We start from the raw sequence: 288,358 nt of genomic DNA, 5'->3' as shown, positions 1-288,358 counted from the left end.
TGTTGGCAAAGTAATGTCTCAGCTTTTGAATATGCTGTCTAGGTTGGTTATAGCCTTTCTTTCAAGGAGCAAGAGTCTTTTTATTTCATCGCTGCAGTTTCCATCTGCAGTGATTTTGTAGCCACCAAAAATAAAGTCTGACACTGTTTCTCCATCTATTTGCCATGAAGTGATGGGACCAGATGCCATGATCTTAGTTTTCTGAATGTTGAGCTTTAAGCCAACTTTTTCACTCTCTTTCATTTTCATCAAGAGGTTCTTTAGTTCTCCTTTACTTTCTGCCATAAGAGTGGTGTCATCTGCATATCTGAGGTTATTGATATTTCTCCCGGCAATCTTGATTCCAGCTTGTGCTTCTACCAGCCCAGTGTTTCTCATGATGTACTCTGCGTATAAGTTAAAAAGCATGGTGACAATATACAGCCTTGGCAAGCTCCTTTTACTATTTAGAACCAGTCTATTGTTCTATGTCCAGTTCTGTTGTTTCCTGACCTGCACAGATTTCTCAAGAGGCAGGTCAGGTGGTCTGGTATTCCCATTTCTTTCAGAATTTTCCACAGTTCATTGTGAGCCACATAGTCAAAGGCTTTGGAGCAGTCAAAGGCTTTGAAGCAGAAATAGATGATTTTCTGGAACTCTCTTGCTTTTTCGGTGATCCAGCAGGTGTTGGCAATTTGATCTCTGGTTCTTCTGCCTTTTTTAAAACAAACTTGAACATCTGGAAGTTCATGGTTCACATATTGTTGAAGCCTGGCTTGGAGAATTTTGTACATTACTTTGCTAGCATGTGAGATGAGTGCAATAGTTTGAGCATTCTTTGGCACTGACTTTCTTAGGGATTGGAATGAAAACTGACCTTTTCCAGTCCCATGGCCACTGCTGAGTTTTCCAAATGTGCTGGCATATTGAGTGCAGCACTTTCACAGCATCATCTTTCAGAATTTGAAATAGCTCCACTGGAATTCCATCACTTAAGTATAAACCTAACAAAATATTTGTAAGATCTATATAAGAAAATATGGTACTGTAGTTTTTTATGAAAAAATTAAAAAATAAATAAATAAATGGAGAAATATTCCATGTTCATGGAATACTTAATATTGTCAGGATGTCAGATCTTCCCAACTTGATTTATGGATTCAGTGTGATCCACAATCAAAATCCCAGCAAATTATTTTATGGATATTAGCAAACTAATTCTGAAGTTTATATGGAGAGGCAGAAGACCCAGAATAGTAATACAAAACTGAAGGAGAAAAATTAAATCGGAGAGAACTTTCACTACCCTTGCTATAAAGCTACAGTAAAAAAAAAAAAAAGTGATATTGATGAAATAATAGACATAGATCAATAGAACAGAGTAGAGGGCTCAGAAATAGATCCCCATAATAGTCAACTTATATTTGACCAAGGAGGAAAGGCACTACAATGGAGCCAAAATAGTCTCTTCAACAAATGGTGCTAAAACAACTGGGCATCCACATGCAAAAAAATTAATCTAGATACACACATTAAACCCTTCACAAAAATTAACTCAAAAATGGATAGCAGATAGACCTAAATGTAAAATGCAAAGATATAAATCTCCTAGAAAAAATATAGGCTAAAACCTATATGATCCTGTGTATGGTGATATCTTTTTAGATTCAACACCAAAGACATGCTCAATGGAATAATTGATAAGCTTAACTTAGTTAAATTGTAAAACTTCTGCTCTATGAAAGACAATATCAAGAAGAGAAGACAAGACATAGTAGGGAGAAAATATTTGCAAAAGACACATCTGATAAAAGCAATTAATCAAAAAATTCTTAAAGCTCAACAATAAGAGAACAGACAAACCGATTTAAAAATGAATCAAACACCTTAACAGACATCTCAATGAAGAAGATGACAAATAAGCATATGAAAAGATGCTCCACACATGTCATCATGGAAATGCAAATTAAAGCTAGACACCACCACACACCTATTAGAATAGCTGTAGAAATCCAGAACATTGACAACACCAAATGGCAAAGATGTGAAGTAAAAGGAACTCTCATTTATTGCTAATGGTACAGCCACTTGGGCAGAATGTTTGGAGGTTTCTTATAAAACTAAACCTACTCTTACATATGGTCTAGCAATCATGCTCCTTGGTATTTACCTCAAGTAGCTGAAAACTTACATTCACCTAAAACCATGCACGTTGATATTTATAGAAGTTTATTCATAATTGTGAAAACTGGGAAGCAACCAAGGTATCCTTTGGTAGATAAATGGATAAACTGTGATATGTCTAGATATTGGAATATTGCTGGTGCTGCTGCTGCTGCTGCTGCTGCTAAGTCGCTTCAGTCGTGTCTGACTCTGTGCGACCCCACAGACGGCAGCCCACCAGGCCCCCCCCGTCCCTGAGATTCTCCAGGCAAGAATACTGGAGTGGGTTGCCATTCCTTCTCCAATGCATGAAAGTGAAAAGAGAAAGTGAAGTCGCTCAGTCGTGTCTGACCCTTAGCGACCCCATGGACTGCAGCCCAACTAGGTTCCTCCATCCACAGGATTTTCCAGGCAAGAGTACTGGAGTGGGTTGCCACTGCCTTCTCCAATTGGAATATTACTTAATGCTAAAAAGATAAGAGTTAATTGAGATATAAAAAGACACAGAGAAATCTTAAATACATATTACTAAGTGAAAGAAGCCAATCTAAGAAAGCAACACACTGTGTTATTCAAACTACGTGACATTCTGGAAAAGGCAAAGCACTGGAGACAGTAAAAAAGGTCGGTGGTTGCAGAGGGGGTGAGGGGAGAGGTGAGTGAGGAGAACAGGTGAGAAGCAGAGCACAGAGGACTTTTCAGGGTAGTGAAAACACTCTGTATAGTATAATGATGGATATATGTAATGATATATTTGTCCAAACCCATAGAATATACAACACAAGAGTGAATCCTAAGGTAAACCCTAAGGGCTTTGGAGGTCATGTAGGTTCATCCTTGGTAAGAAACATAGCATTCTGGTGAGTGATGCTGATAATGGGAGAGACTATGCATGTATGTGGCAGGAAGTTTACAAGAAATCTGTGCACCTTCCTTTCAAGTTTATTATAAACCTAAAATTTCTCTAAAATATAACGGTACTTTTTTACTGTGCCACATGCATGTGGGGTCTCAGTTCCCCAGCCAGGGATTGAACCTGTGCCCCCTGCATTGGCAGCGCAGAGTCTTAACCACTGGACCACCAGGGACATCCCTAAAAAAATAAAATTTTAAAGTTAGAAACAAAGAATTCTGGAAATGGATGATGGTGATGATTACACAATGATGTGAATATACTTAATACTGCTGAAATATATATACATTTAAAAATGCTTTAGATGGTTAAGTTTTACATTATATGTATTTTACCGCATTGAAAAAAATTCTAGGAGGAGGATTGGTCCTAAGGAACTCATTGATTATTACTGGAAATGGAAGTCATGAACTCAAATTTATACTTAATACCTGCTCTGTGCCAAGAATGATGTCATGTGTTTTGCATTATTACTTCACATAATTAGTAATGATTTAAGTAAGAGCTACTTGTCTATTTGGGAAGCAGTCACTGAGCACTTTTAACACAGGCATTGTGCTATGATCTCAACAGCTAACAACCCTAGCTCGGTCCATGCCTGGAAAGGCTAACAGGTCCAGGTTTTAGTGCAGGATGCTGACTCCTCCCAGCACAAAATGGGAAGAACAGAAGAGGAGGATCTACTTCTGGGCCCTTCCAGTCCTGTTAAACATTTACATACATTATATGTATGATCCCCCAGCAATCTCAAAGTTTGGAACTATTATCTGCATTTTACAAAGAATGACCTTGAATCTCAGATCTAATTTACCTAAGATTATACAACTGCTAAGTTAAGTGGTAGAGCTGAAATGCAAAGACCAAGTTTATTAACAAAGCCTATGTCATCTACATATATGAATTCTGTTGATCAAATTGTTCTGTGGATCAAGCTGCCTCAAGACAAAATTTTCCCATTGGGCTTCCCAGGTGGCTCACTGGTAAAGAATCTGCCTGCCAATGCAGGAGTGCCAATGCAGTCATCTCACACACTAGCAAAGTAATGCTCAAAATTCTCCAAGCCAGCCTTCAACAACACGTGAACTGTGAACTTCTAGATGTTCAAGGTGGATTTAGAAAAGGCAGAGGAACCAGAGATCAATTGCCAACATCCCTTGGATCATCAAGAAAGCAAGAGAGTTCTAGAAAAACATCTATTTCTTTTTTTATTGACTATACCAAAGCCTTTGACTGTGTAGGTCACAACGAACTATGGAAAATTCTCCAAGAGATGGAAATACCAAACCACCTGACCTGCCTCCTAAGAAATCTGTATGCAGGTCAGGAAGCAACAGTTAGGACTGGACATGGAACAACAGACTGGTTCCAAATAGGGAAAGGAGTTCGCCAAGGCTGTATATTGTCAACCTGCTTATTTAACTTATATGCAGAATACATCATGTGAAATGCCAGGCTGGATAAAGCACAAGCTAGAATCAAGATTTCCAGGAGAAATTTCAATAACCTCAGATATGCAGATGACACCACCCTTACGGCAGAAAGTGAAGAGGAACTAAAGAACCTCTTGATGAAAGTGAAAGAAGAGAGTGAAAAAGTTGACTTAAAACTCAACATTCAGAAAACGAAGATCATGGCATCTGGTCCCATCACTTCCTGGGAAATAGATGGGGAAACAGTGGAAACAGTGTCAGACTTTATTTTGGGGGCTCCAGATCTATTGCAGATGGTGACTGCAGCCATGAAATTAAGACACTTGCTCCTTGGAAGAAAAGCTATGACCAGCCTAGACAGCACATTAAGAATCAGAGACATTACTTTGCCAACAAAGGTCCGTCTAGTCAAGGCTACAGTTTTTCCAGCAGTCATGTATGGTTGTGAGAGTTGGACTATAAAGAAAGCTGAGTGCCAAAGAATTGATGCTTTTGAACTGTGTTGTTGGAGAAGACTCTTGAGAGTCCCTTGAACTGCAAGGAGATCCAACCAGTCCATCCTACAGGAGATCAGTCCTGAGTGTTCATTGGAAGGACTGATGCTGAAGCTGAAACTCCAATACTTTGTCCACCTCACGCGAAGAGTTGACTCATTGGAAAAGACTCTGATGCTGGGAGGGGTTGGGGGCAGGAGGAGAAGGGGACGACAGAGGATGAGATGGCTGAATGGCATCACCGACTCGATGGACATGAGTTTGAGTAAGCTCCGGGAGTTGATGATGGACTGGGAGGCCTAGTGTGCTGCAATTCATGGGGTTACAAAGAGTTGGACACAATTGAGCTACTGAACTGAACTGAATGCAGGAGACCCAGGTTCAGTCCCTGGGTTGGGAAGATCCCCCGGAGAAGGGAATGGTAACACACTCCAGTGTTCTTACCTGGAGAATTCCATGAACAGAGGAGCCTGACGGGTTATAGTCCATGGGATTGCACAGTCCATGGGATCACAAAGAGTCAGACATGATTTAGCAATTAAACAACAACAAAGGTAAGAAAACAATAAAGACAATTTGGTGACTTATCTATTAAAAATACTTTATTCCATTCATAAGCTATTCTATATACTGTAATTTGTCCCCTTTTACCTTTTAGAACTACATGTTTTATTTTTCTCTTATGAACTGATGGCGATAATAAATGGGAGTTGTCGCTCTCTTTTAGGGTCCTAATAACCAAACTTTATTCCGATATTTGGAAAATCCTGCACTTTACAGAGCTCAGTAGGAACCTCCGCCTACCTCCAGCCCTGGAAGCTCACTTCCCCATCTTCCTTGTAGTGAGGAAACAAGCCCCTGAACTTTGCTTCATGAAATGTAAGTTCACACCAGTCTTTGAACCGGAAGAGCATTATTGAAGCAAGGACTGCCCAGCATCAGCAGAGGCTGTATCTGCTTCCAGCCACGTGTCAGTTCTTGGACCTCCCTGCCGCAGCACTGGTGATCTGCGTGGTTAAGCTATGGCATCTACTCCTTAAAGGGGCTGCAGGGGCTCTGGGGTCTTCGTCACATCACAGAGTTGAACAATGTTCTCAATAACTTGGCTCTAAGAATCTAGCCCTCCTTGTGATTCTGTGAACCACACAGAACTCTCATCATAAATTCTTTCCTCCTTAAGCCAGACAGAATTAGCTTCTATTGCTTGCAGCTAAGAATCCTTGCTGTGCGAGTAGTTATTTGTTTGTTCTAATACACATTTCTGACAACCTAAAAGGGAGCGCATTAAGCAGTTCCCCCAATATTTGAAAAAAACATCAGTTTATGGCACAAAAAATATTTAGGGATCACCCTTATATACAATAAATTCTAAGCTGTGCATTCAAAGCATTATCTAATGAACAGTGAAAACAACTGAAACAGAATTGATATCATCTTGGACTTACAGTGACTAAGCAGAACTCTGGATAACCATATGGTCTACATTAGTCAGTTGTTAATATGGCCAAAGTAACCAGACTGACTTAATAAACAAACCAGATTGACTATGTGTCTACATAATTGCTTTCTCAGCTGCTGTGAAATGTTTGATCCAGTTAACAATATAGATCAGTTTCTCTTTTTTAAAGGTTAAAATAGCATGTAACTAATTAACTAATTACTGTATTGATTTATTATATTTACTTACTGAGTACAGCTACGGGGTTTTCACTAAGCCAGATGCCTGGCATGCAGCAAAGATGCAAAGCTTATGATCTCAATTATCAACCATTCTTTCCATCTCCTCTGCAACCATCAGTAGTGGCCAACCACTATGACTTTTCATCTGGGCTTTTGTATTGCTCCCTGGCTAACTTCCTCTTTTTCTGCTCTTGTTCTCCTGAAATCCATTTTCCATTAATGAACAAGGGCATTCTTTAACAACTTTAATTGGGTCATATTATTGCTCTGCTATAAATTCTTGCAAAAAATTTCCAATATCCTTAGCTTTAAGTCCAAAGTTCCTAACACAACAAGGAAAGATCCATGTCATCAGGTTACGCATGCACACACGCCACGTCGCTTCAGTCATGTCTGACTCTTTCGACCCCATGGACTGGAGCCGTGGAATTCTTCTGGCAAGAATGCTGGAGTGGGTTGCCATGCCCTCCTCCAGGCGATCTTCCCGACCCAGGGATCGAATCCATGTCTCTTGCAGCTCCTGCATTGCAGGCAGATTCTTTACCGCTGAGCCACCAGGGAAGTCCCGTGATCAGATTTTATTTCTAACATAAATTCACTCCTGCCACCTGCACCCTGCCACAATGTCCCAAACATACTGTCCTCTCAGTTCCTAAGGTGCTTTCATCTCTTCCTGACTCAAAGTCTTTAAACATATGGTTCCTTGTGCCTGGAATATTTTTTCTCCCCCTGTTCACCCGGCTAGCCCCTACTTAGGCTGCTTATTTCAGATTTCACTTCCTCAGGGACAGCTTCTTTGACTGCTCAGCTTAAGACAGACCACTGATTTACTCTCTCAGTACATCTGAAAGCTTTCTTTCATAGCTTTGATGACAGCCTGTAGCTCTATATTTACATGTTGTTTATGAGTTTAATGTCTGTTTCCTCCACAGTAGTCTGTAAGCTTTAAGAAGACGGGGACCATGTCTGTCTTGTTCACCACCTGGCATCCAACAAAGCATGTTGTATGGACTCCTTAAACATCTGTTGAATGAATGAATTAGCAGATGAATCTCAGGCTTATATAATATAATAAAGCATGTAAAAAATGTTGTCCTGGACAGGAAGTGCTGGAAATTACAGAAAAAAAGGGAACTCAGAGGAGCATGGAAAACTAAGGAAAGACTTCTGGGGGAGGTGGCCCTTCAGGGAGACCCCAGAGGATGGGTAAGATGTGAATAGCCTCTGAAGAGACCTGTGGGGAGAAGCTTCATTTCTCAAGGAAAAGGAAAATCCAGAAGTGTGGCCACTTGGCAGGAGAGAGTGAGGGGTCCACCTGGGTGTCACCTGGCTCTGGAGCTCATTCTTGGATGGCAGTGAGCTTCCAAGTGCAGGGTGAAGCTATGAAGCAACTTCTTATGAACCCCATCTCTTGAGCAGACACATTCATGCAGTGAAATTACTCAGGACACAGACTACCAGGCAGGTGGTGAGGGCACAGTGGCAGATGCTGCAGGCTGGTTTCCTCGGTTCCATGCCGACACCTGACAGGAGTGTGCTTGCCTCAGGCCAGAGCCTAGGAAAGCTAAGACGACACGCCCAGGCTCCCCTGATCTAGAGACTCCCAGCAGATGGCCCCAGCCAGATTTGGGAGGAAGTGACATGATGATGCAGAAGAAGCCACACTTTGCTGATCTTTGCAAGCACTATTGTCAAAGCACTTGCTTCTTTGTGGCAGCTATAGCAAAGATCCTAGAGTCCGGTCACTAGCTTCCTGGACATTGAAGGCATAGTGCAGAAGGTCCCTTTTGCTCATGCAGATTGTGGCCAACATACAGTGGTTCCAGGGTGAAAACTCTTGGAGAACATGATTTGGAGAATCTCCCTTAACTCATACAAGGTTCAAAAGTCACTTTAGAATGCAAAGACGTGTCAATTCAGTCATTTAAAATATTCACCAGGGACTTCCCTGGTGGTCCAGTGGTTAAGAATTGTCCAGGTCCGCTCACCTGCCAGTGCAAGGGATACAGGTTTGACCCCTGGTCCGGTAAGGTCCCACATGCCTCTGGGCAACTAAACCTGAGATGCACAACTATTGAGCCCACCGGCCAAAACTCCTGAAGCCAGCGTATCCTAGCGCTCAGGCTCTGCAATAAGAGCAGCCGGGCAGTGAGAAGACCGCATGCCGCAAATGAAGAGCAGCCGCCACCCCAGACACAGCTTGAGAGACCCTTGTGCAGCAGTGAAGACCCAGGGCAGCCAAATTAATTAATCAATTAATTAAAAAATATAGTGTCCTCTAAATGTGATTTAAAGTCAACAAAGCCAGGTCCTGCTGTGGGCTGGCCACTTGCAGGGGACTCCATATGCGGCCCTTCTTTCTTTCCTTGTTCTTCTTTATCCAGTTTGTTTTTCAGTTCACGATCTCTTTGGAGAGTGGAGATTACAGAGGCTAGACAGGAAGGGGGAGAGGAGAGTTCTCATTTGACCAGCACTTTAAAACACGGCTTCACACTTTCTGCATCTGGCCGATGTTTCAAGTTTACTTGCTGTTGGAGGTTCTTTACAGACCTTGACATCACAGTAGTTGTTGACCTGCGGTTTCTCCTATCTGGGCAAACGTGCTATTTCTGCAACTCCTTCCTCTGCAAACTCTAGGGAATGGTGATCCACCTCAGTATCATTTCTATTAAGGTCTCTTTGTTCCTCTGCTGATCCTAATGATCCTAAAGCATCAAAGGTGGTTCTCCCCCTGACTCTCAAGTTCACATAGCCCACATCCCAGCCACAGGAAGCATTCATACATTTCCTATCCCCCGAACACTGTGAGTGCAGGTCTATCATAGCATAGCAGCAACCCTTCTCTCTGCCGCCTGCACAGTTTGCCAGCCCATCTCCAGCCTTTGGATTTCCAGGAGGAGTCAAGCAATAGCCATACTGATTCTGTAACTGCAGGGGAAACAGTAACCTACCCAAATGAGTCCCTTGAGCCCCTCCTAGTCTGTGTTAGGTATTGACAAAAAAGAAAGAAAGAAAGAAAAAACCCACACAACTTATTTATTCTGAGACCTTACTGAGGACTGTACTCGGGGAATAAGCTTTCAGTCAGATCTGAGGACCTACTCCAATGAGGTTAGGGAGAGAAGCCAGGAAATATAGGAGTTTTTGCAGGAAAAAAAAAAATGCAGTTGAACATCAAAAGATTACTTCTAACCACAAAAACAGATATCTCAAGTTAATAATTTTAGTGCTTTTCTAAGTATAGGGAAATTCAAGAGCCTAGGCTCACTGAAATTATTCTTTTGATATGCATCTTAACTATCTAGGGATAATATGCATTTTTCTCCATCGGAATTCTCTCCAGGGCACACCATGGGGTGGGGGCTGATATCCCAGCAAAGGTTGACAGCTTGATGTCAGGCAACATTCTTTGTTAACTGAAGTGCAGGTGACACTCTTTCGACCCAGAGAAGGAGACACTCTTCCCCCTTAGGGACTCATGACACACGAGCATCTCTTAAAAAATCCTTCACACTAAATCCCCTCTCAATATCAACCCTCTAACCATTTAAGTCCTTGATAGGAGTGACTCATCTAATCAGTTCGCTGCCGCTTCTGCCACCTACATTAACATTTCTGCAGAGTAATTAGTTTTGCAACTCATGATTGTATTGTTGCCTTGGTTGATAATGCATTTTTAACATCTTTTGCACCAGAGTTCATCTCTCCCCTCCTCTAACTTCTTCCACTCCTAGAACATTGCTTTCAGGGGTTTGGGGAGAGGCATTCATCCCTTCATCCCATCTCTAGTTCCTGACATGGATCTTGGTTAGTATAATTCAATCAATATTTTTACCCTTCTATCAATGATTGAATTAGGAACTAAGGTTTGCGCTAATCGGGAAAATATTCTGGTCTTATTATCTCAGGTTAAGCTTACATCCTAAATTAGCCCAGTTTTATCAAAAGACAAAGAGTTTCCCTCTCTATTTCACCTGCTTGGTATGAGAAAGGAAGTGTGTTGTGGTAGTTGCTACTGGCAGCCTTGTTGTGATCATGAGGAAAAACATCCTGAGGACAATACCAACCTGTGGAAGAGGGGAAGCTGAGACTTGGAGCCCTTATCATGATATGGCTGGGATTGCTCTCCTTTTAGACTTCTTGTTCCAAGAGAAAATAAGTGTCCTTATTATTGACATTTTAGCCAGTTTGAGTTAGAGTTTTTGTTAACAACAAAAGTTAGTGATCTTCTATAGATTCCCTGTTTCAGATCATGAGTGCTAAACCTGTGGAAATGGAAACATACGGTGATGGAAAACAATAATTAGAATAGCAAAGGTCACTTGTTTCTTCCAAGTGACTTTCAAGAGCTGAAGGACTGCTCCATACTTGGGGAAAGAGGAAGACATAAAAGAAGTGCCACAGAGGCAAACACTCCACAGAAACTAAGAGACAAAAGCATTTGAAAGTAACTTCTGAAATAATTTTCCATTATAGCTCCAACTTTAATGTCCCAATTGTCTGCACCCTGTTAGCAGCACCTGGGCAATTAAAATTACTTGAGATAATTGCTTCAGATGTATTGCAGAAACCCACTATGCTGATTATTTCCTTCCTAACAAAATAGTTAAAACCTATATTTTATTAATTTATGAGACAAGTATTTTGAAAAATGCAAATGTATTTTCTAGAAAGATACCAAATCCACACATGAACTTATAAACTTCATTTTTAATTAAATAAATGTCTTTATGGGAAATTGCTGTTTCCAGCCAACAAGGCTCTTTAGTTAACCATTTTGTTTTTATTCTATTAGAGTATCCAGTTCTATCCTTTTGGTAAATTACCTATGCACTCTGTATTTCTGGGAAGCTCAGGATGTCTGTGTGAGTATTTTGATGTGCTCAATGTGAATAAATATGATCAGGCTATAAGCAATGCCACTTTGTGGCACTCTGGCTACCTATAGCAGTAATGATAAAAATAGACAGGAATGAGACACTTAGGATAGCATCATCTGTATTACGGTTAGAGAAATGATCAATAGCCTCCTGAAAGTTTCTTGTCTCTTCCCCCTCCACCACTTTAGTTCAGACTTTGATTATCTTGCTGGATTACTACAAAGCCACTGAAGCGGTATCATTTTAATCTCCTGCCTTTCCTGTCTCCGGTCCAGTCTTCACACTGTTTCCAGATACATCCTACAGGTACACAGCTCCCATCACATCACTGTCTCACTCAAGAGCCTTTAGGGACCCTTTACCACCAGCCAAAATCAATGGTATTCAGGGCCCTGTTGTTTAAGGGCTTAGTTCTAATGTGACCCGAATACGTTTTGCAAACTTTTCTCCATATCTTTGGCTTCATGCCCTGTATGACATAACCCACTGGACTGTTTGCTGTTTCCCAGTTAGACTTCCTGCTTCCACCTCTCTGAGCCTCAGCTGTGATCCTTCTCCTGTGATGACTGTTGTCTTAGTTCATTTGGGATGCTGCAACAAAAGTATCATAGACTGGGTGGCTTCAACAACAAACTTTGATTTCTCACAGTTCTGAAGTCTGAGAAGTCCTCGATCAAAGCACTGGCAGACTTGGTGTCTGGTAAGGACCCACTTCCAATTACAGACAGCTGTCTTCCTGCTCTGTTCTCACACGGGCTTCCCAGGGGGCGCCAGTGCAGGAGATACAAGAGATGCTGTTTCGATCCCTGGGTTGGGAAGATCCCTGGAGGAGGAAATGGCAACCCACTCCAGTATTCTTCTTGGTGAATCCCATGGACAGCAGAGTCTGACAGGGTACAGTCCATGGGGTCACACAGAGTCAGACTCAACTGAAGCCACTTAGTACAAACCCACACGGGTAGTACTTTAGCAAGACTGTGTGAGAAGAGAAGTCCATCAGTGTTGGAGAAAGTTGAGAGTCTACAGTGTGGGGCAGATGAGGGCAAGGGACCTCAGAGGCAAGGATGGTAGGAGAGGTGATAAGTATCTGGGTCAGAGAGCTCCAAAGGGCCATAGCAGCTTGGGATTTTTTAAATGTATTTATTTCTAACTGGAGGATAATTGCTTTATCCCATTACTTCCCATCACTTCATGGCAAATAGATGGGGAAACAATGGAAATTGTGATAGACTTTATTTTCTTGGGCTCCAAAATCACTGCGGAGAGTGACTGCAGCCATGAAATTAAAAGACAAGCCTTGCTCCTTGGAAGAAAAGCTATGACAAACCTAGACAGTGCATTAAAAAGCAGAGACATCACTTTACCAATTAAGGTCCATAGAGTAAAAGCTATGGCTTTTCCAGTAGTCATGTGTGGATGTGAGAGTTGGACTATAATGAAGGCTGAGTGCCAAAGAATTGATGCTTTTGAACTGTGGTGTTAGAGAAGACTTTTGAGAGTCTCTTGGACTGCAAGGAGATCAAATCAGTCAATCCTAAAGGGAATCAACCCTGAATATTCATCAAAGGACTGTTGCTGAAGCTGAAACTCCAATCCTTTGGCCACCTTATGCAAAGAACTGTCTTACTGGAAAAGACCCTCATGCTGGGAAAGATTGAAGGTAGGAAGAGAAGGGGATGACAGAAGATGAGATGGTTGGATGGCATCACTGACTTTATAACAGACGTGAGTTTGAGCAAACTCCAGGAGATAGTGAAGGACAGGGAAGCCTGGCATGCTGCCATCCATGGAGTCACAAAGAATCGGACACGATTGAGCGACTGAACAAGGAACAACAAAAATCGCTTTACAATGTTGTACTGGTTGTATTTGTTTACATGTTGATTTGTTGGTCAACATGAATCAGCCCCAGGTACACATATGCTCCCTCCCTCTTGAGCCTCCTCCTACCTCTAACCTTATCCTGCCCCTCTAGGTCGTTGCAGACCACCAGGTTGAGCTCCCTATGTTATACAGAGACTTCCCATTAGCCATCCATTTTACATATGGTAATGCATGTATTTCAATGCTTCTCTCTCAGTTCTTCCTGCGCTCTCTCCTGCTGTAGCTTGTGATCTTATAACCACTGGGCTCTAGCTTATCATGACACCAGATGTTGGGTTAGGTATCACAGGGTATACAAAGCAATCAGGTTTTAAAAGGCTATAAACCTGCTTGGTGGTGGTTTAGTCACTAAGTCATGTCCGACTCTTGCAACCCCATGGACTAGCCTGCCTCCTCGGCCCATGGCATTTCCCAGGCAAGAATACTGGAGTGAGTTGCCATTTCCTTCTCCAGGGGGTCTTCCCGACCCAGGGATCAAACCTGGATCTCCTGCATTGCAGGCAGATTCTTTACTGACTGAGCTACAAGGGAAACCCAAAAATCTGCTTACTGGGGCTATTTTTTAAATAACTGGGTGTATAAAATTTTGAGTGTGATGCTAATAAGCTTTTTAACTAATAGATCTCAACCTGCAGTGAAGTGATAAACACCCCATGGGTCAATACACTAGGACCATCTTTTATAACATGTTTATATAATTCATTTTCATTTATATAACATACGCAGCAATAGCAAGCCATCAGTGCTACAGCAACCATTTAAAACTGAAATTAAGTATGAAATATTCACATTAGGAAGTATCCAGCAAATGACAATATGAAACTGATTTGATTAGCGATGACAGTAGTTGGGAATGGCGAACGGAAGTCCCACTGTGTTTTCCCTTAGAGGGAGCTCATTACTTAGCTCTCTCCCTTTTCTCCCAAATAAACCCGTGGGAACTCTCCAGAGTTCAACCCAAGACGCCCATATTAAGGTGTTGTTCCGTATGATGGAGCGCAGGTATCCAACGCTATGGTACACAAATGATGTCCCGTCGTGGCTGCTGTGTAAGCTGTTTTCATGAAAGGACTTCCCTTCCCAATGAAAGAGATGAAAATGTTAGATAAAATTCTTCCATGGGGTGATGGAATCACAATTCAAAATGTCTAACAATTATGTTATTCCCCCAAAGCGTACATCTTTTTTGAGGGGGATGTGTTTTAATACAGAAAGCTCCTACAGTTTGGACTCATTTTCTACAGTTTTGAGTTGCTAAATACTTCAATTATCTGCATGTAAGTCTACAAGCACAATTAAAGACTCCTGCTCCTTAGAAGGAAAGCTATGATAAAGCAAGACAGTGTTTTAAAAAGCAGAGACATCACTTTGCCAACAAAGGTCCATATAGTGAAAGCTATGGTTTTTCCAGTAGTCATATACGGATGTGAGAGTTGAACCATAATGAAGGCTGAGCACCAAAGAATGGATGCTTTCAAATCGTGGTGCTGGAGAAGACTCTTGAGAGTCCCTTGGACAGCAAGGAGATCAAACTAGTACATCCTAAAGAAAATCAACCTTGAATACTCATTGGAAGGGCTGTAGCTGAAGTTCTAGTAGTTTGGCCACCTGATTTGAAGAGCTGACTCATTGGAAAAGACCCTGATGCTGGGAAAGATTGAAGGCAGGAGGAGAAAGGGACAGCAGAGGATTAGATGGTTGGATGGCATCACTGACTCAATGGACATGAACTTGAGCAAACTCTGGGAGACAGTAGAGGAGGAGCCTGACATGCTACCGTCCATGGGGTCGCAAATAGTTGGACAGGATTTAAAGGCTGAACAACAACAGCAACCACAAGCACAAACAAAAATTATTTAAAAACTGAGAAGTTAGCATATTAGAATTTCACAAGTCCCTTAAGAAGTTTATGAGAAATGAGTCATAAATATAAGATTTTAATTACTGCTTAAAACTCCCTGTGATGTTTCCTAAGTTAGCTTGAAGAGATAGTTTAATAATGTGACCTTTGAATCTCATTTTTTATTCAACAAATATTTACTGAGTACTTGCCATGTGTCGGGCACTGAGACAGGAAATGGGGGCCGGGCAGTAAACAAGTTCAGCGCGATTGCTGCCCTGGTGGTGTGGGGAACGATGCAGTGGACATAAAGCTGCCCAAAACATTTGCCCCTGAAAGTGAAGGTTCTGAAAAGGTGAGACAAAACTAAGGACTTCTTCTGTTTTATTTCCTTCTCGTCTGGGCTTCCCTGAGGCTAGAACTGATTGACTCTAGCTGTAGATCCTGCTGGAGCGAAAGTGCTTTTTTTTCTTTTTTTGAAAAAGGGAACTGACGGCTGTGGTAGTGTGTCGGTGGTCTGGGGACTTGAGGTTAAGCTGCGATTTGCTTCGTTGAGTCCCTGATCAACCCCAAGAAGCCCAGTTCATAGAACCGACACTCTGGCTTTTCAAAATATTCACTTGACCTTGAAACCATTCTTGTGAATGTCATGCAGCTAGCAAATAATAATGTATTTGAACAAAATGTTTGCATCAGTGACTCCAAATTGACACAAGCTCTGTAGGTTGCCTAAGACGAGAAACCTCTCAAAAGCTCGTTTTATTTAGCGCCTGCAGGGTTTTGTGATTCTCTGTGCTAAAGATGACAAGCAGCGTGTTAATTACAGAACTGATATCCTTCAATTTACTCTTTCCTCACTACTTGCAATATTCTTCTTTCTCCCCCAATTCCCATCCCCACTTCTGCCATTCCCCCCCAAAAAAAACCTGCAAATGAAAGGTCTCACAGTCCTCATGTGAATAATTTGGGGGCTGAAACAGTTCTCCTCATCAACCACTTTACAGCACAGTCAAACTGTATGCCCTGTTATGTTAAATCCTGATCTTTTTAACACAAGAAAAAATCATTTTGATAAAGGTTAATGCCTCCTTAATATTTATACACTTGAATCATGTTGAAAATGCATTTTGAAATTCTGAAATCTTGAATTAATATGACAAGGTGCAGAGACTGTGCGACACCGCTTGTGATTCATTAGCACATACTTTACAATGTATTAGCATCAAATGCGGAAGGCTGTCATGGTCCTGGCAAGCCTGTGAGTTTCATCCTGGTTTAGTCTCAAGCACTTTAAGGTTTTGACACTGAGGTCCAGAGACAATTCCAAATGCTTCTTCCAGATCAGGAATAAATTAATTTATCCAGCAACCTGCTAGGTATAATATATGAGCCTGAGAAACATGAAACCATCCAGCATATGTTTGTCTAGCTGAGAGCAGATTTTGAGCACCAGGCTGCCATAACGGGAATGAACTGTGACAGGAACCTGGTAAATTGGAGACTGCATCTGCTGCTTTGCACCTGGCTTGTGTCTTCCTCACAAAGTGAGTCTGCAAATGATTAACAGTCCCAACGACTCATATCATTTTGAAACAGAGCCTGGATAACCAAATGTCTCAGTGGTAAAGAATCTGCCTGCAAAGGAGGAGATGCAGGTTCGATCCCTGAGTGGGAGAAGATCCCCTGGAGAAGAAAATGGCAACTCCCTCCACTGGCACCTGAGTCATCAAGTTGTGTTCTAGGCAGCAGGTTGATGCAAGGAGTCCAAGAAGGTAGAGTGTGCACTCCACTCAGTTCCATTTTTGTCTTGTCCAAAGTGACCTCATTTGTCCACACATAGCTACAAAACAGACTGTAAAATGTATATTTGAGTGGCAGCAGTGTATCCTGCTAAAAGTCAGCATGATACTCCTTCAGTTCAGTTCAGTTCAGTCACTCAGTCGTGTCCGACTCTTTGCGACCCCATGAATCACAGCACACCAGGCCTCCCTGTCCATCATCACCTCCCAGAGTTCACTCAGACTCATGTCCATAGATTCAGTGATGCCATCCAACCATCTCATCCTCTGTCGTCCCCTTCTCCTCCTGCCCCCAATCCTTCCCAGCATCAGAGTCTTTTCCAATGAGTCAACTCTTCACATGAGGTGGCCAAAGTACTGGAGTTTCAGCTTTAGCATCATTCCTTCCGAAGAACACCCAGGACTGATCTCATTCAGAATGGACTGGTTGGGTCTCCTTGCACTCCAAGGGACTCTCAAGAGTCTTCTCCAACACCACAGTTCAAAAGCATCAATTCTTCGGTGCTCAGCTTTCTTCACAGTCCAACTCTCGTCTCCATACATGACCACTGGAAAAATCAAAGCCTTGACTAGACGGACCTTTGTTGGCATAGTAATGTCTCTGCTTTTGAATATGCTGTCTAGGTTGGTCATAACTTTTCTTCCAAAGAGTAAGCATCTTTTAATTTCATGGCTGCAATCACCATCTGCAGTGATTTTGGAGCCCCCAAAAATAAAGTCTGACACTGTTTCCACTGTTTCCCCATCTATTTCCTATGAAGTGATGGGACCGGATGCCATGATCTTCGTTTTCTGAATATTGAGCTTTAAGCCAACTTTTTCACTCTCCTCTTTCACTTTCATCAAGAGGCTTTTTAGTTCCTCTTCACTTTCTGCCATAAAGGTGGTGTCATCTGCATATCTGAGGTTATTGATATTTCTCCCAGCAATCTTGATTCCAGCTTTTACTTCTTCCAGCCCAGCGTTTCTCATGATGTACTCTGCTAGAATGGGATAAAAAGTGCTTTGGGAAACGACTTGTAGTGCTGACCCAGGCCTCTAGGGGGTGTAGCAATGTGACAGGGACGGAGCTGAGTGCAGACTCCTGTCATTGCTAAAGGGAGTAAGCAAGAACAGGTTGACTTGTGCAAGCAACAATGATCACAACGACAAGCCCACACTCATGCATTCACTAGTACATTTGCTTTTTCCATAAAGATCTGTACACGTGCACATGTGTGTACATACATGTACACACACATACTTACATGCACACACTACACAATGGATCAAAAATATTGTACACAGTTCCAAGTAGGTTGGTCACAGAGATTAATAATAAACATGAAGCAATCCTGTCAATTCCAAAATCCAGATGATTCAGCTTTCTTTTTAATAATAGTAAAACCAGAAACAGCTTCAGAAATAGTTTTTAGCATAAACTCCAGACTGTATTCCTTACAAAGGTTTTCAAGACCAAGGGAACACTGAATATTCTACTATGCCAAAGGGTTTTGAGGGGTTTGGAAATTTTTAAGAGCTAAGATTTCAATATTTGAGGTAATAGCCAACTAAGGATAGCCATTAAATCACTGTTTTAGACACTGTGTGTATCTGTCAGTCAGAGACTGGTTTTCAGACTCCCAAGAGAACAGGTCATTAAAATAAATAGTCCAGTGGGTTCTTAGCATCAGCAAAGAACTAACTTATGAAATCTATGACACCATTAAATTTCCATCTGCTCCAGGAGTTGTTGATGATACACTTGAGGTTTTTGCTGTTTTTCAGTTCCTAAGTCGCGTCCAAATCATTCTGCAGCTCTGTGGACTGTAGCCCACCCAGCTCTTCTGTCCATGAGATTTCCCAAGCAAGAACATACTCCACTGGTCCCATGAGGCCTATGCCGCTAGGAAGTACTCTCCTCACTTTAAATACATGCTCAGATGTGTCTGACTCTTTGTGACCCCATGGACTATAACTCGCCAGGCTCCTCTGCCCATGGGATTTCCCAGACAAAAGAATGCGGGAGCGGGTTGCCATTTCCTACTCCAGGGGATCTTCCTGACCCAGGGACTGAACCCTCATCTCTTACATCTCCTGCATTGGTGGGTGTTTTGCTTACCAGTAGTGCCACCTGCAGAGCCGAGACGAGCAACCCCACGTTCAAGCAGCAGTGGCTGCACGGACGCAGGAGGGCCTAGAGGTCACATTCAAGGTTCACATTCAAGGTCAGGAGGGGTGGTGGTGAGGAGATACTCCTCGTCCAAGGTAAGAGAAATCAAAGTAAGATGGTAGGTGTTGCAAGAGGGCATCTGAGGGCAGACACACTGAAACCATATTCACAGAAAACTAGTCAATCTAATCACACTAGGACCACAGCCTTGTCTAACTCCATGAAACTAAGCCATGCACTGTGGGGCACCCAAGATGGGCGGGTGATGGTGGAGAGGTCAGACAGAATGTGGTCCACTGGAGAAGGGAATGGCAAAACACTTCAGTATTCTTGCCTTGAGAACCCCATGAACAGTATGAAAAGGCAAAATGATAGGATACTGAAAGAGGAACTCCCCAGGTCAGTAGGTGCCCAATATGCTACTGGAGATCAGAGGAGTAATAACTCCAGAAAGAATGAAGGGATGGAGCCAAAGCAAAAACAATACCCAGCTGTGGATGTGACTGGTGATAGAAGCAAGATCCAATGCTGTAAAGAGCAATATTGCATACGAACCTGGAATATCAGGTCCATGAATCAAGGCAAATTGGAAGTGGTCAAACAAGAGATGGCAAGTGTGAACGTTGACATTCTAGGAATCAGCGAACTAAAATGGACTGGAATGGGTGAATTTAACTCAGATGACCATTATATCTACTACTGTGGGCAGGAATCCCTCAGAAGAAATGGAGTAGCCATCATGGTCAACAAAAGAATCTGAAATGCAGTACTTGGATGCAATCTCAAAAACGACAGAATGATCTCTGTTCATTTCCAAGGCAAACCATTCAGTATCACAGTAATCCAAGTCTATGTCCCAACCAGTAATGCTAAAGAAGCTGAGGTTGAATGGTTCTATGAGGACCTACAAGACCTTTTAGAAAGAACATCTGAAAAAGATGTCCTTTTCATTATAGGGGACTGGAATGCAAAAGTAGGAAGTCAAGAAACACCTGGAGTAACCAGCAAATTGGGCCTTGGAATACAAAATGAAGCAGGGCAAAGGCTAATAGAGTTTTGCCAAGAAAACACACTGGTCATAGCAAACACACTCTTCCCAGAACACAAGAGAAGACTCTACATATGGACATCAGCAGATGGTCAACATTGAAATCAGATTGATTATATTCTTTGCAGCCAAAGATGGAGAAGCTCTATACAATCTGCAAAAACAAGACCAGGAGCTGACTGTGGCTCAGATCATGAACTCCTTATTGCCAAATTCAGACTCAAATTGAAGAAAGTAGGGAAAGCTACTAGACCATTCAGGTATGACCTAAATAAAATCCCTTATGATTATACAGTGGAAGTGAGAAATAGATTTAAGGGACTAGATCTGATAGATAGAGTGCCTGATGAACTATGGACAGAAGTTCCTGACATTGTACAGGAGACGGAGATCAAGACCATCTCCATGGAAAATAAATGCAAAAAAGCAAAATGGCTGTCTGGGGAGACCTTACAAATAGCTGTGAAAAGAAGAGAAGTGAAAAGCAAAGGAGAAAAGGGAAGATATAAGCATCTGAATGCAGAGGTCCAAAGTATAGCAAGAAGAGATAAGAAAGCCCTTCTCAGTGATCAATGCAAAGAAATAGAGGAAAACAATAGAATGGGAAAGACTAGAGATCTCTTCAAGAAAATTAGAGATATTAAGGGAAAATTTCATGCAAAGATGGGCTCGATAAAGAACAGAAATGGTACGGACCTAACAGAAGCAGAAGATATTAAGAAGAGGTGGCAAGAATACACGGAAGAACTGTACAAAAAAGATCTTCACAACCAAGATAATCACGATGGTGTGATCACTCACCTGGAGCCAGACATCCTGAAATGTGAAGTCAAGTAGGCCTTAGAAAGCATCACTACGAACAAAACTAGAGGAGGTGATGGAATTCCAGTTGAGCTATTTCAAATCCTGAAAGATGATGCTCTGAAAGTGCTACACTCAATATGCCAGCAAATTTGGAAAACTCAGCAGGGGCCACAAGACTGGAAAAGGTCAGTTTTCATTCCAATCCCAAAGAAAGGCAATGCCAAAGAATGCTCAAACTACCGCACACTTGCACTCATCTCACAGGCTAGTAAAGTAATGCTCAAAATTCTCCAAGCCAAGCTTCAGCAATACATGAATCGTGAACTTCCAGATGTTCAGCTGGTTTTAGAGAAGGCAGAGAAACCAGAGATCAAATTGCCAACATCTGCTGGATCATCGAAAAAGCAAGAGAGTTCCAGAAAAACATCTATTTCTGCTTTATTAACTATGCCAAGGCCTTTGACTGTATGGATCACAAACAACTGTGGAAAATTCTGAAAGAGATGGGAATACCAGACCACCTGACCTGCCTCCTGAGAAACCTATATGCAGGTCAGGAGGCAACACTTAGAACTGGACATGGAACAGCAGACTGGTTCCAATAGGAAAAGGAGTATGTCAAGGCTGTATATTGTCACCCTGCTTATTTAACTTCTATGCAGAGTACATCACGAGAAACGCTGCACTAGAAGAAACACAAGCTGGAATCAAGATTGCTGGGAGAAATTCAATAACCTCAGATATGCAGATGACACCACCCTTATGGCAGAAAGTGAAGAGGATCTGAAAAGCCTCTTGAGGAAAGTAAAAGAGGAGAGTGAAAAAGTTGGCTTAAAGCTCAACATTTAGAAAATGAAGATCATGGCATCCGGTCCCATCACTTCATGGGAAATAGATGGGGAAACAGTGGGAACAGTGTCAGACTTTATTTTTGGGGGCTCCAAAATCACTGCAGATGGTGATTGCAGCCATGAAATTAAAAGATGCTTACTCTTTGGAAGAAAAGTTATGACCAACCTAGACAGCATATTCAAAAGCAGAGACATTACTATGCCAACAAAGGTCTGTCTAGTCAAGGCTTTGATTTTTCCATTGGTCATGTATGGATGCGAGTGTTGGACTGTGAAGAAATCTGAGAGCTGAAGAACTGATGCTTTTGAACTGTGGTGTTGGAGAAGACTCTTGAGAGTCCCTTGGACTGCAAGGAGATCTAACCAGTCCATTCTGAAGGAGATCAGCCCTGGGATTTCTTTGGAAGGAATGATGCTAAAGCTGAAGCTCCAGTACTTTGGCCACCTCATGTGAAGTGTTGACTCACTGGAAAAGAATTTGATGATGGGAGGGATTGGGGGCAGGAGCAAAATGGGACGACAGAGGATGACATGGCTGGATGGCATCACTGACTCAATGGACGAGTTTGAGTGAACTCCGGAGTTGGTGATGGACAGGGAGGCCTGGCGTGCTGGGATTCATGGGGTCGCAAAGAGTCGGACACGACTGAGCAACTGAACTGAACTGAGTGCCACCTGGGAATCCCATTCCATTTTAAGTAATCTAATCCCTATTGCTAGTTGCCTAGATTACAAATCATCAATGCTTTAAAAGTCATATTAGAATTTTATAGCCTACTGTTTATTTTTTAATGCTTTATCTTTTTCATCTTGAGTATTTTGGGGGTAAAAATGGAGTAGGAGTATAAATAAGCACACTTTGTATTTAATTACCAGTCCATTCTGAAGGAGATCAACACTGGGATTTCTTTGGAAGGACTGATGCTGAAGCTGAAACTCCAGTACTTTGGCCACCTCATGCAAAGAGTTGACTCATTGGAAAAGACTCTGATGCTGGGAAGGATTGGGGGCAGGAGGAGAAGGGGAAGACCCAGGATGAGATGGCTGGATGTCATCACAGACTCAATGGACGTGAGTCTGAGTGAACTCCGGGAGATGGTGATGGACACGGAGGCCTGGCGTGCTGTGATTCATGGGGTCGCAAGAGTCGGACACGACTGAGCGATTGAACTGAACTGATAATGGCTACTGAGTGTTTAGCATCTTATAGTGGCAACTTCGCTCTGCCAAGCACGGTGGTATGTACTTTCCATGCTTTGTCCTATTTAATTATTTTTTTGCCATAACCCATTTGTTTGTATTGTGTTCAAACTCCTTTAGTTGTAAATGATAGGAACAGAGTCAAATTAGTTTAAGCAAAAGAAATTTCCTGGCTCAATCAGCCAAGAGATCTGAAGGTGGTGGTTCAGCTGGATCTGGGGCTCTAACGTGCCATCAAGGTGCTATTTCCACCCCATCTGTAACCTCATCTTTGTCCCTGTCCTTACCTCCCACTCTGACCCTATCCCTACTGCCACTGTGTTCCCACCCCCAACACTACTCCTCTCCTCACTTGTGTCTCTATACTCACCTCTATCTTGATCCTTATTTATCTTCCTGTCCTACCTCTGAGCTCCCCAGGTGGCACAGCGGTAAAGACTCTGCCTGCCAATGCAGAAGACATGAATTCCCTGGGTTGGGAAGATCTCCTAGAGGAGGAAATGGCCACCCACTCCAGTATTCCTGCCTAGAAGGTTCCATGGACAGAGGCGTCTGGCCGGCTGCAGCCCACGAGGTCACAATGAGTTGGGCAGGAATGGGCGTGCACACACGCCCCATCCTTTTCTCTAGCTCTCTCTCCAGAAGCCTCTCTTTCTAGAGCAATCATGGTGGGCACTGAAGACTTCCTGTCTTCCCCACATTGAGTCTATCGATGTGGGGAAGACAGGAAGGATCTTCCCCACAGCTTTTTGGATAAACTCCCAGGGAGTTTTCTGATTGGTTGCCTTGGATGTTATGCCTCTCCTGATGTTGGGATTGGTTAGTGAAATGGGTAATGTGGTTGGCCACACCTAGGTCATATCCTCCCATGTAAATCGGGCAGAATGGATTCAGCCTTTATTGAACTAACCACATGGAGTGAGTGTCCCTTCAGGAGAGAAGGGTTCCAAAAGAAGGGGGGAAATGCCTGGTAGGCAAAAACGGAGGTTTCTCTTCTCTCCTTCAGTTCAGTTCAGTCGCTAGGTCGTGTCCGACTCTTTGCGACCCCATGAATTGCAGCACGCCAGGCCTCCCTGTCCATCACCATCCCCGGAGTTCACTCAGACTCAGGTCCATCGAGTATGTGATGCCATCCAGCCATCTCATCCTCTGTCGTCCCCTTCTCCCCCTGCCCCCAATCCCTCCCAGCATCACAGTCTTCTCCAATAAGTCAACACTTCGCATGAGGTGGCCAAAGTACTGGAGCTTCAGCTTTAGCATCATTCCTTCCAAAGAAATCCCAGGGCTGATCTCCTTCAGAATGGACTGGTTGGATCTCCTTGCAGTCCAAGGGACTCTCAAGAGTCTTCTCCAACACCACAGTTCAAAAGCAAAAATTCTTCAGGGCTCAGCCTTCTTCACAGTCCAACTCTCACATCCATAGATGACTATTGGAAAAACCATAGCCTTGACTAGACGGACCTTAGTCAGCAAAGAAATGTCTCTGCTTTTGAATATGCTATCTAGGTTGGTCATAACTTTTCTTCCAAGGAGTAAGCATCTTTTAATCTCATGGCTGCAATCACCATCTGCAGTGATTTTGGAGCCCAAATAAATAAAGTCTGACACTGTTCCCACTATTTCCCCATCTATTTCCCATGAAGTGATGGGACCGGATGCCATGATCTTAGTTTTCTGAATGTTGAGCTTTAACCCAACTTTTTCACTCTCCTCTTTCACTTTCATCAAGAGGCTTTTTAGATCCTCTTCACTTTCTGCCATAAGGGTGGTGTCATCTGCATATCTGAGGTTATTGATATTTCTCCCGGCAATCTTGATTCCAGCTTGTGTTTCTTCCAGTCCAGCATTTCTCATGATGTACTCTGCATGTAAGATAAATAAGCAGGGTGACAATATACAGCCTTGACGTACTCCTTTTCCTGTTTGGAACCAGTCTGTTGTTCCATGTCCGGTTCTAACTGTTACTTCCTAACCTGCATACAGATTTCTCAAGAGGTAGGTCAGGTGGTCTGGTATTCCCATCTCTTTCAGAATTTTCCACAGTTTATTGTGATCTACACAGTCAAAGGCTTTGGCATAGTCAATAAAGCAGAAATAGATATTTCTCTGGAACTCTCTTGCTTTTTTGATGATCCAGCGGATGTTGGCAATTTGATCTCTGGTTCCTCTGCCTTTTCTAAAACCAGCTTGAACGTCAGGGAGTTCACAGTTCACATATTGCTGAAGCTTGGCTTGGAGAATTTTGAACATTGCTTTACTAGCATGTGAGATGAGTGCAAGTGTGAGATAGTTTGAGCATTCTTTGGCATTTCCTTTCTTTGGGACTGGAATGAAAACTGACCTTTTCCAGTCTTGTGGCCCCTGCTGAGTTTTCCAAATTTGCTGGCATATTGAGTGCAGCACTTTCAGAGCATCATCTTTCAGGATTTGAAATAGCTCAACTGGAATTCCATCACCTCCACTAGCTTTGTTCGTAGTGATGCTTTTTAAGGCCCACTTGACTTCACCTTCCAAGATGCCTGGCTCTAGATTAGTGATCACATGATCATGATTATGTGGGTCGTGAAGATCTTTTTTGTACAGTTCTTCCGTGTATTCTTGCCACCTCTTCTTAATATCTTCTGCTTCTGTTAGGTCCATACCATTTCTGTCCTTTATCGAGCCCATCCTTGCATGAAATGTTCCCTTGGTATCTCTAATTTTCTTGAAGAGATCTCTAGTCTTTCCCATTCTGTTCTTTTCCTCTATTTCTTTGCATTGATTGCTGAGGAGGGCTTTCTTATCTCTTCTTGCTATTCTTTGAAACTCTGCATTCAGATGCTTATATCTTTCCTTTTCTCCTTTGCTTTTCACTTCTCTTCTTTTCACAGCTATTTGTAAGGCCTCCCCAGACAGCCGTTTTGCTTTTTTGCATTTCTTTTCCACAGGGATGGTCTTGATCCCTGTCTCTGGTACAATGTCACGAACCTCATTCCATAGTTCATCAGGCACTCTATCTATCAGATCTAGTCCCTTAAATCTATTTCTCACTTCCACTGTATAATCATAAGGGATTTGATTTAGGTCATACCTGAATGGTCTAGTGGTTTTCCCTACTTTCTTCAATTTCAGTCTGAATTTGGTAATAAGGAGTTCATGATCTGAGCCACAGTCAGCTCCTGGTCTTGTTTTTGTTGACTGTATAGAGCTTCTCCATCTTTGGCTGCAAAGAATATAATCAGTCTGATTTCAATGTTGACCATCTGCTGATGTCCGTGTGTAGAGTCTTCTCTTGTGTTGTTGGAAGAGTGTGTTTGCTATGACCAGTGCATTTTCTTGGCAAAACTCTATTAGTCTTTGCCCTGCTAAGCAAATTGAGCTCAGGGAGATTACTTCATTTTCCTACAGACGCATGGGAAGTAATAGAACTGGGATTTAAATCCAGTTCTGTCTGACTCTAGAGTCTTTGCCTTCTGACCACTCTGCTGAATTATGTTCCTTTATACAGTAATGAAACATAAACACTAGACCTTCAAAATTTAACAGATGATAAATCAGAAATGAAGAAAAGTAGTTAATTTGCCCAAATTTGTGAGATACAGCTAAGGCTGTGACTTGATTGCACATCCTCCATGCCCTACCAAACCAAGTCTCCTTATCAAAAAAGGATACTATTCCGTTCCACACATTGTCTCCAAACAACTAAAAACATATATGAGTCACTTTCTGCCTTGAGGGAGTTTAGTTTTCATTTCTCTTGAAGCTTTGTTCTTTCTGTAGATAATTCTAATAAAAGATACTTTATACTCAGCTTCTCACTAAACTCACCTTTTTCTCACTAAATGTAATTATAGCAACCTTAAAACTACTCAAAGGGATTCCTGTGTGAACTCTACTTGTCTTGAACTCTGAAAAGAAGAGACATTACTTTGCCAACAAAGGTCTATTGAGTCAAAGCTATGGTTTTTCCAGCAGTCATGTATGGATGTGAGAGGTGGACTATAAAGAAAGCTGAGCACTGAACAATTGATGCTTTTGAACTGTGGTTTTGAAGAAGACTCCTGAGAGTCCCTTGGACTGCAAGGAGATCCAATCAGTCGATCCTCAGTCAGTTCAGGCACTCAGTTGTGTCCAGTTCTTTGTGACCCCATGAATCGCAGCACACCAGGCCTCCCTGTCCATCATCAACTCCCGGAGTTTACCCAAACGCATGTCCATTGATTCGGTGATGTCATCCAGCCATCTCATTCTCTGTCATCCCCTTCTCCTCCTGCCCTCAGTCCCTCGCAGCATCAGAGTCTTTTCCAATGAGTCAACTCTTTGCATGAGGTGGCCAAAGTACTGGAGTTTCAGCCTCAGCATCAGTCCTTCCAATGAACACTCAGGATTGGTCTTCTTTAGGATGGACTGGTTGGATCTCTTTGCAGTCCAAGAGACTCTCAAGTCTCTTCTCCAACACCACAGTTCAAAAGCATGAATTCTTTGGTGCTCAGCTTTCTGCACAGTCCAACTCTCACATCCATACATGACTACTAGAAAAACCATAGCCTTGACTAGATGGACCTTTGTTGGCAAAGTAATGTCTCTGCTTTTGAATATGCCATCTAGGTTGGTCATAACTTTCCTTCCAAGGAGTAAGAGTCTTTTAATTTCATGGCTGCAGTCACCATCTGCAGTGATTTTTGGAGCCCAGAAAAATGAAGTCTGACACGGTTTCCACTGTTTCCCCTTCTATTTCCCATGCAGTGATGGGACCGGATGCCATGATCTTCGTTTTCTGAATGTTGAGCTTTCAGCCAACTTTTTCACTCTTCTCTTTCACTTTCATCAGAGGCTTTTTAGTTCCTCTTCACTTACTGCTATAAGGGTAGTGTCATCTGCATATTTGAGGTTACTGATATTTCTCCCTGCAATCTTGATTCCAGCTTGTGCTTCTTCCAGCCCAGTGTTTCTCATGATGTACTCTGCATATAATTTAAATAAGCTGGGTGACAATATACAGCCTTGATGTACTCCTTTTCCTATTTGGAACCAGTCTGTTGTTCCATGTCCAGTTCTAACTGTTGCTTCCTGACCTGCATATAAGTTTCTCAGGAGACAGGTCAGGTGGTCTGGTATTCCCATCTGTCTCAGAATTGTGATCTACATAGTTAAAGGCTTTGGCATAGTCAATAAAGCAGAAATAGATGTTTTTCTTGAACTCTCTTGCTTTCTCCATGATCCAGCAGATGTTGGCAATTTGATCTCTGGTTCCTCTGCCTTTTCTCAAACCAGCTTGAACATCTGGAATTTCATGGTTCACATACTGCTGAAGCCTGGCTTGGAGAATTTTGAGCATTGCTTTACTAGCATGTGAGATGAGTACAATTGTGTGGTAGTTTGAGCATTCTTTGGCATTGCCTTTCTTTGGGATTGGAATGAAAACTGACCTTTTCCAGTCCTGTGGCCACTGCTGAGTTTTCCAAATTTGCTGGCATACTGAGTGCAGCACTTTCACAGCATCATCTTTCAGGATTTGAAATAACTCAACTGGAATTCCATCATCTCCACTAGCTTTGTTTGTAGTGATGCTTTCTAAGGCTCACTTGACTTCACATTCCAGGATGTCTGGCTGTAGGTGAGTGATCACACCATCGTGATTATCTGGGTCGTGAAGGCCTTTTTTGTACAGCTCTTCTATGTATTCTTGCCACCTCTTCTTAATATCTTCTGCTTCTCTTAGGTCCCTACCTTTTCTGTCCTTTATTGAGCCCATCTTTGCATGAAATGTTCCCTTGGTATCTCTAATTTTCTTGAAGAGATCTCTCTAGTCTTTCCCATTCTGTTTCTCTCTTTTTTTGCATTGATAGCTGGGGAAGGCTTTCTTATCTCTCCTTGCTATTCTTTGGAACCCTGCACTCAGATGCTTATCTTTCCTTTTCTCCTTTGCTTCTCTTCTTTTCACAGCTATTTGTAAAGCCTCCTCAGACAGCCATTTTGCTTTTTTGCATTTCTTTTCCATGGGGATGCTCTTGAGCCCAGTCTCCTGTACAAATTCACGAACCTCATTCCATAGTTCATCAGGCGCTCTATCAGATCTAGCCCCTTAAATCTATTTGTCACTTCCACTGTATAATCATAAGGGGTTTTATTTAGGTCATACATGCATGGCCTAGTGGTTCTCCCTACTTTGTTCAATTTCAGTCTGAATTTGGCAATAAGGAGTTCATGATCTGAGCCACAGTCAGTTCCTGGTCTTGTTTTTGCTGACTGTATAGAGCTTCTCCATCTTTGGCTGCAAAGAATATAATCAATCTGATTTCGGTGTTGACCATCTGATGATGTCCATGTGTAGAGTCTTCTCTTGTGTTGTTGGAAGAGGGTGTTTGCTATGACCAATGCATTCTCTTGGCAAAACTCTGTTAGCCTTTGCCCTGCTCCATTCCATACTCCAAGGCCAAATTTGCTGGTTACTCCAGGTGTTTCTTGACTTCCTACTTTTGCATTCCAGTCCCCTATAATGAAAGGACATCTTTTTTAGGTGTTTGTTCTAAAAGGTCTTGTAGGTCTTCATAGAACCATTCAACTTCAGCTTCTTCAGCGTTACTGGTTGGGGCATAGACTTGGATTACTGTGATATTGAATGGTTTGTCACAGAAACACAGATATCATTCTGTCTTTTTTGAGACTGCATGCAAGTACCGCATTTCGGACTCTTTTGTTGACCATGATGGCTACTCCATTTCTTCTAAGGGATTCCTGCCCACAGTAGTAGCTATAATGGTCATCTGAGTTAAATTCACCCATTCCAGTCCATTTTAGTTCGCTGATTCCTAGAATGTCAACGTTCACACTTGCCATCTCTTGTTTGACCACTTCCAATTTGCCTTGATTCATGGACTTGACATTCCAGGTTCCTATGCAATATTGCTCTTTACAGCATTGGATCTTGCTTCTATCACCAGTCACATCCACAGCTGGGTATTGTTTTTGCTTTGGCTCCATCCCTTCATTCTTTCTGGAGTTATTTCTCTGCTGATCTCCAGTAGCATATTGGGCACTTACTGACCTGGGGAGTTCCTTTTTCAGTCCTATCATTTTGCCTTTTCATACTGTTCATGGGGTTCTCAAGGCAAGCATACTGAAACAGTTTGCCATTCCCTTCTCCAGTGGACCACATTCTGTCAGACCTCTCCACCATGACCCTCCCGTCTTGGGTGCCCCACACAGCATGGCTTAGTTTCATGGAGTTAGACAAGGCTGTGGTCCTAGTGTGATTAGATTGACTAGTTTTCTGTGATTATGGTTTCAGTGTGTCTGCCTTCAGATGCCCTCTCACAACACCTACCATCTTACTTGGGTTTCTCTTACCTTGGACGTGAGGTATCTCTTCACGGCTGCTCCAGCAAAGCGCAGCCGCTGACCCTTACCTTGGATGAGTCGCCCCTCCTGATCTTGATCATGGTGTAGCTCCTCTTGGCCCTCCTGAGCCCATGCAGCCACCACTCTTTGGATGTGGGGTTGCTCTTCTAGCCACCGCACCTGACCTCAGACATGGGGTAGCTACTCTCAGCCACCGCCAAGATCATCCTAAAGGAAATCAGTTCTGAATATTAATTGAAAGGATTGATTCTGAAGCTGAAACTCCTAGGAAGAACTGACTCAAATGAAAAGACCCTGATGCTGAGAAAGATTGAAGGCAGGAGGAGAAAGGGATGACAGAGGAGGAGATGGACATGAGTTTGAGTAAGCTCCGTGAGTTGGTTATGGACAGGGAAGCCTGGTATGCTGCAGTCTATGGGGCTTCAAAGAGTCAGACATGACTGAGCAACTGAACTGAACTGATATATATATGAAAAGATATATGCACCCCTGTATTTATTGCAGGGCTTCCCTGAAGTGGCTCAGTGGTAAAGAATCAGTCTGCCAATGCAGGAGTCATAGGTTTGATCCCTGGGTCAGGAAAATCTCCTGGAGAAGGAAATGGCAACCCACTCCAGTGTTCTTGCCTGGGAAATTACATGGACGGAGGAGCCTGGTGAGCAGCAGCCCATGGTTTCACAAAAGTGTTGGACATGACTCGGTGACTAAATGACAGTATTCACCGCAGCATTATTTACAAGAGCCAAGATATGGAAGCAACTGAAATGCCCATGGATAGATGAACAGACAAAGAAACCTTACACACACACATACATATACAATTGACTATTTCTCAGCAGGAAGAAAAGAATAAAATTTTTCCATTTGTGACAACATAGAGGCAATTAGAGGTATTATGCTAAGTGTAGTGAGTCAGATAAAGACAAATATTTTCTAATTTCACCTATATGTGGAATCTAAAATGCAAAACAAATGCGCAAATGAAACAGAAATGGACCTGCATATACAAAAACAAATAGGTGGTTGCCAGTAGGAAGGGATTGAAGAGCTGTTCACCCTAAAGCTCTTTCGGAAGTGATTATTTTTCATATACTTCTCTCTACATAAAGCAGTAGTACAAACTCTAGAAACTGTAGGGAGGGGTATTAGATCTCTAATTAGTTCTAACTTTTTCTACTTGCCTGAAAAGGTTGGAAATAAATCCAGTTAAACATTTTCTTTAATGCAGGAGATTTTAACAGATGCTGTGCTTGATGGATTTAAGTATGCTTCTTGAATCTTGTACTGAAACTCAAATTCATTATAGAGCAAAGAATCCTACCTCTGTAGTCATAGGAATGAAAGAAAGGAGGAAAGAAAACCATGATGAAAGAGGGACAATAAGTCCTTGCAAATGAAGGTTACAAACTGTCCAGGTAATTCTAGTATTCTCTTTTTCTATCACAAAGCATTTCTGTTCTCTTCCTTTTAATAATTCCTTTTCTGAAGGTGCTCAAACCTCATTAAATTGTCATGTTGTCATGGTAGCTTCATCTCCAAATGTGAATTAACTACATGTTGACTCAAAATGACATGGTTTTCTTATAAAATGCTACGCCACTGCTGCTAGTGAAGCGATTAAGCTCCTTTGAAAACTCTCAGGTAATAAAAGTCTATTAATCATAGTGCTATAAAATTTCAAAGTATATCTTCATGTTAATGTTCAGAAACCTAAATGACTTCTATCAGCTGTAGCAATTTCACTGGAATAATAGAGTCCTATAGTGCTGACTTGTATTCTTTAATTAAGGTATTTGTCAAGATTAGGTGTACCAGGATATAAGTTTTAAAACTGTGTACCATAAAACGTATTCTGGGTTTTGCTTTCACTCAAGTCCAGAATGCAAATTTAGGCCTATACCAGGGTTTGCTTTCACTCAAGTTCAGAACGCAAGTTTAGGCCTATACCAGACTGAGCATTTCCTCTTAGGCCAAGAATGGCAAAGAGTTTTCAGCTGAAGACCTGAGTCCAATATACATGGAAATAGGTATTGGGAAGGACTATGAGTCTGTTTCCAGGTCTAGAGGGAATGAGAGCTCTTATTAGTTAGTGATTCTCCTATAGACAGAAAAAGGAGAGGAGACACTGTGGTACAGTGCCTTTATACTCTCCAAAAGATAGTTCTTTATTGTCTTTTGCTCTCTTTTGTTTCGTTTTAATTTTTATCAAACTTATGTAGCTGTATAGCTAGAAAGTCAAATAGTCATGGTTAAAAAGCCCAAGAGGACAAAGTCTTATAATGAAAAACAGTAGTTTCCTGATCAACCCCTTGCCATCCTTGATTTTCACTCCCAGAGGGAACCATCTGAGGTTCTTTAGCTGTTCTTTAGCCTCTGTAGTTCTGAGTGTGGTTATGTAATTGCAAGCCACAGACTAACTCCAGATGTTGCTTAGCTCACAGGGATGCTAAACTTCCAGGAATGATGCTTAAACCACACAGCAGCCTGCCCTGAAGAAAGAAAGACTTTCCCCCACCACACGCTCCACAGATGCCAGTTCCACCCTGGAACTCAGTCTTGGGGCCACCCTCCCAAGCCGGCTGACTCCGCCACAGCCCTCACCAGCCAATCCTTCCTGTATGGGACCAGCTTCCTCAAGTCACACACTTCTAGGTCAAAATCTCATGTGAGTGAGTTGGCTGGCAGAGCCCAGGTCACATGTGTCTGTGCTAGCTGCAAAGAACACTGGAGGAGACTTTGAGAGTTTATTTTGGGGATACAGAGTTCATATGGAAGTAAATTCCCCAAATAAAAGAATATGCTGTTCAAAAGGACCTGCACAGCATGAAAAGAAATGGCAAATGTCAACCACAGCTTGCTTGCTTTCTTTTTTGGAAGACTAAGTCAGGAAAGATTTTTTTTTTAGATTTATTTTTTTTTTTGGCTTTGATGGATCTCTGTTGCTGCACAGGGGCTTTCTCTACACATGGTAAGTGGGGGCTTCTCACTGCAGTGGCCTCTCTCTTTGCAGAGCATGGGCTCTAGGCACATGAGCTTCATTTCCCCTTAACATGTGGAATCTTACTGCAGTAGGGATCGAACCTGTGTCCTCGGCACTGGCCGGCAGTTACTTAACCACTGAACCACCAAGGCAGCCCCTATCACAGCTTTCTAATGCACAAGTTGATTCTACTATTTATTCATTTTATATTTTAGATAATTTCTAGGCTTTCCCCACCTGTTGAAGATACATCATAATTCCCATGGACACCACTCAGACTCCTCCTTCATCTACCCATAACTTTAGTTATATCATATTTTAAAATAGATCAGTATTTGTCCACATGGACATTATTTTTATCTTAGCCAAATACGTTCTTATATTTTTCCTTATATAATGTTATGTTTTCCCTGGAATTAATAGTTAAACATTTTCATTTGGTATCTTTCTATATGTATGCACGCATGCTAAGTCACTTCAGTCATGTCCGACAGTTTGTTACCCTATGGACTGTAGCCCTGGGGGCTCCTCTGTCCCTGGGATTCTCCAGGCAAGAGTACTGGAGTGGGTTGCCATGCCCTCCCCCAGGGGATCTTCCTGACCCAGGGATCAAACCTCTGTCTCTTGCATTGGCAGGCAGTTCTTTACCACTGAGCCACCTGGGAAGCCCCACCTTCCTGTATACCTACCATGAATGCATTCTAAACTTTATTCCAAAATTGTAATTTCCTTTTTTTAATTAATTAATTTTAAAATTTTAATTGGAGGCTAATTACTTTACAATATTGTGGTGGTTTTTTGGCACACAGTGACATGAATCAGCCACAGGTGTACATGTGGCCCCCCATCCCGAACCCCCCTCCCTCCTCCCTCCCCATCCCATCCCTCAGGGTCATCCCAGTGCACCAGCTGTGAGTGCCCTGTTTCATGCATCAAACTTGGACTGGTGATCTATCCCACCTATGGTAATATACATGTTTCAATGCTATTCTCTCAAATCATCCCCCTCTCGCCTTCTCTGAGTCCAAAAGTCTGTTTTTTACATCTGTGTCTCTTTTGCTATCTTGCATATAGGGTCATCATTACCATCTTTCTAAATTCCATATATGTGTGTTAATATACTGTACTGGTGTTTTTCTTTCTGACTTACTTCACTCTGTATAATAAGCTCCAGTTTCATCTACCTCATTAGAACGTACTCAAACGTGTGCTCTTAAATAGCTGAATAATATTCCACTGTGTACATGTACCACAGCTTTCTTATCCATTCATCTGCCAATGGACATCTAGGCTGCTTCCATGTCCTGGCTATTGTAAACAGTGCTGCGATGAACATTGGGGTCCACGTGTCTCTTTCAATCCTGGTTTCCTTGGTGTGTATGCCCAGCAGTGGGATTGCTGGGTCATAAGGCAGTTCTATTTCCAGTTTTTTAAGGAATCTCCACACTGTTCTCCATAGTGGCTGTACTAGTTTGCATTCCCACCAACAGTGTAAGAGGGTTCCCTTTTCTCCACACCCTCTCCAGCATTTATTGCTTGTAGACTTTTGATAGCAGCCAGTCTGACCGGCGTGAGATGGTACCTCATTGTGGTTTTGATTCGCATTTCTCTGATAATGAGCGATGTTGAGCATCTTTTCATGTGTTTGTTAGCCATCTGTATGTCTTCTTTGGAACTGTAATTTTTTGTATCATATTTTAAAATATCTAAGAGGTCTATTTTGTTTTCTAAATGTTCTTTTTATAATGTTTATGTGCATATGTCATGGATGTAATGCAAGGATGTATTCACCCCTGAAGATAATTGCAGGGTTTTTTTTTTTTCTGCTACCTATGTTGTTTCATCTGTGCTACCTTTTTCTATTTGTTTTAGTCTCTCTGATGTTTAAAGTTTTTTCCCAAATCTCTTGTCATTTTTATTTTACTCATATTTAAGAAAGAAGCCTTAAAATTGTGAGAGAAAGAGTCAGTTTATTAAAGACTGGGCTTCACTGGAGGATAATTGAGTAGAATACAGCATTTCATTAGGTATCTCCCAAGTGGAAATAGTTTATTTTTCTCATTTTCATCTTTGGTTGATCGCTTATAATTATACCTCTTTTTCAACGTAATATGTAAAACTCAGTCCTCTTCAGTCTACTAGGCTCATTTCAAACCATCTACTATCCCTCTGTATGCATCATCAACATTTTGATCTGTAGGATTCTAGAAATCTTTATGTTTATACATACATATGCAAGATTAGCTGTTTACTTCTCCCCAAATAATCATGTTATACATATCATTGCTGTGCGTGTGTGCGTACTAGGTGTCTTCAGTTGTGTCCTACTCTTTGTGACCCTATGGACTGTAGCCCACCAGGCTCCTCTGTCCATGGGATTCTCCAGGCAAGAATATTGGAGTTACCATTTCCTCCTTTGGGGGATCTTCTTGGCCCACGGGTTGAACTCGTGTCTCCTATGTTGGCAGGTGGATTCTCTACCACTGAGCCACCTGGGAAACCCAATCTCATGAGAGACCCTGAGCCAAAGCCACCCAGTAAGTTGCTTCCTGATTCTTGATCTGCAGCAACTGTGATGGAATAAATGGTTGTGATAAGCTGCTTACGTTAAGGAGTAATTTGTTACACAGCAGTTAATAACTGATACTGATTTTGATACCTGGAAGTAGGGTGCTACCATAATAAGTACCTACAAATGTGGAAATGACTTTGAAACTGGGTAGCAGGTAAAGGCTATAGGGGCTTTGAGGAAGAGTGTCAGAAATTGTTAATAGAAGCTTGGTTGTGATAGAGAGGCTGTGGTGAGATCTTAAAGAAGAGAGGGCAAACTAGGGAAACTGGATAAAAGGAGATCCTTAATTCACGATGGCAGAAAGTTTAGTGGGCGTCCCCTGTGGTGATGTGAAAAGTAGAGAATATACCTGATGGGTCAGGTGGGCCAGCTCAGTACATGTCCAGGTGCTGACAGTGTCCCCTGGTTTCCTCTTGCTGGTGGCAATAACATGTGAGAGGTGGGATGGGGTGGGAGATGAAAGGGCAGTTCAGGAGGGAGGGGACATGTGTGTACCTGTGGCTGACTCATGTTGACGTATGGCAGGAAGCAGCACAATATTGTAAGGCAATTATCTTCCAATTAAAAAAAAATAGGATCTATTCAAACTAAAAAGCTTTGCACAGCAAAAGAAAAGAAAAGAAAAGAAACCAACAAAACAAAAAGGCAACCTAATGAATGGGAAAAGATATTTGCAAATAACATGTCCAATAAGAAGTTAATATCCAAAATATATAAAGAACTCATACAACTCAGTATCAAGAAAACAAGCAACCTGATTTTAAAAATGAGAAGACCTGAATAGACATTTTTCCAAAGAAGAAATATAGAAGGCCAACACATGAATAAATATTAAATATCAACATCCCTAATAATCAAACAAATGCAAATGAAAACCACAAGGATAGCTCACCTAAAACCCATCAGAACGGCTATTGTGAAAGATAACTAGTGTTGGTGCGGATATGGAGAAAAGGGAACCAGTTTATGCTGTGTGTTTTCACTAATATGTGGAATCTAATAAAAGAAACAAAGAAATATAACAAAACAGAAACAGGCTCACAGATACAGAGAAGAAACTTGTGATTACCAACGGAAGATGGGTGGGAGAGGGCCAAAAAAGGTAAATGGGATTAAGAGGTACAAACTGCCAGCTATAAAATAAATAAGTCATAGGATGTTGTGAAGAGAACAGGGAATATAGTCAATATTTTATAACAAATTTGTATGGTTTTATAATCTATAAAAATATTGAATTAGTATTATCACTATGCTGCTAAGTCACTTCAGTCATGTCCAACTCTGTGTGACCCCAGAGAAGGCAGCCCACCAGGCTTCCCCGTCCCTGGGAATCTCCAGGCAAGAACACTGGAGTGGGTTGCCATTTCCTTCTCCAATGCATGAAAGTAAAAAGTGAAAGTGAAGTTGCTCAGTCATGTCTGACTCTTAGTGACCCCATGGACTGCAGCCTACCAGGCTCCCCCGTCCATGGATTTTCCAGGCAAGAGTACTGGAGTGGGGTGCCATTGCCTTATCACTATGTTGTACACCTAAAACTAATGTAAGTCAGTAATACTTCAATAAATTAAGAAAAACGGGGGGGGGGGGCGGGGGGGAATGAGAGGAAAGAGATAAACCAAAGGAAGGATTGTTAAATATGAAGAAGCCAGGATTGGGTGGTTTAAAAAATTTCCAATTTTTCCAGATGGCACATAAAACAAGAAACAGATTTGCAGCAAAGATCAATTCCAGGCCACTGGCAAGAAAGCCAGGTCTAGAGATAAGGCCAAGTATAGCTGTAAAATACCATATGCCCTCAGAAAGAGCTAAGATGGGGCCTCAGAGAACTGCTCAAACAACAGCGCTTTAAAGAAACTTAGGATACTGTCCCATAGCTCAGCAGAAGCTCGAGGTAGAGAAGAATTTACCTTGAAGAGATTTCTGGGTATGGCTTTTCCCTAATGAAGTGAACCCTGATAAAATTCATAGAAGGCCCACAAAGTTTCTGAAAGTAATTATAATTATAGAAATAACAGCAACTGAAGGAAATAGATAGTACACAATGAAAACAGGCATCTGGAATTACTAAATTTTACTGGGAAAACTACACAGTTCTAAAATAGGTTCACTTTTAAGAGAAAGAAAGAATGAATCAGAAAAGAAAAAAGAATGAATCACAAAAGGAGACCAAGAACCCAGAGGTGGGTGGAAGCCAAGAGCGATGGAAAATCATTCCCGAGCAGGAGTAGGAATGTATTTGAATCAAGAAACCTAACATGTAGCTGAATGGATTCAGAATTGCTATAGAACAGTGACTACTTTGGGCATTCCATTTTTCCTCTTTTAGAATGTCTAGAGTGGTTATCCTGTGCCTGTCCCCTATACACGTGCGTGTGTGTGTGTGTATGTGGTTGGCCAAAAAGTTCATACTTAAGGAATGACACCTGAGAAGTTGAAGCCTCACCTGGATCTGATTAAGTTGATATGTTTTTGGGCTTTAAGCTGATGCTGTAAATGGTTGAAACAGGGTTGGTGGGGGAGTGTTGAAAGGGAATGAGCATATTTTCGATGTGAAAGTATTTTTAATCTGTAGCCAGAAAACAAGTTAAACAGTTGTAAAAATAAGTCTAAAAATCATCCAACACCCTTCCCTCCAAAAATCCACTAACAAGCCTAATTCACTTTCCCTTGAGCTTAGACTGGATTTGGTAACTCGGCACTAAGGAATAGAATGATATAGAAGCCATGATGTGTGATCTCCAAGACTAGTTCATAAAAGGCACTGCAGCTTCCTTCTTGCTCTCTTTTAGACCATTTTCCCTGAGCAAAGCCAGCCTCCATGCCACGAGGATGCTCAAGCAAGTCCCAGGAAAGGTCGTATAGTCCATGTAGAGACTGACTGAGATTCTCTGCCAATAAACATAAGTGAGTCATCTTGGAAGCAGAGGAGTTCAGTCAAGCTTTCAAAGACTCCAGTCCTGGTCAACATCTTGACTGTAATTTTCTGAGAAACCCTGAGCCAAAACTGCCCAACTAAGCCAAAAACCAAATTCATGACCCTTAAAGAAATGTGAGATAATAGATATTTGTTATTTTCAGGTAATAATTTGGGGGATAATTTGTTACATGGCAATATATACCTAATACAGGCATAAGCTATTCTGTTGCTTCCCCCTACCCTTTTTGCTATTATAAACAATGCTACAACAAAATCTCTTTGTGTGTATATCCTTATGTCCTCATGATATTATTTTTGTAGGATAAATACTAAATATTGGAACTTCAGGCTTGTACATTTTAAATTTAGGTAGATTTTATCAAATTGGCTCCCCAAATAATTGCAATAATTTATACCCAGTGTATGAGAGTTCTCTTTATCTTTTCCAATTCTGTTATTAGTCTTTCTAATTTTTCTCAATCTTTTGGATAGTTTTATTAACTTGTATTCTTTTTTGGTGAGGATGAGCATCTTTCTGTATACTTATTATTTGGAAAAAGCACCTTTCTTATTTCAGATGAATTTTTCTTTGCATGCTCCTATCCCTTGATCTGTCTTCTTCCACAATACCTGGCACACAGTTTACACTACATAGATGTGCTGTTTTTAAATGGATGGTTGATGGAACAGTAAATGAAACTCTGATGCAGTCTTTTTTAACCCCATGGGACTGACTTTTAATTGGGAAAAATTATCTTAGCAACCAATTAATTTATTGTTCCCTTTACCTTTATCAATATTTAATTATCATTCAAGTGTTCTCTAAGCTCTTTATTTTAACTTGTTCAAGCTAATTTGCCTCTAAAAATATACTTTTCCACTCTGAATATTTAAAACTTAGCAGGATAGTTATATAACAATAATATTATTAAAATAGAAACAACAATATAATGATGCTGATTCCAATATTTTTGGTACCTACTGAGTGACAGCCCTGTAACTATTGTTATTTACCACTACAGAAATGGGGAAACTAACATTCAAATGAGATTAAATACGTCAGCTATGGTCATACAGCTATTAAATGAGTTGGGATTCAAACTCTTGTCTGTCTGAATTCAAAGTCAATCTTCTTTCTAAACTCTCAGCTGAATTTCTCAGATATAAAATCATTTGTATAGTTGTATTCTCATATTGTATGTCCAAAGATAAAGGAGGGCTGAAGAAAAGAATTCCACAATTTTAAATGATGAACACTGAAATTATACTTTTCCCTTCCTGAAGGGGAAAATTCTCTTTTAAGAACAATGAATTTTTCTTTTCTTCATTGTTAACAAACTAATTCAGCCATTAATGGGTAAGTGACTTCAGTTCAGTTCAGTTCAGTCGCTCAGTCGTGTCCAACTCTTTGCCACCCAATGAATCGCAGCACGCCAGGCCTCCCTGTCCATCACCAACTCCCAGAGTTCACTCAAACTCATGTCCATCGAGTCAGTGATGCCATCCAGCCATCTCATCCTCTGTCGTCCCCTTCTCCTCCTGCCCCCAATTCCTCCCAGCATCAGAGTCCTTTCCAATGAGTCAACTCTTTGCATGAGGTGGCCAAAGTACTGGAGTTTCAGCTTTAGCATCATTTCTTCCAAAGAATACCCAGGGCTGATCTCCTTCAGAATGGACTGGTTGGATCTCCTTGCAGTCCAAGGGACTCTCAAGAGTCTTCTCCAACACCACAGTTCAAAAGCATCAACTCTTCGGCACTCAGCTTTCTTCACAGTCCAACTCTCACATCCATACATGACCACTGGAAAAACCATAGCCTTGACTAGATGGACCTTTGTTGGCAAAGTAATGTCTCTGCTTTTGAATATGCTATCTAGGTTGGTCATAACTTTCCTTCCAAGGAGTAAGCGTCTTTTGATTTCATGGCTGCAATCACCACCTGAAGTGATTTTGGAGCCCAGAAAAATAAAGTCTGACACTGTTTCCACTGTTTCCCCATCTATTTCCCATGAAGTGTTGGCTTAGACTCAGTTAAAGTGAGAAACATAATTGAAACGTTTATAACGATGAAAGAGAAAAAAAGAAAATGTGCCTTCTTCTCACAAAGATCATCAGTCTCTATCATCTAAGGATTTACGGCAGGCTGAGAAAATTCTCTCAGTCAGTTTAGAAATAGAGAACTGCATAATGAATTTCAACACAACACCAGGATAATGGGATTGATGGCTTCTTTACAAAGCAATTCACAAAATTTCAGTGATAATTTGGTTTTCTGGATGCTGAGCTTGGAGAAGGAAATGGCAACCCACACCAGGTTGGGTTTTTCTTGCCTGAAAAATCCCATGGACAGAGGAAACTGGAGGGCTACAATCCAAAGGGTCACAAAGAGTCGGACACAACTCAGTGATTAAGCACACACGAAGGCGAGTATATTTATCAGATAACATTCCAAAATGTTCCATCAGAGTGATGCAAATGTATTTCCTAGAGATGGTCACTCCCCAGGTTGCCAAAAATTGTTTTCCTAACAAGCCTTCTGTAGAATCAAGTGCTGTAGAATGCAAGCAGGTGCGGGTACGTGACTCTGTGCGCAAGGGCACTGGGAATTAGGTTTCATGGTACATGTTTCTCTGCTGCCTTTCCTGAGACATATCTAAGAGGTTTCATCCTTTTTGTCAGGAAAAAGAAAAGAGAAAATGTTTTAGCTTTCTTTTTTCCTATTGAATGCGGCAAACTCATGCTCTCTCAATGCTGAACTCAGATGTCTCCTGGAATAGCGTTTTATTATAGGCATAACAACTCATATTTGGTGGCAACAGTGGCACAGCTAACATGCTTTATACCAGGAACAAAAAGAGGCATAATGGTGGCAACCTGATGAGTAGTCTTGCAACACAAGCCTAAGAAATGCGGGCACCAGGAGTCGTTTTTCTTCAACCTGCGTGCTGTTTCACATGCTCATTGAAGGGTGATACTAAAATAGATGAAACACTGGTATTTCTCTAAACAGGTGCTGCAGTCTCGCATGGTGATGACAGAATGTTTATTCATTAAAATTTGTTTCTTCATGTTAACTCAGTTTAATTCAGCCAACTGCCCATTAACCACTGTTTATAGGATAACTAGGAAACATGACACTCAGAAATATACAGAAAGTCATTCTCAATTCATAGAAGTCATTTCAATAAAATTAAATAAAAACAATTGAATTTCCTAATATAAAATCCTGTGTTCTAAATATATTTTAAAGACATATTCTCTTATTTTATAAATGGCTATTGTATTCTTTAATTTCTCACTCACAACACTCTTTATAGCAGATGTGGACTGATACTGAAGCATTATTTATTTAAGCCATCCATCATTTTTACCTTTTCTGTTTCTAAAATTAAAGAGCTGAAGAAACATAAATAACATTTATATATAATGATATATGAAAAAACTTAATGTAAAAATGACTTTCATTTCAGGCAGCATGTTTGATTAGGTATACTGAACAATACTCCTTATCAAAACAAAATATCACATAAAATATAAATATATTGTTGAATTGGAAAGACAGAATGGAATGAGTAGATTTATAAACCCAAGCAAAAACAAGACCTCTAACAAGGGAGTGAATGCTAAAAGCAGCTTTGCCCTACGTGTTTCTTCTTCCAGTAGAACAGCTATGGGCCGAAGAACAATGGGATATAAGCCCAGCACCAGTTAAGGTAAGGATTCCTTTAGAAGACCTCTGCATTAAACTGGGATCCCCAAAAGCTGTTCTCACAATAGAAGTAAATGAGAGACAGAAAGTGAACCTTAATGCATATAAATTTTTAAAAAGTGATTTAGAAGGTTAAAGGATCCCAGGATGGAATGCAGAATGTAAACAAAAGCACATAAGTGTATCACAAATGTATGAAGAGATAAGAGGAGAAGGCACTGCTCTATCTTTGAATGTGAATAGAATCTGTAAAGACAAAGGGTAAAATTAACTGTCATAAGTAAAGTACACTAAGTCCATAAAGTTAACTGTCATAAGCACTGTACAGTAATAGATAAAGTTGCTTTTCAGAGGGTACAAGCTAACACTTTTAATACTGTCATACCTATATACTAATGCAGTTGGATAATTAAGTAAATATAAGTTGGATAGTGGCAGCCGGTTTTTTTCCTGTTGGAGTAGATGTTTACACATAAGCAAGGGGAGCAGGTCAGAATGATCCACCTGAGTAATAGATTAGGGCTGGTGATTACAAGGCGAACTCACATTTAGCATAATAAAGAAACAAATGGTTACATAGAGAAATATTTATAGATACTTATAGATACAGAGGCTTCCCTGGTGGCTCAGACAGTAAAGCGTCTGCCTGCAATGCAGAGACCCAGGTTCGATTCCTGGGTTGGGACGTTCCCTGGGACATGTCATAATGTCAGAAAGTAATGAAGTGCTCCAAAACAAAGTTGACTAAAGCCCACAATGATGAGGGTATGTCAAAGGGACACAGAAGTTAACTGAAAGAATTCTGAATTTGAGAAAATAAATAAACAAAATAGCTTTGGATTATAGTTTAAAGCATAAAATAAATATCCATGAGTCCATACTGATATAAATAAGTGGGTGAGATGGGATTCAAACCTTCCATGCAGAAGAATTTCAAATAACTTATATAGCTACTCTGCCCTTAAGGAGGTGCTGGAGCAAAGCTCCTGGCTCCTTAAGTGCGGATTGTACACCATGACTTCCACAAAAAGAGAACAGAATGGGAAAGGAGAGAAGAGTAGCTTTACAGGGAAAACCTGCCACTGTCTCAACCAGATGACCAACAGCAACTTCCGCAGCCATAAGCTGTACTGATAGTATGTACCTGATACCACGTCATGAAAATGGCGGTTTACTTCTGTGATCTTCTTCCCTCAAACCCATGAACTCAGTCTAAGGCATGAGAAAAACACAAGGCAAATACCAGCTGAAGGATATTCTACAAAATACCTGACCAGCACTTCTCAAAATTGTCTAGATCATCAAAAACAAGGAAATTCTTAGACAGTGTCATAGCCAAGAGATGCCTAAGGAGACATGATAACTAAAGGTAATGTGTTATCCCGGATGAGATGTTGCAACAGGAAGAAAAAAGATGTTAGGTAAAAACTAAGGAAATCTGAGTAAAGAACAAACTGTAGCTAACAATAATATATCAGTGTTTGTTTACTAACTGCAACATATGGACCATACTAATATAAGATGTCAATAATAAGGGCTACTGTGTGTGGGGTATATGGAAACTCTCCATATTATCTTCACAATTTTCATGTAAATCTAAAACTATTCTAAAATAAAAGACATTTATTTTTGAAGTCACAAAAATGGAACAGCAGAACACATACCTGTCTCAAGTTTGACCCTGATTGAAGGAAAATTCTCTCTCTGGAAGTCTGTATCATAAGTTATCCCTATACTTCTTTTTCATTCATTCATAGTACCTGTATTGTCTGGAAAATCTCCTGTCAAAAATTTAATTTAAGGTAATTTTGGATTGGTTATGCCCTAAGGCAACTCTCAAAAACAAATGCAAATCTTCTGGAAGAATTTTACCTCAATTCTACCCTTGGAAGAAAAGTTATGACCAACCTAGACAGCATATTAAAAAGCAGGGACATTACTTGGCTGACAAAGGTCTGTCTAGTCAAGGCTATGGTTTTTCCAGTGGTCATGTGTGGATGTGAGAGTTGGACTATAAAGATATGTGAGCAACAAAGAACTGATGCTTTGACCTGTGGTATTGGAGGAGATTCTTGAGAGTCCCTTGGACTGCAAGGAGATCCAAGCAATCTAAACTAAAGGAAAACAGTCCTGAATATTCATTGGAAGGATTGATCCTGAAGCTGAAACTCTAATCCTTTGGCCACCTGATGTAAAGAACTGACTTATTTGAAAAGACCATGATGCTGGGAAAGATTAAAGGTGGGAGGAGAAGGGGACAACAGAGGATGAGATGGTTGGATGGCATCACCGGGTTGATGGACATGAGTTTGAGCAAACTGTGTGAGTTGGTGATGGACAGGGAAGCCTGGTGTGCATGGGGTTGCAAAGAGTCTGACATACCTGACTGACTGAACTGAACTGAACTGAACTATGCTCAAAGATGTCTCAGAAATAAATTCCCCTCCAAATTATCTTAGAGTAAAAAACCATAAAACACATGAGAAAATAAGATAATATGATAAGATTAATAGCTCCCAAAATTTCAGAGATTGAAATTACAAGACACAAAATAGGAAATGACTATGATTAGTCACAATAGAAAATGACTAAAATGAAAAGAGAAGCCTTAATAATTTATCAAAGAAATTGAAGTTATAAAAAATGACAAAGATGATTTGTGAAAAAACCAAATTAACTTTTCTATAATTTCAAATTCAACAAATACTTCTTGAGTGCCCACTATATGCAAAGGCGTGTAGTAGATACTTTCATATATATTAGCAAGTTTAATTTTCAAAACAATAAATAATTATCTTAATAAGTAAAAATGTTATAAACCATCATAAAATATCTTCCAATATTTTGTGTTTTCCTTACTTCTTGAAAATTTCTTCTGATCTATTTTCCATTTCACAAATTCTCTCTGTATCTATATTGAATTTAATGTTACACACTATTTCTATGTTCTTAAATTTCATTTTTGTTTTTAGTTTTAGAATTTCTATTTGATTCTTTTTCAAAAATGCTAAGTCACTTTTTACATTGAGTGTTCCCTACAGATTTTTTCAATCTTATTATTTCTTTAAACATATTATCCATATTTTTGAAATCTCTGTCAGATTCCAATATATAAAGCTTCTGTGGTCCTATTTCTGTAGTCATTACTTTCTATTGGTTTTCCCTAATGGTATATTGCTTCATGGTTCTAGATTATATTTCAGTGTGTTCTGATCATTGTATTTGAGAAGTTCTCCTTAGGAAGATTTTGAGGACTAAATGATTTTAATCTTCAGCAGAGAAAATTTTTGCTTCCTTCCTCCAGGTATCTTAATCTACCAGCCCAGCACTGCCTCATCCATGCATAAAGACTGAGATTGTCCTGAATTACCTTGGTGATCCAAACATGGGCTGCAAGTCAGTGAGAGGACTGATTTATCTCCACATCACTATTTTCCTGAGAACAAAGCTTTATGGGGTTCCAGCTTAAGGCAGAGGTATTTATTGAATCCTTATCTGGCATGAGCCCAGGCTTTGTATTTTGGCCCCTTTGCTTTGCAAGATTACCAGAAATGCTGCTTAGTTTTGTGGCTATTCCTCCAGAGCGTTAAATGCCTTCCAAGCAAAAGCAACATAGAGGTCAGGGCTTGCTTCTGTAGATTCTTGCCTTTTCTAGATTTTAACCCAATCAGGTCAGTTCAGTCGTGTTCAACTCATTTAGACCCCCTGGACTGCAGCACGCCAGGCTTCCTTGTCCATCACCAACTCCCGGGGCTTGCCCAAACTCATGTCCATCAACCGGTGATGCCATCCAACCATCTCATCCTCTGTCGTCCCCTTCTCCTCCTGCCTTCAATCTTTCCCAGCATCAGGGGCTTTTCCAGTGAGTCAGTTCTTCACATCAGGTGGCCAAAGTACTGGAGCTTCACCTTCCGGATCAGTCTTCCAATGAATATTCAGGACTGATTTCCTTAAGGATGGACTGGTTGGAGCTCCTTGCTGTCCAAGGGACTCTCAAGAGTCTTCTCCAACACCACAGTTCAAAAGCATCATTTCTTCGGCGCTCAGCTTTCTTTATAGTTCAACTCTCACATCCATACACGAATACTAGAAAAACCATAGTCTTGACTAGACAAACCTTTGGCAAAGTAATGTCTCTGCTTTTTAATACGCTGTCTAGGTTGGTCATAACTTTTCTTCCAAGGAGTAAGCGTTTTTTAATTTCATGGCTGCAGTCACCATCTGCAGTGATTTTGGGAGCCCAAAAAAATAGTCTGTCACTGTTTCCCCTGTTTCTCCATCTATTTGCCAGGAAGTGATGGGACTGGATGCCATGATCTTAGTTTTCTGAATGGTGAGCTTTAAAGCCAACTTTTTCACTCTCCTCTTTCACTTTCATCAATAGGCTCTTCAATTCTTCTTCACTTTCTGCCATAAGGGTGGTGTCATCTACATATCTGAGGTTGTTGATATTTCTCCCGGCAATCTTGATTACAGCTTGTGCTTCCTCCAGCCCAGCATTTCACAATAAGCAGGGTGACAATATGCAGCCGTGACGTACTCCTTTCTCTATTTGGGACCAGTCTGTTGCTCCATGTCCAGTTCTAACTGTTTTTTCTTGACCTGCATACAGATTTCTCAAGAGGCAAGTCAGGTGGTCCGGTATTTCCATCTCTTTAAGAATTTTCCAGAGTTTGTTCTGATCCACAAGGTCAAAGGCTATAACAAAGTCACTAAAGCAGAAATAGATGTTCTTCTGGAACTCTCTTGCTTTTTCAGTGATCCAGTGGATGTTGGCAATTTGATCTCTGGTTCCTCTGCCTTTACTAAATCCAGCTTGAATATCTGGAAGTTCTCGTTTCATGTATTGCTAAAGCCTGGCTTGGAGAATTTTGAGCATCACTTTGCTAGCATGTGAGATGAGTGCAATTGTGCGGTAGTTTGAGCATTCTTTGGCATTGCCTTTCTTTGGGATTGGAATGAAAACTGACCTTTTCCAGTCCTGTGGCCACTGCTGAGTTTTCCAAATTTGCTGGCATATTGAGTGCAGCACTTTCACAGCATCATCTTTCAGGATTTGAAATAGCTCAACTGGAATTCCATCACCTCCGCTAACTTTGTTTGTAGTGATGCTTCCTAAGGCCCACTTGACTTTGCATTCTAGGATGTCTGGTTCTATGCAAGTGATCACATCATTGTGGTTATCTAGTTATCTATTAAGATCTTTTTTTGCATAGTTCTTCTGTGTATTCTTGCCCCCTCTTCTTAATCTCTTCTGCTTCTGTTAGGTCCAGACCATTTCTGTCCTTTATTGTTGCCATCTTTGCATGAAATATTCCCTTGGTACCTCTAATTTTCTTGAAGAGATCTTTAGTCTTTCCCATTCTATTGCTTTCCTCTATTTCTTTGCATGATCTATTTCTATGCAAAGAAATAGAGTAAAACACTATTTAACCCAATAGTTTCTCACTATTGTGTTAGTTCAGGACCTGAAAGGCTTTAGGAGCTCTTGGAAAGAGTTAGTCTCTGGTTCCAAATTTGTTTTTCCCACTGGGAACTTGTCACTTCAGTATTAACCCTGCCATGCTTGATTCTGGGAAATAAGCTATTTCATCCACGAAACTTTAATCCAAGACTATACAGAATCTTTGGTTCCCCTTAATATCCAAGATGGGGCTTCCAGCTGCACTATCCAGCTGGTGCGGTGGTAAAGAATCTGCCTGCCAATGCAGGAGACACAAGAGACATAAGTTCAGTCCCGGAGTTGGGAAGATCCCCTGGAGAAGGAAATGGCAATCATTGCCAGTATTCTTGCCTGGAGAATCCCATGGATGGAGGAGCCTGGTGGGCTACAGTCCATGGGGTCACTCACATGACTGAAGTGAGTGAACACAGCACTTACAATATCCAAGAGAAGATGATGCTTTCACAACTACAAAGTAAAAATCTATGGACCTCTAAGAAGGAAAAGTATAATGAAAAAACATGATACCCATTTTCTAGAGAATTCAGTTTTGTTTAGTGAACCTAAAATGAGTTTTGGTGTTCCTAATTTCCATGAGGAGGATACGCATCCATGGGCCCCTGGCCAGGTGATAGTAAGAAGTAAAGCCCTCCCCTCAAATCTGAATTTTCTAAATTGTCTTTGGAAAAGCAGCCCGAATGGACTGTGAGTCATGATGTAGTCAAATGCTTCACCCTGCCTGGGTAGGGGGCCCAGTTATGCTTTTCTTTAACCCTTTCCCATCAAAGAGAAGGTTAATAAGGATTTTGAGGGAGGAGACTCTCATAGTCCCTTTCAAATCATACCCAAATTACTTAGAATCCTTTTCATTGTATGACCCTTCACACTTAACAAAAGGCTTTATTACATTGACCAAGCACCCAAATTTCAGGCCTATGCTGTCCAGTATGGTAGCCACCAGCCATATGTTGCTATTGAGCAGTTGAATATGACTCTATGAACTAATTGTGCTGAAAGTATAAACTACAGGCCAGATTTTGAAGAATTGGTATAGAAAAAAAGAATGTAAACTATCTCAATTTTTTATGCTAACTGTATGTTGAAAACATATTTTGGATATATTGGGTTAAATAAACTATTAAAATTAACTTCACTAGTTTACTTTTTAAATTTGACTACTAGAATTAAATTACATAGGTGAATAGGTGGTGCATATTATATTTCTGTGGGACAATGCTATCTCTAGGGTGGTGTTGGTTCTAAAGACTGAATCTCCTTTTCCTGAATGGCTATTTTCTCAACTGGAATATGCATTGAACCATCTCCAGAGAACTCCCTCAACCTGCTTCTACTTACAGAAGTAGAAACATACAATAAGGAAAAAACCTGAATTCCAATCTCTATTTTTGTCTTTGGGCTTCCCAGACGGCACAATGGTAAAGAATCCACCTACCAGTGCAGGAAACACAAGAAATGTAGATTCAATCCCTGGGTCAGGAAGTTCTCCTGGAGAAGGAAATGGCAACCCACTCCAATATTCTTGCCTGGAGAATTCCATGGACAGAGGAGTCTGGCAAGCTAAGGTCCATAAGGTCGCAAAGAGTTAGACATGACTGAAGCAACTGAGCACACACACCCACATTACACATTTTGCATGAAAATTGTGTTAATGAAGGATTATCCATTTTTAAAGTTCAGTCTATGGCAATTTTATTCCGTAGACTATCCCTTGATCCTCTCCTCATCCTTTTCAAAACAGTTTCACCTGAAAAGATATAAGAAAGGTACATTTCTGGGTAAATTCAAGTTTTTGAAGTTCTTAACAGAAGCAGAAAAGAGGTGGCAAGAATACACGGAAGAACTGTACAAAAAAGATCTTCATGATGATGTGATCATTCATCTAGAGCCAGACATCCTGGAATGTGAAGTCAAGTGAGCCTTAGAAAGCATCACTATGAACAAAGCTAGTGGAGGTGATGGAATTCCAGTTGAACTATTTCAAATCCTGAAAGATGATGCTGTGAAAGTGCTGCACTCAATATGCCAGCAAATTTGGAAAACTCAGCAGTGGCCACAGGACTGGAAAAGGTCAGTTTTCATTCCAATCCCAAAGAAAGGCAACACCAAAGAATGCTCAAACTACCGCATAATTGCACTCATCTCACATGCTAGTAAAGTAATGCTCAAAATTCTCCAAGCCAGGCTTCAGCAATACATGAACCGTGAACTTCCTGATGTTCAAGCTGGTTTGAGAAAAGGCAGAGGAACCAGAGATCAAATTGCCAACATCCGCTGGATCATGGAAAAAGCAGGAGAGTTCCAGAAAAACATCTATTTCTGCTTTATTGACTATGCCAAAGCCTTTGACTGTGTGGATCACAAGAAACTGTGGAAAATTCTGAAGGAGATGGGAATACCAGACCTCCTGACCTGCCCCTTGAGAAACCTGTATGCAGGTCAGGAAGCAACAGTTAGAACTGGACATGGAACAACAGACTGGTTCCAAATAGGAAAAGGTGTACGTCAAGGCTGTATATTGTCACCCTGCTTATTTAACTTATATGCAGAGTACATCATGAGAAACCCTGGAGTGAAAGAAACACAAGCTGGAATCAAGATTGCCAGGAGAAATATCAATAACCTCAGATATGCAGATGACACCACCCTTATGGCAGAAAGCGAAGAGGAGCTAAAAAGACTCTTGATGAACGTGAAAGAGGAGAGTGAAAAAGTTGGCTTAAAGCTCAACATGCAGAAAACTAAGATCATGGCATCCGGTCCCATCACTTCATGGGAAATAGATGGGGAAACAGTGGAAACAGTGTCAGACTTTATTTTTTCGGGCTATAAAATCACCGCAGATGGTGACTGCAGCCATGAAATTAAAAGACGCTTACTCCTTGGAAGGAAAGTTATGACCAACCTAGATAGCATATTCAAAAGCAGAGACATTACTTTGTCAACTAAGGTCCGTCTAGTCAAGGCTATGGTTTTTCCTGTGGTCATGTATGGATGTGAGAGTTTGGACTGTGAAGAAGGCTGAGCGCCAAAGAACTGATGCTTTTGAACTGTGGTGTTGGAGAAGACTCTTGAGAGTCCCTTGGACTGCAAGGAGATCCAACCAGTCCATTCTGAAGGAGATTAGCCCTGGGATTTCTTTGGAAGGAATGATGCTGAAGCTGAAGCTCCAGTAGTTTGGCCACCTCATGCGAAGAGTTGACTCATTGGAAAGGACTCTGATGCTGGGAGGGATTGGGGGCAGGAGGAGAAGGGGACCACCGAGGATGGGACGGCTGGATGGCATCACGGACTCGATGGACATGAGTCTGAGTGAACTCCGGGAGATGGTGATGGACAGGGCGTGCTGCGATTCATGGGGTCGCAAAGAGTCGGACACGACTGAGCGACTGAACTGAACTGAACTTGATAGCAGGGAGTCATGGAGTGGTGGGGAAAGGAGTGCACTTTAAGATCTTTGCACTTTAAGCCTTAAGTCTCACCTTAAAATGAAAACTTTATTCCTGTTAAATTGAATAGGGTATTTCTAAACTATATTGAAATTTTCTTAGACTCTATCATAGTATGTGAACTCTCATATACCTATGCTTTGCAAGTCCTGCTCACATTCATTCTTTCTTGTGAACATATGGCTTTAAACACATCTACAGTTACCTATGCAAGAGTCTGACTGCTAAAGAAACCCACTCCACCTTAATTTTTGCATAGAGTTTGAAGAGCACTGAACTTGAAGTAAGATGATCTTGATTCATAAATTAGCTGCACTTGAACTGAACCAGATGCATCTTCTTGGACATTTTTTTTTATTATTCTAAGCCTTAGGTTCCTAATCTGCTAAAAGGAACTATAATAACACCTGTTACACATGTGTCACGTGGTACACCTGAGCAGATAAGGAAACAATGATCCTAAAAATACTTACCAATGGTAAAAAATTACAGTGTGAGTGATATTAAACATCCTGAAACTTCATTAAATTTCATTCCTAGTTTTATTTTCCCCTTCCTTGGGTCAGAATAAAACATTGACCTGTTCAGTTTAGACAAGAATAGAGAATATGACTAAGATTTACAGAATAATGGAACGTTTCAAGTTAACATAAAATGATCACTTTCTTCATTCAATCATAATGAAAGCTATGAAACACTTTATTAGAATTAATAACCTGAGTTACCCTACACAGTTCATTTATGAAGCTCAATTTGTCAAGAAACAGCAAATGGTTGTTTTGAAATTGAGGTGGAATTGGATGGAGGAATTTGGGTCAGTATTAAATTAATGTTATTTTAATATTTAATAATTATTAAAATATTGGGCGCAGTGGTAAAGGATCTACCTGCCAGTGCAGGAGATGAGGGTTCGATCCCTGAGTTGCCAGGTTTCCTGGAGGAGGAACTGGCAACCCACTCCAGTGTTCTTGCCTGGGAAATCCCGTGCAAGAGGAGCCTGGCAGGCTATAGTCCATGGGGTTGTAAAAGAGTGGGACACAACTTAGCAACTAAACAACAACAATATTAAAGTAGCCAATTAATGTTAATATTATGAAAGTGGAGTGCAAATAAAACTTTAAGGATTAGAGATTAATCAACTGAAAGAACTGGGAAGGAATTCTGTCCTTAAAATAGATGCTAGAATACTTTTTAAACACAAAATTTAATTGCTTAAAATATCACTCATGCTAAATCAGTGGGAAAAAAATGTGTATATTGCACTCATCTCACATGCTAGTAAAGTAATGCTCAAAATTCTCCAAGCCAGGCTTCAGCAATATGTGAACCGTGAGCTCCCTGATGTTCAAGCTGGTTTTAGAAAAGGCAGAGGAACCAGAGATCAAATTGCCAACATTCGCTGGATCATGGAAAAAGCAAGAGAGTTCCAGAAAAACATCTATTTCTGCTTTAGTGACTCTGCCAAAGCCTTTGACTGTGTGGATTACAGTAAACTGTGGAAAATACTGAGAGAGATGGGAACACCAGACCACCTGACCTGCCTCTTGAGAAATCTGTATGCAGGTCAGGAAGCAACAGTTAGAACTGGTCATGGAACAACAGACTGGTTCCAAATAGGAAAAGGAGTACGTCAAGGCTGATATTGTCACCCTGCTTATTTAACTTATATGCAGAGTACATCATGAGAAACGCTGGACTGGAAGAAGCACAAGCTGGAATCAAGATTACTGGGAGAAATATCAATAACCTCAGATATGCAGATGACACCACCCTTATGGCAGAAAGTGAAGAGGATCTTAAAAGCCTCTTGATGAAAGTGAAAGAGGAGAGTGAAAAAGTTGGCTTAAAGCTCAACATTCAGAAAACGAAGATCATGGCATCCGGTCCCATCACTTCATGGGAAATAGATGGGGAAACAGGGGAAACAGTGGAAACAGTGTCAGATTTTATTTTTGGGGGCTCCAAAATCACTGCAGATGGTGACTGCAGCCATGAAATTAAAAGACGCTTACTCCTTGGAAGGAAAGTTATGACCAACCTAGATAGCATATTCAAAAGCAGAGACATTACTTTGATGACTAAGCTCCATCTAGTCAAGGCTATGGTTTTTCCAATAGTCATCTATGGATGTGAGAGTTGGACTGTGAAGAAATCTGAGCACTGAAGAATTGATGCTTTTGAACTGTGGTGTTGGAGAAGACTCTTGAGAGTCCCTTGGACTGCAAGGAGATCCAATCAGTCCATTCTGAAGGAGATCAACCCTGGGATTTCTTTGGAAGGAATGATGCTAAAGCTGAAGCTCCAGTACTTTGGACACCTCATGCAGAGTTGACTCACTGGAAAGACTCTGATGCTGGGAGGGATTGGGGGCAGGAGGAGAAGGGGACAACAGAGAATGACATGGCTGGATGGCATCACTGACTTGATGGACGTGAGTCTGAGTGAACTCTGGGAGTTGGTGATGGACAGGAAGGCCTGGCGTGCTGGGATTCATGAGGTCGCAAAGAGTCGGACACGACTGAGCCACTGAACTGAACTGAACTGTGTGTATATGTATGTACAGTGTATGTGTGTATTCTTTCCTATCATTTCTTCGACATCAGAACCATGCAACAGAGCTTCTGCTGTCAACTTTAAAAAATAATCAGAACCTAAAAGTTGAGAGTTATGTTTTATTTGGTGAGAATTTTTAGGACCTCAAGCCTGGATGACAGCATCTTAAATGAACATCAAGAGATACTGTTGTTTTTGTTGCTAAGTCAAGTCTGACTCTTTTGTGATTCCATGGACTGTAGCCTGCCAGTCTCCTCTGTCCATGGGATTTCCCAGGCAAGTATCCTGGAGTAGGTTACCATTTCCTCATCTTTCCCACCCAGGGATCAAAGGAGTCTCTTATGTCTCCTGCATTGGCGGGCAGATTATTTACCACTGAGCCACCAGGGAAGCCCCCATCAAGAGATTATTGTTAATGAAATGAAACCATATCTCCCAAGTTAAGGAATTTAGTGCTTTCCTATATATGGGAAGATGTAACAGTCTGGGTTCACTGAACTCATTTCTTTCATATGCATCTCAGGTATCTGGGCCCAGTATCCTGTGTGTGTGTGTGTGTGTGTGTGTGTGTGTGTGGTTTTCTTTTTTTTTTTTTTTTTGCTCAGTGCTCATCTTAGGGAGTGGTTGCAGCCTAATGGCTGCAGTATTACATGTATTGTTTTCCTTCCTGGTTGCCTTTATGGCTCAGAAATTCACATGTTCACGACTGTGACATCCTTGAATGATTGGTTTCTCAAGTCATCACTTATTCTCAGAATCTAGTGAACAAAAGAATTTAGAATCAATCACTCAGAGTTCTGTTTGGGTTACCCCACTAGGAGCTATTTCCTTCTCCCTAAAAGGGAGGTGACATTGTCTACTCTGGCTTATTGGAAGTTGTTGGAGGGACCAATGTGCTCCACTGGAAAGACAGATGCAGTTGCTTCTGTTAGAGCGACCAGAGTAGCTGAGCACTGAGCAATGCAGTTCAAGTAAATCCAGCTCTTCCCAGCCGGAGGACACTTCGGCGACTAGAAAGGCAACTCTCTGTCCTAAGTCTATTTTCGGTCATCTCAAAAGCGGTTAAGAGGGGGGAAGAGAAGTGAAGTGAAAGTCGCTCAGTCGTGTCCAAGTCTTTGCGACCCCACGGACTGTAACGTCCATGGAATTCTCCAGGACAGAATACTGGAATGGGTAGCTGTTCCTTCCTCTCAGGGATGGAACCTGGGTTCTTTACCAGCTGAGCCGCAAGGGAAGCTCAAGGGGGTGAGGGGGCAGGCGAGAGGCCAGAGGGATTTAAGGAGCTTGGATGCAGAACCCTCCTGCCCGCAGCTGTTTAAACTTTGCTCCTCTGATCCTTGGTTCATTCATTCATCCGACAAGCCCTCCCTGTGCTCCTGTCGGGTACCGGACACTTGGCTCGGCCGTGCGGCCCACGGAGAGGAAAGGACCGAGAGGGCGACCCCGGGAAGCCCCGCGGCTACTGAGCCAGCCGCCTTCCCCTCCCCTCCTCTTCCCCTCCCCTCCCCCTCCCCGTCCCGCTCCCCTCTCCTCCCCTCCCCTCCCTCCCCTTCCCGTTCCCCTCCCCTCCCCTCCCCTTCCTCCCCTCCCCTCCCCTTCCTCCCCTCCCTCTCCCCTTCTCCCCATCCCCCTCTCCTCCCCTCCCCTCCCCGCCCCCGCGCCCCTCCCCTCCCCCCGCGCCCCTCCCCTCCCCCCACGCCCCTCCCCTCCCCCCGCGCCCCTCCCCTCCCCCCGCGCCCCTCCCCCGCCTTGCGGCTGTGCGCGGCCGCGTCTCCATGGCAACCGCGGGCAGCGGGCCGAGGCGGGCCCGGCGGCGGGTGCGGGCCCTCGCGGCTGCCAGAGGCCCAGGCGCTGCCACTCGAGGGGCCTCAGACCCGGAGAGCGCGGCGCGGCGCAGGTAATCGCCCGAGAGCCCGGCCCGTCCCAGCTTGTCCCGGGGCCCTAACGGGCTGGCCGGGCTTGGGGTGGGCACGCGGGCGCGGGGCGGGTGGAGACAGGCTCGGTCCGACCTTGCGAGTTCAGGACAGATTCGCTCTAAATTGGAAGGTGATTCTAGGTGTGTGACTTTGGGCGAGTCACCTGGCTCGTCTGTCCTGACTTTCCCTGATGTTAAAGTGAAGGATTTCAGAACCTAGAAAATCAACTCATTCACCTGAACGTACTGGTCGAGTTTCTGTTCCCATTTCTACTCCTTGCCCTTGCGCTCCCTCGCAGTTTTGGATCTCTCTTAAATTCCTTTCAGGGTGGCTTAAGCCTGCAAGATTTCTCTTTCTACCGCCTTGAATGCGGTTTAACTTTCATTCAGAGAAGTTGAAGTGCATTTCAATACTTGACTATTTATCCTCATAGGTTATGTTTTAATTTAAACTTTGTTGCTGGGGAAAACTTTGTTCTTTCACTTTAGGCAAGTACTAACATCCTTATTTTGTTAAAAGGGTGAGCAGTGCCTACAAAGCCCCTGAGGAACTGGAAGATTTCAGTCTATGAGTAGTTCTTAACCTTTTTGTCCTAAACCTCATGGTATACTCACTGTAACCAAACCCAGGCAGGGGCAGTAAACAACGGCAAACCTTTAGAAGACCTGGGCTTCCCTGGTGGCTCAGAAGTTAAAGCGTCTGCCTGGAATGCGGGAGACCTGGGTTCGATCCCTGGGTTGGGAAGATCCCCTGGAGGAGGCTGCAACCCACTCCAGTACTCTTGCCTGGAGAATCCCATGGAGGGAGGAGCCTGGTAGGCTACAGTCCATGACCCGCAAAGACTCGGACACGACTGAGCGACTTCACTCACTTCACTTAGAGGACCCACAAGGAAGGAAATCTTGAGTACGTTCCCCTGAGAGTGGTCTGGAGCAGGAATTGGTTTTACTCACCTCATGTGCTGGCTCTTTGCAGAGTACCTGGCACCAAGCTGTTGTTCAGTAGGTAGTAAATGAATGTTCATCTCAGTCAGTAGGATCTATTTCAACTCACCACTAAGCCAGTGTCATAAATACATGTGACACACACACCCACACACACGTGTGCAAGTTTCTACATTTTGTTGGAACCAATACTCAGAAAAACTCATAGAACAACATGGTTTGCCAGTAGCAAAATTTTCTTGTTTTAGAGGTTAATAATGTAAGCACTTAAGGAATCTAGATCATTTTTCCCCCTCACAGGTTTAAAAATCAAGAAATACAAACCAGATGCAGCAGTTTCTTGACATGGAGAACCAAACCCATAATACATTGGGGTAAGTGCTGAGACATTTCTTTTTAATGAGTTGGTGCTTAACAATGCCAAAATCTCCCTGATGGCATGTGAATTTGGAAATTTAGTATTAATGGAGGATGTAGCAATTATTTTTGGTGAGGAGGTTGAGAGAAATTCAAGTGACTTTAATTAAGAATCTATAGTTTTAGTCTTTCCAGTTTTGACTATGGATCTGCACTAAGAAATCACTATTTTCCATCTTTTAGTGAATTTTTTCAGTGTTTCAGGGTGATGGATACCCACATGGGCCTCACATGCTCTTGCATGTCCACAATGCAACAGCTTCTGGCTGACTTGCTCCTTTTCTGCTGTACTGAGTGTCCAGGCACCCTCTAGGCTTGCCCTTGACAAAGTGAAAATGAAAGTCGCTCAGTCATGTCTGACTCTTTGTGACTCCATGGAATTCTCCAGGTCAGAATACTGGAGTGGGTAGCCTTTCCCCTCTCCAGGGGTTCTTTCTAGCCCAGGGATTGAACCCAGGTCTCCCGCATTGCAGTCAGATTCTTTATCAGCTGAGCCACAAGGGAAGTTTCCTTTTGAAACTGGACTCAAAACTTAAGCACAGCTTCCAGACAGATTTGTGTGTGTGTTGGTCACTCAGTTGTGTTGGACTCTGTGATCTCATGGGGCAGGCTCCTCTGTCCACAGGATTCTCCAGGCAAGAATACTCGAGTGGGTTATCATGCCCTTCTCCAGGGGATCTTCCCAACCCAGGGACTGAAGCTGGGTCTTCTGCATCGCAGGCAAATTCTTTACCAACTAAGCCACCAGGAAGCTCCTCAAAACTGCAGCATGAGCTGGGTATTTTCTCAAAAGTTTCAGGAAGCAATAAGGAAGAGAGTTTGTATGACATCTGCCATTGTAAAAAAGTAAATTCTTTTTGACAAATGTCTGTCCTGACCCCTTCCTTGCCACCAGCATCATAAAGGTTCCTCTTTCTACTGTTTCATTAGCCAATTGACCACTGGTTGAGCCCCCAGAACTTGGAGGGTGGAGGGGAGCAGAGAAAGTGAGGGTGGGATCGTGGTTACTGTATGCTTAATATCGACTGTGACCACAACACTAGTCAAACCACTTCACGTATCTCACTTTCAGTTATTCTGCTCAGACCGTGACTTTGACATCAGGCTAAAGCAAAGCTGCACAAGTCTGGATAATAAGCTATACCTTATAAGCTTCTACAGCATACTCCTCCTCAGAACAGCCCTCATTCTACAGCTAGTAGAATTGAGTGTATTAGAGGTTGGTATGCTCTAACTTCTTGTTGACAAAGAGACCCCCAAATATGGGGGTTTAAAAATGACTGAAGGGTATTTCTGTTTCACATACAAAGTCAGAGATGAACAGACCGGGGCTGGTAGGGCAGCTCTGCCCACCTCACTACATGATTTCCAACTCTGGGCCCAAAATGATTGCTTTAGGTCCCATCATCATGACCGTGCTCCTGCCAGAGGGAAGAGGGAAGAGCAGGAGGAGAGAGGAAGACCGGTCCTCCTAGAAGTATGACCTGGAAGTGGCAAGCCTCACTTCTGTTCACTTCCCATTGGCCAGAGCGTAGCCCTGGGCAAGACCTAGCTGCAAGGAAGGCTGAGAAATGTCGTCTCTAACTGGGCAGCTGTGTAGTCAGTTAAAGTTTAGAGGAACTGTAATGAAAGGAGTGAGAGATAGCAACCCACTCCAGTATTCTTCCCTAGAAAATTCCATGCACAGAGGAACCTGGCAGGCTGTAGTCCATGGGGCTGCAAAGAGCTGAACAGTACTGAGCAACTGAGCACGCGCACACACAGTGAAAGGAAGAAGAATGGATATTAGTGGACAACTAGCAGCCTCCGTCCCACTGAATTTAGAAAGGTAGAAAGAAAGAGAACTAAAGCAGGAACTTGCCCTAGAATACGCAGCTGGGTTACTGGAGGAGGTAGGATTTGATTTCAGATAAGTCCGGCTCCAATCCCAGCCTTCCTCGCTGCACTGTAAATGGATGGTAGAAAGACGTGGAGAGTGGCCTGCCTGGTGTCCGTAGCACAGCCAGACTAGGATTCTGGCTTGAGAGGGGGTAGACCTCTGGTATGACAATGGCACTGAAGACTAAGATACAGACCGAAGGTCTTAAACCTCGGGCTGGGTATCAGAGAGCACTTCACTCCTGTAAATCTGAGGCCGTGGAGACTGCTGTTTCTCATCATTCATTCTTTTGGGAAAAGGTATGGAAGATTGACCATATGCCAGGCACAACACTAAGCTCTCTGACTCATACAAAGGCCTTTAAGGAACTCAAAACTTAGTAGGAAACCATAGAGCTTGTTTGGGTACAGTGTAGTTGCAAACCAGAAGTGAATGAGAATTACTGCAGGTTTCCATGTGGAAGCCACAGCTCACCACAACAGACACGGGAGCACACCTTCTTGAGCATGGTCTCCAAAGGATGGAGAACCAGGTTGGCTTTGCCTCTGTCCCGTGCACTACTGAGAAATATGTAAAAATTTAGATCTTGAAGATAATGAAACCTCATTCATCAGGGATGTAGTATGTGCATATCAGATGGCGTCGCCTACATAACAGTAGGTGTTTCATGGGGCAACCTTCATTTGACATCTATCTAAAGTCTATGATGAGCCAGTCACTGGTCTAAGCACCAGGAAGACAGTGGTGAACAAGGCAGAGAATACTCCTTCAAGGGCTTTGTACGTTAGTGGGAGATATAAACATGTTTCATGTGGCGATAGGAGGAAGAATAAGCAGGCTGAGGACGAAGGAGTGGCCTGTGAATGGGGTGCTCACACACGGATTCCCGGGTAAGGTGGTGTTCGAGCAGAGCTTTATGTCTGTGAGAAGAAAGTTCCCAACAGGAGGAACAGAAAATGCAGAGGCCTCAAGTGGGAGCTTTTACACAGAGCATTTATGACATGGGTGAGCCATTCTTCTCTGACATCTGGCTTATAACAGGGTTTGGTTTTTGTTTATCCAAGATTTCCTCCCAGATATAGGTGTTTGTACCATAATAATCAACTTGAACGCCTTCTAAATGAAATGATCACATTTGAGTAAGTTTGCTCATTTTGTTTTTTGAGTGGTGTGCCCAGAACATAAATAATTATAGAATGAGTAAAAAATCTGCTTTTTATAAGAGAACCATGTCTACATTCTTCTTTTTTTCTATTATTCCTGAATTTCTACTCTTGTTACTTCGTCATTTTATGTTTTATTTTACTTATCTTTCTCTGATTTCTGAGTTCAAAATATGATTCAGTTATTTTCATGATTTCTGGATTTCATGATTTCTTTGAATAATATAAGCATTTAAAGCTGGAGTTCCTCTTGGGCTCAGCTTTGCTGCAGGCCATAGGATTAATGTACCCACTCTCAAATTGTCTATTATTTCAACTTTGACTTCCTCTTTGACTCAGTAGATATTTGGGAGATGTAATTTCCAGATATAACTTCAGGTTTTAATTATTTTTTTATTCATTGCTTTTTAAACCCCCTACATCTATGGTCATAGAATATGACCTGTATGATATTTTGGTTTCATAAAGATTATTCTTATGATTTGTTGTGTGAGCAACTTTCATAAATGTCCTTTAGGCATTGAAAGCAAATATATATTCTCTTTTGCTTAAGAAAAAAGGTTTTAAAAGTTTTACATATATAATCAAACTGTTTAATTATTATGTTCAAATTGTGTGCCTTTCAAATTCATTATTACCTTTTTGTGTATTTGAGCTGTCACATTTGAAGAAAGATCTTTACTGTAATTGTGATTTTTGTCCAATTCTTCTTGTATTTCAGATAGTTTTTATTTTATGTATTTCCGTATTTTGTTGCTCAATATATTGAGGTTCACGGATGTTATATCTTCTAGGTATATTGTGTGATTTAGCCATATAGAATATCTCACAAATATGAGTGACTGGTTTCTATTTGAATTTTACTTTTTTGTTGCTGATATTGCCGTCTGTTTTCTTAACTTGCGTTAGCCTGTAATAGCCTTGTTCATCCCTTTTATAAAGGAAAAAATTCAGTCTTTTCCTCCGTTTGTAGGGAAAACCTGTGTCTTTCTTCCCTGTGTGCCTCCTTTACCTTCACAGAAACACTTCACGCCTGACACTTGTGGTCACCATATATGTGGAGGTTTCTGATCCAGCCAAGCAATTCTCTGGAACACAAGCTGGGAGTCCTACAATTCAGCTCAATTCTGACACTGTCTGTGCAGAAATATCACCAGACCCAGCAGGCTGAGGGCTTGATCCTACAAGACTTCCTGCCACCCTCTTCAAACTCCAGTTGCAAGTCCAGGTTGTCACCTGTGCTTCTGACCAAACAGTTATAGATAACCCCCTCCTTGGATAGGATTAATTTGCTAGAGTAGCTCACATAACTCGGGGAAACACTTAACCTTTAAAATCGTACTTTCATCCAGTTTATTTAAAGGGTACAGATGAGCATCCAGATGGAAAGGGTGCATAGGATAAGGTACGTGGAAAGGGGTATACTGCTGTCCCAGCACCTCCACCTGCTCACAGACCCAAGAGCTCACTAAACCCGTTCAGTTCAGTCCCTCAGTTGTGTCTGACTCTTTGTGACCCCATGGACTGCAGCACACTAGGCTTGCCTGTCCATCACCAACTCCTGTAGCTTGCTCAAACTCATGTCCATGGAGTCAGTGATGCCAACCATCTCATCCTCTCAACCCCCTCTCCTCCTGCCTTCAGTCTTTCCCAGCATCAGGGTCTTTTCCAATGAGTCAACTCTTCACATCAGGTGGCCAAAGTATTGGAGTTTCAGCTTCAGCATCAGCCCTTCCAATGAGTATTCAGGACTGATTCCTTTAGAATGGACTGGTTGGATCTCCTTCCAGTCCAAGGGACTCTCAAGAGTCTTCTCTAACACCACAGTTCAAAAGCATCAATTCTTCAGTACTCAACCTTCTTTATAGTCCAACTGTTACATCCGTACATGACTACTGGAAAAACCTTAGCTTTGACTAGATGGACCTTTGTTAGCAAAGAAATGTCTCAGCTTTTTAATATGCTGTCTAGGTTGGTCATAGCTTTTCTTCCAATGAGTAAGCGTCTTTTAATTTCATGGCTGCAGTCACCATCTACAGTGATTTTGGAGCCCCCCAAAATAAAGTCTGTCACTGTTTCCACTGTTTCCCCATCTATTTCCCATGAAGTGATGGGACCAGATGCTGTGATCTTCATTTTTTGAATGTTGAGTTTTAAGCCAACATTTTCACTCTCCTCTTTCACTTTTATCAAGAGGCTCTTTAGTTCCTCATTGCTTTCTGCCAGAAGGGTGGTGTCATCTGCATATCTGAGGTTATTGATATTTCTCCCAGCTGTCTTGATTCCAGCTTGTGCTTCATCCAGCCTGGTATTTCTCATGATATATCCTGCATATAAGTTAAATAAACAGGGTGACAATATACAGCCTTGACGTACTCCTTTCCCAATTTGGAACCAGTCCACTGCCCTGTACAAGAGAGCGGGGCAGGGAGAGGTGGGACTGGAAATCCCAAGCCTCTCATAATGACTCGGTCTTTCAGGTGGCCAGCCGCAAGCCGGGAATCACCTAGGAGCCTGCCCAGAGTTGCCTCGTCAGATCAAAAGAAACTCCTGTCACCCAGAAAATTACTCAGGTGTCAAGAGCCAAGGCCTGAGACCAGTATGAGAGCAAAAGTTGCCCCTAGCGTTCTTATCACTTAGGAAGCTGCAATGGTTTTAGGAGCTCTGTGGCGGAACCAGGTATAGAGACTAATATATACTTTCTGTTATCTCATGGCCTCATTTTCAGTCATTTGTAAAATATCATATGTGTCTCTTGTAAGTAGCATATAGTTAGATTAATGCATGTATACCCCTCAGTTGGAAGGTCTTTGCAATTAAAGAGGATTTTATTTTTTTTAATTTATTTAATTGGAGGCTAATTGCTTTACAATATTGTAGTGGTTTTTGCCATATATTGACATGAATCAGACATGGATGTACATGTGTTCCCCATCCTGAGTCCCTCTCCCACCTCCCTCCCCATTAAAGAGAGGGTTTTATAATCATTAATATATTAACATTGAATCCGTTTTGCTTTTCCAATATTCACTAGTCTTATCTAGTTTTCTTCTTATTCTCTTACAAGTTCTATATCCTATTTTACACATTGTTAATTTACAGTTTTTACAAACATTTAAAGTTGGATTCCTCTTCTGGCTTCCCGAATTTTAACTGTAACTTCGGCCTCTCTCAACCCTGGTAAGACTTCACCTTTAGTACTGTTTTTGCTTCTGCATTTGCTTATTCCACCTACAAGAAATAATCTGGATTTCTAGTCCTGATGACTATTGACTTGTATATAAATGATTACATATAGGATAATGTTAATTATTTTATTCCTCTTTTAAGAATTCTCTTTAGCAGCTATACATTTGATTGCATTGATTATTATTTTATAGAATCTTCCTTGTTCTCAATTTAAACTTTTTAAAATTCATTTTTAATTTGACTGAAGTACTTCCTTAGGTAGTCTTTTAATAGAAATGACCAGAGGTGGTATACCCCTTGAGTTTTTTCATGTCCAGATGTCTGCTTGTTCCTCTCATACAGGAACTCTGTAAGAGTTATTAGTCCCATGGCCTTGAAGTGTGAAGTGTTACATGGAAAGTCCAATACCAGTCTCATTCTCTCTCAGGTTTTTTTTGTTTTTTCCTTTCTTTCTTTCTTTTTTAGCATCTTGAGAATTATGGGATTTATGTTTATCCTTGGAATCTACAAATTTACCAGGATAACTTTCTTGGTATAGATCCATTTCAATCCCTTCAAAGCATTTGGTGAGCACTTTTATTATTAAAGATTCAAAGCTTTTCAGCACAGTGAATTTTTCTTCTGTTTCTTTGGTTAATGATTCTCCCCATCTTGTTTCATTCTCATCTCCTAGAACACCTATATCTTTTTCCTTTTTTTCATAATTTCCATCTTCATTTTATCTTTCGCTGTACATTCTGGAGGAATTTCTTCCATTTTCTCATTTTTATTTCAGCAATTTTTTTTTTTAAATTGCTTCTCTTGCGATTTTGAGTATTGACAACAATGTTTTTGTTTCCAATATTTTTTTGTATGTTTATTTCATTGTTCCTTTTACGTAGTAAATTGCTTTTCTTTATTAATATAATACACTATTGACTCATTAAAAATACAAGTAGAAGTATTTGAAATGATCTCTTGCTTCTTATACTAACTCCTTTATAGTCAGTCATTCTGTGGGCATAGCTCTTTACATCTTTCAATTTGTCACTTTCCAAACCCCAACTGCTCCACAGCCCAGCCTTTCGCCCAACCTCTGCTACTCTCAAAGAGAAATCAATTAGGTTTTCCCAAGAAATCAGCCCACCAATTACAGTGCAGCTACAACTTCCTGAGGGCTCAGCACAACCACATCCAATGTGCTGTGTAGTCTAATATATTTGAGATTATTAAATCTCGTGTTTAATAAACTTATCTCTGAAGGTAATTTCTAGATAGGAATTCTACAAATGTATTGAGCAATGCTAAGGTCAATAAAAACACATACGTAGAGTCTCCAAATGTCTGAATTTTGGAGTGACGTTTTGAAAAATGTCATTTCCTTGTATAAGTGAATGCACATATGATGGATATTTTTCTTTAAAATACCTTTTCTAACTGAAAAACACTTATCTAGATTTTCCCTTTACTTAGTTATTCATGTATGTAATTTAAAAAACCATTTTGTTATCACTGTTACCAAAAAAGAAAAAATGCAGTCCCCTGTTCCTGCCCCAGTTTTCCACTCCCCAGAGGCAACCACTTTCAGTTCTTTTGGCTGACTCTTTTGATATTTATTCCATATCTCTAAATAACAACCTTAAGTTGCTACTTCTTGATATTTCAGTTTCGATCATAATCTGTTGACATCCACAATACTTATTTTTCATAATCTTACCTGCTGCGTGTGTGAACATGGGCACATGTGCGAACATGGGCACATGTGCACATACAGACACACACTCACTTCCCTTTCCTCCATTCTCCGGGGTCGCTACGAGTCTGACATGACTGAGTGACTTCACTTTCAAACACTGGAGAAGGAAATGGCAACCCACTCCAGTGTTCTTGCCTGGAGAATCCCAGGGATAGCAGAGCCTGGTGGGCTGCTGTCTGTGGGGTTGCAGACTCGGACACGACTGAAGCGACTTCACTTTCATGCATTGGAAAAGGAAATGGCAACCCACTCCAGTGTTCTTGCCTGGAGAATCCCAGGGACGGGGGAGCCTGGTGGGCTGCTGTCTGTAGGGTCACACAGAGTCGGACACGACTGAAGCAACTTAGCAGCAGCAGCAGCTTTGTAAATACTCTTCACCTCTGAGCCATATATCACAGTATACCATGATTGCTTTTCCTTTCTTGCACATTTTGTTTTTTCCTGGAGATAATACTTCTAGTATCTTAATTATAAAATTTTTTGAACTTTTCCCCTTTCTGTGTAATTTTCTTCAAATAATGTCTTTCCACTTGTATAAGACCTCGCTGTGTGAACCGCTTTCATCAGATGTCTGTGATCTCTGACTGCTTGCTTCTATTTAAGAATAATGGCATCAAAAGCTGACAAGAAGCCCCAGTGTACATGAGCAGGGCTTGTTGACCAGGGTCTTTGCTGTCTGGTCATTAGGCTAGTCTCTCTGTCTCAGGCTGCTCAGTTTCCAGAGAACATGATTCTAAATTCTTCTGCTTACAGGGTGTAAGTAGGGCAGCCAGCATTCACCCCTGACTTCCAGAAATACTTAATAGGTTGCTTCTTGGTTTTCTCCAGTACCAGCTCCTTTGTTTTGTCCTTGTAGGTCTAACCTTTTAGGTTAAAAATATTCTTTTGCTTTATTTTAGTAGGATTTGGGAAGGAAGCAAAATTTGTTTGTTCCTCCATCTTCAATCAAGAGTCTCATTTTCTCTACTGAATCATTTATTTCTTTTTACTCTGTGACTTATATCTTATTCATTGATCTTGTTCATAGAATCTTGTCAAATCCTTTCTAAAAATCTAGGTGCTACACGACTTACCAAAATTTTTTATCTGCTGTGAAAGTCGTATTTTCACAGACCAAGGCAGATGAATATTAAAGCACGTTCTCACATCAGAGTTCAGAAAAACCCTTCAAAGGATTGTTCTTCTATGTGAACAACTTTCTAAACCTTCAGAGTGTCCTTTCCCTCTGAGAAATATTCATAATCACAACTTTACTTGCCTGTTTCCTATGAGTCAAATACAGTTTTAATTAGTTTGTAAAAATTCTAATATTAGTCAGTATATACTTGTAGTTGAGTAAATTGTAATGTATTATTTTTGCATTCTGAAAATTCTTTCTAATTTGATTGACTCTTGTGGTATCTTATTCTCCCTCCATCATACTTTATTTCCCACAAAATGCACATATTCCTTTCCAGAGTAATCATATTTGACAAGTTCTTGTTCCTTATTTCTCTGAAGAAGCAAAGCAAAGTGGTGAAAAAGTGAAAGTGTTAATCAATCAGTCATGTCTGATTCTTTGCGACTCCATGAACTGTAACCTGCCAGGCTCCTCTGTCCATGGGATTCTCCAGGCAAGAATACTGGAATGGGTAACCATCTCCTCCAGGGGATCTTCCCAACCCAGGGATCGAACCCTGGTCTCCTGATGTCAGGCGGATTCTTTACAGTCTGAGCCGCCAGGGAAGCCCAACCTAGAATAAAATTTTGATATATCAGAGTTTGAAGTTAGATCCTGAAATGTTAGCACAGTGGTAAGTGATTGTAAGAATTCAGTGAGTGGTTTTGAAAGGAGAGGAAAACACTTCAGAAGGGGAGGGAAGGAAGGCGATAGAGGGAGGAAGGAAAGGGAGGGGAGAGAAAGATTCGTCTGAAAGACTTGTTAAGCTCCTGTTAAGGCAAAGGTTAAAAATTACCTCTCTGTGAGACAGTACTTTTTATAGGACAGTGTTTACAAAACGTTAATTGTATTAGTTACAAGTTACATTTTTTTTAAAAAAAAAAGGACGAAGCCATGATATGTGTAAACCCAGGCGTAGCTATCAGGACCTGGGCACACTCAGCCTGACCTGACATTCCAGGCATTCAGTGACCTGGCACTTTGGAATGCTTGCGAACCTCTTGTCAGGGAATTGGTGAAACAGAGAGGTGCCAGAACATGAAGGGGGTGGAGACAGAAGCTTGTCAGTTCTCTTCCCTGGTGGGGGTGTAGGGGGAGGAAGCGGTTTCATTAGACAGCATTCATGTAAAAGCTATGCGCAAAAAGAGCTTAACAGAGCCAGCTGCCTTATAGAATCATGCAGGGAAATGGCTTCCAGTTTTTTTCTAATAAAAGAGAAATAAATGCAAATATCTTATGCTAATCTTATTGTTTTCAAGTTATATACTACTTTTAAAAAGTTCAAGAATATGAAAAATGGGTGGATCAGCAAAATAGCTGACTCGTAAGGACAGCCGGTCAGAGTACGGTTGTGGTCTGTCCCCATCAGGCGAGAAGCTGCAGAGTGTGGTGCTGTGACCCCGGAGCCCTGGATGCCCACATTGGATCTCAGCTCGTGGACAGTCCCAGGGGACATCTACATCGTCGTACACACTCACAGTGGCAAGGAACAGCAGGGCCCTCTGAGGGGTGAATGGTAACAAGGCCGCCCGCCTTCTGCAGTGTCCCTGGGGCCATGGAGGCACCCTGCCGTCTGCTGTGCTGGTGTTGGCCCCTGGCCAGGGGGCCGCCTGAATCCCACCACCTAGCAGGGACGCGAGTCCCGTCCCCAAGTAGCAGCAGAGGTGCAGGCAGGGGCGTGGGGTTCCCTGCCTGGCAGTGATGAGGTAGTACCCACTCCTCTGCCGGAGCCTTCTCAGGAAAGGCGTTAAACACAGCATTCAAATAAGACCCAGAGTCTTAGAACACAGTACACAAACACATTAGGGGTTTTATCTTTCTGGAGGTTGGCAGTTCACAGCTATGCTGTGGCTGTAGGGTACCATCAGGGATTTGTGCAGCTCACGATGGAGCAGGGGGACAGATGATCACCCATCAAAGAGGATATATTCTATCAGGGGGTGGTGATGACTGCTCTGAGGAAAGGTTCTGCAGGTTATGGGGCTAGAGAGTTACAAAGTAAACCTGGTAAGGTGACATTTGAAGAGAACTGTCTTTGTACGGACATCCTGGGGGTGGCCTTCCAGACAGAGGGAATAGCAAAAGCAAAGGTTCTGGGGCAGGAGCATGCTTAGTCTTTTGAAGGAACAACAACAACAAAAAGGCCAGCGTGTTTAGAGGAGGGAGCCAGGAGGAACATCAGAGAGGCAAATAGGCCTTTGCAGACCTGGTAAAGACTTTAGATTTCACTGTGTGGGATGGGAAGTCCTTGGAAGACTTTGACTAAAGCAGTGACATTTTCTGACTTAATGTTTTGAAAGGCTCGCTCTGGTTGCTATGTGAAGACTAGGCTGTTGCAAAGCAAGGGCAGGAAAAAAAGACAAGTTGGACTAACTCAGTGGGAGATGGCAGTGATTTGGATCAGGTTGGTAGAAATAGTGACAAATGGGGAGATTGTGACAGAAGAGCTGATAATATTTAGAAATCATAGACTGGATATGGGGTGAGCAGGAAGGAAATGAGATAGTGGACTTCTGGCCCATCAATTGGAATAATAAGATTGTCATTTATTAAAATAAGGGAGACGAGAAAATGCAAGCTTGGTTGGAGATGCCTGTTACATATCCAAGTGAAGCTCAGATAATTAGCTGTATGTGCAGGTCTAGATGTATCTTCCCGCTTTATTACCCCCAGTGTGTGGCTTTATTGTTTGGCATCACCTTATGATTGCAAGACGGTTGACCCGCCTCCAGCCGCACATCTGCCTCGAGGAAGGGAGCAGAGGAAGGGCGGTGAGTAAATGCAGAAGAGTACTGCCAGCATTTAATTTGAAGCTCCTACAGAAGCCAAAGCTCTGAAATAAAGATGTGGATACAAGCTGTTTATTTGGGAGATGAAAGTATGGACTATTAGTTTCCTGTGACTGCTGTATCATAAACTTGGTGGTTTAAAACAATCAAAACTTATTCAGTCGCAGTTCTGTGGTCCAAAGATCTGAAGTCAGTATCACTGGGCTAAAATCATGGTGTCAACAGGACTACATTCCCTCTGAGTGCTCTAGGGAGAATCTGTTCCTTGCTTCTTCAAGCTTCGGGTAACTGCCGGCATTCCTTAGCTTGTGGCTACATCACTCTGATCCTTGAGGCCAGCACCTCCACCTCTCTCTCGGGTTCATCTTCATGTCCCCTTCTCTTGGGTGTGTCAGATTTCCCTCTGCCTCTTTCTTAGGGCCCACCAGATAATATAGGATAATCTCCCCATCTCAAGACACTTAATTTAGACAAATAACTTTCTTCCAAATAAAATAACATTTATAGGTTTCAGGGATTCAGATCTGATATCTTTGGGGGCCATTTTTCAGCCTATCACCTACAGGATTGAGGAACTGAAACCAGGAAGGGCAAGTTATCAAACCAAGTTATGGCTGAGGGTGACTGGGGCAAAACCTGATGGGGAAATTCTGAAACACTGTATAAGGCACACCCCTTAGAGTTATTCCATCCAAGAAGCAGGTGAGAGATTATACACCAGTAGCCAACAGTTATTGGTTGAAGGTTGCTCCCAGAAGGGCTTCAATTCCCCATCACTTCTGACCTGTCTATCACACAGGAGTCAAAGAGGAAGAGAACCACTCAGGCAAAGAAATGCAGGTTCTGTCCGCTGGAAATCAGGCTTAGTGCCCGGAAGTGGTGAGCATGAGAGATGTGTGGAACATCAACAGCAACTGCTGTGGCCTCTTTCAACAGCTTCGTGATAACTTCCACTTAGATTTCATAGGCCAGCTTTTGTTACATGGCCAAGCACAGCTTCAGGGGAAACTGGGAAATGTAGCCATATCCTCAGCCAGACATAGTTCCATGCTGAATAGCACACTGGAGCTCTGCTAGCATGGAGGAAAGGGAGGAGGGAGGTTGAGGAGACAGCCAGCCACATAGGCGATAAAGGATGGAGACAGACACGTGGTAAGGATGACTCAGACTAGGGTTTTATCACTGCATATGGTGAGAAGTGGTCAGGATTTAGAATACTGGAGGCAGTGCCGATGAAACTGTTGTTCTGGAGTTTGAGGAAAACACAAATCCAGGATCATGAAGGGTTTTTATCTGGAGCAACTGTAGCAGTGGTGTCAATTAAAGAGATGGATGGACTGGAGTGGGAGCAGGTTTGTGGCACAAGGAGTCTCTCACTCTGTTTTGAACTTGTAAAGACTGAGATGTGTATAGATACCCTGTGGGAATGTCAGTGTTGACTAGGTATTTGGATAGAGAAGCCCAGAGTTCAGCAGCTCTGCGGATACTAATTAGGAAGTTATCGGAACAAGCTGGCACTCAAGTTTCATTAGAAATTTCCACTATTTAGGAAACAATGTATTTCTTAGTTTTCTAGCATTGGAAAAAACAGATTTTATCAGTGTTTGCCTAATACTCTACTTTTAAGATCTAGTGAAATAGCTGGCTGTAGTTGTAATAGAAAAAGAGTAAAATGACTGTCCTCATATGTACTAACTCTATAGTCTTTTATTAAATAGGCCTTTTGGCAGGAGGGAATTTTAATTAACTTAGAGATTGGCTTATGGATTCCAGGCTAAGGTTATTGGTGGAAATCAATAATTAAATGTTTAAGTAATCAAAAAAAGTACCAAGGGTAATTTTAGATTTTGAAAATGGGATAACTGTATACTTTAGATACAAATTAGATTTGGAGTTTATTCTTTTTCAGTGGCTTAATAAGATGTCTAGATATACTTTAATTTCAGCCTCTCCCATAGGCTTAAGAAAAGAAATATAAAAAACAAAAAGGAATCTAAGCTAATGCATGTGTAAGCGTTTATTTACTATTAATTGTACCATATGTTTCTATGTATTAACATGAAATTGTTTTTCAGATAATTATTTAAACTTTTAGGTGATTATAGAGATCACTCTGAAGAAAGAGGGTTATTGCTTGCTAACATTTCACTGTCTGTTTACCTCATTTGATCTGTGAACCAAGATGTTACTTAGAAAGTGAATAATTATAGAGAAGTTTCAAGAAAAACTTTATCTGTAATGAAGGCTTTTTAACAGAACTTCCATTCTCTTTAGAACTTAAAAATGAGAATTAGACTTCTTAAAAACATTGATAGAGACTTGAAAGTTGTGACATTGCATTTTATTTCTATAAACTTCTTTCTTTGATTATTATGATGAAGGCTTTAGGATAAAGCCATTATAGGTACATTTAGGCATGCTTTATTGGAATAGGGGATATATACTTCCTCCACATCCTAACACTAAGCTTATCACAAATGAGAGTGAAGAATGGACTGAATATGAGCCCCCACCTTGGGTATACAGTAAAAATAGGCACTGCAACGCCTCTACGTCAGCAAACCTCATGGTGACAATAAATTATATTTTTTGGACCACAAAAAAAGTGCTTGAGAAAAAGTTACTTTAACTATAATTTAATAATTAATTTGGACCAAGGGCAACCATGAAGCTATGGCCTGAAAATCATGAGGTGATAAATTTTTCCTTTACTGTTTGAGGAGGGACGGTTGGCTAAAGGACAGACTGAGAGCACAGACACGTCTGTGAAAATGGGTTCCGGGAGCTCTCCTGGAGCCTCTCCCTCGGGCTCTAATCATGTTTCTGCAGTGCAGTGTGTGATGTTCACGTGGGGTCTGTGAGCCACCAGAGGAGAGCTAAACTCTATGTTTGTCATTATTTTTACCCATTTCTCCTAGCCTCTGGCAGCCATGAGTCTGTTATCTGTATCTATGAACCCGATTTTTTATATATATATCTACATTCCTGGGTCAGGAAGATCCGCTGGAGAAGGGATAGCTACCCACTCCAGTGTTCTTGGGCTTCCCTGGTGGCTCAGCTGGTAAAGAATCTGCCTGCAATGCAGGAGACCTGGGTTCGATCCCTGGGTTGAGAAGATCCCCTGGAGAAGGGAATGGCTACCCATTCCAGTATTCTGGCCTGGAGAATTCCATGGACTGTATAGTCCATGGGGCCACAAGGAGTTGGACCTGACTGTCTTACACTTTCATTTTCATATCTGTATCTTAGATTCCACATATAAGAGAGTATATATGGGATTTCTCTTCCAGTGCCTGACTTATTTCACTTAACATAATACCCTCAAGTTTCATTCAGGTTGTTGTAAATGACAGGATATCATTCTTTTTTGTGACTGAGTAATATTCCATGTGTGTATGTATGTGAACACACACACATGTATACACATGCATACCTCATTTTCTTTATCTGTCTATCCACCAATGGACATTTAGGTTTTTCCATAATTTGGCTATTGCAAATAATGTTTTCATGAACATGAGGATGTGTGTATCTTTTCAATTTAGTATTGTCATTTTCCTCAGATAAATGGCCAGAAATAGAATTGCTAAATTGTATGATAGTTCTATTTCTAATTTTTTGAGGAAACCTCATACTGTCTTCTGTAGAAACTGTACCAGTTTACATTTCCACCAGCAGTATGCCAGGGTTCTTTTTTCCATATCCTTGTCAGTACTTTTTATTTCTAGTCTTTTGGATAGTAGCCATTCTAGCACATGCGGTGATAATCTCATTATGTTTTTAATTTGCATTATGTTTAATGATTAATGATGTACAGCATCTTTTCATGTGTCTTTTGGGCATCTGTATGTCTTTTTTTGGAAAAGTGTCTATTCAGATCTTCTCATTTTTTAATCACTTTTTGTGTATTAAGTTGTCTGAGTTCTTGATTTATTTTGAGTATTTGCAAGTATTTCCTCCCTTTTTCTTTTGTTGATTTCCTTTGCAATACAGAAACTTTCTAGTTTGTTGTAGCCCCACTTGTTTATTTTTGCATTTGGTGTGAGATTCCAAAAATCATCATCAAGGCATATGTCAAGGAGCTTTACCACCTATGTTTTCTTTTAGGAATTTTATGGTTTCAGGTGTTACACCCAAGTCTTTAATTCATTTTAAGTTGATTTTTGTTCATGGTGTTACAGTGTTGGTCCAGTTTCAATCTTTTGCATGTGGCTTTCCAATTTTCCCAACACCATTTATTGAAAAGACTGTTCTTTCCCCATTCTTTGACCATATATATGTGGGTTTATTTCTGGGCTCTCTATTTTATTCCATTGATCTGTGTGTCTGCTTTCCTGTGAATATCATACTGCTTAAATTATTATTGCTTGTAACATAGTTTGAAATTTGAGAGTATGATACCTTCAACTTTATTCTTTCTCAAGACTGATTTAGCTATTTAAGGGGTCTCTTATGGTTCTATATAAATTTTAGGATTATTTGTCCTATTTATGTGAAAAATTCCATAGGTATGGGGATTTTGATAGGGATTGCATTACATCTGTAGATTGATTTGGGTGGTATGGCCATTTTAACAATATTCATCCTTCCAATTTGTGAGCATGGGATATCTGTCCATTTATTTGTATTTTTTTCAATTTCTTTAATATTTTATAGTTTAAAATATACAGATCTTCCACCTCCTTGATAAACTTATTGCTAGGTATTTTCTTCTTTTTGATGTAATCATAAATGGAATTGTTTACTTCTCTTTCTAATATTTCATTATTAGTTTATTTAAATAAGCAAGTTCTTGTGTATTGATGTTGTATCCTGCAACTTTACCAAATTTGTTAGTTTTTGATGTAGTCTTTAGGGTTTTATATATATATATATATATATATATATAATATATATACACACACATAAACATATTATGTCATATGAATATAGTAATAGTTTTACTTCTTCTTTTCCAATTTGGATGCCTTTTATTTCTCTTTCTTGCCTAATTGCTCTGGCTAGGACTTCCATTCCTGATCTTAGAGGAAAATATTTCAGTTTTTCACCTTTGAGTATGATGTAGGCTTATCATATGTGGCCTTTACTACGTTGAAGTACTTTTGTATGTTCCCTCTATACCCACTTTGTTGAGGGATTTTTTTCATAAATGGATGTTGAATTTTGTCAAATGCTGTCAAATGCTTTTTCTGCATCTGTCGATTGAGATGATCACATGATTTTTGTCCTTTATTTTGTCTATGTGACATGTCACAATGACTGGTCTGTGGCTATTGAACCATCCTTGCATCTCGCTGATCACAGTGTATGCCTGTTGAATTTAATGTTTTGTTGAGGATTTTTGCATCTGCATTCACCAGGTAATTTTCTTTTCTTGTGGCATTCTTACCTGGTTTCAGTATCAGGGTAATGCTGGCTTCATAAATGAGTTTGGAAGAGTTCCATCCTTTTTTTTTTTTTTTTAAGAGTTTGAGAATGATGGTATTCTTTGACTGTTTGGTAAATGTCACCAGTGAAGCAGTCTGGTTCCAGAGTCTTGTTTGTTGGGAGGTTTTGGATTACTGATCCAGTCTCCTTATTAGCAGTCAGTCTGTTTAGCTTCTTTATTTCATTATGATTCAGTCTTGGTAGATTGTATGTTTCTAGGAATTTATCTATTTCATCTAGGTTGTCCAATTTGCTAATTTATAATTGTTCATAGTAGTCTCTTATGATCTATTTATTTCTGTATAATATCTGTTATTGGGCTTCTCTTGTGGCTCAGCTGGGAAAGAATCTGACTGCAACATGGGAGAGCTGAGTTCGATCCCTAAGTTGGGAAGATCCCCTGGAGAAGGGAAAGGCTACCCAGTCCAGTATTCTGGCCTGGAGAACTCCATGGACTGTATAGTCCATGGGGTCGCAAAGAGTTGGACACGACAGCGACTTTCACTCACTTCACTTCACAACATCTGTTGTAATAGCTCCTCTTTCATTTCTGATTTTATTTGAGTCCCTCTCCTTTTTGTTGGTGAATCTAGCTAGAGGTTTGCCAATTTTATTTATCTTTTCAAAGAACCAGCTCTTAGTTTCATTGATCTTACTTACTTACTGTCTTTTAACCCTTATTTTACTTATTTCTGCTCTAATCTTTTTATTTTATTTCTTCTAGTTTTTTTTTCTCTATTTCCTTGAGGTGTAAAGTTATTTATTTGAGCCTTTTTGTTTCTTGAAGCTAAGTATTTATCACAGTAAACTTCCTTCTTAGAACTACTTTTTGCTGCATCCCATATAGTTTGGTGTGTTACATAATCCATTTTTGTTTGTCTCAAGGTAATTTTTTTTAAAATTTTTCTTTTTATGTCTTCTTTGAACCTTTGACTGTCCAGTAGCATCTTGTATAGTATAATGTCCACATATTTGTGAATTTTCCAGTTTTCCTTGTGTAATAAATTTTGAGCTTTTCATACCACAGAAAAGCTGCTTGATGTGATTTCAGTCTCTTTAAATGTAGTGAGCTTGTTCTGTGGCCTAACATATAATATAGCTTGGGAAATATTGAGCAGGATACATTTCTATTGCTTTTGGATTGAGTGTTTTGTAAATATTTGTGATCTCAAATGTTGTTAAAGGCTGATGTGTTTTAGGTGATTATCTGTCCTGTGTATCTGTTGATATAAATGTAGAGTATTGTAGTCTCCTGCTGTTATTGCTATCAATTTCCCCTTTAGGGCTGTTGATATTTGCTTTAGTTAGATGCTCCTCTGTTGGCTGTGTAAATATTTACAAACATTACGTCTGCTTGTTGGGTTGATGTCTTTATCATTATATAATGCCCTCCTTTGTCTCTTGTTACAGTCTTTGTTTTAAAGTCTATTTTGTCTGATAAAAATACAGCTATTCCAACTTTTTTTTTTTGTAGTTCCTATTTGCATGAGATCTCTTTTTCCATCCCTTCACTCTCAGTCCATGTGTGTCCTTACATCCAAAGTGAGTCTCTTGTAGGCAGCGTGTAGATGGGTCTTATTTTCTTATCTATTCATCCACTCTGTGTCTTTTTTTCTTCACTCTGTGTCTTTGGATTAGAGAATTTAGTCCATTTGCATTTAAAGTAATTATTGATAGCTGTGCATATACTGTCATTTTGTTAATAGTTTTCTGGCTGTTTTTGTGTTTCCTGTCTGTTCCTTTCTTCTTCTTTTGCTCTTTTCCTTTTTTGCTTTGATGACTTTCTTTCAGTTCAGTTCAGTAGCTCAGTCGTGTCTGACTCTTTGCGACTCCGTGAACTGCAGCACACCAGGCCTCCCTGTCCATCACCAACTCCCAGAGTTCACTCAAACTCATGTCTATCAAGTCAGTGATGCCATCCAGCTATGTCATCCTCTGTCGTCCCCTTCTCCTCCTGCCCTCAATCCCTCCCAGCATCAGAGTCTTCTCCAATGAGTCAACTCTTTGCATGAGGTGGCCAAAGTACTGGAGCTTCAGCTTTAGCATCATTCCTTCCGAAGAACACCCAGGACTGATCTCCTTCAGAATGGACTGGTTGGATCTCCTTGCAGTCCAAGGGACTCTTAAGAGTCTTCTCCAACACCACAGTTCAAAAACATCAATTCTTCGGCGCTCAGCTTTCTTCACAGTCCAACTCTCACATCCATAGATGACTATTGGAAAAACCATAGCCTTGACTAGACGGACCTTTGTTGGCAAAGTGATGTGTCTGCTTTTGAATATGCCATCTAGGTTTAGCGGTATGCTTATATTTCTTTACCTTTTATGTATTTACTATAGTTTTTTTGCTTTGTGGTTACCATGAGGTTTGCATATTAACAATTTATATATGTAACAGTTGATATAAAGTTGTAAATAACTTAAGTTTGATACCACTGTAAAGCTTAACCTTCATACTCTTCCCTCTGCATTTCATGTTTTTGATGTCACAGTTCACATTTTTTCATCTTGTCTATCCATTAATTATAAAATCATATTTTTATGGTTTGTGTTTTTAAATCTTCATACTAGCTTTATAAGTGATTAACCCACTACCTTTACTATATATTTACCTTTCCAGTGAGATTTATTATTTCAAATGTGTACTTGTTAGTGATCAGTACCCTTTCTTTTCAGCTTAAAGAATTTCCTTTAACATTTCCTGTCAGGTCAGTTTAGTGGTGATGAATTCCTTTAGCTTTTCTGGAAAACTCTGTATCTTTTATGAATGATAACTCTGCCAGTTAGTTTTCTTATTGAAAATTTTTTCCTTCACTACTTTGAATATATTGTGCCATTATATATTTAGTACAGCTAAATAATAGTAATCTACCTAAGACAAATAATATGTTAATACAGTTTAAAAATGAGTTTTATTGCAACATTTTTGAAAAATTAAAACCCGATAAGATTGCCCATCAGATTTTTGGAAACTCATTTTCTTAGGCTCATCCGTGGTGCATGAGGCAGTCTCCTCTTTATTCTTTCTTATGCTTCCTTTCCCCTCTTCCCTTTCTCCATGGTGACTTCTATGTTTGTCTTTTAAGCCAAATCCCCTCTTCTCTCTCCCAAGCTAAAAATCCATTTCTGTCAGATATCTCTCATGTCCTGAACTAAGCTCTCTCTTTTTAAAAATAAACAACCTGATATCCACTTCTGCTTTCCCAATTGTTGATGGATGGACTAGCCCTACATTTCAGTTTGCCTAGAACTGTCACTGTTTGTATCTCTTGTCCTGAAATAATAATTAATAGCTACCCTTTCACTTTTAAAATTATCCTGGGTTAATTATCCTGGGTTAATAACAAATCATATGTCACCATAGCTATCTGTCTGATTAAGTTCTGCCTTTTAAGAACCAGCCCCTCAGCCACTGTTAAAGGACTCTGGAGTGACAGGCATGTCCATGAGTCCTACCCCAGCTCCTGTTTCTCTGAGTGCCTCTCTCCACATCCATCCCCCTGCCGTTCCTCCCTGACACACTTGCCCCACTTCCTCCGTTTATATCATCAGCTTTCTATTTTGCTCTCCATCTCCAAGTAATGATGTCCTGATTGTTTAACTCTAGGCTCCTCAGACTGGTATGTTACCCTACAAGTCTCAGTGTGCCCCTTCCTTTCTGGCTTAATGCATTTAGACCTCTAGCCTTTCTCAGAATCTGGCACTTGTGAATTTCTCCCGCTGATAAACCCAATAGTTAGGGCAAGGGTTTACCTCTCTTATGTAGTGTATTGGACACAATCCACCCAGCCTCCAGTGCTGAAAGGCTTAGAGAAATGTCTTCTTTCCTGCTTCAGCTCCTCAGCCAGCTTTTACAGGGCTGAGCTAAGGCCCGCTTTGCGGGGCACTGTGAAGGCCCACGAGAAGAAGCCCAGCAGAGTAATTAGCGTAGTGTCAGCGTTTAGCTAAGAAAGAAATGAAGATGCAGGTGTCAGTGTCCGGATAATGAAGGAGGCTGAACTGAGTCTTTTGCCTTTTATTTTAAAGTTCACTAGATTTAGGAGCAAATATTGGTACTGAGGGGGCTTCCCTGGTGGCTCAATGGTAACAAATCCGCCTGCAATGCCGGAGACGTCCTGCAATGAGGGTGACAGGGGTCTGATCCCTGGGTGGGGAAGATCCCCTAAAGAAGGAAGTAACAACCCACTCCAGTATTCATGCCTGGGAAATCCCATGGACAGAGGAGCCTGATGGGCTACAGTCCATGGGGTCGCCAGAGTTGGACACGACTTAGCGGCTAACCAGCACCAAAGGGCATGTACTTGATGCCTTTGTTACCAATGCAGAACCTGGTGTCTGTCCTAGAGTTGCTGAATCTGATCAGTGGGGGTGTGATAGACAGTTCTCTCCAATCTGTGCAAGGTATGCAAACACCAAGTGGGTAGTTGAGCTAGATGACTTGTCAAAGTCCTCCCACCCTGAAGTCTAATATTCTTACTTTTGTATAGCATAGTCATACCCAGGAAATAAGCCCTCCATTCATTTATTTCACAGTATTGGTTGAGTGGCTCATAGCAATGCCTCGTTCTTCTTTGGGCCTGTGTTTCCTTCCTGAACACAGGAAGGCTCGCTCTTGAGTGCCTGGGAGATAGTAATGGAGAACACTTGTTTGTTGACTCAGAGATTCACTGAGCACCTGCCATGTACTGCGGCACTGTGCTCAGCTGGGTGACGTGTTGATGAGCAAGACTGACAGAGCCCCTTCCCTTCAGAATTTACACCAGCAGAAAAAATAAACCAATTGTGTTTACAGTAAAGCTGATACATGTTGTTATGAGAAAGAAAATGGGGTGAAAACCATTCTTTTTGTTCTGTTGTTTTTCCCCGCATCAGAATTCCAATTAAAATCCAGTCAGGTTATTCATAGACGAAATAGTAATTCCTCTCCTCAGACTGGTTTTAGGTTTTAAGTCAAAACTGAGAGCCTTTGGGCCTTAGCCCAGGAATAGTGGACGACTTCAGGATTCATTTTTGTACTTAAAACCGCTCTGGTGTCACAACTGGAATGAAGGCTGTTGAATAAGCCAGTCGAAGGGACATCCCTTGTTCAGGTTGACTCTGGGTATTTTAGAAAGGGATTCTAGAAGTTCTGAGTCCTTTGAGTTCATGTACCTATTTCAAACCTTATCACAACAGAGCTCATTGGTACTACATTTGTCAAGGAAGTTTTTATTCAAAACATGAAGATGTTGTTAATGTAGACCATGCAGTAACTGCAATAGTAACAAAATAAGTCCACCAACCCTGCTGCCAGTGATCCTTACCACCCCCATCCCCAACACTTTAATAGAGAAAATGAACAATGTCAACTTTGCACGTTACATTACAAACAAAACCATAACTAAACAGAGAGAGGAAGAAGGAAAAACCCCTGTCTTTTGCTATGGATACAGGAAAGCACTTAATTTAGAAGCAGCTGTCTAGGATCTAGTTCTGGCTCTTCCATTAATCAGTGTGTGACTTCAGTGGGTCTGGGCTTCAGTTTTTTTTAAATGCTAAATGATCCTTAATTAGCCCTAAAATTCTCATTCAGTGAAAGTAGATGGAGGAAATGGTGTCATTTTACACTTACCTCTCCTGGCTTCCTCTCAGCTACAAATACATCAGAAACCCCATCACCACTGAACAGATGGATAATGAAGCAACTTGCTTCTCTAACCTGGACGTTTGTGCGTGCCTTAAGCTGAAGCCTGGGACCTCAATGTCTACCTGCTTATCTGAACTGAATGAGTGAACTGACACCAGGTCCTTGGGGAGTGCTGCGCTTCTCGAAGGAGAGCCCTGCCCCGGGAGCACTCACAACTCAGCAACTCTCAGCCTCCATAATGCTAGTTTGCACCAAGGGTCCTGTTTCAAACACCATAGACCTTCCTAGGACCAACTGTTCCTACTTTTCTGGCTAATATCTGCAGTCTAAAATCTTATGTTACTCTGCCCACATCTGCTCAATCAGCTTTCTTCCAGCAGACATCACCGGCCAGATGGCATCAGGCTTCTGTCCTGAAGGAGCAGCAGTGTAGCCCAGGTGCCTGTGAACCTGGTCCTGCCTCGCCTGGGTCTGTTCCTCAGCCCCTGGCAGGCCCTGTGAAGCCCCAGTTAGCCTGCCATCAGACCTGCTCAGGTTATGATAAGCATATAGGCATATGTACATGTACATGTAAGAGGATGGAATTATCTTTTAAATATTTATGTGTTTGTTTTTGGCTGCATTAGGTCTTAGTTGCACCATGAGGTCTCAGTAGTTGTGATTCGTGGGCTAGGTAGCCCTGCTGTATGTGAGATCTTAGTTCCCAGACCAGGGATTGAACTCGCATCCCCTGCATTGCAAGATGGATTCTTAACCACTGGACCACAAGCAAATTCCCTGGGATTATTTGTTATAATTAGAATTTTCCTCAAATTAACCCACTCTAAAATTTATTATTTTTCAGTTCAGTTCAGTTCAGTCACTCAGTCGTGTCCAACTCTTTGCGACCCCATGAATCACAGCACGCCAGGCCTCCTTATCCATCACCAACTCCTGGAGTTCACCCAAATTCATGTGCATCGAGTCGGTGATGCCATCCAGCCATCTCATCCTCTGTCGTCCCCTTCTCCTCCTGCCCCCAATCCCTCCCAACATCAGTGAGTCAATTCTTCGCATGAGGTGGCCAAAGTATTGGAGTTTCAGCCTCAGCATCAGTCCTTCCAATGAACACCCAGGACTGGTCTCTTTTAGAATGGACTGGTTGGATCTCCTTGCAGTCCAAGGGACTCTCAAGAGTCTTCTCCAACACCACAGTTCAAAAGCATCAATTCTTCAAATTAACTTTATTTACTGTGGCCTTATTTCTGATGTAATCCACGTGATACATAGGAAGAAAAATGCAGATTATAACTGTATATATAATATATATAACTGTATATATAATATAATGCATTATATTATGGCACAGCTGTACTTTTTAAAATGCCAGTGAAAAGTATATACTCTGTTAGCTCTGAAATTAGCTTTTAGTTTTAATTTAAAATGTTAGCCTCTAGTTTTCAGAATTCTTCCTATTTAAATAATTGAAAATTTTGAGAAAATAATGATCAAGATATTCAAAGCAAAATCGTAAGTTTTCCTGTTCTCACATTTCAGTCTTTTAAAATATATTTCACTCTTCTACAATTGCCAGAGCTTCTCCTTGTGAGGCAGAACTCCAGGAATTGATGGAGCAAATTGACATCATGGTAAACAACAAAAAATTGGACTGGGAAAGGAAGATGCGGGCTCTGGAGACACGATTAGATCTTCGGGATCAAGAGTTGGCAAATGCACAGACGTGTCTGGAACAGAAAGGTCAAGAGGTACTGCGGAGCTGTGTTTCTAAATTGTGCATTCCTCAGACTGTTATAAATAGTGCTAGTTCCATCAGAATGTATTTTTCATTACACATATTTTGTATAGGCATCAGCAATAGCTTGAAATGCCCTGAAATTCTGTCACAATGTGCTAAATGTATGTGTTCTATCAACTAAGTGGCAAGCAGAGCCTAAACCTATAGTAATTTGTCGATGCAGACAGACAGAGTCCAGTAGATGCCATCTAGGAAAGTAAACATTTGACATGTATGTGAAATACTGTTTTCAAGCAAGGATGTCAGTGCTTTTGTTGCTACAGAAACAAAGTAGCCATCAGAGCTGTGCCTTTGGAGCAGACAGAGTTCGGGATCATTTGCCTTTTCTCATCTTCTAGAAAAGTCTTGACTAAAAGAAGTGACAGATAAAGCCTTGATTGTAGGTCAAGAAAGAAGAGAGTTCAGTGAGAGGGGTATATGTGTGCCTGGGTGTCCACATGGCTCAGTGATACAGAACCTGCCTGCCAACGCACGAGACACAAGAGACGCAGGTTTGATCCCTGGGCTGGGAGGATCCCCTGGAATAGAAAATGGCAACCCACTCCAGTATTCTTGCCTAGAGAATCCCATGGACAGAGGAGCCTGGCGGGCTACATACAGTCCATAGAGTTGCAAAGAGTCAGACCTGGCTGAGTGATTGAGCACGTGTACCACCCAGGAGGAGCGTCCTGGTCCCAGGGAGCCCGCTTGCAGCCAAGCTGGTGAAGCTGGAGGGATGTCTGAGTGCTCTCGCGCCTGCTGCGGAGTTCAGCAAAGTCATACGCTTCACCTGACATGGACTTTCATGTCTGTGAATTTTCTTTGGGACCAGGCATAAGGCAGGTTTACTGATCATATGCTAATAACAAACATCAACAGTCAACTTGTTCCACAGCTGTTTTTCTACCTCTGCTGGACTCAGTGGAACTTAACTTCTTATCTTGGTTAACTATGTTGTTGTTTGGCCCAGTTAATGTGGTTATCAGTAGAGGCAGGTCATGAGACTGCACATGCAAGGGGCTACTTTCTGACTTTTCGTCCTGTCACAAGCCAGATGTGCAAACAGAACCCTCACATGCTGTTTAAGCAGACAAATTCTGTAAGCCAAATCCCTATGAACTCCTCTTAGACATTTTTTTCTTTTTATACTTTTTACTCTGCTGGGTCTTTTTTGCTGCTCCGGGGCTATTTCTAGCTGTGGTGAACAGGGGCTACTCTTGGCTGCACCGGCTTCTCATTGCGGTGTCTGCTCCTGTTGCAGGGCACAGCCCCTAGCCCATGGGCTTCAGTAACTGCAGCATGAGGCTCTGCAGTTGCTCATTGCGGTGTCTGCTCCTGTTGCAGGGCACAGCCCCTAGGCCCACGGGCTTTAGTAATTGCAGCAGCCTGGGGTCTCGAGTATGGGCTCGGTAGTTGTGGCCCAGGGGTTTAGTTGCTCTGCAGCACGTGGAATTTTTCCAGACCAGGAGTCGAACCCATGTTCTCTGCATTGGCTGGTGGATTCTTACCCACCGCACCACCAGGGAAGTCCTATTTTTCTCTTCAATTTGTTAGTTTTTATTTTTTAAAAAAGGTAACAATTATTCCATAACACCACTAAAACCGAGCTCCCGTTGAAGGCAGCAGAGCCTAAAATAAAGGCTGAAATGTGTTGGCAGGGTTTCTGCCCAAGAGTGATGACATAACTCTCCCAAAAAGACAATGCGAAGTAGATTTTAAATCTTGCTTTAATGTGCCAGTAAGAAGGCTCGACATCCATACCATACTGTCCTAAAGTGTACCCAGTGGAATAGCCCTAGCAGCATCTGGTTTTTGTGAATTTAATTATTAATAACTATTCTAAGATTTTGTCAGGCAAAATTTAGAAAAATTAAATTTTATTCTTAATGCAGGTGGGGTTACTTCGACAGAAGTTGGACAGTTTGGAAAAATGTAACTTAGCAATGACTCAAAATTATGAAGGACAACTACAAACCCTGAAAGCTCAAGTAAGGAAACTCATTACAATTTAATATCATGTTTTGATATGTGTTTTGACCTATAAAATTGTGTTAATTTTGTTAAAGAGCCTCTTGATGAAAGTGAAAGAGGAGAGTGAAAAAGTTGGCCTAAAGCTCAACATTCAGAAAATGAAGATCATGGCATCTGGTCCCATCACTTCATGGGAAATAGATGGGGAAACAGTGGAAACAGTGTCAGACTTTATTTTTTTGGGCCCCAAAATCACTGCAGATAGTGATTGCAGCCATGAAAATAAAAGATGCTTACTCCTTGGAAGGAAAGTTATGACCAACCTAGATAGCATATTGAAAAGCAGAGACATTACTTTGCCAACAAAGATCTGTCTAGTCAAGGCTATGGTTTTTCCAGGTCATGTATGGATGTGAGAGTTGGACTGTGAAGAAAGCTGAGCACCAAAGAAGTGATGCTTTTGAACTGTGGTGTTGGAGAAGACTCTTGCGAGTCCCTTGGACTGCAAGGAGATCCAACCAGTCCATTCTAAAGGAGATCAGTCCTGGGTGTTCTTTGGAAGGACTGATGCTGAGGCTGAAACTCCAGTACTTTGGCCACCTCATGCGAAGAGTTGACTAATTAGAAAAGACTCTGATGCTGGGAGGGATTGAGGGTAGGAGGAGAAGGGGACGACAGAGGATGAGACGGCTGGATGGCATCACCGACTCGATGGACATGAGTTTGAGTGAACTCCGGGAGTTGATGATGGACAGGGAGGCCTGGTGTGCTGGGATTCATGGGGGCACAAAGAGTTGGATATGACTGAGCGACTGAAATGAACTGAACTGAACTGATGTCATTTTTTCTAACCAGAAAATGATACCTTGTGGCAAATGTGCTTTTGTTGCTGCTAGTTTACTCTACTGCTTCCTTCTTTGAAATTATTCATTTATTCATTCTCTCAACATTATTTTCCTAAAATACCTTAAGGATATGTTTTATCACATTTTGCCTTAAAAAACTCTGGCAAAACTTTCTTTTGAAATTGCTTCCTTTTTAAAAATGGTGTGTTTTCTTTTCCTTCTAAAATTATTAAACTATAATTATATTATATGCATTTGAGATTTATTCTTCTGGAAAGGTATAGTCAATGTACTTTCCCCTATTCCTCCTGCTAAATGCAACTAGAAATCCTGGATGTTATTTATAAAACAGTGTAAGACTGAGAAGTGGAGAGGAAAGACAGACCAACTAGGACCTTGGGTCCCAAGGCAAACATGTTGTTGAGTTCCTGGAATTTCTTTTTGCCTCTTATATCGTAGACTGGATAACAGAGAAGCCAGCAGGCCTGACTCTCCAGTGGGCACAAACAAACCAAAAGAGGAAGAAAGCCTCTTCCTTGCAACTGAAAGACCTGAAGAAAGACAGCCTACAAAGATTAAACGCTTTTTGATAATAACTGCTGACTGTAGCCAAAGGGCACAGAAAAAGACCATAGCTGCAAACCCACTTCACCAGCAGGGACCCAGTAGACAGCCTCGGCTCCGCCCTCGCCTTCTGTAATGAGGTAGTCCAGGCCCCAGCCTCCGGGGAGTCGGAGCAGACTGAGTGGAAACGCAGCCCGTGGTGTCAGGGCGGCCGTAGCAGAACCTGGGCTTCCCTGCGCCTCTGCTGGTGGTGTGGCGTCCTTCTCTCTGCATTGGCATCTGGGGAAGCCTAACAAGGGTCTGGATACTCACCGCCTCTGTGGTAACCGGGCTCCTTCCCTCACCACAGTACCGTTGAAGGCCATGCGAGAAGCAGTCATGTGGCATCTGTGCCCCTTCGCTCAGCGTGGTGCCAGTGGAAGATATGCGGGTCCTGAGCTCCCACTCCCACTCAGCAGTAACGAGGAACACCGACCTCCTCCCAGTTACCAGCTGAGGCCAAGTGAAGACCTAGACTTTCACTACCACAAGGCAGCAATGAGGCGCCATTGCACATTTCCCTGCTGGAGCATTGTCAGAAGAGGACTGCTAAAACACAGGATTTCTATAAACTCTGGAGTCACATCACAATACCCCAAAGTGGTTTCAGTTTAAAAAAACTCACTCATCATAGCAAAAACAAGGAAGATCTCAACTTGAATGAGAAAAGTCAATTAAGAAACACCAACAATGAGTTGATATAGATGTTAGAATTACCTGACAAGGAGTTTAAAGTAGCTGTTATAAAAATGCTTCAATGAGCCATTACAAACATGCTTGAAACAAATTAAATTAGAATGTTTTAGCAAACAAAACTATAAAGAACAAGCAGCTAGGAATTTTATAACTTAAAAATACAATAACCAAACTAAAAAATTCAATAGATGGGTTCAAAACCAGAATAGAGACGATAGAAGACATACACAATGAGTGAACTTGAACGTAGCACAATAGAAATTACCCAATCTGAACAGCATGTTAAAAAGCAACCAAGACAACCTAGACAGCACGTTGAAAAGCAGAAGCATTACTTTACCAACAAATGTCTGTCTAGTCAAGGCTATGGTTTTTCCAGTAGTCATGTATGAATGTGAAAGTTGGACTACAAAGAAAGCTGAGCACTGAAGAATTGATGCTTTTGAACTGTGGTGTTGGAGAAGACTCTTGTAAGTCCCTTGGACTGCAAGGAGATCCGACCAACCCATCCTAAAGGAAATTAACCCTGAATATTCATTGGAAGGACTGATACTGCAGCTGAAGCTCCAGTACTTTGGCCACCTGATGCAAAGAGCTGACTCATTGGAGAAGACGCTGATGCTGGGAAAGACTGCGGGCAAGAGGAGAAGGGGGCAACAGAGGCTGCGATGGTTGGACGGCATCACTGACTCAATGGACATGAGTCTGAGCAAACCCCAGGAGACAGTGAGAGACAGGGAAGCCGGGCGTGCTGCCGCCCGTGGGGCCGCAAAGAGCCGGACACGACTTAGCGACTGGACAGCAGCAAAGAGGTTTTGTTACCAATAGGTCTGCCCTAAAAGAATAGCTAAAGGAATTTCTCCTTGGAAAAAGGAAATGATAAGAAAAAATTGGGAAAGTGAGAGCATGGATAAATGCAGTAGATTTTACTTCTCTTGAGTTTTCTAAATTTCTTTACAACTGAAGCAAAAATTATGATGATAAAGTGGTTCTTCATGTATACTGAGAAAATAATTAAGACAGTGATGTCAGAAATGGGTCTTGGCAAAGAGAACTAAGATTCTAAACTTCACTTGAACTGGTAAAATGTCAATACCAGTAGACTGTAATAAGCTATGTATGTATAATCTTATACCTAGAGCAATAAGTAAAAAAAGCTAAACAAATAAATACATTCAAAAATACTATAGATACATCAAAATGACATTCTAAAAAATGTTCAAAGAACCCAGAGGAAGATAGGAAAGCTAAAACAGATAAACCAACAACTAGGCAACAAACATGAAACAAAGTCAGGCTTAAACGCTAATATAACAATAATTACATTAAATAAAAATGGTCTGAATATACTAGTTAAAAGAGATTTGCGGAGTAAATAAAAGATATATCACTCAACTGTATGCTTTGTTCTAGGAACTCACTTCAAATATAACTGTGTATGTAAGTTGAAAGTAAAAAGATAGAAAAAAATACAAAAAATATACCCTGCAAATACTAATCAAAAGAAAGCAGAAGTAGTCCAAAAATAATTCAGTGGAAAAGGAATAGTCTTTTCAACAAACAGTGACAGGACAATTGGATATCCACACGAAAAAGAACTAGATTGGGCCCTTACCTAAACCATAGACAAAAAATAACACAAAATGAATCAAAGACCTAAATGTAAAAACTAGATCTGTAAAACTCTTAGAAGAAAACATAGGAGTAAATCCTCATGGTTTTGGATTAGGGACAGTTTCTTAGATTTAGTACTAAAAGTACAAGAAAAATTAGATAAACTTGATTTCATCAAAATTTTAACAACCTTTGTGCTTCAAAACACACCACCACCAACAACAACAACAAAAAGACAACTCACAAAGTGGGAGAAAACATTTGAAAATCATATATTTAATAAGGTACTCATATCTAGAATTTTTAAAAAAACTGTTAGTAGTCAATAGTAAAAAGACAAATGACCAAGTTTTAAAATGGGCATAGGTATAAATAGGCATTTCTCCAAAGGAGATGTATAAATGGCGAAATAAGCATGTGAAAAAGTGCTAAACGTCATTAGTCATCAGGGAAATGCAAATCAAAACCATAATGAGATATCCCTTCACACCTGCTAATTGCTGTAGTCAAATGATGGCTAAAAGCAAGCATTGGTAAGGATATGGAGAAACTGGAGCCCTATACATCACCACTGAAAAGGGGAACATGGTGCAGCCACTTTGGAAAACTGTCTGGCAGTTCATTAAAAAGTTAAACTTACAGTTTCTACACTTCGGTTTCTAGTTTCAGCTATTCTACTCCTAGGTATATATAACCAAGAGAAATAAAAACCTACATCCACACAAAATCTTCTACACAAATGTTCATAGCAGCATTTCCCCATAATACTGAAAAAGTGGAAACAATCTACATGTCCATCAACTGATGAATGAATAAACAAAACATGGTATATCCATGCAATGAAGTATTGTTCAGCCATTAAAAGGAATGAAATATTGACCCAAGCTACAGCATGGATGAACCTTAAAAGCATTATGCTTTTAGGAAACCAGACACGAAGGATTGCATATTGTATGATTCCATTATATGAAATGATCAGAATAGGTAAATCTATAGAAACAGAGATTAGTTGTTACTAGGGCCTTGAAGAAGGAGGAACTGTGTGAAAGTGAAGTTGCTCAGCCGTGTCCGACTCTTTGCGACCCCATGGACTGTAACCTACCACGCTCCTCTCTCCATGGGATTCTCCAGGCAAGAGTACTGGAGTGGGTTGCCATTTCCTTCTCCAGGGGATCTTCCTGACCCAGGGATCGAACCTGGGTCTCCTGTATTCCAGGCAGACGCGTTAAGCTCTGAGATGTGTAGTCACTGTTAATACATACAGGGTTTCTTTTGGAGATGATGAAAGTATTCTGAAATTAGATAGTGTGATGGTTACCCAACTGAATATCCTAAAAACCAATGAAGTAATACTCTAAATTTTATGGTAGGTGAATTGTATCTCAATTTTAAAAACTGTGTGAGAAAGAAAAAGGAAGCAGAAATGACTACATTACTGTCAGATATAAAATAGACACAATTGTTCATAGCTTTCTTTGTAATAGTAAAAAACTGGAAACAACCAAAAATATCTCAATATGTGAATGGTCAAACAAACTGTGGTTACATCTATACCATGGTATAATACTGAGCAATAAAAAGGAGTGAACTATTGATACATTGATCACATACTGTACTGACATCAATTTCCTGAGTCTGACACTGTACAAAATTCAATAAGATGTAAATATTGGGGGAAACTGGGTAGAGAGAACCCAGAATCTCTCTGTAATATCTTTGCATTCTTGTGAATCTATACTTATTTCAAAAGAAAAAAGAAAAACAAATTTTGTGAAGTTATTTAGAAATTTCCTAACAGATGTTGACAGACCATGCTGCTTTTAATCTATTATTTGAAGGCAGAACAAGAGAAAAAAATTACAGTCTAAGTTATAACAAGAATTACTGATAAGAGAAAGATTATATCAAGCTTTATATTTAATTTTATTTAAACTTACATCAACATAAGTATGTTTGTATTTTTTCTGTTAAGTCCTCCATTTCCTTAAAAGAAGTGTAAGTTGGTCATTTTATAGACTGAGTTACTGAAATTAAAATTGTGAACACAAGATGGCACTAAATAAAAGTAAGAAAAAAAACTTGGTTGTTTTAAATTGTGAGCTTTTCTATATATGGTTAAGATAAAACTGAACAAAACATTTTATCAAGTGAACTGTTGTTAAACTGTGCAGTCAATGAAGTTCCAAATTTACTTGAAAGCTGAATTGTGTTCAGCTTCAACAATTTAGTTTTAATAACTGGTTCTATCTTCTCTAATTGGAACATTTAAGCTTTACTTCATTTCCTAATCATGACTTAAATTTTGAAAGAGGTATGCAAGAGAACTATCATGAAATCAAGTTAGAAATAACCAATAGTAAAATGTTAGCATTCTCTATTATTTACAGTTTTCCAAACTAACTAATAGCTTTGAAAAACTGAGATTACACCAGATGAAACAAAATAAATTTCGACGAAAAGAAGTACCACACCTCAAAGAAGAAATGCCCTTTGAACTGAACAATTTGAACCAGAAATTAGAGGTAAGCTCTATTGTGTTAGTTTATCTCTATATGTATTAAGATTGGTTTTTGTCGTTGTTGTTGAGGGCTATTTGTCTCCAGAATGCACAGTGGCGTGTACCACTGTGGTAACAAAGCACCATTAGAAACCTGCTTTCCATTGAAGATATTTTCTTAGTGCACCTTCCTTCAGGCACTTAGTGAATTAAAACATCACTTTGATTTATACATCTTTTATACATATCAGCGTTTTGGAGAGCAAAAAATTGTTCAAAGAAACTGCAGCTGTTGAGTGAAATTGAAGGACATCCCTGGGGTCAGTTAAAGTGAGTGTCTAATAAATCTTTTAATGGCTATTTAACTGTAGGTGCTTAAGTCCTGATGAGGACTCATAGCAATTTCAGAACACAGCTTGAAGTTTCAGGATCTTTTCTTTAAAGAGGTAGTATCACTCTAATACAGTGACCCTGTGTCACCCAGAACTCCTAAAATCTCAGTCCCTGAAAAGGTTAACCATGTCATAGAAACACTTATTTCAATCCCCTTAACTTTCTAACCTTGGAAAAAATAAATACGCTATTTTTCCTCTTTGTGCCCTTGTGCATTCCTGCTACTGGCCACGTAACAGCAGATAGAGTCTACTGTGGGTTCCTTTTCTAACCTTAGCTAAATTCCCACTGTGGCTCATTATTGTTTTCTAATTGACCTCAAATTGACCCCTGTCATGTTATTCCACTCATTTTTTCCCCCTCCACTGTTCTCAAGCCCTAAACAATGGTTTCTCCCCACAGCCAGCCAGTGATTTCATTTTTTTCTGCTTTGTTCATAGTTAATGGCTCTCTATGTCCCTGATAGCTCAGCTGGTAAAGAATCTGCCTGCAGTGCAGGAGACCCCAGTTCAGTTCCTGGGTCAGGAAGATCCACTGGAGAAGGGATAGGCTATCCACTCCAATATTCTTGGACTCCCTGGTGGCTCAGATGGTAAAGAATCAACCTGCAGTGCAGGAGACCTGGGTTCAGTCCCTGGGTTGGGAAGATCCCCTGGAGAAGGGAAGAGCCACCCACTCCAGTATTTTGGCCTGGAGAATTCCATGGGCCTGCAGAGTCGGACACGACTGAGCAACTTTGACTTCACTGACTGTGCGTCTCAATCACCCAGGTAGAAACCTCTTAGGAATCTTTGATCTGTTCCTTTCTTACTCCTATTCCAGCCCAGATTTGCCCCTTTTCTGTATCTAATGCCTCTTATCTCTGTCTTCCTCCTAACTGCCATTGTCCTGTTTTATACTTCTTTGTCTTTGTCATCTAACTCTTCAATTAACAGCCCTTCTCAAACTTTTCCTCCAAAATATTTTTCAGAGCAGGAAAAAAAAAAAAAAAAAAAAAAACTGGAACCACAGCCCTAAAACTAGCCTATTGCAAGAATTTTGTTGAAAATTTTAGTTTTTAAATTCCTGTAAATTTTATATTGTACTACTTAAGGAACATACATTTTTTAAAATATAAAATTACTGCCACTAAGTAAGGATGACCCTCTAGGAAAATGCACTGTGTATAACTTCCTGCCTCTTACAATGGTGTAACTAGACTGATATTTAGAATATTCTGGTCTCACAGAAAATGCCCACAGATTGTGATATAATATACATAGGCTTTCACTGAAAATGCTGTTAAATCACTGACTCTTCATTTGATTGACTTCTCATGGGGATTAGTGGGAGAACTACTTTCATATAAATTGTTCAAACAGTGTGCACATTTTACATTTAGAGATCTAAATATGTAAAATGTACCTCTGAAATTATAGTGAAAATTAGTAGCAAATATGTGATATATTTGTATTTATACAAAAATTTTTTAAGCATAATATGTCAATATAGTTTCATCTATATCATAAAGGAAACACTTCATGTACCTGTCTTTGTTTAGAGGCAGCTGAAAAATTAATGTGTAGGAGATGGACTGTTCTAGTTTTAGCCTACATCTAAGAATGTTTCTCCTTTGGGACAAACATTTAATACATTGGTACAGTGTTTGAACAGTGGGAAACAGCTTGCTCCAGTGAAAGAACTTGACAGTTTACAACTTAAAATAGGGCCTGACTGTCTCTCTTATTTGCCCTGTGACCTTTGGACAAGCTGATGACCTCACGGAGATTACATTTTTCACAATAAATGGGGGCTAAGATTATCTTATAAGTGACATTGTGGTTATGGAAGAGGAAAATATGTTTGTGTATGTGTGTTTAGATGCTCTCTGAAGCATCTGGGGTAGAAACACATGAGGTCTGAAAGTTGCCTTAAAATACTTCAGTGAAAAAGGCAGAGATGAGATACAAATGGTCTGATTTGACAGGAGTTAAACTGGGTGAAGGGTACATAGGAGTTTGTTTTACTATCTGCTTTTATATAAGTAAGAAAATTTTCATAAGAAAAAGTTAAAACTATCTTACAAATGAAGGTTCATAGAGTCCCTGACCTGTAGTAATCACTAAAGAAGTGTTCATTCTACCTTTCAAGATTTAGTAGAGGGACTAAAATATATATTTAACAATGCAACTTCTGCTATAAACTGATTTTAATGCCTCTGATCCACTCTCAATGACACGACTGAGCAACTGAACTGAACTGAACTGATAATCCACCTTGTATTGATTTGAAATGTTAACCTATTTTTTAAATTAGTTTTGTAAAATTGTCACTATTTCTGAAGACCTTGTTTTCATGTACCTTATTTAAAACTGTCAAATGTCAGAATCAAAGTCAGTTACTTTAAATGAACTGTCTCCATTTATCTTAATACATATAGTCTATTTATCAGGGTATTATTACACATTTAAAACAGAGTCTATCTATATTTCTCCAACTTTATTCAGTTCCTTTCAGTTCAGTTGCTCAGTCGTGTCCAACTATTTGCGACCCCATGAATCACAGCACGCCAGGCCTCCCTGTCCATCACCAACTCCTGGAGTTCACTCAGACTCATGTCCATCAAGTCAGTGATGCCGTCCAGCCATCTCATCCTCTGTCATCCCCTTCTCCTGCCCCCAACCCCTCCCAACATTAGAGTCTTTTCCAATGAGTCAACTCTTCACATGAGGTGGCTGAAGTACTGGAATTTCAGCTTCAGCATCATTACTTCCAAAGAAATCCCGGGGCTGATCTCCTTCAGAATGGACTGGTTGGATCTCCTTGCAGTCCAAGAGACTCTTAAGAGTTTTCTCCAACACCACAGTTCAAAAGCATCAATTCTTCAGCACTCAGCTTTCTTTATAGTCCAACTCTCACATCCATACATGACCAGTGGAAAAACCATAGCCTTGACTAGACAGAACTTAGTCGGCAAAGTAATGTCTCTGCTTTTGAATATGCTATCTAGGTTGGTCATAGCTTTTCTTCCAAGGAGTGAGCGTCTTTCAATTTCATGGCTGCAGTCACCATCTGCAGTGATTTTGGAGCCCAAAAAATAAAGTCTGACACTGTTTCCGCTGTTTCCCCATCTATTTCCCATGAAGTGATGGGACCAGATGCCATGATCTTTGTTTCCAACTTTATTATCACCACTCAATTTCAGGTCACTTCTAATTACTATAAAGGCCTACTAATTTAGTACTGAAGTCTTCCCTCAGTGATTATTTGGAAGCTTGTGGATTTATAAAATGAAGATTTCCCACAAAATTCTTTAAAATCATTACTCTGTAGAAAATGTGAAATGCCGTATTCTCATTTTAAACAAGATATAGCTTTCATTCTCTCTATTAGTCTATTTATTTTCCTGCATAGCCAATCCAGTCATTTCAGCCGTCTTTGAAATACCACCAATCTCTCAAAATAGTTCAAGTGAACTATTTTCCAATTTGATGTATTATTGGAAATGGCTGAGATAATGGTGGCATCATCTGAATGACTTTTTTGTAGCACTGTTATTGTACTAATACTGTACCGGTACATTTCCCTACTTGATTATGTGCATGTGTGCTCAGGCGTGTCTGACTCTTTGTGACCCCAGAGACTGTAGCCCTCCAGGCTCCTCTCTCCATGGGATTCTCCAGACAAGACTACTGGAGTAGGTTGCCAGCGCCCTCCTCCAGGGAATCTTCCTGACCTAGGGACCAAACCTGCATCTCCTGGGTCTCCTGTATCGGCAGGCAGATTCTCTACCACTGAGCCACCTGGGAAGCCTTCGGTCCTTGTTTTGTTTTGTTTTTTTCTTTCAAAAATTTGTTTCTTTTAAACATGTATTATTTTTAAATCCTCCTCTTTCCACAGTACCTGCTGGACACTAGATGCTTAATGCTACTGAACTGATGATTGGAAACATCAATATGTTCATGCCATGTATCTATATTCAGTAATATCTCATATGGACTCAGTAGCTATAGAGTTTTTTTCCAGCTGTGTTATTTTCTTTGCAAAATTTAGTGAGAAATGTTTACATTTCTGGAAATACTAATACTGTGCTTTTCTGTGTACATTCAAGAAATGTAAGTGGTGACTGGCACTTTGTCAGCCACTGTGAGCTATACAAAAGTAGTGATATCTGTAGTACTTAGTCTTAAGTTGCTTACAGCCTGGACAGAAAGAGAAGATATAATGGCCAGCTGTAGGCAAAACAGAGAAAGTGAAAGTTGCTCAGTTGTGTCCAACTCTTTGCAACCCCATGGACCATACAGTCCATGGAATTCACCAGACAAGAATCCTGGAGTGGATAGCCGTTCCCTTCTCCAGGGGATCTTCCCAACCCAGGGACTGAACCCACGTCTCCCACATTGCAGGCTGATTCTTTACCAGCTGAGCCACCAGGGAAGCCTGAAGCTGTGAAGTTTTCTTCAGGGTCCCCAAAGCCACATCCCTTTGTCTTGTAAATCTGTGAACAGATAATCTTTCTCCATGAAGACACAACTTGAGCAAAAGCATGAAGAACTGAGTGTCACTTCTTTCCCAGCTCAGCCCAGTTGGTTCCGCCTAAGTAATGCTTATAATTATCCAGGCCAGGCTTCAGCAATACATGAACCGTGAGCTTCCAGATGTTCAAGCTGGTTTTAGAAAAGGCAGAGGAACCAGAGATCAAATTGCCAACATCCGCTGGATCATCGAAAAAGCAAGAGAGTTCCAGAAAAACATCTATTTCTGCTTTAGTGACTATGCCAAAATCTTTGATTGTGTGGATCATAATAAACTGTGGAAAATTCTTCAAGAGATGGGAATACCAGACCACCTGACCTGCCTCTTGAGAAACCTGTATGCAGGTCAGGAAGCAACAGTTAGAACTGGACATGGAACAACAGACTGGTTCCAAATAGGAAAAAGAGTACGTCAAGGCTATATATTGTCAGCCTGCTTATTTAACTTATATGCAGGGTACATCATGAGAAACGCTGGGCTGAAAGAAGCACAGGTTGGAATCAAGATTGCCGGGAGAAATATCAATAACCTCAGATATGCATATGACACCACCCTTAAGGCAGAAAGTGAGGAAGAACTAAAGAGCCTCTTGATGAAAGTGAAAGAGGGGAGTGAAGAAGTTGGCTTAAAGCTCAACATTCAGAAAATGAAGATCATGGCATCCAGTCCCATCACTTCATGGCAAATAGATGGAGGAAACAGTGGAAACAGTGACAGACTTTATTTTGGGGGGCTCCTAAATCACTGCAGATGGTGATTGCAGCCATGAAATTAAAAGACGCTTACTCCTTGGAAGAAAAGTTATAACCAACCTAGACAGCATATTGAAAAAGCAGAGACATTACTTTGCCAACAAAGGTCGTCTAATCAAGGCTATGGCTTTTCCAGTGGTCACGTATGGATGTGAGAGTTGGACTATAAAGAAAGCTGAGTGCTGAAGAATTGATGCTTTTGAACTGTGGTGTTGGAGAAGACTCTTGAGAGTCCCTTGAACTGCAAGGAGATCCAACCAGTCCATTCTAAAGGAGATCAGTCCTGAGTGTTCATTGGAAGGACTGATGCTGAAGCTGAAACTCCAGTACTTTGGCCACCTGATGTGAAGAGCTGACTCATTTGAAAAGACCCTGATGCTGGGAATGTTTGAGGGCAGGAGGAGAAGGGGATGACAGAGGATGAGATGGTTGGATGACATCACCAACTCAATGGACGTGGGTTTGGGTGGACTCCAGGAGTTGGTGATGGACAGGGAGGCCTGCCATGCTGTGGTTCATGGGTTACAAAGAGTCAGACACGACTGAGCAACTGAACTGAAATGAAGGGAGGCCTGAGACGGTGCCTCCATTTTTGAGAACGGATTGCTCTTGGCTTCCCCTGAAAGGCACAGCGGACAAAGTCACTGAATTAGCCCAAGCCCCACCCCTCACACACAAGGCAGCAGGTTGGTTGACTGAGTATAAAGAAAGGAAAAAAACCTTCTGGTGTCAGCTTAGGAAATACAAGGAAGTAATGGTTGATGCAAAGAATTGTTTGAAACTCCATTATTAGTAACAAGTATTTGTTACAAGAAAAAATTTAACAAAATCCTTATTTTTTAAAAAAATGCAGATTAAGTTCCATACTTTTTTCTCAGAACAAAGGTGCAAATGAAAGGTCTTATTTGTTGTGTTTTAAAATGAATCATTTTTGAGCTTCTATTTCTCTCTCTATTAAAGGAATTTAGAGCAAAGTCAAGAGAATGGGACAAGCAAGAGATACTGTATCAGACTCATCTGGTATCTTTAGATGCTCAACAAAAAATATTATCTGAGAAGTGTAATCAATTTCAGGTACGTTTTCTAATACTGTCTAATACTAAATTAGAATAAATTAGAGGTTAAACATTGTTAGTCTTTTCACCGTTCAGCATGTAACCTTTCTCCAGATAGAAATGCCAGGCAACGGAAAATAACCAGAGTAGGTCCAAGACTAGGTAGTATGAAATATCCTTAATGACTTTTTATGTCCCAGAAGGTGGTGCTATTAAAAGTCTCCATTGTTATTATGCCATTATATAGCATGTTTTGCATGCCTGTGGGCAAGTCATTTAATTTAAAGAAGGCTTGGTCCCTGCCCCCTAGTACTTTGCAGTCTAGACACAGAGATAATACAGGTACAGGTCGACAAATAATTAATGACAAGTAAATGGAAAGAATTCAAATCCTTTTAGAGGTAACAGGAATAAGAGAAAAATTTGAACTGAGATAGTCAGGAAACATCCTCCAGCAGGGGTGGAACGAGGCGTGGACCTTGAGAAGGGAGGTATTTTGAGACAGGAGAGAATGTATTGGGGTAGTGGAAATAACAAGAGCAAAGTCACTGGGGCATGAGAACAGAAGGCGAGTTTGTGGAATGGTGGAGTGGGCTGGCTGGATGGAGGGCGCCTGGGGCTGATGCGGGTGGTAAGGAGCCAGAAGCTTACCTAGGCAGTTGGAAAGTTTATTCACGCCAGTAAGCCAAAATCACTGCAGATGGTGATTGCAGCCATTAAATTAAAAGACGCTTACTCCTTGAAAGGAAAGTTATGACCAACCTAGACAGCATAGTGAAAAGCAGAGACATTACTTTGCCAACAAAGGTCCGTCTAGTCAAGGCTGTTTTTTCCAATGGTCATGTATGGATGTGAGAGTTGGACTGTGAAGAAGGCCGAGCGCCAAAGAATTGATGCTTTTGAACTGTGGTGTTGGAGAAGACTCTTGAGAGTCCTTTGGACTGCAAGGAGATCCAACCAGTCCATTCTGAAGATCAGCCCTGGGATTTCTTTGGAGGGAATGATGCTGAAGCTGAAACTCCAGTACTTTGGCCACCTCATGCGAAGAGTTGACTCATTGAAAAGACTCTGATGCTGGGAGGGATTGGGGGCAGGAGGAGAAGGGGACGACCGAGGATGAGATGGCTGGATGGCATCACTGACTCGATGGACATGAATCTGAGTGAACTCCGGGAGTTGGTGATGGACAGGGAGGCCTCAGTTCAGTTCAGTCGCTCAGTCGTGTCCGACTATTTGCGACCCCATGCATCGCAGCACGCCAGGCCTCCCTGTCCATCACCAATTCCCGGAGTTCACTCAGATTCACGTCCATCGAGTCGGTGATGCCATCCAGCCATCTCATCCTCTGTCATCCCCTTCTCCTCCTGCCCCCAATCTCTCCCAGCATCAGAGTCTTTTCCAATGAGTCAAATCTTCACATCAAGTGGCCAAAGTACTGGAGTTTCAGCTTCAGCATCATTCCTTCCAAAGAAATCCCAGGGCTGATCTCCTTCAGAATGGACTGGTTGGATCTCCTTGCAGTCCAAGGGACTCTCAAGAGTCTTTTCCAACACCACAGTTCAAAAGCATCAATTCTTCGGTGCTCATCTTTCTTTATAGTCCAACTCTCACATCCATACATGACCACCGGGAAAACCATAGCCTTGACTAGACGGACCTTTGTTGGCAAAGTAATGTCTCTGCTTTTGAATATGCTATCTAGGTTGGTCATAACTTTCCTTCCAAGGAATAAGCGTCTTTTAATTTCATGGCTGCAATCACCATCTGCAGTGATTTAGGAGCCCCCCAAAATAAAGTCAGCCACTGTTTCCACTGTTTCCTCCATCTATTTGCCATGAAGTGATGGGGCTGGATGCCATGATCTTCATTTTCTGAATGTTGAGCTTTAAGCCAACTTTTTCACTCTCCTCTTTCACTTTCATCAAGAGGCTTTTTAGCTCCTCTTCACTTTCTGCCATAAGGGTGGTGTCATCTTCATATCTGAGGTTATTGATATTTCTCCTGGCAATCTTGATTCCAGCTTGTGGTTCTTCCTGCGCAGCGTTTCTCATGATGTACTCTGCATATAAGTTAAATAAGCCGGTGACTATATACAGCCTTGACATACTCTTTTTCCTATTTGGAACCAGTCTGTTGTTCCATATCCAGTTCTAACTGTTGCTTCCTGACCTGCATACAGGTTTCTCAAGAGGCAGGTCAGGTGCTCTGGTATTCCTGGCGTGCTGCAATTCATGGGATCGCAAAGAGTCAGACATGACTGAGTGACTGAACTGAACTGAAGTGAAGACACTGTTTTGTTTGTTTCGTATATACTTCCTTTTCATTCTTTCTTTAAGTTACTTCAATATGTTATACATGTTCCCTGAATTCAACACCACAAAATAATCTGACAAAATTGCTAACCTCATCCTCTACTCCATTCCTATCCATTTAATACAAACACTGTAAACAACTAGGTGTTTATCTTCACATAATTTTTCTTTTGTTTGGTCACATATGAAAATCTGTTTGCATGGAAATTATATATGTTTCTTTTTAAAAATTTGCTTTTTTACTTAATAAGCTATGCATAGCCTTTTGAGTCACTGCTTAATTATATTTCATAGTATTTGGTATATATATGTGTGTATATATATATATCATATACACCATAGTATATAGTAGATATACCATAATTCTTTCAAACATTTCTTTATTAATGAACACTCAGGTTGTTCCCAGTTTTCTGCTGTTACACAGTATTGTAACAAGTGTCCTTGTATAAACATCTGTAATACCAGTACTCTCATTTCATTAAATAAAAATCTTAGAAGTGTTTGTTGAGCCAAAGGGTATGTTCATTCAAATTTATAATAAATATTATCAAATGTTTTATTAAAAAAAGTATAGCAATTTACATTTCATGAACAGTCAAAGACTATTCCTGTCTTGCCAACATGGAATATCAGTCTTTTGATTTTTACCAACTTGAGATGCTGATAGTTATGTTGGCTTGATTTGCTTTATGTTTCTCTGGCTGCATGTGAGGTCGAGCATCTCTTCACGTGTTTCTTAGCCTTTTTCATTTCCTGTTCTGTGAATTTCCTGTGCACAAACTTTGCCCACTTTTCTTTTCTGATCTTTGTCTTTTTCTTATGATGTGTAGTTTTTGTGCTTTGGGAATTACATGTGTTGTTATATGTGTTGACACCTTTTTTCTACAATCCAGATTTGTTTGTTTATTTTTGGTCATAGAGACATTTTCAACTATTGCATAATTAAATCCATAGTTTTTTCCCATTTTTCATATCTTCTGTATTTTATTTTTTGCTGAATAAGCATTTCCTACTCAAAGCCCTCTACCCTACTCTGCATCTTTGCTCTGAGATTATAGAAATATGACTTCTCTTTATGCCATCTGAAATTGAGGTTTTAGAATAAATAGAAGTCTGAATTATGAAGGACAGAGCTTCATTATCTAATAATATATTTAAAGATTTTTTCCAAATTTTTTCTGTCACTGTTGAACTTTATATATAAGCTTAGATATTCCCCACTTCACTGACAGAGGTTTCAAATTTCTCAGAAACAGGCACAAAGTTACCACACACAGCTAAATGGTAAGAAACAGAGCATAGAAGACAGCAGCCCTGAAATTCCGCGGCTGGTATGTGAACCGGATTCCACTTGTGAAACCAGTGAAAGAGATGAATTCATTATTGAAAAATTAAAATCAGCTGTGAGTGAAATAGCACTAAGCAGGAATAAATTACAAGATGAAAATCAGAAGCTCTTACAAGAACTGAAAATGTACCAAAGACAGTGCCAGGTAAAGATTTATTTATTTTTCAACTGATACTGCCGTTGAGTTATACAAATGATGATTCAACAGGTATATGGATTAGAAAGCTAATTTTTTTATTACACATGTAAATTCAGTTCACATTTCCTCTTAATAAGTAATTCCTACTTGGTGAGTGAATTTAGTGATCCTGTGAGTACTGTGCCCCGCTAGGTGCTCTTGGGACCTTCAGCAATGCAGTAGTGACTACCCGCGCAGTGGGACAGGGATCTCTCACAGACCTCTGTTCCTAAACGCCGTGCCTCTTTAGCCACTGCACACCCTCTGAACCCAGTGTTCGTTCTCTGACCCTTGTGCCTCTGACTCTCAGGAAACCATAAGGGTTTGACCCTCTAATCACCTCGGTGAAAGGCATGCAGATCGTTCCCTGTGATTTATCACTGTTAGGTTTATCATAATGGTTTACCAAATAGTAGCCCAGAGTTTTGTTTTTTTAGGTGACTCCGTATTAATAGATATGATCAATGGTTTTTCCAAGGATTAATTTTTTTAACTCAAATATATTTCTTTTTTTTTTTTTTGGTCTCTCTCTTGGAACCACTAAGAAGGTTATGTAGCATTCGTTAAAATTCTTCATCACCAACTTCTTGCCTAAGTGTGTACTTGATATTCATGGCTTTCCCAGTCACTTGAGACTTCAATGGTTTTCTCTCCCAGTCTCCGTCAGACCTCCCTCCTGCAAATCTTCGGCCTCTTTCTACCGATTCCTCAGTTCCTCGGTGTCAGCCCATTTCTGAGTCTCTCTTCCTCCCCAGGTGGTGATCGCGGCCCCAGGTCACCACCTGAGTGCTTCTCTAAGATACTCCGCCTCAGGCTCTTCTTCCAGGGCCATTTCTCAGTGTTGGGTCAGCTGCCTCCCTCCTCCTGCCGCGCTGTGAGATGACACTCTGTGAGATGACACGTGGGCCTCATCCTTGCCCTTCTTTCTCTACATCCATCTTCTGTCAGATCACAGACTCCCAGCTTCTCCTGCCCTGTGGCATTTCTCAGAGAAGCTCCCCACCCCTAACTCCAGCTCCATTGGAGAAGGGGTGTTATTCTAATGCACGGGAGAAAGATGTAAACAAGCAAGCCAAGCTAAACCACAAATACTAAATGCTGAGGAACTCATACAGTTTCTAGAAACAGAAAAGACATTGATGCTGTTTTCTCTGGCTTCTCTAGAAGGTGAATGAGACGAGCACTTCCTCTTCTGGTCTAGGGCTCGTCTGGTGTTCAGCTCACCATCAGCCCCGCAGTGCTGGGTTTGCGGTTCATGCAGTTCTCACGGGCTTCCCTTCACCTCGGGGCCTGCTTCCCCTTCATCTCCCAGGATAGGAGCCACTGGTCACACTTCTGGCCCTGCATTAAAGGCAACTTATATTTACATCTTTGTAGCTGTCTTTGTCAGAGAAGGCAATGGCACCCCACTTTAATACTCTTGCCTGGAAAATCCCATGAATGGAGGAGCCTGTGGGCTATAGTCCATGAGGTCGCTAGGAGTCAGACACGACTGAGTGACTTCACTTTTACTTTTCACTTTCATGCACTGGAGGAGGAAATGGCAACCCACTCCAGTGTTCTTGCCTTGAGAATCCCAGGGATGGGGGAGCCTGATGGGCTGCCGTCTATAGGGTCGCCCAGAGTTGGACATGACTGAAGTGACTTAGCAGCAGCAGCAGCAGCTGTCTTTGTACTGGTTGGATCCTGCACCAGAGACACAGTCAATAAATGAAATGGTTTTTCTGGGTATTACCTGAATATTCTCCCCTTGTTTCAGGTTATCCTGCTCAGACTGAGGACTTCTCTTTGCCCCTTCTTGAGGTGTTTTTGGCTCTGGTCCCTAGGAATCTGTTTTCTACTCTGACCTATTTTGTTCTGTTTTCATTGGTTTGCCTGAAACATATTTCTTCCATAGCTCTAGTTATGAAGCTTGGTTCTACCTTTTAGTGAGATCCTGATTCTTTAAGAACATTAATTCCTTTTAATCTCCCCCAAAAGAGTTCTTTTTGGACTTATTACAGCCCAAGAACATTGTCTTTTATAGATGGAGATTCAGCTTTTGGTTCTTGGCTCACATGTGGAATAGTAATCTCTATTCTTGCCCAGTATTCTAGGAAGAGGTTCTGTTCCCCTTTCATGGCAGCGTGACTGACTTTCTCTGTAATGCTTTCCTTCATCAACCCCACTTTTCTCCTTCTCAGAACTTCATCTTTTATACTTTTCCAAGAAGTACACTGAAGAATCTTGTTAAAGAAGGCTGCAAATGGAGGAAGTGTGTGCATTGAGAAGCATTAATAAATTAACATTCCCGGTCCAGATCACAACCCCTGCTCTCTCTGCATAAGCACCGTAAGCCTGTACTGCTCACCCTGTCACACTCGGGCTCCTATGCACAAGTGAGAAAGTGCAGCCTGAGAGTGAACACGTCACCGGGAGGTAGAGGACGTGAACCTCCTGATGGCCAAGGCCATGGTATCCATCCTTCAGCACGATTGTCATATTGATTGACTCTTCTAACCCATGACTCATCCCTCACCCAAGATCTTCACAGACTTGCAGGGTTGGAGTGGGGGGCTTACCTGTACTCCTGAGAAGGCTCTGTAGGTTGTCTGGGCTAAGGAAGGTCCATGTTAGCAGGAATAGAGACACAGATGTAGAGAACGAACTCCTGGACCCCGCAGGGGAAAGGGAGGGTGGGACAAACTGGGAGAGGAATGTTGCCGTATATACAGTACCACGTATAAGATAAACAGCTGGTGGGAAGCTGCTGTGTAGCTCAGGGAGCTCAGCTCGGTGCTGTGATGATCTGGACGGATGGGATGGGGGTGGTTGGGAGAGAGGCTCAAGAGGGAGGGGCTCTATGTATACATATAGCTGATTCACGTTGTTATACAGCAGAAACTAACAGCATTATAAGGCAATTATATTCCAACAATAAAATCTAAAAAAAAATGAAAGTCCATGTCACCCACTTTGACTTTTCCTTATAAATATTTATTAATGTATTTAATTTATTAACATTTCTAAATATATACCAACAAAATAAAAACCCAACTACTCATAGAAGTCAATATAATTATAAAATATTTTGACTGATACTTATACTAAAGTTTATAAATATAACTATCTTAATTGCCTAACTGTTCTGAAAGAAAAGTGTTAGTTGCTCAGTCGTGTTTGCCTCTTTGAAATCCCATGGACTGGAGCCTGCCAGGCTCCTCTGTCCATGGGATTCTCCAGGCAAGAATACTGGAGTGGGTTGCCATTCCCTTCTCCTGGGGATCTTCCTGACCCAGGGATCGAACCCAGGTCTCCTGCATTGCAGGAAGATTCTTAACCATCTCAGCCATGAGCCACCAGGGAAGCTGATGTTCCTTTAAATCAGTGATCCTCTACTGAGGTGATTTTGCTTCCCCAGTGATAATTGGCAATGCTTGAATACATTTTTGGTTATCACTACAGAGAAGAGGGGTGTTATTGGCATTTAGTGGGTAGAGGTCTGGGTTGCTGCTAAACATCTAAACAGTCTCACAATGCACAAGATAAACACCACAACAAAGAATTATACAGACCAAACTGTAAATTTTGCTGGGCTGAGAAACCTTGCTTTAAATTTTAAAATGTTACTTTTCTCATAGACTTCACCAGTAATTCTCTAAGTGTATTTGTGATGTTTTCCAGAGTTAATGATAAATTTTACTGTGACTGGAATTTATTTATTTATAATCCACTAATTTCTATGAGAAAGTTTCCCAAAATTAGTTTTACAGATTTTTGTTCATGTAAAAACTAATTTATTTATCCTTGGATCTAGGAACATTAGTAAATTTAAACATCTCCATTTTATACTTTACAAGGGATTCACTTGTTTAAAAAACACAATTCAAATTATTCTGGATTAAGTTTCACACATTAAAAAGTGTTATAGTTCTAATGAAAAGACTTTTGAGAAATAATTTGCTTCAAAACCTTCAAGATGTCTAAAAATTTTGTAACTAAACAGATGGGCCTTAAACTTGTTTTACAAAAATTATGTTTTACCAAATGGGAATAATTAGAGGTGAATGATCACTATAACCAGTGCATGTTTTTAGAAACAAGTCTCTCGTCTCTTTTTGCAAAACTGTCATATGTTAGTGCTCCACATCTTGCACATACATTTAAAAAGACAACTGTTTCAGCCTGAATTACTGTCACTTATTGTATATAAAATTCTCTTTTGTTTACAACACACTTTAATGCCAGCTGCATCTGAATTTTCACAGAATCACATCTTCTCACTTGTCTTTCTACAACCTTGAAATGTGTCAGCAGACACATCTATTCCATTACATATATTGATTTTCTGTGTTGCACTACACTCACATTTTGAAAGTGTGCAATATTTCCCTTTGGTAGTCAATGGCACAAATAAATTGTTCTGTATTTTTTCTAATATGTATGCCAAAAAATATGACCTGTTTTTGTTTGCTCGTTAATGTGTCATTAAGGTATTAGAGCCACACAGTCCTATAGAAATATAAGACACAAATGTAATTTAAACTTTACTAGTAACCATATTAAAAAACATCATAAGAAATGGGTAAAATTAATATATGATAGTAATAAATTTTATTCAGCACAACACATATCCAAAGTGTTATCATTTCAACATACAATCAATGTCAAAAAAATTTTAATGAGATATTTTGCATTTCTTTTAATAATTAGCCTTCAAAATCCAGTGTATATGTTATACTTGCAGCACATCTCAATTTGGATATTAAGTATCACCGGGAATACCTGATCTGTATTTAGACTTTATAAAATTTACAGTTAAAATTTTAGACTTGCATACACACACAAGTTGTCCCAAATAAACTTGACAGTGTTCCAATAACTGAATCAAGTACCAAATAATCATTTTCCTGAATATTTGCGTCCACATTGGCAAATAACTGATTTGACTTTTTATACAAAAGCATGCAAATTTTAAAACTACATCGAAGTTAAATCCCCAATTCTTGTGTCAACCCTGTACTATTGACTTTAAATTCAAAGGGATATTACATAAGTCAAAAAAGCAACTCAATTTATCAATATCAGTAAAGCTTCTTTTCTTATACTCTATAGTAAATTTACATAAGGCTGTCAATTAAAAACTTTCATATATTCCTACATGTTAGAAAAACATGTCAAATCATTATTTATTGTAAGTTTCCGTTTTAGCTTCTCTTATCTGTGTCGCTGGATCACAAATAAGCCTTCTATCCCTCAATGATATCTCCAAATGTCGTGCTTTTAGGTATGATTGTCTAATGACAGTACATGAATAGACTCCATTATTATCAGATTTTACAGAATTTTTGTCAGTTCTCACCCATGGTGATACTGCATTTTGCTGTTCTGGAATTAGAACCCTCTTGTGACCCCTCTTCCCCAAGGAAGGCAGGCCCACTCCTGTACATGCAGTTTCATGTTCGATTGCTCCCTGGTGGCAAATTTGCAATGCAGGAAGCCCAGAGAATATCTTCTTAATTTGGGTAAAGTAATGCATGACATCCACATAAAGTTTATTTCAATTCAGTTCAGTTCAGTTGTTCAGTCGTGTCCGACTCTTTGTAACCCCATGAACCACAGCACGCCAGGCCTCCCTGTCCATAACCAACTCCCGGAGTCCACCCAAACCCATATCCACTGAGTCAGTGTTACCATCCAACCATCTGATCCTCTGTCGTCCCCTTCTCCTCCTGTCCTCAATCTTTCCCAACATCAGGGTCTTTTCAAATGAGTCAGCTCTTTGTGTCAGGTGGCCAAAGTACTGGAGTTTCAGCTTCAACATCAGTCCTTCCAATGAACACCCAGGATTGATCTCCCTTAGGATGGACTGGTTGGATCTCCTTGCAGTCCAAGGGACTTTCAAGAGTCTTCTCCAACACCACAGTTCAAAAGCATCAATTTTTCGGTGCTCAGCTTTCTTTATAGTCCAGCACTCATGTCCATATATGACCACTGGAAAAACCATAGCCTTGACTAGACGGACCTTTGTTGGCAAAGTAATGTCTCTGCTTTTGAATATGCTGTCTAGGTTGGTCATAACTTTTCTTCCAAGGAGTAAGCATCTTTTAATTTCATGGCGGCAGTCACCATCTGCAGTGATTTAGGAGCCCCCCAAAATAAAGTCAGCCACTGTTTCCACTGTTTCCCCATCTATTTGTCATGAAGTGATGGGACCAGATGCCATGATCTTCGTTTTCTGAATGTTGAGCTTTAAGCCAACTTTTTCACTCTCCTCTTTCACTGTCATCAAGAGGCTCTTTAGTTCCTCTTCACTTTCTGCCATAAGGGTGGTGTCATCTGCATCTCTGAGGTTATTGATATTTCTTCCAGCAATCTTGATTCCAGCTTGTGGTTCTTCCTGTGCAGCGTTTCTCATGATGTACTCTGTGTATAAGTTAAATAAGCAGGGTGACAATATACAGCCTTGACAAACTCTTTTTCCTATTTGGAACCAGTCTGTTGTTCCATGTCCAGTTCTAACTGTTGCTTCCTGACCTGCATACAGGTTTCTCAAGAGGCAGGTCAGATGGTCTGGTATTCCCATCTCTTGAAGAATTTTCCACAGTTTATTGTGATCCACACAGTCAAGGCTTTGGCATAGTCAATAATGCAGAAATAGACGTTTTTCTGGAACTCTCTTGCTTTTTTGATGATCCAGCGGATATTGGCAATTTGATCTCTGGTTCCTCTGCCTTTTCTCAAACCAGCTTGAACATCAGGAAATTCATGGTTAAATAACCATGGCTGAGGTCTGACTTGGAGAATTTTGAGCATTACTTTACTAGCGTGTGAGATGAGTACAATTGTGCAGTAGTTTGAGCATTCTTTGGTGTTGCCTTTCTTTGGGATTGGAATGAAAACTGACCTTTTCCAGTCCTGTGGCCACTGCTGAGTTTTCCAAATTTGCTGGCATATTGAGTACAGCACTTTCACAGCATCATCTTTCAGGATTTGAAATAGCTCAACTGAAATTCCATCACCTCCACTAGCTTTGTTCGTAGTGATGCTTCCTAAGGCCTAAAGTTTATTTGTCTATTTCTTAATCTCTTATTTCATATTTCTTTTGTTTATTTTGGAATTGTATCTCATCTGAAAAATCTGCACTGTTTGAGACAGGAAGTTTATTAAATCATCTATTTAAATATATTTTCCTACTTATTTCCAAATCAGCTAGGAATATCTGGGGCTAGGAATATCTCTAGGTCTCCTGGAAAACAATATATTATATTTAAGACTTTGGTTTTAAAAAAATGTTTATATGGGACCTCATACATCCTATACTGTCTAGACAATTATAATTCTAAGCTGTGAAATTTTGAATAAGAATAAGAAGACATATATCCACATGAAAGCTTATGCATGAATTTCATAACAGCATTATTCATAATAGTAAAAAGATGAAACATCCAAATGTCTATCAGCTTATGAACAAACAAAATGGTATATCATCTATAGAGTTAAGAATTATTAGTCAATAAAAGGAATGAAGTACTTTACATGCTACAACATGGATGAACCTTGAAAGCATTATATCAAGAGAAAGAAACCGGTCACGAAAAGGCCGCATATTGTATGATTCTATTTGTCTGAATTGTGCAGAATAGGTAATTCCATAGAGACAAACATACATTAGTGGTTTCTGGGGGTGAGAAGGAAGGGAAAATGAGGCGTGGTTGCTAATGCGTTTGTGATGAAAATAATCTGGAATTAAGTTGTGATGATACTTGCACAACTTTGTGAATATGCTCAAATCCACTGAACTATACACTTTAAGTGGGTGAATATTATGATATATGGATTATATTTGAATGAATCTGTTCTTGATGTATAAAGAATTATTAAAAATGACCTTTTGAAGCTATCAATAGTGTTTTTTATGGTCTTTATTCAGTTCAGTTCAGTTGCTCAGTCGTTTCCGACTCGTTGCGACTGCATGAACCACAGCACACCAGGCCTCCCTGTCCATCGCCGCCTCCCTGTCCATCATTAACTCCTGGGGTCCACTCAGACCCATGTCCATTGAGTCGGTGATGCCATCCAACCATCTCATCCTCTGTCGTCCCCTTCTCCTCCTACCCTCAATCTTTCCCAGCATCAGGGTCTTTTCAAATGAGTCAGTTCTTAACACCAGGGGGCCAAAGTATTGGAGTTTAAGCTTCAGCATCAGTCCTTCCAAAGAACACCCAAGACTGATCTCCTTTAGGATGGACTGGTTGGATCTCCTTGCAGTCCAAGGGACTCTCAAGAGTCTTCTCCAACACCATAGTTCAAAAGCATCAATTCTTTGACGCTCAGCTTTCTTTATAGTCCAGCTCTCACATCCATACATGACCACTGGAAAAACCATAGCCTTGACTAGACGGACCTTTGTTGACAAACTAATGTCTCTGCTTTTTCAATATGCTGTCTAGATTGGTCCTAACTTTCCTTCAAAGGAGTAAGCATCTTTATTAGCAGTGCCCAAAAAGCAGCCCTACCCCCATCTTTACCAATAAGCTATGGGTATGTTTTACTTATTTTTCATGAAACAATTATTTTTGAGTCTTAAATGTTCTAACTGGACTAGTAGACAAAAGATTTGGATTTTTCCATTGCAGAATCGACCACTTATGAGCTATGTAACTTTGGGCCAAGCCTGGACCTCAATTTGCTCATCTGTAAAAATGGAAATTTTTACAATTGTTGACCATCACCAGATGGTCAACACTGAAATCAGATTGATTATATTCTTTGCAGCCAAAGATGGAGTCAGCAAAAACAAGACCATAGCTGACTATGGCTCAGATCATGAAATCCTTATTGCCAAATTCAGACTTAAATTGGAGAAAGTAAGGAAACCCACTAGACCCTTCAGGTATGACCTAAATCAAATCCCTTATGATTATACAGTGGAAGTGAAAAATAGATTTATCATATCATATCTAGATATGATAGAGTGCCTGATGGACTATGGACGGAGGTTCGTGACATTGTACAGGAGACAGGGATCAAGACCATCCCCATGGAAAAGAAATGCAGAAAAGCAAAATGGCTGTGTGGGCAAGGCTTACAAATAGCTGTGAAAAGAAGAGAAGTGAAAAGCAAAGGAGAAAAGGAAAGATATAAGCATCTGAATGCAGAGTTCCAAAGAACAGAAAGGAGAGATAAGAAAGCCTTCCTCAGCAATCAATGCAAAGAAATGAGGAAAACAACAGAATGGGAAAGACTAGAGGTCTCTTCAAGAAAATTAGAGGTAACAAGGAAACATTTCATGCAAAGATCGGCTCGATAAAGGACAGAAATGGTATGGACCTAACAGAAGCAGAAGATATTAAGAAGAGATGGCAAGAATACACAGAAGAACTGTACAAAAAAGATCTTCACAACCAAGATAATCATGATGGTATGATCACTCACCTGGAGCCAGACATCCTGGAATGTGAAGTCAAATGGCATTAGAAAGCATCACTACGAATAGAGCTAGTGGAGGTAATGGAATTCCAGTAGAGCTATTTCAAATCCTGAAAGATGATGCTGTGAAAGTGCTGCACTCAATATGCCAGCAAATTTGGAAAACTCAGCAGTGGCCACAGGACTGGAAAAGGTCAGTTTTCATTCCAATCCCAAAGAAAGGCAATGCCAAAAAAATGCTCAAACTACCACACAATTGTACTCATCTCACACGCTAGTAAAGTAATGCTCAAAATTCTCCAAGCCAGGCTTCAGCAGTATGTGAACCGTGAACTTCCAGATGTTCAAGCTGTTTTAAGAAAAAGCCGAGGAACCAGAAATCAAATTGCCAAAATTCTCTGGATCATTGAAAAAGCAAGAGAGTTCCAGAAAAACATCTATTTCTGCATTATTGACTATGCCAAAGCCTTTGACTGTGTGGATCACAATAAACTGTGGAAAATTCTTCAAGAGATGGAAATACCAGACCACCTGACCTGGCCCTTGAGAAACCTATATGCAAGTCAGGAGGCAACAATTAGAACTGGACATGGAACTACAGACTGGTTCCAAACAGGAAAAGGAGTACGTCAAAGCTGTATATTGTCACCCTGCTTATTTATCTTACATGCAGAGTACATCATGAGAAACGCTGGGCTGGAAGAATCACAAGCTGGAATCAAGATTGCCGGGAGAAATATCAATAACCTCAGAGATGCAGATGACACCACCCTTATGGCAGAAAGTGAAGAGGAACTAAAGAGCCTCTTGATGAAAGTGAAAGAGGAGAATGAAAAAGTTGGCTTAAAGCTCAACATTCAGAAAACGAAGATCATGGCATCTGGTCCCATCACTTCATGGGAAATAGATGGGAAACAGTGGAAACAGTGTCAGACTTTATTTTTTTGGGCTCCAAAATCACTGCAGATGGTGACTGCAGCCATGAAATTAAAAGACGCTTACTCCTTGAAAGAAAAGTTATGACCAACCTAGGTACCATATTGATAAGCAGAGACATTACTTTGCCAACTAAGGTCCATTTAGTCAAGGCTATGGTTTTTCCAGTGGTCATGAATGGATGTGAGAGTTGGACTGTGAAGAAGGCTGAGCGCCGAAGAATTGATGCTTTTCAACTGTGGTGTTGGAGAAGACTCTTGAGAGTCCCCTAGACTGCAAGGAGATCCAACCAGTCCAGTCTAAAGGAAATCGGTCCTGGGTGTTCTTTGGAAGGAATGATGCTAAAGCTGGAACTACAATACTTTGGCTACCTCATGTGAAGTGTTAACTCATTGGAAACAAGACTCTGGAGCTAGGAGGGATTGGGGGCAGGAGGAGAAGGGGACAACCGAGGATGAGATGGCTGGATGGCATCACTGACTCAATGGACATGAGTTTGAGTAAACTCCGGGAGTTGGTGATTGGCAGGGAGGCCTGGCGTTCTGCGATTCATGGGGTCGCCAAGAGTCCGACACGACTGAACCACTGAATTGAACAGAAAAATGCAATGGATTTGATGACTGATTCACTGCAGACCATCTCGAACCTTCCTCACTCTCAGAAGTTCCCTTCCCAAACCCACTTCCACCTCCTTCCACTGGCATTGCCTTTGTCTTTCACAAGGGAAATACAAGCCAACAGATAGCCCCTCTCCTAACCCCCCCTTCCCCAGGCGTTGTCTCCTTTCCATCTTCCTTCCTTCTTTCCTGTTGAAAGGGCAGCGGGACTCTTTTCCTTTAGGCAGTTCTTTCACTTGTGCTTTGGGACCCACCTCACCCACCTTTTCACCCACCATGACACCAGCAGTATTAACCCTTCTCTGTCCCAGCTGGATCCTTCCCAACAGCTTCTAAAGTTGCTCAAGCCTCTGCTATTATCCAAATAAAACACGGGGCTCACAGGATTGCTGGTGTTTCTAGTTACCAGCTAAAGTTGGGCTACTGTTGGGCAATAATGGAGCCATAGACCACAGTTTATAATTCACATTGTTGGCCAGGTTTGAAATTAGGTTTTTCTTGGCCATTCACAACTATTTGCATTAATCCAAATTTTATGCATTGGTACTCATGCTTTTATGTTTCCCTCTTTCATATAGTATGGACATATGTGGATGATTCTTTATCACTAGACTATGAGCTCATGAGGACAGATCCTGTGTCTGTATCCTCAGTGCTGAGCAGAATTAAGAGCTCAGTAAATATTTGTTGAATAAATGAATGAAATTCTGTAAGACTGAGCCAGCAAAGGACTAGGTATCAGGTCACTTGAAATTAGGATGCTTCATAGATATTAAATATTTTAAAATGTATTGCATACATCATGATATCCAAATGTGAGCATTGAAAATTTTTGATGTTTTTATTTAGGCCATGGAAGCAGGACTCTCAGAAGTGAAAAGTGAGTTACAGTCACGTGATGATCTCTTGAGAATTATAGAAATGGAACGATTGCAGTTGCACAGAGAACTGTTAAAACTAGGAGAGTCCCAAAGTACTCAAGAAAACAAGAAAAGGTATATTGTTATATTCAGCAACCTGAGAAGAACTGTTCAAAACATTATGCTTAAATATTTTGAGAGTTTTGTGTTTGAAGTTGGAATTAAAAGTCTGTTTTGTGTTATTATGCTATTAATTATTAGGTAATATTAGATATTAAAAATAAAAGTAGTGATTATTTTATCTTCAAAATCAATGTTTTTACTTACCTGGAATATTATAGCATGTTCTGATATTATGGATACTTATGAAGTCAGAGACTTTCTTAGAACTTTTATTCTTCAGAATATTGTATGAATAATAGTATAGAGCTAATATTTAATTATCAGTGTTTATAAATAAGATTTACTACATGTTTTTCAAATGTTTTTATGTTGATGGCCTTAAGCTTCAACTTTTCACTTATAAATGTTTTATTTATTTTGGCCTCCAAACTCATCACCTTGTCAGTTCCATTAAGAGTTTTGTTAGAGCAGATGTTTTTTCCTCTTTTAAAGTCAGGAATTATGTACCATATAACCACAAAGGAAATGGCACTGCTGAGGATTATTAAATGTTTATGTTTGTGAATAAGACATGTTCTAACTATTCCCTGCTCTTCCAATTCTCAGTAGACCTTGAGTCCTTCTCACATCTGAAGGCTAATGCCAGATCAGTGATAGGACTTCAGAAACAGAATAGCCAAACGATGGTAGATATTTAGTGAAAGATGATTACACTGATTTAATCTGTTAGTTGCTCAGTCATGTCCAACTCCTTTTGACCCCATAGACTGTAGCCCACCAGGCTCCTCTGACCATGGGATTCTCCAGGTAGAGTACTGGAGTGGGTTGCCATGCCCTCCTCCAGGGGATCTCCCTGACCCAGGGATCAAACTGGGGTCTCCCACATTGCAGGCAGGTTCTTTACTATCTGAGCCACCAAGGGAAGCATTATTTTTTCAAAGCTGTAGGGCCTGCTAGCTTTCCTTTGAGGTTTCAAATGGCAAATTAATATTCCCCAAAGTAACCTCTTGTCCATCTAACCAATAGTGGTAGAATGCATGTTAGCCAGTATGAGCTTTAGAGTGGTCAGATATACAAGCTATATGTCATCACCACTGATCATTAATAAATCCACTGGAAATATATCATGTGCAAGACACTGTTCCGGTGTGGTGAGTTGGTGAACAATGTCTTCACATATGGAATGTATATGCCTAAAGACATAAGAAATTTCCTAGAAGAGCAAACCATTCAGCCCAGGTCTAGCTTTGGTTTATGAAGAGCATTGTAGGTATTTTCTCTGGAGCTCTATCTCACACAGTCAATTTTTAATTCCAGACATGGCCAACATTCCTTGAATATATGATTTAATCTAAAATCTTGCAGTTCTTTGCATATGTGGCCAATACCTATGCCTGCTTACCATTTTCTGTTTGAGCTGGTATACATTCTGGTCTCCACACTACATCTTTCTCATTTGGAGATAGTCTTCAGTTCTAGTGTTCTGAGATTCGATGAAAAATAGGTGTTTACCTTTTAACAGCTTCTATTGTATTTTAGACTTCGGGCATAGTCTTCTCAGCCTTCATCTTTCCCATTGACAATTTCTAACCCTTTTAGTTTGTTTTCATTTGAACATGATTCTGTCCTCTTTTATTTTTTTTTTTTAAATTCTTTTTTTTTTTTTTAATTTTTTTAAATTCCGTTTCTTTTTTACAGTTGTATTAGGGTGAAGCAGCCAAGGCTACTGAGTGTAAATACACAATAGTTTTATAACAGTAGCATTGTAATGTTTTTATTTATTTTCAAAACTTTTCTCATTAATGCCAAGATTTTGTTAGCTTTTTCTTTTCTTTACTTATAGAAGCATCTTGGGCTGAGATGTTCTGAGAGTTATTAAAAATAATTCCTACCTTCCCTTCTTACATGATAAATGACAGTTCCTTTATGTCTTTATGTTAACATGATTATTATTTTCTTCTTGAGCTTGTCCACATTGAAGCTTGATGTTTGTTCCACTCACTCACTGAAATTTAAGATCATTATGAGGTTTTTACCATTCAGTTCAGCATTCCACTCCCTGAATTGCTTAGAAAGAATTAAAAATAGGAAATTTCATTTTTCACCATTTTAAAATCATAGTAAAGAAGACAAATTTAAGACTGACCCTAAAATAATGTTTTAGGAGAAGATTGGATAAAATGCCCACAATACATTACTGAGGGGAAACAAAAGGGGCCTGAAAAGTAGTGTGTACAGTACATGCTAATGGTATGGGGGACATGTGTTTATACACATGTGCATAGACAAAAAAGACAGTCTACACAAAAACGCTAACAGTGGTTTCTCCTAGATGGCAACTTATAGCAGTATATAGACTCTGATAAACTCTGTTTTCTACAGAGTTAACATGTATGTTTGATAACCAAAAAAAAAGTAGTCTAGTCCAGACACATGCACCTCAAGGATATCACTATTAATTTATACCTCTAATTTTTTAAACTTTTTATTTTATATTGGAGTATAGCCAGCTAACAATATTGTGATAGTTTCAGGTGGACAGGAATGGGACTCAGCCATACATAAACATGTATCTGTATATACTCTGCTATATTAAAATGGATAGCCAACAAGATTCTACTGTATAGGACAGGAACTCTGCCTGAATGGGAGGAGAGTATGGGGGAGAATGGATACATGTATAATTTATACATTTTAAAAGACCCCTTTATTTTCGATCTTTTCATTAGTTATTTCTCTCGTCTCTCAGATTTTGCTTTGTTTGTATGTGTGCTTAAGTTTCTGATTTGTGGAACTATTTTAAAAGCTCTTTGGAAATCTAAAATCATGCTCAGTTACAGGTAGGTACATTCCTCAAAACCCCAGACACTATCAGGTTAGCCCAGCAATAGTGCAAAGCATGCTATGTTTCTTGCATGGTTATCCGTATTTTTTAAAAGTTTTTTTTTTAAATTAATTTATTTATTTTAATTGGAGGCTTATTACCTTACAATATAGTAGTGGCTTTTGCCAAACATTGACATGAATCAGCCACAGGTGTACATGTGTTCCCCATCTAGAACCCCCCTCGCACCTCCCTCCCCATTCTATCCCTCAGGGTCATCCCAGTGCACCAGCCCTGAGCGCCCTGTCTCATGCATTGAACCTGGACCAGTGATCCGCTTCACATATGATAATATACACATTTCAGCACTACCCTCTCAAATCATCCCATCCTCACCTTCTCCCAGAGTCCAAAAGACTGTTCTTTACATCTGTGTCTCTTTTGCTGTCTCACATATAGGGTCATTGTTACCATCTTTCTAAATTCCATATATATGTGTTAGTATACCACATCGGTGTTTTTCTCTCTGACTTATTTCACTCTGTATAATAAGCTCCAGTTTCATCCACCTCATTAGAACTGATTCAAATGCATTCTTTTTACTGGCTGAGTAATATTACATTGTGCATATGTACCGCAACTTTCTTATCCATTCATCTGCCGATGGCTATGTAGGTTGCTTCGAGTCCTGGCTATTGTAAACAGTGTTGCGATGAACATTGGGGTACACGTGTCTCTTTCAATTCTGGTTTCCTCGGTGTGTATGCCCAGCAGTGGGATTGCTGGATCATCAGTCAGTTCAGTTCAGTCGCTCAGTCGTGTCCAACTCTTTGCGACTCCATAAATTGCAGCACGCCAGGCCTCCCTGTCCATCACCATCTCCTGGAGTTCACTCAGACTCACATCCATCGAGTCAGTGATGCCATCCAGCCATCTCATCATTTCGTCCCCTTCTCCTCCTGCCCCCAATCCCTTGCAGCATAAGAGTCTTTTCCAATGAGTCAACTCTTCGCATCAGGTGGCCAAAGTACTGGAGTTTCAGCTTTAGCATCATTCCTTCCAAAGAATACCCAGGGCTGATCTCCTTCAGAATGGACTGGTTGGATCTCCTTGCAGTCCAAGGGACTCTCAAGAGTCTTCTCAACACCACAGTTCAAAAGCATCAATTCTTTGGCGCTCAGCTTTCTTCACAGTCCAACTCTCACATTCATACATGACCACAGGAAAAACCATAGCCTTGACTAAATGGAACTTAGTTGGCAAAGTAATGTCTCTGCTTTTGAATATGCTATCTAGGTTGGTCATAACTTTCCTTCCAAGGAGTAAGCATCTTTTAATTTCATGGCTGCAGTCACCATCTGCAGTGATTTTGGAGCCCAAAAAAATTAAGTCTGACACTGTTTCCACTGTTTCCCCATCTATTTCCCATGAAGTGATGGGACCAGATGCTATGATCTTCGTTTTCTGAATGTTGAGCTTTAAGCCAACTTTTTCACTCTCCTCTTTCATTTTCATCAAGAGGCTTTTTAGTTCCTCTTCACTTTCTGCCATAAGGGTGGTGTCATCTGCATATCTGAGGTTATCATATTTCTCCCGGCAATCTTGATTCCAGCTTGTGTTTCTTCCAGCACAACGTTTCTCATGATGTACTCTGCATATAAGTTAAATAAGCAAGGGGACAATATACAGCCTTGACGTACTCCTTTTCCGATTTGGAACCAGTCTGTAGTTCCATGTCCCGTTCTAACTGTTGCTTCCTGACCTGCATACAGGTTTCTCAAGAGGCAGGTCAGATGGTCTGGTATGCCCATCTCTTTCAGAATTTTCCACAGTTTATTGTGATCCGCACAGTCAAAGGCTTTGGCATAGTCAATAATGCAGAAATAGATGTTTTTCTGGACCTCTCTTGCTTTTTTTGATGATCCAGCGAATGTTGGCAGTTTGATCTCTGGTTCCTCTGCCTTTTTTTAAACCAGCTTGAACATCTGGAAGTGTACTGCTGAAGCCTGGCTTGGAGAATTTTGAGCATTACTTCACTAGCGTGTGAGATGAGTACAATTGTGCAGTGGTTTGAGCATTCTTTGGCATTGCCTTTCTTTGGGATTGGAATGAAAACTGACCTTTTCCAGTCCTATGGCCCCTGCTGAGTTTTGCAAATATGCTGGCATATTGAGTGCAGCGCTTTCACAGCATCATCTTTCAGGATTTGAAACAGAGCAACTGGAATTCCATCACCTCCACTAGCTCTGTTCGTAGTGATGCTTTCTAATGCCATTTGACTTCACATTCCAGGATGTCTGGCTCTAGGTGAGTGATCATACCATCGTGATTATCTTGGTCATGCAGATCTTTTTTGTACAGTTCTCCTGTGTATTCTTGCCACCTCTTCTTAATATCTTCTGCTTCTGTTAGGTCCATACCATTTCTGTCCTTTATCGAGCCCATCTTTGTATGAAGTGTTTCCTTGTTACCTCTAATTTTCTTGAAGAGATCTCTAGTCTTTCCCACTCTGTTGTTTTCCTCTATTTCCTTTCAGCAATCCAAGTCTATTCCCCAACCAGTAAAGCTGAAGAAGCTGAAGCTGAAGCTGAACGGTTCTATGAAGACCTACAAGACCTTTTAGAACTAACACCCAAAAAAGATGTCCTTTTCATTATAGCAGGCTGGAATGCAAAAGTAGGAAGTCGAGAAACACGTGGAGTAACAGGCAAATTTGGCCTTGGAATACAGAATGAAGCAGGGCAAAGGCTAATAGAGTTTGGCCAAGAGAACTGCATTGGTCATAGCAAACACCCTCTTCCAACAACACAAGAGAAGACTCTACACATGGACATCACCAGATGGTACACCGAAATCAGATTGATTATATTCTTTGCAGCCGAAGATGGAGAAGCTCTATACAGTCAACAAAAACAAGACCCGGAGCTGACTGTGGCTCAGAACATGAACTCCTTATTGCCAAATTCAGACTGAAATTGAACAAAGTAGGGAAAACCACTAGACCATTCAGGTATGACCTAAATCAAATCCCTTATGATTATACAGTGGAAGTGAGAAATAGATTTAAGGGACTAGATATGATAGAGTGCCTGATGACTATGGACGGAGGTTCGTGACATTGTACAGGAGACAGGGATCAAGACCATACCCATGGAAAAGAAATACAAAAATGGCTGTCTGGGGAGGCCTTACAAATAGCTGTGAAAAGAAGAGAAGCAAAAAGCAAGGAGAAAAAGGAAAGATATAAGCATCTGAATGCAGAGTTCCAAAGAAGAGCAAGAAGAGATAAGAAAGCCTTCCTCAGCGATCAATGCAAAGAAATAGAGGAAAATGACAGAATGGAAATCATATGGCAGTTCTATTTCCAGTTTTTTAAGGAATCTCCACGCTGTTCTCCATAGTGGCTGTACTAGTTTGCATTCCCACCAACAGTGTAAGAGGGTTCCTTTTCCTCTGCACCCTCTCCAGCACTTATTGTTTGTAGACTTTTTGATAGCAGCTCTTCTGACCAGTGTGAGACGGTACCTCGTTGTGGTTTTGATTTGCATTTCTCTGATAATGAGTGATGTTGAGCATCTTGTCATGTGTTTGTTAGCCATCTGCATGTCTTCTTTGGAGAAATGTCTGTTTAGTTCTTTGGCAGCATGGTTATCTTTTTTTTTTGTAAATAATAAACTTTCTTTTGTAAATCATGTTATTTAGTTTCAGAGCATGGTTATCTTTATTTTTCATGTTTCAATGATTTTTTATTTTACTAATCTCCTTGATATGGACATGAACATTACCTGTTTCTAGTTCTCCAAATTTCCTGTGGAAAGTGTACTTTTCATACTAGTTCCTGCCTTTCCTCTCCAGTGCCCATATGTGGTTGCTATTCCATTTTATAAATTGAGCAGCTGAAGAATAGACTATTTGAGCTTTCTGTGGGTAGACTGTCAGATTTAATGATTTTGGATCACTTTTATGGAGTACTTGCTCCCCTCGGACATATCCTGACATAGCTCCTTTCCACAATGTAGAAGCAGGTCAGGTGTATTTCCTTTTTTATACTGGCTCCCAAGCTATTTTATTATATGAAACAGTCTTTTTCTTCTTATACAAAAATCTTATCTACATATGCAAATTGAGTATTCAGCCAATATTTAATGTATAATTGAAATTCCATATTAATTACAGTGTTTTATTTTCACTAACACTATTATTTGCACTCAGTTAAATATGTAAATACTTATGGGACCTGAGTGTATTAGAACTTTCCATGTGTGTAACTAGAAATGTCTCCAGCAGATTAATAATCTGTCTCTGCAGCCTACAATGGCCTAAATTAACAATGTAATCATAACAGTTTATCAAGTTTAATTTTTATTCATTTTAATTTGTAGACTTGAATCATCTTATTCACCATCTATTAAAGAATCAGAAAAAAAAAGGAAAGAGCTATTTTCGGTGACCCCAGATCAATCAGATCATGAAAAAGAGTTGGACAAGGTATGGCAAATAAGGAGCTCCATTCTTCCAGGCAGATCTGAAATCTTTGAATACAAAGGGGAAAAGATTCTTCCCTCTCACTGCCTTCTTCCTCCTGCTGTTGATGTATTTTCTCCTAAGACAATAACCTACCAAGCTGCTAATTCTGACACTTCTCAGTACGCAGCTGTGGGGAGCACAGACTCAGGTCACCCACCAGTGCTGCTGGGACACTGCTCATGACAGGTAGAGGGCCGAGGCTCAGTGAAAGGCAGCTAGTGGCAAGAGCGATAGCTCAGCCAGGCACTCAGCCACATGCCAGGTGCATAAACGAGGAAGTTGCCTGTGCCGGTTGCTCAAGGTCCTGTTTCTAGGATGGGGCTGGACTAATTAGTCCTACCTCATAAGGTCATGGGTCTTCCCTTGTGGCTCAGCTGGTAAAGAATCCGCCTGCAATGCAGGAGACCTGGGTTCGATTCCTGGTTTGAGAAGATCCTCTGGAGAAGGGAAAGGCTACCTACTCCAGCGTTCTGGCCTGGGAATTTCATAGACTGTATAGTCCATGGGGTCGCAAAGAGTCAGACATGACTTAGCAACTTTGATTTCACTTCAGTTCACTTCATAAGGTCATGATGAAGAGTAAATGAGCTAATACTAGCTGCTACTTAAACAACTCTTGGGCTTCCCTGGTGGCTCAGAGGGTAAAGAATCTGCTTGCAATGCAGGCGACTCTGGTTCGATCTCTAGGTCAGGAAGATGCCCTGAAGCAAGGAATGGCTATCCACTCCAGGGTTCTCGCCTGGAGAATTCCATGGAATGAGGAGCCCGGGGAGCCCTGGTCCATGGAGGTGCAAAGAGCTGGACACAACTGAGCAACTAACATTAAGCTGTTCTTGCCATGTGCCAAAAGCTGTTCTAAGGGCTTAGCAAAACCTAATTCTTACATTCCTCACAACCGTCTGATAAAGCGAAAGTCGCTCAGTCATGTCCGACTTTTTGTGAGCCCATGGACTAAACAGTACATGGAATTCTCTAGGCCAGAATACTGGAGTGGGTAACCGTTCCCTTCTCCAGGGGATCTTCCCAACCCAGGAATTGAACTTGGGTCTTCTGCATTGCAGGCAGATTCTTTACCAACTGAGCTACCAGGGAAGCCCTCCCATCTGATAAAGTAGGTACTAATACTGTCCTCTTTTATATTTAAGGAAACTAAACCACAGAGAAGGTCAGTAATTTCCACCAATATTATAGCTATTAAGCGGCAGAGGCCAGATGTGAATCCAGGCAATCTGGCTCTAGAGTTCATACTCTTCCTTTAAGTTAAAATCCAGAAAATAATGCAAGTAAAGTGCTTAGAACATGGCCTCCCTAGCTCAGGGGAAGCACCTAATAGATGTTCGCTGCTGTTTCTGTTGGTTACACTGAACATGTGGCAAGTACTTTGCCAGCAGCTGGGAACAGGAGTATGGATAAGACCTGGACACTGCCCTGGAAGACCCTGTGGGTTTCAACTCTCCTTCTCTTCTTCCTCTAGTAAAATTCCAAAGTAGCTTTTTTTCCCCATAAGTTTATCATGGCTGCTGCTCACTTCCCTATTCTTTAGGTTTAAGGATTACACAGCATATTCATTATTGTATAGTCTAAACAATAGTTAAAAGTAGGAAAAACCTGGGCATGGCTTTGAATTATCATCCAGTGCCCAGTGCCTGAACACAATGAGGGAGAAGAAATATTTAGCAACCAAATCAATATTAACCCTGAGGGCTCCCATAATTGTATAGGGTCATAAATTCTGTTGTTTGTATAAATTGAACAAACATTTATTGAGTATCTAGTAGGATCCCTGGTGGTTCAGCTGGTAAAGAATCCACCAACAATGCGGGAGACCTTGGGGATCAAATGCGGGTTTGATCCCTGGGTTGGTAGGAGAAGGCTGCCCCCTCCAGTATCCTGGCCTAGAGAATTCCATGGACTGTCGTCCATGGGCTCGAAGAGAGCCGGACATGACTGAGTGACTTTCACTTCACTTCAGGACTAGTGCTATTCTGCGTATTTCTCAGGAAATACAATAATGTAAAAGACAAGTCCCATCTCCTGAAAAATTGACTATGAGGCAACTATTAATTATAAAAAAGTTGTTATGAATTAATGAACATTTTTCTTATGTTTTTCACATAATCTCCTGGAACTGATTTTACTGATATTTTAAAATATTTGTAAAACTATTCTTTACTGGAGACTCCAGTGAATACCTTATGATAAAAGGTTGATTAAAGCCTCCCAAAGTATAGTTATGCTGTTCTTAACCTTACAGATTTAGGTAGAGTAATACAGCTTAGTGACAGATGGAATCTACTGGTTCTGCCTAGTTTTGGTATGGAGGGAGAGAATGCCAGGCACAAATCTCTGCACAGGCTCTGGGAGACCTCTAGATGACACATTGCTGTGCAGAAAAGCTAGCAAATAAATTGTGTATAAATAGCTATAGTTTCCAGGAAGTGTTTGGAGAGAGCATTTCATTCTATAATAAAACCAACAATAGCCATATATTATGACTCTTGCAAGTATTTTATTTTTCTCTTTTTTCAATATAGAATGATTTTTAGTCACTAATTTTGTGATAAAATTGACATTTTTAATAAAGCCAAAAGTCATTTAGAGCTAGGTAAATTAAACTCATTTAAAGAGTTTTGAATTATAACATGCTTTAATATCTAAATGTTGTGAAAATAATAAAAAAAAATACCTTACTCCTTCTTCATGGTAGTATATTCATTTTTTCCCACATTTTAGAAGTGCTATTTTAAGAACATGTTAAGCTACATCAGTTCAGTTCAGTTGCTCAGTCGCGTCTGACTCTTTGTGACCCCATGGACTGCAGCACGCCAGGCTTCCCTGTCCGTAAACATCTCCTGGAGCTTACTCAAACTGATGTCCATGGAGTCAGTGATGCCATCCAACTGTTTCATCCTCTGTTGTCTCCTTCTCCTCCTGCCTTCCATCTTTCCCAGCATCAGGGTCTTTTCTAAGGAGTCAGTTCTTCGCATCAGGTAGTCAAAGTATTGGAGTTTCAGCTTCAACATCAGTCCTTCCAATGAATATTCAGGACTAATTTCCTTTAGGATGGACTGGTTGGATCTCCTTACAGTCCAAGGGACTCTCAAGAGTCTTCTCCAACACCACAATTCCAAAGCATCAGTTCTTCAGTGCTCAGCTTTCTTAATTGTCCAACTCTCACATCCATACATGACTACTGGAAAAACCATAACTTTGACTAGATGAACCTTTGTCAGAAAAGTAATGTCTCAGCTTTTTAATATGCTGTCTAGGTTGGTCATAGCTTTTCTTCCAGTGAGTAAGCATCTTTTAATTTCATGGCTGCAATCACCATCTGCAGTGATCTGGAGCCCCAAAAATAAAGTCTGTCACTGTTTCCATTGTTTCCCCATCTATTTGCCATGAAGTGATGGGACCAGATACCATAATCTTAGTTTTCTGAATGTTGAGCTTTAAGCAAACTTTTTCACTCTCCTCATTCTCTTTCATCAAGAGGCTCTTTCGTTCCTCTTCACTTTCTGCCATAAAGGTGGTGTCATCTGCATATCTGAGATTATTGATATTTCTCCTGGCAATCGTGATTCTAGCTTGTGCTTAATGCAGTGCGATATTTCACTTGATGTGCTCTGCATAAAAGTTAAATAAACAGGATGACAATATACAGCCTTAATGTACTCCTTTACCAATTTAAAACCAGTCTGTTGTTCCATGTCCGGTTCTAATTGTTGCTTCTTGACCTGCATACAGATTTCTCAGGAGGCAGGTCAGGTGATCTGGTATTCCCATTACTTTACGAATTTTCCACAGTTTGTTATGATCCACACAGTCGAAGGCTTTGGCATAGTCGGTAAAGCAGAAGTTAATGTTTCTCTGTAACTCTCTAGCTTTTTTGATGATCCAGCGGATGTTGGCAATTTGATCTCTGGTTCCTCTGCCCTTTCTAAATCCAGCTTGAACATCTGGAAGTTCACTGTTCATGTACTGTAGAAGCCTTGGTTGGAGAATTTTGAGCATTACTTTGCTAGTGTGTGAGATGAGTGCAATTGTGCAGTAGTTTGAACATTCTTGCATTGCCTTTCTTTGGGATTGGAATGAAAACTGACCTTTTCCAGTCCTGTGGCCCTTGTTGAGTTTTCCAAATTTGCTGGCATATTGAGGGCAGCATTTTAACAGCATCATCTTTTAGTGTTTGAAATAGCTCAACTGGCATTCCATCACCTCCACTAGCTTTGTTCGTAGTGATGCTTCCTACGGCCCACTTGACTTCACAATCTAAGATGTCTGACTCCAGGTGGGTGATCACACCATCGTGGTTATCTGGGTCATGAAGATCTTTTTTGTATACTTCTTCAGTGTATTCTACATCCGAAGGATGCTCGTAAAATCCAATTGAGACACATTATAGAACAACCCCAGTGTTCATCAGATAAATTGTAAGGGAAAAAATTGGAGAGAGGAAATGGGAGACAAAACAAGATGTGTAATACTGTCCTGGGATGAGCATGCTTGTACTTCAGCCTCCTAGTCTATGCTTCTGCTCTTACGACTGGGTAATTTAGACCCAGCCAGTTCCTTCCCTGAGAGTCTTTTTTTTTTTTCGTTTTTTCATTTGTTTTTTTAAATGATGGAGTTAGACCACATGATTTCCAAGGTTACATCCAACTCTGAAATTCTAAAAATGTTAGTGTAAAGAATAGATCCAGGTGAGAGATTGGTGGTATGAAGCCTGAAGCTGGACCACCTGCCTTCCTGACCTAAGTACTTTCCATGTTAGGTCATCCCACTCTGGCTTTTTTCCAATGTGGGAACCACATTCCAGGGCTCTACTCAGACAAGTTACATAGCACAGTGTAATTGGACTGCCTGTTACCAGGAATGTGACTTATGAACAGTTACATACGTTGATTTTCTATCTAATCTGGAAAATAGGGATTGTGGGGATTAAGTAAAATGATGTATGTAGAGTATTGAGAGAACACACGCATGCAGGCACAAAGAGAGGCTTTAAAAATATAGGAGCTGGTCTCAATACGTGCACCACATTTAGATCTCTATTCAAACAAATAAATTTGAAAAACATTTATCACACCTCTAATACAAATATAAATTTGATACTGCCTGGGTATTATATGATATTGAAGAGTTGTTAATATCTTTAAGACATTATTCTGGTTATGTTTGAAGAGAGAGAGCACACTCTTAATCTTTTAGAGATCATGTCTTGAAATTTTTAAAGAAGAAATGAAAAAAAGTTTTTCAAGTAAGTTCCCTGGTGTAAATTCATATAAATCTCTTTGTGCATGGCCCCTGCTTAACCTGCAGCCTTACTTCTCACAGCGCACTGAGTCCAGCCTCGTCAGGCTGCTTCTGGCTCACCGAGCGTGCCCCTCCCTCTGACCCCTTTCCTTCGCTGCCCTCATTGCCTGGGAGCCCATCCCCACCTCTCTCTTCCCTTGGGCTTCTGTTCACCCCTCAGTGTCAGTCCCAAGCCCCTTCCTCTGGGACCTATCCTGATGCCCACGGGCTGGAGTAAGCACTGCTCCACCACAGGCTGCTGGTACTGGTTGCTGCACTCGGTTGTAACTGTTTATTTTCCTGCTTCCCCTAATGGACTGTGATTTTCTTTTTTTGAGAGCAGTAATTATGTACTTTATCTCAGAACCTCAAGAATCAGAGACAGTGAATTAGAAATGGTGAAGGATTTCTAAGGGCCTCCCAGATGGCTCAGTGGTAAAGAATCTGCCTGCAATGCAGGAGATGCAGGAGACATGGATTTGATCCCTGGGTTGGGAAAACCCCCTGGAGAAGGAAATGGCAACCCGCTCCAGTATTCTTGCCTGGGAAATTCCATGGACAGAGGAGCCTGGAGGCCTGTGGTCCACAGGAGTGCAGATGATTTCTAGGCAGATGAGAGGAGGCTGAACTAAGACAGAGGTAGTAGCAATGGAGAGCAGAGGCAGGACTTAGGAGAGGCTGAAACAGAAGGACCATGTTTCCTACCTGACTTGATTTGGGAGGATGAGGGAGGGGAGGAGTCCAGGATGACCCAGCAGTTTCTACCATGGGAGGTTAAGAATATGAGATCCCACAGGCTAAGAAAAGTGGGTGGCGCTTTTTCATGAACACATGAAGTTTGAAATTATAACATGATTCTGAAAAACACAGTGTTCAGTTACAAATAGTACAGCACAATTTAGTCCAAAAAAAAAAAGCACGGAATTTAGAGCCAACAGTCCTAAGTTCTATACCTCGTTCTTCCAGTTAATAGCTTTATGACTTTGAGCAAGTCCCTTCTCTGAGCCAACTTTTTTCTCCCTAAAAACTGGTTCATCAGTCTTTGGGTGGAAGGTCCAGCACTCCTCCATGGCACCAAGCCCAGAGTGGTGGTTTAATGGGTATAAAGTAAGTTACACAAGACAAGTAAGTTCCACATCTGCTGCACAACACAGTGCAACAGTCAACAGTACGGATAAAGATTTGTTGGAAAGGTAGAAAAGTGTTCTTACCACACACACAAAATTATTAATAAAACCACAAAGGGACACAGAGAAACTTTTAAAGACAACTGTAATGATTATTATGTCTGTGTCCAAACTCACCAGATTTTATCCATGAACTGTGTGCAGTCTTTCATATACCAAGTATACGTCAGTGAAGCTAGGGGGAAAGTGCTAGATAAAACGTTCCCTACCTTCCTGTCAAAGTAGTCATCAAAGTGTATTAGTAGTTGGTGATGACTTGTATACAATAGGAAGTAGAAGTGAAAAAGAAATTTTGAAAGTGGAAGGAAAAAGTAAATGAATCATTATTGTAAGTATCTTTTAAATTCAGCATTGATCAGAAAAGGGGGGTAAGGTGGGGCCTGCCTAAGTTTAAGGTAGGATAGAAAGACAGCATATGGCCAGTGAACCCTTTCAGCTGCCTTCTGAAGGATTTCTTGCTGTTTTCTGGAAAATATCTGCTGCAGATAAGAAGTCATCTCTATCAGGAGGAAGAGTACCACAGCTCTGAGCAGGAAAGAATGAGGAATGAAATCTCTGACCTGACACAGGAGCTTCATCAGAAGGAGATCACTATAGCAACTGTCATGAAGAAAGCTGCCCTTCTGGAAAGACAGTTAAAAATGGAGTTAGAGATAAAAGAGAAAATGCTATCGAAACAACAGGTATGCACGGGGCAGGAGCGCCTGTCCAGGTCACCTTTGTTCAGTGCAGAGAGTCACCTTCCTTATTGATTACGGAAAGCGTTCTATTTCTTCTATGGTTTCTGAGTCTAGCAGCACAGAAATGCCTTGTGGAGTCACATAACACCTTGGTGAGATAGCGCAAAGTGTCATCAACCAAAAACCAGGGAAGCAAGTGACAGCACATGATAATTTCTGTAAATCTCAGACTATCATTTTCTTATGACCCATGTGATCACCCCCAGCAGTAGCAGCATGCAGTAGTCACAGATTGCTTCCTGAATTTGTTTTCCTTAGTTCTCGTCAATTAACATTTTTAACTTAAGAAGGGCTTTTGCTCCAGCTTTTTGTGGACACTTCTCATTCCCATTTCATATCTTTATTTTAGAATTTTGAAAAATGGATATTGAAAATGAAGATTAGCTCATATAAACTGAATATTCACTTAATGCATATAGCATGGTTCATGGGGAAAAAACAGCAATTATAACATCCTACTGCATGTGGATTCAGATACTGCAAGTGACTTCTAAGTCTTCCCTTCCTTCTTCCCTCCCCTCCTATTTATTTTGAAATTCCCTCAATCCTGTGGTGGTGGTGGTGGTTTAGTCATTTAGTTGTGTCCAATTCTTTGCGACCCTATGCACTGTAGCCCACCAGGCTCCTCTGTCCGTTACCCCAAATATAGTTTTTGAGAGCACCATTCAATAATTTTCTAGATCTATGACAATTACTGGGGCTTCCCTGGTGGCTCAGATGGTAAAGAATCTGCCTGCAATGTGAGAGACCCAGGTTTGATCCCTGGGTTGGGAAGATCCCCTGGAGAAGGGAATGGCAACCCACTCCAGTATTCTTCCCTTGAGAATTCCATGGACAGAGGAACCTGGTGGGCTACAGTCCATGCAAAAAGTCAATAACAGGGCTATTTAAATACGATGTATTGTAAAAATAAGAAAATATTCTGGCTTTGCCCTCTTATAAGCCTTAAACTGTGATTAACCTGTAAAATACACAGGAAAATTACATAGATGGGATGATAGCATTGGCTGCACTGTATAGGAAATGATATTTTACAGGTGTTAACAGTGGAAAATCCCATGGATGGAGGAGCCTAGAAGGCTGCAGTCCATTGGGTCGCTGAGGGTCAGACATGACTGAGCGACTTCCCTTTCACTTTTCACTTTCATGCATTAGAGAAGGAAATGGCAACCCACTCCAGTGTTCTTGCCTGGAGAATCCCAGGGATGGGGGAGCCTGGTGGGCTGCCGTCTCTGGGGTCGCACAGAGTCGGACACGACTGAAGCAACTTAGCAGCAGCAGCAGCAGCAAGTGATCAAGGTGGTTGGATTATGAATGGTTTTCATTTTAACCTATATACTCTTCTATATTTTTAGACTTTTGTCAAGGAGAATATATTTTGTAATTTACAAAAGTAAATCTTTTTAAGGAAGGTGCTTTATGTAGAAATGAGCCCTAGATAAATAAAAGGGCAGATGCTGTGTCTAAGTACTGTCAAGTAGAAGAAATTAGGGAGAAAATAAATTAGGAGACAAAATGCAGTAGTCACAAAAAAAAGAAGGAAATTTGGCAGGAGTATCAGGAAGAACAAAACAACATGAAATCATGTTTGCATGTTGTAAAAATTTATCAGGTAATGAAGAAACTTAATGGACAGTGTTATTCAAACATGTTTTTAAAATTGTGATTTTTTTCTGGTGATAATTTGCATACCATAAAAAAACAGAAGTGAGAAATTGAATTGGGGAATGGGAAAGGGTAACCAATCAGTATAGTTTGTTTTTAATTTGGCAGCAACCAGGAAAGGAGGGTGCAGTGGGGCCCGCCGAAGATCAGAGAACTGAATGAGAACACCGGTTTATGATGAGCCTGCCTAAGTGTATCCCTTTGCTACTCTTAGAAAATACTTATATTAACAAAGTAAAATTGATTTTCATAGAATTGTGGGCTCTTATTATGAATTTTACATTCACTTTTAACTACTAATCTCCTTTCAGATGTTGGATACGAGGTACAAAGCTGTCAGGACGGAAAACACACACCTGAAAGGCATGATGGGAGACCTGGACCCCGGACGGTACATGGTAATGTGCTGACGCCGCTCCGTAGCTTGAGCAGAGGGCTTCCTCCTTGGCCAGATACTGTTTACTGAACGCCTCCCGCCTGTCAGGCGTGCCGGAGTCGGGCTGACAAAGTATCTCGTACTTGGATGGAATTTACTTTTATCTGCAGGCTGGACCAATTGAATTTCTGGTTTTCTCCTTGTTCTTTTCTTGAACTGGGCTCAATTCAAATTATTTCCTCAAACGTATATTACGGTCCTTGCCTTTGCGTCTGGACTGCTACACCCCGCATGGCCCGACTGCCGTCAGCTCCGCTTGATGCCCTGCCCCTGAGACTCCGGTCAGGACAGGTAGTTCCAGCCGCACTTGGGCCGATTTGTCTCTTGGCTTGTTACTCCCCCCCAGATGGGGAACAAGGACCGAGTGGTGCCTTATTAACGTGTCACCAGTACCTCCCAGCGTCAGGGGGACAGTCTTCAGTGAATGTTGGTTGAATAAAAAGAAGAATGGGTCAGTGAACGATTGAGGGCTGACCTTGTGGTTTTTAACTGGGGCCTTTACAAGGCTTACACAAGACGACTTACACAGGTTGTGTGCCTTTCTTTTCAGTTGTTTAATACAACAGTTGAGGTTTGGTTTTTTACATGTGAAATAGGAGAACCTTTATTTATTGAGCTAATAAAATATCATAGTTACTTGTTTATCATTTATTTGTTTTGAGTAAAAATTCTGAGATGAAATAATTTTCTGCCAGTGCAGGGAATGCAGGGGATCCAAGTAAGGCGATTGCTTAACCTGGCCTCTGGTTCCTCACTGTAAAGTGATGAAGTTGGATTAGGCATTCTCCATGGTCCTTTCTTAAGTCAGGATACTGTCTTTCTTTCTTTGTCCGTATTTTTATTTTTGAATTTTTAATTGAAGTATAGTTGGTTTACAATATTATGTAAGTTACAGGTATACTACTTAGTGACTCACAATTTTTAAGGTTATTCTCTATTTATAGTTATTATAAAATATTGGCTATATTCCCTGTGTTGTACAATATATCCTCATAATTTATTTTATACATAATAATTTATACCTCTTAATTCCCTCCTGCTCTCTCTATATCTGTGAATCTCTTTTTTGTTATGTTCACTGTTTGTTATATTTTTTATATTATACATAGAAGGGTGTCATACAGTATTTGTCTTTCTCTGACCTATTTCTCTTGGCATAATACCCTTCAAGTCCATCCATGTTGTTGCACATGGCAAAATTTCATTCTTTTTATGTCTAAGTAGTATTCCATTGTGTGCGTGTGTGTGTGTGTGTGTGTGTGTGTGTGTGTGTGTGTGTCTACGTACCACACCATCATTATCTATTCATCTGTTGATGGACACTTAGGTTACTTCCATATCTTGTCAACTGTAAATAATGTTGCTATGAACATTGGGGTGTTTGTATCTTTTTGAACCATGTTTTTGTTTTTTTCAGATATTTATATACCCGTGAGTGAAATTGCTGGGTCATAAGATAGTTCTATCTTAAGTTTTTTTGAGAAACTTCTTTACTGTTTTCCACAGTGGCTGCATCAATTTGCATTCCCATCAACTGTATGAGGATTTCATTTTCTCCATGTTCTCACCAACTTGGTTATTTGTATTCTTTTTGATGATAGCCATTCTGACAGGTGTGAGGTGATCATCTCATTGTGGTTTCAATTTGCATTTCTCTGATGATTAAGAATGTTGAGCAATATCTCTTGTGCCTGTAAGCCACCTGAATGTTCTCCTTGGAAAATATCTATTCAGTTTAATCTATTTTTTAATTGGGTTGTTTGTTTTTTTGATGTTGAGTGTATGAGATGTTTACATACTATTGATATTAACCCCTACTGATCATATCATTTGCAAATATTTCCTTGTGTTCAGTCAGTCAGTTCAGTCGCTCAGTCATGTCCTATTCTTTGTGACCCCATAAATTGCAGCACACCAGGCCTCCCTGTCCATCACCAACTCCTAGAGTTCACTCAGACTCATGTTCCTCGAGTTGGTGATGCCATCCAGCCATCTCATCCTCTGTCATCCCCTTCTCCTCCTGCCCCCAATCTCTCCCAGCATCAGAGTCTTTTCCAATGAGTCAACTCTTTGCATCAGGTGGCCAAAGTATTGGAGTTTCAGCTTCAGCATCAGTCCTTCCAAAGAACACCCAGGACTGATCTCCTTTAGAATGGACTGGTTGGATCTCCTTGCAGTCCAAGGGACTCTCAAGAGTCTTCTCCAACACCACAGTTCAAAAGCATCAGTTCTTCGGAGCTCGGCTTTCTTCACAGTCCATCTCTCACATTCATACATGACTACTGGAAAACCATAGCCTTGAATAGACAGACCTTTGTTGGCAAAGTAATGTCTCTGCTTTTGAATATGCTAATCTAGGTTGGTCATAACGTTCCTTCCAAGGAGTAAGCATCTTTTAATTTCATGGCTGCAGTCACCATCTGCAGTGATTTTGGAGCCCCCCAAAATAAAGTCTGTCACTGTTTCCCCATCTATTTCCCATGAAGTGGTGGGACCAGATACCATGATCTTCGTTTTCTGAATGTTGAGCTTTAAGCCAACTTTTTCACTCTGCTCTTTCATTTTCATCAAGAGGCTTTTTAGTTCCTCTTCACTTTCTGCCATAAGGGTGGTGTCATCTGTATATCTGAGGTTATTGATATATCTCCCAGCAATCTTGATTCCAGCTTGTGGTTCTTCCAGCCCAGCTTTCTCATGATGTACCCTGCATAGAAGTTAAATAAGCAGGGTGACAATATACAGCCTTGACGTACTCCTTTTCCTATTTGGAACCAGTCTGTTGTTCCATGTCCAATTCTAACTGTTGCTTCCTGACCTGCATATAGGTTTCTCAAGAGGCAGGTCAGGTGGTCTGGTATGCCCATCTCTTTCAGAATTTTCCACAGTTTATTGTGATCCACCCAGTCAAAGGCTTTGGCATAGTCAATGAAGCAGAAATAGATATTTTTCTGGAACTCTCTTGCTTTTTCGATGATCCAGCAGATGTTGGCAATTTGATCTCTGGTTCCTCTACCTTTTCTAAAACCAGCTTGAACATCTGGAAGTTCACGGTTCACATATTGCTGAAGCCTGGCTTGGAGAATTTTGAGCATTTCTTTACTCTAGCGTGTGAGATGAGTGCAATTGTGTGGTAGTTTGAGCATTCTTTGGCATTGCCTCTCTTTGGGATTTGAATGAAAACTGACCTTTTCCAGTCCTGTGGTCACTGCTGAGTTTTCCAGATTTGCTGGCAGTATGTTGTCTTTTCAATTTGTCATTCAGTTCAGTTCAGTTTAGTCACTCAGTCGTGTCCGACTCTTTGCGACCCCATGAATTGCAGCACACCAGGCCTCCCTGTCCATTACCATCTCCTGGAGTTCACTCAGACTCACGTTCATCGAGTCCGTGATGCCATCCAGCCGTCTCATCCTCTGTCGTCCCCTTCTCCTCCTGCCCCCAATCCTTCCCAGCATCAGAGTCTTTTCCAATGAGTCAGCTCTTTGCATGAGGTGGCCAAAGTACTGGAGCTTCAGCTTTAGCATCATTCCTTCCAAAGAAATCCCAGGGCTGATCTCCAGAATGGACTGGTTGGATCTCCTTGCAGTCCAAGGGACTCTCAAGAGTCTTCTCCAACACCGCAGTTCAAAAGCATCAATCCTTCAGCGCTCAGCTTTCTTCACAGTCCAACTCTCACATCCATAACGTGACCACAGGAAAAACCATAGCCTTGACTAGATGGACCTTAGTCGACAAAGTAATGTCTCTGCTTTTGAAAATGGTATCTAGGTTGGTCATAACTTTTCTTCCAAGGAGTTTCCTTTTAATTAGGTCACATTTGTTTATTTTTGCTTTTATTTGTTTTGCTTCAGGAGATAGATGCAAAAAATATCACTATAATTTGCATCAAAGAGTTCTGTGTGATGACTGTATTTCTGTGATAGTATGTCCTTAATTCTCCTAATAGTCCACAATCTAGCCTCAAAGAATAGAATCACCCTGGAAGCTTTCTGCATTCTTCTTTGCACTTTGTTATGGATCCTGTGATTGGAGTATGTGCTGTGCTATGCTTAGTCACTCAGTTGTGTCTGACTCTTTGGACCCCGTGGACTGTACCTCACCAGGCTCCTCTGTCCATGGGGATTCTCCGGGCAGGAATACTGGAGTGGGTTGCCATGCCCTCCTCCAGGGGATCTTCCCAACCCAGGGATCAAATCCAGGTCTCCCTCACTGCAGGCAGAATCTTTACCGCCTGAGCCACCAGGGAAGCCCCATTGGAGTATAGATAAAAATAAGGGATGTGTGATTCCCCTGTCTGTTCCAGAAAGTCTATGTGATGCAAGGACTGTTTTTCCTAAATTGCATACACAAAAAAGTTAAATTGGATTCTGCCTTCATCTATGTCTTTCTTCTCTCTCTCTCTCTCTCAAAAAAAGTGGTTTTTGTGTTATTTTTCAGAATCTCAGTCTGAATGTCTGTAGTTGTGCGTTCGGCTTCATTACAGCCCCCACTAAGCCACTTCACTCTGACTGCTGTCGGCATTTGGCTCTATTTGCTTATTTGTTTTCAATTTTTCAAGCAATAAAACACAGAAAGATGTGTAGAGAAGCTGCTAATTATCCCTGTGTCCATCCCCAATCCCAGTTTGGACTCCAGAGATCCTCAATGCTAACCAACTACTGTATTGCATTCTATAAAACATTTTCCTTGCTTGTGCAAACACTTAGATGGGATGGGTTGAGTGTTCTTTTACAGAAATACATGTATAACATTTACATTGGGCCTTCCCTGGTGGCTCAGTGGTAAAGAATCCGCCTGCCAGTGCAGGAGATGTAGGAGACTCAGGTCTGATCTCTGGGTTGGGAAGATCCCCTGGAGGAGGGCATAGCACTCACTCAAGTATTCTTTTTTTTTTAATGGTTTACTCAAATTTTATTATTATTTTTTTATTTTACAATATTATATTGGTTTTGCCATACATCAACATGAATCCGCTATGGGTGTACACGTGTTCCCCATCCTGAACCCCCCTCCCACCTCCCTTCCTATACCATCCCTCTAGGTCATCCCAGTGCACCAGCCCCAAGCATCCTGTATCATGCATCGAACCTGGACTGGTGATTCGTTTCACATATGATATTATACATGTTTCAGTGCCATTCTCCCAAATCATCCCACCCTTGCCCTCCCCCACTCCAGTATTCTTGCCTGGAGAATCCCATGGACAGAGGAGCCTCTCAGGCTACAGTCCATGGGGTCGCAAAAGAGATAGACCAAGTGATTAGATGATGACAGTAACACACAACTAAGGGATTAGATGATTACAATAACAACAATATATACATTATTCTAAACTGCCTTTTGACTATATATCATGGACATCTCTACAAGTCAGTAGAGAAACATCTTTTATTTTTCTTAATTTTTCAGAAAAAAAACCATATATACTCATGTAAAATACATATACATTTTAATGAATTGAAGCATAACTCATATACCAGTGATTTTATTGAGTGTTGTCACTCTTTTTCTCATTTCTCCCCTTCCCTCCATTTCTCCAGCCACCTTACAACCGATCCATTAGATAACGTGTTAACTCTTCGGTATGCATTGTTTTATGTTTTTTCATGTGTGTGCGTGCGTGTGTGTGTGTGTGTGTGTGTGTGTGTGTGTGTGTAGTCATATACCTATTCAGGGGTTTTAACTTTTTTAAAAAATAGATTGCATTTTGTACACCTCTGTGTCTTATATCCTTTGTTAATCCTTCTAAGTCAGCAGGTTTAGGTCTTATCTGATTATATATAGTAGCTTAAGAATATCCCATGATTTTCATGAAAAAATTCAGCTATTTTTCTAGAATTACAGTTGGGGTTAGGGGTACTGACTCCATGCAGTCAAAAGTCTGAAGCTAACTTTACAGCCAGCCTTCCTCCATATCTGAGGATTCAACCAATTGCAGATGTATAGTGCTGCAGTGCATATTAGGACAAATGAAAAAACCTGTGTACAAATCCACACAGTTCAAACTCATGTTGTTCAGGGGTTAACTGTAATTCATTCATAATTAACAACTCTATCTATCTCTAGATTTTTACACAGATATACAATACTGTGAAAAACATCTTGGAATAGCTTCCTGAGAATGCAATTGCTGATTCATAGGATTTGTATCTTTTAATTTTAAAATGTTTATTGTCAAATCATATTTCTACCATCTCTGTAAGAGAGTAACCTTTTCTTTCATCCTTACTGGCAATAGGTGTTATTGCTCTTTTAAATTTTTGCTCACTTGATGGGTGTAAAGTGATTTCTCAATAGTCTTTTAATTTACATTTCCCTGACTGCAGAGGGCATATTTTTGCATATTTATTGGCAATATACTATGACTTAGTTATATTTTTTGATCATTTTTCTTGGGCAAAGCTTAAACTCATTTTATTGGGGCTTTCTTTTTTTCTTGTCAGTTTATAACAGCATTTTTCTAATTTGTTGTTTCTAACTTTTATATCTGTCCTATGAAATGTTTTAAACTTTTATTTGTCAAACATGTACAATTTTTTGTTTATAGCTCCTGAATTTCCTTCCTTGTGTAACATGGTTCTTCTAACTTCTGGACAATATGTATAATTTCTTCAAAGATTTTTATATTTTTCATCTAAATCTTTAATTCATTTGAATTACACTTTTGCATATAATATAAAATAGGAATCCAGTTAAAGATTTTTATAATAAATGTTAGGCTCAATTAATCCAGTTTCTCCTGATAATTTCCTGTTGGATTCTATTTGGAATTGAATTAAGCTTATATATTATCTTTGAAAGAATTGGCATTTCTATAAAAGTAAATTTCCCTATCCAGTAATATGGCATGGCTTTCTCTTTCTTCATCTCTTATTTTATGCTTTTCAATAAGACCTTACGGTTTTCTTCATATAGTTTCTGTGCCTTTCTTTTTAAACTTATTCTCAAGTATTTTATATTTCCTGTCACTATTGTAAGTGGAATATTTTCTTTTTTCCGTATCCAAAAACTTACTGTAAATATAGAAAAAAAGTCAAACTATCTTTTAATTCTAGTAGGCTTTTTACTAGAGGTCCTTAAGTGTTTTGACATATGCAGTTGTATCAACAAAAATAGTTGTATCTCTTCTACTGTTCATACCAGTAATTTTTGTCATATTGAACTTGCTGAAATTTCCAAGAGAATATTAAGTAATCATAGTGATTATTGGCAAATCTGTCTAATTTCTGATTTTGGAGTTTTACTATTTAGGATAATATTCTTGATTTATGGTCTTTATTATGTCTTTCTATTCCTGAAATTACTTAGAGTTTTAAAGATTTGCTTCTGTTTTATCAAATGCCCTTTCAAAATACATGACATCATGTAGTTTTTGTCCATTAGTTTTCTGATGTGTAATACACTGTGATTGATAGATTTCCTGATATTGATCCACCTTTAAATTCCTGGAATAAACCTTTTAGATTATTATATTCATTTTCGAGTGGTGTCATAACAGACTGCCACAAACTGAGTGTCTGAAGACAGTAGAAACTTACTGTAGTATAGTTCTGGAAGCTAGAAGTCTAAAATCAAAGTGTCGATAGGACTATGAAAAGAAAAAGAAAGTAAAATAGCTTCAGTTCAGTTCAGTTCAGTCACTCAGTCATGTCCGACTCTTTGCAACCCCATGAATCGCAGCACGCCAGGCCTCCCTGTCCATCACCATCTCCCGGAGTTCACTCAGACTCACGTCCATCGAGTCAGTGATGCCATCCAGCCATCTCATCCTCTGTCGTTCCCTTCTCCTCCTGCCCCAGTCCCTCCCAGCATCAGAGTCTTTTCCAATGAGTCAACTCTTTGCATGAGGTGGCCAAAGTACTGGAGTTTCAGTTTCAGCATCATTCCTTCCAAAGAAATCCCAGGGTTGATCTCCTTCAGAATGGACTGGTTGGATCTCCTTGCAGTCCAAGGGACTCTCAAGAGTCTTCTCCAACACCACAGTTCAAAAGCATCAATTCTTTGGCGCTCAGCCTTCTTCACAGTCCAACTCACACACCCATACATGACCACAGGAAAAACCATAGCCTTGACTAGATGGACTTTAGTCGACAAAGTAATGTCTCTGCTTTTGAAAATGGTATCTAGGTTGGTCATAACTTTTCTTCCAAGGAGTAAGTGTCTTTTAATTTCATGGCTGCAGTCACCATCTGCAGTGATTTTAGAGTCCCAAAAACTAAAGTCTGACACTGTTTCCACTGTTTCCCCATCTATTTCCCATGAGTAGCTTCAGTTCAGTTCAGTTCAGTCGCTCAGTTGTGTCCAACTCTTTGCTTACTCCTTAGAAGAAAAATTATGACCAACCTAGACAGCATATTCAAAAGCAGAGACATTACTTTGCCGACTAAGGTCCGTCTAGTCAAGGCTATGGTTTTTCCTGTGGTCATGTATGGATGTGAGAGTTGGACTGTGAAGAAGGCTGAATGCCAAAGAATTGATGCTTTTGAACTGTGGTGTTGGAGAAGACTCTTGAGAGTCCCTTGGACTGCAAGGAGATCCAACCAGTCCATTCTGAAGGAGATCAGCCCTGGGATTTCTTTGGAAGGAATGATGCTAAAGCTGAAACTCCAGTACTTTGGCTTAGTCGTGTCTAATTCTTTGCAACGCCATGGACTGTAGCCTACTATGGTCCTCCATCCATGGTATTTTCCAGGCAAGAGTACTGGAGTGGGTTGCCTGTTCCTTCTCCAGAGGATCTTCCTGGGTCTCTCGCATTGTAGGCAGATGCTTTACCCTCTGAGCCACCAGGGAAGTCTCAGTAGGACTGTGCTCCCTCTGAAATCTTTGGGGGGAACTCACCCTTGCCTCTTTACAGCCTCTAGTGATTTGCCAACACTCTCTGTCAGTCCTTGGCTTGTGCACGTATTGCTCCAATGCCCTGTCTTCACACGGCCAGCTTTCCTTCTTTCTCTTTGTCTCTTCGTACCATCTTCCCTCTATGTATGTCTGTTCTGGCGTCCAAATTTCCCCTTTTTATAGAATCCCTGTCATATTGGGTTAGAGTCCACCTTAATGACCTCATTCTTTATTTGGTTACCTCTGTAAAGATCCTATTTACAAATAAGATCACATTCTAAGGTATTAATAATGGCTGGGACTTCAACATATAACAGTCATACTCTTAACAGTTTTAATATATTACTGACTTCTACATGGTAATATTTTATTTAGAAATTAAGATTTGTGTATATAAATGACATTTGTATATAGTTCTCTTTTTACCAGCTTGTTATATAGTAATGTTGGCTTTATAAATAAATAGGGAGTTTTCCATATTTATGAGTGGTCTGCCATAGTTTAAATAATATTGGAATTACAGGTCTTTAAAGGTTAGAGGGAACTTAGCTATGAAACCATCTTGATATTGAACCAGTGAAGATAAACCAAAATGGAAAAGACTATAAAGGAGAATGTGTATATATAGATAGATAGATACCACTCCAAGATGGCAGAACAGAAGGACGTGTGCTCATTTTCTTTACAACTCACTTTTGAACAACCATGGACAGGAGAATGTTGGATCCCACCAAAAAAAGATACCCCACATCCAAGGGCAAAGGAAAAGTACCACCAATATGTTTGGAGGGATGAAATCAAGTATACAATCAAACTCCAACCCACCACAGATGCTCGGAAGGCTCAAACAAAACCTTGTGACCACCACAAGACCCCACAGAGACTGAGCCAGACCTGCCTTTGAGTGTTTGAGTGTCTCCTGCGGAAGGATGGATTGTCAATGGCCTGCCGCAGGGGCAGGGTCTCTGTGTGCAGCAGACCTGGGTGTGGCATAAGCCCTCTTGGAGGAAGTCACCAATAACCCCACCACAGAGCCGCCAGAACTTACACAGGACTAGGGAAACAGACTCTAGCAGGGCACAAACAAAACTTTGTGCAAACCAGGACCCAGGAGAAAGGAGCAGTGACCCCACAAGAGACTGAGCCAGACTTGCCCGTGAGTGTCTGAGAGTCTCGGGCAGAGGCATGGGTCATCGGTGGCCTGCTGCAGGGTTGGGGGCACTGAGTGCAGCAGTGTGTGCTTGGGACCATTTGAAGGAGGTTGCCGTTTTCTTCATTAACTCCACCATAGTTTGGTCTCAGGTCAAACAACAGAGAGGGAACACAGTCCCGCCCATCAACAGAAAATTGGATTAAAGATTTACTGAGCATGGCCCTGCCCATCAGGACAAGACTCAGTTTCCCCCTCAGTCAGTCTCTCCCATCAGGAAGCTTCCATAAGCCTCCTATCCTCCTCCATCAGAGGGAAGACAGAATGAAAACCACAATCACAGAAAACTAATCAGTCTGATTACATGGACCACAACCTTGTCCAACTCAATGAAACTGAGTTGGACCCATTCCATGTAGTGTCACTCAAGACAGACAGGTCATGGTGGAGAGTTCTGACAAAACGTGGTCCACTGGAGAAGGGAATGGCAAACCACTTAAGTATTCTTGCCTTGAGAACCCCATGAACAGTATGAAAAGGCAAAAAGATATGACACTGAAAGATGAGCTCCCCAGGTCAGTAGGTGCCCAATAAGTTACTGGAGAAGAGTGGAGAAATAACTCCAGAAAGAATGAAGAGACAGACCCAAAGCCAAAACAACACCCAGTTGTTGATGTGGAAGTTGGTGATGGAAGTAAAATCCAATGCTATAAAGAACAATATTGCATGGGAACCTGAAATGTTAGGTTCCTGGATCAAGGTAAATTGGAAGAGGTCAAACAGGAGATGCCAAGAGTGAACATCAACATTTTAGGACTCAGTGAACTAAGATAGACTGGAATGGGTGAATTTAACTCAGATGACCATTATATCTACTGTTGTGGACAAGAATCCCTTAAAAGAAATGGAGTTGGCAGCATCGTCAACGAAAGAGTCCAAAATGCAGTAGTTGGATGCAATCTCAAAAACGACAGAATGATCTCTGTTCGCTTACAAGGCAAACCATTCAATATCACAGTAATCCAAGTCTATGCCCCAACCAGTAATGCTAAAGAAGCTGAAGTTGAATGGTTCTATGAAGACCTACAAGACCTTCTAGAACTAACACCCAAAAAAGATGTCCTTTTATTATAGGGGAATGGAATGCAAAAGTAGGAAGTCAAGAGATACCTGGAGTAAGAGGCAAACCTGGCCTTGGAGTAAAGAATAAAGCAGGGCAAAGGCTAATAGAGTTTTGCCAAGAGAACGCACTGGTCATAGCAAACACCCTCTTCCAACAACACATGAGAAGACTCTACGCACGGACATCACCAGATGGTCAATACTGAAATCAAATTGATTATATTCTTCTGCAGCCAGAGATGGAGAAGCTCTATACAGTCAGCAAAAACAAGACCAGGAGCTGACTGTGGCTCAGCTCATGAACCAAACTCGGATTTAAATTGAAGAAAGTAAGGAAAACCACTAGACCATTCAGGTATGACCTGAATCAGATCTCTTACGATTATACAGTGGAAGTGACAAATAGATTCAATGGATTAGATCTTATAGAGTGCCTGAAGAACTATGGACTGAGATTCATAACATTGTACAGGAGGTGATGATCAAAACCATCCCCAAGAAGAAGAAATGCAAAAAGGCAAAATGGTTTTCTGAGGAGGCCTTACAAATAGCTGAAAAAAGAAGAGAAGCAAAAGACAAAGGAGTAAAGGAAAGGTATACTCATTTGAATGCAGAGTTCCAAAGAATAGCAAGGAGAGATAAGAAAGCCTTCCTCAGTGATCAAGGCAAAGAAATAGAGGAAAACAATAGAATGGGAAAGACTAGAGATCTCTTCAAGAAAATTAGAGATACCAAGGGAAAATTTCATGCAAAAATGGGCTCAATAAAGGACAGAAATGGTAGGGACCTAAGAGAAGCAGAAGATATTAAGAAGAGGTAGCAACAATACACAAAGATCTTCATGACCCAGATAACCACAATGGTGTGATCACCTACCTAGAGCCAGACATCCTGGAATGCAAAGTCAAGTGGTCCTTAGGAAGCATCACTACAAACAGAGCTAGTGGTGGTGATGAATTACAGTTGAGCTATTTCAGATCCTAAAAGTTGATGCTGTTAAAGTGCTGCACTCAATAAGCCAGCAAATTTGGAAAACTCAGCAGTGGCCACAGGACTGGAAAAGGTCTGTTTTCATTGCAATCCCAAAGAAAGGCAATGCCAAAGAATGTTCAAACTACTGCACAATTGTACTCATCTCACATGCTAGTAAAGTAATACTCAAAATTCTCCAAGCAAGGCTTCAATAGTACATAAACAGTGAACTTTTCAGTTCACTGTTCAAGCTGGATTTAGAAAAGGCAGAGGAACCAGAGATCAAATTGCCAACATCTGCTGGATCATCAAAAAAGCTAGAGAGTTCCAGAAAAACATTTACTTCTGACTTATTGTCTGTGCCAAAGCCTTTGACTGTGTGGATCACAATAAACTGTGGAAAATTCTTCAAGAGTTGGGCATATTAGACCACCTGACTTGCCTCTTGAGAAAACTGTATACAGGTCAGGAAGCAACAGTTAGAACTGAACATGGAACCACAGACTGGTTCCAAATTGGGAAAGGAGTATGTCAAGACTATATTGTCACCCTGCTTATTTAATTTATATGCAGAATACATCATGAGAAATGCTGAGCTGGATGAAGTACAAGCTGTAATTAAGGCTGCCGGGAGAAATATCAATAACCTCAGAAGTGCAGATGAAACCACCCTTATGGCAGAAAGTGAAGAAGAGTTTCTCGATGGAAGTGAAAGAGGAGAGAGTGAAAAAGTTGTCTTAAAACTCAACATTCAGAAAACTAAGATCATGGCACCCATCACTTTGTGGCAAATATATGTGGAGCTTGGAAACAGTGACAGACTTTATTTTGAGGGGTTCCAAAATCACTGCAGATGGTGACTGCAGCCATGAAATTAAAAGACGCTTGCTCCTTGGAAGAGAAGATATGACCAGCCTAGACAGCATATTAAAAAGCAGGGACATTACTTTGCCAACAAAGGTCTGTCTAGTCAAAGCCATGGTTTTCCCAGTAGTCATGTATGGATATGAGAGTTGGACTATAAAGGAGGCTGAGTACTAAAGAATTGATGCTTTTGAACTGTGGTGTTGGAGAAGACTCTTGAGAGTCCCGTGGACAGGAAGGAGACCCAGCCAGTCCATCCTAAAGGAAATCAGACCTGAATATTCACTGGAAGGACTGATGATGAAGCTGAAACTCCAATACTTCAGCCACCTGATGGGAAGAACTGTCTCACTGGAAAAGCCCCTAATGCTGGGAAAGATTGAAGGCAGGAGGAGAAGGGGATGACAGAGGATGAGATGGTTGGATGGTATCACTGAGTCAGTGGGCATGAGTTTGAGCAAGCTCCAGCAGTTGGTGATGGACAGGGAGGCCTGGCCTGCTGCAGTCCATGGGATTGCAAAGAGTCGGACACGACTGAGTGAACTGAACTGAACTGTGTACATGTATGTGTAGCTGAAGTTTCAGTTGTGCAGATCTCAGTTACCTTTCCCTTCTCTTCTATGGTACTTGGTATATTCAGATTTCACTTGTTCTTAGGTTGTTTTGGTGATTCTTATTTTGCTTGGGAAAAAACTTTACCCATTCCAAATGTTTCCTTGTTACCAAAGTTAGCAATATCCTAGAGTTCTTTGCATCTTTCCAGATTCTGTGTTTATGTTTTCTTTCTTATTTCTAAGCATGTATAGTTTAGCTCTCTCTCTTTTTTTAAGTCTGGCACACAAAGGCACTGCTTATTAGTATTTAAAACTATTGACTTTATTATTTCCTCTTTCCTAATTTCATTATTGCTATCTTTTATTAATTTCCTCTTCCTGGTTTGTTTTGTTGCACTTTGTCTGATACCTTTTTTAAAAATTATATATATGTTTGTCTGTTTCTTGGCTGCTGTGGGTCTCTGTTGCGGTCTGCGGGCTTTCTCTAGTTGTGGCAAGTGGGGGCTATTCTCTAGTTGTAGTGCGTGGCTGTGGTGGGTTTCTTCATCTTATAAATGAAAGTTGGCATTTTTTTATTCAACATCTGCTCATTCCACTCCCCAACCCCCCACCCAGACTGCCCCTGACAACCACCATTCTACCTTCTGCTTCTGTCGGTTTGACTTTTTTTAAAATTCCACATACAAGTGCAAACATACAGTATTTGCTTTTCTCTGTCTGGATTATGTCACTTAACCTAATGTCCTCCGGGTTCATCCATGTTGTCTTAAGTGGCAGGATTTCCTTCTCTTATGGCTGAGTAGTATTATGTGGACTTTTCTCTGCCTGCTCATACACTGATGGACACTTTCATGTCTTGGCTATGGTGAACAGTACTGCAGTGAGCACACTGGAGTGCAGACATGTCTTGAAACACTGGTTCCGTCTCCTTTCAATACATGCCCGGATGTGGGACTGCTGGCTCAGCGTGGTGGCTCTGTGTTTAATTTCTTCCGCAGCCCGCATGCTGTTTCCCGCAGTGGCTTCTCTAACTTCATTCCCATCAGTGGTGTGCGAGAGCTCGCTTTTCTCCAGATCCTCCCCAACGCTTGTTATCTTTTGCCATTTGGATGCAGACCATCCTGGCAGGTCTGAGGTGGTGCCTCACTGTGGTTTCACTCTGCATTTCCTTGGTGATTAGTGACGTTGGTAGCTTTCTCATGTGTCTGTGGCCATCTGTGTGTCTTCTTTAGAAAAACATCTGTTTAGGCCCTTTGCCCAATTTGTAATTGTGTTGTTTGTATTTTGCTGTTAAGTTATATGTGTTTGTTATATAATGTGGAAATTAACCCCTTATTAGATATATAGTTGACAAATATTTTCTCCCATTCCACAGATTGCCTCTTCACTCTGTTAATTGGTTTCCTTTGCTGTGAAAGAACTTTTTAGTTTGATGTAATCCCACTTGTCTGTTTTTGCTTTTGTTGCCTGTGCTTTGGTGTTATATCCAAAAGATCATTGCAAGCGGCAATGCTAAGTAGCTATTTCCCCATGTTTTCTTCTAGGAGTATGACAGTTTCAGATCTTCCATTTAAGCCTTTAATCTATTTTGAGTTAGATTTTGAGTAGTCTAGGATAGAGGTCTAGTTTTACTTGAGTTCTTGTGAATATCTAGTTCTCCAACAGCAATTATTAAAGACACCACCCATTCCCCATTGTTTTTCGTGCCCTTTTTAAAGATTAGTTGACCTACATGTGGTGGGTTTATTTCTAGATTCTGCTTTCTGCGTTTATCACATGCCACAGTCAGCACAGAATGTTTTCATTCACTCTGTAATTATTTATTGAGTGTGTGATATATGTCTAGCAGAATGCTAGGATCATGAGTCAGACTAGACCCTTGAACTCATGGGGACTAACGTGTCTATAAACACACAGTAGTGGGTGTAAGCAGCTAGCTGGATGGCTAGGCTAGAGTGATAGGAGGTTGTGGAGTGCAGGGGCTGTGTGGGACCACCTGATGCTGTATTGGGATCAGAAAAGGCTTCTGAGGAACAGTCAGCCAGACAGACAGTGGTGGGAAGGAGTCATGATAAGGTGATGTAATGCAGGTGCTGCAGTGGTAAGGAATCCACCTGCCAGCTCAGTAGACCCAAGAGATGTGGGTTCATTTCCTGGGTTAGGAAGATCCCCTGGGGAAGGAAATGGCAACCCACTCCAGTATTCTTGCATGGAAAATTGCATGGACAGAGGAGCCTGGCAGATTACAGTTCATTGGGTCGCAAAGAATCAGACATGACTGAGTGGCTGAGGAGACAAGGTACTATAATGTGCAGAGACAAGAGACAGAAAATCAAGGAGACTGGTAGAATTTTGTAACAACAAAGAGCTGCTGGTCATTGCGTGTTTACTATATGCCTTGCTGTCTGCCAAATACTTTTCGTACATTAATGTCTACGTCCTTATACTGTGTTGGGGAGGTGGGTTGGGGATAGGGACTATTATCCCCACAGAAAAAGAAATGAAATCTTTCAGTTTTAGAGTAACTTCCCCAAGATCATACAGCTTGTGACTGGCTTGGATAGCTCCAGATGCGTAGTATTGACTGTCAGACCCCATGGTCCTGCCCCTTCTGTTCTCGTCACTGATCCCTGCCCTTCCATCACTGCCCCTACTCAGCCCCCACATTTCATCCTTGGTTCTCTACTCTGGCTGAATGCTTCCCCTTGAAGGATAGAGGCACCTGCAGCTTCTCTCTTCTGCATCATAGAATGGCTTCCGGTTCTCTCTTCGGAATGGCTTCCACATTGTCCATTTTCCACGCCAGGTATGCTTTACTAATGTCACCTTTCCTGGTGGAACATGTGCTCAGTTTCCCACAGGAGGTCAGAACTCTTCACATCCCAGGCTTCCTTAACCTGGGTCACCTGCTCTGTTTCCCTGTGGAGACCTACACAAAGCCTTTACTACAGCTGAAACAGCTTATTCTCAGTCTGTGTATGTGATTCTCATTTCTCATGCTCTTTCTTACTTCCTGACCTTGGCACATGCTTTTCCTTCTACCAAAAAATTCCCTTTCCCTCCTTCACATGGCATGTCCTATTAATGTTTCAAGTCTATCTGCATAGATTTTATGCTATACCAAAATCTGCTGTGATTTTCCTCTGTTAAGTGTCACTCCTCGAAGCCATCATAGCATCCTTTCCTTAGCATCTGTCATCCCACAGTATTACAATTGCCTGTTTTTTGTAAGCCACCCATCCCCTTACCAGTAGGCTCACTGGTTATGGTCCTAGCTTGCCACCATGCCTCAACACTTAATATAGTGCCTGAGTATTGAAGGCACTGAAAAATATTTTGTTTGATGAGTAAATGAACAAATGAATGAGTGAATGCATCAGTCCATTTGTTTTCCACCTGAGTGCTTTTCCTTTACCAAAGTAAAGAAAAACCTTTTTCTTTACTAAATCCTACCAGTCCCGTAAGGGACTAGATTAGATTTTATCTCCTCCTTGAATTCATCTACCATTACTCTAGGGCCCAGTTAGTTTTCCTTTCTTTGACTTTCTTTAGCAGTGTTCGTTATAACAATTCAGCACTCAGTTTTTAATTGTCTTCTTTTATTTTTTATTATGGGTATGTTTTGTCTCTGTCATATTTCTTATGGGAGAAAGGGGTTATATTTCATGTTTTTTCTTCATATAAGATTTGGTGTAGTATATGACTCAATGAGGGCTTCCCTGGTGGCTCAGACAGTAAAGAATCTGCCTGCAATGCAGGAGACCTGGGTCCCATCCCTGAGTTGGGAATATACCCAAAAGTAGGAAATGGTAACCCATTCTAGTGTTTTTGCCTGGAGAATTCCATGCACAGAGCAACCTAGTGGGCTACAGTCCATGGGGTCCAAAAGAGTCAGACTGACTGGGCAGCTGAGCACTCACACACATACACAAGGCTCAATGAATACCTGTGGATTTGTGGGACTTACCTGTTGTCTAAGAGACATGAATACGTTATCAAGGAAACCACTGCTAATTAAAAAGTTAAACAAAGCTTTGTCTTATCTCACTTCCTACATGATCTCAGTCCCAGTAGTTGTTGACATTGATTGATTCAAAAAACATTTGGGTTCCTACTTGGTGCAGTATAATTTAACACATAAATTATATCATATCTATATTATTTACTATTTTTCATGCATGTCACTTTAGTCTACTCAGTTTTATTGTATTTTCAATAAAGGCAGAGTCACTTTTTGATATTTGATTATCTCTGTAGAACTTTTACATTAGCACACACATATACATACATAATATGTATGTCTAAAGGTTGCTTAATGGGCTGTCATAAAATGGAATGCCATGTTATAGCCTTCAACGTGATGCTTATTAAAGTAGCACTTAATCATTTATAGTTTATGAGGATTATCCTTCGTATAGGAAGGTGTTTTAAAAACATTTTACTGTGGTTTTGCTTATTTACTTTGGCAGTGCTGGGTCTTCATCGCTGTGCAGGCTCTTTCTCTAGTTGTGGTGAGCAGACATCCTCTGCTGCAGGGCTCGGGGCAAGTGGCCTCGGTGGCTGTGGCTTCCGGGCTCTGGGGCACAGCCTTGGTAGCTGTGGCACGCAGGTTTAGCTGCCCTGTGGCACGTGGGGTCTCCCAGATCAGGGACCAAACCCATGTCACCTGCATTGACAGGTGGACTCTTTGCCACTGAGCCACCAGAGAAGCCTAGGAAGGTGTTTTTAATTGAAATTTACTTATAAAATATTGTGTTGGTTTCAGGTGTACCTCATAGTGATTTAACATTTACGTGTATTATGAAATGATCACCACATTAGTTTAGTAACCATCTGTCCCATATAAAGTTATTTCATTTTTATTGACCATATTCCATATGCTGTATAGTGCATATGATTGCTTATTTATTTTATACCTGGAGGTTTGTACCCTAAATCCCCTTCACTTGTTTTACCTATCCCCAACACCCTCTGGCAACTATCAGTTTGTCCTCTGTATCCTTGAGTCTGTTTAGTTTTTTTTTAGATTCCACATATAAGTGAGATTATATGATATTTGTCCTTCTCTGTCTGGCTAATTTCACATAGCATAATAGCCTCTAGATTCATCCATGTTGCCCCAAATAGCAAGATTTCATTTTTTTATTGTGGCTGAGTAATATTCCTTTGTATATATACACCGTATCATTTTTTTATTCATTTGTCTTTTGTTGGACACTTAGGTTGCTTCCGTATCTCAGGTGTTGAAAATAATGCTTCGGTGAACATTGGGATATATGTATCTTTTCAAGTTAGTCTTTTGTTTCCTTTAGATAAATACACAGATGTGACATTGCTAAATCATATGACAGTTCTATTTTTAAGTTTTTGAGGAAACTGTGTAGTTTTTCCCATAGAAACTGTACCACTTATATTCCCACCAGTAAGGCACAAGCACTGCTTTTCTCCACCTCTTTACCAACACTGGTAATTACTGTCTTTTCTACAATAGCCTTTCTAACAAGTATAAAACAGTCGCATTGCGGTTTTGCTTTACTTTTCTGATTAGTATTGAGCTTCTTTTCATGTCTTTTGGTCATCCATATGTCTTCACTGGAAAACTGTCTGTTCATATCCTCTATTCATTTTTAGTGAGTTTTTTATGTTGAGTTGTATCAGTTCTTTATATATTTTGGATATTAAGCCCTCATCAGAGGTATCATTTGCAAATATCTTCTCCCATTCATTAAGCTGCCTTTTTATTTTGGTTATAGTTTCCTTCTCTGTACAACCACTTTTTAGTCTGATGCAAGCACATTTGTTTATTTTTGCTTTTTTATTCTTACCTAAGGAGACAGATCCAAAAACCTGTTACTAAGACCAGTGCTGATAAGTATACTATGTTTTCTTCTAGGAGTTCTTTGGTTTCCGGTTTTACATTTAAGTCCTTTTTAAAGGTTTATTTACTTATTTTTGGCTGTGCTGGGTCTCCATTGCTGCACATGGTTCCTCTATTTGTGGCGGGCGGGGGCTGCTCTTCAGTAGTGTGGTGTGTGGGCTTCTTCTGTTGCAGAGCATGGACTCTAGGTGTGCAGGCTCAGTCATTGTGGCCCACAGGCTTTGTTGTCCCAAGATATGTGGAATCTTGTCCCAAGATACATGGGTTGTCTGGGAATCTTCCCAGACCAGGGACCGAACGCGTGTCCCCTGCATTGGCAGGTGGGCCTGCCATTTTTAACCACTGGACTGCCAGGGAAGCCCTTACACATAAGTCTTTAATCCATCCTATGTTTATTTTGTGCATGGTGTGAGAGTAGTCTAGTTTGATTCTTCTGCATGTAGCTGTCCATTTTCCTGAAGAGGTTACTGAAGAGGTTTACTGAAGAGGCTGTGTTTTTCCCATTGTATATTCTTGCCTTCTTTGTCATAAATTAATTGGCCAGGTAAGTGTGGATTGATTTCTGGATGCTGTCGTCTGTCCCATTGGTCAGTGTACTGTTTCTGCCCCGGTGCCATACTGTTTCAATTATAGTGGCTTTGTTCTTGTTGTCATGTCTGACTCTTTGCAACCTCGTGTCCTGTAGCAAGCCAGGGTCCTCTGCCCTCCGTTGTCTCCTGGAGTTTGCTGAAACTCATGTCCATTGGGCTGATGGCACTATCAAACCATCTCACCCTCTGCTGCCCCCTCTTCCTTTTGCTTTGTAGAACAGTCTAAACTCAGAGAGGCATGAAGCATCCAGCTTTGTTATCCTTTCTCAATATTTTTTGGTTATTCAAGGTCTTTTGTGTTTTTGAACAAATTTTAGAATTATTTCTGCTAGTTCTATGAAAAATACAGTTGATATTTTGATCAGGATTGCATTGAGTGTGCAGATTGCCTTGGGGAGTATGGTCAGTTTTAAAATATTAATTCTCCTAATTTATAAGTACAGCATATCTTTCCATTTGTTTGTGATGTCTTCAATTTCTTTCATCAGTGTCTTATAATTGTCCAGGTATATGTCTTTTACCTCCTTATGTAGATTTATTCTTAGGCATTTTATTATTTTAATGTGATTGTAAATAGGGTTGTTTTCCTAATTTCTCTTTCTAGTTCATTGTTCGTATATAGGAATGTAAAAGATTTCTGTATATTAATTTTGTATCCCACAACTTTGCTGAATTAATTTATTATGTCTAATAGTTTTTTGGTGGCATCTTGAGGATTTTCTATATAGTTTCATGTTGTCTACAAACATTGATCGTTTTACTTCTTCCTTTCCAGTTTGAAATCTCTTTATTTCTTTTTCTTGTCTCATTACTGTGGCTAGGACTTCTAGTACTATTAAGTAAGTGGAAAGAGTATCCTTGTCTTGATCCTAATCTTAGAGAAACTGTTTTCAGCTTTTCACTGTTGAATATGATGTTGGCTATGTGTCTGTCATATAGGGTCTCTATTATGTTGAGACATGTTCCCTCTATGCCCACTTTCTGGAGAACTTTTATCATGAATGGATGTTGAATTTTGTCAAAGCCTCTATCTATGTCTATTGTGATGACCATGTGGCTTTTATTCTTCAATTTTTAATGTGGCGTGTCACATTGATTAATTTGTGGATGTTGAGCCACATAATAGTGTATAGTCTTTTCAATGTGTTGTTAGACTTGATTTGCTGACATTTTGTTGGGAACTCCGGCATCTGTGTTCAGCAGTGATATTCGCCTGTTACTGTTTTTTGTGGTGTCTTTGCCTGGTTTTCGCATCATGTTGACACTGGTCTCCTAGAGTGAGTTCAGAAGCGTTCCATCCTCTTCAGTGTTTTGGAATAGTTTGAAAAGGATCAGCATGAACTCTTCTTGGGTAGTTTCCACTACTCTACCTTCCGGTTCACTGGTCTCTTCTTTTCTATCATATAGTCTACTGTTTATTCTTTGTAAGGTATTTTTTTATTTCAGTTGTTGTATTATTAAGCTCTTTTTTGGTTCTTCTTTGTGTTTGCTCTTTGTTAAACTTACTGTTGTGTTCATCCATTTTTCTCCTGAGTCCACTGAACATCTGTAACATCATTACCTCTAACTCTTTACTGGGTAGATTGCTTATCCTACATCTTCTTCATATGGATTTATACCTCTCTCACCTCATTTTGCCCCATTTTCTTTTTTATTTCTTCCTACTAAGTAGTCTGGTTATGATTTCTGATTTTGGAGAAGTGGCCTTGTGTTGGAGATGTCCTATGGGGCTCAGCAGAGCACTCCCTGTGTTCACTGGAGTCACATGCTCTTGGGTTGCCTCATGAGTAGGCTATGTGAACCCTTCTCTTGTGGCATGGCCAGCTACTGTGGGCATGCTCGTTGGCAGGGCTGACCCCTTGCCAAGGTGGCTGCCAGCACTGCCTCATGTATTGGCTGCTTTCCCACTGGTGGGTGGGGCTGGATCCCAGCATAGCCGATCATGGGGCCTGTGAAGCCCAAGGCTGGTGCCAACCCTCTAGTGGGTGGGGCCGGATCCTGGTACAGCTGACTGTGCAGTCTATGAAGTCCTGGGACTGGTGCCAACCAGCTGGTGGGCTGGTAACCTCTGGCACAAAGAGGTTAAAGGGAGGTCTCCAAAATGGTGCTTGTCAGTGCTGGTGTCCATATGGTAGACTAAGCTCCCGAGAATGGTTGCCACCAGTGCCTCTATCCCCAGGGGAGTCCTAGTTGCCCTTCCCCTCTCCAGGAGACTCCAAGATGAGCAAGTAGGCTCCTTTCAAAACTGCTGCCTTTGTGCTGAGACTCAGAGCATGAGAAATTTTGTGTGTGTTCTTTAAGAGTAGAGTCTCTGTTCCCTGTAGCCCTTTGGCTTTCTCAAAGGTAAGGCCTGCTAGTTTTCAAAGCCAGACATCTTAGAGGCTTATCTTCCCAGTACAACACCCCCAAGCTAGGGAGCCTGATGCGGGGTTCAGATCCCTTGCTGCTTGGGGAGGACCTCTGCAATTGTGATATTCTTTCAGTTTGAAAGTTGCTGATCCAGGGATGTGATTCTGACTACACCCTTCTTAGTCCCCGTTCTACTCATCCCATTATGGTTCCTTCTTTATATCTTTGGACACATAAAATCTTCTCTGCTAGTCTTCAGGTTGTTCCCACAGGTAGTTGCTGTCTAAGGAGTTATGGTTTGCCCCTGGAACAGGTGAGTTCAGGGTCTTCCTACTGTGCTATGCTATGCCATCTTGAACACACTCCCCCCTTTTAGGAAGTTGATTTTATAACTGCTCTCCATTTTTTGTATGTGAAGATTTGGAATTAACTTTGCTAACTGACATAGTCAAGCCATTGCCCAAAGAGAAAAATCTCAAGTGTCTACTGAATAATAAAAAAGAGTTCTGTATGACTCTTATCTCTTTTAAGCTTTCATAATCTGTTATGTCATTTATTTACCACTTATTAGTTTAAAGATTTCATAAAGAAAATTCATATCTGTTGTGTGTTAAAATCCCATAATTAGATAGTTAATTCTCTCTAAAATAATTGGAATGAATAAGTAAACATATAATTAAATAATCTGTGCTGAAATTTTACCTCAGGCAGTAAAAACTATAATATTTACATCATTATTTGTAAGTCTTCTAAAATATGTAGTATTTCCATAGTATTAAAATAACAATTATTTTTTCCTTCCTAGACAAGTGGAATTACTGATATAAAGGTAGGTCATTTCTGAATTACTAGAGCTTTGATAACTTTTCTGCTTAAGTGTGAAGCTCCCTGATTATTTATACTTAGGGAAAAAATGTTGAAAGTTCATACCCACCCAATAGTAGAAACAGCAGTCTTGCTTTCAGTCCTTTACCTATTGCATATCTGGGGCTATGACAACCCCCATTTTCCTTTGGAGAATTTGCTAATGGGACTAACCACCTGGCATGTAAGTTTTACTCTGGTCTCAGTGACATACTTAAGACCAGAATTAGCAAGAGGTTTTTGGTTTATTTGGATATTTTTTGGTGTTTCTTTGTTGCTTTGAAAAATGTTTCCCATGGATTTGTGCAAAAGCTCGACTATGTAGAGAAAAGTGAGGGGTTTATCTTTATTCTGCTCCTGGGTAATTAACAAAGAATCAAGTTTATCATATAGGCTTTTTTGTGATTCCATATTTACTTAGACTTATATTTGTATTTGTTAAATTTTCTTTCACTTAGGGAAGGTGTTATAAAATTAGGTTTAGTCAGAACTCAGAACTTACAGTAATTTTTAAGACTAATTGGCCTTTCACTATCCATACAGTTTGCTAAATAAAATAACAGCATAAAAAATTAGTATCCTCATAAGCATCTAAAGGACTTCCCTAGTGACTTAGTTGGTAAAGAATCTGCCTGCAATGCAGGAGACCCAGTTTTGATCCCTGGGTCAAGAAGATCCCCTGGAGAAGGGAATGGCTATCCCCTCCAGTATTCTTGTCTGGAGAATCCCCATGGACAGAGGAGCCTGGCAGGCTACAGTCCTTGGGATCACAAAGAGTTGGAATCGCCTATGTGACTAACTTTAAGCATCTAAAACATTCATTTACATGCTATAAATTAATATACTAACCTTAAGACATGATTAAAGTCAGCCCTTCTATAGAGATACTTTTTTAGTCTAACTATTATTTAAGAGAAAAAGCACTCTTGTAAAATACTATCATTCAGACAGTTCAGTAACCCAGCTGTGTGCTCAGGTAAACAGGCACCATGAAGTTTCCCCATTTCAAGAAGAAAAGTCAGTTAAAACTATGAAACCTTAAAATTTGGGGGGGGTAGGAAATAAGAAATTGACTGGGCCTGTAAAAAGAACCCATCAACAATACATAGGTAAAGTTTAATCAGTGCCTACTGGAGAATATATTTTTGAAATCATTGGAAAGTATTTAGGAAAAAATGAAATGAGAGAGCACCAAAAATGCTATCCAGGAAAATGGAAAATGCTTTTAAATACAAATTGTATAAATCCATTACCTATGTAATTCTTTCAGGTCATACTTACAATACTTACCTAATTATGGTACATTTAGAAAATTGTGGGTTTTTAAAAAAATCACTATTATCATTCTTAAATACTTTAAACCAACACTGGGCGAAAAAGTCGCAGGTGAAATCTAATTTTACAGAAAATTTTTGAATGAAATTGTAGCAGAGCAGCAGACTATCAAGAGTTATATATTTTGACTAGGTGATGTCTTTTTAGGAGAAAATTTTGAATCTTTTCCAAGATTGTTTTTCAAACAGATCTGCCCATGAGTGTTCTCCTTTGGAGAGGAAAATCGTATTAGGTCTACCTTCTTTATGTTTATCACAAATGGGCTCAAATTTTAGAATATGCAATCCTGTCTCCTTTAAAGCAGATTATAGATTACATTTTTATCTGTACTAGTATGTCTCAAATGAGCGAAGTTAACATATACTAAAGGCAAGGGCCTAACAAGCAGAGAAGTACCTTGAATGACCCTTCTTTCCCAAAGGTCACATTGGCCAATATTGTTTTGAGAACGTTTGACCTCCTGGAGCATTTTTTTCCATTCAAAAGTAGACCTTCCTAAAGATCTATAAACTTCTATAAAAGGATAGTATAGGTGGCGCAGACGGTGAAGAATCTGCCCACAATGTGGGAGACCTAGTTTCGATCCCTGGATTGGGAAGATCCCCTGGAGAAGGGAATGGCCACCCACTCCAGTATTCTTGCCTGGAGAATCCCATGGACGGAGGAGCCTGGTGGGCTACACTCCATGGGATCTCAAAGAGTCGGACACTACTGAGCGGCTAACACACATACATAATAATTAGGCAGTAAACAAGTTTTAATGAACAGATTTGGCCTCTGAAGCAAAACATAAAACAGGTAAGCACTTTTAATGCTTTAATATATATATTTCTATTCTAGTTTATCAATATTGATATTAATATAGTATATGAATAATTTTAAACATGCAATTTAGTCAGAAATTTTTGAGTGACTTTATCACATGCCAGCCCATATGCAATGGCACTCAAAGCCTTAAATTTAGAAACTTAAAAAATGACAATTCTAAGCCATAATCATCTATCATCTTATGAGCTTTTAAATATAGAAAATTGGAGCTTCAAAAAGATATTTTACTCATGTTATGCTTTTTGTACTAAAATATTACTCTTCTGAAAGCAGAGAACTGTTGTTTAATCAGCATAATTCATGGGTATTCAAATCATAGTTCTATTATAAAGGACTTCATGGGGTTATTTAAAGCATTTTCATGAGTTTTCATGTCAGAATATATCCTGTTTTTTAAAATGTTGGGAGAAAAAAAGTTTAGACTGTCCCTAAGAAACTTCTTACAGCATTTAATTAAGATAGCATCAGAAATCTTTAATCTTGCTCTAAATTTTTCATGTTATGATTTAAATATGTTTCTTATTCTTTTATGACATTAACCATTGGGTTGCCCATACCAGACAATAAAACTTTTTCATGATGCTGCATTGCTCAAGACTGTGTTATTGGCACAGTCTCATCCAGGATCTAGTGATCTTGGTATAGAATGGCCCAGAATCAGACTGCCATCTTATTGATTTAATATATAATTTTCTGTATCACCCAACAGTGAGGGGTTGATATGTGATTTTCTATAATGACATATATTATTTTAATGTGGAAAAAAATCTTTTAAAATTAAAAGATATGTTAATTCTGGTTCCATTACTAATCAGCACTAGAAGGCATACCCTATTAACGCAGAAAGTCTTAAAACTAGCAATTTGTTCTAGCTACGGAGAACAGTAACGCATGCAGTGAGCCTTTTCTGTACTGGAGCATGGGCATCCCCTTCATTGTGATGTGTTCAGTGGCAGCTGTCACTGAGGACCTGTGTTGTGAGAAGGTGGGAGGTGAAGAGAGACATTTAGGAGGTACACAGGAATAAAGTCACATGACTCGACTTACATGAAAGTGTCTTTCCAACATGTGTCCAAATGCACAGAAAATATGCATCTCTTGTAAGTAACAATTTTTTCAATGATAGTTTATTTTATTCCCTAGAGTGTAGACTTCACTAACAGGGAACATTCAAGGCATACATCTATTAACAAACTGGAATACGAGAATGAAAGGCTCCGAAATGATCTTGCAAAACTTCATGCCAGTGGAAAATCAACATGGGCTAATCAGAATACCTATGAAGAAGCAGGAAGGTATGCCTATCAAAGCCAAATAAAAATGGGGTAAAGATGAAGATGGGTATGCCAGCTCTACTTATATAAGGATATAAATGTACAAACATTCAAGTGAAATTTGTTTTTATATAATCAAATTGTAATTTTATACACTTTCCCTTCAGCTGCTTAAAATTTGTTTATGGGGACAAGTCAATAGTCTAGATACACGGATACATGAAGTTCTATGGTCTCAGTAGCTTTCAAAGGATAACAGTGAAATGAGTAGACTGTTAAAATGAATTTTTGTCAGTTCAGAACTTTCTTAGAACCTGATGTGGCGTACAGAGTATACAAAAGTAGTCTTCGTTTTTTATGTCAGAGTGCAGGCGGGTAGCATGTCTGGCTTAACTCCAGATATCTGTACACTTGACACTGACACTGCAGCAGTGGTGACAGACTGTGGTCTTTTCACAGGAGAGAACCTGTGGGTGTGAGAGAGGGGTCTTCTCTGAGTGGAGAGGAGCACGTGGAAAACCAATACCTGCTGCCCACATTATCCCCAGGCTCTTTAAAATGTCTTGCTTCAAAATTTAAGTAAACATATCAGCCTTAACATTTGACTAATTTCTTCAACTTTAATAAAATATGTTTGGAGTCAGAACTGTCTCTGGAGTTCTTTCACCATTTTCCAGTCCTGGGAAAATGCTCAGCAAAACAAACAAGTTTCTTTTCTACAGGATTTTGCCAAGCCATTAATGTGCTAGTTACCTTGTGAGTTTCCAGGAACAGGTAGGGTGTGCAATAGTCCCCAAACTTATTTGATATCAGGTTTATTAACATTCCATGGTGCTGAGAAATGGTGAATCAATAGGTCCAGACCTAACATCAATACAACTTTTGTTTAAAAGCTCGTAATACTTAGCATGAAAATTTCACATACAGATAATTAATATTTACAGCTTTGGGGAATTGAAATATTTAACCTTTATTTTCCCATCTGACAAGTAGGGATAATAATTATAAGGGTTTTCTGAGGATTATAGGAGAAAACCTATTTCTTTGTAAAATGTATAATTCCCTAAATGTTAGACATTATCATTGATATTATTATTCTAACAAAATTGTTAATATTTACAATAATATTGATACTTCTCCAACTCCCAGTACCTAAAAAGTATATTTTGGAGGATAAACAAATGGCTGAATCTGACATTTCCTCTAAAGATAGTGCTGTTGGGGAAGGGTGATGCCCGGCTCCCTAAGTAGCCCAGTGCTACAGGTAGACAGTCTGTAAGTCCAGGGGCCATACTCGATACGTCTGCTTAGCATGCTCGTGCTAAGCATCCTCTCCACTCTCACCACCCTAGCCCTGTGTGTGCCGGAAGGATATGTTCCAACCCAGTGTTAGAAACAGCAAGCACTCAGGAGTGCTGAACTAATAGCTCTTCAGGTGGTCGGGGGAGGGAATGAGAGGAGCCTGCTGCTGCTCCACAGGGGTGCTTCTTCGGTCGGTAGGGTGGTATGTTCGGGGAGGTGCAGCAAGAGTCCAAAAGGGATGTGGAGAGGATGAGGGGCGTGCGCCCCAGCCAGAGGGCAGCTCCCTGCTGAGTGTCCCCATGTTGACTGGCCAGGGTAACGGAAAATCTGTCCAGAAAATCTAACCTTGATTTGGCAGTAAGAATATAATTTCTAATATAGAATAAACCCTTTACAACGCCCTTCTCTCCCCATGGATTCATTTCTCCATGGGTCACATCCCCACCCCCCGTATGTGGTTTTCTCTCTGTAAGAGAAAAACAGCAGTGCAGTGATGTTGTGAAGGGTCTTCGCCGTGTCTTCTCCAGCCACTGGTCTGTATTGCGCCCCTGTTAATGCAGAGGGGGCATTAACATTGTTTCCTATTCTTGCTTGTTGGGAATAACTTGGAAAGCCTTAGGTGAAGGTACTAGATGTTCTTGTTTAAACAGAAAGACGGTTTCTCTGCGTTTCACTGTCTGTAAACAGTGTTTGTATTGTTTGGATTGCTTGGGCAGTACGGAATGTGTTAAGAGTGCCTAACAGAAACCAGGCAGCATGGGACCTGGAGCAGTGTAAGAGGTGGAGCGCCCAGCAGGAGGCTGTCTTAATAAGCAGCCTGGGCGACTGTCCCCGCTGCAGAGCCCTGTTGTCCTGCCAGTCTCATTTGTTGAAAGTTTCATTAAATTTGTTTTAATGGCTTGTCTGATTTCAGTGTTCTCCAGTGACCTGATTTCTAAAAGAAACAGCATTTCAAATGTTCTGAATAAATTAGTACCATGTAAAACCCACTATGGGGAAAGAATTGTTGAGAGGCAAGGACACTGTGAACTCACTGGTGGAGAACTGTAAAGCTCATATCTATTAATTTTACCAAGTGAAAAAGGCAATGTCCTTTCCTTCTCACAGCACAGCTCAGTGAACTCAAATACTAAAAGCTGTATGTATTTATTAGGAAGAAAATAATCAAAAAAACATACAGTCATATTTACATATCAATGGTTAATACAATAAGGTCTTATTAAAGTATTTTAGAAAGGAAAAAGCTTTTAGATAAAGGTATAGGAACATAGTGTTCCACAACATTTTAAAGTCTGTAGTCTGCTTTTTAACCTCTTCTTGCTTGTGACTGAGGAAGATTTGTATAATATATTATTAAAATAATCTTTTGTCTACTTGGAAGTTAACTCGGTTTTTGTTGCTTTTCACTCCTGTTAGAAGTGATAAGATTTTTGTGCTCATCCACTTAAAATGTGAAGCATTTTAGGATATTTCAAAGGATTTCTTTTCCAATAAAAAGCTATTCAGCACTTAAAAGACTTAATGGAGTTCCTTGGTGGCCTAATGGTCAGGATTTCAGGCTTTCACTGCTGTGGCCCAGGTTCAGTCCCTGGTCAGGGAGCTGAGATCCTGCAAGTGGTGTGATGGGACCAGAAACGCACAAACAACACTAATGAATGAGATGAGACTGAATCTGGCAATGAGGTAGTCAATGTTTTCAGTGTTTTTAGAATTAAGTTAGAATTTTGAAGTTTAAGGATCATTTGCAAGCTAACTTAGAATAGTGGTATCCAGAACTATTAAATATAACTAATTTTAATGGCAAATCAGTTTTGTAGTGTATGATGGAGTTTTATCTCTATATACAGTTCATACTTAAAACTGAATATATGGCTTTAAGAATTATATCATGTACTGGAAAGATATTGGTAATCACAAGCTAATCAATAAAATTGCTTCAGATCTAGTCAGCAAGTTAAAGTTTCTAATACTAAAACACCACAGAGTCATGTTTGTCATAATCACTCTACAGGATCCCTTGTCAAGGAATGAATAGTTATTTATCTAGAAGCAAAAAAGTAAGCTGAGTCAATTTTGCACCAGGATCTTGCTCAGGAGAGAAAAACACAGTAGCCTGAAGAGTTCCAGGCTAGGAATAAGGCATGTTAATAAGGTGCATGGAGTAAGGCGTGTTATGTGGAGTGTTAGAAGAGGAGGCCAGAAGTGGTAAATCAGCTTAGTTTGTGAAGGGATCCCCTTTCATGCTGAAGACGGTACACTGTATGTAGCCCAGGGAGGCTTGTAAACTCAATGCAGGGCCAGGAATGGCTGTGTAGACGGACGGCTCTGTAAACTGTGCTGTTGGCCCAGCCCTCAAGCCAGCTCGAGTTGGGTAGAGCTCTCTCCAACAAAGACGCTGGCTCCTGCCCTCCTGGCAAAGCAAGGAGAGGCCTTGCAATAGGGTCTATGGAAAAGCTAACTGAACAGACCAGCTTGTGAGATGGTAGTAAAAGCTTTCTGAAATGGTTTTTAAGATAGGTTTTAAATTGATATACTTAGCGTTTTTTTGCAAGGTGGTTTTATGAAGTATTTGAATAGCTGTATTCTAGAAGAAGAACTTTTCTGTCATATAAAGATGATTTAAAGCAAAAGTGCTTTGCTTTATAATGTAGTCTTTCCTTTCATTCTCTGCATACTTTATTGATCTTACAATAAAGAAAATGTTCATATATAAATTTTAGTAATTAGGACCATAAAGTTGTATCTATACATCCAAAGCAAAATGGATAATTGAGGTAATTATTTAGATAATTTAGGGCAAATAATACTTTCCCTGAAATCTCTGTATAATTGAGATTACAGAGGGATGTATATTTCTTGAACCGTTTCTATAATTATCTTATTTTTTTCTACTGTGCTTTGAAGTATAGATGGACTCATTCAGATTAAAAGGTTCAACTGAATATTCTATGCAGATGTACAAGGCAATTGTTATAATTCTATTTGAATTGTGGGATGTTTCATTTTATTTTGCACATCATAAGCCATGTTATTTCAGTTTAATTTGCTGTTCTGTTTCCATGGTAATTATGGTTTGGAAGAATGGATTTAAAAAAAAGATCTATTTCAAGAAAGTAAAAATGGAAAGCATGTTTTGTTTGTTTTTATGTACTGGTTTACAGATGCCTCACTTAACTTTTATTGCTATTTGTATGCATAGCTTTGAAAATGTTTGCATAATAAAAGAAGTCTATATAGGTAGATAGTCTTTGGATAAGAACAGAAAAAAATAATGTAAATTTTTTAAACTGTGTAAAGTTAAAATATGAAGACTTTGAAAATGGTTAATCAATACCTTTAGAGAATTTGAATTGTTAGTAAAAATAAGTAACTTTAAATTGAAAGGATTTTTATATTTCCATGGTCTTTGATGATTTTGATTAAACCCCATTTTCATGAATTAATGTTCAGAGAAGATACTTATTTAGTTCCAAACAGCCCATACTGTTAGGACCTTTTTGTGTAAAATTTTAGGGTAAGTTGGTTTGTTTATTTTATTATTCATTTGTTTAGTCAGCACACCAAAGTTTAAAATCCCACTGGTATTTTATTCAGTCTAATCTTCTACCCTATATTTTGGCACAAACAACAAATTCTATACTGTGCTTTTCATCAAACTGTGGAGTTCAATTCTTGTAACAACCCTTTTTTATAAATGAAAAAATTAAAGTTACAGGTAAATATAGTTACCTGTGGCTCAAGGTCATACAACTAAGTGTGGAGGAGTTTAGGAGATAATGTAAATTGTAAATATACTATAAATTATTAAGCTCTACATAAATTAGAATTATTATTATTGTACAGAGACTTACTCTAGTGTGAAAAAAAGAGAACAACGATTATGTTAAGAAAGCCAGTGAGGTTAAGTAAAATGAGAATGGAAAGAGTATCTGTTTAGAATTGTCAAGGGCAGCTGTGTTAGCTGTTTAAAAATTTTTCTCAAACTGGCTTAATGTTATTTAATTAAATAGCAAAGAGACAAAACAGTAAAACACAGAAAGAGAAACAATATAGGCGATAAGAATGGCAGAATATTTTTAACAATTATGAAAGTTTCCTGCTTCATTATTAATTATTCTAAGTCTTTTAAGTGGAATAGAAATTGTCAGCAAAATTATTTTCAAAGAAATACCCAGATAACAAGCCCAAATATTTTGTTGTGCTTTCCTCACAGTTAGAAATTGGAGAAATTTAAATTCTTAGCTCCATAAATAAACAGGTGTCCTTGGTAGCAATAATGACAACTAGTCCTTCTCTTTTAGATTTAACCACGATCGTGAGCCAAACAGAAGTGCAACACCTCCATTGCCATCTTTGCCATTTCAAACCAAAGAAATAACCAGTCCTTTGGTTAGTGATGATGAGGTATTCCCCATGGTGAGTTGCTGATTATTGGTTACCATTTTTTTCCTTTATGGAGTGAATGCTTCTACACTGATACTGATGTTACTGATGTGTACACAGTAGTTTAAAAAAAAATATATTGCTCTTTGAATAAGACTCCAAGATGGGTCTGCAAGTAATTCAGCTGTGACTATCTATAGAAGGAAAAGCATCCATAATGTTTTGTGAAGTATTTCCCCTCAAGTACAGGCTGAAATTACTGGTGACGTTTAAATATGCAAGTCACTTGTGGACATTCCATGAGCCTCAAAGATCTGTATATCTTAAAGAGCTGCAAGTGATCTTTTTGTGACTGTTTAAAAAAAATCTCTTTTACTGACTCTGACATACATACAGAAAGATGCACAAATCAGGGTTGGACAGCTTGATGAATTATTGAAAAGGCAGCAGAGCAGTGCAGCTACCACCTAGGCAATAAACAGAGCATTAGTAGTGTTCCAGAGGCCCCCTTCCCACACCCTTGCACTCACTCCAGCCTGCTCCCAAGATAACCACTGTCCTGACCTTTAAGGTCATAGCTTGGTTGTAGCCATTTGTAAATTTTAGATAAATGGTATCACGCTGCATGTGTTCTCTTGTATGGATTCTTTCTCCCACCATTGTTTCAACATTGTTTGATGAGAGTCATTATCCATACTGTTGGCTGTAGTTTATCCATTTTTGTTTCTGTATTAGTATTACATTATATAGAAATACCATATATAATGATACCATTATCCATAATGATACAATTTATCCATTCCACTATTGACGTACATTTGAATTATTTCCTGCTCAGAGATGATTACAAATACTTTTCCTAAAAACATTCTTGTCAGTGTCCTTTGGTGCACATGTGTACACATTTCCATTGGATCTATACCTAAGAATGGAATTGCTAGGTCATTGTTGTTGTTTAGTTGCTAAGTTGTGTCTTTGCAAGTCCGTGGACTATAGCCTGGCAGGCTCTTCTGTGCATGGGATTTCCCAGGCTAGAATACTGGAGTGGGTTGCCATTTCCTTCTCCAGGGGATCTGCCTGACCCAGGGATCAAACCAATGTCTCCTACATTGGCAGGTGGATTCTTTACCACTGAACCACCTCACTCAGAGTTACTAGGTCATGGAATATGCACAAGGTCAGCTTTAGCAGGTACTGTCAAGCTCTCTTCCTGTTTGAGTCAGTTCACAGCCCTACAAGTAGTGTATGAGTGTTCTCCTCTTCTGTATTCTTTCCAACAGTTTTTAACTGTTATTGGTCAGTGGGTGCATGCATGCATGCATGCTAAGTCGCTTCAGTCGTGTCTGACTCTTTGTGACCCCATGGACTGTAACCCATCAGGCTCCTCTGTCCATGGGATTCTCCAGGCAAGAATACTGCAGTGGGTTGCCATGCCCTCCTCCGGGGGATCTTCCTGACCCAGGGATTGAACCGGGGTCTCTATCTCCTGCGTTTGACAGGCAGGTTCTTTACCACTACTGCGTTTGACAGGCAGGTTCTTTACCACTAACGCCACCTGGGAAGCCCCTGGTCAGTGGATAGTAACATTCTTATTGTGACTTTAATTCTTATTTCCTGGAGACTAATGAGGTAAGTGCCTTTTCATAAATTTATTGACTGTTTTGATATTTGATATCTATTTGATTTGCTTGTCTAATTCTCTATTGAATTGTCTTATTGATTTATAGGAGTTCTTTGTATATTCTAGAGTTAAACCCTTTGGTGGTCACAGGTTATAGGGACTGCAAACGTCTTCTCCCATTCATACTTGCCTTCTCACTTAATAGAATGTTTTGATACCCAGAAGTCCCTAATTTTAATGTGTTCATACTTATAAATATTTTTCTTTATGCTTGATATTTTTGGTGTCTTATTTACAACTTTTGCCTGTCCCAAAGTTATAAAAATAGTATCTATGTTATCTTTTAGAAGCTTTGGCTCTCTCTTTTTTTTTTTTTACTTAAGTATAGACCTGGAATCAATTTTTGCATATGGTGCAAGGAACAACCTCAGTCCCATTTCCCATGAAAATATTCAATTTGATTTATATATGCTTTCCAATTCTATAGATTCTTTTGGATTTTCTCTACTTAGAATCAAAATTCCCTGGTGGCTTGGACGGTAAAGAATCCACCGGCAATGTGGGAGACCTGGGTTCAATCCCTGGGTGAGGAAGATCCCCTGGAGGAGGGCATGGCAACCCACTGCAGTATTCCTGTCTAGAGAATCCCCATGGACAAAGGAGCCTGGCAGGCTACAGTCCATAGGAATGCAGAGTCAGCCACAATTGAGTGACTAAGCACACAGTGTTTCCCAGTTCTATAGATTCTTTTGGATTTTCTATGCTCAGAATCAAAATAATGATAGCTAGACTTCCTACTTTCAGAGAAGGCAATGGCACCCCACACCAGTACTCTTGCCTGGAAAATCCCATGGATGGAGGAGCCTGGTAGGCTGCAGTCCATGGGGTCAATAAAAGTCGGACACGACTGAGCGACTTCACTTTCACTTTTCACTTTCATGCATTGGAGAAGGAAATGGCAACTCACTCCAGTGTTCTTGCCTGGAGCATCCCAGGGATGGAGGAGCCTGGTGGGCTGCCATCTATGGGGTTGCACAGAGTCGGACACGACTGAAGCAACTTAGCAGCAGCAGCAGCAGACTTCTTACTTTCAAATATTTATACCTGTTTTTTCTTTTTCTTGCCTTATTGTATACAAGGACCTCTAGTAAATGTAAAGCAGTAGAAGTGATATGGCCAGCATCTTTCTCTCATTTTCAGTTGCAAAGGGAAAACATTCAATATGCCACCGTTGTGCATAATATTTGCTGTAAATATTTTACAGTTTTCTTATTAAAAGATTAGGAAGTTCCTTTTATTCCTAGGTTGCTAAATTTGTTTTCACAAGTTGGTATTGAATTTATCAATTGCTTTTTCCTGTGCTGTTGAAATGACCATATAATTTCTCCTTTGATCTGTTAATGTGGCTTTTTTTTTCTTCATGTTAGATTGTTAACCCAACCTTGGAATTCTTAGAATAAACCACCCTCGATCACTGGATTTGATCTGTTCATATTGGTTTAGAGTTTTGCTTTATGTTCATGAGAGACATTAGCCTGTAATGTTTCACTGTTATCCTTGTCAAGCTTTGGTACCCAATTATGCTATCCTGATAAAACAGGTGGGAAAGGTTTAAATTCTGCATTCCCTGTTCTCTTTCCTGTGTTGTTTTCTGTGTATAAAGAGCCTTGAGGAAGTGGCCTCATACTGTAGGTTAATTTTTTTTTTTTCTGTTCTTGAATTTTCATTTGAATTTTTTTTTTTTTTAGTTTCCAGTTCTTTGCTGAAATATTCTACCTTGTGATTTGATTTATTGAACATAATCACATTTTTTAAAGATATGTAGGTTTTTTTATCTGAGAAACTAGTAATGTTCTTGCAGTTACCTTCACTTGTATTCAAAGTGTATTATGTAATTTTTCACTGCCTGTCCATGATATACCAATATTGGGTACAAGTGATAAAAATAAACAACAATAACAAAAAAAAAAAACAAAAACAGAAAATGTTTGAGCTGGTTGAGGCATGCCATGAACACTTCTCTGCCTTTCTGAAATCTGTCAGCTGCTTTGGGAGAGGCTGGTAGTAAAATTTAAGCTGTTGTGGAAGAGGAAGACTTAAAACCATCAACTCTGGAAGTTTTCAAGGTCTCAACCAGTCCATCCTAAAGGAGATCAGTCCTGAGTGTTCATTGGAAGGACTGATGTTGAAGCTGAAGCTCCAATACTTTGGCCACCTGATGCAAAAAGCTGACTCATTTGAGAAGACTCTGATGCTAGGAAAGATTGAAGGCATGAGGAGAAGGGGACGACAGAGGATGAGATGGTTGAATGGCGTCACCAACTCAATGGACATGGGTTTGGGTGGACTCCAGGAGTTGGTGATGGACAGGGAGGCCTGGCGTACTGCGGTTCATGGGGTTGCAAAGAGTCGGACACAACTGAGCCACTGAACTGAACTGAACTGAAAGCCCAGCAATGCTCTTTTGTTTCATCTCAACATAAAATGTCAAAATTACCTGAACAGAATAAAATTCCATAACAATAAAGTAAATAAACTTCCTCATTTAAGCTAAGGGAACCTCCAAGAGGACTTAGCAAGTTCTGTATCAACAAAACTTCTCTCTTTAAGGACTCCAAAGTAAACACATACTCCAGCCCAGCAAGAGGGGGGAAAAAAGTGATAAATTGCTAAAGCCTTCATTGCAACTTACTTCAGTATTCTCACCTGAAAAAATTCCCTGGACAGAAGAGCCTGGTGGGCTACAGACCATGGGGTTGCGAAGAGTCGGACATGACCGAGCATGCACGTGATGTGACTTCACTGTTCTAATATCAGGTGACTTTAGGATGATTAGTTTCTGCTTCAATATCACCTCATCAGAAACACCTGAGGAACAGTAGCACCTCCCTCATCATATTCTATTTTTTTTTTGTTTTATCCATAGCACTTAATTATAACATTTTGTTTGCCTCCTTCCTCTAGAATTTAAGCTCCATCAAAGTAGGATTTTTTTCTATTTTTGTTTGCTGTTTTAACCCTAGCACCTAAAATAATGTCCGGCACTAGTAGGCACAAAAAAGACATGCAAGAGTGTCTATTGTATAACTTAATGAACACTGGATTTCTTTCCACCTCTAAAATTCTACACTGTTACTTGAGGGGCTCATGACTACAGAGTCATCCAGCAAAGAAAATTCTCTGCTGTTGTAGGTCTGGGCACAGGGAACTTTGGCTGTGATGGCAGCTCTGGAGGCTCCTGAAAGACACAGCCCAGACTGCCGTTCTGAGTCCAGTGACTTCCATCCACTGTTGCATTCTTTATTCCGCATCGGTGCTGTTCCTGCTCGGACCACCAATGACATCCTCGTTGTTAATTAAATAGACAGTTTAAAGAACTCATCTTCCTTAATCTTTTTCTCTTGATATCACGTTCTCTGACTTCTAAGACACTATTCTCCACTGGTTGTCCCGTTGCCTTTCCAATCACTCTTTCCCAGTCTGCTTCCAAGGTTCTCCCTCGGTATACCTGTCCCTTAACCACTAGTGTTTATCATTCACTCAGTCACTGATGGACTGAACATGTATTGAGCACTCACTACATGGCAGGTTCTGTTCTAAACACTCATTGATGAGACAGACAAGTCTACAGTATGGTGAAAAAAGAGGGGAACTCCATCAGTGGGTGAATGGATAAACGAAGAGTGGTGTGTATACACAGTGGAATACTGTTCAGTCATGAAAAGGAGAGAAGTGCTGATACATGCTGTAACGTGGGTGAACCTGGATAATACCATGCTACCTGGAGGAAACCAGACACAAAAGGTTATATATTGCATAAAAATGCCCATAATAGGTAAATCAATTAAAACAGATTGCAGGTTGGTGGTTGCCAGGAGTATAAGAGGATGGGAAAGCCAGGGAGCAAGGCTTGATGGGTACAGCTTCCTTTGGGGATGATGAAAATGCTTTGAAACTAGATAGAGTTGTGGTTTTAATACACTGTGACTATACTAAATCCACACCAAATTGTTCATTTTGAGATGGTTAGTCTTACTTTATATAAATTTTATCTCAAAAAAGAGGGAACAGTTAATGACTAGAAACAAAAACTCAAAAAGTTATAAATACTATAAAAACTGATGAAAATATAGCAAATGATGTGATAGGAAGTGATGACAGTGTGGGGGATGACTTTAGGTTAAGTGGCTAGGAAAATGATTACTGAGAAGGGAACATTTAGGTTGAAACTTAAATAACAAAAAAGGATCCAGGCTTACAAAAATCTGGAAGTAGAGAGTTTTGGGCGGATGGAATGACCAGGTCAAATCTGTTTGGCAAAACAAAGTTTGTTAAGTTTGAGAACCAGAAAAGGGGAAGTGTGTGGTCTGGAGCTAAGAAGTGTGTAATGAAATAAGGACAGAGAGATAGGCAGGAGAACTCCAGGTCTGTGGAGACAGTGGCCATAGGAAGCAATTGGGAGTTTATTTTTAAGCAGTGGGAAACCATGAGAACGTTGCAAATGGTAGAGAATATAATCTGTTTTTAAATTTTTTTGAAGATCCATTTGACTGCCAAATAAATTCTAGATGGGCAGAGGTAGAAGTGGAGAGAGCAACTGTCAGACTATTTCAGTGGTCGAAGCAAGAGATGGTACTGCTGGCTTGGTGACAGTGGAGGCAGAGCCAGGAGGTGCTGGATCCAGGAAATATTTTGGAGAGCAAATGAGACTTGACAGTGGATTGGCGGTGGAAAGAAAAGACTCAGAGATGACTCGAAGGATCTCTGCTTGAGTCTCAGGTACATAGTAGCACCAGTCTCTGATGTGGAAGACTAGGAAGGAGCAGTGTTAGTAGAGAAAATTCATTAATTCCAGGTTAGACATTTAAACTTAAGTGTTTACTAAACGTGCAGTTTAAGCAGTAGGAGATATGAATCTGGTGTTCAAGGAATAGACCAGAGCTGGAAATTAAAAAGGGGCATTTTAATCAGCATGAGGCTGATACTTAAATCTGTCAGACTAGATGACAATACTTAGAAGAGTGGAAGTGGAGATGCTGTCCCAAGACAAAGCCTTGGACCATAATGTTTAGTGCTCCAGTGGGAATCTTCAAAGAAGGAGGAACATCTGGTGGTGAAAGAGGTGGAGTGGGACCCAAGGGGTGAAGTTTATTTATAGAAGCAGGGTCATTGAGAAGGTAAGAAGGAATAAAATCTACAGTGTGGGTAGAAGGAAGGGTCTCTGAAACAGTGTGGCCTAAAATACGGCCCTAAGTGCGAGTGGCACGGAGGGATGAAGGTCCTGAGAAAGAGGCAAGGCTGCGTGGCCATAATTAAGAAAATGAGCACACTAGGGAAGCGCAGGAGAACGGGCAGGCAGTGCTAGCTAACCATGTGAATTTGTGCTCATGAATTTTAAGTGATGCCAGTCCTTGTGTGATGTAATTTCCCCTCCATTCACTTGCCCAGCATTCAGCCGCTCAGGTACATGCTTGCTGCAAGCAGTTTTAATTAGGCCTGAGTTTTACCATGTGTCTAGCATGGAGCTAGAATAAAGGGAGGGACAAGTTGCTGAATGGCTGTCAAGATGGACATGGAATGTGAGCAGAGTTAGAAAAGAGAGATATGAGAGAGTGAGAATACCAGACTAAGTCAGTTGGAAGCATACTAGGTGGGTTACATAAAATCTCTATTAGTAAGTAATGCAGTTATCACTGATGACAGTGTCAAGAATGTGACCGTGGGAGTGTTCCCTAAGATTCCAGTTTTCCATTTCTTCCTCTTCTTTTATTTTCAGGTTTTGGATGATTTCAATCAGAGTCACAGCTTTAATTATTACCTATAACTTCCAAATACACCACTCTGGTCCACACCTGTCTTCTGAAATCAGGACTGATATATCCCACTGTCTACTTGACAATCTGTGTCCCAAGTCACCTCTAACTCAGCATTATTCAGAGTTGAATATATTCCTTCATTAATATATTAATTCAAAAAGTTATTGAAAGCATACCTGTGCTAGAATCTGGGAGATCAAAAGTAACTAAGACATTACCCTCAATGGGCCTCTTTTACTGTCTTTCCTTTGTCCCTCCATAACTAGCATTGATGTCATCCAGTCACTCGAGGCAGAATCTAGGAACTGATCGGTCTGAAGTCAGGTTTCCTAGAACTTGAGATGAAGATTCTTGTAAAAGTGGTTTACTAAGGGAGTATTCTCAGTTGAAGGAATGAGGGAAGCAGGCTAGGGGAGGGGAAGAAGGCTATATAAGGATGAGATCTTAATTAGATATTAGTTTAGTCTGGTCTCACCAGGAGCTTGCAACATGGCTTGTACAAAAGAATTGGTTCCCCTGGAGATAAGAAGTTTGGCCAGTGTGGGTTTGTTTGTGTTCTGTTGAAGTATATTGATTTACAGTGTTTTCAGTGAACCGCAGAGTAATTCAGTTATATATGCATGTCTATTTTTTTTAGACTCTTTTCCATTATAGGTTATTACAAGATATTGAATAGAGTTCCCTGTGCTAAACAGTAGGTCCTTGTTGTCTATTTTGTACAAGTAGCCTGTATCTGTTAATCCCAAATTCCTGTTTTATCCCTCCCCCACTTTCCTCTGTGATAACCATAAGTTTGTTTTCTATGTCTGTGAGTCTATTTCTGCTCTGAGTGAATTCATTTATGTCATTTTTTTAAAGATTTCAGTAATAAGTGACATATAACGTCTGTCTTTGTCTGACTTACATCATTTAGTATGATAATCTCTAGATCCATCCATGTTGCTACAAATTGAATTATTTCATTCTTTTTTATGCCTGAGTAGTATTCCGTTGTGTGTGTTATGTGTGTATGTATGTAGATACATGACGCATATTCTTTATCTATTCATTACTTAGGTTGCTTCTATGTATTGACTGTTATAAACTGTTATAGTGCTGCTATAAACACTGGGGTGCATATATCTTTATAGAGTTTTCATCTTTTCCAGATATATGTCCAAGAATGGGACTGCTAGATCAGATAGTAACCCTGTTTTTAGTTTTTTAAGGAACCTCAATACTATTCTCCACAGTGGCTGCACCATTACATTCCCACCAACAGTGTAGGAGGGTTCCCTTTTCTCCACACCCTCTCCAGCATTTATTATTTGTAGACTTTTTGTTGATGGCCATTATGACCTGTGTGGGGTAGTACCTCATTGTAGTTTTGATTTGCATTTCCCCAATAATTAGCAATGCAGTCTATGGGGTCACAAAAAGATCTACATGACCTAACAACTAAACAACAACAACAAATAATTAGCTATATTGAGCATCTCTTCGTGTGCTTGTGACCATCTGTATGTCTTCTTTGGAGAAAAGTCTATCTAGGTCTTCTACTCATTTTTTGCTTTGATTTTTTGTTTGTGTTGTCATTGAGCTGTATAAGTAGTTTGGATATTTTAGAAATTAGGGCTTTGTTGGTCACATTGCTTGCAAACATCTTCCCCCATTCTGTAGGTTGTATTTCCGTTTTCTTCATTGTTTCCTTTCCTGAGAAAGCTTTTAAGGTTTATTAGGTCCCACTGATTTATTTTTTCTTTTGTTCCATTGCTTTAGGAGATATATCCAAAAAGATATTGTTGCAATTTATGTCATAGAGTATTCTGCCTATGTTTTCCTATAGGAGTTTTATAGTATCTGGTTTTACATTTAGATCTTTAAACCATTTTTAATTTTTGTATATAGTGATAGAGAATCTTCTAATTTCAGTCTTTTCCCTATAGCTGTCTAGTTTTCCTAGCACCATTTATTGAAGAGGCTATCTTTTTATCCATTGTATATTATTGCCTCCTTTGTCATAGATCATAAATGTATGGACTTATTTCTGGGCTTTCTATCGTTCCATTGATTTATGTGTCTGTTTTTGTGCCAGTACCATACTGCCTTAATTACGGGAGCTTCATAGGGAGTATGATTCCTCCAGCCCCATTCTTCTTTCTCAAGATTGTTTTGGCTATTTGGAGACTTTTATGTTTCCATGCAAATTTTAAAAATTCTTTGTTCTAGTTATGTCAAAAACACTATTAGTAACTTGATAGGAATTGCATTGAATTGGTAGATTGCCTTGGGTAGTATGGTAATTTTAACAATGTTCATTCTTCCAATTAAGAACATGGTATATCTCTCCATCTGTTTGTGTGATCTTCAGTTCTTTCATTATTGTCTTATAGTTTTTGGAGTATAGTTCTTTTGCCTCCTTAGGCAGGTTTATTCCTAGGTATTTTATTCTTTTTGATGTGATAGTAAATATGATTATTTCCTTAACTTTTTCTTATATTTCGTTGTTAGTACATAGAAATGCAACAGATTTCTGTATATTAATTTCATATCCTGAAACTTTATGAAATTCATTAATGAGCTCTAGTCTACTGGTAGCATCTTAAGGATTTCCCATGTATAGCGTCATGTTATCTACAAACAGTGACAGTTTTACTTCTTTCCAATTTGGAATCTTTTATTTCTTTTTTCTTTTTTTGTCTGATTGCTGTGGCTAGGACTTATAAAACCATGTTGCATAAATGTGACAAGAGTGAACATCCTTGTCTTGTTCCTGATCTTATAGGGAATGCTTCCAGCTTCTCAGCATTTAGTATGATGTTAGCTGGGGAGTTGTCATGTATGCCCCTTATGACATTTAGGTTTCTTTCACTTTCTGGAGAGTTTTTATTATAGATGAATGTTGAATTTTATCAAAAGCTCCTTCTGCATCTATTGGGATGATCATATGGTTTTTATTCTTCAATTTGTTAATGTGGTAAATCACATTGATTGATTTGAATGTATTGAAAAATTCTTGTATCCCTGGTATGAATCTTACTTGATGGTGGAATATTGTTGGAGTTGGTTTGCTAGTGTTTTGTTGAGGATTTTTGCATATAAGTTCATCAGTGATATTGGCCTGTAGTTTTTTTTTTTTTCTGTGATATCTTTGTCTGGTTTTGGTATCAGGGTGATGGTGGCCTCATAGAATGAGTTCAGAAGTGTTCCTTCCTCTGTAATTTTTTGGAACAGTTTCAGAAGGATAGGTCTTAACTCTTCCCTAAATGTTTGGTAGAATTTACCGGTGAAGCCATTTGGTCCTGGACTCTGATTTATTGGAAGCTTTAAAATTACTGATTTAATTTCAGTACTTGTAATTGGTCTATTCTTGTCTTCTGTTTCTTCCTCATTCAGTCTTGAGAGATGGTACCTTTCTAAGAATTTTTTGTAGGTTTTCCACTTTATTGGCATGTAATTGCTTGTTAATAGTCTCTTACGGTTCTTTGTATTTTTGTGGAATTGTTTGTATCTTTTTCTTTTTCATTTCTAAGAGTTGGGCTCTTTCTTTTTTTCTGTTGATGAGTCTGGCTATAAAGTTTATTAATTATATCTTTTCGAAGAACTGGATTTTATCTTCATTGATCTTTTCTGTTGTTTTTTAGCCTCTATTTCATTTAATTCTGCTCTGATCTTGATGATTTCTTTCCTTATACTAACTTTTACTTTGTTCTTCTTTCTCTAGTTGCTTTTGGTGTAAGGTTGAGTTGCTTATTTCTGAGGCAAGGTTGTATTGCTGTAAAAGTCCCTGTTAGAACTGTTTTTGCTGCATCCCATAAGTTTTTGGATTGTCACGTTTGCATTTTCATTTGTCTCTAGTATTTTTTGATTTCCTCTGATTTCTTCAGTGGTTGTTGAATAGCCTACTGTTTAGCCTCTACATTTTTGTGTTTGTTGCAAATTTTTTCTTATAGTTATTTCTAGTCTTATAGTGTTGTGATCAGAAAAGATGCATGACATGATTTCAGCTTTCTTAAATTTATCAAGCTTGTTTTTCAGCCTAGCATGTGATCTGTCCTGGAGAATGTTCCATGTGCACTTCAAGAGAATCTGTATTCTGCTGCTTTTGGAAGGAATGTCCAAAAATATCAGTTGAGTTCATGTGGTCTAATGTGGTATGTAAGACCTGTGTTTATTGATTTTATGTATGGACAATTTGTCCGTTGAGGTAAGTGGGATGTTAAAGTGCCCCACTATTATTGTCAGTTCAGTTGAGTCCAGTCGCTCAGTCGTGTCTGACTCTTTGCAGCCCCATGAACTGCAGCACACCAGGCCTCCCTATCCATCACCAACTCCCAGAGTCCTCCTAAACCCATGTCCATTGAGTCAGTGATGCCATCCAACTACCTCACCCTCTGTCGTCCCTTTCTCCTCCTGCCCTCAATCTTTCCCAGCATCAGGGCCTTTTCAAATGAGTCACCTCTTCGCATCAGGTGGCCAGAGTATTGGAGTTTCACCTTCAGCATCAGTCCTTTCAACGAATACCCAGGACTGATCTCCTTTAGGATGGACTGGTTGGATCTCCTTGCAGTCCAAGGCACTCTCAAGAGTCTTCTCCAACACCATAGTTCAAAAGCATCAATTCTTTGGTGCTCAGCTTATGTTATAGTCCAACTCTCACATCCATACATGACTACTGGAAAAATCATAGCCTTGACTAGACAGACCTTTGTTGGCAAAGTAATATCTCTGATTTTGAATATGCTATCTAGGTTGGTCATAACTCTCCTTCCAAGGAGTAAGCGTCTTTTAATTTCATGGCTGCAATCACCATCTGCAATGATTTTGGAGCCCAAAAAAATAAAGTCTGACACTGTTTCACCGTCTATTTGCCATGAAGTGATGGGACCGGATGCCATGATCTTAGTTTTCTGAATGTTGAGCTTTAAGCCAATTTTTTCACTCTCCTCTTTTCACTTTCATCAAGAGGCTCTTTAGTTCTTCTTCACGTTCTGCCATAAGGGTGGTGTCATCTGCATATCTGAGGTTATTGATATTTCTCCCAGCAGTCTTGATTCCAGCTTGTGCTTCTTCCAGCCCAGCGTTTCTCATGATGTACTCTGCATATAAGTTAAATAAGCAGGCTTGACATATACAATATACAGCCTTGACATACTCCTTTTCCTATTTGGAACCAGTCTGTTGTTCCATGTCCAGTTCTAACTGTTGCTTCCTGACCTGCATACAGGTTTCTTAAGAGGCAGGTCAGGTGGCCTGGTATTCCCACCTCTTTCAGAATTTTCCAGAGTTTGTTGTGATCTGCATAGTGCCAGGCTTTGGCATAGTCAATAAAGCAGAAATAGATGTTTTTCTGGAACTCTCTTGCTTTTTCAATGATTCAGCAGATGTTGGCAATTTGATCTCTGGTTCCTCTGCCTTTTCTAAAACCAGCTTGAACATCTGGAAGTTCACATATTGCTGAAGCCTGGCATGGAGAATTTTGAGCAGTAGTTTGAGCATTCTTTGGCATTGCCTTTCTTTGGGATTGGAATGAAAACTGACCTTTTCCAGTCCTGTGGCCACTGCTGAGTTTTCCAAATTTGCTGACATATTGACTGCAGCACTTTCACAGCATCATCTTTCAGGATTTGAAACAGCTCAACTGGAATTCCATCACCTCCACTAGCTTTGTTCTTAGTGATGCTTCCTAAGGCCCATTTGACTTCACATTCCAGGATGTCTGGCTCTAGATGAGTGTGAGTTATCACACCATCATAATTATCTGGGTTGTGAAGATCTTTTTTGTACAGTTCTTCTGTGTATTCTGGCCACCTCTTCTTAATCTCTTCTGCTTCTGTTAGGTCCATACCATTTCTGTCCTTTATCGAGCCCATCTTTGCATGAAATGTTCCCTTGGTATCTCTAATTTTCTTGAAGAGATCTCTAGTCTTTCCCATTCTATTGTTTTCCTCTATTTCTTTGCACTGATCACTGAGGAAGGCTTTCTTTTCTCTCCTTGCTATTCTTTGGAACTCTGCATTCAAATGGGTATATCTTTCCTTTTCTCCTTTGCTTTTCATTTCCTTTCTTTTCACAGCAATTTGTAAGGCCTCTTCAGATAGCCATTTTGCTTTTTTGCATTTCTTTTTCTTGGGGATGGTCTTGATTCCTGTCTCTGTACAATGTCACAAACCTCTGTCCATAGTTCATCAGGCACTCTGTCTATCATATCTAGTCCCTTAAATCTATTTCTCATTTCCACTGTATAGTTATAACGGATTTGATTTAGGTCATACCTGAATGGTCTAGTGTTTTTCCCTACTTTCTTCAATTTAAGTCTGAATCTGACAATAAGGAGTTCTCGATCTGAGCCACAGTCAGCTCCCGGTCTTGTTTATGCTGACTGTATAGAGCTTCTCTATCTTTGGCTGCAAAGAATATAATCAGTATGATTTCAGTGTTGACCATCTGGTGATGTCCATGTGTAGAGTCTGCTTTTGTGTTGTTGGAAGATTGTATTACTGTCAATTTCTCCTTTTATGTCTGTTGGCATCTGCCTTATATATTGAGATGCTTCTATGTTGGGTCCATATATCTTCTTCTTTGATTGATCCTTTAATCATTATGTAGTATCCTTTGCCTCTTGTAATAGTCTTTATTTTAAAGTCTATTTTGTCTGATACAAGTTAGGCAAGTCTGGCTTTCTTTTGAGTTCCTTTTGCATAGAATCTTTTTCCATCCCCCCCACTTTTAGTTTGTATGTGTCTCCAGATCTGAAATGGGTCTCTTATAGGCAGCAATATGCCAGTCTTTTGATCTTGGATCTTTTGATCCATTCAGACAGTCTGTGTGTTTTGGTTGGAGCATTTAGTTCATTTATATTGAAGGTGATTATTGATATGTATGTACTCAATGCCATTTTGTTAGTTGTTTTGGATTTGTTTTTGTAGGTCTTTTATTTCCTTTATTTTTTGTGATTTGATCACTATCTTTACTGTTATGACCGGATTCCTTTTTCTTTTTTGTGTGTATTAGCATAGATTTTTCATTTGTAGTTACAATGAGGTTTTAGTATAGCAGTCTATATGTATATATATAGCTATATATATGCATATATATATATAGCAGTCCTTACATATAGTTATGTATAAATGTTTTAAGTTGCTACTCTCTAATTTGAAACACATTTAAAATGCCTTGCATTTGTACTCTCCTTCCCTCACAGTTACCATATTTTAATATCATTTTTATATCTAATTGTTCTGTGTATCTCTTAACTGTTTATTGTAGAAATATATGATTTTACTACTTTTGTCCTTTAACCTCCCTGCTAGGTTTGTGTGTGGATGATTTCCTACCTTTATTTTATGTTTTCCTTTACTAGAGAGATTTTTCCTCCCATAATTTTCTTGTTTCTAGTTGTGGCCTTTTTCGCCTAAAGAAGTTCCTTTAATATTTGTAAAGCTGCTTTGGTGGTGCTGAATTCTCTTAGCTTCTGTTTGTCTACAGAGTTTTTTATCTCTCCATCAAATCTGAATGAGAGCCTTGCTGGGCAGAATGTTCTTGGTTGTAGGCTTTTCCCTTTCATCACTTTAAATATATCTTGCCACTCCTGAACTGCAGAGTTTCTGCTGCAAAAATCAGCTCATAACCTTTTGGCAATTCCCTTGCATTTTATTTCTTGCTTTTCCCTTACTGATTTTAGTGTTCTCTCTTTAATTTTTTCATTTTGATTACTGTGTGTCTTAGTGTGTTGCTCTGTGGGTTAATCCTGTTTGGGAGTCTCTGTACTTCCTGGACATGGATAGCTATTTCCTTTCCCGGGTTTGGGAGGTTTTCAGCTATTATCTCCAGATATCTTCTTGGGTCCCTTTTGTCTCTTCTCCTCCTGGGACTTCTTTAATGCAAATATTAGTGTACTTGATATTGTCCCAGAAGTCTGTTAAACTGTCCTCATTTCTTTTAATTCTGTTTTCTGTTCAACAGCAGTGATTTCCATTACTCTGTCTTCTAGCTCAGTGATCCATTCTTTTGAATCATTTTTATTCTGTTATTGATTGCTTGTAGTGTATTTTTTTCATTTGAGTTGTTGTATTACTCATCTCTGCTTGGTTGTTACTTATAGTTTCTAACTCTTAAATTCTAATTTCTCACTCTGTGCATCCATTCTTCTCCAGAGTTCTTTGAGCATCTTTATGATCATTACTCTGAACTCTTTCTTGGGTAGATTGCCTATCTCCACATCACTTAGCTCTTCTGATAAAGATGTATCTTATTCCTTCATTTGGAATGTACTCCTCTGCCAGCTCATTTTGTCTAAGTTGCTATTTGTATTTTTATGCATACAACAGATCAGTTAACATTGCTTGACCTTGGAGAAGGCATCGTATTGCCCCGAGCAGTGCACTCCCCTGTTGTCACCCAAGCTAGAGGTTCCCCCTGAGAGGGCTGCTTGGGTCCAGCAGGGTGTGTGGGTGTCCAGGAAGCTTGGTCGGTCCCTAGTCTGGTTGGTTGCCAGACCCTGTCTTGTGTAGACTTTTCTGGCTGCTGTTCAGTGGGGCATGGTCATGAAGTGCCTGGTTATGGAATCCTAAGGAGGCTGGGACTAGTGCTGGCTCACTGGTGGGCAGGATCAGGGTCCCAAAAACTAAGGCTTTTGCCCACTCACTGGCAGGTAAAGCCAGATCCTGGGGTTAGTGCCCACCTACTGTCAGGCAGACCTGGTTCCTGGAGTCTGGATGCAGGGCCCAGGGATCCCAGAGCTCATTTCAGATCATTGTCGGGGAGGCAGTTCATGATACCATTGAGTATGGGGACTAAGGTGTCTGGAGGTTTGTGTTAGCCTGCTAGTGGTCAGGGCCAGGGCCAGCTAGTCTCAAGAAGGTCTGGCGTGCCTTACAGGATTATAGTTTTCTTACTTCTGGTGTCTGCTCCCTGGTAGATGAGGCTGGTCTAGAGGTTTGTGCAGGCTGTCTAAAAAGAGAGGCTGATGCCTGCCCACTGGTAGGTAGAGCTGGGTCTTGGCCCTCTGGTGGTCCAGGCCCTGTCTAGGTGTATCCACAGGTGGCTGTGTGCCCTTTAGTCTTCAGGAAGCTTGTCTGCTGATGGGTAGGGCTGGGTTTCCCCCCAGTTAGTTACTTTCCCTGAGGTGTCCTAGCACTGTCACATGCAGGCTTTTAGGTGTGGCCAGGTCTTGGCGCTAATGATCCAAGATGTCAGCTGCCAAGAGCGTTCGTGCAGGTGAATATTCCCCAATATGTCTGACACTGGTGTCTTTGTCCCCAGGGTGAACTGCAGCCATTCCCTGCCTCTCCAGGAGACTCTCCAAGGCCACCAGGTAGATCTGGCCCAGTTCAGTTCAGTTCAGTCTCTCAGTCGTGTCTGACTCTTTGTGACCCCATGAATCGCAGCACACCAGGCCTCCCTGTCCATCACCAAATCCCAGAGTTCATTCAGATTCATATCCATCGAGTCAGTGATGCCATCCCGCCATCTCATCCCCAATCATCCCCTTCTCCTCCTGCCCCCAATCCCTCCCAGCATCAGAGTCTTTTCCAATGAGTCAACTCTTCGCATGAGGTGGCCAAAGTACTGGAGTTTCAGCTTTAGCATCATTCCTTCCAAAGAAATCCCAGGGCTGATCTCCTTCAGAATGGACTGGTTGGATGTCCTTGCAGTCCAAGGGACTCTCAAGAGTCTTCTCCAACACTATAGTCCAAAAGCATCAATTCTTCGGCGCTCAGCCTTCTTCACAGTCCAACTCTCACATCCATACATGACCACTGGAAAAACCATAGCCTTGACTAGACGGACCTTAGTCGGCAAAGTAATGTCTCTGCTTTTGAATATGCTATCTATGTTGGTCATAACTTTTCTTCCAAGGAGTGAGCATCTTTTAATTTCATGGCTGCAGTCACCATCTGCAATGATTTTGGAGCCCAAAAAACTAAAGTCTGACACTGTTTCCACTGTTTCCCCATCTATTTCCCATGAAGTGATGGGACCGGATGCCATGATCTTCATTTTCTGAATGTTGAGCTTTAAGCCAACTTTTTCACTCTCCTCTTTTACTTTCATCAAGAGGCTTTTTAGTTCCTCTTCACTTTCTGCCATAAGGGTGGTGTCATCTGCATATCTGAGGTTATTGATATTTCTCCTGGCAATCTTGATTCCAGCTTGTGTTTCTTCCAGTCCAGCATTTCTCATGGTGTACTCTGCATATGAGTTAAATAAGCAGGGTGACAATATACAGCCTTGACGTACTCCTTTTCCTGTTTGGAACCAGTCTGTTGTTCCATGTCCACTTCTAACTGTTGCTTCCTGACCTGCATACAGATTTCTCAAGAGGCAGGTCAGGTGGTTTGGTATTCCCATCTCTTTCAGAATTTTCCACAGTTTATTGTGATCCACACAGTCAGAGGCTTTGGCATAGTCAATAAAGCAGAAATAGATGTTTTTCTGGAACTCTCTTGCTTTTTCCATGATCCAGCAGATGTTGGTAATTTGATCTCTGGTTCCTCTGCCTTTTCTAAACCAGCTTGAACATCAGGAAGTTAGGCTCCTATCAAATTACTGCTCTTGCCTTGGGTCCTCGTATACATGAGATTTTGTGTGAGCCCTTTTAAGAGTGAAGTCTTTTTCCCCTAGTCCTGTGGGGCTCCTGCAATTAAGCCCTGATGGCCTTCAAAGCCAAATGCTCTGGAGGCTCCTCTTCCCAGTGCTGTAACCTGTGCTGGGGAGCTCGGTGTGGCGCTCAGGACTCTCTGCTGTGGGAGAGCCTCTGCAGTTTATTCTCCCATGTGTGCGCCACCTCCCTAGGGGGTGTGAGACTTCACCATATCATGGATCCACTCTTCCTACTTGTCTTATTGTGGTTCCTTCTTCTGTTGTTCATTGTAGATCTTTCCTGATAGATTCCAGTCTTTTTCTATGATAGTTGCTCTGCAGACAGTTGTGATTCTGATATGCCTATGAGAGAAGGTGAGCTCAGGGCCTGTCTATTCCACCATCTTCCCCGCTGGTGTTTTGTATCCCCATGTCAATCAGTCACTGCCCCTGAGAAGAGGGGGGATTGCAACTTCCCAGGTGAGGCAGGAGGCTCCAGTTCAGCCACGGGCAGATCTTCAGAGAAGGGGCCACCTGTGAGCTGTTAGCAGCCAAAACCCAGGGCAGCTGGGAGATAGATGTGCCAGCCTGGTGATGGGGTCTGGGTAGACATGGGCAGCATCCATTATGGTCCCCTGCTTGAACCACTCAGATCCATGTTCTCTTGACATTGTTCATTCCATTCAGGCCTAGCTTCTCCAAGATTCTGACTGGTCATAATTTCTGGGAAAACTTACAGGAGGAGGGTCCGTGGAACAACCTGTAGCCTTTGATGCCATCTCTAGGACTTAACTGATACTCATAGTCTCCTCACCCTCTCTAGATTCCCTTCCCCCTCAACCTACACTCCTGCTGGTCCAGATGGCTGGCCTTGTGGGGTAAGCCCCTGGTTCCTGTGCCCTTAGCAGGATGTGGTTTGGCACCTGTACTTAAAACTAGGCATGAGAGCACCGAAAGAGCCCCTCCATGGATTACCTGAGTCCCAGACATAGTCGTCACTGCCCCCGTGTAGTGACGGTCTCAGCCCTGATGATGCTCAGGGTCAGGTGCCTCTGCCGGTATCGCACCTCTTTTCTGTGCCTCCAACCTGTCAGCATGAAGAGTCCTGTGACTAGATGCTGCCAAAGCTTTAAGTTTGGGAGACTCCACTTGGTGAGAGGCTTGGTGAGAGGCTTTCCTTCTCTGACACTAAAGATCTGTAGACCAACAGAGCCTAAAGACAGAGAGAGAAGGTACAAATTCTCCAAGAGGGTGAACAGAGCATGAAGCCATTCCTACGTCCTCCCTTCTGTTCCCAGATCACTGTTACAAACGCAGTAGCCTTTGACAGCCATTGGTTTAAAGTCCACACCATGTCCTGAAGAATGGCTGCCATGCTCATAGATATGGTTGACAAGCTAACGCCTCAGCTATGCCTTCAGGAAGCCTATCAGGTTAGCACCCTCTGAAGACAAATATGCCATATGTGGTGGAACCAGTGGACACCTGATCATGCCCTCACTGCCGTACTTCTCTGCTGTAAAGTAGGTTTGTTTATTATTAGTCAGGACCTCAGGTCAATCAGTCAGTTACTCTGTGAGCCCTTAGACAGTGGTGCTGGCCAAGGCCTGCGGGCAGGAGGTGCAGACTGTAGGATACACATCAGTTCCGTTAAGGATGGCTTCTTGCCCTTTCTGCCCTTTCTAAGGATTGAGGGACCACCAGGAGTCTGGTTGATCTCCTTGAGGGATGGCGCTATATCAGGAGCTCAGCTTTGGTCTCTATTGCAAGCAGATCAGACATTCAACAGGAATAGTAGCTAGAAGAACCTGGGTAAAGGGAGACAGTGTTAGTGGACCCATGCATAATTCTATTGGAATAGCCAAATCAGAGGCTAGGTCAAGTCATCCTGTCTGCGTCTTAGATGCTCTGTCTCAACCAGGGCTCATGAGCATGACAGGAACTGTCTTGCAAATAGTATACAATGTTCTGCTGCAGATGGCCTGGCTTAAGGGATTGTAATACAGCTTTCCCTTTGAAACTTGCCAGAGGCTTCACAAAGAGCCTACCACCATTTTTCTCTACCACAGCTTCTAGTATGAAATCTGCTAAGTCATTTCACCCAAGTAGCAAGACAGCTTGTGCCCCACTCCCAGCTGACTGCAGAGCCCTTTCTTGCTCTGGGCCCTTCTTAAAAACAAACAAAACAGCCTTCTGTGTCACATAATAAATGATTCAGTTTATTCCTCCCCAGAGTGGAAGATGCTGCCTCCAAAACTTGAAGAGACCTGCCAAGCTTTATGCTTCTTTCATACTGATAAGAAGTACAAGGTACATTAATTTGTCCTTAAAAGATGTCCTGACATGCTCCATATCTCCAGACACCTACAAACAGAGTGTCAAGCCCTGAATTGCTTCTGGGGTTTCCCTCTTAACTCTCTGAAGTACCTCTGTCTTTCCAAGCCTTCAGCATGCTGACCGATTCTTGCTCATCATGTCTTAGCATGATGCTTGTCTTACGGTATCTGCAGTCTTTGGAAAGTGCAGCTGATCCAGGTTCCTCCAGAGTATGTTATGACAGCACCATTAGCATAAAACATCGTGCTGGGGCGAGAACATGGATGTTGTCTGTCCCAGAAGAATGCCAGCTACTTCTGACCTTCCTCCTTACTGAGTATTAAAAAGAATATATTTGCCAGATCAACAGCAGTGTCCCACGCCCCACAGACTGTCATATTCTCTTTGAGTGAAGAAGTGGTACCTGGCCCGGCAGCTGTGCTGGGGCTGCCCCATGAGCTGGCTGCACGCCACCGTCCTCCACCCCAGTCCGTACGCCCCTGCCAGAGACCAGGCTTGCGGACTGTGTTCCGATCGTGGATTCTTCTTAGGCTTTATAAAAATCCCATTCTTCTAACAAAACAAAAGTTGAAGAAGAGTCTGGGGGTGCTGCAGAACTAAAAAACAAAAGTAAAAATTTCCCCAACTTATTTTTTTAATTAACCTAAAACATTAATTTTGAACAAAGCACTGTAAAATTATCTGTCGTTGCTCTTTATTCCTCAGTCACACATTTTGTGTGTGTGTGTGTGTGTGTGTGTGTGTAAATAAGCACTAGACAGATCACAGGTAACTAAGCACTTCCACACCACATGAAGGGTGCAACTCGGCACTCATCACTGAGGTGATCTCAGCTGCAACTGGACAGATAATATTGACCCTCCTACCAAACATCATGCTTTTATCCCGCCTCATCTGGCTAACTGCATGCAGCCATTAGCCCCCTTTTTAAGCCAGTTTTTAAATTTGTTCCTTGAGGACTTCATTAGCAGTGACTACATTACACTGGTGTAGAGAGTTCAGCTTAAGATATATTTTTCATTAAGAGCTGCAGCGTTTGGCAGCTTGTCAGGGGTGACGCATGCCAAGAAACACGAAGCTTGTAAAAGCCCTTGTGTTACTCATCTAACTTTCTCCTCTCTCTTTAGTCTCCCCCAGATACGTCCTTCCCGGCTTCTCTGGCCACACAGCATTTCCTTCTGGAGGAGGAGAAGCGAGCAAAAGAACTTGAAAAACTTCTCAATACACATATTGATGAACTGCAAAGACACACAGAATTTACTCTTAATAAATACACCAAGCTAAAACACAGTAGACACATATGAGCTTTTAAACGTTTTTATTTGCTTCCCCCACCCCAGGAAAACAAAGCTCTGGCAAAATATTTACAAAGCTGATTAATGAAACTTAGAAATTTTGTTCTGTTTTCTTGAGTAAATCATTTCTGTAAGGCAGCTAGAAAATAGTAAGTATTTTGTTTGATAAAGCTCTTTGTATTTCTGTATTAACATAATAAATTGTTTAGCTACAAAGTTACCGTAAAATGAACATGACTACTCCAAAAGAGACTTGTTCCCTGCAGTCTAAGGAATTGTTTGGAATTAAATATGCAGCTTTTTCCCACTTTAATGTGTACGGGAACCCATTTCCTCTGTAACAACACATGATGAGGGAAAGGGCTGCACGATATTCTAAGAATAAACACATGAAGTGCAGCTCCATTGTACTAGGTTTGAAAATTCAAGGATTTTTTTAAATGAAAAATGCTAAGTATTTTAAACTATGTAAATATCCTAAAATTGCTTTTAGAAAAAACCATAGAGCTTACTGTTTTCTGCACTCATCTTTGTAATGTCTTTCTGTTTTAACACAAAAAAGATGTGGAACATACTGTCTGCATGCTTAAAACATGTGCCAAAGATTAATGCTTCATGTACTAATTACTTCATGGACATAAAATAGAAAGCATTACTGTTACTTTCTCCTTTGTAGTACCTCTGTTTTAAATAGAATAAAGAAATGAGACATTCTTTGGCCTTAAAATGCAAATGCCAAGTCTGTTTAGAAGAGTAATAGCATGGCAGTGAACAATAAAACTCAAGTTACAAATAAACAAGAGTGATAATCCATTTTTCTTTCTTTAAAAATGACATTTATATAAAGATTATGAAAAACCCCTGTGTCATTATTCCAGGTAAGCCCTACAGCTTTTATAGTGTTATTTTTCTCTTTGAAGAAACTGAATCTCCACATGCAGAGAGATAAGTCACGATGTCCTTTAGATGAGTGTCATTGCCATGGGAAATGAAGAGCCCTGTTCACTTCAGTGACACAGCCACGTGGATTTGTAGAGCTCTTGATATTTGCAAAAAGGCTTCACAGAGAATTATTTATTTCTACCCAGGACAAGCCTGGGAAGTCAGCAAGGCTAGTATCCTTGTTCCTAGGACTCAAGCTGTTAAGTACTTACTAGAATCATGGTGAGTAAGAGAGAAATGCCAGCCTCTGACTACCCGCTCTGGCTTTTACCACTTTCCAACATTGCTTCTTGTGAGCACGCAGGTGGTGAGTAGCACTGTGTCCACAGAAACCACGTTTCGTGACGGAACATTGGTGGTTACAAAGTTTCACATGAGAAAAACAACCCAAGTTATCATTCCTTAAACTACTTAGTGACTTCTATCCTGGACACAAAGGATATTTTTCAGTGTTATCTTTAGAAGATGGGAAACATTATCTTTAGAAGATGCAAGAAAATTTGTGTTTAGGACAAGAACAGTCCATGGACAAATTCTAAAACCTTTATATCCCTAATGCAAATACAAACAATGCAAAAATTTAAAACATGCTACGTCTGAATGCACTTCATTCTCTTCAGGGTTAACACGTGATTGGAAACTGCATGTGGAAACAAAGATCTAGATGACGATTATCTTAAAATCTAACCGAGTCAAGGGGCTTCCAGTGGGGCTCAGTGGTGAAAAATCTGCCTGCAGGGCAGGAGTCTCAGGATTTGATCCCTGGGTTGGAAAGATCCCCTGGAGAAGGAAATGGCAACCTGCTCCAGCATTCTTGCCTGGGAAGCCCCATGGACAGAGGAGCCCACAGTCTAGGGGGTCACAAGAGAGTTGGACACGATTGAGCGTGCGCGCGCACACACACACACACACACACACACACACACACACACCAGAGTCAAGAGAGCGTGAACGTGGACTATGTCCAGGACTGACAGTACACTTGCCTCTCCGGATCATTTTGTCAAGTCCACAAGCAAACTTCTTTCTTTGCCTTTGTTTTTTGTTTGTTTTTTATTGGAGTGCAGTTGCTTTGCAAAGCAAGCTTCTTTTAAATCACTGTTTCAGCTTTCCTCTTCATACTCAGTTTCTTAAAACAGTGGTTTCAACATTCAAAAGAAATTATAGGCTGAGGCCCAACACATATATGGTTGAGATAAAAAGCAAGCAGCTCTGGTTGAACGTTGAAGGGAGAGGAGTGAGGCCTGCCTGCTGCTCCTCCCCTCCTCCTCCGTCTCCCCCTCCTCTTCCCCTCCCCCCTCCCCAGATCCAGGAGGCCACAGTTGCCCCAGGTGTTGCTGTGGGAGGGAGTGAACAAAAAGCAGAGGTCCTGTTATTACATCAGCAAAGAGTGGTTATAACCTCTTTTGTACGACACCGACAAAATTCTGTAAAGCAATTATCCTTCAATTAAAAAATAAATTTAAAAACTAAAAAAAGGAAAAGGCTAAGCCAATATAAAAAAAAAAAGTCTATTTAGCCCATGATTGAGCTACAACATGATGGAGGGAGGAGGAGGAGGGCCACAGGCCATCTGAGGAAGACTCATCAGGCCGTCTAATGCTGGGAATCACCTCCAAAGAGGAGGTGGAACTTGAGTTAACTTTGGCCTGGTAATGGTCCAAATATATATTTTTACATCTTAAGTGATTGTGCATACGTGTTCAGTCACGTCAGACTCTTTGTGACCCCAGGGACTGTAGCCCGTCAGGCTCCTCTGTCCATGGGATTCTCCAGGCAAGGATACTGGAGTGGGTTGCCATTTCCTTCTCCAGGGGATCTTTCCAACCCAGGAACCAAACCCATGTCTCCTGCATTGCAGGTGGATTCTTTACCACTGAGCCACCTGGGAAGCCCTTACTTTTAATTATCCAAGAGCAAACTGGTTTGAGGATTGAGCAAATTTGAGGGAGTGAGGGCTGCTGGGAAAACAGATAACGCCCATGTTTCCGTTACCATGATAGCCAACTCTGGATCGTGTCTGCAGCGCTGCTCTGGCTCAGCAGAGGACACAGTCCTGAGACGCTGCCATCCGCTGTGGGAGAGCATCTCTCCGCACCTCGCTCCCCAAACAGAGGCCTGCCCTGCGGTGGGTTTGTCTGGATCCCTGCGCTGTCTCAGCCATGGTTAACTTGACTCCGTGGGGTTATCCTCTCCCCATCCCATTTGCTCAGGGAATGTACAATTTCTCCTTACACGTGCGCCTCCAGTCTCTCCAACTGGCCTGAAAGCCCATGGAAAAGAGGAGTATTAGGGCTTCTCTCAGAGAAGGCAGTGGCACCCCACTCCAGTACTCTTGCCTGGAAAGTCCCAAGGCTGGAGGACCCTGGTAGGCTGCAGTCCGTGGGGTCGCTAACGACTGAGCGACTTCACTTTCACTTTTCACTTTCATGCATTGGAGAAGGAAATGGCAACCCACTCCAGTGTTCTTGCCTGGAGAATCCAAGGGACGGCAGAGCCTGGCGGGCTGCCGTCTATGGGGTTGCACAGAGTTGGACACAACTGAAGCGACGCAGCAGCAGCAGCAGCAGCAGCAGCAGCAGGGCTTCTCTGCCTCCTCTGTGCACCCAGCACAGGTCTTGGTCATGGCAGGTATTTGAGAAGTAGTGATTAATGGGTGCAATGAATCCAGACATGGGAACGCAAAGGCAAAAAGCAGAGGAAGTTTGAGGCAGTTTAGATACAAGACAAACTCCTAGCCACGTCAGACTGTCAGCTACGGAAAAGAGCACAACACTGTGAATTTGTCTGAATGCTGGTGGGTGTGGGAGATTTGACTCATATCCACCCTCACACAGGACCAGCTGAGCGTCTACATACTCCTTTAACATGTCTTAACTAATGTCTAATAGGAGTCCAATGAAGAACAAAAGGAACCGCTAGAATCCAAGGAATGCAGTAGTTAATGTGAGAGGGATTTGGGCCCAGTGAGCACCTGAAACTGTCTCACTCTCTAACCTGTAGCCTGGAGCATCACCCAGAGCTGAACCCTAAAGGATAAACCATTCCAAACTGATGAAAGGCTCTTCCACAGAAACGATGCACTGTGGCCTAAGGATGGTAATGGACGGACGATGGGCTGAGGGAAAAGCCTGAGGAAATGTGAACTTCAGGGACTCCCAAGGCAGGCGTGGGGCAGAAGCACTGGCCTGAGTCACAGAAACCCAGTGAGCAGTGTTGAGAGGCTCCCCACCACACATCACCATCCTCCAACACGAGTCAAGAGGGGTCGCAGTGGCTCATACAGCTTAGCAACAACAACAAACCACAAACAGCCCCATCAAAAACAAGCAGAAGACCTAAATAGAATTTCTCCAAAGAAGACATACAAATGACCAACAGGCACGTGAAAAGATGCTCAACATCACAGATTATTAGAGAAATGCAAATCAAAACCATGATGAGGTACCACCTCACACCTGTCAGAATGGCCATCATTTAAAAATCTACAAATAATAAATACTGGAGAAGCTGTGGAGAAACAGAAAACCTCCTACACTGTCAGTGGGAGGGTAAATTGGTGCAGCCACTATACAGAAAAGTATGGAGGTTCCTTAAAAAACTAAAAATAGAGTTATCATATGATTCAGCAGTCTTACTTCTGCGCATATATACAGAAAAGACAAGACAAAAACTCTTAATTCAGAAAGATATATGCACCCCAGTGTTCATAGCAGCACTGTAATAGCAAAGACATGGAAGCTACCTAAATATTCATCAAAAATGAATGGACAAAAAGATGTGTTTTATACACACACACACACACACACACAATGGAATACTATTCAGGCATAAAAAAGAAAGACTGCCATTTGCAGTGACATGGCTGAACCTAGAGACTATCATACCAAGTGAAGTAAGCCAGAGAAAGACAAATACTGTATCATTTTTATGTGGAACCTAAAAATATGGTACAAATGAACTTATTTACAAAACAAAAAAGACTCACAGACATGGAAAACAAACACATGCTTACCAAAGGGGAAGGCAGTGGAGGGATATATTAGTTTGGGATTAACAGATACCCACTACTATAAATAAACAGGAACTGACTGTATATCATAGGGAGCCAAGTTCAATATCTTGTAATAACCTAGAGAAGAATCTGAAACTGAGGTAACACTGTAAATCAGCTATGTGTGTGCGTGTCTGCTCAGTCACTCAGTTGGGTCTGACTCTGTGTGACCCGAGGGGCTGCAGCCCACCAAAATCAACTGTACTTCACTAAAAACAGAATTTGACACCTCATAAAAAGAGAGGGGTCGTAGTCACAGTCTTGTGACGAGGAGAAACATGAGTCAGGGCCAATTAGGCAATTAATGTTATGGTGAGCAACAATCTCATTGCAGAGCAGAACTGCCTGGTAACCTGGAAGAGCAGGCCTCAGACAGCAACTGTTTCAGCAGGACCGAGTATAGAACAAAGAACATGCTTCGAACCACCTAGCCGGCCCCACGAGCAGACTAGGAATTCTTAGGTCTTAGTGAAGAGGAACTAAAAAGCCTCTTGATAAAAGTGAAAGAGGAGAGTAAAAAAGTTAACTTAAAGCTCAACATTCAGAAAATGAAGATCATGGCATCTAGTCCCATTGCTTCATGGGAAATAGATGGGGAAACAGTGGAAACAGTATCAGACTTTATCTTTTTGGGCTCCAAAATCAGTGCACATGGTGATTGCAGCCATGAAACTAAAAGACACTTACTCCTTGGAAGAAAAGTTATGACCAACCTAGATAGCATATTCAAAAGCAGAGACATTACTTTGCCAACTAAGGTCCGTTTAGTCAAGGCTGTGGTTTTTCCAGGGTTATGTATGGATGTGAGTGTTGGACTGTGAAGAAGGCTGAGTGCCGAAGAATTGATGCTTTTGAACTGTGGTGTTGGAGAAGACTCTTGAGAGTCTCTTGGACTGCAAGGACATCCAACCAGTCCACTCTAAAAGAGATCAGTCCTGGGTATTCTTTGGAAGGAATGATGTTGAAGCTGAAACTCCAGTACTTTGGCCACCTCACGCGAAGAGTTGAGTCATTGGAAGAGACTCTGATGCTGGGAGGGATAGAGGGCAGGAGGAAAAGGGGACGACAGAGGATGAGATGGCTGGATAGCATCACTGACTCAATGGACGTGAGTTTCAGTGAACTCCGGGAGATGGTGATGGACAGGGAGGCCTGTCATGCTGTGATTCAAGGGGTCGCAGAGAGTCGAACATGACTGAGCGACTGAACTGAACTAACTGAACTGAAAGGGTCCCGGGACGTTTGGCCAGGTTAGATCTGCTGGACACAGGGGATTCACAATGCCACAACACCATGACCTTAACGAACCTTCCATTTCCTTTCCTGTAGAACAGGAATCATACTACCACCTGTGTCAGAGAACTGTTATGAGATTAACAGACTCATGCCGGTAGCACAGAGTCTGGAAGAGTGAGTATTAGTCAGTTAGTCGTGTACAACTCTCTGCAACTCCATGGCCTGTAGCCCTCCAGGCTCCTCTGTCCATGGGATTCTCCAGGCTACAAGGGTGAGTACTCAGTAAATGCTCAGTTCAGTTCAGTTCAGTCACTCAGTCGTGTCCGACTCTTCGCAACCCCATGAATCGCAGCACGACAGGCCTCCCTGTCCATCACAAACACCCGGAGTTCACTCAGACTATGTCCATCGAGTGAGTGATGCCATCCAGCCGTCTCATCCTCTGTCGTCCTCTTCTCCTCCTGCCCCCAATCCCTCCCAGCATCAGAGTCTTTTCCAGTAACTCAACTCTTCACATAAGGTGGCCAAAGTACTGGAGTTTCAGCTTCAACATCATTCCTTCCAAAGAATACCCAGGACTGATCTCCTTTAGAGCGGACTGGTTGGATGTCCTTGCAGTCCAAGGGACTCTCAAGAGTCTTCTCCAACACCACAGTTTAAAAGCATCAATTCTTTGGCACTCAGCCTTCTTCACAGTCCAGCTCTCACATCCATACATAACCACAGGAAAAACCATAGCCTTGACTAGACAGACCTTAGTTGGCAAAGTAATGTCTCTGCTTTTGAATATGCTATCTAGGTTGGTCATAACTTTTCTTCCAAGGAGTAAGCGTCTTTTAATTTCATGGCTGCAATCACCATCTGCAGTGATTTTGGAGCCCCCAAAAATAAAGTGTGACACTGTTTCCACTGTTTCCCTGTCTATTTCCCATGAAGTGATGGGATCGGATGCCATGATCTTCGTTTTCTGAACGTTGAGCTTTAAGCCAACTTTTTCACCCTCCTCTTTCACTTTCATCAAGAGGCTTTTTCGTTCCTCTTCACTTTCTGCCAAATGATGTGGTGTCATCCTTTGGCAGGTGTGGTGTCATCAGCATATCTGAGGTTATTGATATTTCTCCCATAAATCTTGATTCCAGCTTGTGTTTCTTCCAATCTAGCGTTTCTCATGATGTACTCTGCATATGAGTTAAGCAGAGTGACAATATACAGCCTTGACGTACTCCTTTTCCTATTTGGAACCAGTCTGTTGTTTCATGTCCAGTTCTAACTGTTGCTTCCTGACATGCATACAGATTTCTCAAGAGGCAGGTCAGGTGGTCTGGTATTCCCATCTCTTTCAGAATTTTTCACAGTTTATTGTGATCCACACAGTCAAAGGCTTTGGCATAGTCAATAAAGCAGAAATAGATGTTTTTCTGGAACTCTCTTGCTTTCTCCATGATCCAGCGGATGTTGGCAATTTGATCTCTGGTTCCTCAGCTTTTTCTAAAACCAGCTTGAACATCAGGAAGTTCATGGTTCATGTATTGCTGAAGCCTGGTTTGGAGAATTTTCAGCATTACTTTACCAGCATGTGAGATGAGTGCAATTGTGTGATAGTTTGAGAATTTTTTGGCATTGTGTTTCTTTGGGATTGGAATGAAAACTGACCTTTTCCAGTCCTGTGGCCACTGCTGAGTTTTCCAAATTTGCTGGGATATTGAGTACAGCACTTTCACAGCATCATCTTTCAGGATTTGAAATAGCTCAACTGGAATTCCATCACCTCCACTAGCTTTGTTCATAGTGATGCTTTCTAAGGCCCACTTGACTTCACATTCCAGGATGTCTGGCTCTAGATGAGTGATCACGCTATCGTGATTATCTGGGTCATGAAGATCTTTTTTGTACAGTTCTTCTGTGTATTCCTGCCACCTCTTCTTAATATCTTCTGCTTCTCTTAGGTCCAGACCATTTCTGCCCTTTATCGAGCCCATCTTTGCATGAAATGTTCCTTCAGTATCTCTAATTTTCTTGAAGAGATCTCTAGTCTTTCCCATTCTGTTCTTTTCCTCTATGTCTTTGCATTGATCACTGAAGAAGGCTTTCTTATCTCTTTTTGCTACTCTTTGGAACTCTGCATTCAGATGCTTATATCTTTCCTTTTCTCCTTTGTTTTTTGCCTCTCTTCTTTTCACAGCTATTTGTAAGGCCTCCCCAGACAGCCATTTTGCTTTTCTGCATTTCTTTTCCATGGGGATGGTCTTGATCCCTGTCTCCTGTACAATATCATGAACCTCATTCCATAGTTCATCAGGCACTCTATCTATCAGATCTAGGCCCTTAAATCTATTTCTCACTTCGACTGTATAATCATAAGGGATTTGATTTAGGTCATACCTGAATGGTCTAGCAGTTTTCCCTACTTTCTTCAATTTGAGTCTGAATTTGGTAATAAGGAGTTCATGATCTGAGCCACAGTCAGCTCCTGGTCTTGTTTTTGTTGACTGTATAGAGCTTCTCCATCTTTGGCTGCAAAGAATATAATCAATCTGATTTCGGTGTTGATCATCTGGTGATGTCCATGTGTAGGGTCTTCTCTTGTGTTGTTGGAAGAGGGTGTTTGCTATGACCAGTGCATTTTCTTGGCAAAACTCTATTAGTCTTTGCCCTGCTTCATTCCGCATTCCAAGGCCAAATTTGCCTGTTATTCCAGGTGTTTCTTGACTTCCTACTTTTGCGTTCCAGCCCCTTATAATGAAAAGGACATCTTTTTTGGGTGTTAGTTCTAAAAGGTCTTGTAGGTCTTCATAGTACCATTCAACTTCAGCTTCTTCAGTGTTACTGGTTGGGGCCTAGACTTAGATTACTCTGATATTGAATGGTTTGCCTTGGAAACGAACAGTGATCATTCTGTCGTTTTTGAGATTGCATCCAAGTACTGCATTTCGGACTGTTTTGTTGACCATAATGGCTACTCCATTTCTTCTGAGGGATTCCTGTCCACATTAGTAGATATAATGGTCATCTGAGCTAAGTTCATTTTAGTTCGCTGATTCCTAGAATGTTGACGTTCACTCTTGCCATCTCCTGTTTGACCGCTTCCAATTTGCCTTGATTCATGGACCTGACATTCCAGGTTCCTACGCAATATTGCTCTTTACAGCATTGGACCTTGCTTCTATCACCAGTCACATCCACAACTGGGTATTGTTTTTGCTTTGGCTCCATCCCATCATTCTTTCTGGAGTTATTTCTCCACTGATCTCAAGTAGTGTGTTGGGTACCTACTGACCTGGGGAGTTCCTCTTTCAGTATCCTATCATTTTGCCTTTTCATACTGTTCATGGGGTTCTCAAGGCAAGAGTACTGAAGTGGTTTGCCATTCCCTTCTCCAGTGGACCACATTCTGTCAGTAAATGCTAGTTCTGAGCATTTACCATCCTCAGCCTCTGGAGGCATCACCTCTGAGCTCAGAAGATGAAATACATCCCCAAAGAATAAGACTATCATTTATTGAGGACCATGTGCCAACCTGTCTAATATAAGCTCATTTTACTCATTATCAGTTCTATTAATAATTTACATACCATAAAATTCATCCATTTCAAGGCTACAACTCTATGATTTTTACTAAATTTATGAAGTTGTGCAAACATCACCACAAACCAGTGTTAGAGCATTCCCATCATCTCTCAGAGGATCCCTAGTGCCCGCTTGCCATCACCCCTTCCCAGGCCCAGCCCAGGCAGCCACTAAACTACTTTCTGTCTGTATGATTTACCTGGACATTTCATATAAATGCACTCAGATACTCTGTGGGTTTTTACATCTGGTTTCTTTCATTTGGTATATTTTTGTGGTTCATATGGTAGCATGCATTGATATTTTGTTCTTTTCATTGTCGAGGAGTTGTATTCTGTTGTATTAACAAACCATGTTTTCTTTAAGCACTGTTTCACTAGTTGATGGCCATTTGAGTTGTTTCCAGTTTGGGGCTGTTATGAATGAAGCTATTAAGAACACTTACAGGCCTGTGTGTGGGTATGTCTTGTTTTTATTGAGTACATTCCTATGAGTAGAATCTCTGATTCACATGGTAAATGTATATTTAACTTTTAAGAGAAATTCTATCAAAATATTTTCCTAAGTAGCTACACTATTTTCTTACCAGCAAGGTCTAAGAGTTCCAGTTTCTCCATATCCTCTATCTTTTTGGTGACAGCCATTTTGCAAGTGTGTGAAGTGGTATTTCAGGCTAGTTTTAATTTGCATTTCCCTATGACTAATCATGTGAGCCTCTTTTGTGGGTTTATTGAGCATTCGTATATCTTTTTTGGTGACACATCTTTTCAAACCTTTTGCCAAGTTATAATCAATTCTCCTTTTACTGAGTTATAAGAATTCTTTATATATTTTGGATACAAGTCCTTTATCACGTATATGATTTGCATGTATTTTTTCCTAGTCTGTGGCTTCTGTTTTCATTTTCTTAATGGTGTCCTTAGAGGCACTTAAGTTCCTAATTTTGATGTAGTACAATTCATCAATTTTTTCCATAAAGGATTGTATTTTTGGTATCATATCTAAGAAATACTTGCCCCTACTCAACATCACAAATATTTTCTCCTGCATTTTCTTCTAAAGGTTTTATAGTTTTAGGTTTTACACCAGGTTTATGACCCAATTTGATTTAACATTCTTGTATAGTGTAAGGGTCTAGATTCGCTTTTTTTACATGCAGATGGATATTCCACTGTCTCAGCACCATTTGTTGAAAAGACTATTCTTTACCCTATTGAATTGTCTTGGTACATTTTGCGGAAAAGTCAACTGAATATAAATGTAAGGCCTTATTTCTAGACTCTTCTTTTCCATTGATCTATGGGTTTATTCTTAGGCCAGCACCACATAGTCTTAATTATCGCTTTGTAGTATGTTTTGATATTGGGAAGTGTAAATCCTCCAGCTTATAAGATTATTTTTGCTATTTTGGGCCTTCTGTATTTCCAGGTAAGTTTTAGGATTAGCTTGTCAGCTTTTTAGTTTTTACCCACTACCTCCCCCCCAAAAAAATCCTGCTGGCATTTTTGATAGGGATTAAAATGACAATTCCCTCCAAATCAACCAGTATTGAATCTCAATTTATGGAGAATTACCAGCTTAATAATTGAGTCATCCAATCAGTGAATATAAAATACCTCTCCACTTATTTCCATGCGTACTCAGTTGTGTCCCATTCTTTGTGACCCTATGGCTGTAGCCCTCCAGGCTCCTCTGTCCATGGGATTTCCCAGGCAAGAATACTGAAGTGGGTTGCCACTGCCTCCTCCAGGGGAATCTTCCTGCAAGGGAATCAAACCTGCTTCTCCTGCGTCTCCTGCATTGGCAGGTGGATTCTTAACTGCTGCGTCTGATCTTCTTTAGTTTCTCTTAGAAATACTGTATAGTTTTCAAGGTGTAAGTCTTGAGTTCTTTTCTTAAATCTATTCCTAAGCACTTTATTCTCTCTGATACTATTGTGAATGAAATTGTTTTAATTCTGTTATTGTATTATTCATTGCTATTACATAGAAATACAGTTGATTTCTGTGCATTAATTTTACCATCTGTGACCCTGCTGAGCTTATTTACTCTGAGTGTGGTTTCTTAAAATTTCCTACATAAGCATCATATTGTCATTAAATAAAGATAGCTTGTACTTCTTCCTTTCCATTCTGGATGCATTTTCTTTCTTTTTCTTACCTGATTGCACTCGCTAGAAACTCCAGTACTCCAGCTTGAAGTAGTGAAAGCAAATTGTTTGCCTTTTTCCTGAGCTTATGAAAAACATTGCAGCCTTTTACCATTAACCATGATGTTAGCTGTAGGCTTTTTTCTTTTCTTTTTTTTTTTTGGTATATGCTTTTTATTAGATTAAGGAAGTTCCCATCTATTCCTGGTTTGTTGAAAGCTTTTATGATTGGATATTAGATTTTGTCAAATGCTTTTTTTAAAAATCTATTGAGGTGATCATGTGGTTTTTGTTCTTTATTAATATAGTATACTGGGCTTCCCTGGTGGCTCAGTTGGTAAAGAATCTGCCTGCACTGTAGGAGACCTGGGTTCGATCCCTAGGTCAGGAAGATCCTCTGGAGAAGGGAAAGGCTACCCGCTCCAGTATTCTTGTCTAGAGAATTCCATGGAGAGAGGAGCCCAGTGACCTATAGTCCACAGAGTTGCAAGAGTCAGACACAATTTGGCAACTAAACCACTATATAAACTTGCTTTTAGGATGAACCAATCTTGCATTCTCAGGATAAATTCTACTTGATCATGAAGTACTTTTTTCACATGTTTGCTGGATTCAGTTTCCTAACCTTTTGTTGAGGATTTCTTTGTCTATATTCATAAGCAACAATGGTTTACAGTTTTCTCGTCATATCTTTTCTGGCTTTGGTATCAGTTGTATCATGAAACAAACTGGTAAGTTTCCCTTACTCTCCTCTTTTCCGGTAGAGTTTGTAAAGGACTAGCACTGCTTCTTCGGTCATCTGATGGGAGTTCACTAGTGACACAATCTAGGCCTGGGCTTTTTGTGGGAACATTTTAATTACTAATTCAATGTTTTTCCTTTTTACAGATCTATTCCAGTCTTCTATTTCTTCTTGAGTCAGTTTTGATGACTGTTGATTTTTATGTTCAATGTAATCTTTATAATCATCCATCAAAGTAAGAAGGCTACTGCTGCTGCTAAGTCACTTCAGTCGTGTCTGACTCTGTGCAACCCCATAGACGGCAGCCCACCGGGCTCCCCCTTCCCTGGGATTCTCCAGGCAAGAGTACTGGAGTGGGTTGCCATTTCCTTCTCCAATGCACGAAAGTGAAAAGTGAAAGTGAAGTAGCTCAGTCGTGTCCAACTCTTCGCAACCCCATGGACTGTAGCCTACCAGGCTCCTCTGTCCATGGGATTTTCCAGGCAAGAGTACTGGAGTGGGTTGCCATTTCCTTCTCCACAAAGTAAGAATAAGGCCTGTTTTATTTTGAACTTAAAAGGCTGAGTGATTTCTCTCAATGTCAGATATCTGGAAATTGACCAGTCAGTGGGATTGCAAAGTCCATGCTGCTTCTACCAGGCCACACTGCCTCAAAACAGACATAGGGCTTCTTAAAGTTGCCCCCACCCACCAGGGTCACCACTAAAAACAACCTTATTTATTTGTGGAAGCCCTAGTCCTCCAAGTTTAGGGTTCGATCTCTGGATTGGGAAGATCCCCTGGAGAAGGGAAAGGCTACCCACTCCAGTATTCTGGCCTAGAGAATCCCATGGACTGTATATGTTGTATTTAAGGTGCACACAACAGACCTCTATCAGAAAATTTTATACATTAAAGCAATAAAACAGAAAAGAACTGAGTAACTTAGTAACATTCTTCCCATTTTGGTATGATTTCTTTGTTGTTGTTTGTTTCTGAAAACAAGAACAGCTTTGAAATTCCTCATATTCATCAGCTTTAGGAAAATCTTCCAAAAGTCAGTACTGTTTGATTTCAAACCATTACAAATCCCAAACATATCTCTTGACTGAGATAAATTATTTGATGGGTCATTCCCAAATGACTTTGATGAATAAAAGTAACCAAACTAAAACAGCTCTTTGGCTTCAGTTGCTCCATAAAAAGTTTAGTTTAGAACCAAAAGTTTTTATATTAACAAGAGTTGCACCCAAGAAAATCTTGGGAGAATAAACATGTATACATGTGTGTGTACATGTATGTATATGTAAACAACATATACATACTTACATATACACACACATGAAGCTCTGAAAATAATAATAAACAGAGAGGGAGAAAACTTTTGGAGGTGACAGAAATATTAATGGCATAGGTGGTTTCACAGATGTATCACTGTTGTTGTCTGTTGCTGTTTAGTCAGTAAGTCATGCCTGACTCTTTGTGACCCCATGGACTGTAGCCCACCAGGCTCCTCTGTCCATGGAATTTTCCAGGCAGGAATACTGGAGTGGGTTGCCGTTTCCTTCTCCAGGGGATCTTCCCGATCGGACCCACATTTCCTGCACTGGCAGGAAGGTTTTTAACCACTGAGCCACTTGGGAAACCCTCACAGGTGTATACATATCTCCAGATGCATCCAGTTGTATACATTAAACATACAGAGTTTTTATATATCAATCATATTTCAATATGGTGGTTTACAAAAATGAATGTGAGTCAAGAACAGTCTCAGAGCTTAGAAAATTTAGTTTTAGTCACTATTGTGAATATTAAAAATATGAGTATTTAAGGAAATAAAGGACTTAATGGCCAAACATAACCGCTTCATTTTAGAGAAAAAGCACTTATTTCATTGAAGACACTATGCTAGTTGTGTAAGGCACTCCAAATTTTGGGTCTGGGTTTAAGCCACCCAGTTTATGACACTTTTGATACAGGAGCCGAGGCACACACTTACTTGGAGCTGAAAAAGCTGACAACCTTGAAAGAGCAAAGGGCCCAAACAAGCAAACAAAAAAACAGCCGAGCCTGCTCTCTCTACACAGAAGACAAAGCAAGGGGCAGCAGAGCAAAGCAGAAACCTTTTAGACAACAACACTCATTCAGTCAAACACCACAAACTGTAGCCCCTCCCCAACGACACCAGCAAAGGTGGACAGAGCACCTAGATTTCCAGCCTCAACCCCAATCCTGTGGTGTCTGGAAGGCTGAGCAGGGCAGCAAGACAGCAGTGCTTTCATCCCTGCCAGGAGAGGAGGAGGCATCAGCCCAGCAGTCCCACTGGGGAGTCTAATGCACGGAGAGCAGAGGGGGCAGCAAGGCATCCGTTCCCCTCTCCACTGCGGCGTCAGTGAGGTCTAGAGGACAGGCGGGATATTAACCACAGCTGAGGGGTGATGAGGTCCTCCTCCTTTGCCCTGCAGTGGGGATCGAGTCTATGGAGGAAGCAGTAATGGGGCACCCCACCCCTCTCAGCCAGGGTGGTATCAGTACAGACTACTGGGGGCCAGAACTCCCCCCATCCAGCAGTAATGAGGAGCCCCTTTCCTGGGCATCAGCAAAAGCTGAGTCAAGAACCGGGGTTTCCACTACCATCTGCAGGAATGCTGCTATACCCCACCTGACATTGTCAGAATAGGCCTTCCAAAATATAAAACTTAGATAAGATCCAGAATCTCAGAATAAAATGCCCCAAATATTCAAACTCACTTGTCATACCAAGAACCAGGAAGACCTCAGCTTGAATGAGGAAAGACAGTGCAGGAAACTGAGATGACATGGATGTCAGAATGAGCCCACAAAGGTTTCAAGCTACCATCATAAAATGATTCAGCAAGCAATCAGAAACATAAAGGGGGAAAATGAAAATATGGAAAGTTTCAGCAAAGAAATAGAAGATGCAAAGTAAAACTGAGTGGAAATCTCAGAATTGAAAAATACAATATCAAATCAAAACTCAGTGGAGGAGCTCAAGCATAATGGAGGAGATGGAAGAAGCAATCAGTGAACAGTGGAGACTACCCAGAATGAACTGGGCTTCCCAGGCGGCACAGGGGCAAAGACCCCGGCACAGGAGACACAGAGACGCAGGTTCGATCCCTGGGTCAGGAAGATCCCCTGGAGAAGGAAATGGCAACCCACTCCAGGATTCTTGCCTGGGAAATCCCAAGGACAGAGGAGCCTGGTGGGCTATGTGACCATGGGGGTCGCAAAGAGTCACTGAGCACTACTACCATTAACCTGGAAATTAGAAAAAACAGAATGATAATTAAAATCTACCAGCTAAAATAAATAAATAAATAGAATGGAAAGAGTAACATGGAAACTTTCATTACCATGTGTAAAATAGATAGCCAACGGGAATTTGCTGTATGGGACAGGAAACTCAAACAGGGGCTCTGTATCAACCTAGAGGGGTGGGATAGGGAGGGAAAGGGGAGGGAGGTTCCAGAGGGAGGGGATATATGTATACCTAGGGCTGATTCATATTGAAATTTGACAGAAAACAACAAAATTCTGTAAAGCAATTATCCTTCCATAAAAAAATAAAAACAAACAAACAAGTGAAACCTAAATAAATTCAAAAGCTTTTGCACAGCTAAGGAAACCATGAACAAAATGAAAAGACAACCCAGAGACTGGGAGAAAATATTTGCAAATGATTTGAACAACAAAGGATTAGTCTCCAAAATTTACAAACAGCCCGTGGAGCTCTATACATGAAAAAACAAACAACCCAATCAAAAAATGGGCAGAAGACTTAAGTAGAGATATATTCAAGGAAGACATCAGATGGCCAAAAAGTACACGAAAAGATGCTTAGCAACATTAGAAATTAGAGAGATGCAAATCAAAACTGCATTGAGATATTACCTCACATCAGCCAGAATGTCTGTCATCAAAAAATCTACACACAATAAATGCTGGAGAGGGTACAGAGAAAAGGGAACCCTCCTACACGGGTGGTGGGAATGTAAATTGCTGCAGGCACTATGAAAAAAAAGATGGAGGTTCCTTAAGAAACTAAAAACAGAGCTGCTGTATAATCAGCAATCCTACTCCTGGGCATATATCCGGAGAAAAACATAGTTTGAAAGGATGCATGCCCCGATGTTCATTTCAGTGCTGTTTACAATGACCAAGACATGGAAGCATCCTAAATGTCCACTGACAAATGAATGGGTAAAGAAGATTTGGTACATACATACAATGGAATATTACTTAGCCATTAAAAAGAAAGAAATAACGCCTTTTCAGCAACATGGATGAACCTGGAGATAATCACACTAAATGAAGTAAGTCAGAGAAAGACAAATATCATATGATATTGCTTATATGTGGAATCTAAAAAAAAAAAAATGATGCAAGTGAACTTATTTACAAAGGGGAAACAGGCTCACAGACTTAGAGAACAAACTTGTGGTTACCAGGAAGGAAGGGTAGGTTGGGGAAGGATAGATCGTGAGTCTTGGATTGACTTGTACAAACTGCTATATTTAAAATAGATAACCAACAAGGACCTATTTTATAGCATAGGGAACTCTGCTCAATATCATGTAACAATTTAAATGGGAAAGAATTTGAAAAAAAAATAGCTACATGTATATGTATAGCTAAATCACTTTGCTGTACACCTAAAACAAATGCAACATTGTTAATTAACTATACTCCAATATAGAATAAAATTATAATAAAATAAATAAAATCTACCAGCTCTCAGGAACATGTGACACTGTAACAGGGACCTAAGAGCTGCGTCTTTGGGCCCTGGGAAGGACAGCAGGGAGAGGGCAGTACTGGAAAGTTCTCAAAGATCTGCCTGTGAACCTCCCAAGGGTCTGTGCAAGCACACAGGATAAACCCAAGAAATCTGTATTGTTACACGCAGATTTTGCCTGCTTTTCAAAAGTTTGCTTTAAACCACTTCACTTCTACAGAAGACCTACATTATACCTGTTTTCACTAACTGAAAGCAATCTGAAGAAAATTTTTGCTTTTATGAAAAAAAATTGCTTCTTTGCTTTACACCATTTCAGCATATAAAATGTTCATAGGAACTCTCTACTTTTATATAACTGGGAAAGCCTGTATTACAAACATCTGAAAACTGAAAACAAAAAAGTCTTGAAAGCAACAATAGAAAACACCTTAACTATAAAGAGAAAACAATTTTAATTAAAGCAAATGTCTAATCAGAAACCATGGAGACCAGAAGTAAATGGCACAGTATTTTTGAGGGCTGAAAGAAAAGAACTGTTAACCAAGAACCTCATATACAGTGAAAAGGTCCTTCAGAAAATGAAGTCAAGATATCCTTGGGTGAAGGAAAACTAAGAGAATTTGTCAGGCTTTATACAATAATTATTTTTGGCAATTAAAAAATTATAAAATTAATTATACAAAAATGGAGCATGGACTTAAATGTAAAGCTATAACATTTTAGAACAAAAACGTCAGAAAAATCTATGAGGAAAAAACCCTAGACCTAGGGCTAAGCCAAGAGTTCTTTGATGTGAAAGAAAAGAATGCTCCATACAAGGGAAAACTGATAAACTGGAAGTTATCAAAGATGAAAAACTTTTGATCTGCTAAGGGCCCTGTTTTGCTGTTGTTTAGTCGCTCAGTCGTGTCTGACTCTTTTGTGACCCCATGGACTGTAGCCCACCAGGCTCCTCTGTCCACAGGATTTCCCAGGCAAGAATACTGGAGCGGGTTGTCATTTCCTTCTTTAAGAGATCTTCCCGATCCAGGGATTGAACCCAAGTCTCCTGCATTGGGAGGCAGGTCTAACTGCTGAGCCACCTGTGAAGCCCGAAGGGCTCTTATAGGAGAATGAAAAAAGTTACCACCAGGAGAAAGTATTTGCAAACCACATATCCAGAGAAAAACTAGCATCTGGAGTGTGTACAAATAACTCAAAACTCAACAGAAAAATAGGTTAAAAAATAAACAATCCAATTAGAATATGAGTAAAAGATATGAAGACACATTCACTGAAGGGAATATACAGGTTGCAAATAAACATATAAAAAGATGTTCAACATGATTAGTCATTAGGGAAATGCAAATTAAAATCACAATAAGATATCACTACAGATCTATCAGAATAGGTAAAATTTTAAAACAGCGACGACACAAAATGCTGGCAAGAGCACACAGAAACTGGATCACATCGCTGGTAGGAATGTAAAGTGGGACTGTGACTCTGGAAAACAGTTTGGCAGCCACCATATGATCCAGCGATTGCACTCTTTGGTGTTTATCCCAGAGAAGGACGTATATTCTCACACAAAGAGCTATACATGAATGTTCATAGCAGCATTATATATAACAGCCCCAAAGTGGAAACAACACAGATGTCCTTCAACACGTGAATAATTAAAAATGGGGAAACGGGCACAGGGTACATCTATATCATGAAATAACCACTCAGCAATTAAAAAACGAGCAAACAATTGATTCAAATACAACCTAGAGGACACTCCAAAGAATTATGTTGAGCAGAAAAGTTAACTACAAATGGCTACATTTTTGTTATATAAAAAAATAACAGATGTGACAAGATCATAGAAATGGAGACCCGGTTAGCAGTTGCTGTGGGACAGTGGAGGCGGTGAGGGCGAGAGGGAAGTGGGAGTCGCTAAAAGGGGACAGAGCATCCTTTGGTCTCTGTTCTGCGTCTGGACCATGCCAATGTCAGTATCCCAGTTGAGCTAGGTCCTTGTTCTACGGGTCTGAAGTCAATCCTGGGGAGAGCGAGGTAGAAGGAACACAGGATTGCTCTGCATGACTTCTCACAACTGCCTTGAATCTGACACAATCTCAAAATAAAGGCTTAATTTTTAAAAAGTAGCTATTCCTAGCTCTCCATCTGTTCAAAAACAGGTGGTAGGCTGAATTTGGCCCACAGGCTGTAGTAGTTTATACAGCTTAATGCAAACAACAAGAAACACTATACGTTCATTCAGTGGCATCTTAAATGTCAAAACTGTAGAGAGATCTGGACACAATTAGAGGTCTTAAAATGTGTCTTTATTAGCTTTTATAATTACGAAGTGCTTTTCTAGATGGCAAGCGTCCATTCCCAACCTAACCTGAAGGGGATAAGACCAGCAGATATGTAACCCCTCTGGTTTTAGAATCTTCAAAATCCTCTTTCTCTTATCATTGCTCTCATATCAGTATCACGCGCTCACCTTCTCCAGGTATATGCTGCCCCTGTTTTTCCACCTCCTGGATTTTCACTGCATCATGGACACAAGTGTGTGTTTTATTCAACTCTGGTGTGGGTCATGTAAATATGATCATTCTTTGAACAGGAGTTTTGTTTGAATTGCATAGACTGGTGTTCACTTTCTCAGTCTTTCCATTTCAATCTCAGTTTTGTCCACTGTGTGGCACACACACACAATTAACACCATTAAAGCATCTGTGAGGGCTTCCCAGGTAGCTCAGTGGTAAAGAATTGGCCTGTCAATGCAGGCGACACAAGTTCTATCCCTGGGTTGGGAAGATCCCCTAGGGGAGGAAATGACAACCCACTCCAATAGGGTTCCTGGGAAAATTCCATAGAAAGAGAAGCCTGGCAGGCTACAGTCCATGGGGTTCCAAAAAGTCAGACACAAAATTGAGCATGCATGCAGACACAAAGTATCTATATTCACATTCATATTAGAAAATCTTTGCTCCAATAATCATTATTCATTCACTGTGGTCTCAGTTTCCTTTGTATCACACTGTAATTATTTATATTGGCCTCTGTTTTTAAAAATTGTATTGTGGGGAATTCCCTGACAGTCCAGTGGTTGGGACTCAGTGCTTTCACTGCTGTGGCCCAGGTTCAATCCCTAGTCAGGGAGCTAAGATTTCCTCAAGTCATGAGGCACAGCTGAAAAAAAAAGCATTGCGATCCTTAGCTGATTGCATTTAAGGGCAGGGTGCTAGAAAGCTCTGTGCTCATGGGTGAGGCTTTGTGGAGCTTACCGACCAAGGGCTACTGAAGGTTAATCCCAAGTAGATCACTCTTTGACAACATTCTTGTCTTTAGGTCTTTTCTCCTGGGTCTGTTAAATTCCGTGGATAAGACACTTTACTTTTCCATCTTCCTTGACACATTCTGGGTGCTAGACATGGCGGGGGGGGGTGGGGGGGAGCTGCTCCCTTTGTCTTCATCCTGGGATGAAGTTCTCTTTTTCCCTCACTGTTGTCTTATCATCAGGAGAGAGCATGTATTTGACTCACCATCAGTAACCGGAGGTCTTCATTTAAATCATCATAATCTGCCAACACATGAGGAATTAAAATGGCAGGAAGGGTTTAACATGGCATCTGGGCTTGTCATCACTCTGTGTGTGTGTGTGTGTGTGTGTGTGTGTGTGTGTGTGTGTTAATTTCTGTTTCGGTTTGTCATCATTCTTTGTGTGTGTGTGTGTGTGCGTGTGTTACTTTCTGTCTCGGTTTGTCATCAGTCTTTGTGTGTGTGTGTGTGTGTGTGTGTGTGTGTTCATTTCTGTCTCGGTTTGTCATCATTCTGTGTGTGTGTGTGTGTGTGTGTGTGTGTGCGCGCACGTACATTTCTGTCTCAGTTTGTCATCATTCTGTGTGTGTGTGTGTGTGTTCATTTCTGTTTTGGTTTGTCATCATTCTTGCCCCCAGCCCCATAGTTATGTCAAGAACATGGACTCAAATGATCATTCTAGATACAGCTGAGATTAGTTCTCTTCACCAGAGATGGTTAGGCTAGAAGGTGGGAAGTCAAATCCCAAACCTAACTTGAAGGAGGAAGTATTTGGATGTGGCATCTTCTTCAAACTCCTTTTTCTCCTGCTTTTCGTTTTGTCAATATTATGCCAGGATTGGGGGCCCATCCTCCCCAGCTGTATGCCCTCCTAATCGTAGATACTTCATCAGAATGGATCAGGGTGTTCCAGGAGGAGGCAGGAGATTGCACCAGTAATGTCTATAGATGGGTCTTTTGGCTTTAAGTTTCTGAAATTCAAATAGTTTCTTTGTGGGGTGGTCTGGAAATCTAACCATCTAATACGTACCTTTATTGATTTGTGAAAATGTGCTCTGAGTTCCATGTAGCAACCTGACATGCCAGTAACAGGCTAAACACCAGCGCAGGGGACACACTCCCTTGGGGCAGAGCTCCAGACTCGACGTGCTGGGTGAGGGCAGCTCAGCAGGGAGTTCCTGGGGGCTCTTCAGAAACGGGTGGTCCCCAGTGGCGGGCCTGAGCTTTCCCAGTGGCTCAGCAGGCAAAGAATCCACCTGCAGAGCAGGAGACGCAGGAGACTCAGGTTCAGTCCCAGGGTTGGGAAGATCCCGTGCAGTAGGAAATGGCAACCTACTCCAGTGTTCTTGCCTGGAGAATCCCATGGACAGAGAAAACGGGTGGGCTACAGCCCATGAGGTCACAAAGAATCAGACAGGACAGCAGCTAAGCACACACGCGCGCAGCTGTGAGCCTAGGGGGGAACACGCCGTCCTGCCTGGGGCCCCCTGATGAAGGAAAGGGGCAGTGAGAACCGGACCTAACGCAGCCAGGATGTCTCCGCGGGGGCAGGGCTCACCTTGGATGCTTGCATGAGAGGATCAGGAACGGGGAAGAACCGTCCGTGTTATCTGTTCTGCTTGACATTTCGCAGAGTTGACACAGTATCTGGGTATGCATTTATATATACAAAGCAAGGATTTAGAGCATGTTATTTTTTGTGTTTTGCCAGTTTGACAGGTAAAACGGTATTCTTTTATCATTTGAACAGGAATGCCTCTGTTTATAAAGATGTGCCTTTCCCCTCGTGGCCTTATCGACCATTTAGTTTTTTCCCTCTTGTGCTCTGCATTCTTTGACTTGTTCAGAGCTCTTTACTGGTCATCTCAGAGCTCATCATTTACAGGAAGTAGACAAACATACATAAATTTTGTAAATGTTCCTGGAACTTGAAAAGACAGCCTCTGTTTTTAGAGACAGAATTTGATATAAGTCAGATTTATTGATATTTTATTATGTGGTTTGGGTCTTCTAAATCCTAATTTTTTATTTACTTGCCCTGTCACGAGCTGAAAATGGTGAACTAAAGTCTCCACTTATTAATACTAATAGGCTTCTACCACCCTTTGTAGTTCCTGTAATTTTTGATGATAAAAATGTGATTTTCCACATGTCTATAATTTTGTATCTTCATTGTGAATTATACACTTCATCACCATGTGTCCTTTCTCTTAGATTTTCACTACGATTTACCTGGAACAGTGAGGCTGTAAACACTGCCTCCCTTTTGTTTCTCTGACAATGTCATTTTTTCCTGATTACAGATATAAGTATTTAAAGCTGTAAACATTCCTCTCAGCACTCCTTGAATGGCATTATTTCCACATGTATCATTGATATATCATACTTTTTGCCCATCAGGTGTTCTGAATCACTTCAAGGTGTATCTTTTTTTATATAGCGTATACTTGGATTTTCCTTACAATCCAGTTTGAGTCTTTTTCTTTAAGTGTATCGGGACCATTTACGTTTACACACATGACAGCTATTTGGTCTTGCTTTCTTCGTCATATTTTACATGACACGTGGTCTCTCCACTAATGTTTTAAAATAACTTCCTATATATGACTGTTTCCTTTGTTTATGTATGTGCTATGATCATTCAAGAAAAAATCTATACTCTCTTACCTTTCAACGGCTACCTTATTTACAAATCTGACCTTGAGATATCTAAGTGTGGTCTTCTTTATGTTTAACCTTGCTTTAAATTGTTATAATTCTTGAATCTCTGAGTCTCTTTTTCATCGTTTTTGAAAATTTTTAAGTTAATTTTTATTTCTGTCCCATGTGTGCTCTTAAAAACTGATTATTCTCTCTTGAATGAAAAGATCTATATTTATCTACTAGATTGTTTATTAATATTGTAATTCAAATCTGTATCTTTGTTTTTTTCAGCTTTTGATCTATCCACTTAAAATCTCCAACTAAAACTGTTGATCTCTTTCTAGTCGATTGTAGTCACTTGATTTATATTTTTTGATGCTATATTGGCAGCAACATACATATCCATGATCATAATATCATTTGTTACTAATAATATATGACACCCTTTGCCCCTTACAGCCTATTCATCTTGTAATTGTTTTGCTAATGTTAAAATTACTGCCATGGCTTTTGTTCAATCTTGTTGACATGTATTTTTTCCATCTTTTTACTTGTCGGTCTTTAATATACTTCGGCTTTAAATATGTCTTTTGTGGATATTACTACATCTTTGAAAACCCAACCTGGCAGGGAATTTCAATGTCTCTGGAGAATCTAGGTGAAGGAACTAGATAGAAAGACCTTCAAGGAGGCTGTAATACAGTTAGAGGTAGAAGTAATTCCAGGTGGAGGGCCTTGCGGGAGGAGTTCCTCATGGACTGCTTAATTTGTTCTAGTCCAAAGAAGGTGGTGCCTTGGGAGTTGGGCCTAATCCCAAAAAGCTCACTGTGCTCTCTGAAAGAGTGGCTGTGATCCATGTAGCTAGCTGTGCTTTGTTCCAGTCAGAAAAGGAACAGTCACAGGCTGGAGAAGTTTCCTTCCTGGGAGGGTTCAAAGACAGACAGCCTTCTATACGATGGGGAAGTGAACAAAGGAAGCATAGACCCTTAACCATGGCATCACTGAGCACCCAAAGTTCCCTCTGGTCTACCTTCCTGAAGTTATTACTCAACAGCTCAAGAGATTAAAAGCTTTTTGAAAAGACTGGCTCCTTTCCACAGACCTGGCAGGTGGGGAGATAATACGGATGACCCAGCTGGAATACACTAAAGTCAGAAACATTTGCCTTGTAGAGTAATGAGCAAATACTCAGAACAACAGAGGATAGCCTGGCTACTGCAGGACACAAAGAGGCCTAACAGAGTGGGTGAGGCAGGACACAGGCTCACAACTGTGCTTCCCTGGTCTTTGAAGCACGGGGCAGGTGGGACAGGACTTCAGAGTATGTGCAAGTGCCTACGCAATCCTAGTACAGATATTCTGGAAGGATCGGGAGGAAGCTACTCATCTATTTCCTTGATCCAAAGATTCTGTATCTCATTTTTAATGTTTAAGCAAGTCTGTGGCAAATACTGATGAGAACATAGAATTAAACTTGGTTCCTAAAAAAAAAAAGTATTCAAAGTAAAGCAGATAGAGACTTTCCTGGAAGTCCAGAGGTTGTGGCTGTCCCTTCCAGTGCACGAGGTGCGTGGGGGTGGGTTCGATCTCTGGTCGGAGAGCTGAGACCCCATAGGCCTCACAGCCAAAATGCCCAAAACACAAAAAACAGAAGTAATATTGTAACAAATTCAATACAGACTTTCAAAATGGTCCACATCAAAAAAATCTAAAAAAAAAAAAAAAGAAGCAAAACAGACCTCTTCAGGTGACTAAGCATCGGGGGCATTTTTAATATGGAGCTATAAAAGATAAACATATCCACGTACACACACATACACATACATCCACACGCGTGTATGTGATGGCAGACTTCCAAAATGAAATCTAAGAGCCATAATTGCAAGAGATGTCCTTCTTTCTCTGCCTCTAGCAAGTAAATAATGATGTTAAGATCCTTTCGGGGAAAGGAGGACAACAATCATCTCTTTCACTGTCCTAAACAACCCTGAAGCAGGTGTTAAAAACCATCACCATCTTACAGATGAGTCTGGCCTCCTGTTTCCTTCCTGGTGGGTCATGAAGGATGCAGGAGGGAAGACGGCGTGTGCTGCTCTTTGAACCAACCGAGCAGGAATTAAACGGGCGACTTTAGAACCAGCAGATACACAGACACATCTTGGTACAACTTTCTTAAAACACGTCAAGTAACACCTTTCAAACCAACGACAATGGTTTTGGGGGGTTTGTTTTGGCTGCACCACATGGTATGCAGGATCTTAGTTCCCCAAAAAGGGATCAAATCCAAGGCCCCTGCACGGGAAGCAAGGAGTCTTAACCACTGGACCACCAGGGAAGTCCCTAACAATGGCCTCTATTCCTGTTTCTAATCTGATTCCTCTTTTGGAATTTGCTTTTCGAGAAACCGTAGGCTCAGAAATGAGGATTCCGAAAACCAAGAGGCCCCAGATCCTGCTGAAGAACCACAGCACAACTTTCTGTGAAACTCCTAATAAACCCTTCAACTTGGCTTTGAAGCGATTGAATAACTGGGCATCATTTAGAAGCTGTGTCGCAAATCATAACCCAGTGCCTCCACAAGAGAGTACCATTTACCCTGAGAACTGTTCGGTTCCACCCAGCAAGTCCCAAGTAAATTGGCATTTCGTTCCTGCCAGGAGGGGGCTCACATCAAAGCTGTGTTCACTTCCAGGAGTCCATTCTCAGCCCGCTGCTGGTGACGGTCCATTCACCAAGCCCACCTGGTAAGTGCCTCCACTGAGAATCCAGGACCAGTCCACCAGGCCTCCGGACGGACAGTAAAGAGGGAAGCAGTGGGAGAAGAGAAGAGCCAGAAGCACCTGGAGGCTCTGTTGCCAGGCTGACACACGGTGCCCAGGAGGCCAGCCCCCAGGCACGCCCTGGGGTTTGAGCACACTGACAAGAGGGAAGGGAAGGGCTGTTTATTGAGCGCCTACTGTCCGAGGCCCAGTGCCATGTATCCCCCAACACCCTCTGCATCAGTAGTACCATGACCTTGCCTGACGCAGTGCGCAGCTGCAGCTCACATCGTGGATGACCAAGGTAACCTGGCTAGCAAGGGGGTGGGGGAGGACTCAGTCCTTGCTGCTGAAGCCTCGCACTCTTCTCACATCACCCCCAGAATGTCCTAAGCATGAGCACTAAGACGCGTTCATGAGGAGCCTGTGGAACAGGCTTTTCTCTTCCATCACCATGAGGGTGAGAGATTGAGCAGGTATCAGACACTCGGTGGATAAAGCTGAATCACAACAGCCTGTTGGTCCAAAGACGGTGTCTAAGACTGTCCACACGTTTTGGGGAGGAAAGCTTGCTTTAGGCTGGGAGAGTGGAGAGGACGAAATTAGTGTTTATTAAGAACCTGGCATGCCCTGGCCCGAGGCCCTGCCCCTGACTCCTGCCCCAGTGAGTGTCCTGGGGGCGATTGCCTCCAGGCATCCCCAGACCAACAAGCTCCTTTGAGAACCAGCCTCTGCACTTGATAAAAACTTGAGCAAATCTTTTTCCAGGGCCATGGCACATGTCTCCCTCGGAGGCACACAGAGCTTCAGCTGGAGCCCTTCCTTCCAGCAGCTACTTCGTCTTCTGAGAGACTCACTCCAAGGGGCTGCATGTCCCCAGAACACGCCTTCACAGTCGGAGTGAGTCACGCAGCCCGCGAAATTAAACAAGTGCTCCTCTCCCCACAAACCTCCCCCAGTCAGCAGTGATCATGGAACAGACACCCTTGGAACAGCTGCCAGGCATCTGACTTTAGAAAGGGGCCCGCCGCATCCAGCAGGCAGGGCAGCAGACGACGCCGGAATACAACGAAGCAGCCCATCCAGCCTGCACCCAAAACTCAGCCAGACTGTGCCTGCCGGCCCCTCTGCAGGACAGAACAAAGCCTGAGCTGGACCTCCAAGTCCAGGTCTGTGGTGCTCTTTGCTCACCGGTGTCTAAAGCGCTTGTGGACAACTCTTCGTTCGCTGTAACAGACCGATTAATGCCTCCTTTCTGGCCCTCTCGAGATTCTCTCAATCTTAAAACGAGCCAGTCAAATAGCATGATTTTATGGAGAGTGATTCACAGTGGGGAATGAAGGGCAAGGTGGACAAAGCCCCGGGGACACTGCCCAGCCAGAGGGAAGACCCCCACAGACAGACACCACCTTCTTGTGGTCCCTGAAGAGCAAAGACTACCTCCTGGCAAAACAAGACAAACGTCCAATTTAAGGCTATTATCTCCTTTATTCAAAAAATAAATATTTCACTTTTGAATCGACATATATTTCAAATCACATGAAGCACAGAGAAGAATTACAGTCCCTTCGGAAATCGTGAACACGTGTAGCAAAGAGTCATGTTCAAAGCAACAGGGATGGGGTAAGAAGCACTGATCCCAACTGATCCGTGACCCAGAGATTCCTCCTCTCACCAGGTGAAGCTGTCGACATATTGATTAGAGGAGAGAAACACACACACACACACACCACACACACACACACACACACACACACACACACACACACGGCTTTGAAGTCTGAAAGGCACATGAAGTGGACCATAAGGTGTATGGCACATTCAGTGATAAAACGTTCCCTATTCCCTTCCCGAGAAAAGTGGAGAAACTTTAATCAAGTCACAGACCAGAGAAGACAGGGGGCCCCTGCTTAGAGCTCAGGAGACCCTGCGCACGGAAGCCGCTCGTCTGCGCCCTCATTCGGCGCTGGCGGGGCGCGTGGCCACGTACACGAACACCACGATGAGCAGCACCACCACGGCCAGCGTGGGCAGCACCACTGTGGTGATCTGCCGCCGCGCCTCCTGCATGGCCTGCTTCCGCTCCTTCTTGTCGCGGGACGTCTCCTTCTTGGGCTTCCCCTTGAGCTGCCGCATCTTCCCGGGCTGCTAGGAGGGCGCGTCTGGAGCCGGTTCCGACGGGAGGACCACACCCCTCAGGTCAAGGCGCCGGATCTCCTGCGAGAGAACCACGGTCAAGAACCAACAGAGGCAAAGGGAAAAGGAATCCAGAGTGAAAGGCAAACGCTAAACCAGGAGGAGGATCTGCGAGTCGAGGCCCAGGGGGAAGGACAGAAGAGGCCTGGCCATGCCTCCGGACGGCGGGCGGCGGGGACAGGCCAGGGATTTCCTGGGCAGTGAGACAGGGCTTCTCAGCCCCACGGCAGTCGGCCGGGCGTGGGCACAGATGGACACCAGTGCAATGGCACCCACTCCAGTGTTCTTGCCTGGAGAATCCCAGGGACGGGGGAGCCTTGTGGGCTGCCGTCTATGGGGTCGCACACAGTCGGACACGACTGAAGCGACTTAGCAGCAGCAGCAGCAGCTTTCGTGGTATGAAGAGAGCGCTGACTGCCGCCTCCCCTCAGCGGGTGCAAGGCACCCTTCTCCCGCCCAAGGCTCCATGTACTTACCTCGTTCTAAACCCACCATCTCCCCAGCCAAGCCCAGCGCCGTACCGCCCACGGCTCCCCCCGACCGGGGCCGCCTCAGTGGGGCTGCAGAGAGCCGAGGCACCGCTGCCTCTGCCTCTCCATGGGTTCCCTCGCCCGCCCGCCCACACCTCCTACGCGCCAGGCTCTGCTCGCCGGGCTGAGGAAGGCGTGGCACCCTCGGTCTGTGCGCACCGAGAGCATGCTCCAAGGATGCACCCTGGGCTGCAGGCAGAGTGGAGAGCTGGCACAGACAGACATAATGGGAGACCGGCTGAACCCACGGCCCCACCGCCCACTCAACCCACGTCTGTAAAGTCTGTGCCCCGGGGAAGCGCTCCGAGGGTGCAGCGGTGCTGTTGGGGGGCGGGGAAGGAAGGAAACCCGGGGGTAACTCCGTGCAAATCCCATCCCGAGTTTAAAGCAACAGAAACAGGCTGTGGCCGAGTTAAATTGAGTTTAGGCTGTGGCCTTGGGCACTGCACGGGATCAAGAACAGTGTGACAAGGGGCTTCCCTGGTGGCTCAGTGGTAAAGAACCCGCCTGCAATGCAGGAGACGGGGGTTCGATCCCTGGGTTGGGAAGATCCCCTGGAGGAGGAAACGGCAGCCCACTCCAGTATTCTTGCCTGGGAAATCCCATGGACTGAGGAGCCTGGCTGGCTGCAGTCCACGGGGTTGCAGAATCGGACACGACTGAGCCCTCCAGAGCCAGCGGCCATCCCGGGAGCCCACTGACACCTTCAAGGCGGCCTCGGGCTGGAGCACAGCCTGGCCGCTGCCTGGACCCCGGCAGGGTGAGGTGGACCAGGCAGGCCGCTGTCACTGCTCCGGAGGACCCCCCCGGGGCCCAGCTTTCCTGCGTCACCACGTGCGCATGACCAGACACGCTGAGGCCCAGTACACCCGCAGCCCAGCCATCCAATGTCCACAGCGAGGCGAGTGCTCTCTGAGTACAGTGAAGGAGCGGAGGGTGAGTACTGGGCAGGGAAGTAAAAGAGACAAACGCCAACCAAAACCTCCCGGGCCCTGGTAGGAATCGGGCCCTTTGGGAGGCAGAGGAGCAGCGGGCACCCAGTACTCCTCTAAGAGAGACATGTGAAGTGGCAGGACATGGAATGTGAGTTCCCAGCTGGGAAAGGACGCCGTTCTTAAGAAAGGAATAATGGCTATTTTCCAAAGCCTGATGGACATCATATGTTTGCCTAAATGGGGCTGCCCAGAACATTTCCTATTTGCTGTTGGCTGGCATCATGTCATCCCGCTACAGGAACATCAGCCCTCTCGCACTTTGAGAAACTCCGCCTGACTGGACAATACAAAAAAGATGCTGGGGTCTGGGGCGAGAGGAGTGGCAAGAGCCTAGGAGCCCTCTACCGACAGGCCACTACTTTCAGGGCCTCACAGGTGCAGGAGCCCCTGGCTTTACAAACTCTCCTTTTTTATAAACCCTCCTTTTCAAATCCTTCAGAGAACTGGCAGGCTAACCTGGGTTCAAACTGAGGACGATCACTTGCTGGCTGAATGGTTTGGGGCTTCACAAAGCCTCAGTGTCAGAAGTTCCCAGAGGCTTAAAAAAGCCTCATTCCTGAGGATAGTGCAGGTCTGGCCAGGACTTAGAGGACAAACACAGGCTCGGTGGTGGCCTCCCTGCTCTCAGTCACCTGTGCCATGGGCCTGAAACACAGCCTGGAGTGCTCCTTCGGCCGAAGATGGGGTGATGGGGAGGGAGGAGAAACGCCTCTGAGCTGACAGCTGAGGGGAGGAGAAAGGGTCCAGCGGGACAAAGCCCGGGGAAGGGCGGCAGGCAGAGGGAGTGGACAGAGCCCAAAGGGTGACAGGAGGGGACATGGAGATGGCAGTGAGGCCAGGCCACCCAGGGGCTGCTGGACCACGGCTAGGGGTCAGGCTTCACTCTCAGAGCAGCGTGAGGGCTGCATACAGGGAGGCGCAAGCTTTAAAAAGCTCTTCAGGCCTGTCCGTGGAGACTTGGGTATAGAGGCATGAAAAGGAAGGTGCTTAGAGCTGGCCAGGGAGGGACAAGGGTGGCTCAGACATGGTGGGGACAACCAGTAGTGATAAAGACAAGGGTAAAAGTGAAAGTTGCTCAGAAGTGTCCAGCTCTTTGCAACCCCATGGACTGTAGCCCGCCAGGCTCCTCTGTCCATGGAATTCTCCAGGCAAAAATACTGGAGTGGGTAGCCATTCCCATCTCCAGGGGATCTTCCCAATCCAGGGATCAAACCTGGGTCTCCTGCATTGCAGGCAGGTTCTTTACCATCTGAGCCACCAGGGAAGCCAGGTTTGATACAACGAACAAGACCTAATGACAGATTAGACATGGCACGAGAGGGAAAGAGAGTCATGGGGAAGACCTCAGGTTTGGAGCTTGAGCATCTGGGTGGATGGTGACCACCCTCATTGAGGTAAAGGGGAATCATGGGAAGTGGGGCTGGATTTGAGAAAGGCCATCAGGGCTCTGCTTGCACCTATCCACACGTGAGGCAGCCCGTCAGACATCAGCGTGAAGACACTCAGGAAGTGGGGAGGACAGGAGTCTACAGCTTGGCCTGGGCTGAAGGTCTGTACTGGAAGTCACCAGCGATTGAGGACGAGAGCTCAGCAAGGACAAGGCAGATGCAGAAGAAGGCCTGGCCCGAGCATCTGACAGAGAGCACAGGGAGCGTGTGTGTGTGTGTGTGTCTGTGTGTGTGTCTGTGGGAGTGGGGGGTTTGGGGGACAGGGGAGCCTGTGGAGAAGACGTGAGTGAAGAAGAGGAAAGACTCTGGAGCCCTGGGGACCAAGAGTCGAGAAGAGCATGCTGTAAAGCAGGAGCCTCTGGACCTGGTGACTCAGGGAGCTGCCAAGAGGAACTTCATTTAGGGGGTGGGAGGGGAGCGCCCAGGCTGGGGCTATTACAGGAGAGGTCACACACTATCCCTGAGCAGACAGAAGCTGTGCCCGACTGTAAATGACACACCTCCTCCTTCATGGAGAAAGTTTCACCATGAAAAAATGTCAGCTGAACCAAAGTGTTTGCAGTGCACAGCTGATCAACATCCCATCACAAACTGCTTAGTCCTGTGAGGACTCGTGGCCAGAGACTCACACCCCAGCCCTGGGCCTGGTCCTTGGACAGAAAGCTGGTCTGAAGCTCTGCAGGAAGCCCCTGGGGGGTCCAGAGAGAAACGTGAGGATGTATGAGGGCTCCCACAGAAGGGAGAAAACCTCAAGGCTGAAGAAAACGAGGGGTATCTTCAGGAGAAAGCTGAGAGCACAGAAGGACAGCTCTGCCTTTGAGAGAAGCTAAGGCAGGAGTTGGGATCCAGTGGGAGGCAAGACAAAGACGACGGGTTCAGGGGGCAGGTCTGAATGGCCTGGCGGGGATGAGAGGCTTTCCCTTCTCAGTGAAAGAGCGGAGGGCTTCCGGGGAAACCTAGGGAGCTGGGAGGCAGGCTGAAGGGAAGAGGAGGCAGGAATAATCCTGGTGGAGAGGGAGAAGTCAAGCCGAGAAGGGAAACACCAGCCCGCACGGCCACTCCGCTGCGTCCTCTGTGTCCGTGCCCCACCCCCGGCAGGCTGAGGACCGGCTCACCCACTCTGGCCGCAGCCGCCTGGACCAGGGGGCTAGCCAGTCCCAGGGTGGCTCCCCCACGTCTGCCAGACCTTTGAAATGTGTGGCGCTGCCTGGAAAGGAAGTCGGGCCAATCCGCCTCTATTTCAGGAGTCTAAACTAAGAAACCTGAATGGACACTGAAGCTGGAAAACCATGCAGTGGCGGGAGCCGGGGAAGCAACCTGAGGCCACGCGCAGCAGCCGGAAGAGGAGGCCGTGCTGCGGACAGGAGCTGGGGTGCAGGGGCTCCTGAGAGCTGAGGAGCAGGTCCGCTGCTGTCTCCAGCACAGCCTGCAAGGGCCTGCTGGCCACAGGCTCCCGAGCCGACCTGTGTACACATGCTTCTGAATCCTAGCATAGACATCTCTTTGAACTGGAGTTATTTCCAGTGGGTCACTGTGGCCTCTAGTGAAGGAGCCCTGGCTAAAATGATTGCTCCAGTTTTACAAACAAGGAGATCAAAATGAGGGAGTGGCAGGGTCCTACGTCAAACCCACAGCAGTCTGACCCTGAAGCCCAACTCCTCACCATCCTCCGGTGCCTTCCCCATGGACCTTCCCAACCCTTTACCCCCTTTGCGGCAACATCACTGCTCACCAGCCTCCATCAGAGAGAAAGTCGAAGATGAAGCTCCCAAGGTGCAGTCTGGCTCTTTCCCAGCAAGCAGCCCAGGCCGGATCGAGGCCACTAGCTGAGTTCTAGCTTTAGAGCCCAACTGTGACTGCCCCCTGGCCACCCCGCTGTCTCGAGCTCCCCGACCAAAGAAATGGAAGACTTCACAAACACTGGAGTTCCACCAATGCCCCTCCCCCACCAACAGGCCCATAGCAACTGGTCAGCACTGGAACATTCCAACTGGTCCCCAGTGCGTGGATAGAGGGAGAAGGGTAGAGAAGAGGAGGAAACACATCCTTTAGTTTTGACTCGTTTTATGGATTTTCGTGAAGCTTTCCAGTCTTTCTGCTATATTTTTGTTCAGTCACTAAGACTGAACTTGTGTCTAAGTAGTGTCTGACTCTGCGACCCCATGGACTTCAGCACAGGAGGCCTCCCTGTCCTTCACCATCTCCCAGAGCTTGCTCAAACTTATATCCATTGAGTCAGTGATGCCATCCAACCATCTCAACCCCTTCTCCTCCTACCCTCAATCTTTCCCAGCATCAGGGTCTTTTCCAATGAGTCGCTGTTTGCATCAGGTGGCCAAAGTATTGGAGTTTCAGGATCAGTCCTTCCAATGAATATTCAGGGTTGATTTCCTTTCGGATTGACTGGTTTGATCTTGCTGTCCAAGGGACTCTCAAGAGTCAAAAGCATCAATTTTTTTGGCTTCAGCCTCCTTTACAGTCCAACTTTCACATCCGTACATGACTACCAGGAAAACCATAGCCTTTTCTATATATGCATGTGCATGTGTGTGTATATACATTGTGCATACATGTGCTTATTAAAAGCTTTATATATATTTCTTCCAACTTAGAGATCATAATGTGCATAACATCGTTAGAATTTATGAGGGAAACAGTCAGGAGCAGAGATTAGAACGTGGGTTTGATACCAGGTTTGAGCCTCAGCTGTGCCATGTCTAGTTATACAATCCTGGACAATGTACTTAACCTCTCATGGGCTTTCCTCTGTAAAATGGGACAAGAAAACCTGTTTTGTGGAGTTACTGAAAAAAAGAGAGACCAAAGTATTGATTAACAGGCCAAACTAGATGCTCAATAAGCTAATGCAGAGTAACGCAGTCTCCAGGGATGTTTGTCCAGTGCAGATGCAGGTAAGGAGGGAGAAACCAGGGAACTCTGCCCCTGTTTTGGTTTTGAACCATATAACCTCTGGATGACAGAATCCCCCAGTTTTTCTCTCTTCCCTGCTGAAAACCACCAGTTACCAATCTGCTGTTGGGCAGGTTTTCCCAGAGGTTTAATGGGAGAAGTAGGCTGGCATGGCAACTGAAGGAAGGTTCAGAATCACGGAGACCATGCCCAGCTCCCGTATCCCAGATGGGCTAGGCCTGCACTGCCCAGTATGGCAGCCAGAGTCACATGCAGCTAGCTATGAGCCCTGAGACACGGTGCAATCCAAACTGAGCTGTGCTGTAATTTGAAATATTTGACATACCCACCAGAGATTGAAGACTCAGTACTAAAAGAAAGAATATAAAAGATCTCATTAATATCTTCTATATTAATTACAAGAAATGATAGTATTTTGGAGATACTAGGTCCAGTACACTATATTATTAAAGTTATTTCACCTGTTTTCTTCTGTCTTAATGTGGGCTACTCGGAAGCGTCAGATTCCATGAGTGGCTCACATGGTATTCTAACTGAGCAGTCCTGTGCCTGCCCCATGCAAATAAGCACCAGGTTCAGCCCCTGAGAAGTTCCCACATCACAGCCGTAACTCACAATGACGACGACTTGAGACCTCTCACAGTCCAGCCCGTGGATCTCTCCAGCCTCCTCACACCTCCTGCGACCCACAGCTACCGACACACCTGAGCACTCACGTCCATGGTCACGCCCACGCCGGAGCTCTGTCACGCGCCCTCCCCCTGCGTGACTCTCATGCCCTTGCCCATGCACTGGCGTCCTCTCGGTGCACTCATCCGTGGTCACCCTATGCCCGGCCTTCAGCACTCCCTCCTTGGCACCGGCTCAGCACTCAGTTTATGCCTTTATTGCAGCACTGGCCTCTGAGGTTCCCACAGGACCATGCACTTCCCCTAGGCTGGCCGGATGCCTCTCACATAACAGGTGCTCAAACAGGCACCTCTGGATTGAACATCACAGGTGGAAGAGTTTAATACAAGCAGTAATCTTACATACTAACCACAGAGTTACAGCAGAAAATGCCTCAGCAGAGGAGAAAAAGTTATAGCAGAAAATTACCAAGCAGCTAGCTGCCACTTAGAAATGCTCATCTCATTCTCAACACAAGGTTGGTATCCTCATTCCCATTTTATATGAAGAAACAGTTTCAAAAAGCATGGTGATTTGCCCACATCAAAGACTAATCAACACAGTCTCCATCCCAGTGTAAATCCCATAATGTGTGTGTTCAGTCACTAAGTTATGACTCTTTGCAACCCCATAGACTGCAGCACACGCCAGGCTTTCCTGTCCTTCACCATTTCCCAGAGTTTGCTCAAACTCATGTCCATTGAGTCGGTGATGTCATCCAACCATCTCACCCTTTTCTCCTCCTGCCCTCAATGGTTCCCAGCATCAGGGTCTTTTCCAGTGAGTCAGCTCTTTCCATCAGGTGGCCAAAGTACTGAAGCTTCAGCTTCAGGATCTGTCTTTGCAATCACTATTCAGGCTTGATTTCCTTTAGGACTGATCGGTTTGATCTACTTGAAGCCCAAGGGACTCTAAAGAATCTTCTCTAGCACCACAATTCGAAAAACATCATCACTCATTAAACACTGAATGAATGAATGGACCGAGGATTTGAACTTGGACTTAATTCCAAGTCCATGCATCCTCTTTGCATGACCCCACAGTGCCTCTCGGTCACCCCACAATTAAGAATGTCACCTATCACATCCTGAAGACTCACTTCCTGCTGGACTACTGCACTAAACCCCTCTGCATGTATGTGTGCTCAGTTGCTAAGCTGTGTCTGACTCTTTGAGACCCCATGGATGTCTGCCAGTATCCTCTGTCCACGGGATCCTCCAGGTAAGAATACTGGAGTGGGTTGCCATTTCCTTCTTCAGGGGATCTTCCTGACCCAGGGATCAAACCTGGGTCTCCTGCATTGCAGTCAGATACTTTACCATCTGAGCAACCTGGGAGGCCCCACTAAATCCCTCTATAAATACACAAACCTCTATCCCACTTTGCAGACAAGGGAACTGAGGCTCAGAGAAGAGCCAGGCCAGAGTGCATCTGGGATTTTGCCCCACCTCTGCCTGCTCCAGTCCTACAGCGGCCTCCAGGCGGCCAGGCCGTCCCTTAGAAGCACACGGAGTGACGGGGCACAGGGTCAAGGGTCCACATACGCTCCTGCCTGTTAGCTCCCGAGGGAGGCTGTGCGGAGCGGGCAGGTGAGCGGGAGCCAGGCCTTCCATAGCCTGCCTCACTTGGCAGAGGGTAAAGCCTGTTCCCGACCTGCCCCGAGTCCTGGACGGTATCCTCCACACCCCCCACAGGCTGGGCCGCTGTCCTGGGTTTAAAGACACACTGCCTGCTGCTTGGACCCACCATGGGTTAGGTGGCCTGAAAGGCCCCCAGGATGTCCCCGGCCGTTCAAAGGGCGCCCAAAGGAGCAGCATGTCCGGGTGACCATGTGGAGGGGCTGTGGGTTGCAGCCCTCCTCCCCACACCGGCGACGGGAGGACAGAAACCAGGCCCAGGGGCAGCCCCGGGGAGGCCACTCCCGGGGTGACGGCTGGAGACTGCCGCCCACCTCCGTGCTGTCCACCAGTTCAAAGCCCCTGGACCTCCTGTCTCCAGAAAAGGCAGTGAGCATGAGGTGCTCATGGAGAAAATGCTGCAGGCTTCTCCTACTTCCAAATCAGGAATACAAATGAAAGAAGATCCCCTGGAGAAGGAAATGGCAACCCACTGCAGTACTCTTGCCTGGAGAATCCCATGGAGGGAGGAGCCTGGTAGGCTACAGTCCATGGGGTCATCGGACACGACTGAGCGACTTCACTTTCACTTTCAAACAGCACAGAAGACGGGATAGGCTTCCCTGGTGGCTAGGTGGTAAAGAATCCGCCTGCAATGCAGGAGACCCCAGGTCGATCCCTGGGTCAGGAAGACCCCCTGGAGAAGGAAACGACAGCCCACTCCACTAATTCTTGCCTGGAGAATCCCATGGACCGATGAGCCAGGAGTCAGACACAACTGAGCGACTAACCCACCACCACCAAGAAGGGTGTCTGCGCAGGGGGCGCAGGACCTCACCAGCTCTTCTCCTGGCTGCGTCACCCGTGCAGCATCAGGAGGCCTACCTGCTCCACGCTCCCGGCCACGAACCCGTCCTGAGTGCAGGGAAACGTAAGCGGCTCATCGGGGGAGCCTGCTTCACTTTCTATCCTCAGATTTAGCCACAAGGGGCCAGTGATGACCCCACTCCCGCCTGCCGGCTAGAAGGGGCAGAGCCCAGCAGGTCTCTGGGAAAACTGAGCAGGCTGGGAGTCTGCACATGCGGCTGACATTTGTGCCTCCCGGGGGGCGCAGCCGTGAGTGCACAGAGACAGCCCCCCAGGCTGCAGCACCCCACTGACCACGGCCTCGGGGCATCGAGCAGACAGACAGACGCTGACAGACGCCAACCCGCGCGCACGCTTCTCTCATCAAGGCTAGGAAAAGAAGAAAATAGGTAATTGGGTGGGGTAAAATAGGTAATAGCAGGGTCAGCTGCTCCTAAATAAAAACCCGGAACACTAAAAGAACCTCGGGGTGGGCTGCTGCATAACACAGACGTAAAAAGCTGAGGGTCTCAATAAGCGGGATGAGGAGCCTTCCTGCCAAGGGCTTCTGCCTGGAATCTGTCTCCTCACGCGGTGACTCTGCCCTTTTTAATGAGAAAGAGGAGTGTACATGGCAACTGCATGTCTGGGTTCTAACGCCCATCCTGGCACTTGTAGGGTCTAGGCAAGGAACCTTTAGTCTCTTAGACCTTCAATGACTGTTTCTAAAACAGGGATAAAAATTCCTAGCATTCAAATATTTTTTGAGCATCTATGTCAGGAGACATGGTGGGTAGTTTACAGGAACATGGGGGATGGACAACCCACGAATGAATAGACTATGTGTCAGATGATGCTATGCTTTAGAGAAAATAAAGATGAGGGAAACAGAAGCTGCAAATTTAGAGAAATCAATCAAGGAAGGTTCCTGAGAAAGTGGACCAGAGACTCCAGGAGGCGAGAAAGTGACCGAGGCAAGTCTGGAGTCACTGGATGGCTCTGCCTGTGATGAGAAGAGCAACGCTGGGCTGGTGGCTGTGGGACGCCAGGGCCGAGGCCAGGAAAGGGGTCAGATGCCAGTGAGCCACTCAGGAGGGACGTGGTGGCTTGGTCCCTGGAGGGGCAGGTATGCTGAAAAGCAGCCAGGCACTGAGTGCTTTCTGAAGGGAGTGCCAACATGACTCACCAGCAGACTGGAAAGGGAGTGTGAAATAATACGACGACTCACGGTTCTGTGGCCCAAGAAGAGGCACACACGGGGCAGGGGAAAGATGGGGGGTGGTCATGAGGCAGGCAAAGCAATGGACGCCCAGACGCTGATGGATCTCATCACTAAACCATGACAGCCCACTGCCCTCCTTCGAAGACAAGTCAGAGTTAAATTTACAGTGATCAGCAACTTCAAGCACAGCAATTTGTTTTAACTAGTTGACCTGAAGCAAACTCAACCACAGAAAGAGCAAAGGAGACAACTAAATAGAAGCAAAGGAATGTGAAAGTCCTGTAAGAGGGTCCAAAACAGTAACTTCTGAAATGGTTAAGACGCACAGAAAGAAATACAGTTAACAGCTGCACATACCACACAAATCAAAACCAAAGTTTTACGGATGATATTGGATGCAACTTAGTGACTGAACACCAATGCAACCTTATTATGTGCAGCATGCTCTGATATTTCATACTCTGTTTCATTGGGGAAAATGCCACTTCAATCCATGGAAAATGACTTGCAGTCAAAAAAACACTGGAAGGAGACCAGGAAGGGCTGGTAAATGTTTCAATCTCATTCCCAGAAGAAGTCGCAGAAACAGCCTGACAGCCTTTTTCACCTTGATGAATAACAAGCTCTTATGAGAATGAAATGAAAGAAACACATGTGAGGTTACAAGCTCTTCTAGGTATTGTCATTCCTTAAGTGGCAATTCTTGATTCAAACCTGCAGGTTCCCTGAACCTCATCTGCTATTCAACTAGGTCCTCTTAGATCCTAGGTACTGAAAGTAAGCATCACTAATTTATCACTTTGGTAATGAGAGCTCAACTCTGTGACAGGTGAAAACTAAGACAAGGTTGAAGGAAAATTCCTGAAGATAATCATACCAGCCAATTACATGCACTGCACTGGATGTCTATTTTTTTAAGGCAGTGTTTCTCTAACTTTTCCATCTCAAACATGGCAGAGAGGGGTGGAGAATCAATCCTGGAGGCAAAGTCAATACAAGACTAAAATTGTAATTGTCTCCTCTTTTATTTGAAAGTGTCAAGCAATTATATATATTAGTCCTTGCTGTTCACTTGGGATGTGCATGGCACTGTGCTAAAGGGGCTCTCAGTGTCCCAGGCGAGGAATGTTTTTGTTTCTTTTTTTAATTGGGTTGTGCCAGGTCTTAGTTGTGGCACACGGGTTCTTCAGTCTTTGATGTGGCATGCAGGATGCTTAGCCGTGGCATGCGAACTTAGCTGTAGCATGTGAACGCTTAGTTGGGACATGTAGGATCTAATTTCTGGACCAGGGATCGAACCTGGGTCATTGGGAACCTGAGCAGTGGGAGCTCAGAGTCCTAGCCACTGGACCACCAGGGATGTCCTGAGAAATGAGGTCTTGAAAGTCAGTGTAACTTGCCCAGGACCACGAAGCAAGGAAGTGATGGGACAGATTCAAATGTACCCAGTCTAGCTTCAGAACCCTGCTGTAACCACTAAGCTATTTGAATTCCCCTCCAACAAGGAGCCATATTTGTTTTCAGTTCAGTTCAGTCGCTTAGTCATATCCGACTTTTTGCAACCTCACGGACTGCAGCAGGCCAGGCTTCCCTATCCATCACAAGCTCCAGGAGCATGCTCAAACTCATGTCCATTGAGTCAGTGATGTCATACAACCATCTTATCCTCTGTCATCCCCTTCTCCTCCCACCTTCAATCTTTCCCAGCATCAAGGTCTTTTCCAATGAGTCGGTTCTTTGCATCAGGTGGCCAAAGGACTGGAGCTTCAGCTTCAGCATCAGTCCTTCCAATGAATATTCAGGACTCATTTCCTTTAGGATGGACTGGTTGGATCTCCTTGCAGTGCAAGGGACTCTCAAGACTCTTCTCCAAAACCACAGTTCAAGAACATCAATTCTTCGGTGCTCAGATTTCTTTGTAGTCCAAATCTCACATCCATACATGACTACTGGAAAAACGATAGCTTTGACTGGACGGACCTTTGTCTGCAAGGTGATGTCTCTGCTTTTTAATATGTTGTCTAGTTTGGTCATAGCTTTTCTTCCAAGGAGCCAGCGTCTTTTAATTTCATGGCTGCAGTCACCATCTACAATGATTTTGGAGCCCCCCAAAATAAAGTCTGTCACTGTTTCCATTGTTTCCCCATCTATTTGCCATGAAGTGATGGGACCGAATGCCATGATCTTAGTTTTCTGAATGCTGAGTTTTAAGCCAACTTTCCTGCTCTCCTCTTTTACTTTCATCAAGAGGCTCTTTAGTTCTTCTTTGCCTTCTGCCATAAGGGTAGGGTCATCTGCATATCTGAGGTTATTGGTATTTCTCCCAGCAATCTTGATTCTAGCTTATGCTTCATCCAGCCTGGCATTTTGCATGATGTACTCTGCATACAAGTTAAATAAGCAGGATGACAATAAACAGCCTTGACATACTCCTTTCCGGATTTGGAACCAGTATGTTGTTGCATGTCCAGTTCTAACTGTTGCTTCTTGACCTGCATACAGATTTCTCAGGAGGCAGGTAAGGTGGTCTGGTATTCCAATCTCTTGAAGAATTTTCCACAGTTTGTTGTGATCCACACAGTCAAAGGCTTTGGCATAGTCAATAAAGCAGATGTTTTTCTGGAACTATCTTGCTTTTTCTATGATCCAATGGATGCTGGCAATTTGACCTCTGATTCCTCTGCCTTTTCTAAATCCAGCTTGAACATCTGGAAGTTCATGGTTCACGTACTGTTAAGCCTGGTTTAGAGGATTTTGAGCATTACTTGGCTAGCCTGTGAGATGAGTGCAATTGTGTGTGTGTGTGTGGTTTGAGCATTCTTTGGCATTGCCATTCTTTGGGATTGGAAAGAAAACTGACCTGTAACAGTACTGTGGCCACTGCTGAGTTTTCCAAATTTGCTGGCATATTGAGTACAGCACTTTCACAGCATCATCTTTTAGGACTTGAAATAAGTCAACTGGAATTCTATCACTGCCACTAGCTTTGTTTGTAGTCATGCTTCCTATGGCCCACTTGACTTCACATTCCAGGATGTCTGGCTCTAGGTGACTGATCACACCATCATGATCAACTGGGTCATGAAGATGTTTTTTGTATAGTTCTGCTGTGTATTCTTGCCACCTCTTCTTAATATCTTCTGCTTCTATTAGGTACATACCATTTCTGTCCTTTATTGTGCCAATTTTTGCATGCAATGTTCCCTTGGTATCACTAATTTTCTTGAAGATATATTTAGTCTTTCCCATTCCATTGTTTTCCTCTATTTCTTTGCACTAATCACTGAGGAAGGCTTTCTTATCTCTCCTTGCTATTCTTTGGAACTCTGCATTCAGATGCTTGTATCTTTCCTTTTCTCCTGTGCTTTTCTTTTCTCTTCTTTTCACAGCTATTTGTAAGTCCTCCTCAGTCAATCATTTTGCCTTTTTGCATTTCTTTCTCCTGGGGATGGTCTTGATCCCTGTCTCCTGTACAATGTCACAAACCTCCATCCATAGTTCTTCAGGCACTCTGTCTATCAGATCTAATCACTTGAATCTACTTGTCACTTCCACTGTATAATCATAAGGGATTTGATTTAGGCCATACCTGAATGGTCTAGTGGTTGTCCTTACTTTCTTCAATTTGAGTCTGAATTTGGCAATAAGGAGTTCATGATCTGAGCCACAGTCAGCTCCTTGTCCTGTTTTTGTTGACTGTATAGAGCTTCTCCATCTTTGGCTGCAAAGAATATAATCAGTCTGATTTCAGTGTTGACCATCTGGTGATGTCCATGTGTAGGGTCTTCTCTTGTGTTGTTGGAAGAGGGTGTTTGCTTACGACCGGTACGTTTTCTTGGCAGAACTATGTTAGCCTTTGCCCTGCTTCATTCCGTATTCCAAGGCCAAATTTGCGTGTTACTCCAGGTATCTCTTGACTTCCTACTTTTGCATTCCAGTCCCCTATAATGAAAAGGACATCTTTTGGGGGTGTTAGTTCTAGAAGGTCTTGTAGGTCTTCATAGAACTGTTCAACCTCAGCTTCTTCAGCTTTACTGGTTAGGACATAGACTTGGATTACTGTAATACTGAATGGTTTGCCTTGGAAATGAACAGAGATCATTCTCTTGTTTTTGAGATTGCATCCAAGTACTGCATTTCGGACTCTTGTTAACTATGAGGGCAACTCCATTTCTTCTGGGGGATTCCTGCCCACAGTAGTAGATGTAATGGTCATCTGATTTAAATTCACCCATTCCAGTCCATCTTGGTTCACTGATTCCTAAAATGTCGATGTTCACTCTTGTCATCTCCTGTTTGACCACTTCCAATTTACCTTGACTCATGGACCTAACATTCCAGGTTCCTATGCAATATTGCTCTTTACAGAATCGGACTTTACTTCCATCACCAGTCACATCCACAACTGGGTGATGTTGTTGCTTTGGCTCCATCTCTTCATTCTTTCTGGAGTTATTTCTCCACTCTTCTCCAGTAACTTATTGGGCACCTACTGACCTGGGGAGCTCATCCTTCAATGTCATACCTTTTTCCCTTTTCATACTGTTCACGGGGTTCACAAGACAGGAGTACTGAAGTGGTCTGCCATTCCCTTCTCCGGTGGACCATGTTTTGTCAGAACTCTCCACCGTGACCTGTCTGTCTTGGGTGGCCCTACAGGGCATGGCTCATGGTTTCATTGAATTAGACAAGGCTGTGGTCCATGTGATCAGTTTGATTAGTTTTCTGTGATTGTGGTTTTCATTCTGCCTGCCCTCTGATGGATAAGGATAAGAGGCTTATGGAAGCCTCCTGATGGGAGAGACTGACTGATGGGGAAACTGGGTCTTCTTGTGATGGGTGGAGCCATGTTCAGTAAATCTTTAATCCAATTTCCTGTTGATGGGCAGGGCTGTGTTCCCTCCCTGTTGTTTGACCTGAGGCCAACTATGGTGGAGAAAATGAAGATAATAACCTCCTTCAAAAGGTTCTGTATGTGCACTGCTGCACTCTGTGTCCCTGACCCTGCACCAGGCCACCGCCAACCACGCCTCCGCCAGACACTCCTGGACACTCACGGGCAAGCCTGGCTCAGTCTCTTGTGGGGTCACTGCTCCTTTCTCCTGGGTCCTGGTGCGCACAAGGTTTTGTTTGTGCCCACCAAGAGTTTGTTTCCCTAGTCCTGTGTAAGGTCTGGTGGCTCTATGGTGGGGTTAATGGTGACCTCCTCCAAGAGGGCTTATGCCACAGGCTGTATGAGCCAGGTCTGCTGCACACAGAGCCCCCGTGGCAGTCCACTGCTGACACGTACCTCCACAAGAGACACTCAAACACAGTTCTGGCTCAGTCTCTGTGGAGTCTCTGGGTCCTGGTGCACACAAGGTTTTGTTTGTGCCCTCTAAGAGTCTGTTTCCCCAGTCCTGTGCAATATTCTTTAAATGTTGTTTCCCTCAAACCTTTAGGTAAAACAGGACCCACACTCACCCCAAGGATCTGCCCACATGATGGGCAGCACCGTGGGAATGTGGAACCCCAAGTCTGCCAGAATGCTTCTGGCTTCCTCACACTCTGTAGCCAGGTGTGGGCTACCAGCCCTTCTCTCCTAGACATGGGACACCATCCTCGTGTTCTCTTAGACATGAGCTTCATTGACAACCAACATATCACCAGCGCCAGTTGTTTGTGGCACCTTTAAAATGAAAAATTCATCTCTATGCTAAATCACAGCAAGTTAATTGCAGCACCTGGCTGATGGCAGACATACTGAGAGAGTGTGAAGCATTGACTGAAACATCAAATGCAAAGAACAACTGCAACCACATGCACCCAAGACTGCATGCCTGGGCCCTTCTCTCTGTTTTTTTTTTTTTTTTTTTTTTTTTGCCCTTCTCAAGCACAGTTACTGGGGCTGACCCCACAGAGGGCCAGCCTAAGAGAGAGACGGGCAAGCTCTCTAGACCACTCATCTTTTCAACAGACACTCACTGGGCACCTAAGTACTGGGGACTAGCCAATGACACAGAGTCACTCACTCCCAGTTCATTCCATCAAGCACTTAGCAGGCACCTACTGCATGCCAGGCCCTGCTCATCTACACATACAGACAGATGAACTGACCGGTCCATCCCGATAGTCACTGATTCACCTGGGTGCATGAGTCATTATCTTGGCAGTGGAGATGGAATCATGAACAACACAAAATTCCAGCTCTGATGGAACATACATTCCAGGAAAGGCAGACGGACGAAAGACAAATCAATACATAGCGTGTCAAGGAGTGAAGTGTTGTGAAGAAAGACAAAGCAGCATAAGGTGACAGCAGAGGGCACGCTGCAGTACTAACAGCATTACAGGGGCCCGTATCAGATTAGACAGCAGAGACCTCAAGGAGAGGCAGGATTGAGGCTTGAGCAGAACCAGGGCAGGAGGGCCTGAACAGATGGCACCTTTGCAGCACCACAATGTGGGCCCACAGGCGCCTGATGCCTGGTGAACGAGAGGAGGAGCAGAGAAGGCAAGAAGATTACACCAAAGCAGATGCTACAGACCCACAGCGAGGTCTCCAAGCCCGTTGTTTATGCTTCACTGCAGGCCCTGACCACTGACAAAGTCCAGGTATCCTGCAAAAGGCATCAGTAAACCAGGCTGCTGTGCAGAATCTACCCAGCGGCAACACTGCCCGGTTCCCCGTATGGCATCCAGCACCCCTGACATGGTGACAGAAAGAGCCCACATGCCCTCATGCTCACAGCTTCTCATCTCGGCCAGCTTTACTCACACACAGATGAAAAGGCCTGTCTGAGCCCCTTAGTCAAAATCAGGTGCCATTTTGCCTACATCTACATCTTTAAAATAGCCCTTCTTTGCTCCACTCTTTTCTTTTTAAAGAGTTCATCATTTTTGTCCACCTCCCCCACCAGAAGAAGTTCAGTAAGCATTTACTGAATTTTAAACCTGTTCCTCTTACTAATGTCACCCAAGGCAGAAGTTTGGGGGGTTTTTGGATGCCTCCCCTTGCATCAGATTATGATACAGTTCCTTGTATCAGATTATCCCCCAAGACCTATGTTAGGGAAATTAAAATAGAGGAAGTCTTGTTCAGGCTTCAAAGCAGGAGAGCAGGCCTCTGACCTGCCTGGACACTGCCCAGATTCCCTGCCTGCCGGCAAACACAGCAAGTCAGGCAACACTTCAGATAAGAAAGGGAGTTCAGTTCAGTCTCTCAGTCATGTCCAACTCTTTGCGACCCCATGAATCGCAGCACGCCAGGCCTCCCTGTCCATCACCAACTCTCGGAGTTCACTCAAACTCAGTGTCCATCGAGTCCGTGATGCCATCCAGCCATCTCATCCTCTGTCGTCCTCTTCTCCTCCTGCCCCAATCCCTCCCAGCATCAGAGTCTTTTCCAATGAGTCAACTCTTCACATGAGGTGGCCAAAGTACTAGAGTTTCACCTTTAGTATCATTCCTTTCAAAGAAATCCCAGGGCTGATCTCCTTCAGAATGGACTGGCTGGATCTCCTTGCAGTCCAAGGGACTCTGAAGAGTCTTCTCCAACACTACAGTCCAAAAGCATCAATTCTTCAGCGCTCAGCCTTCTTCACAGTCCAACTCTCACATCCATACATGACCACTGCAAAAACCATAGCCTTGACTAGACGGACCTTAGTCAGCAAAGTAATGTCTCTGCTTTTGAATATGCTATCTAGGTTGGTCATAACTTTTCTTCCAAGGAGTAAGCGTCTTTTCATTTCATGGCTGCAGTCACCATCTGCAGTGATTTGGGAGCCCCCAAAAATAAAGTCTGACACTGTTCCCACAGTTTCCCCATCTATTTCCCATGAAGTGACGGGACCGGATGCCATGATCTTCTTTTTCTGAATGTTGAGCTTTAAGCCAACTTTTTCACTCTCCTCTTTCACTTTCATCAAGAAAGCGAGTGGGTCTTGGAATTTTTGAGTCTCTGGAGGTCTGGCCAGTCCCCCAGGGTCTAACGAAATCCCATGATTCACAAACTGAAATGAACACTGTAAAATGGTTACAGTGTAAAACCAGAGCTGTGTTTTTGCATGCAAACTGATGATGATATCAGTTTGCAGCCTGGGATTACAAGCGGGAGCCCACAAAACTGCAATTTGAAATGTCACCCATGGGATGACACACCACCTTGGAACCGTTTCCCAATTGGGACCCCAGATTGCTGTTAATGAGGGCCTTTCCAGCGCTGCTGAAGTCTGGATATAGGTGGGCCCAATTTGGTGATGTTTATGCTGCTATTTCTGTTGTTTCTATTTCTTTTCTTTTAATGAATGCATATTGGAATTAAGTCAAATAATCCTCTACAAAAAACTGAAATTGTTTATGTGTGTAAAGAGTGGTTTCTTTTGTTAATCAATCCTTTGAACCTAAAAGGAAAGTACAACTTTTGGCAAAACAGACCTGCTAATCCCTTTTCCTGAACATCTCTCAACACATTCTCCTGTTCCATCCCCACTACCACTAGGTCAGGCCCTTGTCTGGTTCATGCAGATGTTTGCAACCTGTGTTTCCCTGCCTTGCCTTGCTACTTTCTCAAGCTCTAAGCAGTACAAACATTACTAAATCTCTCTAAAATCACTGCCCATGGATGGGTGTGGACCCACTCCACACACTTTCCCCTTCTGAGCAAAACATATGCAGTAGTAGTTGTGAAGAATCACTGTAGAAGCAAATGCAGGAGATGTACCCATTTAAGGTATGGATGACTCATTCCCTGGTGGCTCAGACAGTAAAGAATCTGCCTGCAAGGCACAGGACCCAGTTTGATCCCTTGGTAGGGAAGATGTCCTGGAGAAGGGAATGGCTATCCACTCCAGTATTCTTGCCTAGAGAATTCCATGGACAGAGGAGCCTGGCAGGCTACAGGGCATGGAATTGTAAAAAGTCAGACATGGCTGAGCAACTAACACTTTCACTTTTTCACATGGATGACTCGTTTAAGTCACATGCATGTTTTAAAGTCTATGGCATCACCAAGTCAGTGGGCATGGGTTTGAGCAAACTCCACGAGTTGGTGATGGACAGGGAGGCCTGGCATGCTGCAGTCCATGGGGTCACAAAGAGTCGGACACGACTGAGTGACTTAACTGAACTGTTGGAGGTAAACAATCAACCAACTAATAAGGAGAAAGCCAAGCTATCAGTGATTGATAATTAAACATCTAGATTTCTACCAATTAAAAATTGCCACAAATTCAAGATGCTGGCAACAGTACACTCTTATTACAGTGCTGTTTGCAAAAATCTATGGGAAATTCTACGGCCTGTGTAAGTTCATGCTCTATGGGAACCTGAAACGCATGACTGCTCACACGGTGAGGAACTAGCCTCCAAGTGAAGGATGAGACAGACTCATCCAGAAACTCCAGCAGGCAGGACAGTCATCCCTCAGGATCTGCAGGGGGCTGGTTCCAGGACCCCCGTCTTCAATGTGCACCCAAGTCCCTGGTATAAAATGGCATAGTATTTGCATGTAAACTATGGCACAGCCTCCCATATACTTTAAATCATCTTTAGATTCCTTGTAATACCTAACATAATGTAAATGATATGTAATTAGTTGTTGTATGTGACAAATTCACTTTTGCTTTTTGGAACTTTCTGGAATTTTTTTTTTCTCCAATATTTTTGATCCAAGGCTGATTAGAGTCACCAGTGGAGAACCCAAGGACAAGGAGGTCAGACTGCAACACCATTCACATTTCAGTAGCTTTTAATGACATCCTTGTGATCAGAAGTAGATAGCCCGCAGTCATACCTTGAACTTGGAAGTCTGTGGAATTCCGAGACCCACACCCTTAGAAACCGCTGAAAGAAACTGCATGTCTGAATCAGATCACTGCCATCCAGGAGAAACCTTTTAAGTAAAGACCCAGACTGTAGAATCCCTACTGTAAAATCAAACCTCCAGGATCTCCCTTGTATAAAGTCCCATGGGGACATTCTGCAGAATGACCTAACCCCTGCCCATCTTTCAGCCCCCAGCCTAGTCCACGCCTCTAACTACAGTGGTTATGCAGCCTACTTGAGCCCTCTGGGCATGGCACCCCCTTGCTGACCACCCAGGCCTCCACTCATGCAGTTATCTGAAATGCCCTCATACACCTCTTTTCTCCCAGCCACCCTTCCACTTGGCAAATTCCTCCTTCAAGACCCAGCTCAAGGGTCACACACTCCAGAAAGCATTTCATGACTCCCCAGTCCCTGAGGTGAGTGGGGGGCTCATCTCTGTGCTCCCATTACATCTGGGGACAAACTGCACCCCAGTGCTCACCATGCTGTGCTAAGAGCCCACGTCTGCTATTCCCATTATGTTATAATCTTTGCTTGCAGCTCATCACAGTGGTTCATCCAACTGGTACTAGAAAAAATTCCAGACTCAAGGTCACCGAAAAGTTGTCCTCATTTGAAGCCAAAGTGCACCAAAAATAAAGCTGGAATTTCAGTAATTCCCATTACCTTGATTGAAAGGCTCGAGGAGAATGGAGAGTGTCACTGGATTCAGACAGAACCCACTTGTCAGGGGGCTACACACACACAAACACACACACACACATAAGCAAAGTTCAAAGGTGAAAGGGAAGAAAGCAAGTAGGCATCACAGTAGGAGAAATGTGTATAAAAAGAAAAGCTGTGTACTGGTATTTTGTCTGTCTCTTTTTTTCCCTTGTAGAAAGTCAGTCTTTTCTTCTACTGGCTTGGAACAAAGTTTCATTCATGATTTCCTGAGCTAAAATGCTGTGTACATTTTTATGCCAAAATATTAGGGGCAGGAGCACTTGGAGAATAGAACAATATTAGGTTTTAGAATTTTTGTTAACTACATACTGATTATTTACTTGTCAAGGCTTTAAATGAAATAATGGTCCACCTCTGTGTTCTAAGCATTGACAGGGTTGATATTCTGGGGTTGGAGGAACAAAGCACTCACCATTTCCCAGAACTCCGTATCCACCCTAAGTGTACCTTAGCCAGCCAGCAGGTATTTTATTGCACTAGGAAAATCAGAGTCACTTCGATCTGCCCAGGAAGTCAAAAGTGAAAGGGCAAAGCATCTCACGAGCTACTTTAATGCAACGGCAACAATGCTGTGGCATCTCCAGCCAGGCCCGGGGCCCAGACTTCACAGTCCCCTCCACGGGCCCTGCTGGGTGCATGGGCTCCATCCCAGTGTAGGAGGAGGTCATTGAAGCTTTGAGAAAGAAGTGAATGATGAGAAAAGCACTGCTAAAGATCCCCTGGCTCCAACATGGTGAGCAAAATGGAGGAAAAGTAGAAGCAGGGCAACCAGTTCAAGGGCCTTTGCAGTGACCCAGGCAAACATTGACATCACCAACCTGGGAGACACATGAGGAAAGGTAGCAAATGAATTCAAGACCTGCTTCGGAAGTGCCACTCGGACTCGGCAATTTGGAGGAAGAGAAAAGTAAGGGATAACAGATGACTCCCCAGTTTCTGGACTGAAAAAGTGAGCTATCAGTTGTGCTCCTTAATGAGATGGGGGGAAGGGAAGGCTGGAAAGGGGCTGTGGCAGAAGGGGACCAAGAGTTAAAATTGGGATGCATTAAGCTTGAGGGGCCCATGAGACAGCCAAGTTCACTAACTCCTATCAAAGGTATAAGCAGAGTGAAACCGCTGAGCTGTGGCAGACTAAGTGGAATGAGAATCAGACAGTCCTTGCCACAGGCACGCACACCCTGGACAGGGATGCAGGTCCCCTAGAAGGCGCAGCAGCTGAGAGGTGGAGTTCAGGGATTGTGGAGCAATCCCAGGGAGAGGGCTGCTGTTGACTGTGGAGAGACGGATCAGGGGATGTGAGGGAGGAGATCGTGGTGGGAAATGCGGGTGGAGGAAAGCCAGGCACCATGGAAGCAAGGTGATACTGCTGAGTACACATAGGGGGTGGAGCCATCACCACAGCCGCTCTCCCCACAGGCCAGGATCTGTAGGTGAACAATAGAGAGGCTGACCCATCAAACACCTGACGCACTGAACTACAGGGTAGGATCCCGCTCAGGGTGCCCCTTTAAGTGACTGATGCACCGATCTACAGAGTAGGACCCCAGGTAGGGGGTCCCCTCTATGTGTCTGATGCACTGAACAACAGAGAAGGACCCCAGTCAAGGGAGCCCTCTAAGTGCTTGAATGGCTGGAGCTACAGATAAAGACTGGCCAAAGAGGCCTTCTGATCACCAGATACAAGAGGCTGGAAAAAAGACTCTCATAGAGCCATAACTCCTGCAGCAGAGGCAATCCGTGTCCCTACACACTTGATGCCACCAGAATCCCCACAAGCCAAGCAGCTGCACCAGCTTCATGCTCAGCCCTCACTGCGGCAGAGCTGCCAGAGGCAAAAGAAGTCTCTCGTATATGCCTGCAGCGTCACATCAGTCATGTCCAACGCTTTGCAGCCCTGTGGACTGTGGCCTGCCAGGCTTCTCTGTCAGCGGGTTCTCCAGGCAAGAATAAGGAGCATACTGTCCAACACTGGTCGCCATACCCTTCTAGAGCACTGTATTTCCTGCTGCCCTAGCCGCCAACCCCCTAAGTACCTGGTGCTGCCAGAACCCCTCTCTGTGTCTATGGAATACATAAAGGCCATTGAGAGCTCCCACAAAAGAAAACACACTAGTTCTGACAGCTGTGGACACTGGCGGCAAGAACACACAGGAGCAGGACCAGATTAGACTCTGAGCTGCCCACACAGCAGGTCCAGAGGTCAGCAGAGTGCTGGAGGGCATCACAGGGAGGTGAGGGAGGCTGTAACTCCCAGCGAGGGAAAGAACTCTGACAGCAGTGACTCAAGAAAAACATTTATTATTCTTATGTTTTGACTGGTTCTATAGATTCTTTTGGATTTTTTTTTCTTTTTTTCCCCTCCTCTGCTGTAGTTGTCAATTTTATTGGCACTATGAAATCTAATTAAGCTTTTGAGCTTTTTTTTTCCTAAGTCATATTTTTTACTGTTGATATAAACCTCTGCCTTTACATTGGGCTTTTGCAGTTCTGTGGAGTTATCCTTTTGTTTTTTTCAATATTCTTCCCTTTTTTCCCACTTTTTTAAATTTTAATTTTTAATTTTTTAAACCTATTTTATTTTTTCTACATTTATTCCTTTGTTTGCTTTTCCTATTGTTCTTTACCCCTTGGAGTTAATCTTTAATGTATATAAATCTTATTTATCTATCTCTGTTTAACTTTGCATATCTATTCTTTTTTTCTTTCTTTCTTTCCATTCCTCTCAACAAATTTGTTAGTTTTGTTTTTATCACTTTATTCCCCACTTGGCACCTTGCTTCAGTTTTGTTTTCCAGTTTGTGCTTTAGTTAGTTTTGTTCTTAACTCATAAATATAATTTTTGATTTTCTTTGTTCACCAGGTCAATTTATTGTACTTTATTTTTGATAGACTGTTTTGATGTGTTGATGGGTGTCTATGTATATGCATATATTCCATTATTTTAATTATTTGTTCCCTGATTTTGTAACTGCCATTTGCCTGGGGTTCATCTTCGGTTTTTTGTTTTAGGGTATTTGTTTTAATCTCACTTAATGCCATAACAAACCACTTGTAGAATCTTTGTTCCTGACCAGAGATCAAGCCCTGAGCCTTTGGAGTGGGAGCACTGACTCCAAGACCCTAGACTACCAGAGAGCTAACCCGAGGTGCTATCAAATGCTGAGAACTCGCATAAAGGCAGCCACTTGCATACAAGACCTGGCATCAGCCAGCCACCAGTAGCACCCTGTGCAGGACACCTCATCTAAACAACAAACAAAAATACAAGCCCCATCAGCAGCAGAAAAGTACCACCTCACTCAACCTTGCCCATCAGAGGAAAAACAAACAAACAAAAAAACTCAGCACAAACATCACCTCATACGAAGCTTACACAACTGAGGACAGTCTCTGAGACCCCTGAAATGGCACCAAACGAACCAACATTCAAATTATAGGGGTCCCAGGAGAAGAAGAAAAAAAGAAAGGGTATGAGAAAATTTTTGAAGAGATTGTAGTTGAAAATTTCCCCAACATGGAAAAGGAAATAGTCAATCAAGTCCAAGAGGCGCAGAGTCCCATACAGGATAAGCCCAAGGAGAAACATGCCAAGACGCATACTAATCAAACTAACAGACTAAACATAAAGAAAGAATATTAAAAGCAGCAAGGGAGAAGCAACAAGTAACATACAAGGGAAACCCCATATGCTTAACAGCTGGTCTTTCAGCAGAAACTCTGCAGGCCAGAAGGGAATGGCAGGAAATATTTAAAGTACTGAAAGGGAAAAGTCTACAACCAAGATTACTGTACCTGCAAGGATCTCATTCAAAATTAATGAAGAAATAAAAAGCTTCTCAGACAAGCAAGTTAACAGAATTCAGTACCACCAAACCAGCTTTACAACAAATGTTAAAGGGACTTATATAGTCAAGAAACACAACAGAAGAAAAAAGATCTACAAAATCAATCCTAAACAATTAAGAAAATGGCAAGAGGAAAAAAAAAAAAAAATATATATATATATATATATATATATATATATAAATAATTACTTTAAATGTAAATGGATTAAATGCTCCAACCAAAAGACACAGACTGGCTGAAGGGATATAAGAACAAGACCCATATATATGCTGTCTACAAGAAATCCACTTCAGACCTCAAGACACATATAGACTATAAGTGAGAGGATGGAAAAATATATTCCATGCAAATAGGAAGTAAAAGAAAGCTTGAGTAGCAATCCTCATCAGAAAAAATAGACCTTAAAATAAAGAATATTACAAGAAATAAAGAAGGACATTTATAATGATCAAGGGATCAATCCAAGAGGAAGAGATAACAATTGTAAATATCTATGCAACCAACAAAGGAGCACCTCAATACACAAGACAAACACTAACAGACATAAAAGGAGAAATTGACAGTGACACAAAAAAAGTAGGAGACTTTAGTAGGAGACACTGTGAGACGCCACTCACACCAATGGACAGATCATCGAAACAGAAAATTAATAAGGAAACACAAGTCTTAAATGAGACATTAGATAAGGTGGATCTCACTGATATCTTTAGGACATTCCATCAAAATGCAGAATACACCTTCTTCTCAAGTGCACATGAAACATTCTTCAGGATAGACCACATCTTGGATCACAAATCAAACCTCAGTGAATTAAAGAAAATTGAAATTGTATCAGGCATCTTCTCCGACCACAACGCTATGAGACTAGACGTAAACTATAAGAAAAAAACTGTAAGATACAGAAACACTTGGAGATTAAACAACACATTCCTAAATAACAAGTTATTGAAGAAATCAAAAGGGAAATTAAAAAATTTCTAGAAACAAATGACAATGAAAACATGACAACTCAAAACTTATGGGATGCAGCAAAAGCAGTTCAAAGAGGGAAGTTTATAGCAATACAGTCTTAGCTCAAGAAACAAGGAAAACATAGAATAGATACCCTAACTTTACACCTAAAACAACTGGAAAAAGAAGAACAAAAATCCCAAAAATTAGTAGAAGGAAAGAAATCATAAAGATCTGAGCAGAAATTAATGAAAAAGAAATGAAAGAAACAATACTAAAGATTAATAAATAAACAAAATTGACAAGCCTTTAGCCAGACTCATGAAGAAAATAAGAAGAATCAATTCAACAAAATTAGATATGAAAAGAAGAGGTTACAACAGACAATGCCAAAATAAAAAGGATTATAATAGACTATTATGAATGACCATACAGCAATAAAATGGATAACCTGGAAGAAAAGGACAGATTCTTAGAAAAGTTCAATCTTCCATGACTGAACCAGGAAGAAATAGAAATCATGAACAACCCAATTACAAGCACTGAAATTGAAGCTGTGATTAAAAAAAATCTCCCAAAAAACAAAAGCCCAGGACCAAATGGCTTCACAGGAGAATTCTATCAAACATTTAGAGAAGAGCTAAAGCCTATCCTTCTAAAAGTCTTTCAAAAAACTGCAGAGGAAGGAACACTTCCAAACTCATTCTACAAGGCCACCATCACCCTGACACCAAAATCAGACAGACACAACACACAAAAAGAAAACTACAGGCCAATATCACTGATGAACATGGATGCAAAAATCCTCAACAAAATTTTAGCAAACAGAATTCAGCAACACATCAAAAAGCTGATACACCATGATCAAGTTGGGTTTATTCCAGGGATGCAAGGATTCTTCAACATATGGAAATCAATCAATGTGATACACCATATTAACAAATTGAAAGATAAAAATCATATGATCATCTCAATAGATGCAGAAAAAGCCTCTGACAAAATTCAGCACCCATTTTTGATTAAAACTCTTCAAAAAATGGGCCTAGAAGGAGCCTACCTCAACATAGTAAAGGTCATATATAATAACCCTACAACAAACATTATTCTCAATGGTGAAAAACTGAAATCTTTCCCCCTAAGATCAGGAACAAGACAAGGGTGTCCACTTTCACCACTATTATTCAACATAGTTCTGGAATTCCTAGCTAAGACAATCAGAGAAGAAAAAGAAATAAAAGGAATCCAGATCAGAAAAGAACTAAAGCTCTCACTGTTTGCAGATGACATAATACTGTACATAGAAAACCCTAAAGATACTATCAAAAAATTACTAGAACTAATCAGTGAATTTAGCAAAGTTGCAGGATACAAAATCAATACACAGAAATCACTTCCATTTCTGTATATAACAATGAAAAATTAGAAAGAGAAATTAAGGAATCAATCCCATTCACCACTGCAACAAAAAAATTAAATATCTAGGAATAAACTTATCTAAGGAGACAAAAGAAATGTACCCAGAAAATTATAAGACACTAATGAAAGAAATCAAAGATGACATAAACAAATGGAAAGATATTCCATGTTCTTGGGTAGGAAGAAACAATATTGTGAAAATGACTACACTACCAAATGCAATCTACAGATTCAATGAGATCCCTATGAAATTACCAATGGCATTTTTCACAGAACTAGAACAAAAAATTTCACAATTCATATGGAAACACAAAAGACCCCGAATAGCCAAAGCCATCTTGAGAAAGAAGAATGGAGCTGGAGAAATCACCTTCCTGACTTCAGATTATACTACAAAGCTGTAGTCATCAAGACAGTATGGTATACTGGCACAAAAAGAGAAACACAGACCAATGAAGAAGATAGAAAGCCCAGAAATAAACCCACGTACCTGCGGGTACCTTATGTTTGATAAAAGAGGCAAGAATATACAATGGGGCAAAGACAGCCTCTTCAATAAACGGTGCTGGGAAAACTGGACAGCTACATGTAAAAAAATGAAATTAGAACACTTCCTAACACCATACACAAAGATAAACTCACAATGGATTAAAGACCTAAATGTAAGACCAGAGTGTAACTCTTAGAGGAAAACATAGGCAGAGCACTTGGTGACATAAATCAAAGCAAGACCCTCTATGACCCACATCCTAGAGTAGCAGAAATAAAAACAAAAGTAAACAGGTGGGACCTGATTAAACTTAAAAGCTTTTGCACAGCAAAGGACACTATAGGCAAGGTAAAAAGACAACTTTCAGAATGGGAGAAAATAATAGCAAATGAAACAACTGACAAAGGATTAATCTCCAAAATATACAAGCAGTTCATACACCTCCATACCAGAAAAACAAACAACCCAATCAAAAAATGGGTAAAAGACCTAAACAGACACTTCTCCAAAGATGACATACAGATGGCTAACAGATACATGAAAAGATGCTCAATATCACTCATTATTAGAGAAATGCAAATCAAAACTACAATGAGATATCACCTCACACCACACAACAAACGTACATCTCGTCAAAGCTATGATTTTTCCAGTAGTCATGTCTGTATATGAGAGCTGGACTATAAAGAAAGCTGACCACCGAAATATTGATGCTTTTGAACTGTGGTGTTGGAGAAGACTCTTGAGAGTCCCTTGGACTGCAAGGCAATCAAACCAGTCAATTGTAAAGGAAATCAGATCTGCCTATTCACTGGAAGGACTGATGTTGAAGCTGAAACTCCAACACTTTGGCCACCTGATGCATAGAACTAACTCATTTGAAAAGACCCTGATGCTGGGAAAGATTGAAGGCAGGAGAAGGGGACGACTGAGGATAAGATGGTTGGATGGCATCACCAACACAATGGACATGAGTTTGAGTAAACTCCAGGGGTTGGTGATGGACAGGGAGGCCTGGCGTGCTGCAGTCCATGGGGTTGCAAAGAGTCAGACATGACTGAGAGACTGAACTGAACTGATCACCTCACACTGGTCAGAATGGCCATCATCAAGAAGTCTGCTGCTGTTGCTGCCGCTGCTGCTGCTAAATCACATCAGTCGTGTCCAACTCTCTGCAACCCCATAGACGGCAGCCCACGAGGTTCCTCTGTCCCTGCGATTCTCCAGGCAACAACACTGGAGTGGGTTGCCATTTCCTTGTCAAATGCATGAAAGTGAAAATTGACAGTGAATTCTCTCAGTCGTGTCTGACTCTTAGCAACCCCATGGACTGCAGCCTACCAGGCTCCTCTGTCCATGGGATTTTCCAGGTAAGAGTACTGGAGTGGGTCGCCAGTGCCTTCTCCTCAAAAAGTCTACAAACAATAAATGCTGGAGAGGGTGTGGTGGAAAGGGAATGCTCTTGCACTGTTGGTGGGAATGTAAGCTGATACAGCCACTATGGAAGACAGTATGGAAATTCCTTAAAAAACTAGGAATAAAATCATCATATGACCCAGCAATCCCACTCCTAGGTATATACCCTGAGGAAACCAAAACTGAAAAAGACACATGTCCCATTGTTCACTGCAGCACTGTTTACAATAGCTAGAACATGGAAGCAACCTAGATGTCCATTGACAGATGAATGGATAAAGAAGTTGTGGTACACATACAGGATGGAATATTACTCAGCCATAAAAAGGAGTACATTTGAGTCCATTCTGGTGAGGTGGATGAACCTAGAACCTATTATACAGAGTGAAGTGAGTCAGAAAGAGAAGAAAGAAATATCGTATTGTAACACATATATACGGAATCTAGAAAAATGGTACTGAAGAATTTATTTGCAGGGCAGGAAAGGAGAAACAGACATAGAGAATAGAATTATGCACATGGGGAGATATATGGAAAGAGTAACCTGGAAACTTCCATTACCATATGTAAAATAGATAGCCAATGGGAATTTGCTGTGTGTCTCAGGGAACTCAAACAAGGGCTCTGTATCAATCTAGAGGGGTGGGATGGGGAGGGACTGGGAGTTTCAATAAGGGAGGGGATATATGTATACCTAATCCCAGGGATGGGGGAGCCTGGTGGGCTGCCGTCTATGGGGTGGCACAGAGTCAGACACAACTGAAGCGACTTAGCAGCAGCATGGCTAATTCATGTTGAGGTTTGACAGAAAACAGCAAAATTCTGTAAAGCAATTATCCTTCAATTAAAAAATAAATAATTGTTTTTAAAAAAGATACAAAAAGAGCCGTGAAGCACAGAGGATAGAGTAATGGAAGCCTGGGGCGGATCTCACAAATGATCATTCCTGCCCTTCTCTCGGGGTGCTCATATGACCACCTCTGTGCCAGCTCAAGGTGGGGTGCACCTCATGGGGAGCTCATGTGGCCAAACTCAGCTAGGACACGTGCAAGCTACTTCTAAGATGACCTTCAGTAAAGCAGACGCCAGCTTTGGGGCTAAGAAAACAGTCCTGTTAATGATAAAATGGGCTTTGCATCACAGCACAATGCGAAGTAGAGCGTGTGTGCGTGTGTGCGTGTGTGTGTGTGTGTGTGTGTGTGTGTGCGCTAAGTCACTTCAGTCCTGTCCAACTCTTTGTGACCCCATGGACTGTAGCCCGTCAGGTTCCTCTGTCCGTGGGATTCTCCAAGCAAGAATACTGGAGTGGGTTGCCATGCCCTCTTCCAGGGGATTTTCCTGACACAGGGATCAAACCTAGGTCTCCCACATTACAGGCAAATTCTTTATCATCTGAGCCTCCAGGAAAGCCCGAAGTGAAGTATACAGCCTGGTATTTTTTTCAATTACAATCATCATAACAGGTGTGCTGATTTCCTGACACTGACATTTTCAAGGCGTCCAGGCAGAAGGGTCTCAGCATCTCACCCTGTGTCCTGACAGTTACGTCGCTGGGGATACTGCCCTGTTTGGGGGATTCCAAATAGAACCTCCCCAGGGAAACGTCAATCTAAGGTGGTACAGATGCAGGAGAAGGTCTCACAAGAAAAAGCCCAGAGTAGATGGCCTGTTTTAGGGAAACAATGACTCTGAATTTGGCCTGTTTTAGGGAAACAATGACTCTGAGTTCACATCCTGCTCTGAAGTTAATATGCCTTCTTCGGGACCAGCACCTGGTTTTGTATCTATTTTTCCAGTTTTGCCACCAAAGGACAAATCAAAATGCCATTCAACATTCTGTTTTCCAATTAAAAGTTGAGCCATTTCTTTAAAAACAAAAGAAAACAAAACACATTTAACCAGATAACCACACAAGGCAATAAAGCGCTGTGCTCTGCCTCCTTGATGCATGGCCCCATCTGCAGTTATTTAGAGGCGCTTCCCTGGTGGCTCAGAGGGTAAAGCGTCTGCCTGCAGTGCAGGAGACCCGGGTTCAATCCCCAGGTTGGGAAGATCCCCTGGAGAAGGAAATGGCAACCCAGTCCAGTACTCTTTGACTGGAAAATTCCATGGACGGAGGAGCCTGGTAGGCTATAGTCCATGAGGTCACAAAGAGTCGGACACGACTGAGCGACTTCACTTCAGAGGGGAGGCAGGAAGATCATTAGAGACAGCCAGATTAGGCTGCCCCAATCCCGTTAGCGTCTTCCTGTGCTCCCAGAGTAAGACAGCGCAGCATTCATGTAAACTAACTCAATTTCCTGCGTTTAAATAAGCCCGAACAAAAAATAAAATTCACGAGACTGACTGGAAGCTCTTGGGAAGAGGAGATCTACTTTTTTTTAAGAAAGTGTCTTGGCTGGGGGGTAGAGGAAACACCAGGATCAGACCTGGCTGGAGGTAGAGGAAACGCCAGGATCAGGCCTGGCTGGGGGTAGAGGAAACGCCAGGATCAGGCCTGGCTGGGGGTAGAGGAAACGCCAGGATCAGGCCTGGCTGGGGGTAGAGGAAACGCCAGGATCAGGCCTGGCTGGGGTAGAGGAAACGCCAGGATCAGGCCTGGCTGGGGTAGAGGAAACGGCAGCATCAGACAGCATCTCGGGTCAACAGGCCAAGGCTCCCCACCGAGAGGACCCTGGAGTGGGTGAAAAGGGCCCCCTGGCTTTGTGACAGAAGCGGCTTCCAAAGAGAACTAGCAAGATGGTGCCAGGGAGAGAAAAACCAGATGCTGTTCACACTGGCAATGGGCCTCACATGGAATATTTAGTACTCTGAGTTTCCGGGAATGGGAAGTTACCATTTGCCCCTGCCTATTTCCTAGGATTGGTGGGAGAAGGAACTCTGGTGGTGTGCACAGAAGCACTTTCTGAAAGGGGAAGAACTCATCAAATGTAACAGACAACTGCTGGTTACTGTCAGGTAGGAAAGGCTGGAATGAGTCCTTTTAAGAGGATTGTGACCAACGAAACAGATAAAATAAGTTAGGAACATCTTTGGGATATTCAGCAGGTTCAGTAAAAGCAGGTAAGAAAAGGAATCTACTGACAATAATTTAAAGCAAAAAAAGAGATTAGGAGCAGGAAGGTGGGCTCAAATGCAACTCTCTGATGATTGAGGCATTCTGGAGGACCATATGGATGAATAGATGGATGGGTGGCTGGGTGGGTGGAAGAGGGGTCTGCCATCCAGCAGACAAGAGGGCCACAGACACAGCATGACCAAACCCCACCTCGCGCAATCCCATTCAACACCACCCCCAGCAAGGTGGAGTGGGCTGGGGAGCCACGCTTCCAAGGTCACTGGTTCCCTGACCTGCCCATCACCTCCCTTCCCCTCGAGCTTCTGGACCACAGCTCTTAATGTGGAACCAAACTGCCCATGAAAAATAAAAACTAGATATGAAAGCTTTGCTTCATTTCCCCAATAGCCAAAACACGAAAAGCAACTAGAGATTAAAAATCTCTGATGAATGCTCAAAGAATAAAATCGATTTATAGTACAGGCCCTATATGGGTCAAACGGTGGAGGTACATAGTGAATCCACATATGAGGTGACCACTGCTCATTCAATAAACATTTATGAAGGCATCTTCTATGTCTGAGGCACAGTTCAGATACATCTTAAGGAAGTGACTGGGGGAAACACGCAAACAGGTAACTATAATCCAGTACGGAAGTGCTACAGTGGGGTGAGGGCCACAGAAAGCACCCCCCCACATCCCACACGGCTGTGGGAGGACAGAGAGGAGAGGCACGGAGTGCCCCCCGGGATACAGGTCAGTAAGGAGAACGCGGTACAGGGGGGGTTCAAAGGCAGGAGAACCACATCAGCCAGAGGGGAAAGCCCTCATTTCCAAGATGGCAGCCATTGGTGAAGGTAAACTAGGGCGTGGCCAGGCAGAGGAAGGTAAAATATTATATACAGGGATGTCTGAGAAACAATAGGGGCCCTCCAAACATGGGTTTCCCTCTTAAGAGGACTTTAGCAGACATGAAAATGCTTCTATTCACCTTTTCTTCAACTTCCAGGAACTGCTGCTTCAGTAGTTTCAGCAAACTGACTTCCAGGAAAGGTGATTTGGATTATTCCTGTTGAGAAATCAGAAGAGGTATAATAGGTTTGGTTGGTTTGCTTTCTGCAGACCTCCTGTGACACTTCCACCAAGTCTCTGCTGAGAGGGCAACTGCGTGGCTCCCCCGGCTGCTCCTCACCAGCACTCATCCGGCCCCACCCCGCCCTCCCTCACACCAGGCAGGACTGGAGGAGCCTGCCTCTCCAGCCCCCAGCAGGCTGGCCAGGCTGTTCCCTGCATTCCTGAGGTTCCTGCAACAGACCCTCTGCTGACCTAAGCTGGAAAGAGAGCATATCTTTTCCTTGCAACCAAAAGTTACTTATTTAAAACTACAAGATCAAAAAAAAAAAAATTAAATAAATAAAAAATAAATAAATAAAACTACAAGATCCAGGGTTAGGACTAAAAAAAAAAAAAACACAAGTAGAGGGTGATGAAATAAAGACTTCTGAAACAAAGGAAAAATAAAAGATGAGAGACACTGACCTGGGCCTCTCAACTACCATCCCATAATATCTGAGAGGAGAGGAAGAGAGAGAGGTGGGAAACCCAGAGAGGAGAACCAGCAAACAAGTCATAAAATCTCAGCGGTATTCAGGACTAAGATGGAGACCCAGATACTGGGGAGAGAGGGCTCCTAATGTGGATATTACCCATAACAAAATAAAAAAGAATTTCAATGAAAATATAAACATGAGAGACTCTGAAAGTGTCTACAGCACATGAGGAATAATTGAGTAACCATACAATGCCTATCAACACTACAATGAGAGGTGAAATAACTTACAGATAAGTCTTGATTTACTGTGCTGTCCCTTTTTTGGTCTTAATAAACATTTTATTTACTCATGGTTGGTGGGTCAGCAGTTAGTGCTGGGCTCAGTGGGGTGGTTTTTCTTCTGGTCTTGCCTGGTTTACTCATGTGGCTACAGGCATCTGTGGTTCAGCTGAGCCAGATGGTAGACCAGATGACTCAGTTCACATACTAGTGGCTGGTACTAGCTATTTATGCTATCTTTAGAGTCTGTTTTAGTGAACATGAACATTTGTTTTGCTAAGATCTTGAAACATTTATGCCCACTATCCCCCTGACCTAATTTTCCATTGGTTCCTCAGTGGATCAACCATGAAATCACCTACTATAGGGCTTCAAGACTCTAAATCCTTCTAATCCCTCTATTAGGGAGTAAGATTTTCATGAAGTTTAAAGATAAGGGCTATGAAAGGGAGGGCTGGGAGGCAGGGCTAGAAGGTAGATGGTTTTTCAGGGGGTCTGAATTTCAAGTTAAATTGCATGCATGCTCAGTCACTCAGTCATGTCTGACTCTTTGCAACCCTATGAACTGTAACCCAGCAGCCTCCTCTGTCCTCTGGGATTTCCCAGGCAAGAATACTGGAGTGAGTTGCCAATTCTTACTCCAGGGGGTCTTCGTGACCCAAGGATCAAACTGGCGCCTCCTGCACTGGCAGGCACATTCTTTACCACAGTACCACTTGGGAAGCCCCAAGTTAAGTTGGATTTTATTCAAGCAGCTTAACAGTCAAGATGACTACAGGCTAATCCCATTCTCTGAGAGAATTATTACCACTCTGAACATGTAGAATGTTAAAACTGGGCTATGGAGGGAAAAGACAACCCAAAGCACCAAGACGAAAGCAGTCAGCTGGAAATTAAGTCGACGATAGCCGTGGTCTTTACCCTTGACAGGGTACTTTGCCTGCTTTACAAAGAATTTCTAATAAAAACCAACTACAATAGCAACAGCTAATCTTTACATGGTAAAAACACTGTCCTAAGCTTACAAGGTGCTTTACAAACATTAACCCTCCTAATCCTCAGGTTGCTAATGTTGTTATTCCCACTTTACAGATCAGAAAATGGAGGCACCAATACTTAAGACACTTGCTCAAGATCACCCTGCTAGTAAGAGACCACACAGGGTTTTGAGCCCACCCCGTCTGGTTCAAAAGTCTATGCTCTTAAATCCTCTGAGAGTCTGAATAATGGTCCCCCAAAGATAACAGGCCCTAACTCTGGAACCTCTAAATGCTACCCTGGGTAGATATGGCACCTCTGCCAGTGAAGAATCTTAAGATGGAGAGACATCCTTGATCATCGGGTGGGCCCTAGATGCCCTCCCAAATGTCTCACAAGAGAGGCAGAGGGAGATTTCTTACATACACACACACACACACACAGGAAAGGCAGGTGAAAACAGAGGCAGGCGTTGGAGAGTCGGGGCCACATGCCAGGAACGCCGGCAAGCACCAGAAACTGAGGGTCGAGGGTGCACTCCCCCCAAGAGCCTCCAGGGGGCGCACCCTCCTCAGGCCCGGCTCAGACTTCTGGCCCCCAGAACTGAGGGAATCCATTTCCATGGTCTTAAGCCATCCAGTTTGTGGAAATCTGCAGCCAGAGGAAACTAATACAAGTTCCCATGCTGTAGTGCTCTCAATGCAAGATAAAATATGCTAAATGGGAAAAGGGAAAATCAAAATTTATACACAATGATCTTAATTATGCATATAAAATGCATGCAAATGCCACAAAACGTTTTGTAGTGATTATCTCTGAATACTAGAAATTTGGGTAATTTTCAGCATTATGCCTTCTGATATTTTTCCAAATTTCTACAATTAATGTGAATTTCTTTTACAAAGAAATGAAAAAAAAAAACCCACTTTTTAAATTAGCAACTCATGATACTTCTGCAACTCTAACTCAATCACAAAAATGAAAACTCAAGAAACCTCCCTGAGGATTTTCCTAATTCGGTCTCAGAGCAACACCTGAAGAAACCAACCACCCGAGTGCATTTCATCTCCTAAGACTCTAGCCGAACCTCGGCCTCTCTAAAGCTTACCAGTTTCCAGACTCTGGCAGGACCTTGATGTGGCTAAAGAAGTTTCAGGCTTGGAAAGAAGAGGACAGTCTGAGTGGGTGCATGTTTTCTTATCTATCCATCCACACGAGGTGGTGGGGAGAGGGGAGCACTGGGAGAAGTCCGCACGTTCCCAGAGCCCATCCAGCTCATCCAGCCCAAACTGGCATGGGCCACACTCCAAGAACCAACAGGACTGGTTACTAAACATGGAATGTTTGCCTTCTCTGTGGGTGACTTCACAGAGTGAAACAACACACCAAACATGGGCTTAATCTTACTGAAGTCCGGACTCCGAGACCATTCTGTTGCAAAACCATCCTGCTATCATCTGTCCAGGAAGTCAGAGGACAAAGGCCAATTTCACTGTATCGAAATTATATCCTTTGATTAAATACTTTCATATCAAGAGTGTGTTAACATCTCCCAGTGTATGGACAGAACTGGATCAACACAGAAAGGAGGGCAGGCTTCACGTTTTGTTTTGCATGGCAGAGAAGGTGGAAGAGTCACTGGTTCCCTACAACACAGGCTGGGTCAGACCCGAGGGGCGTGAAAAGCAGGTACAGGGCTTTATTCAGCCCACCCTGTATGGTGGAGCAAGCTCAGGCACAGAGTTGATGGGATCACAGGGTGGAGTTTATCCTTTAGTCTCTGAGCACACTTATTCACTCACTGTTCAGCCAGTCAACATACATGAACCTACTACATGCCAGGCTCTAACAGGAAGCTGGTTCACATTTCTAAAGGCCTAGTCTCCGACACGCCATCCCCTCCGATGACACAGCCAAGTGAGGCCCCATCGTTACGCAGCCTCTTCATCAGCCTTCCGGATCCCAAGAGTGCCAGCAGCAGCAAAATGCAGACAGGGACACCTGAACAGGCCCGGTGGAGGTTTGAGAAGGAGAAAAACAAAAAGCAAATGCTTTTGCACTATGGACCATCCACCCTGTCTCTGCAGGTTCCACATCCAAGGATTCAACCAACCGCAGATGGAAAATACTATAAAAAAGAAATTTCCAAAATGTCCCAAAGAGCAAAACAAATTTGCCATACACTGGCAACTATTTACATAGTATTTACATTGTATTTATGACTACCTGGGCTTCCCTGATGGCTCAGATGGTAAAGAATCCACCTGCAATGCAGGAGACCTGGGTTGGATCCCTGGGTTGGGAAGATCCCCTGGAGGAAGGCATAGCAACCCACTCCAGTATTCTTGCCTGGAGAACTCCATGGACAGAGGAGCCTGGCAGGCCACAGCCCATGGGGTCGCAGAGTCAGACATGACTGAGCAACGAAGCACACATATGACTGTTTACACAGGATATACAGATGATTTAGCGTATACGGGAAGGTGCTACAAATATTCTGTAGATTTAAAGTATATGGGAAGACGTACGCAGGTTTTATGCAAATACTAAGTCATTTTATGCAAGAAACTTGAGCACCTGAGGATTCTGGTATCTGCAGGAGTCCTGAGACCAATCTCCCAGGGGTACCTTCAAACATACCATCAACCTAACACCTGTAATTTGCAGGGATCAGTTGATGATACTTGAATCTCCCACTTGACCATCTACTCCACACAGTGGTGTATGAATATTTTCTCAAAGTATTTTTTCTTTTTGCTAGCCATTGAATGTCTAAATCTACCAGTGTCTAGCCTTCAGAAGTACTAACTAAATACAGGGTATAAATTAATGCATGAATAAACATGGGCAATCAATTTACTCATCTGTAAAAACTGAAAAAGGCAGTTTACACAATTATTTCCTAAAGAAAATTCCAAGGAAACTAATCCTGTGAGACATGCCAAGAAAAGTTTCCTGTGTTATCCAACTGGCGAGAAATAGTACGTTCTGTAGCCTCCCATCCCGCTTAAAAATTCACAGTGCACATCATACAATGAAGAATATGGGAAAGCCTTCAATTAAACACTTTTTGAACTTCCCAAATCAACTTAACCACAGATGCCCTTTCATGCTTAACACTTGCTGATATAAAAGAACCAACATTCTAAGAAAACCCTGGGAAAATAGTAACCCAATTCTTCGTTTGTTCAAAAAACATTTATTAAGCCCTGGAAACAAAAATAATATAAGGGTGATGAAGACAGGCAACATTAAACAAGTTAATACGTAATAGGAATGCTACTTGGCGCTATCCCCACCTATGATAAATGTGAAACCTGGCTCACGGTCTGCTGTCTACTGGAAGAGACCCATGAACACGTGATGAGCAGAACCAATATTAACTGAAGGGACAGAGACAGGCACACATACGCACATATAGCTACATACACATACATGTGTCTAAGTGTGTGCATTTGCACACACACGGAAAGGGAGAGGGTTTTCCGGGCAGATGAGAAGCAAGAGTGGCCAGCGTGTGCGGAGGTTTTGCGCGCATTGGTCTCAGCCGGTGGCTTCCACAACATGGTCCAAAACCCTCTCTGGGGTGCTGCCAGGTCAAAACCATCCTCATTGTGGGACATTTGCACTGCCAGTGCAAAGCCAATGGTGGGGAAAATAGCTGGAGCCTCAGCCAGTAATAAGGCAGTGGTATCTGACTGTGATAGCCGTCACTGTAATCTCCACCACCACACTCTCACAGTTTAAAAAAAAAAAAGGTCAATTTCATCTAAGAATATACTAATGGAAGCAGTAAAAGTTATTAATTCCACTAAATATTAACCTTGAGTACGTATCTTTTTACTATCCCATGACAAAACGAGAGGACACACACAGCACTTCTGCTACAAGCCCAAGCGTGGTGGTTCTTGGCAGGAAAAGCACTCGTACAACTGAGCGGCAAGCCAAACCGGCCACTCTTTTCCACTGAAGGCCATTTTAACTTGAAAGAATGACTGACAGAAAAGCTACAGTGACTCAGATCTGGGTGTCTTAGAATGAATAAAGGGAGCTTGTTAGTTCAAGGAAAACTGACAGTATTTGTTACTAAAGAAAAATCTAAGCTTTCAAGCAAAAATTAAAATTTGGAAAAACTCTATTGGCCACTATGAGCTTTAGAGTCTTTCAATACTTTAAGGCTCTTCAGAGGAGAGTGGTAGTGACAGTAACTAATGTGATGTTATTCAAATGACTCATGCATGATGTTACAAAATGCATACAAGATCTTTTCAAATGCAAGACAGACCAAAAGATTTTAATGGAACGGAATACGAGAGACTCTTTGATATAAGATTTCAGATTCTATGCTGCAACAAACCTTGAAGAAACTACCACTTACCAAGCTCTGATGTAGTTTCAAAGAGTATCCACAATTAACTGAATAGGTTGTTAAAACATTCCTCCCTTTTCCAAGTATATCCAGGTAAGGCTGTATTTTCTTCATACATAAAACACAACAGGGCTTCTGTGGTGGCTTAGTGGAGAGGAATCCACCTGCCAATGCAGGAGACACGGGTTGGATCCCTGATCCGGGAAGATCCCACGTGCTGCAGAGCAACAAACCCCATGCGCCACAGCGGCCGAGCCTGCGCCCCAGAGGGCCGGAACCTCCGCTTCTGGGCCACGCGCCCTGTGGCCTGTGCTCAGCAACAGGAGAGACCACCACAGTGAGCAGCCTGTGCGCTGCAACGAAGTGAAGCCCCCGCAACTAGAGAAAAGCCACGGAGCAATGAAGACCCAGTACAGCCAAAAATAAACTAATTTTTTTTAATTCTTAAAAGAAAAACACATACACATACAACATACTACAACAGAATGAAGGTAAAACCATTGATGAGAATCCAGCTCTCTTCCATTAAGGCAGGCAATAAAGTTATATGGAAAGAAGCAAAACAATGCCGCCCTTCATTTTCTGCTTTGGAAACAGTTATTTTTCATTAAAAGTGTTATCTGTATTATGTAATGGGTTTATTACATATTTAAACTAATAAACACTTTAAAATCTTTTCAACTTCAATTTCTAATATTATAAGTACTGCTAGATATAACCCACATTTCAGTTGAAAGCTCTTTGGGGCTCTCACTAGCTTTTAAGAGTTTTAAAAGGGGTCCGAAATGAAAAGTTAGAGAGCTGTTGGTTGTGGGGGGTGGGGAGAAGAGGGTGAAGCAGCAGCTGGAGGGCCAGCAGTGACCCCCACTGTGGTGAGGGGTCAGGGCTGATCCGACAAGAGCCAGCAAAGGAGTGGGGAGCACCAAGAGGGTGCAACAGACGTGCCTGCCAAAGAAAGAGCAAGGACACCGTAGAGCTGACCAACGCTCGATGAACATCCGATTCTAAACGCCAGTCAGTCTGATGGGAAGTCAGACTGCAGGACACTGAAGGTCCATTACTACAATCTAAAAAAAATGAAATACAAATTCCTATAAAAGAGGAGGAACAGAAAAGTATTAAAATTTAACGACAGAAGGGAAAGGAACAGGGTCTCGCAAAATAGACTTGCAACCAACTAGAATTCTGCAAAATGAAGGAAATCATCAGTAACAGTACAGGGCTTTAAAGAGCTAAAGATACCAAAATCAAGGTGCACTTTGGGCAAGGCTGAAAAGTAAAAACAAATGAGCAGTAAAGAGCGGTAAGCTGCAGCAGTAAAGAGGGGAAACGAGTGCAGCCCAGACAAGACAGACGGAGTCTTCACAAGTAAAAAGCCAGGAGGAAATCAGCTATTTCCAGAGCGTGGGCTCCATCCACTCCAGGGTGGGGCGGGGGCTGGGGAGCTGCTGGGGGAGCGGGCACGAAGCACTTGCCGAGGAAGGAGACCCCTGCAGGGCCCAGCACAGGCAGAGGCCAGGGATCCTTACCTGGAAGACCAGAGTCTTGCCCAGGAAAAGATGCATCACGCCAATCAAAAACCCAGACGACCGAGAACAGACAAGACAACTATTAGAATTTGCTCTCGAGGAGCTTATAATCATTATTTTCTAAATCAAAAACAAAAACCAAGGAACGTCCCAGGCAGTCCAGTGAAGTCCGGTGATTAAGACTCCAGGGGCACAAGCTTGGTTCCTGGCTGGGGAAGATCCTGCAGAGCTGCAAACGAAAAAGACAAGAAAACCTAACCCCACAAACATCTCACAGGCCAGCTGTAAGGAAAATGCAAACGGCATGCTCTGAGAACAGAAGAGGTTGGCAAGTTTCTCAAACTCCCTGGGCCTTGGTTTTCTCTTCTGCCAGGTGGGGAGTCCTGTTCTCTCAAAGCCTCCGAGCCGAGGAGGTCAGCAGGACCAGGCTTCACAGGCCCTGAGACCACACAGACTGCACACCCTCCCAAAAGTGCCGGACCCTGCGACAGAGACCAGGAGCACCCAGGCTGCAAGGATGCAGGCCGGAGCGGGGAGAGGACAAGAGGACAGGTTCAGACGTCTGTCAAACAGAAACCGGCCAACTTCTGTTTTCACCACAACCTGCAGAGTGAGAAAGACACTTTACTTGGCAACCCAGTAGCGTGCGCACACACACACACACACAGCATCTCTGAGACGCAGGCTTCCAGCCTAACCCTGGTCAGTTTCTCCACTTCCCACAGTCCAGCTCCTCCCCTGTGAGTCAAGGACAGGAAAAGCAACACCACGACTTCAGTTGTTGTGGAGAAATAAGTCAACGTGTGTAAAGCGCTTCATGGCGTCAACCTTTCTCTGTAAAACTCTTACTATACACAACTTTCACAAAACTCAATCTGACTATGTGTATTCCACTCTCATGCCTTCCTCCCATTCTATTTCTTCTTCTTTTTTAATACTGGCAGAGACCCTCTGGATTAACTTCGGAACCCCGTTACCAGGGTCCTGACCTTCAGCTGGAGACAAGGGCTTGGACCTGGGTAATGGCAACAGAGGAGACAGAGCTGATAGTTTTGGGGTGACTGGTTACAGGGGAGGGGGTGTCAGATGACTCAGTCCTCTGGGATGATGACGTTGTTGGGGAACAACCGACTGAGACCACCAACCCTGGCCAGGCACCGTAGTGACCACTTGCAGGAGTTATCTTAAACGGGAGGTCCTAATAATGAACGAGGAGCTACCAAGCTGCTGCTGCTGCTGCTAAGTCGCTTCAGTCGTGTCCGACTCTGCGACCCCATAGACGGCAGCCCACCAGGCTCCCCCGTCCCTGGGATTCTCCAGGCAAGAACACTGGAGTGGGTTGCCATTTCCTTCTCCAATGCATGAAAGGAAAAGTGAGAGTGAAGTCGCTCAGTCATGTCCAACTCTTAGCGACCCCATGGACTGCAGCCTACCAGTCTCCTCCGTCCAAGGGATTTTCCAGGCGAGAGTACTGGAGTGGGGTGCCATTGCCCTCTGAGTCCATCTTCCCATCTGCTTCCTCCACTAAGTGAGCTGCTTCGGGGCAGGGACCACCCTGGGTCATGCATCTTTCTACTCCCCAGGCCTACCCAGCACGTGGCCCTGCCCACTGCCTCTGGGAGGTCCTCAATTCAGTGATTCAACATGATAAAAACCCCCAAAAAGGCCACTTACAGTTCAGGACACTAAGATAAGGTACAGCAGATGGGACAGGCAAACAGAGCCTGCCAGGAGAATTTGTGGTCACTTCAGGATGTGGGCCAACAAATTCACAGACAAAAGGAGCCTGCAAAAAACTGTGAAAACGCCGCAATTCAACTGTGGATCTTCATCATAATGATGAGAGGTATTAAGCAGGTCCTGGAGGGAATCAGGAAGACAAAGGAAAAATAAAACTGGAAAGATGGGGTGTAACGTGTGTATGTCATTCAACCTCTTCCAAGGTCACCCTGGATGCTGGATTCATCTCTTCACTCCCCTTGCTATATATTTCCATCAACTTGAGACCTTCTCAGGCGTGCCTCTGTTTCCAATCCTCTGCCATCCTCCAAAGCCCAGCTCCTTGGAGGTTATCTATTTTTCTTACATGTATGTGACTCGTTCCGCCAACCAACTGGGATGGTAATACACACCTTCTTATGCAAACACCCCCATCCTTTGCACAGACAAGGCACCCAATAGCCACTGAGTGACTGGTTTTTATACTGATTATGTTTGCATTAAATACCAAATTCAGATTCAGATTTTCTAGTCTTACCCCCTTTAGTTGCAACTGTTACTAAAGCTGTCATTTTAAATAGTAACGGCTAAATTTATTAAGCACCTACCATATATAATGCACAACTAAGGACCTTAAATACAGCATCTCCTGCAGTCTTCAACCTGCAGGGTAGGGATTATTATTTCCATCTTACGGATGACAAGATCGAGGCTCAAAGAGACAAGATAGTTGAGTAAGTGGCAACACTGGAATTCAGACCTAAGGCTACTTAACTCCAAAGACAACAATCACTCTGAAGTTTCTGCCCTCTTTTTCCCTGGCACAGAGGCCGGAGAACAGCCCATCTGATATGGAGTCCACAGTCAATACTCACCAAAGACCTAAGCAGGGCTCAACTCACAGAAAGCTTTTTTAGGCTTGAGAAAGCCACAGCTTATCAAGACTCATTTATTCATCTCTTACCAGCACATGGGTCAAGTCAAGCTTATTTTAACTCTACGATTTAAAAAAAAAAATGGAATGTGCTAATGGCCTCATTTATTTCTGAAAGAACATAGGAATTCCCTGAGGGTCATGATTAGGACTCCATGCTTCCACTGAACCAGGCCTAGGTTTGATCCCTGATTGGGGAACTAGGATCCCACAAGCCTCACAGCATGGCTAAAATATATATTTTTTTAATTTAAAAAAAAGTGTTTTTTTAAAGAATGTTTAGTTAAACTAAGAAACTACGCTCAGACTAATCAAATAATTAGTGTCAGGTCGTTAGTAAAACAGTCACAAAACGCGCAACAGCTTCCGTATCTGCTGTGTTTCAGTCTGCCCAACTCCCCGACATGCGTGACTTCATCTGAGCATCTCAGTAACTGTGGGGTGAGAACAAAGCAAGACTAAGAGACGTCCAGTGAGTCCCTGGCGGTCACAGTTCCTGTGACTCAGGACCTGGTTATAAGCTACAAAAGAAAGTGCTCTGAGCAGCAGGATCACAGGAGAAAGGAGGGCCCCGGGCAGCAAGGCTCCCAGTTCGCCCCCCACCCCCACCCCGCAGCGTCCTCCCGCCCTGGACGGCCCAGACCTCCCCTGCAGACAGGAAGCAGGCACTGCAGAGCCCGCGTCCCCGCCCACCACCTCTGACGGAAAGGCTCTGGGGCCTGGAGTTCAGGAAGCCAGGGGTGAGTCTGAAATGCCTCCCTGCTCCCCAGCACTGTGCTGGGTGGGGGATGGGGGCGGGGGGGGGGGGGGAGCGGGGGATGGATGGCCCCCAGAGGCATCCCATCATCACATCCTCTCCACGTCTGAAGCCCTCCCCTTCATCTCTCTGACCTGGCTGAGGGGTCCAAAAGTGGCAAAACCAGCGTTATGCTTTCCCCTTGTAATTTCCACACAGGAGGCTGCCTCAAGCTTGCAATGGTACAGGACAGCCCCGCACTGGCAGCTCCGGATAAACAGAGGCAGGAAAAGAAAACCATGTTAACATCCTACCGTTAGTGTGCTAGTCGCTCAGTCACGTCCAACCCTTTGTGACCTATGGACTGTAGCCCGCCAGGCTCCTCTATCCATGGGGATTCTCCAGACAAGAATACTGGAGGGGGTTGCCAGGCCCTCCTCCAGGGGATCCTCCTGACCCAGGGATGGAACCCAGGTCATCCATACTGCAGGCAGATTCCTTACCATCTGAGCTACCAGGGAAGCCCACACGACTGCAATTACTGCCTTGGAGTGAGATAACCTGGGGCTTCATAATAAATTCTTTCCTTTTACTAAAAAAAAAAAAAAAGATTCAAGGGGAGCCCTGCCTGGCCCAAGTAGGTCAAGGGTCTACTTACAGCGCAGGTACCAATCAAGAACCACTCCTGGCAGGTCCCGAGTTCAGACAGAGGAAAAGTGCTTCCCCAGAAAAACAGGAAGGGTGCACCAGTCTCCAACAAAGGAAGAAGGCTTATTTAAGGCAGATGAAATAACACCATAATCATAAGTATTCAGAAACCCTGCACACACAACTGCTAAGCCACTGCTCTTCAGATCCCAAGTCCAGTAATCTCACTCATTCTGCACCACAGCTGACATTATTTGGGCACTAAATTGTAAAGCAATAACAGTAAAGAACAGCCAGTGTAGAGTAAGGTGCTAATTGTGCAATAAAGACGCTTAGTGCAAACAGCATTCAGAGAAATCAATGCACCTATTTACATCCATGGAATATTCTAAAACTAGAGATCTCCAAAGAATTGACACTTTTGAACTATAGTGTTGGAGAAGACGTTTGAGAGTCCCTTGGACTCCAAGGAGATCCAACCAGTCCATCCTAAGGGAGATCAGTCCTGGGTGTTCACTGGAAGGACTGATGTTGAAGCTGAAACTCCAATAGTGTGGCCACCTGATGTGAAGAACTGAAACTCGTTTGAAAAGACCCTGATGCTGGGAAAGATTGAAGGCGAGAAGAGAAGGGGACGACAGAGGATGAGATGGTTGGATGGCATCACCGACTCAATGGACATGGTTTGGGTGGACTCCGGGAGTTGGTGATGGACAGGGAGACCTGGCGTGCTGCGGTTCATGGGGTTGCAGAGAGTCGGACATGTCTGAGTGACTGAACTGAACTGAACTGAGAGATCTCCACACCAGTTTTGTGCTAGGATGAAACAGAAACCATGTTTCTTCATCAGTGAGAGCCAGGCCTGCCTCCCAGCTCCCTGCTGACTCTCTACAGCTGAGTGAAAGGTCTCTCCTTGGGTCCACGACTTTTTACTCCTCTCTGCCCAGGTGAAAACTAAAAGCCCTGCTTCTCAGGAAGGAAGCAGAAATCAGAAACACAAACCCAAGTCAACCAAGATGAAGGCAAGGGCCCAACTCTCTGAAGAGACTAAAGGGCCAACACAGGAGGCAGGGCCCGTGGGAGTGAAGGAAGTGGAGGAGCGGGGGCCCTGCAGCCCGCCTGGGGTTCCTTCTTCTTCATCAAACACAGCTCTCATCCTCGCTGCTGCTTCACAAATGTTCTCTGCTGTAGCTGCTTCCACTGGCTGCGCGGGGTTATGATGACTTCTAAAAGCAATCCAAGGAGTGGGAGCTTCTGATCCTTTTCTCAGTGGTCTGACCTAAACCTGGATCACTGGAATCACCCCCATTTCTCTGCTTCCAGCATCTTGCTTCTCTTCCTGAGCTGTGGCCACTTCATTGTCTCCCTCCACAGACCAGAGACAAACGCTGGTATTTACTGGGCGCTTCCCTGGTGGCTCAGATGAGAAGGAATCTGCCTGCAGTGCAGGAGATGTGGGTTTGACCCCTGGGTCAGGAAGATCCCCTGGAGAAGGAAGTGGAAACCCACTCCAGTACTCTTGCCTGGAGAATCCCATGCATAGAGAATCCTGGTGGGCTACAGTCCATGGGGTCGCAAAAGAGTCAAACACAACTTAGTGACTAACAGCAAACATGGTAATGCTGTGTTTAACTTTTAAGGAACCCTTTAACATGTCTTGAAAATAGGAAATGCTACAAAGAAAAGCCAGAAGGACACTGCAAGCAAAATGCAAAACCTCAGTGAGATCAAAGAAGTTAAAAAAAAAGTTTTTCTAGTCTCACCCCTTCTTTCAATAAGCTCAAGTCTGGGCAGAAGGAACCGAAACAGTACACTTCTTCTTAAAAGGCTAAGAACACTAGCAGGAGAAAGCTAAGATATGTAATTGTTGTTGTTCGGAGCAAGCCGAGAGCGGCCCATGGCGCAGACACAGCCTCTCTGCACCTGCCTCACAGGCTTTCATGCGGCTGATCACCGCCAACGCTTTAGCAGGACAGCCAGTGGCAAGACGGAAACGTGGAGGGACTGCACCAGAAGGGGCCACGTCGACACCTTTAAATTAAGTGAAGAAGAAAATAGCTCGCTGAAGACAGAGTGAGCTAACCACAAATGACAAAACCGACTCTTCTGACACAAGCAGAACACCAGCGTGACGGGGATGGCGGCGAGCCAGGAGACAGGCAGGAGCGCCAGCGGCACTCGGGGGCAGGGGGTCCATAAACAGCAACTCTGTCAGCTCGCTGTGCGTGGCTCCCCACAAAGACACACCTGAAACACCAGCGGTGGCCTGAGCTTAAGTCCACAGCCCCGCTTTTGGCCAAAGCAGAGTCTAGCAAAGGTGCATGTGCAAAAGGCAAAAGAACTCCCAGATTAGCCCTAGCAAGCCCTTTAAAGTTCAAACTAGAACCAAGGCCAGGAAGGAAACAAAGCGAAAAGCAGCTTATGAATCAAAAAAAGTCACTCCTTCCTCGCGAGTGGCTCTGCCTGGTCGCTTCAGATACAGGCAGACCCGGTGCTTGGACTGGGGAACGTGATAAAGACAAACACGGACGTGACTTAAAACCCAACAGCAAAGTGGGCCTCCCGCGTGGCGCTAGTGGTAAAGAATCCTCCTGCCAATGAAGGAGAAGCAAGAGACACGGGTTTGATTCTTGCCTGGAAAATTCCAGGGACAGACAAGCCTTGTGGCTACAGCCCTTAGGGTCCCAAGTGTTGGGCATGACTGAGCATGCATGCCCGCACACATACACACAAACATGCGCCCTTACTTGTAACATCCCTCATGTGTGAGCCTCTGGAAAGTCGAGACTTAACTCCCACCTACCAGGCAGACCTATGGTCTGAATACATGGGAAAGAGTATAGAAAAGCACAAGGACTCATTTGACAGAGGCAAGGGAAACAGACATACGCTGAGAATAATATAAAATCTAGGTGAAAAAAACAAAGGTTAACAGGACAGAGAGCTACAGGTCCTTGATAAAGTGGGATTCTCCTGGCACCCAGCATCACATCACTCAGGCCAGAGAAAAAACGGAACACCTGGCTGCAAAGCGGAGTACTAGACCTAGAAGGAGTGTGTGACGTCTGTGCCCCTCCTTTGTTTTAGAGAAAACAATACTGAGGTTTGGAGAGATTCAGCAACATATCCAGGACTGACTGTTAACAATGGCAAAGCCAGGCCTATAACCCTGGTCTCCTGGAAGGCCTTCCACTAAACAGTATTGATGATGGTGGTGCTGGCGCTGAAGAATTTACAAGCAAACATTACAATGAGGGCTTTACATGTATTATCCCATGCAATCAATCCTCAACAAACTAGAAGGCAGTAGTAGTACTTAGGGGGTGCCAGTGGCAAAGAACATGCCTGCCAAGACAGGAGACATGAGAGACCCCGGTGCAAACCCTGGGTTGTGAAGATCCCCTGGAGGAGGAAATGGCAACCCACTCCAGTGTTCCTGCCTGGAGAATCCCATGACAGAGGAGCCTAGGGGGCTACGGTCCACAGGGCCGCAAAGAGCTGGACAGGACTGAAGCGGCTTAGTGCACGTGCAGTACTGTTATTAGCCCATTTCACACGTGAGGTGCAGAGAGGTTAAGCTACTGGCCCAAAGTCACACAGCTTGGTAGAAGGGAGATGTGCAACAGCATGGATGAACCTGGAAAGCATTATGCTAAGTGAAAGAAACCTGACAGAAAAACAGATAAAACACAGCATGATCAAACTGATATGTGGAATCTAAAAAAGTCAAAACCCATAGAGAAGCACAGAGCAGAATGGTGGTAGCTGGGGTGGGGGGTGGGGAGATGATGGTCAGAGAGAACAAACACTCAGTTATGAGATGAATACATTGCAGGGTGTAATGTGCAACATGGAGTCTACTGTTAGCAATACCCAATGCCTAATTTGCTACAAGCGTAGATCCTCAGTGTTCTCACCACACACAACAGCAGTGGTGACTATGTGAGGTGACACGTGTTAATTTACTTGATTGTGATAATCTTTTCACAGTGTGTATGTACATCAAATCACCTCGTGGTACTCCTTAAAAATATACACTTTTTGTTAATTATGCCTCAGTACAGCTAGGAAACATAAGAGGGGAAAAAAGCAGCACATGAAGGATGGAAACCCAGGTCTAGCTGAAATCCACGCTCTTGACCCTTATATTAATATCTGACTGCCTCCAAACAAGGGAGGAAGTCACGTTTTTAACTAAAATGTACACCAGAAACTTCTTATCACTGGGTAGTTTTTATTGTCTATCACCTTGCCCTTCAAGATTTAAAAAAAAAAAACAACAACAACAACAACCTGCACTAAGAGATATAAAGAACAAAAATATTTTAACTTTGGTGAGACGGCTTAAGACTCTCCAGCCCAGACAACAGAACTGATTAGACTCAGACCTGAAAAATTAGAGGCTGGAGCCAAAACATGTCCCTTTGGGATTTTGTCTGGCATCTTGCACTTTCAACAAGTTCCATATTTATTTTCATAGAGTTAATTCTGACTGGATAGTGGTGCTGCCAGGCCCGGTTGATTTCAGAAATCAGTGTTTACCAGATCTTGGCACTTCTACTAAAAACATCACAGAATCACCAGTTTAATCGTAAGCATGCCTACGTTTAGTTCTTAAAAACAGTTATTTTTGAAAATTGTCAAAATATAAAAAATGACATTAAATGAAACTGATGCTTTTTGATTAAAAAGCATCTGACTTTTGTAAGAAATGCCATTTATCTTCTCAGATACCACAGTGAGAGTGCCATCTCATCGTACATGGAGATGCTTCGCTCTGTAAGCTGCAGAACCAGAACGTCTCCCTGCAGACACCTGGCCCAGTGCAATACCACGACCTTTCCCTGCACGACCTTTCCCTGCACAATCCAACCGCACGCTCGGGCTTCCGGTCCCTCCACGATCTACAACCGTCCCAGAACTGCAGCTCCACGAGGGCCACCTGCCGCAGGCCCCGCGTAAGTCACAATCTTCAATGTGCATCACAAAGACAAGGGCAGCAGAGAAGGCTTCCTGCACAGGATCAGAGGCCCAGCGCTGTGTGAAGGCCCTGCGCTCAAACTATCTCCTTTCACACCCCCAACACTCAGCAGGAGGTGCTCCTCTTACTGCCAGCTTTAAAGACAGAGACATGAAGCTCAGCACGGCTAAAGGAGCTGCCCAGGGCCGCACACCCAGACGCTGCACACACGCACAACCCAGGTCTCTCAGACATGAGCGCCCAGCCCTTGGCCCCCTCACCCCGCGGGGCTCTCCCTCCCCCCATGCACAAAGCCCAGGAAGGCCCCCCTGCCATCTCCTCAGACAGCGCAGGGCGGGTTCTCACTTCCAGTCTGAAGGGAAAACGCTAGCGGTTCTCCCAGACAAACCAGCTGGATAAAGGGAGCATAAAAGGAAGAGAAAACATCTCTGCCCTTAAGAACTCAACCGTCTAAGCTAGAGAGATCTAAACAAACCCCTGTATCTCTAGGGCATTTCCGGTCAGCAATGTATTTCCATCGTCATCTGGGACACACGCACACACACAGAGCCTGACCGTGTGTGACGCGCTGACACTTCCTAACCCTCTTTCCTTTTCTTTTAATTCAAGTATAGTTGGTTTACAATATTACAGTCATTTCAGGTGTATAACATAATGATTCAATACTTTTATAAATTATATTCCATTGAAAATTATTATAAAATATTGGGTATATTTCTGTGCTGTATATATCCTTGTGTGCTCAGCCGCTCAGCTGTGTGGGACTCTTTGCAATCCTGTGGATTGTTGCCCGCCAGGCTCCTCTGTCCACGGGATTCTCCAGGCAAGAACACTGGAGTGGGTTGCCAGGCCCTCCTCCAGGGGGTCTTCCTGACCCAGTGATCCAACCCCTGTCTCCTGTGTCTCCTGCACTGCAGGCGGATTCTTTACTGCTAAGCTATCAGGGAAACTCCACAATATACCCTTGTTGCTTATTAATTTTATACACAGTAGTCTGTATCTCTTAATCCCATACTCTTAGGTCCCTTTGCTATTTTTTGCTGCACCACACGCACGGTTCATGCAGGATCTTAGTTCCATAACCAGGGTTGAACCTCTGCCCCCTGCGTCGGGAGTGAAGTCTTAACCACTGTACCGCCAGGGAAGCCCTTTTTTTTTTTTCAATGTGTCAACCTACTAAATTGACTCTGTGACTGTAGATTCTGGATGATAGCTTGAAAAGCCCTGCTCCAGAATGCCCTATTTTAGCTCTAATTTTAAAAATAAATAAATAAAACAGCAAAAAACAATCAGGAAGCTGGCCCTGACATCTAGCTTAAGTTTCTTAGGCTGCCAGGTCACTTCAATGCGCACGGCTGCACACCTCCTGGGGCGGACTCAGCAGTGACCGGGCTGGCCGAGGTTCTGCACCTGGAGTCCCCTGACCCGCACCCAAGCGCTGCCCGAGTCCTCCAGATTCTGGCCTGTAAACTGGGAGCCAACGCCACTCACCCCCAAACTTGTCGCAGGCCACCTGCCCGGGAGCTGGTCCCCGATGTTCAGGAGGCCTAGGACGCGGGAGGGAGGGGGCCAAGCCTAGCCTGCGGGACAGGCCCGGACCCCGACCCCGGCCTCCGCCCCACAGTGCCTGACGCCCCCCAGTGGTCGCGGACAGCTCTGCGGCTGCAGAGTGGCCTGCAGCCCCTCCACCGCGCCGAGGGCCGCCTTCAGACCTCACCTCTCAGGGAGGAAAGGTCTGTTTTCTACAGGAAGCATGACATGTGAAGTACCTAAGCTACAACGGGGCCTCGGCCAGGCGCCTGCCCTCAGAGCACGCCCTCAAGCTGGGCATATGGACAGGTGACCGTATAACCCACTGGGCCAGGCAGTGTAACTGAAACCCAGGCATCCAGGGAGACCGCAGCTCATGCTGGAAGGCCCACTCCTAAATCCTAGCTGACTTTTTTTAGTAGGAAAAAAACCACAGCTCACAAATTGCTAATGCATTAAGAATCAAAAACTACCACCTCCAAGCCAAGTCTCAAGCCCGGAAGAAAAGCATCCTTGCCTGCTCTTGCTGTTGTTTAGTCACTAAGTTGTGTGCAACTCTTTGTGAACCCCATGGATTGTAGCCCACCAAGCTCCTCTGTCCATGGGATTCCCCAGGCAAGAATACTGGAGTGGGTTGCCACTTCCTGTTCCAGGGGATCTTCCCGACCCAGGGATCGAACCCACATCTCCGGCATTGCAGGCAGATTCGTTACCAAGCCACCAGGGAAGCCCGTCCTTGGATATTCCTACAGCAACAGCAAGCAGGACTGTCACAACTCCAGCGCTGCCTCCCTGATGTGACTGTAAGCGCCCTGAGGCTGGAAGTAAGGTCACCTGTTCAACATCACATGACAAATATCACAAGACTGGAAGTTCAAAAGATGGTAAATCACTGATTGCCTTTCCAGTTCCTCTGGAACTTGCTCTATATTTGTCCAGAATCAAAATTACAAGAGGAAGGAAGGGTGAGTAGGATGAAAGGCCTTCCATGAGGTAGTCAAAAATAAGACTGAATCTGCTGGATGCTTAAGTAGGTCTTCTGAAAGGTGAGGCCAGAGGCCACCAAGTTAGACTTTAAAAGTCATCTTAAGATTATAAAGCCACTGTATATGTGTGTACTAAAAGTATTCATGTGTCCAATGTGCATACTTGAAATGCCTGTTTCTCAGTATGAAAATTCGTTGAAAATCTAAAAAGAAGGTTACCACATGGCCCAGCAATCCCACTGCTGGGCATATATCCAGAAAAATAGAAACTGTAAAGATACATGCACCCCACCATTCACAGTGGCACTGTTTACAACAGCCAAGACATGGAAGCAACATGACAGATGAAGGGATAAGAAGATGGGTTATATATACACAAAGGAATATTACTCAGCCATAAAAAAGAATGAAATGATGTCATCTGCAGCAACATGGATGAACCTAGAGATTACCCTAAGTGAAGTAAGTCACACAAAGAAGGACAAATACCATGTGATAGCACTTATATGCAGAATCTAAAAAATCACACACACAAATTTATTTACAAAACAGAAACAGACACTGCAAATAAAACTTATGGTTACCAAAGAGGAAAGGGGAGGAGGAAGAGATAAATTAGGCATTTGTGATGAACACATATAGACTACTATATATAAAATAGATAACCCACAAGGACTGTATATCACAGGGAACTACATTCAGTATCTTAAGCTGTATGTATGTATGTATGTATGTATGTATGCATGCATGTATATAACTGAATCACTTGGCTGCACACCTGAAACTAAAACATTGTGAACCTACCATGTGTGTGTTATGCTTAGGTGCTTAGTTGTGCCTGACTCTGCAACCCCATGGACTGTAGCCGCCAGGCTCCTCTGTCCACAGGGATTCTCCAGGCAAGAATACTGGAGTGTGTTGCCATGCCCTTCTCTAGGAGATCTTCCCAACCCAGGGATCGAAACCAGGTCTCCTGCACTGCAGGCAGACTCTTTACCATCTGAGCCACCAGGGAAGCCCAAAATATCACACTTCAATTAGAAAAAAAAAAAACCTGTTTCCAACATCCTATTTTGGCATTTCTTCATTTTTTAAATGAAGAAATGGGCCTGGGCACTTGAGAGTGGCCATGCGGTTAACAAGGACACCCTTAGAGCTCTGGTCCCAGCAAATGAAGCAAATGTCAGCTACCAAGCTCCCAAACCAACAACCTTAGAAAATACCTGGCTAAAGCAGGACTCTTTATGCTCCGTCCTCTCTCTCTCACTTTGGAGAAGGGAGTGTACCGGGGAGGTCAGTTACTAAGGCTCTCGGGGCGGTGGGAGCGTCTCAGGCCTCTGCACCCGAGTTAAAGGTCTGTGATCTCTCCAAGTCATGCTGGCTTAAAATAAAGACAGAAAGTAGTAACCTGTTCATTGAGTTCCAAGCAATTTCTTGTATGCTGTCTTGTTTACATCTACTCAGCTCCTTCAGATATCATAATGATGCCCGGCTTAGGGGACACAGACGCAGAGGTTGAGTAAAAAGCCAGGAGGTGACTGGGAGGGACACTCAGATGGGCCCAGACGCAGCCCCCAGGCCCCACGGTGTCCTTGCCAGCGGGGGCAGCACACGAAGGGGGCACACGTTCACTCTCAGAAGACAACTGAGTTTCAGTTTATACCCCTGCTGATATTTTGTCTGAAACATCAGAGAAGCCTACGCAGTATGCTACCTAAAGTCTCAGGTTTGTGACATCCCCTGAGAACCCATCCGGGGATGTCCCTGGTGATCCAGTGGCTAAAAATCTGCCTGCCAGAAGATAGGATTAGTGAAGTGGAAGATAGAATGGTAGAAATAAATGAATCAGAGAGGAAAAAAGAAAAATGAATTAAGAGAAATGAGGACAATCTCAGAGACCTCCAGGACAATATGAAACACACCAATATTCGAATCATAGGAGTCCCAGAAGAAGAAGACAAAAAGAAAGACCATGAGAAAATACTTGAGGAGATAATAGTTGAAAACTTCCCTAAAATGGGGAAGGAAATAATCACCCAAGTCCAAGAAACCCAGAGAGTCCCAAACAGGATAAACCCAAGGCGGAACACACCAAGATATATATTAATCAAATTAACAAAGATCAAACACAAAGAACAAATATTAAAAGCAGCAAGGGAAAAACAACAAATAACACACAAGGGGATCCCCATAAGGATAACAGCTGATCTTTCAATAGAAACTCTTCAGGCCAGGAGGAAATGGCAAGACATACTTAAAGTGATGAAAGAAAATAACCTACAGCCCAGATTACTGTACCCAGCAAGGATCTCATTCAAATATGAAGGAGAAATCAAAAGCTTTACAGACAAGCAAAAGCTGAGAGAATTCAGCACCATCAAACCAGCTCTCCACCAAATGCTAAAGGATACTTTCTAGATAGGAAACACAAAAACAGTGTATAAACCCAAACCCAAAACAATAAAGTAAACAGCAACGGGATCATACTTATCAATAATTACCTTAAACGTAAGTGGGTTGAATGCCCCAACCAAAAGACAAAGACTGGCTGAATGGATACAAAAACAAGACCCCTATATATGTTGTCTATAAGAGACCCACCTCAAAACAAGGGACACATACAAACTGAAAGTGAAGGGCTGGAAAAAGATATTCCATGCAAATAGAGACCAAAATAAAGCAGGAGTAGCAATACTCATATCAGATAAAATAGGCTTTAAAACAAAGGCTGTAAAAAGAGACAAAGAAGGACACTACATAATGATCAAAGGATCAATCCAAGAAGAAGATATGATATAACAATTATAAATATATATGCACTCAATATAGGAGCACCGCAATATGTAAGACCAATGCTAACAAGTATGAAAGCGGAAATTAACAGTAACACAATAATAGTGGGAGACTTTACTTTTGAACTATGGTGTTGGAGAAGACTCTTGAGAGTCCCTTGGACTGCAAGGAGATTCAACCAGTCCATTCTGAAGGAGATCAGCCCTGGGATTTCTTTGGAAGGAATGATGCTAAAGCTGAAACTCCAGTACTTTGGCCACCTCATGCGAAGAGTTGACTCATTGGAAAAGACTCTGATGCTGGGAGGGGTTGGGGGCAGGAGGACAGGGTACGACAGAGGATGAGGTAGCTGGATGGCATCATTGACTCGATGGACGTGAGTCTGAGTGAACTCTGGGAGTTGGTGATGGACAGGGAGGCCTGGCGTGCTGTGATTCATGGGGTCACAAAGAGTCGGACACGACTGAGCGACTGAACTGAACTTAATACCCCACTCACACTTATGGATAGATCAACTAAACAGAAAATTAACAAAGAAACACAAACTTTAAATGATACAATAGACCAATTAGACCTAATTGATATATATAGGACATTTCACCCCAAAACAATGAATTTCACCTTTTTCTCAAGTGCACACGGAAACCTCTCCAGGATAGATCACATCCTGGGCCATAAATCTACCTTGGTAAATTCAAAAAAACTGAAATCATTCCAAGCATCTTTTCTGACCATAATGCAGTAAGATTAGATATCAATTACAGAAGAAAAACTATTAAAAATTCCAACATATGGAAGCTGAGCAACACGCTTCTGAATAACCAACAAATCACAGAAGAAATCAAAAAAGAAACCAAAATATGCATAGAAACAAATGAAAATGAAAACACAACAACCCAAAACCTATGGGACACTGTAAAAGCAGTGCTAAGGGGAAAGTTCATAGCAATACAGGCATACCTCAAGAAACAAGAAAAAAGTCAAATAAATAACCTAACTCTACACCTAAAGCAACTAGAAAAGGAAGAAATGGAGAACCCCAGGGTTAGTAGAAGGAAAGAAATCTTAAAAATTAGGGCAGAAATAAATGCAAAAGAAACAAAAGAGACCACAGCAAAAATCAACAAAGCCAAAAGCTGGTTCTTTGAAAGGATAAATAAAACTGACAAACCATTAGCCAGACTCATCAAGAAACAAAGGGAGAAAAATCAAATCAATAAAATTAGAAATGAAAATGGAGAGATCACAACAGACAACACAGAAATACAAAGGATCATAAGAGACTACTATCAGCAATTATATGCCAATAAAATGGACAACGTGGAAGAAATGAACAAATTCTTAGAAAAGTACAACTTTCAAAAACTGAACCAGGAAGAAATAGAAAATCTTAACAGACCCATCAGAAACACAGAAATTGAAAGTATAAACAGAAACCTTCTAGCAAACAAAAGCCCAGGTCCAAACAGCTTCACAGCTGAATTCTACCAAAAATTTAGAGAAGAGCTAACACCTATCCTACTCAAACTCTTCCAGAAAAATGCAGAGGAAGGTAAACTTCCAAACTCATTCTATGAGGCCACCATCACCCTAATACCAAAACCTGACAAAGATGCCACAAAAAAAGAAAACTACAGGCCAATATCACTGATGAACATAGATGCAAAAATCCTTAACAAAATTCTAGCAAACAGAATCCAACAACACATTAAAAAGATCATACACCATGACCAAGTGGGCTTTATCCCAGGGATGCAAGGATTCTTCAATACCCGCAAATTAATCAATGTAATACACCACATTAACAAATTGAAAAATAAAAGCCATGTGATTATCTCAATAGATGCAGAGAAAGCCTTTGACAAAATTCAACATCCATTTATGATAAAAACTCTCCAGAAAGCAGGAATAGAAGGAACATACCTCAACATAATAAAAGCTATATATGACAAACCCACAGCAAACATTATCCTCAATGGTGAAAAATTGAAAGCATTTCCCCTAAAGTCAGGAACAAGACAAGGGTGCCCACTCTCAACACTACTATTCAACATAGTTCTGGAAGTTTTGGCCAGAGCAATCAGAGCAGAAAAAGAAATAAAAGGAATCCAAATTGGAAAAGAAGTAAAAGTCTCACTGTTTGCAGATGACATGATCCTCTACATAGAAAACCCTTAAGACTCCACAAGAAAATTACTAGAACTAATCAATGAATATAGTAAAGTTTCAGGATATAAAATCAACACACAGAATCCCTTGCATTCCTATACAATAATAATGAGAAAGTAGAAAAAGAAATTAAGGAAAAAATTCCATTCACCATTGCAACAAAAAGAATAAAATAGTTAGGAATATATTTACCTAAAGGATCTAAAGACCTAGATATAGAAAACTATAAAACACTGGTGAAAGAAATCAAAGAGGACACTAATAGATGGAGAAATATACCATGTTCATGGATCAAAAGAATCAATATAGTGAAAATGAGTATACTACCCAAAACAATCTATAGATTCAATGCAATCCCTATCAAGCTCCCAGCAGTATTTTTCACAGAGCTAGAACAAATAATTTCACAATTTGTATGGAAATACAAAAAACCTCGAATAGCCAAAGCATTCTTGAGAAAGAAAAATGGAACTGGAGGAATCAACCCGCCTGACTTCAGGCTCTACTACAAAGCCACAGTCATCAAGACAGTATGGTACTGGCACAAAGACAGAAATACAGATCAATGGAACAAAATAGAAAGCCCAGAGATAAATCCACACACCTATGGACACCTTATCTTTGACAAAGGAGGCAAGAATATAAATGGATTAAAGACAATCTCTTTAACAAGTGGTGCTGGGAAAACTGGTCAATCACTTGTAAAAGAATGAAACTAGATCACTTTCTAACTCCATACACAAAAATAAACTCAAAATGGATTAAAGATCTAAACATAAGACCAGAAACTATAAAACTCCCAGAGGAGAACATAGGCAAAATAGTCTCCAACATAAATCACAGCAGGATCCTCTATGAACACCTCCCAGAATACTAGAAATAAAAGCAAAAATAAACAAATGGGACCTAATTAAAATTAAAAGCTTCTGCACAACAAAGGAAACTATAAGCAAAGTCAAAAGAAAGCCTTTGGAATGGGAGAAAATAATAGCAAATGAAGCAACTGACAAACAACCAATCTCAAAAATATACAAGCAACACCTGCAGCTCAATTTCAGAAAAATAAACGACCCAATCAAAAAATGGGCCAAAGAACTAAATAGACATTTCTCCAAAGAAGACATATGGATGGCTAACAAACACATGGAAAGATGCTCAACATCACTCATTATCAGAGAAATGCAAGTCAAAACCACAATGAGGTACCATTTCATGTCAGTCAGAATGGCAGTGATCCAAAAGTCTACAAGCAATAAATGCTGGAGAGGGTGTGGAGAAAAGGGAACCCTCTTACACTATTGGTGGGAATGCAAACTAGTACAGCCACTATGGAGAACAGTGTGGAGATTCTTTAAAAAACTGGAACTAGAACTGCCTTATGACCCAGCAATCCCACTGCTGGGCATACACACCAAGGAAACCAGAATTGAAAGAGACATGTGTATCCCAGTGTTCATCACAGCACTGTTTATAATAGCCAGGACATGGAAGCAACCTAGATGTCCATCAGCAGATGAATGGAGAAGAAAGCCATGGTACATATACACAATGGAGTATTACTCGGCCATTAAAAAGAATACATTTGAATCAGTTCTAATGAGGTGGATGAAACTGGAGCCGATTACACAGGGTGAAGTAAGCCAGAAAGAAAAACACCAATACTAACGCATACTAACATATACTAATGCATATATATGGAATTTAGAAAGATGGTAACGATAACCCTGTATGCGAGACAGCAAACGAGACACAGATGTATAGAACAGTCTTTTGGTCTCTGTGGGAGAGGGAGAGGGTGAGATGATTTGGGAGAATGGCATTGAAACATGTATAATATCATATAAGAAATGAATCATCAGTCTAGGTTCGATGCAGGGTGCAGGATGCTTGGGGCTGGTGCACTGGGATGACCCAGAGGGATGGTGTCGGGGGGTAGGTCAGAGTGGGGTTAAGGATTGGGAACACGTGTACATCTGTGGTGGATTCATGTTGATGTGTGGCAAAACCAATACAAAATTGTAAAGTAAAAATAATAATAATAATAAATTTAAAAAAATCTGCCTGCCGGGTTCAGTCCCGGTCTGGGAAGATTCTTCATGCTGCGGAGCAACTAAGCTGTGTGCCTCAACTACTGAGCCTGTGCTCTGCAACCAGAGAAGAGAAGCCACGGCCGCTCTCACTGGAGAGCAGCCCCAGAGCTCTGCAGCTCAAGGAAGGCCACACGCAGCAACAGAGGCTGAGTGCGCTCAGTACATAAACAAATAAAATTTGTAAAAAAAAGAAAAGAAAAAGAACCGGTCTGTGAGCTGAGGTCAACGGTGGCTCACTGGGAGGCAAGCCTGTGCACAGCGCCTGAGAAGTGCTACACGCCCGCGACGCAGACACCACGAGCAGCAGGTTGACTGCCGGGGCTCTACAAGAGGCTCAGAGGGAAGATCTGCAGAGAAACGGGCAAACACACACCCGAAAGCTTGTGTTTACTCCCCAAAAATGCAAGGAAAGCAGAGTCCTGAGGACAGAAGGATGTCCAGGCAGACAGGCCCTGCATCCCGAGGAGTGGGTGGAGATGACTCCATCACCACCTGCGTCTCTTCATGGACCTCACCACCCCACCGCACTCACCCAAGGCCTTAGGCAAGAACACCTACAGAACAAAGAGGGAAAGGGGAGAAAACGCCAACAAAGAGCAAAATTCCCATGATTCTGTGGTCCATCAGATCAGAGAGCTCGCCTGAAATTTGGCTCTATTTGCACACAGAATGTCTGAGTCGGGAGGCCGGCGCCCCAGCGCCCACACCTGTTCCCCTCTGGGGGGAGGTCACTCCTGCCTCCAAACAGGCCCAGGAGCCGCTACCCGACTCCCTACTCCCAGATGGGCTCCCAAGAGCACGCAGAGTGAAGCAAGAGGCCACACTGGGCAGACGGACCTGGTTCCTCTGCTCAGTGTTATGCGGCAGCGGGAATGGGAGGGAGCCTGGGGGAGAATGGATACATGTACAACTGTGGCTGGGCTGCTGTGCCCCTGAAACTATCAGAGCACTGCTAATCAGCTATGCTCCAGTACAAAATTAAAGGTTTTAACGAAATTAAAACAGAAAGACCTGGGTTCAAATCTCTGGCGCTGCTACTTACACACCAGGTCTGTTGGCATCAGCTGATTCTTGTCTTACAAAACAGGGACAGTAATTTCGCATTTCCAAAGTTGTTGTGAGGAGTAAATAAAACAATACACCTAAAAGACTTGATCGGCAACCAGCCACTCTTACTAACATAAGCAGAAGCCACCCAGCCCTGGGTAATAACTAGATCTCATTCTTTAAAAGAAAAAGATTTCAGGAAGTTAATGAGGACTGACCATTTTCAGAAAAATCAAGGCTGTGGGGTGGGGAAAACTATACTCCCCCGCCTTCTGGAAGGATTCTGAAACCTCTCCACCACCGGCGCCCCTACCAGATGAGAAATGGCTGGCAGGTCTCCTTACCTCCAGACTCTTCACACTTTATAAATATACCACACGACCCACCAGAGAGTGCTTGCTGCCAACCTCCTGGGCAAACAAGCCCAACAATATTTGATCCGGAAATTAAACGTCCAGGCAGCCCGGCCACACTCAGTTCAAAATAGATCTCTGTGACCTACTTAGTCTTCCAGTACCATTCCCAACGCTAGACCCAGGGGGGTGGGCGGGTCCGCTGACTTCCGCAGGGCCCTGCACAGCACCCCAGTTTTCCTGTAATTCAAAACATGCACTGAAACAGTGATCGCTTGAGAAATTATCTTGGGAGGGGCCAGACAGAAACCTTAGCTTATAAACAGCTGATTCAAACAGTTGCTAAAAAGCAAAGAGTCTCAAAGTCATGACAGTGCACCCCTCTGACCAGCTCTCATGATGTATTTTCATTCATTTAAACAAAAGGACCTCTCTTGACAGTCCCTTTTCAAGCTACCTATCCCTCACCTTCACAGTTGTTTCTGGAGTATCTATACCTTCTCCAGGACACAATGGGCTCCTCGGGACCCTGTCTTCTTTATCTTGACATTTCACAGCGTCTTGGTGCAGCGAGAAGCAAGCACTGCATTCACCACCACTGCCTCGACAGCAAGTCTTCCAGGTCCCACCCACTCCCACGCTTGGCTCCTCAAGATGAGGGAAGAGCAAGAGGCAGACTTGGCTGGCTATAAAGATGAGGAAGGCACACAAGACCAGGGAAAGCTGCTACATAGTTTCAACCACCAGGTGCTACAAAACAGACCTCCTCTATCATGATTCATTTCACTAGGGCGGTGTGACCCTTGGGGCAGGAGACAGGGAACCAGGAAAGTGAATCCAAGGGCCTTGGCAGAGTCAAAGCCAGTAAAATCTCACAGCATTCCAACGTACAGTACGAGGCAGACAATGGAACACTGTCTTTCACCAACTAGGCAACGGTGGAGGAAGCAAGCTGATGGCCAAAACCAAAGAGAACAAGTCGGAGCAAAGCTGCTAGTCTTCACATCCAAATCCACCCTCCCCAGGGCTCCAGCATCAGCAGCATAGACTCCTCTCCCAGACTGAGCTCTCAAATACCCATCCCAGAAACTTACTTGATAGGCCTTTAGTTTGTTTAGCACTTTGACCCCATCATGACATTTAATCCTCTGCAATCACGAGGCAAGCAGAACAAGCACTTTCATCGCCCGCTTAGAAATGAGGAAATTGAGGCCACAGCATGTCTACCCCATGGTAAAAATCAGGTCTACTGCACAGACCTTCTAACTCCAAGTTCAATGCCTTTTCTCTAAAATCACCCGCACAGTGTGCCCAGGCCTGGGAAAGCCAGGTATCTGAGCTCCAGCCCTCTGGTCTCCAGCCCACTGGCCCCTACGACTGAAAACCTTCTGGAGACAGAACGCTAACACACAGGCCACACACACACACACACACACACACTTCCACCTGCTTAACAAACAGGTGCAGAGAAATCATCAACCGTGGTGTCACTTATGTCAGCCACTTGTGCCCCAAGCCAGGTGACCACCCACCTCCCTGTAAACACACAAAACCCAACTCCAGAGCTTTCAAAGGAGAGAGACACACACACTGCTTTCCGCAATCAAATGGCGATCACGGTGCAGGGTAGGTAATCACAGATCCCAGAGATCTCCCACAAGCCAGAGATCCTAGACCTCCGAGTACCAGCACCCTGGGTCTACACCCTGTTTCTGGGACTCCTTACTCTCTGTGACCTTAAGCATCTTTGTTTCTCTAAATCTCAGCTTCCTCATTTCTAAAATAAGGAATTCAAAAAAAAGGATCTCATGGTGAATGTATTTCATGTCACAGAACTTAAAAATGGTTAAAGAGATAAGTTTTGTATATTTCACCACAATAAAATAAAATGGGCTAGCATTTATATTGTTAGAGAACCTCACAGGTTCATAACAAGGATTAAATAAGAGTTTAATGGCAATTCTTATGTGTGTAGCACATACTAAAGCATAATAAATAGCTATTTATTATTCATAGTAATTTTAATATTAATAGCTTTTATTATCTAGGCAATATGTGCTCAACATGGAAAATGCTGAAAAACAAAAAGATAAAAAGAATCTCCTTTAATACTGAAATCCAGAGGCAACCACTGAAATAAAATTCTTTATGGTATTTTTCCAAAGCATAGATATTTTGTAAATTTGGAATATAATAAATAGCCAACTTTGTCATCATGATCCATTCTTTTCTGCAAAACTGCAGAAACAGCTCTCTCTACAACACCCAGAAATAAAGGGACTTTGTTCAGGGCAAGGATCAAAAGTTGCATGAAACTTGAGACAGGAACACAGAGCTCACGCTGAACAGCTGGGGACACCTGCCCCCAAAGCCAGGAGGGAGGTGTCCATCAAACCCCAGCCACCTGTTCCTCCCTCCCCATCGACGCTCACCCAGAAAGCAAGACCCTGGGGGTCTGGCCAAGCAGGACAAGGGCCACGGAGGAGCCCGTGGGAGCTCTGCACACCATGTCCCCGCCCTCGGGAGCTCCTGCAGTGACAGAAGGGCCTCTGCAGGCAAGTCACCCTGGGGCCTGTGCCTCAGGCGGTGGGGGCACAGGAAGGAGACACGCATGACAGCCATCCCACCCAGCTCCTGGTAAGGAGGATGTCACCCAGGCCCAGGAGACAAGTGACGGCCCCAAGGCTGCAGGGATGAGACCAGTCCTGACTTCAGGCCAGAAGGCTGAGTTCTCAGGGTCCTGAGGTAGCTCACAGATGCCCAGTTTAAAAAAACACACACAATAAAAAACAAAAAGAAACCATCAGGGCCAATATCCAGTATGTACGTACAAGTCCTTATTTACTAGGTGCTTGGGGCACATCCCCAGTGGCTCAGCATTAAAGAATCCTCCTGCCAATGCAGGAGACACAGAAGACACAGGTTCGATCCCTGGGTGGTGAAGATCCCCTCAAGAAGCAAATGGCAATCCGCTCCAGTAGTCTTGCCTGGAGAATCCTGTGGACAGAGGAGCCTGGCGGGCTACAGTCCACGGGGTCACAAAGAGCCGGACACAATCGGGCAGGCACACACTGCGAGCGTGTCAGCACAGAGACAGTGGTGCCTGGGCACAAGACAAGGAGCTTGTTTTACCCGGACCCTTGGGCTCTGCCTGGCTCCCGTCCGTGGGCAAGGCCTCTCTGCCTCTAATGCGGAAACAAGGCCAGACTCCACTGACTCCTGGGGATGCCACATGGGCCAAAACCTCCCGGAGCACCCGGCAAAGAAGGAAGCTCTTCTGCTGGGCTGGGGAAGCAGCCCCAGGACTAACTCCAGGGAGTTAGTCGAGAAGGAACCACGATCCCACAAAACGCACTTAAAGGTTCTGTCGCCGGTGAGGCATGGCCTTCCCCCACTTTCATTTTGGACGGGTGAGTATTCTGTTGGGAAGCAGGGCCAGGGAGCGAGCGGCACCCCCAAGGCAGTTCCTGAAATCCAACAGAGGAGCAGCTGCTCCGGGCGCTGGGGAGTTCTATTTCCATCTCTGCTTACACGTAATTATCTCTACAGCGGCACTCCCTGGAGGGTTGGCAGCACCAGCGGCCCCAGGTCACCTCCTGGACCGGCTGCTTCTGCACCAGCATCAGAGAGAGAGGCCTGGAAGACAGCCCAAAGTACGGCGACCCGTGGCCCACTCCTCCCAGGCCCGGATCGCAGCCGTGCCAGGCCCTTTCCTCTGGAGACACAGAGAGGAAATCAAACGGGAGCCAGATAAGGAGCTCCGACGCCGAGTAATCCACAGTTATGAGTCCCCGGGGGCCACGCAAGCCAAACCAGCCCAGACCGGGCCAGCCATGCCTGAGGCGCCTTCCTTCCAATGATGATGGGGCTCGGACGTGGGCCCAAGTGCTTTCACAGCAAACAGGAACGACAGCGCACAGCTCTGTGCACCCACGACAAGCTGGGGGCAGGGAGGGCCTGGGTGCCCTGACGCCGCCCGGGTGCCTGGCCCATGCCGCACTCCTCCCAGCCCTGCGCTGACTCCACTCTTCTCACGGTGACGGGGTCCATGGAAGGATGTGGGCCCTGGGTGTGCCAGCCTCAGTTGGCAGTTTCTACACCTGCTGGGGCGCAGGCACCATCCCAGGTGGTACCCCTCACGCCGGGCTGGCGGCAAGATGCGCCCCGGCCTCCTCTGCTCTCTCTTCTTGCCTGTGATTTCCGCGTGGGGAGCGGGTGGTGTACAGGCATCTCTGAGGAGGACACAGGAGAGGGCGGTGGGTCGAGGGTCAATAGAGCAGAGAGAGACAACTGCCACAAAATACCCTGGTGCCTGAACACGGCACTGCAGTGGCATGTAAACCCGGAAAAGCCGCAACCGGCTACCCACCTGCCAATGATTCTCTCGCTGTGCTTGCGGACTCGACACTGGCTCCCATCCCATGGGGGCAAAAGGCCCCCACCCCGAACACATACACACGCACACACGCACACACGCACACACGCACGCATGCACACGCATGCACACACACGCATACATGCACACACGCGTGCACACACATGCACACGCACGCATGCACACGCATACAGGCACACACACATGCACGACTTCCATCTCCATGCCCCCACACCAGCCTGGCAGGCGCACGTGTCCACCTCAAGGCCTCTGTGGCAGCTGTCCCCTGGCTGGACCACGTCCCCTCCACACTACACCTCCCCTCAGACATGACTGCTCAGCAAGGCCTGCCTGGACCCGCTTTCAGCGCCTCACCACCCCCTGCCCTAGGCGCTCCCCTGACGTTTCAGTGACTATCCCCACCTCACACACTGTTCTGGGTCCACCAGTGTCCCCACAAACCCACAGCCACCTGGAACCACGTGACCCCTTCTGGAGAGAGGGCCTTCAGATGTACACGGTTAGGGCAAGGTCACGTGGAGGAGGGGGCCCGCAAAGAAAGAGGGGCCACAGACACAGGGAAGGTGCCATGTGGTGACGGGAGGCCGGGAGCAGAGGACGCAGGCACCCCCAGGAACGGCAGGAGCAAGGGACAGGTCTGCCCTCAGAGCCCCAGGACAGCGAGAGAACAAGGTCCTGGTGTTTAAGCCATCTGGTTGCGGTCCTTTGTTGCAGCACACTAGGAAACTGGGACGACCATGGATTGTGACCAGCTATTTATGGTCTGTTGCCCCTCACGAGAAAATAAGCCCCAAGAGAAAAGGATTTTGATGTCTTTTGCTCTATGTAAAACGCCCAACGCATGGAATAGCATCCACCTGAAAAAATGTATTTGCTGAATAGGTTCTGAGTGAATGAAGATAAGCCTAGAAGGGAGGTGGGGTGCTGCGCCCACCCTACAGAGGGCACAACTGAGGGGCCAGGGTCCCAGCTCCACCCAGAGACAGAAGAGCCAGAACCAGAACTGAATCAAGACCTCGTTCATTCCTTTGGGAAGCAACCTTCAGCTCCTCCGGGTGCCGAGCAAGGCACTGCCACGCGAGCCCTTGGTGAGCATGCGCGTGGAGCAGAGTGCAGGCAACGCAGGCTCCAGGCGTCCCCTGGGCAGGGCTGGCTCCTCGCCTGCAGAGTGAGGGCAGCCGGCCGGCCGGCCTGCTGGTGAGGATGCAAGCGAGGCCTGTCTTCCCACACTGCTTCCGCGAGGCCCTCAAGAGCCCAGAGGCCAGAGGACGGCTGTCCAGCGGCTGATGCAGACGGCACCTCTGGCGCTCTCTGAGCACTACTCTGGGCACTACAGGGCACTCGTGCTTGCACGCCCCACCGTCACACCCTGTCACATGCACACGCACCTGGACTCACCGCACCCGTGGCTCTGCAAGCCCCGCGGTCTGCGAACCACCTCTGTCCCCGCCAGGCGGGCGGCCCTGTTCCTCCCCCACACACATGGGGGTCTCCCAGCACGCTCTGCTCTCAGGACCAAGGTTCCCTTCTGCCCCCTGGACCCAGGCAGCCAGGGTCCTCTGGAATCCTGGGCACAGCCCTGCCCACACTCAGCTGGCAGGGCTTTCTGGCTTGGGGGAACCATCAGAAAACATAGCAGGGACTTCAGAAGAGCATGCCATCACACTCGCGTGCACTGCACACACATGTGGTCAGGGCAGGAGACCCGCGACAATGGCACCCCAGGGCCGGCGCTGTTGGGAGCACAACCAGGCAGGGGGTGAAGCGAGAGCCCCCCACCTGCGGGCTGCACTTCCTGGCCCTCCCTGCAGCGACCTCAGCTCACAGGGCCCCAGAGCAGCAGACGGCAGACTCTGCAGGGCACCCCGAACACTGCGTGGTTCTATTTTCCTGCAGCTAGAAGAAGCAGCACGTGGCCCATTTACCCGGCGTGGAGAACAGGGTAAAGAGCCCCAAGCCTCGGGCCCAGAGCCCCGTCCCACCTGCACACTGAGCCACCAGGCTCACAGCTGCACGTCCCCTCTCACAGCTGGGCTCAGCCTCTGAAACAAAGCGGAGAGGCTGTAAGAGGATCCGCAGGACCCAGTCACCCTAAGCAGGGGGCCTCTGCTCTGACACCCCACGGCAGGGCTGATGCAGGAAGAGAGCCCCAAACTCTCCACCCCGCGGCACTCCCACAGCCCTGCCTGACCCGGACCTGCCTGTATCCTCCTACGATGCGCACTGCTACACTTACCGAAGGCAACACTCATTTGTTCATTTAGAAACACTTACTAAGTAAGGAAAGGGGCTTCCCAGGTGGCTCAGACATAAAGAATCCGCCTACAATGCAGGAGACGTGGGTTCAACCTCTGGGTGGGGAAGGTCCCCTGGAGAAGGAAATGGCAACCCACTCCAGTAATCTTGGGCTTCACCGGTTGCTCAGCTGGCAAAGAATCCGCCTGCAATGCGGGAGACCTCGGTTTGATCCCTGGGTCAGGAAGATCCCCTGGAGAAGGGAACGGCAACCCACTCCAGTATTCTGGCCTGGAGAATTCCCACAGACAGAGAAGCCTGGTGGGTACAGTCCATGGGGTCGCAGAGTCAGATACGACCTAGTGATTAAGCCACCTTTAAGGAAAGGAGAACACAAATCAAAGTGGCAGCTGCTTACTGTTGCTGAGTGCGTGCTAGTAGTGTGCTGATCTTCACAAACATGACTCTCTGAATCCCCGCAACAGCCCTGTGGGGTGGGTGCTGATATTATTCCTGGTTTACAGATGAGGAAACGGAGGCCAGGAGAAAAGACAAATTTACTTACATCACACAGCCACAAACGACAGAGGGGGAGCTGGAAGTGAAGCCTCCTCCCACCCCACCAGCGTCTCCATCACTCCTGCCTCCTGGCCTTCTTTGACCGGCAGGTGCAGGACGCTGTCATTAATTCAGAGCCTCCAGAGCCCACTGTGCAGCTCAGCCCACAGGGAAAGGCCAGGGGAGGCCTCAGGACATGCTCTCTGCTGGCCCAGGCAGCTCAGGGACCGCCCGTCACTCTCTTCCCAAGCGAGCTGGGAGCGGGCGGAGGGGCACCGCCTGCTGCAGGGACAGCCCCGCCGCAGGGTGCTGCTTCACACCCAGAACAGAGGCTGTCCCGAAGCCAGAGCCTCTGACTTTCTGGCATGCACTTCCCTAGCTCAGCTCCCAGGCCTGGCACCTCTGCCTCGGCTACGCAGAACAGAACTGCTATCAAAGCGCTGCTTACAAGCACTTGGCTCCTTGGGGAGAGGCTTGCTGAAAGACTCTGGCAGGTCATGCCAGAATTAAAATGATCCATTACAGTGCCCAGCCTCTGGGAAAAGTGGAGAAAACATGAAACCAGGAGCACTTGCTTCCACTGCCACATTCCCACCCCTGTCTGCAGGACACCCTGAGCAGAGCCGTGGTCCTGGGGGTTCAGTGTCCCCATCCTCTAGGGCTGTGATGCCTCCCCCACAAGTAAGATCTGAAAGCCAAGTGAGTCTCATAGTCACACCAGCGGTGGTGAAATGCCTACTAAACACTATCCATTTCTATCGTCCAGGGGGAAGGGGCGGCCTCATTATCTATTGGTACTTTAAACCAGCCCAGCCCTCAAGAGCGCAGCGTGGGGATTTGCTATAACAGTTCAAACATGTAGAACCTGTGGCATACTGATTCCACTCCTAGAGAAATACACATGTGTACAACAGTATGCATGTATGAAGATATAATAGCAAAACTAAGGAGTTAGATTATGTCTATCAATGGGGGACTGACTCATAAATTATGATACATCTATACTATAAAATATTTTGTAGGAAAAGTAAAAGAGAGAAGAATGCATGAGAAGATCTATAAGACCCATTATATGAAAAGATAAAATAGTGAAACATATATGATGCAATGCAATTTATGCCTCAGAAGAAACAAAGCAGTATGTTTCTGGGTCTGGAGAGGCTGATGGACGTTCCAATCGGTCAGGGCTGAGGAGTTAGCAGGGAGGGGCCCCTTGAGAGAGGGGGTCCCAGGGGAAGGAGAACTCTGTATCTGCTGCTGCAGACTTCACTAAGTGATTGGGAGGGTGGGGTGCAAGAGTGTAACAAATTAATGTATCGCTTAGAAAAAAGGCAACAAACTGATTGCAAAACACCACTACCACCAAAACAGGGTTCCTTGGTGTTCTGGCTTGAAGCTGCCTCCGCAATTTGAACAAGTTTGGGGCCACACTCCAAGGTCTTCGCAAGAATGAATAATGAAGTTCAAGTGCAATCTCTAAGCCACAGGGACAGACAGGATCAGGGTTGACAGAGAAGAAGGGCAAGATGGACGGCAGCACTGTGGGAGCTGCGGCTGTCCCCCTGAAGCCGCTGGGCTCCAGGTGCCACTGTTCCAAGACTTGCCTCCCTCTCACCCCATGGGATAAGAAGAAAGTAAGAACCAGGGTGAAGGAGAATTCCTTTTCCCACAGCAGAGGGGCGGTCACCCACTGTCAGCAGCAGAGCCACCCCCGAGTGACGCTGGAGGAAAAGGGAAAGCAGGGAACGTATCAGCTGTTAAGTCGTGTCACTCTCTGTGACCCCACGGACTGTAGCCCGCCAGGCTCCTGTCCATGGGATTCTCCAGGCCACTGGAGTGGGTTGCCATTCCTTTCTCAGGGGACTTTCCCAACCCAGGGATCAAACCCAGGTCTCCTGAACTGCAGGTGGATTTTTTACCATCTGAGCCACTTTGCTGCCAGGCTCCTGAGGCTCCAAGGACAGCCAGGCTGGCAGCCCAGCGTCCACACATTCAACTCCCTCTGAACAACCAGTCAAGCCTCACTTCACATTCAACACTGAAACTGAACCGGTACACACATCAGAGGGTTCTGCCAACAGAACAAGAACAACGTGGTACAAGGAGAGATCAATCAGTGATATCCTGGGTAAAGACAGTTAATCTTTCTGCTTGCCAATAGTAACATGTCTGTAAAATTAAAGATTTGATAAAGACCTTGTTTGCTTCCTAATAATAACTAAAACGAACACACAAGTACACAGCTAAACACAGAGCAAAAAGAAAAAGAGAAGGGCTTTGCTTAGGACATGATGTTCAGGAGGCAGGCTGACAGCTCACATCCCCAGGTCAGGTGCTTCCCTCCCATTAGTACAGGTACTCCATTAGTGCACCAAACACTCTGGGCACTGGAACAGCCCACGGCTAGGGGACCACCCTCAGGACAAGGAAGAGAAGCCCCATCTTGGGGGGAAGGGGTGCCCCCTGCACAGCGGGGCAGCAGAGTCCCGTGCATGACTCACCGGGGTGAGGCCTTGCCGGCAGAAGCCGGGAGCAGGCGGGCCCAGAGAGGATCCTCGGCCCCCTCGCAGTGAGAACGCAACCCAAGAAAAGCCAGGACCTGGCCAACAGGCTGGAGCTCAGCAGGAGCTACCTGAAGAGTCCCAGTGTTTACGCAAGGAAAATGGGAAGCCTGGGCAAGTTTGCACAGACACGGGCACTGGGAGGGGAACAGCCCGGGACCAGTGCACTCCTGACCTGCCGGCAGGCCCCGCATGATGAGGACACGCAGGCCCGGAGAGCACAGGCACCGCGCACGCCCCTGGGCTTTGGCGCTGCTTCCCCCAAGAACAGCCCGGCTCCCCATCGCGCTGCACCCCTCGGGGGGTGGGCTCACCTCCCGGCAGGGCCGGCCACCCCGAGAACTCGCCCACCAACCAGCCTCGGATGTGTGATGACCACCTGCCACCCGTGTCCAGAGATGGGTCAGGCCCTGGGGGACCTGTCAGAGGTGAGGCCCACGGCCAGCACAGTACGCTGGGTCCCCCGGGAACAGGAGGGTGTGGACCCCACCCCGGGAGGCGGCCTCCACGGGGCTTTTCCCCTGTGATCCTTTCACCAGGAGTGTGAACAAGCAAGCTTGCACATCCCTCATGGACTGGGGTTTGAGAACCTGAATTCCATTCCAAGCTGCTCCAGGAAAGGTGGCAATGGAGGCCAGGTAGGCGGGCGAAGACAGGGGAGGGCTTGGGGCTTATGCCAGCACCTTCCTCCAGCCTGAGAGAGAGACCACAGGAGGCCACCATGGTTTCTAGAGAGGCCCTCGGTCTGCACATAGCATCCATACCCTGCTTGCGGCATGAGACTGGCCGTGAGGGGCAGGGGGAGAGCGGAGACTCGGCCCCCCATCTCTCAAGCCCAGGTCCAAGGATGGAACATCGTCCACGGCCAGCGCCCCCTGTGCCCACCAGCTGCCAGCCTCAACACCGTGAGGCCAACCCTCACACTGTCTCAGGCCAGTTACCCTGATGGCCTCAAACCTCTGCCGCCCCTTGCAGACTCCACACAGCCCCGACCCAGCCCCGTCTCTGGGACAGAGTCCAGCGCTGGCAGGGCGGCCTGACCCCCGCCTCCCAAGCTCTGGACTCACAGACGTCTGGGCTGCCACGCAGGCGAACATCCCGCCCCAGCTCTGGGGACACAGGTGCTTCTGAGCCGTCTCCTCATCTGAGCAGGGGGATAACACGACTGACCTCCGGAGCCTCTGTGAATTCAGCAGAGGACACCCCGGCTCTCCAAGAAGGACCGTGACTCTCCCTGACCCCAACCGGGCTCCAGAGTCTCCACTCTTCACGACCTCGCTGTGCTGCTTCCTCACAATGAATGAACATGGGCAAGCTCAGAAAAAAGGCACATTCGCGATCTAAAGGTGAAGGGTCATAAACATAAAAATCAGGTTCCCAAGACGTGAAAGATACCAAAATTAACTCATTATCAAAATAATGGGAGAGGAGGGAAGAGACAGGGAAAAAAGAAAAACAGCACTTCAGAGGAACTGCTTTTAAAATATACAGCTTTGCGACTTTTTCTTAGACTTCATTTTTTCCAAAGATTTAGGAAGATTACATTTCAAAAGCTCACAAAGGAGACATTTCTGGTTTTTTTTTTAATTGTTTCCTAATTAAATATCTTCAGAGAACTAAGAAGTACTTTTACAGACTGACTGAATCTTAATAAAATTCTCAGAGAAATTCTGGCATCAGTCACAACAAACACCCTCCTGGAATTTCATTTCATTTTCCGCATACAGCTTACTATGGAAACTCATTTATGATGATACCACTACCAGTCAAAATCTCCCTGGAGCACAAAAACTTCAAAGTGCCACAACAGATTCCTTTAGGACTTGATGGAAATTGGTCCCATATTTAGCCAAATCCTCATCTAACAGAGAATTCCCCCATGACAAACTGTCCAGATTTTACCATCAAAATCACTTCTTCCATCCCCTTCGCAGCCCATAGCTTCCCTTCCCTCCCACCATATACTACAGCTCTAACAATGCCTCCTTCCAGCCAAAAGTCCCCAAATTCAGTCTCTTTCCCTTTTTGCACAAAACGGACACAAGGTAACTAGCCACATCTATCTTTAGCCCCTACCAAAGACCTGTTCCTTCTGGCTTCTAGTTTGCTTCAAGCCCCACCTTTCTTTTAATTCTCACTTGAAGTATAGTTGATTCACAAGGCTGAGCTAGTCCCAGCAATGCCCTCCTTTCAGATGATGCTAAGACCCCGAATATTCACTGTGTGTGTTGAGGGTGCAGTGGGAAGCCAAAAGCTAAAAGAATTATTTATAAGTACAAAATCATACTTTAAAGCCTTTTTCCCTGGAGGACAATTCCTACTGGAAGACTTAATCAATCCCATTATTCCAAGTGCCCATGGGCAAGGGGAGAGGAAGGGGTGAATGCTAACCATCACTGAGTACTTGCTGCAACTCACAAGTGCATCTCATTTAGTGCAAGGCAGATATTATCATCTTAATTTTACACACATGGCAATCAGGCTCAGCGGGATTACGCAATGGGCTCAGCATGTACACCAGGCCCACCAGACACTGGGCTCCTGAGTCATGGACTCATATGCTTCCGGAGTCTTCGGGTGCTTAGTGTAGAACCTGCCCTGGGTATGAGGGCACTGTACAGTTTACACATTGCTTTTCACATATAAGATCTCATTTAATATCCCAATCCTGTAAGAAACAGTTAAGAATTACTTTTCCATGGCAGAGGAGCTTGGGGGAGAAGGGGTACATGCATACACATGGCTGAGTGCCTCTGCTGTTCACCTGACACTACACAACGTTGTTAATCACTACATCCCAAAACAAAATAAAACATTAAAAAAAAGAATTACTCTTCCACTATCATAAAACATTACATGCGTGCAACCTGTCATGTCCAACTCTTCGTGTCCCCATGGACGGTAGCCTAACAGGCCCCTCTGTCCATGGATTCTCCAGGCAGGAACACTGGAGTGGGTGTCATCCCCTCCTCCAGTGGATCTTCCCCACCAGGGATCAAACCCACGACCCCTGCTGCATCTCCTGCATCACAGGCAGATTCTTTACTGCTGAGCCCCCATATCTTGTCCTGCCTGATACATGGTAGGGGCTCAAATGACAACTATTATTAGCACCAGGATTTTTATTAATTTAATAGCTCTCAGTTAAAGTAAAAATGTATACAAGAAACTGACAGAAAAGGATTACTGAAAATGATGTGGTCAAACCCAATATGGATTTGAAAGCTACTAATGGAAGAGAACAGAAAGACAGAAGCATTCAGTTATGATAAAATACACACACACAGAACCCTTCCCGCCCACCAGCACCATGACTTGGTCATGAATGTGCCATTTGACCCAGCCATGGCATTTCAACCTCTCAGCATCCAAAACAAGATGGGCAGGAAGTGCCTCTGAACTTCTACTGAGAGGTTGTCCAGAGGGTCTAGGGAATAGGGGTGGAGCAGACACATTATTGCCTTGAGCTGTTTTTAATGTGCTGCATCTAATGCACTATTTGCCTATTAATTTCACTCACTCGAAACCTGGGAGGTTCAGAAATGTCACATGCAACAGGAATCAGCTCCCCACTTCTCAAGTCAGAACGGAAAAGATGACAGAAGTGTGGTGGTACAAGGACGGCAGCATCAGTCAGACAGAAGGAAACCTATGGTCCTATGGCAACGCGAGAGGCTTCCGGGCGGCTCAGTGGTAAAGCATCAGCCTGCAGTGCATGAGACCCAGGTTCAATCCCTGGATCGGGAAGATCCCCTGGAGGAGGGTATGACAATCCGCTCCAGTATTCTTGCCAGAAGATCCTACGGACCGAGGAGGCTGGTGGGGTCCTCCGGTAAAGAATGGGGTCACAGAGTCAAGCACGACTGAGCACTCACCCACGGCAAGGAGAGATCCTGGGGGTATTCTTCAAGTAAGGCTGCTCCACGTGGAGCCACTGCGCATCCACTCCAGGCTTGAAGGTTCAAACAAAAGAAAAATTTCAGGTCCTCAGATGAGACATACATAACTTTTTAAAGCACAGTTAACTACTTTATGATAATGATAGCTGAAGAGGCAATGCACTAATCGTCTGCGTTAGAACAGTATCCTGACTGCAAATCCAGTACCAAGTATTATTAGTTTTTGGTTTTGTTTTGCCTTATGCAGCCTCTCTTGCTTCTGAGCTGTGTTAAGTCCATCCTAATTTCTTTATAATAGGCTGAGGTGGACTTTGTGTGGCTGATCAAGGTTCACAAGGAAAAAGGTTCCCTCAAACACCTACTCCTGCCACCTGAGACTGTCTTAACTCATTCTGTATACCGAATTTTGCAGATAAAGAAACAGTTCCAAACAGGGGAAGTGATGCATTGGAGGCCATCAGCTGAGTCGCACAGTCACATCTGACTTCGATCCCATGGACTACAGCAAGCCAGGCCTCCCTGTCCATCACCAACTCCCGGAGCTTACTCAAACTCATGTCCATCAAGTTGGTGATGCCATAATTGGAGGCCATAATCCTTGCTAATACATCTAGGATTAGGACAAGGTCTCAAGGCCTACAGTGTGGGTCTCCAGCTCTACCACTGTTGCAAATGACCTAGTGCGCTTGTGTCTTGAATATAAAATTTATTTGAAGGGGAAAAAAAAAAGCTAACATGAGTCATCTCCACTGTCAAGGGGCACCACACAGATTATTCCAATAAAGCATCTGCAGAACCACTTGTTTCTGAAATAGCCAGCCTCAGCCCGAGAATCAGTGGCCGTGTCTTTCGCCCCTTCAGAATGGCCACGGCTCTGCGAACAGAGGGGCTGCTAGGCTTTGCAGATCCGTAGCCGAACCCTGGGAATACCGACGTGGCTTGCGCTGGAGAGGGGAATGGGGGTGGGTGCGTGGGTGTCAGAGGGGGTCAGAACTGCGTTCTCTCCTGGCAACGGTTAATGATTGCATGCAGCCCAATCCTACTGCCCACGGGACCCCTAAATATCCCATCCACTCAGGGGTCCCTCGTCAACTTCCCAGACAGCAGCGCCGCAGTCGGGGAGGCGAGTCTGGCAGACGGGGAGGGGAGGTACTTGGCCCAGGCGGTAGAGGAAGCGCGGCTCGGCCGCCTCCTCCAGCAGTTCCAGGAACTCCCCACCCGGTCTCCGGGAGCCCAGGGGCGTCCCCAACTCTGAGCCCGACCCCTCCCCCGCGTCCGCCGGCAGCGGGGAGGGGGCAAGCCCACCGCCGGTCCACTCCGCCCCCCGTCCCCCGGCGCACCCAGCGGGCCTGCCTTCCCCTGCTCACCACGGGCCGCGCCGGGCACCTGCGGGCTCCAGCCGGGGACCCCGAGCGCGCCCCTTCCTCTCCGCGCGCCGAGCACCCGCGCCCGCCGCCTGCGGCGCCCCCCGTGCCCCCGTCCCCCGGGGCCGCCGCGCGCCCGCACTTCCCGCCCGGCCCGCGGGGCTCGCGGTCCGCCCCAACTTTCCCGGCCGCGGCCCCAGCCCGCAGCGCGGAGACCCCGGCCCCGCGCAGAGACGCGCGGCCCCGCGGCCCCCGCCCGCGGCCGGCACGAGTTGCGCTCGGGACGCGCTCGGGGCCCGGGCCTCGGCGGCCGCTTGGCTCTGCGCGGGGCGGGCGCGGCGGGAACCGTGGGGCCGCCGCCCCCAGCCCGGCCCGGCCGGGCCCGCGCCGCCGCTCACCTCCGCCCGCGCCGCCGCTGCCGGGAAGACGTGGCGGTGGCCGCCGCTCGCGCTCCCCGCCTCGCCTCCCGGCGCCCGGGCGCGCGGCCCCGGCCGGCAGTGCCAGGCGCCCTCTGCCGCCGGGAAGCCGAATCCTCCCTCCCTAACCCTAACGCGCCCGCCCAGCCCGGCCGCCCGCCCGCGTGCCGCGGCCCCTCGCCCCGCTCTCTACCGCCGCTGCTCCGAGACGCTCCGCCGGAGGCCGCGGGCCCGACTCGGGGAGCCCGCCTCCGGGCGCCCGCCCGGGACAGCCGCCGCTCTCCGCCCGCCCGCGCCCCGCTGCCGGTGCGGGTCGCGCCGCAGCCGGCTCCATACCGTTTCTGCTTCCCTTAACCCTAACCCTTGCCCCGGAGAAAGTCAAGTCAGGCTGGGGAGCAGGCGGCTCGCCGTCCCCTCTCCTAGTTTAGCGCCCCGCCCGGAATACCCAAGTGCGCCACAAACACTTCTTACGGGATCCAAGGGGCGAATGAAT

At 42.8% G+C, this 288,358-nt stretch overlaps 1 protein-coding gene, 1 long non-coding RNA gene and 1 other non-coding gene across 3 annotated transcripts; 1 reads left to right on the top strand and 2 right to left on the bottom strand.

Moving 5' to 3' along the window:
• Positions 1–3,157: 3,157 nt before the first annotated feature.
• TRNAG-GCC (transfer RNA glycine (anticodon GCC)) lies at positions 3,158–3,230 on the bottom strand. Its single transcript has one exon. It is a non-coding gene; the product is annotated as a tRNA-Gly (tRNA).
• A 52,644-nt stretch (positions 3,231–55,874) lies between these two features.
• On the top strand, positions 55,875–183,455 carry DEUP1 (deuterosome assembly protein 1). The gene is made up of 14 exons (XM_052662359.1): positions 55,875–55,996; positions 81,917–82,088; positions 84,010–84,105; positions 90,234–90,368; positions 96,964–97,077; positions 100,624–100,866; positions 112,713–112,858; positions 120,053–120,158; positions 127,162–127,359; positions 129,393–129,479; positions 152,634–152,657; positions 155,999–156,150; positions 161,733–161,847; positions 183,279–183,455. Exons 1-14 carry the CDS (start codon positions 55,875–55,877, stop codon positions 183,453–183,455), a joined length of 1,887 nt encoding a protein of 628 aa, XP_052518319.1.
• Positions 183,456–211,732: 28,277 nt separating this feature from the next.
• LOC128069067 (uncharacterized) lies at positions 211,733–287,922 on the bottom strand. Its single transcript, XR_008201532.1, has 4 exons — positions 287,848–287,922; positions 286,062–286,138; positions 244,735–244,812; positions 211,733–211,793 (listed from the first exon to the last, which is right to left on the bottom strand). It is a non-coding gene; the product is annotated as an uncharacterized LOC128069067 (long non-coding RNA).
• Positions 287,923–288,358: the final 436 nt, after the last annotated feature.

Source organism: Budorcas taxicolor, chromosome 25 (assembly GCF_023091745.1).
Source record: "Budorcas taxicolor isolate Tak-1 chromosome 25, Takin1.1, whole genome shotgun sequence".
Classification (NCBI taxonomy): domain Eukaryota; kingdom Metazoa; phylum Chordata; class Mammalia; order Artiodactyla; family Bovidae; genus Budorcas; species Budorcas taxicolor.
The sequence above is the reverse complement of the archived record's forward strand: the minus strand, read 5'-3'. Positions and strand labels throughout refer to the sequence as shown.

Coding starts and splice junctions, on each gene's coding strand:
- DEUP1 (XM_052662359.1), top strand. CDS start 55,875: ATGGCAACCGCGGGCAGCGGGCCGAGGCGGGCCCGGCGGCGGGTGCGG. Junction 84,106..90,233: donor TACAAACCCTGAAAGCTCAA/GTAAGGAAACTC, acceptor TATTATTTACAG/TTTTCCAAACTAACTAATAG. Junction 100,867..112,712: donor TGTACCAAAGACAGTGCCAG/GTAAAGATTTAT, acceptor GTTTTTATTTAG/GCCATGGAAGCAGGACTCTC.